Source organism: Pyrus communis, chromosome 6 (genome assembly GCF_963583255.1).
Source record: "Pyrus communis chromosome 6, drPyrComm1.1, whole genome shotgun sequence".
Taxonomy (NCBI): Eukaryota; Viridiplantae; Streptophyta; class Magnoliopsida; order Rosales; family Rosaceae; genus Pyrus; species Pyrus communis.
Window position 1 is genome coordinate 18,422,288 of NC_084808.1, and position 230,068 is coordinate 18,652,355.

A 230,068-nucleotide genomic window follows, 5' to 3' on the forward strand; every position below is an offset into this window, starting at 1 on the left:
TTTCTGTAAGTACATGTTTTAATGATTCTTTAAATTGCATATTTTTTAAAACTCCAATGTACCATACACGTAAGTACATACTTTTCACGTTTAATACATGTTATTTTCACACATTGTTTCAATAAGGCATATATAACATATTTTCTATACGTATTTTTAACATATTATTGAAGAAATAGAAATAATTAAATATTAAAATTTTAAAAAGGAGAAATTTTCCAAAATATTCTTTTATCAAAGTTGTCGAATATATAATACACGTACATATTTTTTTACGTACTATATTGGTTTCGTGTTTTACTAACTACGGTTCCTTTTTAAAAGCTCATGTTTCATATTAATGTTTAATGATTCAAATTTTTCTTCAAAACTATTTTAAAATCTTAAATATTTGAAAACTGTTGTAAATGAGGCAAAACATGAAATTTCAAAATTGTTCCAAAACCTTTTCGATATCTATACTAAGATTTGGGAGGAGGATATAACAACGAATGCCATGGAGTTCAAATCCTTGTTACTATTTCAACCACAATATATTAACTATTCTTATTGTTAGATGGCATCCATTACTTTAGTTGAATTCTAGATATTTTTTAATTATTTTTATTAAGATTTACAAACATACAAAATTAAATTATAAATATACTATTTTAATATCCATGTGCTAACATTGTACATATATTATTGGGATAGTACTATTCACATACCCGTTTTTACACCCATATACCTTGTTAATAGTTGGTCATTAATATTCTTCAATTTATTCGATTCGATTGCCGAAAATTGAGAGGGCATGTGAGAAGTAAAAATTGGTGTGTGGATAGCACTACCCTATTATTAATTCAATTAAACTTCTAAAAAGAAATATGTTGGTGCTACCCTACACTTTCTTTCAATTTTCGACTATCAGATCAAATGAATTAAAGAAAATCAATAAACACAAATTAATAAGAATGTATGAAAAGTAAAAAAGAGATGTGTGAATAACACTACCCAAGAAATAAACTTTAAGCCTAATGGTTATGAACATAGTCAAAGCTACATTGCTCCAACTATATATGTGATTTCTAAAATCACTTACTTCATTTAGCATTGCCACTCGCATGGATATCATCATGTTGCTTACATTAATTTATCTCTCATTAATTATGCAATGTTCACTATATTCACCAGTAACTATTCGTATTTTGAATCTCCTATGCTGTTTATATTGACATTTACCTGCTTATTCTTTACTTGGTGGTGTTGAGAGTTGTCTTACATCGGTAAGAGACAATGTTTGCTATGTACTTATATAATGTTGGGCTACTCTCCATATTGCCAATTGGTTTTATGGTAAAACCTCAATTTCATCAGGTGGATCATAGTTAGTAGCTAAATAAAGCCTAGGCATAGGTTAATTAGACCTAACCCTTTGAAAAACACTCATGGAGAGGACTTGCACGACGAGGCCTCCAGTAGATATGAACATTCAGTCACACGCCAAAGCAATAACCCACAATGTTGGTGGGTTTTGACAACTCTACAAAGTTTTCGTACTAATTTGGCAAACGTAATTATGGAATTCTGAAAATAACCGTGGCCATAATTTGTAAGATTTGCTGCCGAATGATGTGGACAACTTTGGTTTCAGAGATAGGCTTCAAACTTCAAAGATTGCCCTTGAAATCCAACCCACCAACTTGTGGATGGAAATCACTTGAAGGTTTATTCAGCATATGCCCATCTTCCAATTTGGTTTAAATTAATGAGCATGGTTTTGGAGCTCAATCCAAGTTGGGACCATGTCCCACTCAACTGCTTTCTAATTATTACTCCCTTAACTATGATGCTTTCTAATTATTACTCCCTTAACATATGGATTTATTTCTCAAATTCAAACTATGTACTCATATCTGTCAATGATTGGTAAAAAATAAAAAAAGTGACACGGACATATATGTCAAACGTGGTCCTCAAAACAAACCAAGAAGTTACAAATGTCAAAGAAAACACACAACTCCACAATTATGAACTGGTCAAAAGAATAATGTTAACCACATTAAATTTGAATACCAAATAATGTGATAGCAATTAAATTTATACTGATTAATAATTATAATCAAATTTATATGATGTAATTATTACTATCAAATAATTTGTAATTATTACTATCAAATGACCATGGAATTGACGAGCAATGGACTTAGGTTGAAGATTATTCAAAGGACCGCTTAAATGTTATTTTAAGCAGTTGACAAAATTATTTGCGGCAATCAACCACATCAATATTGCAAATTTAAGTAAAAATTAAGCCGCCAACTTGCCTAGAGACTCCAGGATTATGCATGTCTTTACATATAAAATCAACAATCTTTTTTGGGGTAACAAGTTTTACTAAATTTTTTTAGACAAAGTGCCTCCAAAACAAAAAATTTCAAAAGCAATCCAAAATAATCCACCAAATAATGCAGGCGTATTTTTGTCATTTTAATAATTAATTCTTTTTGTACAGTTTTTTTAAGGAAAAATTAGTATCCGGTCCCAAATTACTAATGTTCATTGGTTAAAACCTTATTAGTTTTCAGATTTTGATCCAAGTCTTTAGCATTAAAGTAAAAATGAATTTACATGTCAGTTACATAATTTTTTATAATAAGAATTAATAATTCATTTAGAATTTTAGTACGTATACATTTATTAAACGTCTAACTAATTTGCAATTCAAAACAATTCCAAAATAAATAAAAAAATTAGAATAAGTTTGTACCCATTTGCTTTTTTAAAAAAACGTTTTCAATTTTTTAATCTTATATGTACCCATTCATGTAATTTTTTTTTTCAAATTTTTAATCTTAAAATGTACTCATTTGTAAATATACCAATTTGTTATATTTTTATATAAAATCTATTCAATTTTTTTCTAATCCATTTTTAAACTTATATGGTTACATTCTTTTTTCTTTGATTTGAGAATGTATCCATATCAAGTTTAATCGAAGAAATTTACTGATGTTATTAAGCCTAATATCCCTTTTTTTTGTGTGATTTTGAAGAATGTACTCATGTTTTGGTATAATATTTTTTTGGTTAATTTTGATGAATGTACGCATGTTTACGCGCACACACACAATAGTATATTTATATTTTAATACTTTTAATCCCACAAATTATGATTTTTTATTTAAAATCTCACTAATATAAACAATTATAAATTTCATTTTTCAATTTAAAAAATATAGTAACATACATAGAAATAAATTATCACCTTAATTTCAGGGACTTCGATCAAAAATTGAAAACCAACAAGATTTCAGTAAAAGAATATTCATAGTTAGGGACCGCATTCAAGGTTGCCATTTTTTTAATTAGTACCTCACAATAGGCTAGCAATAATGTGATTCAATCACTTGTTCATTAAATATTATTTTTTCTATTTTAAAACACGTTCAAAACATCTTAAGAGGCGTGTAACGCCGGTTATAAAAAGGGTCTTTCGCATGTGCATAATAATGTGATTAAATTAGTTGTTAAATGATTGTTTTTTTTTTGTTGAACAAATGATATTATCTACACTAAGGGGGAGAGGGGGTGGGCTTAGCCTCACAATGGGTTAACAATAATTTGATTTAATCATTTGTTTATTAAATATTATTGTCTCTATTGTTAATGTAAATTCAATAGAATGTAGATGGAAATTGAAAGACCGATTTTATTATGTGAATTCAGTTGCTTTAATTGGTTTGTGAGATGTTTTTTCTAGCATGATCTAAGATTATTCATTTACTTCAAATATTTGAATTTCCTTTAGTCAATTCATGCATATAAACACATTTAAAACGTGTAAGTAGCGTGTAGTATGTTGTGATTAAAAAAAATACCTTCTATACATGTGCACTAGCGTGTACATGAAGGCTAGTATGTCTAATATGACGAGTGCATATGGTCACTGTTTTTAAGTTTGGAAAATTAGATGTTCTTGTATATCTCTATATTATATATTATTTAATCTAGGAGCACTAAAAGTATTATGCTAATGCAACCTCAATGTTTACAAACTCACTTTCTATCTTCCATTACCTACTTTTCCTTAATTTTCTTCTGCAAGCACATACATAGCATGCAAGGAGTAGAGACTATTTTTATTGGGGGTGGATCATATAGCGAAGTAAATCGAATATCAAAATGAATGACACAAATTCGGCAACAAAATCTAAACTTTACATAGTTGGAATTCGGTGTTCGATTTGGACCCTTGACCTGCCATTTTAAAGAAAACGACATCACAGGTCCAACTCACTAGTAAGATGCACTATATAAGCATTCTTTAGGGTGTTAGGTTTTGCTATGTTATACACTATTCAATGAACAAATTTTGAGGCTTTCTTATATTCTTTGATGTATTCCAATTTCTTTTTACTTTAAAATTATCGTTGAGTAGCAAATACCTTCTCTTTATCACCCTACGTAAAGTATAAATAGTGGTAGCACCATTAAAATTTAGTATCACAAGTGCATTGCATAGGGGGCCATTGGAATCAAAAGATGGTGGGCTTAAAGGAAGAAATGACCCTTGATTAATAAATTGGTAACTTGACATGGAAATGAATGCATATGCCCCCTTAAAGTCTTTGATTAGATGAGGAATCATATTATGGGTGTCTGCGCACGGGGTGGTCCTTCCTTAAGGATATTATATATTTATGTGGATTCTATTATATAAAGCCTATTTGTGTAAAGCCATTATATTGACTTGCTTATGATTGCTCCCGAGTCTCATCATCGCTCCTGTGCAAGAGCAACCAAGCGTGATTCCTCAAAAGATAACCATACTCCAAATCAGAAGTTAAATCAACGTGAAAAAATGTCTCTTGATGGATGTGGAAGGAAGGATATACTTATTTGTAGTGCTCTCTCTCACTCTCTCATGATGATTTATAAGAGAATTACAAGCAAATTACCTTTTAGTTAAAATTAGACTTTGTGTTTGTGTGTGTGCGTCATATTTACGGCCAGATCTTCGTTACTAAAAAATATTTAGGTTATGACTAAGTAGGTTTCAGTGTTATATATACTAACCAAAGTACAATATATAACAATATCAACACAAAATATATAAGCATATGATCCAAAGTTGAAAAAAGACGGCAATGCGGCAACTATTAGTCGCGCTAGATGATGATGAAAAGCAAAAAGAAAACTATTAGTCACGCTTGATTAAAGATTAGGAATCAATGATTAGCTTTGTATGTTGATTAGTTTCAATATTCGAAGAAATGGAAGACCATCACACCATTTTCCTTTTTATCTCGTCCTCATCATATATATAAGTAATTTAGTGGCACCACCATTTGAATTTGTTATTTAAAGCGGCTTTGCATCCCACGAACACTAAAACCCCATCATGGTGAATCAGTGATCAACCGATCATGAGAAAACAAAAGCTATATTTTTGTACACTCTCTCATGCTGGCTCTCGATCGACTCCAACTCTCATCGAGATTGAAGCTTAATTAATTGTTTGACAATATGTTTTACAACCTTCAATTGGAATATTTAACAAGTTGGTACTTCAGATAATGTTGATTATTCTCTTGATAATGATTATTAATGTTATATTATGCCCTATTGGTTTGAGTGCTAGCATTTTTGTTACATATATAACAGAGATTGTTCGTTTTACTACGGGACGTAGATTAAGTGGAAGCACGTGTAAAGTCGATTTTCTTTTTTGATAAGACAATGGTAATATTTTACATATATAAGTCGCAATTTTAAGTAAAAATCTACATACATATGCCAAGTTGATTAAGCTAATATATTCTATCATTATGTACTCAATTTCAAATTCTCGTTGTACTCCATGTTAGACTAAAATATCGCTTTATTAAGAAAAAAGCAAAAAATTCACACAATATCATTAGTCCGAACGATTAGTGTGAGAAGATAATCTAACATACACTATATCATGAAATGTAGAGAATCAAACATGATCTTTATATTACATGCGAGGATAAATAATCTTAATCACTTAAAACATCAAACAACCTTGCAAAAGGACATATTTTGGCATTATATGAACTCCACAGGAGGAGGAAAACCTATAGTGCTCCACTAAAAAAGAAAGGGCCCAAAACTAAGTTCTAAATGAGGAATTATACTATATCTATATATGCATAGTACAGTTGTTTAACAAATGAGTTGCATGAGTTGAAGTAAAGTGCATATAGCAAATATCGAGCTCGGTTTGTATAATATTGCCAACAGTTAATAATCAAAGTGCATTTCAACCAGTAACTACCAGATGATACCAACTGATATTTGTAAACCAATGTATATCAGAAGTTAGAGAGAGAGAGAGAGGAAGAAGAAGAGAGAGAGAAAGAAGATTTAGCTAAGAAGGTTGTATTTTCATTGATTGATATCTCAGTACATCTCAGTACATACACTATCATTTATATAGTTTCTATTCATTTGTGACTTACACAAGAAGATACAGCAATAACTAACTATAACAACATTCCCTAACTAACTCAACCGATCTTTGACAAGTGGCACATTCTATAACCTTTGGATTACTATCCTCAACATCCCCCCTCAAGCTTAGTGGAGGGAGTACCAAGACTGAGATTGTGACAATGAGTCTGAAAGAGTGGTGCAAACAAGCCTTTTGTCATTATATCTGCATATTGTTCAGCAAAGCGAACAAAATGAACTTGCAGCAACTTTTTGGCAACTCTTTCTCTAATAAAATGAATGTTTACTTCGATGTGCTTTGTTCTTTGGTGTAGAACAAGATTACAAGTCAGTGCAATAGCTGACATATTATCACAGTAGAGAACAGGTTGATAAGGAATTGAAACTTGCAGAAATGATAACAACTACTTTATCTAATCCAATTCTACAGTGGTTGATGACAAGGCTCGATATTCAGCCTTTGTTGAAGATCTTAAGACTGTTTGCTGCTTTTTAAAGGACCATAAGATTGGATTAGAGCCTAAAAACACAACAAATCCTGTTGTTGATCTCTTGTCATTGGGGTCTCTAACCTCATCTACATCAGAGAAAGCTCTCACATCTAAGTCACTTTTGATATACTTAATTCCCAAATTGATTGTGCCTTTCAAATATTGAAGGATCCTTTTTACTGCAATAAAGTGTGATTCCATTGGATTTTGCATAAATTGGCATACTTGATGTACTGCAAATACTATATTAGGCCTAGTAAAGGTTAAGTATTGTAAAGCCCCAATTATGTTGTATAGGCCTGGATTATTATAAGGTTTCCCATCATTAAGAACCAATCTATTATAAGGGAGACATGGTATGGCATAGAACTTTGAATCTTCCATTTTCTATTTATGTGAGAAGATTTCTCACATACTTCACTTGAGACAGAAACAACTCATCAAGCTATGTTATAACATGTATTCCCAGAAAATAATGGAGTTGTCCCAAGTCTTTAAGTTCAAACTCCTTGGTCAAAGCACAAATCACTTCATGAATCACAGAAGATGCATTACTAGTGATAATAATATCATCTACATGGAGGAGCAAGATGACTATAAAATTACCATTTTGTTTAACAAACAATGAAGAATCTGCATTAGTTGTGGTGAAGCTAAGAGAAGGAAGAAAACTTGTAAATTTCTCATTTTAAGCCCTTTGGGCTTGCTTTAAGCCATATAAGAATTTGTGTAACTTAAACACATAATCTGAGTGATGAGAATCAACAAAGCCAGGTGGCTATGACAAGTATACTTCTTCTTATAGAATGCCATGTAAAAATGCATTCTTTACATCTAGCTGTCTCAATGCTAACACAAGTCAAACATTTGTTGGTTTAACAACTGGACTAAAGGTTTCCCCATAATCAATCCCTACCTCATGACTAAACCCTTTTGTAACAAGCCTTGCCTTGTATCTCCCAACTGAACCATTTGCATTCTTTTTTATTTTAAACACCCATTTGCATCCTACAAGATTTTTCTGGTGTGGTAGAGGTACCAAACTCCATGTACCCTGAGAGTGTAAGGCAAAAAGCTTTTCTTTCATTGCTTCAACCCAAACTGACCTCTTTAAAGTAGATTTGTAAGTTGCAGGTTCCATAGAAGTAAGATGAACACCTCCATTCTCATGCACATTAGATAACAATGCCATCATTTTTAATATGCCACTTTTTGATCTAGTTTGCATTGGATGCAATTTTAGTAGAGGAATGGGTAAGATGACTTGAAGACTTTCAAGTTGGAATTCAAGAACCACAGGATTTGGTGCTGAGATGTTTTGTTCAGTTGCAATAATGGATTGAACATGATTTGATATATGTGATGACATTGGGATGGATGACACAGAAACAGATGAAGTAGGTGATGAACCCTTAGTGTTTGATGGACTAGATTCACTAGGTGTTGAAGTAATGGAGACACTAGATTGAGGTGTAACCAAAACATTTTCCAAATTTGGTATTATAGCTGATGTATTAGACATTGTGAGTAATGGTGAATTACTAGGTTTTTGAGTTGTAGATATGTGGAAACTCACTTTCATCAAATAAGACATGCCTAGATATATTAACCCTATTTTTAGCAACCTCATAGCATATGTACCCTTTATATTTTGATGCATATCCCAAAAAGATGCATTTGGCGGTTTTAGGTTACAACTTGGATGTATTGAAGAGTCTTAACAGAGGGTAAGAGGAGCATCCAAAAACCTTTAAATGTCTCACATCAGGTGCAGATCCATATAAAACTTCAAATGGTGATTTCTGATTCAAAGTTTGAGAAGGCATCATATTTATGAGGTATACTGAAGTTTGAGATGCAAAGGACCAGAAATTCACAGGTAAATGTGATGTATGAATGAGAGTAATAGTTGTTTTAATAATATGGCGATGTTTCCTTTCTGCCAAGCCATTTTGTTCTGGTGTTTAGGGACATTACAATTGGTGCTTAATACCCTTTTTCTACAAGAAGTGCTTGAAACTGTTTTCCTATATATTCACCATCACCATCACTCTGTAATGTCTTAATTGGCATTGAAAATTAAGTTAACACAAATTGATAGAAGTTAATGAATGTGTAACAAACATCAGGTTTATTAACAATTGGAAAAATCCAACATAATCTGGTACATTCATATATGAAGGTTACATAGAATTTAAACCCTTCAATAGACAGACAAGGACTAGGGCCCCGTACATCACTATGTACTATCTCAAATGGTGTAATAGACCTATTTTCAACATTCTGAAATGGTAACTTGGTGAATTCCCATCCCCCCCCCTCCCCGGGGGCAAAAAAAAAAAAAAAAAAAACAATTAGAACAGATAATAGGTAGTGTATCAAAAACAAAAGGAACACTAGACTTTTTAAGCATCTGAGAAATAACAATATTGGAAGGGTGACATAATCTATGATGCCAAAGACTGGAATTTACTTGTTTTCCTATATATGCAGTAGGTTGTAAAGGTTTCTTTGAGTAACTGGAAGGAATTGGTATAGGGTACAATCCATTGTTGCAAAGACATTGAACAGAATTCTCTATGTGGCTTTGTCCTAAATCCCAAAACAAAATGCATAAAAAATTAGCCAACAATTGTTGTCAAGGCAAATTCTATGTATTGAGAGTATATTCTATGATATTTTGGGCACATATATGATAGAATTTAATTTCAGATTGTGAAATGGAGTTTGCAATATTGAAGAACCTTGTGAGACACACGCAAACCTTCTCCACTTGTTGTTTGAATCATTTCATTTGATGAAAAAGGTGATGAGAGTGACAAATTGTTCAAATCTGCAGTCATGTGACTTGTTGCTCCAAATTTTGTGAGCCAAACTTGTTGTTGTTAAGACTTTATAGGTGGTGCTGAAGCAGAAGCATGCATTGCATTCATTGGTGCAGTGTGGTTTTGTATATTTGCATATCTGAAGTGACATAATTGAGCACTATGGTTTTTCTCCCACAAATTTGACAACCTTCATTCACAAATGCATCATCATTCCTGAATCTACCAATATTTGCAAGATGACCATACTTACCACAAATCTGGCATGGTGATATTGATGAAATGTTATAAAGTTGGTGCCTTGGTGGTGATGTGCCAAGAATTTCAGAAGCTGCATTATTGTAAAATGGCCTATTTCCAAATCTTGATCCATATTGAAACTTGCCTATGCCTCTATCCTTGTTAAAGAAAGGCTTGTATGCAGAATTGTTCCCTTGATTATTGTAAAAGCTCCCACCCAAAATTAGAAGATCCTTTGGATTACCCCCACTTGCATCAGCAACCATTACAGTTTGGAAATTAGTAGGAGCATAAATATTGTCAATCATTGCTTCTTCAGCAAGTAATAGAGCCTTCATGTTCTTGATTGAAATCACATTATCCCTTCTTTAAATGATTGACCTGATGGTATTAAAGTCAGATGGAAGACCATGAAGAGTAAGTATGACAATGTCATCATCCTCAAATATCACACCAGCATCAACTAAGTAATCTCGAGCCTCTTTAATTCACTGCAAATATGTTGTAATAGAATCAGCCCCCTTCTTGATATTCTGCAAATCAGATTTGAGTTGAAAAATGCTTGTGCAAGTGACTGTAGAAAACTGCTCCTTCAATCTTGTCCACATATCACAAGCACTAATAATTCTAATTACACAAGAAACAGCCGGAGATGAAAGGGTAGCTGTGAGTAATTGCATTAATACACGATCGTGCATTTTCCAAACCTTGAATTCATCACTTTCTTCTAAAGAAGAAGAATTGCCGGAATGAACTTCTGAATTGCTAGATGTAGGAGTTGGCAATCGAGAAGGGCATAAAGATGACCCATCAACAAATTCCATGAGACCTTGCCCTTCAAGAAGAAGTTGCATCTGAAAATTCCAAGTCAAGTAGTTTGTATCATTGAGTTTCACTATCACCAATGTTGAAATCAGAGAGGTAATAGGCAATTAAAGAATTTGTAGCTATGCAACAGTCACGATTGTTGCAAGAAACCAAGAAATTTGTGCAGAAAATTGATTGAACCCTTCTATCAAACTCTTTTTGTGCTATCAAGAACTAGTCGAAGAAATGGAGAATCACAAAGCTCCAAGGGATCAAGAGAGAAAAAATTTACGCAGCAATTCTTTGCAGTGAGCGGAAGCAACCAAGATCGATATCTCGCGAGTAGCTTTGCATGCGACGATACCATGTAAACCAATGTATATCAGAAGCTAGAGAGAGAGGAAGAAGAAGAAAAAGAGAGAAAGAAGATTTAGCTAAGAAGATTGTATTTTCATTGATTGATATCGCAGTACATACACTATAATTTATATAGTTGCTTTTCATTTGTGACTTACACAAGAAGATACAACAGTAACTAACTATAACAACATTCCCTAACTAATTCAACCGATCTTTGACAAGTGGCACATTCTATAACCATTGGATTACTATCCTCAACAATATTGATATATATATATATATATATATATATATAACTGTATGTGAGTGTATATAATAAGTTAATAAATCTTCTTCTTTTTCTTTCAAGCTAGCTTAGCTAGGTTTTGTTTTTTTTTTGTTTTGTTTTGTTCCATAACTCTTCTTCTTTTTCCTTAAGCTTGCAGAATATAATGATTAGGCAATCAAATTCTGCAGCTTTTAGATTCATAATTTCACACACTATGATGAATGTATACTAATATCCTCTTGCTTTTCGATGGCCTTATTATGATTCCTAAAGATTCTGTTTGGCGTACCCACAAAGACATATGAACAAAATATATTATCACTAGGTTAAAAGAACAGAAAACGGACTTAAGTTAAAAGAACAGTTTTAAACATTTTCTTCGTTGCTTCCTTATTTAATTCTCTCTCTCTCTCTCTCTCTCTCTTCCCCCCCCCCCAAAAATGTTATCAAATTTACCGATCTCAATAGGTTAAGAGCATTTGAATAAGGTTCCAACTCCCTTCCTAGCTATAATATTGCTTGTATATGAAAAAAAAAATTCTAAACTTAAACTAAATATTGAAGCATTGAGAGATGTCAAATAAGCTTTTGACTTTATAATGTGATGAGGATCCATGCAACGAGCTATTGTTGGTAAGAGAAATGCTAAGGAGACTCTTTTAAAAATGAAATTCTCCAGGGACTCTTTTCCACCTCATGCTTTTGACACAATTCTCGTGCCAACTTTATAAAACATTGTGTCAAAAACATGAGGTGACATGAGATGGCCGGGGAGTTCATAGCGAGTCCCACTTTGAGAGAGTCTCATTTCCATTTCTCTCGTTGGTAATGACTAATCATAGTGTCATTAGGTTAAAACTCGTTTATTTAAAGAATATTTAATCCAATTGATGTGGTACAAATGGTGTGACTTAACAATTTAGCTCGGTTTATTTTTATATAAATAATACTACATTTGGTTTGAGAAGGCTCCGCATTTTATTTAAAAGGTTGTTTTGAATTTGGTATATCTCATTTTTAATTACCCTTCACATATCGTTATTTTCTTAAAAAGCAAAAGGATATTTAATCCATGACATCAAAGAGAAAAATAATATTAAATTCAGTCAAATTATATGTTACTTTGGTGGATTGAGTTTTGACTCTGAAACTATTGCATTCGGTATTTGAAACTCTCTCATTGCTTTATATTGTGAGGTACCAATATGTATCTTACTGATGTTGTGGATGCAAATTTTCGTCTCCTTCTTCTTGGACAAAATTGTACCCACAAAACAAATAACACCTTAGGTCAAGGCCAAGAGCCTCACGCGCCCACGATGAGTTTGGGGGGGGGGGCTTTGGCCGGAAAAATGTTTGGAGAATTTAGAGAATTTTGCAAGAGAGTTGGAATTGAGTTTTGGAGAAAATGATATGGTATTTATAAGGGTGTGGCCAACCCTTTTGGGAGGATGGGGAAAGGCCACTTGTATGGTTTTTTGGGTGAGATTCATGATTTGTTAGCTAATTAATTGGGTAAGAAATCAATTAATTAGCTAATTAATATAATTAGAAAGGAATGATTTGGGGGTTACCTTGTGGAGAAGATTTGATGAGGATTGATGAAATAGTTTTGAATAAATACTTATTTTGGGCACTTTTGACTTGATTAAGGGATGATTGCCCACTACTTGCGTGTAGAAATCCCGGTATGCCTTGAGGGTAATCTTGTATTTTTCACCCAAAAATCCATGTGTCGCCTCCATATTCTTCTTGATTATTTTTGGCTCCACAAATGCCCCTACACTTGTTGGGCTGCTCGTAGGAAGGACATCAAGTGTAGAGATCTTCTTGCTTTAGGAAACATATGATTGTTTCCTATTTTGATGTAGATTCCCTCTTTAATAGGAAATTAGATCATTCTAGGAAAGGGAAATAAATTTCTCTTAAATCCTATTTAAGTCCACCTTAAGTGGATTATTAAGTCAATTTTAGAGAGCAATTTATTCTACCCTACAAGAGAGAGAAAGCTAGAGGATATTTGTTCTCCCTCCCCTAGCAATCTTCTACATTTGCCCTTGCAAAGGGCCGTCTTTCGTTGATTTCTTCGTATTCTCCGCGCTGCACTGAGGTAAGAAAAATTTAATTTTCCTTGTCTTCTTCTTGGATAGTTCTGTCGCTGGGTAGTCGTCGGGGTGGTGCGGCATATTGACTGGCATGGGCCAGGAGTTGGCTCGACATGGGCTGAGGAGGTGTTGTGGTATAGACCACTGCTTGGGCTGGTCAGGTTGGCTAAAGCCAAGGGCAACTTGTGTAGTTGAGGCTGTGGATTGAGGCGCTGGGGCACAATGCTAGGCGAGCTGCATGGCGCATGTCCTTTAGGCTCTTGGACCTGAAACGAGCCAAGCCGGCGATTGAGAGAAATGAGGAAGTCGCGGGCCTTATGGGCTAGAATGCTGGGTCTACAGGCTTTCTGCCTGTTAGTCTGAGAGAAAAAAAGAGGGAAAAACCAATATGGGTTGAGCTCCCCTGCTGAGTACCGTGAATGATGTTGGCAGCTTAGTTATTTTCATTGGGAGAAAGGTGGGCTGCTTCCGAGAGATGAGGTAAAGAGGATCAAGGCGGATGCATTGGCTTGTCTGATCGTTGTCGTGGAGTTTACGATGAATGAAGGTGGAAAAAGAGATCTTCCCCACTTGCTTAAGAGATGTCGGCTGAGAAAAAACTGAAGACTTTCTCCGCTGCTAGTGAGGGTTCGCCTGCTGTCGAGAGGCAAGTGATTGACATAACTTTTTCCAATGAGAAGAAAAATAAGGCTGTTAGATCTGAACCTGTGGCGCTGCCATGTTGATAATGGCTAGTACTATTGTTAATAGGATTGCTCAACATAGAGGTCCTGTCATGCCCCCAGTGCTGAAGTCTGTACCTAGACGTCCATTGAGAGCTAAGTCTAGTTCACCTTTGGAGAGGCTTGCTATTATGAAAAGCCATAAGGTGGACACTATTGCTAAAGTAGTGTCAAGGCCCACTCTCTCTACTGCTGAGATTGATTCGCCTGTTGGGAATGAGGAGACTGCTCGCGTGGGCAGCTGTGAGAAATCCATTAAGCTTGCTTCTGGGAGGTTGCTTACAACTGTACGTTTTTGAAACCAGATCTGTTTGAAGACATGGACGCCTATGCCAAGCTTTTCGATGGCGTTAGAGGGGTTTTTTGCCCAAGTTCATTTGCGAAGTATATGACCAAGTATAAGAAGACTGCCCTACTTGCCATGATGCAGAAGACGGCTATTCTGGCAACCGAGTATATGCTCCATGACCAAAAACATACCAAGGCTGCCAAGGAGGTGGCAAAGGCTGAGGTAGCCGAAACTTATTCTTCTGCTGAGAAGGTCAAGATGTTGGAATCTGAGCTCATAACTTTGAAGGGGGTCTAATATCTCTGCCTCTACTTTTCTGCAGCTTGAGACTGCTCGCCAAGAGATCATTGACTTGAAGACTAGGCTTCATGCGATCTAAGTTAAGTATGAAAGTGCAGAGAAGAAGATTAGATGTTACATACCTCAGATTCAAGATCTTGAGCGTGCTGTTTCTAAGCTTTGTTCTGCTACTTATGCAAAAGATGAAGAGTTGATTACTGCTTATAACCAAGTGAACCACTTCAAGAAGGTTGTTGATAGGCTTGAACCCCAAGTGTTGGAACTCCAAGGTGCACTGAAGATCAACGAAAGTTTGAAGAAATAAGTGGATAAGCTGTAGTGTGTTCGTGTTTGTCTGCTCGAGGAGAACGAGTAGCTGAAAGGTGAGAAGGCTGGGCTCGAGGCTTCGCTTATTCAGAGTCAGGCCGATTTCTATGAGCTGGGTTATGTAAATCATCTCTTTAGTAAGCCCTCTAACTTCGAGTTTGCTGGGAAGACCTCGAAACCTTATATATTTTTCCATAATGTTTGCTTGCCTTTACTTTTGAGGCCTCCATCGGTGAAGTAGTTGGAGAGGTTGATGCCTAAGCTGAAGTAGCCGGGGGTGAAGCGCCGGATGATGCCGCTGCTGGAAGTGTCGCGGCTGCTGAAGGTATGACGACCGAGTAGTCGTGGGATGTCCAAGCTGCTGAAGGGTAGTCTTCTAGATAGCCTTTAGGATTTTCTTTGTTTTCCTTGTTGCTTTTGTTTTGCTTGAACTCCTTTGGCCTATGCTAGTCGTTGATCAATTTTGCTAGAAAATTTAATAAACATGCTTCCTTCGTTTTTCTCCATCTTCGCTTTTTTAGTACATGCCTTAACCTTAAACTTTATAGACTAGTGGCAGTCGTGCTTCTTTTCTATAAGCAGACAAGCTTGCGTAGCCGATACAGCCATATGTGTTGGTGTAGAACTTTGCAAAGTTGTTAGCCATAGGGTCAGCAGTTGGACGCTTTACTTACAGAAGCAAACAAATCTGCATGACCACTAGGCTGCTAACCTTGGCTTTCTCCAACTCCGTAGGTTATGTAGCAAGTATCACAACACTTTAGGAGTTAGTGTAGGTTGTTCCACGGTTTGGCATAAATAAAGCCCATCATTTGCATAGCATGTTGGCAGTAGATAAAGCTTCATATATGCGCACCAACTTGTTTAACATTTCACAAAAACGTGCAGTTGTATGAGTTTAACACGGCTTACTGCTCGAAGGGCAAGCTGTATGTAGTCTTCTGGAAATCGTAGGCAACCTTACTGCACTTGGTAACAGCTTTAATATGCCTCATCCGTATCTGAGGCTCGGTTCCTCGCGGATTAGGCCAAAAGACCCAAAATTCTTCAATTAAGCCTTGAAAATGACCATTGTGGCTACTTCTAGGAATCCCGATGCAAGCCATCGTGAACCTAGTTATACCAAGTCAGCTCGACTCATCTATGTCTGGATATTCGGAGTGTAAGTTTATCCTCCCGCCTTAAAGAGTAGAACCATGTGGGTGTTGGGGAATTGATTTACCTTCTCGCACCGAAGAGTAATTAGTTTATCCTCTTGCACTGGAGAGCAGACCTAGATGGGTGTTGGGGAATTGGTTTACCCTTTCACACTAGATAGCATGGCTGGTCTCTCAAGGGTCGCAATTCTTGCGATGAGTCCTAAGAAGGGCACAGTCTTTTTTTGAAGTGCATGAGTGATCAGTTGTTGTAAGCATGCAGCCGATCCAAGTTGTAGATTATTTCTGAATTCCTCATTGAAAAACGAGTGAAACGAACGAGAACTTTGTTGTAAGGTAGAAACTGCATAACAACTAGATAGTCATCGACTTGCGAGGTGGTGCTCATCGAGCTACTTGAGTCTTGGGGCTTTGATGTGGCGGGAGGTCACATATGGTACTTTTTCAGGTTGTAAGTGTTTCACTGTTTTTCGATCCATTTGTCGTTCATGGTGGCGAGGGTGTCATTACCCTTACTGCCTACTCTGCTGATTTTGTACGGACTTTCCCAGATGGGATCCATCTTTTTAGAGCCTTCTATACGGGCAGCGATGAAGGCTTTTCTTATGACTAGATCTCCGAGATAGAATTGTCGGATCTTGCCCCTTTTGTTGTAGTTGGAAAGAAGCTACTGTTAGTAGATGGCGATGCTGATGATGGTCTGCTCGCGCTTCTCCTTTGCCAGATCTATGCTTGTGCCATCTCCTTACTGTTTTACTTAATGCTTAGCAGTAAAGTGCTAATACTTGGCCTGAAGACATCGGGATGAATGATTGCTTTTGAACTAAATGCCAAAGAAAAATGAGTCTCACCGGTGGCTTATCGTTTGGTCGTGCGATATGCCCATAGACATCCGGGGAGTTTATCTGGCCACTTTCCTTTCTTGTCATAAAGTTATTTCTTGAGGCAGTTGAGAATCGTTTTGTTGGATGCTTCAGTTTGCCCATTGCCTTGAGGATATCTCGGTGTAGACATGTGTTGCTTGATGCCATACTTTTGGAAGAACTTTGCCAAATCTTTTCCCACAAATTACGGGCCATTGTCGGTGATGATGGATTGGGGATGCCAAATTGGAAAATAATCCTCCATATAAAGCACTCTATGTCAGCCTAAGTCATGGTTGTCATGGGCTTTGCTTCTACTTTATGGGTGTAGTTTGCTAGCAGGTAGTGCTTGTATCGGCTTGTAGCGTTGGTAGCGGTCGTATTTTTGTACTAACTCCTTAGCGTCCTGGTGCATGGTAGGCCAGTAGTAGCCTGCGTTGATAGCCTTCTGTGCTAAGCATCGGCCTTCGGAATGATTTCCACAAACGCCTTCATGGATTAAGCTTACAACCTTTAGGTCGTTGGGAAGCGCTAGGTAGCGGAGATGTGGTCCAGCATATGATCTTCGGACAAGAATGTTGTTCTACATGTAGTAGCGTGCTGCCTTTATTTGAAGCTCTCTAGACTCCAATTTTTCGATAGGGAGTGTGCCATTGACCAGGTAGTTTATAATGGAATATGGCTAGTTTAGAGTTGTACTAACCTGTGACACCTCAGCTACTAGCTCTGTGTCTATGCTTGACTTGTCTAGATACTTCATCGGAATAGAGCATTTGAGTTAGTGGTTGAGGGCAGAGCCTAAGCCGGCTTGTCCGTCCGCGTGAGCGTTGTTTGCTAGCGAAACGGGTGTAAGTTTGAAACACCTCAAGTAGTCTAGCTAATGATTAGCTGGGAATCAGAATGAATTGCGAGCTTTTTCACTGCCAAATCTTTTGCCATTCGGAGGCCTGCTAGTAAGGCCTCATACTCTGCTTCATTGTTGGATGTTTTGAAGCCTAACGTGATCGCATGCTCGGGCATCAAACCATCTGGGGTGACAAGGACCTCGTATACTCTTGAACCTTTGTAGTTGGATTCGTCGTCAACATGCAAATGCCAAAAGTCTTCATCGGGTGAAGTAGGCATGGCTAAGGCATGCTCGGCTGCCTCCGAAACGTCGTTAGGTTACTCTATACCTAGGCTAAACGTGAAGGCGCAGTAGGGAGTCGTAGAGTTGGGGCTATGTTACATGTAGCAGGAGATGCTCAACTACTGGTATCGGGTCATTCTAAAGATGAATTATGGAGTAAGGGTCGGTTGAGGTCGTGTGACATGCAGCAGAAGATGGTGCTCAACTTGCCGGTACATGTTGCTCCTATGTAGAATCTTCTAGGGCGATGAGGACAAAACTTACTTTTTAGTGTCTTTCTAATGTTCGTCTGCCCTTGTCATGCCTTTTGAGCTGAGTTGTTACGGTTTTCAAAAAACTTTGCACCGTTAGTGTCTGCGCATTTATCGTTGCGCGTCTGGATTGGGCAGAATAATGTGTCATAAAGATGACTGCGTGCGTCTGAAGATATAACTTGAGTTTTCGGGTTGCAACAACTGTCGCCAAAGTTAGCTTTTGAATTTCTAGTAGCTGGTTTCCGCATTGAGGAAAAATTTTGAACTGTGGAATACAGGTAGTTGGGCCCCCAGCTCTTGTCGTATTAGGGTAAAGCTTATTGTTGCTTCAGATGCGGCTACTTGTCTAGTCAGACCTTGAATCTCATTCAGAGTAGTGCGGGGCTTCATATTCAAGATCGTCCTAAAGTGCATCGACGAACTTTGTCCTAAAGTGCATGCTTCTCTGCCAGAGTTAGATCTTCTTTCATGATCAATTCTCCGAACAACGGGTGGTCTGTTGAGAGTCCTTTTTGGAAGGCTACTTTAGCTATCGAGTCGTTGCATCTGACTATCTTTGCCTTCTTTGCTTTGAACCTCTTCACAAAGTCGCGAATCGACTCCTTTGGGTTCTTCTTGAAATTGAACAAGTGGTAAGACTTTTTCTTGACTGAGCAATAAGATGAATATTCTTTAGTGAAAACCAAAGAAAATTCGTCGAAACTCCGGATGGATTGTGGTGGCAGGGTGTAGAACTAATCTTATGCCTCGCTTTGTAGAGTGGTGGCAAATATCTTGCACATGAGATCGTTGTTGTTTCGATAGAGGATCATTGTGCTTCGGTAGTGCTTTAGGTGTCTCTCCGAGTCTCCATCCCTTTGAAGGATGTGAAATGTGGCATGCTGAACTTGGATGGAGACTCTGCCTGCTCGATCTCGTCTGTGAAGGGTGGCCTGCTTATGTTGGACATGTCCCATCGTAGTGCCTCGTTAGTGACCTTGTTGCATTGAAAATCGTGCAATCGCTCGGCCATGAGCTTTTCTACTTCTTCTTGAATTTGCCTTTGTTAAGGGTAACAGAGCTCTTAGTTGCCCCTGGTTTAGGCTGCTGTTCTATGTGCTCGGCTCGTCTATGCCGTGGCTGCGTTCCATGTGGTTTGTTCCTAGCAGGCAAGAGAATTCTTCGAAAATTGCTGGTTGAGCTTGAGCCAGACTGAGTGACTGCTTTTCTTCGTCCTTCATGTTGCCTACTCCGATGTAAGGTGGAGGATACTCCTTGCTGGCCTAGCCACGAATGAACATTTCGCCTAGAAGGTTGCTCATGTTGACTATCAGAGTGTGGCCTTAACCATGAATGTATGCTCGTCTGTGGGCCTAGTTGAGAGTGCACACTCCTCCACACGCTAAGACGGGAGTATACTCTATATCGGGGGCTCAATCAAGAGTGTACACAGCCTAAACCGTCTGTTCGTGGCTGCTTGTTGGGACTTTGCTGGAGAGGTTCTTCATCTGCCCTTATCCTACTTCGGAACACCTTGTCTGAGGCACGTTGCATCTCGGTGCTCTACAAAAGTGAATTCACCAAGGTTGTCTGTTGTGCGAGGGCGTTCGTCAATTTTATCAAAACAAGTGTTGTTCTCCATTTGGGTTGGAAGAGCTTGGAAAAAATGTGTCTCCTTGAGCAATGGAAGTGTGGTAGATTCCTGGCGCGAGATTTAAGTTAGGAAATGTCAAATTCACTAAGAAATGTGGTGAAAATACCCCTGGTTCTGTAGCCCCAGAAATTTGAAGTAGGGATGGTTGAACTAATCTTGGACCGATTTGGGCTGCTTGGAAGGCCACGAGAGCAGGCTGGGCCCCTAGAGCAGACTGGGTCACAAGAGTAGGTTGGGCCGTTGGCGCAGATAGGGTCGCGGGAGCAGATTGGGCCGCGGGAGCAGGTTAGACCACGGGAGTAGGCTACTTGGCGTGTGGCGCATGTAGGTGTGAGGCTAGGGCTCTGCTTGGCAACGCGTTGGGTTCGCGTTGGGCTTGAGTGGCTCGGGTCGTCATTCCTTAGGCTTGGGCTCATGTGGGCTTGAATGGCACGGCTTGGGCCGTGGTTGTGGCGTCGTGGTGGCCATCGTGGTAGTTGCCATGGTGGTGCCCCGTAGGGGTGGTGCCGCTCTACTCATCATTGTGTTGAGCCTCGTAGATCACCGCGTTCCTAATCCTTGAACGTTGGAATTTCTGTTCGTCGAGGTTTTCGAATCTCTTGCCATTGTACTTTTCTTTTACGTTTTATCAAAAAAAATTTAAAAATAAAAAATTCCAAGAATAAGAGCGTACAAAAAATCTACAAGAAAACAAAAAACCTTGAATGTGAGAGTCTTCTACGAGTGTTTGATCGAGACTCTTAATGAAAGCACCAATTTGTGGATGCAAATTTCCGTCTTCTTCTTCTTATACAAAATTGCACCTACAAAACAAATAACACATTAGGTCAAGGCCAAGAGCCTCACGCGCCCACGATGATTTTTTTTTTGGGGGGGGGGAGGGCTTTGGCCGAAGAACCTCCTCCGATGCCAAAGTTAGAATTTTGAGGGAAAATGTTTGGAGAATTTAGAGAATTTTGCAAGAGAGTTGGAATTAAGTTTTGGAGAAAATGATATGATATTTATAGGGTGTGGCCAGCCCCTTTAGGAGGATGGGGACCGGCCACTTGGATGGTTTTTTGGGTGAGATTCATGATTTGTTAGCTAATTAATAAATTAATTGGGTAATAAATCAATTGATTAGTTAATTAATATAATTAGAAAGGAATGATTTGGGGGTTACCTTGTGGAGAAGATTTGATGAGGACTGATGAAATAGGTTTTGAATAAATACCTATTTTGGGCACTTTTGACTTGATTGAGGGATGATTGCTTACTGCTTGCGTGTAGAAATCCCGGTGTGCCTCGAGGGTAATCTTGTATTTTTCATCCAAAAATTCACGTGTCGCCTTCATATTCTTTTTAATTATTTTTGGCTCTACATACGCAACGAGATATATCAAGAAAAATTGAACGATTTCACAACGCTAGAATCCACTAGCAAATCCTATAATCCACTAGGAATAATAGAGAGAAAAACTCACATTTTATTGATAACAGTCGAAATATAACAATTCTGACACCAAATAGGTGTATTTATACGTCCAAAACATAAAACCCCAAACCTTAATAGGACTTTACATTCAAGCAAGAAATAAAATAACCGGTTAACAAAGTTTCAAAAATATCCGTAACTTCAAATTTGTTTTGGGATAGTAAACGTGGGAATTTGGCCAATTTTGCCTTATTTCATCACGAGCAAAGTTATCTAGTGCGTATTGTTCCTCGCGTCATTCTCTTCGAAAATATATGTATTATACAACGTCTGATTGTGACATTAACAACAAAACCTGCATCCCATGAGCCTTACTGCCAATTTTGCATCTTCCATTCTACATCACTTGTTTTCAGAAAAATCATAGTCGAATTACATCAGTTTTTATGTTTCACAGCCCAATATAAACTAATTCAAATTGACAAAGATTTTATTGGATCGACCTTTGTATTTTTATTTTTGGTTATGTAGTTCAACCTCACTCTAACTCTCCTCAGTGTCATGTCATTCACTTACATAAAAAATTAGAAGGACAAAAAAAAAAAAAAAGACAATTGTAATCAACATCCGAGCAACACCTCATGCAAACCCTAAACTGTGAGGTAACATTTTATCAACTTAAAAAATTGTAATATTTTTGGTCGGTTTTAACAACCAATCGAATTAAATTGGTTCTTCAACTTTCTCGTATTCCAATTGAACCTAACTTAAAAGTTGCAACCAGCATTCCAGCTAGGGGTAATGCTAAGGAGATTAAATTTATAGATAAAGTTTTGAAAATTAAAAGGCATAGAAGTTGATGATTGGTTTATTACTTAAACGTTGATAAACGTGCTTATTTATATTGATGACACATAATTTAATTTGGAAATTTAATCTCTCTATCATTATCCTTCGAGCTAACATTTCTTTATTGAGCTTCCTCCCCTCAAATTGAAAGATTTGATATAAAGTTTAATTCACATATTATCTTTTGTTAAAATATATATATGACAATTAAGCGCATGCACATTTTCTATGTAATGCCCACGTACATTTTCTTGCCTTCTTCTCAACTTCTTTACAAAAATTAATTAATTATTTTTGCAAATTTTCTTCCTTCTTTTATTTTAACACTTGCTTTTAATTAGTTTGTAATAACTAATAATTTTGTACAATAAATGGCGCATCATGACGAAGAGAAAATAATTAATAAGAACAAGAACACTCGAATTCATCATAAAGTATGAGAAAATCTCAATTTTAATATTGAATAGTTGATAAACTTTAATTTATGATTATGTTGGTGCAAGACGCTTTTTTTTCTCTCTTAGATTGGATTAAAATTCCCAGCAATATTTTTATTGAAGCCCATGTTATGCACCCTTCTTTCAGCTTTGTACGTTTTCAATTGCTATTAATGAATATTGTACTTCAATTTCAAAAGATTGTTTTTTTCTTTGCCAAAAAAGAAAAAAAATATTGAATAGTAACAACTGTAATGCCAAAACGGTATATTTATAATGTAACTTAACGCTAAAAGCCATAAGAGTTCAAATATAAATGGAATTAGATAAATAATAAAATACCAAAAACGTCCTTAAATCTTAAAACCTTAACTAAACATTGTAAACGATAGAATCTAGTTGAAAACCCCCATACATCATGACAAAGCGCTGAGTTTAATGTGTGTCCCTCTTTGAAATGATGGGTAGGGGCCAAGTCGGACACCAAAACCTAAATATGCAAAACTCTATTATTTGATCTAATTTACGCCTTTCGACTTGATCTTCAATCCACTACACCATCTAATCTTCATCAAATAATGTAATGGTGTTTCTAACACTTCGAGGACATCCGACAAAGGAGTAATGAATTTATAATAATGTAACAATGTTTCCTTTTTCTTTTATCAATGGAAACAAGAAGAGAGACTTGAATTTAAAATATCTTCTAAGAGGTATCAACAGATTATACATGTTTACTTACTATCATTTTGATTCTTGAGTTTCATTCATTTACTAAAATATGGATAATGAAATTATTTCATTTATTAACTTTTTCATGTGTTTACTTACACGTAAGAAATAAAAAAAAATACAACTTTTTCCTTAAAAATCTGTAATAAAATATCTAAAAATAAAAGAGAATTAGATCAATTATTAGAAATTAGTTGATCTGATTTTTTTTTCTTACTTCTCCTACTAGTGTTGTGTAGCGTTGTTTCTCGAAGGAATAATAATTTTACTGGGAATCAAAGGACCCTGATTAAAGAGTGAATTATCAGAATAGCACTTCACCTAGCTTGTCCCTTCAACATATAAAAAAATCTATATTGGTATCAAAACCATGAAGAAAATTCTTTTTGCCCACGGCTTTCCTGAAACAACTAATTCCATTCCCACCCAATTTACATCGATGGTGATGCATACGTGTTCTTAATTTTATTTTATGGAGAAATTATAGAACCTAAAACCAAATTAAGAAAAGTTAGTCACTAAACAAATGGTTCATCCATTAGGGAATCATACCCCGAACCACATCACTTCCTCCTACTGAGTTGACTAACATTATTTATACTTTTAATAATTTTATTATTATACAGGTAACACCTCTTTAACACATTAAAAAGACGATTAATTTGTAGCTTAGCTAGCTACCTACTTACACTTTTTATGTAATTAACAGATCATGCCACTCTTATTTAGCAGCCACCTACATACACTTTCCATGAAATTAACAGATCATGCCCTTCCTAATTAGCACAAGAGGCCCATTTAATTGTTGGTATAGAGTAATGTTTCATACCATGTTTTTCTACCACATTTTTATACCACCTTAGGTGGCATTTAATGTGGACAACCATATTATTTGAATTAATTAGATTTTTTAATTTAGTTCATTATTTAATAAAATAATAATTAAGAAAAATTAGTTAATTAAATGATGATTGTGATATACGAGGAGTCTTTCTCCTTTCTTTCCTTGGGTTTTGAAAAATTTTCAAATGATATGGTTGTCCACATCAGATATCAACTAAGGTGGTATAGAAATGTGATATAAAAATATGGTATGAATAGTATTACTCATACATGGTGTCGATAAATACTTTCTATATGGTCCCTCCTAACCCTAAGGCACTTTTTCTTATTTTCAAGAAAAGAATATTCAAACACACTAGCCAATTCAGTCCTTGACCTAACCTTCGAGCTCCACACTATAAAACATTGATTCTGCCCAGAACAATTCACCAAAAATCTACATGTGTTTTTCATTCCATTGAAGTCACAAGAAAACCCTATACAACCTTGGTTGCTTTAGTTTTTTCCCACCACTATAAATCCCCGACCTCTAATCTCTTCTGCTTAGGCAGTGATCATTCAGCTTCAAAAACTTCGTTTTCTCACAAACCCGCAGTTTTTTTTCCCCAACTTTAATTTTTCTTTTTGAAAAAATAGGAAGCTAATACAAGATACCTAGCTCTGCATATCAGGAGAGTTTGAATCCTGATCCTAGCTTACTCGGACCGATCGATCACCTTTCCTACCTACCACCGGGCTAACCCCAGTGGCTTGCATCTCTCTCTGGTTCTCTCATCTCTCTTTAAAACTCCACATCAAGAAGTTTGTGCAGGCTATTTTTTTATCCAACAATTCGTCGCGTTTATTGTAATTTAAAGGTAAGTGTTCCCGAAAACTATGTGGGGTATTTTGTCGATTTGTAGTGAGGACTTCGTTACATGTGTAACTTTGGATATAAAGTTTCTATGAAGTGAAATCTCACCAGTGTTTTTGGGTCAACCTTGCAGGTTTCAATAATTATAAAATGAGAATTCTCATGTCTGCCTGCAAACAAGTAGTACAGCCGATGGTGAGCTTCCAAGGCCCCGGGCTCACCAACATAAACATGGATCCGTTTTTACGGCGAAAAGATAAGGTTGTGATCGTAATGGGAGCCACCGGGACTGGGAAGTCCCGGCTTGCCATAGACCTCGCAAGACATAATCCGCCGGCGGAGATTATTAACTCGGACAAAATGCAAGTCTACAAAGGCTTGGACATCGTCACCAACAAAGTCACTGAGGACGAGTGTAAAGGCATACCTCACCATTTGATAGGCAAAGTCGATCCCGACTCAGATTTTACTGCCAATGATTTCAAGCACCATGCGTCGTTGGCCATCGAATCGATCTTGGAGCGTGACAGATTGCCAATCATTGCCGGGGGTTCAAATTCGTATATTGAAGCCTTGGTGGATGAACACTCGGAGTTTCGAATGAAGTACGAGTGTTGCTTTCTTTGGGTTGATGTGGCCATCCCCGTTCTCCACTCTTTCGTGTCAGAGAGAGTGGACCGGATGGTGAAGATGGGTTTGGTGGAAGAGGTGAGAAGAATGTTTGACTCTACAACTGAGAAAGAATATACGCGCGGAATCAGGCGAGCCATAGGCGTGCCTGAAATGGATGAGTATTTACAAGGCGAAGCAAGTGGTAATAACGATGATGAAACTCAAGAGAGGCTTCTTCAAGCAGCAATTTCTAAAATCAAAGAAAATACTTGCATTTTGGCGTATCGCCAATTGCAAAAGATTCGCCGGCTGCAAGCTCGGCGGGGTTGGAACATGCACCGCCTTGATGCCACGGAGGCATTCTTAAAGCACCACGCGGAAACGAATCAAGCGTGGGAAAAACTCGTGGCAAGACCTGCCACGCGGATAGTGCGTCAGTTCCTTTTGGATCCAATTCCCTCCCTTCTTCCGACAGAGAACATCACCGCCACTACCACGGCTGCGGTTCTTTCCACGTCTATGCCGACAGTGGCCACTGCAACACGATAGCTAGAGGAAGTAGGTCTGGCCGTCTCTGCGGTTAAATCAAAAATAAAAATTTAAGAAGAAAAACATAGTTACTGTGGGAATGTAAACGCTGCTGTCACTGTCAGGTGGTTAAGTTAAAAGTACATCTACATCTTGGGTGGCCGTACAGTTGGAAGCATTTTAGAAATCCGTGCTGGCTGCTTTGAAGGGATGATGATTCTTTCACTTCCTAATCTTTCTTCCATTTTCTCTTTTCTACTTAAACTGTTATAATTAAACTATATCAATATCTTATATTGTATTTTTATAAGAACATAAAAAAAAAAAATACGGGGAAAAGGAAAGAAAGAGAACAGAAATAGGATGAAAGAAAATCTTGCTCAGCTTTAAAGTGCTTTCTTTTACATTTCGTGTGTCCGTACGTACCACGCTGTGCGATGCGCCTGCGTCAAATCATCATCAATTATGAGTTGATAATTAGGCTGTGGGGTCCATATATATTGAGAGCTCTCCAATAAACCCTAGCTAGGCGTGTGCCGTTTTTACACCCTGAGTGATGATGAACTCTTTGTTCTTTTTATTTTACATGTATATTGCTAAATTGCTATGGTTTATTTGTGATTTGGGAATTGGGAATTTCCAACAAAATAAGAAGGTGTGTGTGCATTTGGTTCTTCCATCCATATCCTAATTTCTAAAGTTGAGTACGTACGTACATCTTCATCATGATTCCACATCTAAATGCAAACAAATTCACGATAGAGTTGGTCTTGAAATATAAGCAAGTTAAATCTAGCTAATTACAAAGTTCAAAGGAATTCACTAGGTTTGGCATGAAAATTAAGATATTGATTAAAATGTGTATTGATCGTGGAATTAATGTGCAATTTCCGTACGTGAAGATGTTCAAGTGCGCACAAAAAAAAAAAAACGTTAAAGCCACTGAAAACAATAATGTTTGATTAAATGAGAAAAATTGTTAAACAATTCTATAAAAAGTAATTCTAGATAGACCAACTTTTTAAATTACATTATTTACAAATCATGTGATGACATGATTTGTCACTAATAAGAAATATACACGTTAATCAACATTTAAAAAATAATTTAATTATCAACAACTACGTCATATAATTTATAAAATATGGTTTAAATAAATGGTCTCCCTAGCATTACCCTTCTATAAAAGTGTAAGTCTAGAATCTAGAGATTCAAATTAATATGTTACAATCTTGAAAGTAAATAACCAAGTGCGATCATCAATTAGATTGATAAGTCTGAATATATGAGCTATATGTTGAACACTCCAAGTACTATATGTGTTTTGTTGTTATATATTTGTGAGAAATTCAACGCAATACTCAACATATCAGTAATTAATCACTCACATGAGCAAAATCAACCTGTTATATATGCATGGGTAATTCACCGTAGGATATATATCGATCGACTCATAGTGATCTAAGAAGGTGAACAACTATTTATGTATGTGGAATCTATTGTAAGATGCACACATCATTAATACGGTTGAGTAATGTTCTTTAGATTAGCCCTTCTACCTTACCAAGTATACAATCATGATCAATCACCTTCTTGGACAACAGAGCCAAAGGTGAAAGAACCTGCAACGTGCTGGAAGGGACACAGAAGCCTCTCTATTTGCTGGAAGTGAATATGCTGTAATTGAAAATTTTTAACATCTAGCTTTGAGAACATATTGCTAATTGCTATATTACAATTGGGAATCTTTGAAATTAAGAGGGACCAAAAGGAAAACTGCTGTAACTGGTTGGGTCGTCTATGCAAGATCCCTTGTCGTTTTCATGCAAAAATGATTCCAAGTTCCAACTATGCAGATTATCTATAATATGGATTGGCCTTTATACCCACTCAGCACAGGCACTCACTCACCACCTCTTATGTTAAGAGAGGTGCGCGCGGGCCAACAGTGGGAAAAAAACATCTTTTGTTCTTAAGCTTCATGGCTTTTCTAGATAGGAAATGTCACATTAATGGTCAAAATCAACTTTATTAAAGGGGGTTAGAGAGAGTTAGGGCTTAATTTTTCTTATATGGGAATGGGATGGTGCCCAAACATACGGAAAATGTATTTCGCTTAGTGGATGAAAAGCCTAGAGAGGCCAATTGGTCATACCTTTTGATACTTTTGGAGAATGAATAATCGAATCTAAATATTGGAAGAGTAAAATACATGGGATTACTCTTTTCAAAAAAAATATGTTGGGTTTACTAATAGTTAATTAATTTAATTGGTGTTACTTAAAAATTCTGATTGTGTAGTTACTAAATGTTTTTATAAAGTTAAGATTGACTGAATAGGTATGTTTATTAAAATATAGTGATATTCTTTTTCACCTGAATGTAGGAGGTTTTATATTGAATCTCGTGAATGACAATTTCAATACAATTTTATTATGATTGACTTCCAAATTCTTCACTCCTTAATATAAATATATTGTTATATCATAAAACTTGCGAGATAGTATTTTTTTTAAAAAAACTTTTCTTTATAGTGTCAATTGATGGTGTCTATCCTCTATGTACAAACCTATGCCTTACTTGACATGACATCATTAAAACTCTACCCTTTTGATCAGACTTTTAAGCAACTGAATGTTTGAACTTTGAAGACCTAGCTACAACAAGGAGAAAAAAGTGTTACGTACACCAGAAAATAATATTTTTGCCAAACATAATTAAATTGGATGAACGTACGGTAAAAAAACGAAGTTAATTAAGATCGTCAAAGAGTCAAAGTAGCGCTACTATTCCTTGTCATTTCTCTGTCCTGTTATCCTTTGGTCGGTTTCTAATGGAAGAAAAAGTTAAGTTTGATTGGAATGGTAAACAAATTCCTGTTGTCTTCAACGATGCGTAACACCATCCATTCAACTCATCTGTTAATTTGTACTAAACAATATCAATAAAAAGAACAAACATCGCACTATCATATATAATACTATCGTTGATCAATGCATAATCTACATGCGTGATATGCTAGAACAGGCATAGGTTGCAGCTATATATTTGACTGGACTCTTAAGTTGTCATCTAGTCGGGTATGTGAGGGTTGTGATGATTTCTATCAACATGCTATTGCTATCACAAATAAATGACGCTCCAAGGGTTTTTCTTTTTCTGATCATGGTTTTAGGGCTTCATTCCATTTTTTTCTGGCATCGTCCCTCCACTTTTGATCAACAAGTTTGTTTGAACTTGCCGTGACATGAACCACAATATACACGTTTGACATATCACTGTACTTGAGCTAGAGCTAGCTAGGGTTTTACTTTTACAATATGATCTACCAAAATGATGTGTTTAGTTTTGTCAAGAGTCGGGTTGGAAATACTACTAAACTAATTGCTAGATGACCGAACGTGGGTCGAATATCTTTTATTGTTTTTCCTTTTTATGATTTCTTGATTGAAGTGGTAGGCCTTAAAACAAGTATCATCCATGGTCCTTAAAGTACTAGACAATTATTGAGGGAACCATGCATGCACACTCCTATAATTTTCGAAGCATAGGACATGCAATGAAATTGACTGGCTAGTATATATAAGGGAACTTTTAGATTGAAAATGTAATGCCAACCACAAGTTCCTATGGACACCTGCGAAGTCAATTGAAGATAAAGCCTCACATGAAAACAAAAAACAATTGCAAGTATCCGAAAAGAAAAGAAAACCTGCCAGAACACTGTCATAGTCAGCTTGAATTAATTAAACCCTACATTTCCAACCCTATTCCAAAAGAAGAAGAAAAATCGATAATGTCCTCTTGTACTCTTTTAATAATTGGCAACTTGTTTCTACTTATTTTAGATCCATTGTTTCTTGGAAATTTAGGTCAATTTTTTGGTTTTCTTGTCGATGTTTGCTGGCGGTGGCATTTGTTTTAATGGCTTGAGCACCAAGTTTTTGTAGTCTTGTATATGTATTTGGGTATTAGGGTTGGTCTCGTTTGCTGTCGTTAATTGTGATATAAAAGCTTTTGTGTACAACTCAGAAACGCGTATTAGCCACGATCGGATGAAAGAGAGAGAGCAATAAAACACGGTTTTTGGCTAGGGTTGTCGGGCTTTCATAAGTTATAACCACTTATAATTATTTATTAATACCATCTTAATCTTTTGCATAGCTCATTCATTTGGTCATGCCTCCATCTCAAATTTGTAGTCTAAAACAAAATGAAGGTGATTAAAAAAAATGAAATTCTTTGTTATATATGTGTATATACACGTTGGAAGATGTTCACTCACTAAAGTAAAGAAATGATTCTCGCACACCATTTTCACTTTTTGCAGATGTATATTGATTTATGATCTTTGAGTCTCCTTTTTATTTGTTCAATCTAAAGGCCAAAAGTGCAAAAGGGTTGCGTATACAAAAAAATAGTGTAACATCCCACATCACCCAGAGGAGTAGATCATGTAAGCCTTATATGTATATTCTCATCCCTACCTAGCACGAGGCATTTTGGGAGCTCACTGGCTTTGGGTTCCATGGGAACTCCGAAGTTACCCACTGGGAAGTTCTCGTGTGAGTTCCTAGAAACAAAACCGTGAGGGTGTGGTCGGGCCCCAAAGCGGACAATATCGTGCTACGATGGTGGAGCGGGCCCGGGATGTGAGAAATAGTATGTGAAAATCATTTCTCAATAAATTTGAAAATTTGTATGGATCGTTAATCAAAACTGATTCTTACTTGAATATGCCATTGAAATTTACAAGATCTCAATTTGAGCAGATATTCTTTGTTAATAATATGTTTAACACAAAAATATTATTCTGGATTCATAAATGATTTTCTTTATGTGCCATTCCTCGATATAGAGAGGTTACACTTGCTATAATATACAATGGAGCTCAACTACATTTTCAACTCGATCTCACATATATAGGAGGTCTCATAGGGATCTCAATATATAGTTAGACTCCAAAGCTTTTTCTTAATATTCATACTTAATCACAATTAAGAAATAATAGCGTGGACGGTGATGCCAAATGAAGGTTAATCACTCAGAGGTTATTATTATAGCTCTCGAAGCACGAATATACGAGTGAAAGTCAACTAGTTTCTGAATGTATATTTGTCTGATCCCTTACATGGGGGTGGGAGGTTGAGATTCTTGTAGTGGGTCTGCCCTATCTGGAAGCTTAATTAACTCAGAGGATATATATATATATATATATATATATATATATATATATATAGGAAGTACAATAATAGAATACAATGTAAGCACGCACCAATCTGGCAATCTGGTTAATTCAAATCCAATATTTGATGATGAAAGAAATACTATCTAACACAATGAAATCTTTTACTTGTGCACTAGAGAGATTTTGGTTTTGATTCAAGTGTGGACTAGATTTCATATGAAAGATATCCTCAAAGACTATGAGAGGTAGTACTCATTTCAAATCTCAAATAGATTTTTTCCAAATATTTATGGGGTTTGAGTTCCTCACAGATCATCATATCATGTAAGTTAAGACTAAGATTACATATAAAGTTATATGAAATATAATTTTCAAGGACTATGAGTTCGTCATATAAAATCTCAATTAGATTTTGCCTCCACTATTTGTGGGGAGGTCTTAGTTGAGTTTCTTACCTGGAATATCAGTGCATATCCTTAATACATTACAAAAATGATGATGCTGTTTTTATTAATCAAACGATCAGATTTTTTGTGTGGTTACAATCGCTACACCAATTTTTTAATCCTAAACGCGATGCACATGTTGTTTATACACTCATAAGATACCTCTTTTTTATTAGTTAGTGTTTCAACTTATTTTATCCGGCAAAATAAGGTTTTCGTTGCCTAAATTTTTGCCTGACAAAAATTCGTCGGCAATTTTAGTCGGCCAAAGGTCGTCACAAATATTTGTCCGATGACGACTATTAAAATTTTGTCGGGCAAATAATGCTTGCCGGACGAAAAATTTCACCAGACAAAATGCGCTGACCAACTTGGCTAGATGAATCAAACTTACCTGATGACAATATTTCCGGAAATAAAAAAAAATTATAAAAAGTTTGCCCAAGAAACTGTAGTCGGGCAAAGGAATTTAAAGAAAAGAGGGACAAATGTTTTAATTTTTTTTTTTAATTCGTGATCTATATTATATTTAATTTAAAAAAATTAATAAGTTTTAATTATTTTAATCTCAAAAGAAATCACCGTATTAAAAAAAATTATTTACTTATATTAAAAACTAAAATATTGTACAAATGTATGTATGTAAAATATCCTAAACTAACTACTCCTGGTGTGGTGTCACTTAGTACTATGGTCTAGTGGTATTCTTCTTCACTTGGAAGTGAGAGGTCCTAGGTTTGATTCTTGCTAAAGGCGAATTTGAACCACTTATTGCTCACCCATTGTGAGGCTAAAACCACCCTTCCCTTTTAGTATAGATGGTATCGATTGTTTAGGAAAAAAAAAAAACTACTCATATGGAGTGGTGGCTGAAGATCGCTCGAATGACCAGGGAAGTGAATGTCCAAATTTGTCATTACCTTCACCATCCCAACCGCCAAAACTCCTCCTCTCGCTAGCACGCAATTGCTTCCCAAGCTTCTTCTCGCTGGCGCATGGCCTTTAACTCCATTTCTAACTGTTGCAGTCTGGAAAACTTCCTGCTTTAAGGCTAAGAGCTAGATAAAGAAGATTCTCCAAGGTCCTGAACTCGACCCGCTCCTTGGCTGCAGAGCTCTGTCTTTTTCGTCGCTCAACCCCGTCTATCAGCAACTAAAGAGACATATATATGGATGAGGTGTCAGTTGCTCTAGTGGCCTGTTTGGTTGCTGTCAGGAGAGGTTGGTGAGATACTCATCATTCTTCTACGACATAGAAGCTTACAATAAAAAAGAGAAACCAATTAAAATTATTGATCATAATTTTAAAAATTTTAAATAGGGAAATTTGAAATTAAAATTTTGAATGGAATTTTATATAAATGTTGTTAGCCACCTGGTTGTCATAATTGGCATGCGTATCCCTCTAGATGTCGACTTCCGGAAAAAGTGAACTTTTCTCACGCTATTCCTCGACTCGAAAAGTAAGGGGCTGAGAACTAGAGTGATAGAGGTATTGCTTCGCTTCTAGTTACTCGTATTTGCCTCTTTTTTTCTGCTATGAATAAAAAATTAAATTAAATTAAAAAATGAACACAAAATTGAATTGAAATTTCAAAAAATTTACCATAAGAATAAAAATTACTGTAGAGTCAGTGCCAATTGTCCATCGTTTCTATAAAATCCAGGGGTGGATCGGTTATAGCTTCAACATGAGATGCACAAGTCTAGTAATACATGTACAACTTGTACTTCCACTCTTTGTACTAATCCGTCCACACTCGGTTTATGTACTCAAACATACCCAAATTTTCCGTGTCGATCTTGAAGTTGACCTGAAATAGACAAAAAAAAAAAATTGTATTAGTTTAAAAATACCCTAAATAAGTAAAAGTAATAAAAATAATAAATTAAAAAATTACACTTACCAATATCTCTTTCAGCATCGCCTCATGCATCTAGTGTTTAAAATATTAGTATTGGTGAAAATATCGATGCAAATTTGTGAAAATATTGATAGATATATAGATATCAATATCAATATCGGTTACCTTCGATGGAAACGATGAAAATTGGCTCAAAAACATGGAAATTTAAAATGAAACTTAAGGGAATGTCAAACACTGGTTTAGATAAAATACTAGAGTTTCACTGATAGTTAACCAATATTTGGGAAATATCGACGCATTCCGTCGATTTTTTAGCCGAAATTTAAATATTTCTCCGATTTGAGGTGAAGTTTAGTCTTCATCCTTTTTTCCATATCTTTGATTTTTTTCGATTTTTCCACAGCAATATCAATCGTAATGAAGAAATTCCAAACAATGTCTGTAACTTGGGGGTGAGCTTCTTCCATGTAAGGGTGAGCATGGGGTACTTAGAGCACTTCTAGTGTAGTAAGGGTAATGGGAAACTCAATCCCCTTATATGAACAATAATTGCCTACAATGAACAGTAACTACCCAAGTGCATCTCCACCCCTAAACTGAATAGCCTAGGCAATTCGTATTAAAATATTAGTATTTTTTATTTTATAAAATAACAAAAGATAGCTTATTTTCAATTTCGGATAATAATAAAATATTTATTGAAAGTATCTGAAAATATTGAAATGTAGGGTAAAGTGGAAGAACATGGTTAGGTATTTAAAAAAATATATAACTTTTTATGTTTTTAATTAGCTTTTTTATAATTCCTAATAATTTCTATAATTTTTCAATTTTTTTTAATAATTTATATTGTGGTTGACGTCGTGGTAATGTCAGCTTTATGTCACATAGGCAGGGCATTGGCTAGAAGATTATTGCCCGACTTCTCTGTCAGACTCACCTTGGGTCCAATTGCTTGAGTGGGCTAGAGTGCCTTGGGGAAGAGGATAATGGATTGGATTGTCTACCCCAAGGCAATAAGCAACCATGGAGTTGCTGTTAGTGCAGATGATGGCTCTTATGTCGTGAGTCAACAGATTGTTGACTTTAACGTCCGCTCGCCGATGTCGTAGGTCGAAAATGACCACGATCTTGGCTTGTGTTATCCGGTAATCTGGTTCAAGGATAAGCCTTTATAGATCGTTTGCACTTTCACTTTCTACATACCCTGGTTAAGAGTTCTCCTTTCCCGTTAGGCGCATGGCCGCCAAATTGACATCGGCCTCCGTGGCGTAACTAGCGGGGGCTAGCACATCTCCATTATATTCCTAGATGTGAATATGTAGGGCAGATCTAGGCACCCAGACTGATGAAGCTGATGAATTGGGCCCTACTGCCATAGGCCGTGACCACTTGGGTATTCGTGGTCCTCGCCAGTGGAATATCTACCATCTCTACCGTTGAGTCATTCTAACCCAAAGCGGAGGTAAAGCGGCGACCACTAATGATCAACCGCGATGACAATTCATTGGAAAAAAAAATCACAATAAAGAAACACTTATTTACAAAAACTGACATTATTTCTAATAAATCACTGTAATTTCTAAATTTTTTATTAATTAACATTATTTAATAAAACTCATACAAAACTCCAAAAAACAATTCTAATATTAATTACAAAGAAATTTAATGTTTCCTATTCTATTACTTCAAGGAATTAAATTTTTTTTAATATAACATTATTTCATAAAATTCATAAAAAAATAATTAAAAAACTTACTCTAAACCCAACCACCCCCAACCCCCCAAATTAGACCCAAACTCCCCCACGCCGTCCCCCTAATTAGACCCATATCATACAAACAATGAAGCTCAAATTTTTATTTCTAGGAATTAAAAATTTCTAATATAACAGACCTTTCTTCGAGCTCGAGAGTGAGAGAAAAGGAGACAGAGAGATGACAGAGAGAAAACTGAGAAACAGCACGAGGAAGAAGAACGCTCTCGGCATGTATATGAAATATTAGACCTTTGCCCTACAAACTTATTCCTGATCCAAACATTTAAAATGTAACACGTGTATTATGACCTGCTAAATTTGTCGGGCAAACCCTAACTCCATTCATCGGACAAACGTTTAAAATGTGACCTACTTTATTCATCAAGCCAAATGACCTATTCGTCGGGCAAAGGTTGCATAGAAATGTCCACCCAATTTAATTCTTTAGCGAAAAAATTGGTGAGAAAGTATCATTGCCGACAAATTTTAGGGTATTTCATTGGGCAAACCTTTTAATATGGGGAAAACATTGATTTTTTGGGAAAAAAATGGAGGGAATTTGAATGTTTGCCCAAAGAATTTAGTATTGTTTCACGACGAAATATGTTAGTTGGCCCAACGAAATTTAACCATTTCGTTGAGTAAACACCAAAACATCAAATTTTCCCTATTTTTCTATTTTATTTTCAAACGGTTCAAAGATCATCAAATTTGATGATTTGGACAACTCAACGTGTGATTTTACCGTCAATTAGCATCCTTAAAAAAAATCATCAAAATCAAAGGTGATATAGCCATTAAATAATGATTATACGTTTATAACCGTGGAACCTTTTATCCCGTTACCTAATCCCTGAAATTTTGTTTTTGGTAATTTTTGTCGTAGGTGATCTCGTACTACATTCAAACAAGTTTGACAGCTAGATCACGAAAATTAGTTTCGCAGACTATGTATCCCATCAAAATAATAGATTCAACAAACACTTAAAGTTTATTCTATACTTTTATTAAGTAAAGTGTAAGATTTTGGTGTAACCACTAGTGTAAATACTTTAAGTTGATGATCGGGTCCGTTTATTGTATTCTTCTCAGGCCAAGGAGTGTAGTTGTCAAAAATCATCAAATCGAAGCTAAAATAATTGTTAGATCATGTTACATTTCTAACCGTTGAAAGATTTCGTTCCGTTACCTAATTATGGAAAGTTATTTTCAGTGATTTTTTGCATATGCGATCTTGTACTATATTCAAACAAGTTTGAAGGTTAGATCATGAAAATTAGTTTCGCATACTACGTATCCCGTCAAAACAATAGATTCAACAAACACTTAAAGTTTATTCTATACTTCTATTAAGTAGAACATAAAGTTTTGTGAGAACCACTAGTGTGAATATTTTAAATTGATGATTGAGTCCCTTTATTGTATTCTTCTAGGGTCGATGAGTGTAGTTTTTAAAAAATCATCAAAATCGGAGCTAAAAAAACCATTAAGTCATGATGATACGTTTCTAACCGTCGAAGGATTTCGTCTGATTACTTAATCCTTGAAACTTTCATTTGGGTATTTGTGGCATATGACATCTTGGAGTATATATCAATTACATTAATGGTTGGAATGTTGAATTAACTTCGTAGATGGCGTAACTCATTGAAGGAATTAAATATGCGAAAAATGTCCCTAACTTTTGCCCGATGAAGTGTAAATCTAAACCCTAAAATATACCTTCTTTTGCTGAAATTTAGAAGGTTCATCATGCAATTAATTTTTTTTTTAGTTTTTAAATTTAGTTTAATTGTATTAATTTAATTTGATTTTTTAATTAATTTAATTTGACACATCTCTTTAAATTAATTTAATTTACATGACGATTATATTCAATGAAATGGCTCATCGGGCATAGTTACCCATGCTGACGAGCCAAATTTTTGTCGAGCACAATGTCGCATAATACAGGCCAATTTTTTCCTTGGGGCGAAAATTGTGCAGTACGAAGGTTACTTTGCCCGTCGAATGTTTTTGGTCGCCTAAAATCTCTGAAAAAATCAAAACGTTGCCCGTTGAATGTTTTATTATTACTTCAATAACTAAACAAATAAATCAACGAATCCTCTCTCTACCACAACCTATTGGAAACCACAAACCCAACCTCTGCAAAACTCAGCCGCCGGTCCCTTGCTTTGGCTTAGGGTTGGCGGCAACCTCTTACGTTTCCCTCTAGCATCCCCTCATCCTAGCCTCTCCTTGCTCCTTAACCCTTTAACCTTCTCCCCGTCCACTTCTCTCTCGACCTTTATTTTTCCTCACTATTCCTCCGCAACCCTTCCCCCCTTATCACTTTCTCTTTGGTATTTGGTGCTACCTAGCCCCTTTTTCCCCCAATCTTTTATGGGTAACCAAATTTTCCCAACTTTGTTGAAGTCCTCCGACCAATTCTTGAGATTTATTGTTGTACAAGGATTCATCCCGTGTCTAGGGATAGATCTGTGGGCTTGGGTTAGTGTTTGTTTGGTTGATTGATGGGTCAGACCCTTACTCTATGGTGCACTCTTTCGATTTTGTGGCTCTCTTCGTCTGTGTTGTGGTGGCGCCGCCTTACGGTTAAGTTACCAATGGTGAGGGGTTATGCGATGGAGTCATGCCCTTTGGAGGTTTTTTCATTTTTTCGGATTTGTGATGTTTCTATATCTTGGGTGAAGTTGGATGTGGGGTGTTCCTGGCGGCGACTTCCTAGGTGCTCGCATTTGGCATGCAGATTTACTGTTGGAATTTCTCTCGATGATTTGGGTGCAACATCGTCGGTGGTTTTGGCCTAGCAACCCCTCTATCATCCATGCTATTTATCACTAATCTTACTACAATTGCAACCCACAACGGTTGGCAGAAATTCTAGTGGGTTTTGGTGCTAATATGTCTTATGTACGTTTATGGGCTGTGGTGGCATTTCAACAACGATGGCGGTTTTGATTGGGTGGCGTTAAAACACCACCACAACCCATAAACCTACATAAAACATATTATCAGATACTTACGTTGAGAAACTTACTTACTCCGAAGTGTGTATTATTTTCCCTTTACCTATGACTCTCGTCACATATGACTCAGTTTACGCTAGAAAAAATATACATTTATAAAAATATAAAATAACTTTTTATTAAAGTGACAACATCTTTTCCTCTGTTTATACAAGTTATAATCTCTTTTTGGTAGTAACTTATGGTGCAAGTCATCATTGTCAATTTATACATTGTAAGTTTTAACATTACTCGCATGGAAAATCAAAAGCGCAAGCCATATTCCAGACTTGGTTTTCCTGGTGCAAAAACACATGTAACAAAGCCAGGCCGCCCCGACAACCATAATGCAATCCACAATTTATTTTTAACTTTACTAACATGGCAATTAGGCCCAAATAATCTGGACTTTGAGCCTTCATCGGCAGTCCGAGTTAATATATTTGTACAATCCGGTCCACCTAAAGGCACACGTGTGCTAAAATATCTCTCACTTTGTCTAGCTACGTTCACATATTTATGGTTACCGAAAACCCTAACATGCATCACGTATGTGTCTACATGAATTAAATTACATGTACGTGTCTATATGTGCTAAAATATCTCTCACTTTATCATCCTCTAAAATACAATCTAATTTGTTAAGCGCATGACGTTCTTTCTCCATTCGTCTGAATTTGAAATTTTCGATAAGGGTTTTTTTTTATATTTTTTTAATTTTTTTTATTTTTATCAAGGCTCATAATTAGCACACTATTCTCATTATTTGTACATATTCCCTTTTCTTTAATAAATATCATATTTGACCTCAAAAAATTCACTCAAAGAATATGATAATCCTCTCTGTGATATCACTCAACAATTAATAAACTTCAATTCCTGCAGTTTTGCTGCCATAAATTGTTAGGTCAATAACAAATAATGCAAGTCACCCATTTTCACTTATATATATATATATATATATATATATATATATATATATATATATATATAAAACATGTATCACGTACGTGTCCACATGAATTAAATTACATGTACGTGTCTATATGTGCTAAAATATCTCTCACTTTATCATCCTCTAAAATACAATCTAATTTATTAGGTGCATGACGCTCTTTCTCTCTTCGTCCAAATTGAAATTTCTGATAAGATTTTTTTTTAGGGGTTTTTGAACATTAGTCCTTGCAAAAGATTAAAATTAAAAAAACAACCTTGTGCTAGATTACATATTCAATTTAATCCCTTGAATGTACTTTTATCAAAATTTACATTCAATTTTTGTTATTTAATATGTATTTTTATTTAATCTCTCCACATTAAATTTTAATTTTATTAATATGCACATATTTAGCTTTTTTAATTCTAAATGAACGTAAATGAGAAAATATTAAAAGAAATTTGTGATACAAAAAATATATAAATATAAGTGTACAGAAATGACTGTGCTGAAATATATAAAATTGACTTTTTGTACCGAAAAAAAAGGCCTCCGAGTTTCGATAGAACCCGAAGCCAGTGAGCTCCCAAAAGGCCTCATGCTAGGTAGATATGAGAATATACATATAAGGATCACTCCCCTGGGCGATGTGGGATGTCACAATCCACCCCCCATAGGTGTCCAACGTCCTCGTCGGCACACCACGGTCAAGGTTAGGCTCTGATACCAAATTGTCACATCCTGACCCAGGCGGGACCACTTCCCGGGCCCGACTCCATCGTAGCACGATATTATCCGCTTTGGGCCCCCAACACACCCTCACGGTTTTGTTTCTAGGAACTCACACGAAAACTTCCCAGTGGGTCACCCAACATGGGATTGCTCTCGCGCGCTACTCGCTTAACTTCGGAGTTCCGATAGAACCCGAAGCCAGTGAACTCCCAAAAGGCCTCGTGCTAAGTAGAGATGGGAATATACATATAAGGATCACTCCCCTGGGCGATGTGGGGTGTCACAATCCACCCACCTTAGGTGCTCGACGTCCTCGTCGGCACACCACGACCAGGGTTAGGCTCTGATACCAAATTGTCACATCCCGACCCGGGCAGGACCACTTCCCTGGCCCGGCTCTACCGTAGCACGATATTGTCCACTTTGGGCCCTCAGCACACCCTCACGGTTTTGTTTCTAGGAACTCACACAAGAACTTCCCAGTGGGTCACCCAACATGGGATTGCTTTTGCACGCTACACGTTTAACTTTGGAGTTCCGATAGAACCCGAAGCCAGTGAGCTCCCAAAGCGAACACTATCGTGCTACGGTGGAGTCGGGCGTGGGAAGTGGTCCTGCCCGGACCCAGATGTGACAAAAATGCATGTACCAAAATATACGTACCTAAATGTGTGGACCGAAATATAATATATTGAATTAATGTACCTAAAAGTCAATACTCAAATGTGTGTACCTAAATGTACATAACGAAATGCATTATATTGAATCAATGTACCTATATGTTTGTACCGATGATATACCGAAATATTCAAATGTATTAATGTACCTAAATGAAGAACATACAATGTGACATCCCACATCGCCCAGGGGAGTGATCCTTAAATGTATATTCACATCCCTACCTAGCACGAGGCCTTTTGGGAGCTCACTGGCTTCGGGTTCCGTAGGAACTCCGAAGTTAAGCGAGAAGGGGGCTAGAGCAATCCCATGATGGGTGACCCACTGGGAAGTTGCTCGTGAGTTCCCAAAAAACAAAATCGTGAGGGAATGGTAAGCCCAAAGCGGACAATATCGTGCTGTGGTAGAGTCGGTCACGGAAAGTGATCCGCCCCGGGCCGGGATGTGACATACAAAATTGTTATCGGAATATATATTATAAAAAAAATTAGTTGCCTAGACATTAAAATATATTATGATGAATGAAATAAAAATTAAATTTAAATACATTAAAATAAAAATAAAATTAAAGATAAATAAAACATCAAAATATAACTAATAAATGATATGACTAAATGTAAATGTATGTACCGAAATATAATATATTAAATTAATGTACCTAAAAGTCAATACTCAAATGTGTGTACCTAAATATACGTAACAAAATGCATTATATTGAATCAATGTATCTATATGTTTGTACCGATGATATACCGAAATATTCAAAAGTATTAATGTACCTAAATGAAGAACATACAAAATTGTTATCGGAATATATATTATAAAAAATTTAGTTGCCTAATTGTAGACATTAAAATATATTATGATGAATGAAATAAAAATTAAATTTAAATACACTAAAATAAAAATAAAAAGATAAATAAAACATCAAAATATAACTAATAAATGATATGATTAAATGTACTAGGGACTAAAATTGGATTTTAATCTTACATAAGGTTATAGTCTAAAACTCATCTTTTTTAAGGATTAAAATGAAGATTTTTTTCTTATTTTTTTATTTTTTTTATTTTTATTTTTTTATCAAGACTCATTATTAACACCCTATTCTCATTATTTGTATGTATTTCCTTTTCTTTAATAAATATCGTATTTGACCTCAAAAAATCCACTCAAAGAATATGATAATCCTCTCTGTGATATCACTCAACAATTAATAAACATCAAGTCCTGCAGTTTTGCTACCATAAATTGTTAGGTCAATAACAAATAGTGCAAGTCACTCATTTTCACTTATATATATATATAATATTTTTTTTAAATACAAGTGATTTATTATTTTACTTTACATTACGAGTGAAGAAAGTTAATGTTCTATTATAAAATTAATTAGCAATATGAGGAGTAGTTCAACAACTTATAAGCCATTGCAAGATTTCTCTTTTCACTGATGTGAGAATCTTTTATCTTCACATCCTCTTACACCCCCTCATGTGTGGCGAATTTTAAGCCAAACGCGTAAACAACACGAATTGGTGATATGCAGTATATGTAGCCATTGAGCTTCACGCACAGACCAATCTGCTGTTGTGTACCATGAAGAAAGAAATCAAAGAAAGATCTCTAGAAACGAAGAAGTTGAAATGCAGAAATGAAAGAAACAAAGCTTTGTATTTCTTAATAGAGAAGAAATAGCAACTTCTATTATTTCGTTAGTTACAAAATGAATCGTGAGAAGAGTATTTACTGTTTATACTCTCGTACAAGGATTAGGAATTATACTCTCCTTACAAATATTAGGATTTAAGCTATCTTAACAGCATATGAACTGACTAATGGCTAGACAAGGTATTTGGTGTTGATTTTACTCTTCTTTAGTTGACCTTGTTTATCGATAGTCTAGATGTTATGCAAATTTATAAGATGATGTTATGCGAATATATGAACAGTAAAGTAAACACGCCATAAACAAACACAAAGAATTTGGTGAGGTTCGGCAAAATTTGCCTACTCCTCAGGCGATCTCTCTTGAGAAATCACCAGCAATATGGAGAATAACAACTCAGTTAAACAAGACCTTATTAAACCCTTATGCTAAACCACAAAACCTTGCTTTAGATCTCTCTTTCACTCTTGGCTCTTTATCCTTGTATTCTCTCTAATGTTCGTGAGAATAAATCAGCCCCCAACAAGCTTATTTAAAGTGCATAAACCAGTGGTTACATACCTTACAAATATAGAATTCCTAAATTCTTTTAGAATAGGGAAAACTAACTTATTTTCTAATCCTAAACTGATTGGAATTATAAAGAAAAACATATTTTCCAATTCTTATGGGAGATTACATGTGCACGTTTCTTTTCTCCTTTCCCTACACCAATTGGAAACCTAAACCTATTTAACCTTAGTATTTTAACAAGCCAAATCACAACAATCTCCACCATGCTGAGTCAAAACCAAGAAATGACCGATGCACCTAGAATATCTTTGAACCTTTTGAAGCAACTCTGGAAAACTTCAAGAACTTTCACATTGGCAAAATTCTTCTTGCCTCAACGCACCTTAATTAAGTGAGAAGGTGTTCTCCCCAATTCTTAGCTTACATGATGTAAGATTGAGTGAGTTCAAGCAGTACTTGAACTTCTCTGCTAACCAGTTTAGTAAAGTAATGTGAAATGTTCTCAGCTATATCAACCTTCTCAATTGTAACTTTTTTTCGAATCTACTATGTCTCTAATCCGGTGATAATGAGCTTTAATATGCTTCGATTTCCCATGAAACACTTAATTCTTTACTAAGTAAATAGCACTCCGATTGCTGCATCTAATCACCATGGAAATTTGAGCAATTTCAAACTCTCTTGTTAAACCATTAGTGTTGAATTATAAGTCTATAGCTGATTAGTATTAGTGAAAATAAGATGAGTTTAATGTGTGTATTCACTTGAGCATATCTGCCAAGTGTAAAGTCAAAAGATGTAAGGCCATGAGTGCCATGTGGTGTTTGATCAATGTAATTAGGTAGATGAGTGACTAAGATGAAATGTAGTGTTTTGTGTGGTCCTAAAGCTAAGGCCATCAGTTAATGTAAAGCAGAGTTAGTGCTCATTTTTCATATAGAAGAAATATTCCTCTGCAAAACTTTTGCATGAGAGAACAAGAAAGAAAACTTTCGTTTCAGCTTCTTCCATCTCTGTTTTGTTTTCTGTTCAGTTTTCTCTGTGGATAAAACCCATCAAATCAAGTAACACTTACATGGCCTCAGAGCCTAGTTCGATCATTTGAGATCTGGGCGTAAACTGTGAAGCATTTGAGCTACACTTGAGCTCGTTCTGGTTCAAGCGAAGTTGCCGAAACTCCATAGATTCTGATTTCGATTTGTGTTCGTTTTGTCTAAGCTAAGAGATGGCTGGATCTGGAAGTTCTGAGGTGAGAACTCCGATCTTCTCCGGTGAGAACTACGAGTTCTGGAGGATTAAGATGATGATGATTTTCAAATCTCATGGGTTATGGAGATTGGTTGAAAAAGGGGTTACGATCTCAGAGTCAAAGAAGAAGAAGGTTGAAGGAAGCTCAGAGGAAGAAGAAGACGATGAGAAAATGGTCGCAGCATATATGCAAGATGCAAAGGCTCTAGGTATTATACAAAATGCGGTTTCTGATCAGATTTTTCCTAGGATTGCCAATGCCGACTCAGCTAAGGTGGCATGGGATCTAGTGTATGGAGAATATCATGGTGGTGATCAGGTTAGATCCGTAAAACTTCATAATCTTAGAAGAGAATTTGAGTATGCTAGAATGCAAGATGATGAATCCCTATCTAGTTATCTTACAAGATTGAATGATTTAATTAATCAGATGAGAACATTTGGTGAATCCCTTTCTAATGAGAGACTTGTGCAGAAGGTTCTGATTAGTCTAAGTAAACCTTATGATTCCATCTGTTTAGTTATAGAAAACACAAAGTGTCTAGAGTCTGTTGAGTTGCAAGAAGTTGTTGCAATTTTGAAGAGTCAAGAACAACGATTTGACTTGCATAATGTTGATACCATTGAGAAGGCTTTTGCATCATTCTCAGTAAGTCCAAAGGGGCAAAATAGAAGTGGAGTTCAATCTGGCTCATCAAAATTCCAGAATAATTGGAATGCTAAGGGAAAGAAATGGGATTCGAAACCTCGATTCCAACAGAAACCTTTCACTAGTCCTGCACCAAATCCATATCAGTCACAGTTAATGAGTCAAGAGACTGTCAAACCACAGTGTAGAGTGTGTTCTAAGTATCATTTTGGTGAATGTCGATATAAGGGGAAGCCTAAGTGTTAAAATTGTGATAAGTTTGGTCATTGGGCTAGAGAATGCACTGTAGGGAAGATTGTGCAAAAGGCAAACTCTGCAAATCAGGTAGAAGTGTCAGGAAATTTGTTTTATGCTAATAATGCAATCTCAGAAACAAATATCAATGGAAATTGGTATGTTGACAGTGATTGTAGTAACCACATGACAGGGAATGCTGATCTCCTTGTTGACATAAAAACAAATGTTGCTGGAAAGGTGCAAATGCCTACTGGTATGTTAGTGAATGTTGCTGGAATGGGTTCATTGCAGATTGACACTAATAGAGGTAAAAGGTATATCAAGGAAGTCATGCATCTGCGAGGGTTAAAAGAGAACTTATTGAGTGTTGGACAAATGGATGAGCATGGATATTATCTAGTGTTTGGAGGAGGCTTGTGTAGTATATATGATGGACCTTCACTTGAAAACCTTATCATCAAGGTTAAGAAGAAGGAAAATCGATGCTACCCTCTTTCTCTGGTGAAAAATAATCAGTTGGTTTTGAAGGCTAGCTTGGAGCATTCTACTCAGTTTTGGCACAGAAGACTAGGCCACTTGAATTTCAGAGGGCTTCAGCAACTCAGTGAGAAGAATATGGTGCATGGTCTTCCATACCTAGAAGCAATCAAAGATGTATGCCAAAGATGTCAATTTGGAAAACAACATAGAGAATGGTTTCCAAAAGATCAAGCCTGGAGAGCAAGCTGTCCTTTGGAACTTATACATGTTGATATCTGTGGTCCTATGCAGAATGCCTCATTGGCTGGAAACAAATACTTCATGTTATTCATCGATGACTGTACAAGGATGATTTGGGTGTATTTTTTCAGATACAAATCTGATGCATTCAATTATTTCAAAAAGTTTAAGTCAATGGTGGAGCTGCAGAGTGGTTTCAAACTTAAATGTCTAAGGAGTGACAGAGGTGGAGAATTCTTATCATCTGAGTTCTCTAAGTTCTGTGATACTGAAGGCATTCAAAGATAGCTTACAATGGCTTATACTCCTCAACAGAATGGAGTAGTGGAAAGGAAAAACCAAACTGTGATTGAAATGGCAAAAACTATGATTCATGATAGAGATATGCCATATTTTCTTTGGGCTGAAGCTGTGCATACAGCTGTATATATTCTAAATAGGTGTCCTAACAAAGGCACTTGGAAATACAACTCCTTTTGAGGCTTATAATGGCAGAAAACCAGGCATAGCACATCTCAAGATTTTTGGTTCCCTGTGCTATGTACATGTACCTACTGAGACAAGACAGAAGCTAGATGCTAAGAGTGTTAAAGGTGTATTTGTGGGTTATGCTACATGTGAGAAGGGATACAGAATATTTGATCCATGTACTAACAAGTTAATCTTGTCAAGAGATGTAGTCTTTGATGAATCTATGACCTGGAATTGGAAAGAAAATTCACAAAGTTCAGCTGCTGCAACCTACATTCAGGATCAACCTGAAAATGTAGTTGGTGTGAATTCATATGAGATGAGTGTGATTGAAGGAAGTTCTCTCAGTCCTAGTTCTCCTTCTCATACACAAGAACAAGAAAGTTGCACTCCTGAGTCTGCACAGATTCCAAAGACTTATGATCACTCACCTCTAAAATGGAGGAATTTGAATGATGTTCTTGCTCAATGCAACTCATGCATTCTGGAACCAGAAAGATATGCAGATGCAGCTCAAGATAAATCATGGTTAAAGGCAATGGAAGATGAATTAGCTATGATTGAGAAGAATGGCACCTGGAAGCTTGTGGATAGACCAACTGAAAAGCCTGTTATTGGAGTTAAATGGGTCTATAAAACCAAGTTGAATCTTGATGGGTCAGTTTTAAAAAACAAAGCTAGACTAGTTGCAAAGGGTTATGCTCAAAAGCCAGGTCTAGACTACAATGAAACATATGCTCCGGTGGCAAGATTGGATACTATCAGGACTCTTGTAGCTTTGGCAGCACATAAGAGCTGGAAATTATATCAACTTGATGTAAAATCAGCTTTTTTGAATGGTGTATTGGAAGAAGAGGTTTATGTAGATCAGCCTGAAGGATATGTAGTCAAGGGAAATGAAGATAAAGTCTATCGACTGCATAAAGCCTTGTACGGATTAAAGCAGGCTCCAAGGGCTTGGTATGGAGAAATCGATACATACTTCTCACAGTGTGGTTTTGAGAAAAGTTTGAGTGAACCAACACTGTACACCAAAGCCAGGTGGCAAGACATTCTGATTGTTTCTATTTACGTGGATGACATAGTTTATACTGGAAGTGATAGACTGATGCTTGATGAATTCAAAGAAGACATGAAAAGAAAATATGAAATGACAGATTTGGGTCTTTTCCATCATTTTCTTGGAATGGGTATAATTCAGACCAATTCTAGCATTTTCATTCATCAGAAAAAATATGCAAGTTCTTTACTAAGCAAGTTTGGTCTGAATGAGTGCAAATCTGTGATCACACCACTTGTGGCAACTAAGAAATTAACTAAAGATGATGGAAGTGGAGCAGTAAGTGAAGAGCTATACAGAAGCATTGTGGGGAGTCTTCTATATCTCACAGCTACTAGGCCGGACATCATGTATGCATCTAGTTTGCTTGCCAGATTTATGCATTGTCCCACTAGCAAGCATTTTGGAACTGCCAAACGTGTGCTCAGATACATCAAAGGGACTCTAGACTACGGTTTGGAGTATACAAAAGGCAAGGAAGCAATGTTGATTGGCTATTGCGACAGTGACTGGGGTGGATCACCAGATGATACCAAAAGTACATCTGGATATGCATTTTCGTTTGGAAGTGGAGTCTTTTCTTGGGTTTCAGTTAAGCAAAGTTGCGTGGCATTATCCACTGCAAAAGCAGAGTACATAAGTGCATCAAATGTCACTGCACAAGCAATCTGGCTTAGATTTGTCTTAGAAGATTTTGGGGAACTTCAAACTGAAGCAACTCCATTGCAGTGTGATAACACTTCTGCAATAGCAATCACCAAGAATTCTGTCTTTCATCAAAAGACCAAACATATAGATAGAAGGTATCACTTCATTAAAGATGCACTGCAAGAAGGAATCATTGATTTGATCTATTGTCCCACTGAAGAACAGATGGCAGATATTTTTCACAAAACCTTTGGCTAAGGATCGATTCAACTATCTCAGGAATATGCTTGGAGTAAAATCAGCTCAAGACTTAAAGGGGAGTGTTGAATTATAAGTCTATAGCTGATTAGTATTAGTGAAAATAAGATGAGTTTAATGTGTGTATTCACTTGAGCATATCTGCCAAGTGTGAAGTCAAAAGATGCAAGGCCATAAGTGCCATGTGGTGTTTGATCCATGTAATTAGGTAGATGAGTGACTAAGATGAAATATAGTGTTTTGTGTGGTCCTAAAGCTAAGGCCATCAGTTAATGTAAAGCAGAGTTAGTGCTCATTTTTCATATAGAAGAAATATTCCTCTGCAAAACTTTTGCATGAGAGAACAAGAAAGAAAACTTTCGTTTCAGCTTCTTCCATCTCTGTTTTGTTTTCTGTTCAGTTTTCTCTGTGGATAAAACCCATCAAATCAAGTAACACTTACAATTAGGCCAAACTGCTTACTTTCCAGCTTTTGCTAGTGCAGTATACTCTACTTCAGTAGTAGGCAAGCTGTAATTGACTATAAAGTAGCTCTCCAGCTGATCGGTCATCCACCATAAACGTAAAGGTAACCTGTAGAGAATCTTCTTTTGGCTGTCTTCTGCATAGTTAGCATCTACATAACCCAGCACACATGCTTCCTCTTCTTGTTTTTCAAACAAGATTCCTGGACTCTTTGTACCTTTCAAGTAACAAACCATTTAACCGCAGATCAATGCTTGTTTTCTGGATTCGCTATATACTTTAAAACAACACTTAATGCTTGAGCTAGGTCAGGTCCTGTGCAAACTATTGCATTCATGAGACATCCTACTGCGCTTACATAAGGAATTTTTCTCATCTCTTCTAATTGTTTTTCTGTAGTTGGACATTGCTGCACTCAACTGATAGTGAACTGGTAATCGAATAGGCGGGCTTCACTCTATCCATATTGAAACGCTCTATATATTATGTACATTTTTTTTCCTGTGAAAGCCATATCTTGCCAGATCCTCTTATTGGATGTTAGACTCTAATCCAAGGGCTAATAGGTCAATACAGTTAATAAGGATTGATGTGGAATGTAAGTACGATTAGGGTTTAGTTATAAGCTATAACTTGGAATCCAAGTAAAGTATATATTCCGGTTATAATTCGAGAATAAGGGTTCTTGATACTATCCTATTAGGACTGAGATTTGGTATATTGTATCCTTGTACAGTAAGGAATTCTAGTGGCATGATTATGGGAATGTGCACGAGGGTTGCAGTAGTATAATTACCAAAGGAAGGTCCTTGCATGCACCACCGAAACATATACTCAGAGAACTCCCTATAGGTTTGAGTAATACAGTTGTGGTGAGTGTGCTGAAGACCTACCTCGAGTTCCAAGGTGTTCTTGGCATGCTTGTTGCAGTTCGTGTTCTTGTTGTGCTCTCAATGATGTCTTCTCAAGGTTAGTTATATGGTGTTTTAATATTGCATGAACATATTAAATCTAACAGTTGGTATCAGAACCAATGTTTATGTGATTAAAATCCATAGGGAATTAACATACATGAAATCATGCATGCAAGTCCAAAAGCACATGGATGAACTGATATTTCTTCAATTTGATCCTGATTTTTCCGCTGCTATATTTAATCATGACTGCATGCATATGTATGTTTTAGAGATGCTATTTCTGCATATTTACGTAAACCTCGACTGTTATAAGAACTAAGTTATACATCAACTCAAAATTTAAACCAACTACTTCTTGTGTTATGCATATCTTCTCAAGGAAACCCTAGAACCGTATGAAGATGGAAAACCCTACTATGCATAACTGGTATAAGAATTAATTCTGGGCTAAATAAAACTAAAAATTGATTCCTTAAAAATCTTATTTGTCAAGCATGTCAATGACCGAAAGTTTTAGAGGTTAATAGCATGCTGAAAGTTACAACAAGATCAATGTTTTTTGAGATGTAATTGGATGAATAGAACATAATAAATTCGTTTCAGTCATTTAAGAAATGCTAAAAAATCAAGGACTAATTTATAACCTTGTATCAATAGCCATAACAATAAGGTTATATCCCCAAATAAAGGTGTGACTAATTGATATTGGTTAGGTTACTGATAACTCAGTGGAAGAACATAAGACGGATGAGCTGGGAAAGTTAATTGCCAAACAAAGGTGGATGGCTTTCATGTTATTCTATTACTTATGCAACTAATGTACTTTGCACCGATACTGATTAAACTTGAATGCCAAACAAAGGTTGAGTTGTTTCAGTTATTAAAAATATAGAGTCTTGAATGTTTATCTTGTTTTTGAAAAAATTTCAGTAATTAGCTCCCTAAATTCAATTCAAACACTCAATGGAACCAACTAAAAAAAGTGGGGGCAAGATATTGAAATAGCTCTAGGACTCATGGATTTTGATTTAGCTCTAAGAGAGAAAGAACCAACTAAGTATGCAGATGATGCACATGCAGATAAGAAGAATGAATATGAGAGATGGGTAAAGGCTAACATAATGGTGTTGTTGGTGATCAAAAGGTTGATGTTTGACCTAGTTCAAAGAGCCATCATTGAGTTAGATAATGCTAAGACATACCTTGACTCCATTAAAGTCAAGTTCAAGGAACCCGAGAAAGCTGAATCTAGTACCCTTATGAACACCGTGATAACCATTAAGTATGTTGGTGGTGATGTGAGAGAGCACATTCTCTCAATGGTTGATACATCTGCTAAACTTAATTCACTCAACATTAAGATAGATGATCTTTTCTTAGTTCATCTTGCCCTTAACTCCCTACCTCCTAAGTACTCTCAGTTGAAGAGAACATACATAACTCTGCAAGAAAAATGGGACTTAAATGAGCTAATTGCCATCTATGTGCATGAAGAGCAAAATATAAGACAAGATAAGAACAAGAAGCTAGTCAATGTAGTGCAAAGAGTTAATCCTGCAAGTTCTCTAAATGATAGAGATAATCCTCCACAGAGAAATAACAATAGGGGTGCTAGAAGGGTTAATAGGGCTATTGGAAAAAAGTGTTTCATTTGCAAGAAGGTCGGACATCAGAAGACGGAATGCACCAGGTATAAACGTTGGAAGGAAAACAAGGAGTGCAAGAAAAACAAAGGTACATTACATAGAATTTCAGTTTGTTTTCAATCAAATTTAGTTAAGATATCTTATGACACCTGGTGGCTTGAAACTGGTGCTACAATTCATGTGACAAATTCATTGCAGGTACATTAGTAAGAGGGTGCCAAACAAGGGTTAGGTGTCAGTGTTCGTGGGCAATGAAGCTAGAGTTACAGTAGAGTTCATTGGAGTAGTTAGGCTTGAATTATTTTCTGGTTTTTTTGCTAGATTTTGTAATACCCCGTATTTTAAAAAAATGGTTATATATATATATATGTGTGTGTGTGTGTGTGTGTGTGTGTGTATAATATTATTTTGTTAGGCCTTAAACTTATTCTTTTTACTTGTTGATGGAAAATCACCATTTGCTGGCTTCATTGATCTTTAATTTGAAGCACAACCAGGAACAAAGAGCTGAGAGTTTGAAGTAGGGATTATCTAACTAGAATTGGTGTGATATTTTTTAACAAATGGTGAGGTGGCAAGTTGAGTTAATGTAGCGTGATTATTCACCCTTAAACATTGGAGAGGTGTGAGTCTATATAGGGCCATAGACTAGGTACGTGTATCCATTGGCATGCAGGTGGCAATATGTTGTTGTTTTAGAGTGCTTACTCACTAGCCTAGGGGAATTTCAATTATTTGTTTATATTCTCTCTTCAATGCTTCAATCTATCATTCTAGATGCTCCAATGAGATAACCACAGATGGATTTGAAATGCAAGAATAGACGTAAATGAAGATCTTTAACATCCAGTAGCATAGCTTTTTCTATCATATTTACTTTCTATAAATGAAGGCAAAGAACGAATGGAAGGGGGAAACATCAAGACCACCACACGAGCAAGAATGATGTCTTCTTTCTCAGACCACTCCCTCCTTCACTATCCATTTCTTTCATATTATGTCAGGATTGAAGCCATTTCCATTGTATTTTGCAAATCTTTCATACATAGTGAAACACAAATATATACACACCTCTAGTGGACATAGCCGAATTGGCGAAATACTTAAATCCGATGCGTGACTCTATTATTACAAGATCTTACTCTCTTCTTCTTTACTCTCCTAGTAAAAGCTATGAAAACACATCACCAATCAATAAAAATAGTTAGTTGTGCAAGTCGAATTAACGTGACTACAAATGAATGGAAGAAAACAGCATTACAAAGCCAAGGAACCAAAAATGGATTCTTTTGGTCATCATCACGTCAAGCAAGCCATTGCTAACCCAAGTCCTCATATCTTTATCATCAACTCAACCTCACCTCTCACGCAACAACTGCCACGTTTGGCCAGTCACACTCATCAATGGCAACCATGACAAACGAGACGATGGATGACGTTGTGGCTATGCTCTCATGAGAATCACTCCATGTGCCTTATCCATTCTCGCCAACTATCACCACCCTTGGTTATGATTATTTGACAGACTGAGATGATGAAAAAGAGATGAGGTGTTTTGGGATGAGTGAAAAGGGAGAGCTGTGAGAGGAAATGAAAGAAAGGAAAAGAGTGGGAATCACCAGGTGAGTGAAGAGAGAGAGATAGAGAGAGAGAGAGTGAGTGAGTGAGGAAGAAAGGTTGGGTTGTAGCAAGTGGGAGTACCAATTCAAAAGAAAGATGGCAACGATAGTTCCTTGGGAGAAATTCTGGGAAAAATTGTATGAGAAGATTAGTGGTGGGTTGAAATAAAAATAAAAGATGAGTGGGATAGAAGAATAGAGTGGTTGGATCAACATAAAGAAAACATAAAAGGAGTCTGATGGTGTACGTACTAAAATTAGAGAAAAATGAGTGAATTTGGAAATATGAGGTTGGAGGGGGAAAATTGAGTCATGGTCTCATGCCTTGTTTCTTTTGAGACATGTATACATTTTACTCTTATGATTTTGTTCATGTTTACAGAGGCAAATTAACAACAGGTACTGGCAAGGCGAAAGTGAAAAAGACGATGGTAATTCTATAGAGTGGTAAATGATAAATATTTTAAATGATGGCATCAAATATTATTACATAGGCTACTAGTTAGTTTAATCTATGTTCATATTTATATATGGTGAGTACGTAATTATTACTCTTTTATGTGCAATACATATACATATGCATTGCAATGAAAGAAAAAGAGTTGTGTTGTGTCAAGTGCTCACTTGTGTAAAATGTTTGAGTTATGAGATTATTCAAGGGCTGAAGTTTGTCTTGAATATAAAATAATGAACCTTGTATATGTCAGGCGTCGGGGGAAGGGCTTGAGTATACAACCGGTTGGTTATAAAATAATTAAATCTTGTATATGTCAGGCGTCGTGGGAAGGGCTTGAATATACAATTGGGTGTCGGGGGAAGTGCCTGTATAATAAAGTGGAAACTAAGAATTTAATTACAAAAATTGGGTTTAAGGGATGAATGGGAGTTAACTCATATTCTAAGGTATTCGGAGCCAAGTGGTATAAGCATGGTATGGGACGTGCAGGCTTGGATGCCTTAGGTATGTGTTAGTGGGATTAGAAGGGAATGAGTACATTCATGCATCTCATTGCATACATTTTATGTATTGACAAGAGCTACTCATTTCAATTATTATTTTAGTTGGTACTTTTGTTATGAATTAATTGTGTATACTAATATTTTATTTCTGTTGCGTATTCAATAAATTATATGTGGTAAACTCAAGCTTTTATTATGTAAGATTTGTTATATGATGTATTGTGTAATTGTGCCAAATTATTTTAATTTTTCCACCATATCTTGGTTGTAGAATTTATTTCTATAGCTAAGATATGACTCATACCCTAGCTCGTGAATAATCTTTATTCGCAGGTCGGGCGTGACAGATTTAGTTGATGTTGCTTATATACCTTCTATGGGAAGGAATTTAGTTTCAGTTAGTAGGCTTGTTAAATCAAAATTCAAGTTTGGTACTAATGAAATTGGTTTTTCAATATTTCGGAGTTCTGAATTGATCGGAGACAGAAGGTTAAATGGTGACAAGTTTGAACTTAACTGCAAAATTCCAATGAATGTGGTTAACACAGTAAGGCACAAACGAACACTGACAAACGACACCTCATCCAAGTTATGGCACAAAAGATTAGGGCATATTTCTAGGGAAAGAATGCAAAAATTAACTCGAGAACAAATCCTGCCATCACCGAATTATGGTGATTTTGATATTTGTACCAAGTACCAACTGCATTAAGGGAAAAATGATAAACAAGAAAAAGAAAGGTTCAACTAGAAGTACAAGGCTGCTAGAACTAATCCACACAGGCATTTGTGGTCATTTTCCAACACAAACACACGACGATTACAAGTATTTCATCACTTTCACTGATGACTTTTCTAGGTTTGGGTATGTATACTTGTTGGGAGAGAAATCTAGTGCATTTGCTGCTTTCAAAATTTATAAATCAGAAGTAGAAAATCAATTAAACTACAAGATCAAGATAGTAAGGTCTGATAGAGGTAGAGAGTGCTATGGAAAGTTTAGTACGTCTGGCAGACAGCCTGGTCCTTTCGCATTGTTTGTGTAAGAGCATGGAATCGTTGCTCAATACATTAATCATGGGACCACTGAGCAAAATGGAATCAATGAAAGAATAAACAGGACATTAGTTGAAATGGTAAGAAGCATGATGAGTAAATCGAAGTAACCTACTTTTCTTTAGGAAAAAGCAATCAAAACTGCAAACTGCTCGATATATAGGGTCCTTAGTAAGTCTGTTCCTAATACACCTTTCGAATTGTGGACCAATAGAAAACTAGTGCTCAATCACTTGAGAATTTAGGGTTGCAAAGCAGAAGCAAGAGCATACAATCCAATAGAGAAGAAGCTAGGCCCTAGAATAATCACATGCTTCTTTGTAAGGTATGCAGAAAAAACTAAGGGTTACATGTTTTATTGTCCTAACCACACCTCAAGATTCAGTGAAACTAGGAGAGCCAAGTTCATTGAAGAAGTTAAGATGATTAATGGGAAGAAAATCTTGACTGGAATAAAAAAACCAAAGTACTGCAAGATGAAAACCTAGGTGATGTTGTTATAGATGAAGTTGTTGTGCCAATTCCAGTGCAAAATACAAATGAACAAATTAAAGAACCAATATAGACTACTAAAGAAGAATAAATGGTTGTAGAAGAACCTGTGCAGTTGAACAACACTCTAGTTATTCAAGAGGAGCACATTAAACCTATGCAAATGGAAACCAAAAGATCCACTCTTGCAAGAAAGCCTACAATTTCATATGACTTCCTTGTGTATTTGCAAGAAGCTGAGTTTAATTGCCAAGAAGAAGATCCATTAAACTTCAAGAAAGCAATTGAGATTTCAAATAATGAACACTGGCAAAAAGCTATGCAATCAAAATTGGATTTCATGGATAAAAACAAAGTGTGGGATAGTTGAGCTTCCACAAGGGTGTAAACCAATAAGATGTAAGTGGCTTTCCAAGACAAAGAGAGACTCGAAGGGTGAAATTGAAATATGCAAAGCTGGACTTGTAGCAAAATTTTATACTCAACAAAAAGGAATTAATTACAATGAAACATTTTCTCCAATCTCTACAAAAGACTTTTTAGAGTGATCATGGCACTAGTGGCTCACTTCGATTTATTTTTACATCAAATGGACGTTAAGACTGCATTCTTGAATGGAAATCTTGAAGAAGTGACCTATATGAAGCAACCAAAGGGTTTCATTCAAGAAGGGACACTACTACAAAAGTGCCTTATTATGTCGGTGACTGGTTTCAGTTTTATATAATATAATGGCGGATAAGATATTTCCGACACCCTCTTTTCAAGATGTCGAAATTACTGTCGCATATAACCGACATAAACTATTAATGTCACTTATAACCGACATGAATTTTAATCTTTTTAAATGGTGGTGTCGTTTAAAAAGAAAATCGCGTCGCATTAAGAATAGTGTCTTTTCTACGCGACACTAATAATAGTTTTTAAATATTGTAAAACCCGATGTCAGTTGTAGCCGACACTACCAATTATCTTTTAATAGTTTAAAACCCAATGTTGGCTAGTTCCCATTACTTTACGTGACTCTCTCTCTCTCTCTCTCTCTTACACACACATCAGTGCATCACATCATTTTTTTAACTTCCTTCTCTTTGGCCGGTTCCCTCACATGGATTCTTTATCTCTCTTTGACACACATGCCTCATTTCTCTCACTTTTCTTTCCTTCTTTTTATTTATTTATTTTTTTTTTAATTTTTTTAACTGGTTCTCTTTCACCCCTCTCTTTTCCATCTCCATAATGTCTCTTTTTGTACCCATCCACTCAACCTTCTTTCATCTCCCTCTCTCATTCCTATTCTCTCTCTTTTTCCTCGACTTCTCCATTTCCCATCCCTTCATCTTTTTCTCTTTTGGGCAGGATATTTCCCGCCATTTTTTAAACGAAAAAGAGGATATCAGTCTCCCTATTTCAAGAAGCTCACCTCCCTTATTCATCTCTCCCTTCTTCTAAGCACACCCTAAAACCGTAGCTCATCTCTGCACTTTTTCTCAAACCCTAACCTCCGTTTCTGCAAACCAAACCTTAATCTTCCATCATCAACCCATAAGACCTTGCAACCATGGATTTGCTGCATCACCCGAAGGGTAGTAGCACTGATCTTCATGCCGACGCACTCAGAGGTAAACTTCTCACCCTCCCTTGCCGATTCATGCACTCAAGTTCACGGATTGAAATATACCATACAAGAAAAAAAATCTTCAACTCATCATTCACTCAGGTTCGCAAATCCATAATTTTATAAAGGTATAAAACCTGAGTTTAATCTATAGAGATTAGAGCCCTAATGTTGAAGTATTAAAGTATTGGAGCATTGATCTGATGGCAAGCATGGCAGCATGGAGCTACAGAATTTGTGGTCTTTGACAAAGGCAAGCACGAGAAAGCATCATGGCAGCTGCTAGTATTATATGCAAGCATGGAGCTCTGATTAGTATTATATGTAATTGTTAGTTTTTTTATCTTCATCTTGTAGCCGGTTCTCTAATAGCTCCTATATATGTGTTATTTGTACTTCCTTATTTATATGAAATAGAATACATTTAACAAGAAATTCTACATCCAAAGACCCCACTTGAATTCTTGAATAAATTGAATCTGTGAAGTTTGCATCCCATGTACCATCTGTGTAGGAATGCATGATAATTATTTTATTTATCAAGATGTTGGGTAATGTCGGTTAGGACTGACAATAGATTGAATATTTTATTTGTTGGCTGCTAGTTGATGTCGGTACTTAATGTCGCTTGTATCCGACACAAGATTCGATGCCACTTTTAAGCGACGTTGTTGTTCTTTTTTATTTTATATTACTTTGCTTCTTGGTGGTGGATTAAGGGGGCCAAGCAACGTCAATACCCTTTTTGTGACGCTAGCATTGGTGTCGGTTCCTTTATCCGACATTGCACAATTTAATGTCGGATTTTTACTAAAAATCCGACAGTAATTGGGGTTTCTTGTCGGTTTTGCCACCACTAGCCCTTTTGTAGTAGTGGGAGAAAGAGTTCGGTCTGTAAACTTGACAAGTTCATTTATGGATCAAAGCAGGCCTCGAGATAGTGGTATTTGAAGTTTGATAAAGTTGCTTCATCACATGGTTTCAAAGAGAGCCCTAGTGATGAATGTGTTTATATCAAGAGGAATGGAAACTGCTTTATTTTTCTCATTCTTTACGTAGATGACGTATTACTAACATGCAATAATGCATCATTACTGAGTGACACCAAGAGGTTTATGTTAAAACACTTTGAGATGAAAGATATGGGAGAGGCAATTTTGTTCTTGGAATTTAGATCACAAGACTTCGAAGTAAAGGGCTACTTGGTTTATCACAGAAAGTATATATTGAAAAAGTACTTAAAAGGTTCAATATGAAAGACTCAAATGGTTGTGATGTTTCAATGACAAAGGGAGAAAAGCTTAGTAAGGATCAGTGTCCCAAGATTGAGTTTGAGAGAAAAGAAATGGCTAGCAAGCCTCATGCTTCACTAGTTGGGAGTCTTATGTATACACAAGTATGTACCAAGCCTGATATTGCATATACCATTAGCATGCTGGGAAGGTTTCAGTTTAATCATGGCAATGCGCATTGGATAGCTGCTAAGAAAGTTTTAAGATACCAACAAAAGACTAAAGAGTATTTCAAGACTCTAGCTAATAGGTTATAGTGACTCAGATTTTGCAAGCTGCCAAATTTGGCGTGACAATAAAGATGTTGTCTTTTATTCCAAGAATAATAAGAAGTCTCCTAGAACTAAGCATTTGAACACCAAGTATACTTTGCCCAAAAAGAAAGTGAAGGCTGGAGAAATCAACACTCATGCAATGCTTGCTGATCCACTCACTAAGGTATTGCCTAATGCAGTTTTTCATAAGCATGCAGTCAATATAGGAGTGATTGCAACCCTACATTTGTTGAAATAGTGGGAGTAATAATAATATGTAGTTTAATTATCCATGGTAGTTAGTATCAAGATAGTTAGTATTGAGGATTGATTTTATATTCATTAGTTACTGCACTTGGGCTGAATTGAAGGTTTAATAAAGGGATGTTATTTCAGTAATTCATTACATTGTTCTAATATAGTTTTAATTCATATTTTCTGTTGGAAATAAAGGTTGCTGAAAGGTTATAAGCAACTGATGTGTTTTTCGATGGAATTATGCAGCAACAAAAGGTTATTAGTTGCAATTGGCTATGTCATAAGGTTGCTTGACATATGAACTGAGTTTTCACATAAGGATATTTGAGCTATTCTCATAGCTTAAAAGCTTCATAGGAAGCATTAGGCAGTCAGGTTTAAGACTGATTAAGTGGACCTAAAAGTGATGGAGTCAATGCGTTTGGCTTGTGGTTTGTTATGGACTTCTGTACCAAGTCTGTGATTAATTGCTCCGTGTAAGTGAGGAGCTTATTCAGTGATTATAAGAGATCATGGACACTTTTCTTGTTCATAGTCTCCGATGGATCTGAGCAAGTAACCTTTGCTTGACAGAAGCATGCAAGAAGCTTAATAGCTTAACTGAATCCATTGGCCAATAAAGAATCATGCTTACAGATTCATTAAAATTCTATCTTGAATTAACTATTTGACCTAGTGGGAGAATGTTGGATGTTAGACTCTAATCCAATGGTTAATAGGTCAATATAGTTAATAAGGATTAATGTGAAATGTAAGTACGATTAGAGTTTAGTTATAAGCTATAATTTGGACTCCAAGTAAGGTATATATTCCAGTTATAATTGGAGAATAAGGGCTCTTGATACTATCATATTAGGACTGAGATTTGGTAGATTGTATCCTTGTACAATAAGGGATTCTAGTGGCATGATTATGGGAATGTGCACTAAGGTTGTAGTAGTATGAATACCAAGGGAAGGTCCCTACATGCACCATCAAAATACAGTCATGGTGAGTGTGCAGAAGACCTACCTCGAGTTCCAAGGTGGTTTTTGCATGAATGTATTAAGTCTAACATCTCTATCCTTTTTAATTTGCATTCCGAGGATCTTTTAAGCAGCTTCTAGATCCTTCACGTAAAATTTCTTACTCAGTTGCATCTTTAACTCTTAATTCTAGACATATCCTCGTATGCAATCAACATGTCATTTACATAAAGTAGCACTAGTATAAGTATACAATCCTCGAACACATGATAATAAACACCGTAATCATATAATCATCTTCTAAAATTAATCTTCATGTATGAGTCAAAAAATCTGTACCACTGCCTTGGAGAATGCTTTAGCCTATGAAGACTTCTTTAATCTATAAACCAGATTTTCTTTTCCTGCTTTGACAATACCTTCTGGTTGAGTCATATATTGTCTAGACAAAAACCCACCTCATATTAAACATCCAAATAAAACCCAAAATTCAAATAGTTTGCCATGTTGGCAAATACATGACCTATCCTTATAAAATATTTACAACTTATGCCACAATGACCTAAATATGTCATAAATATTATTATTACTCAACTTCAATTATGCTAGCAATGAGCAAGGGAGCTCCTGTTTTAAAACCACATATTACAAACTATTTACCTATATTTTAAAAATTCACTAATTGACCCATATTCTTTTGATACAAACTATTTACCTATATTTTAAAATTTCATTAATTTACCTACATTCTTTTGTTACAAGCTAATTTATCTGTATTTTTGTAGTACATACTAATTCACCAATCTACTTATTAATTTACCTATACAAATAACACTGTCATATAATTACTTATACTATCCAAAGTAATCATATACATTTTTTCTTTACAATATCACGCCTATGGGGTAGCTAAATTAGTTGTACAGTATTTATATTCCAAGTGGGTACTAACATATAAATAGGTAAATTATTTTCCATAAAAAAAATATATATAACAATTATTTTGTATAATTTTTTTTACACAAATTATTTGTCCACATTTCAACGTAAAACACCATAATATAATTTTTTTTTTTTTTTAATTTTTTTTTTGAAGAAAAACGATAGCATTTATTGAATAATCATGAGTCAATCAACATCAACGAGAGCCTCCAGAATCTAGAGGCTCCTCAAACCAAAAAAACTTAATTTGACCATACCATGTGCTGCAACATTAGCAATTCGGGGCACATAACAAACCTGCGAATCCACAAAGGCTCGCAAACTAGCATGGATATCATCCACCAGAAGATCCATGGAAGAAGACCCCTGGAATCGGCTCCCAACATCTTAAACCACTTGCAATTAATCACACTCCATGATAACTAGATCCAAGTTGATTTCCACAGCCCAACGAATCCCCTCGCAAACTGCCAGAAACTCCACCATGGTAGGACTCGATGCAGAGGGAATTTGGCGAACGAAATCTCTAGCATAGCTACTAGGCTTCGTCACGAAATACCCCTCCAACACCTCCCACATTAGACCCAAGAAGAAAAGAGCCATCAACGTTGATCTTCACCTACCCAGCCGGAGAGGGATTCCAATTCGACAGCACCTGAGGTGGACGGGAAGCTGGACCAAGTTTGGCTTTAAGAAACTCCGTCAGCTGCAGCTTCGAGAGGTGAAAAACTAAGTCTGGGTTCACCATTTTGCTCTCCTAAAGCAGAGTGTTCCTAGCACACTAGATACCATGCATAACCATGAACAACAAAGCTGGTTGACTAGAGGATAACTGATCCACACATAATGACAGCCAATCACACATAGAAGCATTCACCGAAAGCCTTACCCCCAGATTTAATTGAGAGGCAACATACACCGCACGAGCAAATGGATAATCATTGAAAACATGTAGCGCCGACTCCGAAGAGGAACTACAAAAAAGACATATATTGTCCACTACAACTCCCTTGATAATAAGATTTTATTTATATTATATATTGCATGCTAATAAGGTGAGTTAGTTTCATGATAAAACAATTGTTGGTAAAAAAAATTTGAGAAAAGAAAGCCTAATCAGATAATAGGTTAATTGACATTTAATTGCATTGAAAACAATAAAATGCAAAATTTAGGGAATTGTTATTGGCACTTCAAAAATCTCATTCTACACTCCAAACTTTCTATATTTGGAAAGAAAAATACACTTGTGAGGGGTGTATAATAAGATTTTTGGAGTGCTAATAACACTTCCCAAAATTTATTATTAATCCTAAGTTAAACCTAACTCACGTTACACTCTATGAGGGTATTTTAGGAACACGAGAATTATAAAAACTGACATACCAAGCTTGTTAAGGAAATTTGCTTAATTGGACTCTAGTAAATGGGGTTTTAAGTCTAAAAAAAACTAAAGAAGATGGGTTTTATGTGAGAGAAAATAAGTTTTGAGGGGAAAACTCTCATTTTCAGTATATATAACTTCATCCAAATCACTTGCTGAGCTGCTAACATAATAATAATTATAATAGAAAGAGCACATTGAGCTGCCAAATCACCAAGATTTATATATCCATGTGTAATTTGTCCGTTGGACTAGTCGTTGAAAGTCCATCAAACGATTGTGGCAGACCCCCTAAAAAATCTGTCATGCCATTCTCCCTTACAAACGCACGCAACCTGATGCAAAAAAAAAAAAAAAAAAAAAAAAAAAAAAACTGATTAACGTAAGCGTTAAGGATTAATTTGAGCTTGGGGCTAGAATTAACGTGACTCCTGCCCAGGCAAAGAAATAGGTGGAGGTAAAACCTAATTACTTTAGTCTAAAGAAGGGTTTTCAATTGCACTGGACAAATGAATAGTTTTTGGATCCCAATTTCACACTATTTACGGACATGCCATTGCTCTCAGGATTTTGCCTGGGTTGTTTTTTTTTTTTTTTTTTTTTCTCAGGTTTAGTTGTATGGGCTTTTGCGTCTTTGGGCTGTCACTGGGTTGGTGGGTTTTGTTTGTGGTTGGGTTTTTCGGATGGATGGCCGACACGGGCAGGCCTAGCCTGCAACGATGCCAGGGAGAAGAGAGGGGGGTGTCGTGTGATGCGAGAGAGAAGAGAGAGAGGAGGAGTCGTTCGATGGCAGAAAGAAGAGAGAGGGGTCGTGCGATGCCAGAGAGAAGAGAGAGGAGGACTCCTGGAAGGAAAAATTTGAGGAGAGAGGAAGGGGTAGGATGAGCAAAGCAAATAGGTAGGCCTGCCCGGAATTTGGGTTTTGTTTTTTCTTGGTGAGATCTGCTTAGAGAAGCGGTGAGGCATAAAGGGATGCCTAAACCGAGGGTTGGTTTCAGAGATCTAGTTCCAGCTGGAAGCTATCTCTGCAAGCATTGATGAGGATTTCTCCCAGTTGGCAGCTTCAATTCCTTTCAAAGCTAAGTGTCCATTTTGAACTAAATTTTCCCTTATTTCACTGTTTCTGGTTTGAACCTGCTTAGAAACCTGTTTTTTTTTCCTGCTTTGTTTTCTGTTTGGTTCTGGTTCGGTTATTCAACTTTTAGTTGGAAGTGCAAGATTTGTTTTTAAATTATTAAATTGGGACAGAAAAATAGATATTTTGTGCTGCTTTCTTCACTGTCTGATAATACCACTTCCTCTTCATTTCTCTTTTTCTTCCTGTTGCATTGGTCTTTCAGTGTTATAGTTTCTCTACAGAAATCAAACTGTATGCAATTTGCTCCTTTTTGTTCATTACCCTAATATTTGTTGTTGTGCTGACCCTATGAATTAAATAGTCAGTTTTTTTATCCCTCTAAAATACATTATGCATCTGGTTTTTGTTCATTCACATATGATGCACTGTGAATCATTTCCTGACAAATATGTTGAGATATGTTATTTTTTGTAGCAAATTATGGTTGCTGTTGTTAGAAATAGATTTAATTTTTCTGTTTGGTTTGATTATAGCTTATGTCTTTTAACAAGCACGCTTTTAAAATTGTTGTCAAGTGTTTCTCATCGTAAACATGATCAACAACTTTGGCTTTCTTTGCGTTTTGCGTGATAAAAACAACAAATATATTGATCTTCAAAACCAGGGTTTAGGGTTGACTGTCATTCGATGTATAGAATTTCACCCCTTTTATTTGTTTTTTTAATATTTCAATCCTCTTTCAGAATACTAATCCAAATTTATTAACCAGGTGATTTTTCACTCAATCCCGAAGTTCGTATTTCTCAGATTGGTGTTGTGTGCAGATTACTGATGGTCAGCTTGCTAAAGCATTGTATTTAGGTGAAGGTATTTGACCTCCTAATCAGTATTCAAACTTAACTTTTTGTCATATGTTTTCAGCAGATATTGTAGTTAATCAATTCATCCCTGACGTGTTGAACTTAAGTGAAAATTTTAAATTCAAGTTTGAAAATCTTCTTTTTGGTGAAGCTATTTGTACAAGTAAAGAGACTAGGAATGGCAACAGACAAGGTAGGTTGGGTATTCGCATCCGGCCTCAGCCTCTAAACAGGGCACTGACAACTTTTAATTGTTTAAGTTTTCCCTCTTAGATAGTTGCATATGTTTGTTAATCTGTTAATCTGCTTCTTACACATGTTGTTTCCTAATGGTGTAGGTGGGTTGCCAGATGCATGTGCATATTACTCGAATAGACGAAGCTAAGAATGACTTCGTATTGAGTGAGAAGGAAGCTTGGGTCAGTTGGATTTCGACATTTAATTTATTCATGTTTTTTGTTGCTTGCTATGTTCTCTCATTGTTTGTTCTGAGATTCTGTGATCTTAATTTTCATAAGAACTGACATTGGTTTGCCATATAATGTTTCAGGAATTGTTATACCTTTAAGGAGGGAACACTTTAAGAAGGAACTGTCAAGAAAATCTTTCCATATGGAGCCCAAGTGAGGATATGAGAAACTAACAGGAGGTATACTGACTTTCAAACTTACGTGTGTAATTACCTTCATAATTGTGGTTACAAGTTGAGCCTTTTCTTTGTTTTGTTTTTTGGTTGAAGCTTTCCACGCCTTTTTTGTATTCTTTTTCCTGTTTGTTGACAAATAAGATCATGTTTATTTTTCTTCTAATTTTTGAGTGTGTATATATACATATATATATATATATACATATATATATATATATATTTCTCTCCACCTGCCAGTATCATTCTGGCAGTTTCCTCCTGTCTGATAACTCTGTTTTTATTTTTTTCCTGTTTGTGGTTTTTAGTCTTTGTCATTTAATTGGTGTAGCTTTGCTAGCATCTCTGTTCCGGTAGTGTGTGATTAGTGCTAATGGAATTTCAGCATTGTTTCTGAGCTATTATTTTCGTCATTGTTTTGTGAGTTAGTGCTAATGGATTTGTTGTGTTTGCGGTTTTCAGAAACTTGGATCGTTGGATGGAGCACTTGGCCCTTTGGCTTTTGAGGTATATTTGTTTACGGTGGTTTCATGACTGTTGTTACATTTTTTTTTTGCTCACGTCGGGACTGGATTTGGCTATGTAATTGTGGCATCCTTTGACTATGTATGACCACGATAACAGTGAAATGTATAATTGCTATGTCTTAAGTTGGTGTAATGTTAATGGTTTGCAGATGCTTAGGAGACCATCTATTGCCAACAATAAAATTGCCATCGATGAAATTGGGGAAGAAATTTCGAGAAATAATGTTAATGGTTTGTAGAATTATTATTAACAAGCTTTTGCTGCTCCCATTGTTTGTTAATTTTTATTAACAAGTTTTAAGGCATAGACCCATTGGTTATTGATGGTTATTGGCGCAAGGCCATTATTGTTTCACCGTTGGTGAGATTGTGTTGTTTCTTGAGATTTTTTAGGTAAGGTTCATGCTGTGTGCATTTTTTTTTTTTTTTTAATTTTTTGTGTTTCTTGCAATCATAAAGTGGGTTGAGCTTGGTTCATCAAAAAATAAAAAACAACAAATTTATTGACTTTTGGACATGTTTCGCTTAAAAACAGCAAGTTGTGATGTGTTTGTCGTTGTAAACATGATCGGGAACTTTGGCTTTCGATGTGTTTCGCATGATAAAAACGGAAAATATCTTGAGCTTGAAAATAAGGGTTTAGGTTTCACTGTCTTTCCATGTATAGAATTTTACCCCTATTTTTGGTTTCTTTATGATTTCAATTATCTTTCAATAACCTAATCCCTAAACTTATTAAATTCATTGACCAGGTGATTTTGGATTCAATCCCGAAGTTCCTATTTCTCGGATTGGTGTTGTGTGCTCCTTTCTGGTGGTCAGATTGGTAAATCATTGCATTTTACTAAAAGTATTTGACCTGCCTATGCGCCTTTCGTCTCTAAAATGTTTGAATATAGTCGTCTTGGGAGTCTTAGGGGAGTCTTAGTGTGATCGTTCTTCTATTTCTTAGATTCAAACTGTTTTTAATTTCTCATTTAATTGGTGTAGCTTTGCTCATTTAATTAGAATTTAATCAGATTTGGTCCTCAAATTTCTCTGAATTGCTAAAGGATTTATTTTCTTTGGAATTTTCAAAAACTCGGGTCGTGGGAGGAAGAAGCTGGTTCATAACTATTTGGTGTTTGGAGTCCAGTGGATTGGTATCCATATCTTATAAATATGTTGGCCAAGACATATGTTAGCTTTCATTTTGCTTTTGCTTTCATTTTGTTTTTTCATTTTCGTTTCTTATATCTTGCTTTTGCTTTTGATGCATAGTTTGAAAGCTTCTGGATCATAATATGAATTCCGGTGTGTGTGCAGTGTGTGCAGTGTTTGTGCATTTCAAATTCTCAAGCGTGATGATATTGACTAAACATGTAGATTTTACACTGCTTTTGTGCCATGCAGTACCGACATTCTATGTGGCCTCTTAGCTAATGATACAATCACATTATATGAACTTTAATTAGTTTTCATGCCACAGTTTCAATTTCTTTGCTTTGTTTGGAAATTTGTGCGTTTATCTTCGGAGCACTTAGTCGATTTAGCTTGCAGTTTAACTATTGAGGATTCTTAATGTATTTTGGTTTTACCTGGATTCCATTTCTGTGATTGCCACCCTTAGTCGATGGTATTATCTTTACAATGGATTTAAATTGGGGATTTGGAGAATCTAATAACAAAACTGAATTATATGTTCCATGCTTTTCATTTTCATTTTGGGTTAAAAAGTTGGAGTTGTGGATCAGGATTTTTCTTTATTGAACTATAAGTTTGTGCTTAGGAGACTATCTGAAACTGCATAAATTTGTTTGCATAGGAACTTTGTTTTTTCTTTTCGTTGTAATCTGTTTTGTTAAAGGTGATGATAAAGATTTATCAATATTGTTTGTTTAGAGTTAGGTGGAAATTGGAAGGGAGTAAATTGTGATCGTTTATCCAGCATTTGATAAAATTGGGGAAATAATGTTAATGGTTTGCAGATGCTTAGGAGATTGTATGGGGCTGCTTAAATTTTATATATTCAATTGCATAGAGGCGACCTGACATACACAACCATGGTCAGATTGCCACCCTTAGTTTGTGGTATTATCTTTACAACACGTTCAAATTGAGGATTTAGAAAATCTAATAATAAAACAGAAATACATGTTCCATGCTTTTTGTTTTCATTTTGGGTTAAAAGGTTGGAGCTTTGGATGGGATTTACTTTATTACCCTATAATTTTGTGCTCTGGACACCATCTTGGGAGTCTTAACATGATTGTTCTTCTATTTCATAGATTCAAAATGTGTATAGTATCTCATTTAATTGGTGTACCTTTACTCATTTAACTCAAATTTAATAAGATTTGGTCCTCCAATTTAATAATGCATTCATTCTTCAATGTGTGAGTGTATGTGTATGCAGTGTATGTGAGTGCATGCAGTGTGTGCAGTGTGTCACTTGGGCCATTGGCTTTTTGAGGTATGTTCATTTATAGAGATTTTGTAACTATATTGTTGAATTTTTAATGTATGCTTGGATTTTAAAGGAGCACCGTATTTATGGGTTGTTGTACGATTCTAGGGAGATAAGGAGAGGGGATTGAGAGGTCATGCTAAGGAGAGTATATTACTTGCCACTGAGGAATATACTTCATATAATAGCAATGTGATGATGTGTGGCATGCTTTAACTAAGGGATATTTTTGTGTAGTAAGAAAGCCATATAGAGTCACATTTTTGTTTTTGTTTGTTTTTGTTTTTTTTTTTTTTTTTTTTTTTGGATTTGGTAACTGAAATTTTATGTGTGAACTACATGTTTCTTCAGGAAACATAACTTTTTTGGAAACCATCTATTTCTAATCAAAGACATTCAGTTTCTTCCTGCTCATTGTACAATGTGTTTATATGCCAGCTCACTTGAATGTATATAAAAAAAAATTGCTTATCTTATCAATCTCATTCACTCATGTATCCCTCTGTTTGTTCATAATTGTGTTGAATTTATTCAACTTAAATGTGTTTCATTCATCCGATTACACCTGAACAACAGGTTCCCGCAGCAACTCGCGAGCATATTTTCTCGTTGGATCTAGACTAACTATGGCAAAAAATCATGGGTGAAGCTTACTATTACACAAAGTTCTAAAAGGTGTTAGGCGCTAATCAGGAGATGAGTAAGGGCTTAGTGACTAGTTGTCTAACCAGGGTCTAGGAGGGAGTTTAGGAGGATTTTAGGTTTTAAATTTATTATAGAACATTAAATAAATGTCTACTTATAAATAATTGTATTCAAATACATAAATTGCAAAATCAAATGATATATAATTAAAAAGTACTAGAACGTATTGAAAGTGTTAAAAATAAGTATATAATTAGTGTTCATCTAGGTATCCATCTAGTCTCTCATAATTTATTGAAAAAATAAAATACAAAATGGAAGTTATTTATTTTCTGCCCAAATGAAAGTCGCGACATAGGCGAGCGCCTAGGTGGGCGCCTAGACAAGTCTAGACATCATTTCTTTTTCTTTTCTTTTTTTTTAACGCATAGGGATTAATCGTAGTGCTGACAAGTCCCATCTCTCTCTTTCCTTCATTCCAAATTTCCAACAAAAATAAAAATGATAAATAAAATGGGAGGTGGTATTGGAGAAATGTTTTTAGGGTTATCGAAGATACAAGTTATGTGTTTTATTATTTTACGTTAATGTACAATAAGAGTGGACTACAAGGTCGATATGCACAATTTTTAGGATATATTAAGTAAAATATAAATTCACGTGTCACAGTTGGAGTGAAATTGTGTTAAGTACACCAAAAACTTGCTACTTTTATTCATGATGTAAAATGGTTATTTTCCACTTTTTCCTTATATTCGAAATATTAATTTCCACACGTCCTACTTTATTTTCAGACACTTTTTTAATTTTCTAATACCTGCTTGCTTTTCTTCAAATCAAAACTCACCTAATAAAATAAAGATATGTTAAGACGACCAAATTTTTGAACAAAATTTATAAATTAAATGATGTGTCACCAATAAGAACAAAAGACGTTAAGCGATACTTAGTTAATAATCTAATTATCTATAACCACATTATTTGATTTACAATTTTAATTTTCTTACCATTATCCATAAAATAAAGATGAGAGCTGACATAAAAAATAATAAATAAAAATGAACTCAAAAAGCCAAAAAGGGTAAGAAGGTGATAAATTATCTAACATAATTCTCTCCGGATCTTTTTGGTGAGGATCGTGAGAATTCGTGAATCGTATACATTCATCGTACATCGTACGATCAGTTTTTTTCAAGTATTGTTTATGTTTAATTTTAAATAAAATTATTTAAAATTATTTTTTACCGTACAATATACGATGAACAAATGTTATTTACATATCTTTAGAATCCTTATCAAGAGGATCAGATGAAGATCCGGATTTGTAAATTAAAAAGAAGCACAAAAAACCCTTTTACCAATAAAAGTACAGAAAATCTGTTCCCGGACTCGGATTCTAGCAAAATCTTCATATGATTCTGCCACGTGTTCACTCCAATAAAGTATGACACACCGCGGCTCCTCCGACAACCTCTCAGACTCAGCTTCTGTCGTTCTGGAAGACGCTGACTTGATTTCCGCGATCACGAAGAAGAAGAAGCATAAGCAGCAGCAGCAGCAGCAGCAGCAGCGATGCATCCGATAAATGCGATCATGATGACTCGGATGCTGACTCGCAACTCGGGCCTCGAATCGGGGATGGGCGCCATCCCATTCGGATCCGCCTGGTGGTTCATTTACGCCGGCCTCTCCTGTTTCTTCGTCATCTTCGCCGGTATAATGTCCGGCCTAACCCTAGGCCTCATGTCCCTCGGCCTCGTCGAGCTCGAGATTCTGCAGCGCAGCGGCTCCCCCACCGAGAAGAAACAAGCAGGTTCGTTCGCCTCCATGTCGGTTCTCGCCGATTCCTGAATTTCTGTTTCGTCTCGCTCGTAGTTGGCCGAATTTTTCTGAAATTTTTGTGTTTTTTGCTTTCAGCTGTTATATTGCCGGTGGTTCAGAAGCAGCATCAGCTGCTCGTCACTTTGCTACTGTGTAATGCGGCTGCTATGGAGGTGAGTGGCACTCCAATTTTAAGAATTGCAGCGGTTTTCGTTGTCAATGCGTTTTCTTTCAGATCGGATTGGTTTTGCGAAAATTAAATTGAATCTGGTATAAGAATATCGATGTTATTCAATGCCGAATGTGTATCCAATTGAAAGTTCTCATTTAGCATTTAAAGTTTGAACATTCAATGTCAGCTATTAACTTTCATGTTTACAATCTGCAGGCCCTTCCGATATATTTGGATAAACTTTTCAATCAGTATGTTGCTATAATTCTCTCTGTGACTTTTGTCCTGTTTTTCGGAGAGGTTTGTTGTATCCTAATTTTCCACTGATTTAGCTCCTTGGTTTTGACATTTACACTGGGCATGATTAGCTTGAATTCGAATTGATTTGCTTGTTTATTATGATCTTACAGGTTATTCCACAAGCAATATGTACTAGATACGGACTCGCTGTAGGTTCAAACTTTGTGTGGCTTGTGAGGATTTTAATGGTGGTTTGCTATCCAATTGCTTATCCAATTGGCAAGGTAAAGTCTGTGGCTAGAAATTGAAAGTTCTTTTTAATATCATTTCTGCACCTTGTCATGTACTAGCAAATTATCGGTGATGCGCTTTGATTTGGCATCTACTTGTTGACACTAAGAAACTTACGTATTCCAGATCTTGGACTGTGTTCTTGGGCATAATGAAGCATTATTTAGGCGAGCTCAGTTAAAAGCCCTTGTCAACATCCACAGCCAGGAGGTAAAGTGAATAATTCAGAATCAATATGTAACTTGGGTAAAACTATTTGATTGTGCAAGGAAACTAAAACAGTAATATATGGTAATATTATTCTTGATTTGCTCTTTTAAAAAGTTGCCTTCTGTTAATCCCACGTATAGGAGGGCAAGGGAGGTGAGCTTACACACGATGAGACAACGATAATTAGTGGAGCACTTGATTTAACTGAAAAGGTACACTTCGTAGTGAAACTGCCTTTCTTTTGGATGCTCAACTGTTGTGGTTTCCTTGTTATTGTGATTTCTAGAATATTACCCCTTCAATGTATACAAAATGAATAGGATTTGCCACTGAGATGTTTATTATTATCTGTACTTGCTTATTTATTTTCTAATTTAAGCTGACAATGTTAAGTTTACCCTTAATTTGAGTAGAACAATTAGCAACTAGTAGAATCTTAATCATGTAGATAAAACTCATGATATTGGACTGTGAATGGTCTTCAGCAGAAAATTTTTAGGAGCTTGCTTTGTATGTTGTTTTTCTATTTCATTCTTGCTCTTAATTGATACAAATCTTGAAAGATATCATGCAATGAGAAATCAAATTCAACCTTTTTATTTTTATTTTGTTCTCATTTATCAACAGACGGCTGAGGAGGCTATGACTCCTATTGAATCAACGTTTTCCTTAGATGTCAATTCAAAATTGGACTGGTAAGCTTCGGTCCTTAAAAATTCATGTTTCGCCTTCTCAATTAACTGTCCCTTTGGTGCTTGTAAGAATCACATGTATGTTATGCTGCCAACATCCTTTGTCAGGAACAATTAAAATCATCATAACGAAGGAGTGTGCTAAATGAATAGAATTAGAAGCCAACCTTCCAACTAAGAACTTTTCATGATGTTCTATTAACTTTCAGAAAGATAACCGGTCATTGTTCTCTTTCTACTATCTTGTTATTTTGTAAATTTATTTGCTGCAAAAATTGTAGATTGTAAGTGTCTAGTGTATCTAATTATATTTTCATTCTTCCCGCTCAGGGAAGCAATGGGGAAAGTTCTTGCTCGGGGACATAGTCGAGTTCCTGTCTATTCTGGGAACCCAAAGAATATTATTGGACTTCTGCTGGTGGGTTTTAGAACTTAAATCTTTGGAGTTTCATATTATGCATCCGTTCTGGCTTTCAGACTCACCACATCTGTAATTGGTAGTTCTCATGTTTTTATTTTAACCACCTCCCCCCCCATCTTGACGTTCATTTGGGGATTAGGTGAAAAGTCTTCTCACTGTACGACCTGAAACAGAGACCCCAGTTAGTGCTGTTTCCATCCGTAGAATTCCACGGTGTGCTTCAACTTCCTTAAATATGCTATTATTTATTCTTCAATTCCAGTACTGAGTATGGTATATTCGGTTTTCATGTGTGGGTCATATTCCCAGAGTTCCTGCAGATATGCCACTGTATGATATTCTGAATGAGTTTCAAAAGGGCAGCAGTCATATGGCTGCTGTGGTGAAGCCTAAAACGAAAAGTAAGGCTCCTCTACCAACCATTGACGGCAAGAAAGATGAAGGGAACGGAGACACTGGCACAGACTTCCAACTGACTACTCCTTTGCTATCCAAGCAGGATGGAAAGCCAGACAGTGTTGTTGTTGATATACCCAGGCTACCAAGGCCCCATAGTCATAGACACAAGGAAACTTTTTCATCCCATAGTGATGGAGCAACAAATGGATTGCCCCAGGTATCAGAGGATATTGAGGAGGGTGAAGTCATTGGGATTATCACTCTGGAAGATGTATTTGAAGAACTCCTGCAGGTAATGTACACGCAATTGATATTCTTGTGCTTTCAGTTAATGAAAATTGTTCATTTGGCAGCAGACTTGATACTGTAGTGATAATTTTCTTGAAAAATGCAGGAGGAGATTGTGGATGAAACAGATGAATATGTTGATGTACATAAAAGGTATCATAGAGTAACAAAAGCAAATAGATGGTTGACATTATTTACAAAAGTGATTATTTGAAAGTGGATTGATCTTCTTGTTTGCAGAATACGTGTCGCTGCAGCTGTGGCTGCTTCATCAGTGGCACGGGCTCCATCACTTCGGAGGTTAAATGTGAACAAGGGACCTGCCACTGGACAAAATGTATTTCCCCTTTTCAATCTGTTATTTTCAAAGGGTTCTGGGAAGAGGGGGGGGAGGTGGGGGGGCGGGAATTGTGCAAACAAATTGCTAGAACTTTAGAATTCTTTCTTTGATAACATGATAGTAGTGCTGCAATTAATTCCACAAGGAAGTATTGGGAGCAAAAAACTTACGTATATGATATATTAGTAGCCGCCTCATTTATGTCTGGGGATATAACACTAAAAAGCTTCCTGTTTTTAATTTCACTTGGTGGCTGGCTTGTATCCTCGTTGGAATGTTTGCTTGTTATGGATTGCTAACTTTGGTGATTGTTTCAAACAACAGGGCTTGGGAGGTTGATTTACCTCTTAACATTCAGTCTTTTTTTAATGTTCAATTTATGTCTAGTGGTCGAAGCTGACTAATGTATTCTCGTTCTTATTGTGATGATGCCCTAGGTAGGCCAAAAAGTAAGCAAGGACTAACCCTGAAGAAGTCTGCCGATGGTCGGTCCTCGGCAACGTTGCAAGGGACTTCTGGTAAACCACTTGTTGAAAATAAGAGATGATTCATCTAGTTCATTTGTCATTTCCTGATCCGGTTGCTCCTCAGGGAAGTGGCTTTGACTTGCATCTACAAAAGTTATCTATTTGTTTTTCATTTTGTTCTCCATTAGATTGGATAGGAGGATATGATTATAAGTTTAGTACCATGTTAATTATTTAAACTCGTTTTTCAGTTCATGTTATATCGATAGGTTCGAGCTGTCTCTTTGGCTGGCGCTACCTTTTGTTTCGTAAACGACGGTATATGGAAAATAGTCAATAACAAGTGATGTTTTCCGAGTGTTAATTATACAAGGTTTTGTACGCACGATTCTTTCTACTTTGCTAGTTTACAGAAATATTCAAATCTGTACAATAAGAAGTGAATGAGTGAAAGACAGTTTGTTCGATTCTCGACTTTCAGTTTCTATTGTGTTCTAGTTTGAGTTTAAACGAAGAGATTATTTGAAAACCAAGAGCGAACATGCATGCTAGCCGAGGATTCATTCAATATTTTATCACACAAGCGATATTGATGGAAAGCGGAATCGAACAAGAGACTTCAAGCGTAGTAATAAATTCTCGTTGCCCTCGTGAATTTACATTGTTATAATGTTACAACTTGCATGGTCCGCAGTCAATGGCCATGATCCTAAACAAGCTCTTTCGGTATCAAATTTGTAGTGGAGTTTTTCTGGCACAACAATTAACATTTGACTCTCAAGTCAAACGATAAGTCGAAGCAGAGTCAGTGATCTTAAAGAATGCATAAGTGGAGTTACGTTCACAATAATTAAGCTATTCTTGACATGATATTTTAGGAATATTTGCAGATAAAGGAAATGTCACCTCTATTAAATATGTATAGTCTAGAAGCGTTTGGTAAACATAGTACATGTAGCATTATCATTTAATTTTGCAAGTGGCATTATCGTTTAATTACTGGGTACAGGTATCTAAACTCATCCCAGCCACAAGTAACTATACATTTTCTTGTTAACTATTTGGATCGAATTTCAATAGAAAATTCAACAGATCACAAGAACACAACTTCATTAACTTCCCTCAACTATCTACACCTTAACACCTTCATATTAAAAACGGTCTCTTCTCCATCACTCGTCCCAGCAGAGAAGTATGACAGTGCACCTCCACATGATATAAAACCGCGTCCGCTGCTCCCTCATCAACCTTGAGCATTTCTCCCACGGCCGGTGCTTCGGCATTCGAGCGGAGCCGGCCAACTCTCCTTTCATGTTAGACGACAACTGTAGAGACTATTTCAGGCGAAGAGAGCGAGAGAAAGAGAGGAATGCTTGTGTTTTGGCTGATATGAATATTTCAAGGTTGTAGCATGGACTAAGTTGAGCGAGCAATAGCTTTGCATTTTATAGAGAGGCACACAGAAAAGATCTGGTGAAGCAGTACATGGTAGGGTGCCAAGTGTCGGCTGTTAAATGGGTTTACATGGAGTGGGGTCCCAGTGAATACAAAGTTGACAAGGCAGACACATCAGCTTTGTCTCTCTGTTCAATCACCTGAAAAAACTTGACAAGGATTGGAGCTTTTTTATCCTAATCTCAAGGCCACCTCTGTCGCCATTATTATAGAGCTGTAATCAATTTGTCCCGCTGTATGAAGGATATAGATGGCTTGACAAATTAATCTAATTTCTCTTCCAGAATTTCAGGGAGCTTTTGGATGATTCCTTAAAATTTATTTACAAGATTTATACATGTATATAAATAAGAATATATAAGACAGCATGCTTGAGTAGGTACCTATATAAATACTTCACGGATGGATTTCTAATGATTTGTAATTTTATATAGTTGCTCAACACCACAAAATTCATCTTGTTAGATCATGTTCCCATCTTGTATTGTTATAGGAAACACAAAACTTAATTACAGCGTACTCAAAACAATTACAATTTAAAATTTGCACTTACACGAAAATATTATTCTTGATAGATTGAGTCCACTATAAACATTGCATAGAGTATATTAGTGACATAGTAAAATCTCTTATTAATTAAGAAATTTTACCATGCAAACAAAGATATATCCCTCACTTTTCTCTTTCTATACTCTCATTGAAAAATCATATCACGTGATGAGAGATATAACAATACTGAAATATATCCTTGATTACACATGAGAATCTCTCACAACCTAACATGCATGCTGCTTCACATCAAAACCTAACGATATAGAACGTAATTACTAATTCTACGCATACATTATGGGACTGCATGCAATGCATGGTTTGAACGATTAAGCGTACTTGTGCCAACCAAGAAGCATAGAAATGCAAACCCTAGTAATATAGAGCTTCCCTCTTTGCTGCCTCACCATTCTCTTCCACTTGGCAAGTCTCCTGCCCATGCTCCCCATGACCATTCTCTACAGCTTTGCTATTTTCAAGAACAAACAATGACCTTTCCTTCAATTCTAAACCCTAGTTTATTGGCATAAGATCTCAAGTACTTGTCTTGTAATAAATTCTAGTATCTACTTCTTATACGCTAGCTATCAAACCCTTCCAAAATGCTTAGTCACAGGGTCCACCTGTACCTTCAAAACACCTCCATGCCATGTGCACTAGCAGTGTATCTCTTTCTCCATGTACCTTAAAAGTCCTCATCGGATAAATTTTGCCTGCCATTAATAGTTGTCCATCTTGTTCAAACTAGTCTAATTAAGCACAACAGTTGGAATTCGTGTTGCAATTAGAGACCCCATATGTTATCAGTTTGCTTTAGAAGTTTGCGTGAAAGTCACGACATCACGATGTTTTCAATCTACCGTGATTAATTAGTGTTGTTATTAATACTACTCTTAAGTCTATGAAATATCAATTATGCCATCCACTCATACTAATTATAACATGTACGTTAATTATCATATCACGCGAAGCAAATGATGTGATTGTCACACTCAAGATTTTTTCGGAGACAGTTAGAACTAATCCATTGAGATTTATGAAAATTTGGTGACTTCACCTCACAAAGTTGGCTCCTCCAAAAGGAGAGATACTTTCCTACAAAACTTGGGATGCTATCATAATATTTTGAGCCAATGATAGTATACGAAAATCATAAAAACTTCAGAGGAGGGCCAGACATGGTCAACAGGAAAAAAAAAACGAGATCAGCTCTGCTTCAATGGCCTATACCGCTGGAGGGCAGGGCAGCCCGTCTCTCTCTTCACTAAAAGTCCTCATCGGATAATTTTTTTTCCTGCCATTAATAACTGACCCTCTTGTTTAAACTAGTTCTAGGTAAAACACTTGAGATTCATATTGCAATCAAGTACCCCATTATTACTTTGCTTTTAGAAAGTTCTTGTGTGAACCTCACAATATCGTGATGTTTTCAATCCACTCATGTTATTAGCGTTTTTATTAATACTATGTTTAAGTCTATGAAATATCAACTATGTCATTTACTCACATTTATATATATATAATACCACATGCAACGCGTACGGTATGATCATCACACTCAAAAAATTTCCATCTCACCAAGTTTTGGTTTCTCCAAAAGAAGAGACTTTCCTACGAAACTTGGGATGCCATATATATCATAGTGTTTTGAGTTAATGATACACTATTGTTGTGAAAGTGAAAATACATATTGCATTGAATTATTGACATGAAACCGCGCGGTGGCTTCAAAGAGTGTAGCATATAGTGCTCTCTCTTCCAAGGCCCCCAAGAACATCACAATCGCATTTCCCACTTCACGAGTCTAATCATGTCTTATTGACATGAAAAAGATTAGCAATGAAAACGTTGACAAACCTTATCTTATGAAGGAAGCATCAAACGATAAGATCTTATATCAAACACTTAAATCCGTGTGGACCTATGAGAAAATGATGTACTGTTATCCAGCTAACATAGATACAAATCAGAATGGCCCTATAAACTTAGCTCAATGAGAGTCATGCATGCTTAGAGATGAGGCACGAGTGCGTGTTAGCAACTTTGGGACACTATCCAAATGTCATTGAACTACTTTAGTTAGGAGATAATTAGAAAGATTGGAAAATTCCAAGTTGGTGGGGACTGGGGAGTGCTTTCTTTTGTTGCATTAATTTGTTGGGATGTTTGGGAAGTGAAGTGAAGTGGGTTGTTCTTTTGAGTTGAGACTGTGACTAACTGAGACACCACAATCACAACATTCCCTTTCAGCAAACATTACGAGCAAAGAGCTGCATGCGTTGGACTGTCAGAGAGAAAATGGTTTCTATTTCTGCACCAAAAGCTGGTGACAACCTGCAGGTAGGGTTTAGCTCATATTTGGGTGACTTTTCAATTAGAGTTGAGAGATGTCGTGCCGTCGTGGAGCATATGTAGCCAGCAGCTTCTATTTTGGCAAAGGTAACCATCAACGGTTTCAAATCATAAACAGATTTGGGGGGTGTGTGCTTGTGTGTGCGTTTAATGGTTTAATCATAAGATTGGTCGTGTAATCATAAGAGTGACTATAATAGGGCTACATGGTGTTATCAATTTACTAATCTCATAACGTGATAAGGAGTTTGTGGCTCAAATGAAGTATTGTTCTAACCTCGAAGCGCATTTGGTCTGCGAAATTATTAACCAAGATGTGGATTCGAACCTTGTATATCCCAACTGAAGTGTTTTTATTCAGAATCAAGCTGCTATACTAGTCGGAGAAGCTCATTTGCTAGTCCGAAGTGCTTTTCCAAGTGATTCAGGCTGCTTAACAGTATAAGTTTGTTCATAGTACAGATTCGTACTAGTTTTTGGACGTAATTATTAAGCTTTTAGATTTTACTTGAGTTATTCACAAAAATCATCTTACTTAGTCGTATTTGGCATTCACTAAATAGATTATAAATATTTTTACATCTGTGAGGTATAGGGTCTTGAGTACCATCTTAATCAACCATCATCTATACCACCTATCTAATGGACTGATAGAGCCATAAAGTGGGAGATTGGTTCACCAGTGGTCGACCATGCCAGAGTCCACGTTACACAAAAGGAGGGATGGAAAAGGAAGAGAAGTTTTTTTTTAGCGCAATAGACATATCGACATGGAATGCTATTAATTTATGTATTATAATTTAATTTTTTTTTTAATTTTTTATATCAGAGACTACAAATATAGTATAAATGAATAAACATACATGTTATAACACAAATGAATGATATAGTTATATTGCACACTCCCGTTTAATTTTGTTTATTGATTTTGATTGATTCATCTAAAATAAACAAGAAATGTGTGAGAATCTAAATATGGTGTGTGAAAATCACATTCTTTTGCAAGTGGTGGATTGCACTAGTGGTTAGGGCCTTTCTCTTTAGGTCACTCTATCTTGGCTACAAACCATTCTCTATCCAATTAAAATAAAAGGAACACTAATGAAAAGGGTTTGAAAACTTTGAGTTTTAACGATAAAGACAAAATAAAGGATAAAGTGAATAGCACCAAGATTGACTTTTAGTGTAAAAATGTGATTTTTCATTAAAGTAAACAGTACCGAAAGCTTAACATTAAGGTTCTCTAAAAGAAATTGGTACACAATATCATTTGTACTAACAAAAATAATAAATAAAAAAAAACCACCTACCTTTCTTTGGGCCTGGACTAAACCAAGTTTGGGCAAACAAAAGCAGAATCAGGCTTGTCAGCCCAAATGAAACGAGGAAAACAGAAGGGTTCATTAATCTACGTAAATTATAATCAACTCCACTAATTCACCTTTCTTCCACCGTGGTAAGTGGTAAATGGTAAATGGTAAATGGTAAATTCACCTTTCAAATTACGTGCGCAAGTACGAGATTCAACGTCGACGCAAAAATACAAAACACCCGAGCTCTCAGCTACCGGTCACTCCTCCCACACCAACATTTCAACGCCTTCCTTCCTTCCCTGTGATTGCCAATTTCCCGGAATAATCAACAACGCCGGTACAGAGAGATGTCGTGCTGCTTGTCTTGCTGCGCCGCTTCCACCTGCGGCCTGTGCGGCTCTGTGGCCTCTGGGATCTCCAGCAAATCGGCTAGGCTTGCTTACTGCGGCCTCTTCGGGCTCTCCCTGATCGTGTCTTGGATTCTCAGAGAAGTTGGAGCTCCTCTCTTAGAGAAAATCCCATGTGAGTTTTCCGTTTTTCCAACAACCCTTTTCGTTCTTGGAGCGGAATTTAATTGGGTATGTGAGAAATCGTCAGATTTTGCAGTTTTGTGTTGGAGTGTTGGAATTGAATTCGACTCTGAATTTATGAACTGGGTTTTTTTTTTTTTTTTTTTTTTTTTTAGATTAGTAATGGGATGCATAATTGCATGTTGTAGTTACTGTCAAGTTCTTGGATTTTGCAGTTGATTGCCCCAAATGTAAAGAAATGATGGGTTATTATCACCTTCTACGATGATGAATTAATACGAAATATGTGAATTATGTAATTGTCTTGACGTTTTGGGTTGAATTAGATTAAGAATTGTAAATTCGGTTGCGTAATTGCATTTTTAATACTTCTATCATGAGCATACAAAATTGGAATTGCTATAATAGGAATTCAGCCTAATTTTGTTTATGGATGGTTTTATTGACTAGTGAGTGTATAACTGAGATTCTGCAGGAAGCTTGTTTAACTTCTCAAAGTTTTGTTTTGGACGGTTGTGGATTTGATTTTTTGATATCCTTTTGTTTTCGTCTTTACAGGGATAAGCTCTTCTGAGACTCACACCAAGGAGTGGTATCAAACAGAAGCGGTTCTTCGTGTGAGCATGGGGAATTTCTTGTTTTTCGCAGCATTTGCGCTTGTAATGATTGGAGTAAAGGACCAAAATGACAGACGAGATTCCTGGCATCATGGTGGATGGATTGCCAAGATGGTGGTATGGCTTTTGCTTGTCGTTCTCATGTTTTTCATGCCAGACATTGTCATTACAATCTATGGTTAGTTTTTTCTTGAAAGAATTCAGTTTGAGCTGTTAGCATTTTCTGCTTCATTTCATTAACCTGGTGCAATAAAGAATGTTTCAAGCCCGTCCTAGTTTGTTCGTGGGCCAGTCATGAATCTGATTCTCAAGAATGATTGTCTTCCCACCATTTCTCTGCTTTAGTCGTAAAACTTTATTCTTTTTGCTGGCCTTGCAGGTGTTGTATCAAAATTTGGGGCAGGCTTATTTTTACTGGTTCAAGTCATTATATTATTAGACTGTACTCACTCATGGAATGATGCATGGGTGGAAAAAGATGAGCAAAAGTGGTTGGTTTAAGTAGAAATACATTAATTTCCCCTTCACTTGTTTAATTTGAGTTCTCTCATTCTATGGATGTGTATGTTTCAGGTATATTGCATTGCTTGTCGTATCAATTGTATGCTACCTTGCAGCATTTGCGTTCTCAGGCGTTCTGTTCATTTGGTTCAACCCTTCTGGTGAAGATTGTGGCCTCAATATCTTCTTCATTGTCATGACAATGATTCTCGCATTTGGATTTGCAGTTATTGCGTTACACCCGAAGGTAAGTATAAAAGGGTAAACTTCATCCGTTTGTCAATCAGGTTTTTATTGAAAATTACCTACATGATGATTTTGCCTGGAAATCTCAAACAGGTGAATGGCAGCCTCCTCCCTGCTTCAGTGATATCTGTTTATAGTGCTTATGTGTGCTACACAGCTCTTTCCAGTGAACCTCGTGGCTATGCTTGCAATGGTCTTCACCATTCCAAAGCAGTCTCCCTGAGTACCCTCCTTCTTGGGATGGCAACGACTGTTCTTTCAGTTTTGTACTCTGCCCTTCGTGCTGGATCATCAACAAATTTTCTATCACCACCATCTTCACCCAGGGGAGGTACTCAATCGATCTTTGCAATCCTTTATATTCAGTCAAAAGTAATAAAAGATGAATTTACAATTCATGAAAGCTACTGTCATGCTTCTTGTTCATAACGTATTTAAGTTCTTCCAAACTTGTTGAATGTTGTGGCACAGGTGCAGCTGAAAGGACACCTCTTCTTGACGGCAAAGAGTTGGAGGAAGCGAAAGAGAAAAATGACAAAGAAGCGAAACCTGTTAGTTATTCCTATACGTTTTTCCACCTGATATTTGCCTTGGCTAGCATGTATTCAGCCATGCTGCTTTCGGGTTGGACCAGCTCATTGGAGAGCTCAGATCTCATTGACGTTGGCTGGACATCAGTTTGGGTCAGAATCTGCACAGAATGGGTTACTGCTGCACTATATGTTTGGTCCCTCATTGCTCCTATACTTTTCCCTGATCGTGAGTTCTAGGTACCTCCTTCACTTTGTTTCTGAGGTTTCAAAAACTGTCAATATTTTTGTTGTTTGCCTGTGGAGTATAAATTTAATCATGTAATTACCTTATTATCTTTTAGAAATACTCATGGTTGGGAGTCTGCAGTAAACTTGAGCTCGGCTCAATATCGATCGATGTGTGATAGAAATTTCAGGATTTAAGGCATGTCTTTTGCACATTTGAACAAAAATTGCAATAAATTTAAAACTTGTTTAGGTAAATAAGTATATATTTAAGATGATTACATCATTTCATGTGGAGTTATGTGTTGACGATCAAGTGAAAAAGAAAAGAAGTTGGATTATTTAGATACGACCCATATGGAGCCGAGGAAGCACCAACTGCTGCTGCTGTTGTTTTTACTGGATCAAAAGGTCTCCAGGTGGCTGTCCCCATCCCCAAGCCCATGAGTGACTGCCAAGCAAAGCCCAATAGATTTATCGTGACTGCCAAGCAAAGCTCAAGCCGAAACTAGGCTCTGATACTACTTGTTGTACTTTTATGCGCAAACGAAAGCGAATTTTAATAAGGTACCAATATCAACGTCGTAGGTGAAAACTAAAACAAACAATCTCAAACTAACACAAGAGATTTACGTGGTTCGGCGTAAAGCTTACATCCACGAGAGAAGCACGACAAGGAATTTCACTAAACAAACACATTACAAAAGAGTGTTTAAACTCTTACAATCCAAATGCCACAAATTACAAACCCTAAACCAAACGAGTAGAGAACTCAAACAAATGGAGAAGATTCTCCCAAATTGCTCTCTAACTCACAAACTCACAAATTGACTCTCACCAAATTGCCACACGAATGAGCCACGTGTTTGCCACGCACTAATGATTCCAAACGATGACCTCCACCCCAAAACCCAATTAGAGAAAACTCTCTAAGGCATAGTGAGGCACACAAAATACACTAACCCTAAGGTCCTATTTATAGTGCATAGGACTTAGGTTACAATAAGAACCCTAATAGGAAGTAAATACAAATCCTAATCAAATAGGTAATTAACAAAATCTCTCCACCAAGGAAACCAACTAAGAAGTCAAAATCCAAACCCAAATAGGACACCAAAACCAAATAGGTAACACAAACCTAATTCTTTGCATCATCCTAATTTTGAACCATAAAACCCAACAACCACCACTCCCAAACATCATCTAGCCCGTTCCTCTACCTTTTCCACCCTTGATTTAAAAGAAAAATTGTTGTAAACGGGTGGAGAACCGTTGGTGGGTGCGACGGGTTGTGCGAAAAATCCTAAAATCCTGAAGCTATTTCCACCAATTACCATGACCATTAGACTCCCCATGAGGCCTAGAACAAAGCCCAATTAGTTGTAGGGGTAGCAGAGCACCGGAGGTGGCGAATTCACAAACACCTATGCTAGGGTTTTCCGACGAGTGTAAGCGGAATCGGAGCTTTTCCCAGCCAAATTGGACTTGGCCGCAAGTATAAAGTTTGTTCTACTCTTTGAGATTTTCATTTCTGTAATTTTTGAAAATTTTTAGAAATAGTTGAAATTTTCCAATGAGTCGGGACGGCCAACTGTCAATCACGGTGGCGCGTGCAACAACGCGTGGCCAGTGAGCTGATGTTGTCTTTTAAAGCAAATTTTGAAATTCTGAAACCATTTTTTATATGCATTTGGTGTGATTCACTTGTTGAACCTAGTTAGTGATTGTTAGTCACTTAAATGATTTTCGAAAATGAGTTAGAAATTGAATTTGTGAACTACAAATGGCTTGATCCCTTCATAGGGTACGTAGGCAGTCTAACGAGAAGGTTAGATGCAGTCATAATAAAATACCTGAGATTAATCTTTTAGTGAAATTTGCTAAGAAAATGAATTTAGGGCCTAAGTAATTTGCTTCCAAATTAGAAATTTCGGGTCGTTACACTTGAAGACAAGGTTGCTAGTTCTGCAAAGTTCAATATCAAATTTGGCTTTCAATGTGACAAATGTCGTAACTTGGTAACACCTCACTTTGTCGAGAAGGCTAATGAGATGTCGTAACCTTGTAACACCTTACTTTGTTGAGAAAGCTAATGAGATGACCTTTTCCAACAAGGACTCAAGGAATCCTCGCTGACTGAGACTTAGATAGATAACTAGTTAGTCGCGAAGCAGTGCTGTTTATCCAAATTGAAGATATGTTGGCGTAAAAAAAATAAAATAAAAATCTCAAGATGTTTAAAACGTTTCACGTAGAGCGAGAGTTTACGCATGACAATTTTGTGTATTGATTTGCAGGGTGTTTCACATTGTTTGCAGCTTTGTATTTATAGCTGAGTCTCCTTGATCACCAATCCAATAGAGACCTTTTCCGAATATACTCCAAAAGACAATATCAAAGTAACTAATATTATCTTTTGACATATTTCGGCAAAAATCTCCCTAGTCTCCTTATGCCCATAGACTTTTACAAGAGGACCTTGAAATCTCAAATATCCTTTCACATGGCATGCATTGTGATCCCATCATCAATTCTTATCATGAATAAGGATCCTCTTCCGATCCTTTTTGTGAGGATTTTGAGAATTTTCTAATCATTTCAGTTTATCGCATATCGTGTGGTTAGAAATTATTGTAATTTTTTTTTATTTAAAATTACTAATGCACGATGTATGATGAATGGATGTGATTGAAGGATTTCCTAAATTCTCACAAAGAGAATTCAGAGAATATCCTCATTTTCTTGTCACTTCAAACTCATCTAACAGCATCCATCACCATGCAAAAATGCCTAGCCTACCTAGGTTTCTTATCTCATCATTATCCAAGAACATTATTTTCCTTCAAGTGATCATCAAATCCCACCGAAAGGGATCCTCTCCGGATCCCTTCCACCAAATTCACTAAATCCACCATTTCGGGCCCCTGAAATTTGATTCAACGGCTAAAAACAAGGGCCCTCTTTGAAAGTTATAATAACTTGTCGTTGGATCAAATTTTAAGGGCCCAGATTGATGGATTTTATGGATTTGGTGGAAGGGATCCTAAAAAGGATCCCTTTCCAAATCCCACGTGCTCATCTCCTACTCCAAGTTGTTTCAATCTACACGTCCACTGCCAGTAAACCTAAGTTAATTTGAACTCTGTTGTTATTGCTTCCCATTGGAGATAACTTGAATCTCATTTATCCTGTATAAAGAAAATGTGAAGATAAATTATATTAAAAGATCATTATTATGATAAAAACCATAATAATATCTTCACTTGTCCATCCAACAGTGTAGAGCTATGCTCACTCTACGGCCTTGATTGCATGGGCCGATATTGTAATTTTGGGTACAAACAGGATGCCAAAATTAACAAGCGCTCGAGCGTGGCCAAGACAGCTTAAGGCATAGGCTATGATACCGCATACGTACATTCCGACCTTGTCGGGTTCTTTAGGTCTTAAGATTTCCTTCTGTTGAGTCATGAAATTGTAAACCATAACAACTCGTCATTATTTCCACCATTGTACTCCATCTCACCGACTGATCAAAACTCACTATCTTCTTCCATTAATATGTACTGAGGAAATGGCATGATACACAGGGTCACTGGCGGATCCTGCTGATAGGAGTATAGTGGATCGAACTAGAACCTTTTCTTTATAGAGTTATCCCTTAATAAGTAAGTCACAATCTTTCTTGTTCTTGTACTTTGTGGCAAAAAGAGTGGAAGGCAATAGACACTTATACAACATTTTCAGCTCCTTTTCTTTTTCTCTTTTTTTTTTTTTTGTGTAAAAGTAGCTCAGAAGAAGAATCATGCCTCCAGTTGATTCTGCTTCATGTCTGACAGATAAGCCACAATGCCTTCCCTTCTTTAGGCCCAAGTCAACTATTTGGGGTCCACCGCATTGACATAGTCCTTGTTTTACCGAGATGAAAATGAGGAAGATTGGATTACTTATTATTAACCGTAAAGCTTTTCATGTGTAGCTTTAAAAAGTCACAAAATTTTCAGAATTAATAGTATACGAAACCTTGTTTTACACGGTTGAATGGAGGGTAACTCTGTTGACGAAAGCTGGCATAAGTACTTCCAAAGAGGGAATTGAACCGCTCACATCTCTTTCGGAACGTGCCTTGTGTGTGTAGTGTGCGTTCAGAGTCCTAAACCCTAATGAAGTAGGCTAGAGGAGGAAAGTCAATCAACTTTTGTTTCCTTTCCTTGGACGACAAGGGAAAGTGTACAATTAAATATTCTGATTCGACCAAATAAAGAAACTGAATATTTTGATTCAGACCAAATAAATTCAATAAATTTCTATCTTTCGATGTAAAATAAAAAAATTGAAACATTTGGACTCGACCAAATATGAACAACTAAATATTCTGATTGAATGGATCAAATCTTTTTTGTATGTTAATTTTTTTGGTGCAAAATCTGTAGGCTGTTTTGATTCGACATGAATTTGTTTCATCTAAATCCAATTTTAATTTTCTTTAGGTTTTTTTAAGTAACCTCGAAGGTACGAGGGCGGCTTTATTGTTTAATATTTTTTATATATCAAGATATGATGTATTTGAAATTTGAAGTGGCTATGAGAATGAAATTATACTAACTACATACAACAAACTAATGCATGTCAGTCAACTAAAATTCTAATACTATATAATACATATGACTAATTTTTTTTCGTTATTTTTGTGGTACCAAATCACTTTTTATGTGACTTTTGTAATGAAAAATTTGTTAATTAAACTCTCGTGATAAGCTCCGTTAACAATTGAAGTTCAAATCACTTTCATTTTTTCTTTTTTTTTGTTAGATAAACACATGTGAGTCTCACGTGAAAATAAAGCTATAGTTTCAAATCAAATTAGGCAGGTAACGGCATCTGTTTGTTTGATTCGGGGGATGGTGTGCCGTGGAAATATGAAGGACCTCTTTTCTTCTCCTCCATTAGCTGCGATGGATCCGCGAGAAGAAAATCAAGACTTTCGTGGCTGCATCATTGACGAGCACGAGGTGAGACTGATGAATTTCGTGTTTGTTTACTCTAAAAATTACTAAGTTTATGCAGTGAGTAGATCAAGTAACTAAGAGTTAACTACGTCTTTTTAGTGAATGTAGGTGTGCCAACTCACCATCAATGAAGTTCAGTTTTTAATGTATCGCACACTCAAGCAACCTAGTAATATCTCACTTCGTCAGGAAGGTTGATGAGATGACCTCTTTCAATAAGAAGACTAATGACTCCTCACTGACCAGCCAAATTTGAAGTAGTGCTACTACCCCAAACTAAAGATGCTCATCGGTCGCCTAAGTGATTTCTCAGAATATCAGAATTTCACGAGATTTGCACAGGATATTTGTGTGTTGAGTTAAAAAAAATTTTAACCTTGCGGACTCATTTTTGATAACGAAGTCAAAGTTTGATTCTTGAAGTCTTATCCCATGTCTGCAAATTTCTGCATGCTAATCCAACTCTCACCAGTACGTGCTAATCCCATGTAATTCGCACAGAACGCTCTCTCCGGACCAGTCATTTCGAGTCTTATCCCACATGCAGTGTACTTACAACCTTTAACCCTTTATTCAAACTATCCTTATCGAATCACCAACTTTTGCATAAAATCCAACATGTGCCTTAGAGTTCAAGAGGAAAAAACCAAAGGGTAGTATTCAAGGCACTGCAACCTTATCAAACATGAAAACTACTTCGATTAGAATCAATAGTAATGTCCAGAAAAATCTCTTGAATTCTAGAACCATTCAACGATTTAAAATTCTGTCTATTTAACGATATTGATTATACGGATGGATGACGTAATATAGGTCAAACACTATCACAACCTACTCCCGCTTTTTTTGTTATGGTTTTGGTTTTTACTAGAGTTGAGCTTCTCTTGCTTAAACTAGAGAGAATCATTGGATTTGATTATTTTTTCTTACTTCTCGTAAATTCTTTGATTTCTTTTTTCTTTTCATTTCAGTTAAGCAAACATGTTAGAAAGATTTGTCAATCATTTAACATCCATGATTCGTAACTTGTCTTGTTTTAATTAGGTAAGCATTCCATAAACTCTTGCTTTAAACAAAAAATTTAAACCAATTACCCCGGATTGATACTTAGGAAATTAATTATAAAAAAGTAGGAATCATTTCACGCGATACTCGCTCCAGGAGGCGCGTGGGCGGACTGATCTCTCCTTCACCATCAAGCCTTCTTCTCCCCCATCACCTCCATTAATGCTTCCAAAATAAATAAATATTATTTATAAAATTAAATAAATATTAAATAAATAAATTTGGAAAATTACGGAAACCCCGGTCCTCCGTGTTTCTCAAACATGCGCCATTTTCTGTTCGCCACCACCACCATCATGCCCTCCTCATCCTCCTCCTTCTCAGCCGCCGCCACGTCATCCTCCTCCTTCTCCCCAGCCCCCAAACCCAAATCCTCAAAACCTAACTCTAACTCAAACCCTAATTGCACCCTCCTCTGCAAGCACTCGCCCTCGGCGACCCTCGACCTCCTTATCCTCATCCTCGTCCTCTTCTCCGGGACCTTCCTCATCACCTCCTACTTCTCCTACATCTTCAACTCCCTCTCGCTTCTCGTCTCTCACTCCAACCTCCACCTCCTCCTCCACCACATTCCCGTCCCCTACGTCGTCGGCTTCGTCGCCTTCTTCGCCGCCGCGCTGTTCGTAGTCGAGTTCTGCTGCGGCATTAGATCGAAGAAGTGCGATAGGCCTGGGTGCAAGGGCTTGAAGAAGGCTATGGAATTCGATTTGCAATTGCAATCGGAGGAGTGTGTCAAGTCCGGGTCTAAAGATATCGATAGGCTGCCGTGGAAGGGCGGCAGCGAGGGCAATCCCGATTACGAGTGTCTCAGGACTGAGCTGAGGCGGATGGCGCCGACCAATGGCCGTGCCGTTCTGCTGTTTCGGGCTCGATGCGGATGCCCGGTGGCCAAGCTCGAAGGCTGGGGTCCCAAGAGAAAGCGTCGGCATAAGAAGTGAGTTTCTTTCTCCTTTCTTGCCTGCATTTTCTTGATTACTTGATTAGATGGAAGTTAATTGCATTGACTAAATGTTGTTTGTATGGATCTGGGTAAGTTTCAATTTTATGAGCAACTTATTGGATGCTATGAATTGAACAATTGGACTTCAATGGGGTTGCTTAATTTTACGAAAATTTTCGAGTAATTGTTGCTGGGTACTGGAAGGTTTATTGAATAATTTGAATTGCTAAAGGCTGAAGAGGTAGAGCTTAGATCACATGAACTTCCATTAGACTTGGATTTGAGTCCGAGATTGAGATCTCGTACATAAACTCTTTAAGCAATCAGATGATCCGTCTGGAAGAGTAGAAGTATAGGTGATGGCATATTGTAGAAGGTAGGCACCTAGGCTTTTGGTAAGGGAGACCCCTTTGTGTTGAAAATTAAAAATTTTCTTTTGGTTTGACCTTTCTTCGTTTGCCCACCCACCTAAAAAATTATGTCCGCGTAATGTGTCCTTTCATTTTGTATCCGTGGTTAGATCTGTTAGGTAGCTGTGCCGTATTGCATCTGGCATTTTTGAACAATGTAGGCTAGAATAATGTTTTGTTTGCTCAGTGGAGCCTGAGTAATATGGAATTTAATGGTAATACCTGTGTATATGTTGTCAGTTGGACAACATTCTTAGATAGTGTTCCAAGAGACTTATGATTGGGTTCAGATTGATCTGTGTAAATAGCATGTACATTTGTTAATCATATGGGAGAGTACTCCTTAATAGAGATAAGCAGGCTGGGCTAGTACGAGTATGGTATGGACACGGCCTGTTTCAAAAAAATTGACACGATAAAGCCCTAACAAAGTAAAGAACAAGAACTATAATAAATAACTGAAACAATCCAGCTGATGAGGCCCTGGACAAGTGTAGAAAAATATGGCACGATTAAGGCACCACACTAATATGATGCATGAGTACGGCACAATTATGTTGTTCCCAAGTACCAAAGGAAGCATAGATGGCCGGATTTTAATGATGGCCCATTTTACACATCTACTCCAGAAGTATTAGGGAGAGAATTTGTTTGGGTCCATAGTTTTTGAGGTAAAAAAGTTAAGGGTCTCTAAGTTTCATAACCTAGACATCAACCTCAATGGTATACATGATAGATTACTATAGGATTTCTGTGGAAATCTTTTAATCAGAATATGAAAAGCGGCTGGATGAACATCAATACAATGGTAGCAGTGAGTATAATCTGAAGTACTAAACGCATGAATGCTACGGTATAATTTGTGGTGTAGGTCATGAATGATTATTTCACGAGTAACTGAGAATGGTTACTGAAAAGTGTAACCATGGTTGACAATGTGGAATAGATCATGATTTGATATGACTTTTCTTCTTCACAAAGTAAGTATACGCACAAACTTGAGTCCTCGACATAAACTGATAGGATACTATAATGATGCTGGGGTGGGGCATATACCCAGTAATTTTAGCACCGTACCTAGGGTTTCACTCTGTCCTCATTCAGGATTGGTCCGGTTTAACATCATCCCTTTTGGGCTGCATTTCTGGTTCAGATAGATCTGGCAGTTACATATTCCTCTGCTGATTTGGTTTTAAGTTTTGCTATGGAACGTATTTCTTATAAATAGAAAAAGAAAAGAAAATGTGTATCTTGATATGGCTTTAGTTATTTGCAGCTTGTCTTACCTTGTTAGAAGACAATGCCCTCGGTAGGTTTCAAATGTACATTATTGGGTGAACTATTATGTACTTTGCAGCTTAACTTATTGTTTTGTAGGCTGGCAAGTTTTGTGTCGTAACGATTGTATGACTCTGTTAAACCCTGAAAGTGGCATTGAGCAATTACTTGCAACTATGCAAGCTATCTAGTATCTACTGCTGCATCTGCATTGTATACGGTTGAGGACGATTATTTATCTAAGTCTCTTTGGTCTTGCAGGGCTCTGGCCGGTATGGCTTTTAATGGAGGAGATCATCGCTGATTGTTCAGGATGCTTTTGGCCACCGGAGTTCCCCTTACATGTTCGATTACCTGTTAAATTATAGATGTTCGTTTTTTATTCCTTGTATTCTGGACTTCACTCTCAATCAAAACAATTCTTTTACATTAGTCATATACTCCGGCGGTGCACTTTTATTTCTGAAACCACCTTTTCTCGAGCGGTTGCCCCTCGGAAGGGCATAACGAATTGAATGAGAATAAATATAGCAATTGTCGATTGGATATTTTGTTTGCAAAGCTATATTACCTCTACCAAATGGGGGAATTAATGGACCGCTATGGATATATGGATGAAGGCCTTTGTTCTCAAAATTGATGAATTGTCCAATTTGACTGCAACATGACGACATGTTGTATCAATTCACCCGTGTTGTAAGACATGTATGGTAAAACAAAATATCACTTAGTTGTTTATAAATCACGAGATTAATATCAAATTATTGCTGACTCAGTATGTGTATGGTTGTTCCGCAGTATGTGTATGGTTGTTCCGCTTTATGGGTGAACTATTTAAAGTTAGCTTGGGTCTAAAGTCACTACCTTTTTCGATTGTTTTTGCTTTCATTTTATATTTACCCTCTCAAGTCTCAACACGTCTCATGCTCTCGTCAGATGCTCCAATCTCAGAGACCGAAATCGTTCCCTGGACTTCCAGTCCTTCGCGTTTCATGTCTCAAATGGCTCTCTACCGCCGCCGCCGCCACCCAAAACCCAGAGGACAATCTCCGTACCTTCTTCACCGGCAGAATCAACCAAACCCAAACCGACTACGAGCTCGCATTGGTTTCAGCTTTAAAGTCCTGCTCTTCCCTCGCGGCCTCCTTCCAAGGCCAGCAAATCCACTCCCTTGTTCTGAAGTCAGGACTGGACTCCAACAATTTTATCAAGAACAGCTTGATTAACACGTACGCCAAATGCGGCTTCGTTGCCGACGCCGAGTCGCTGTTCGATTCTTGCTCTAAGTTGGACCCGGTGTCTTGTAATATTATGGTTGCCGGCTATGTGAAATCTGGTCGTTTGGAGAGTGCACGCCAGGTGTTTGAGAAAATGCCTGAGAAGGGATGTGTCTCATATACTACTATGATAATGGGTCTTGCCCAGAATCAGTGTTGGACCGAAGCCGCTGAGGTTTTCAGGGATATGAGGTCAGCGGGGGTGATCGCGAATGAGGTGACAATGGCGACTGTGATCTCAACTTACTCGCATTTGGGCGGTATTTGGAATAGTCGAATGCTTCATGCTCTGGTGATTAAGTTGCAGCTTGAGGGGTTTGTTCTCGTCTCTACGAATTTGCTGCACATGTATTGGGGTTGTTCGAGTGTATGCGATGCGAGAAGTTTGTTTAGTGAAATGCCTGAGAGGAATATAGTTTCGTGGAATGTCATGTTGAATGGGTATGCAAAAGCTGGGCTTATCGATTTGGCTAGAGAGTTGTTTGACAATATTCATGCAAAGGATGTGGTCTCATGGGGTACAATGATTGACGGGTATGTGCAAGTGGAGTGGTTGAGTGAAGCTTTGATGATGTATCGGGCCATGCTGCGTACTGGGCTAGGGCCGAATGATGTTATGCTTGTAGATTTGATTTCAGCTTGTGGGCGCTCTGAGGTGGTACATGAAGGTCAGCAACTTCATGGGACAATTGTAAAGGAAGGTTTTGACTGCTATGATTTTATACAGGCAACAATCATCAATTTTTATGCAGGCTGTGGCGACATGAACCTTGCTCGTCGTCAGTTTCGAAGGGGCATCAAGGAGCATGTTGCATCTTGGAATGCCCTGATTGCAGGATACATAAGAAATGGAATGATCAACCAGGCAATTTCCTTGTTTAATGAGATGCCTGAAAAAGATGTTTTTTCATGGAGTTCCATGATTTCTGGTTATGCACAGAGTGATCAACCTGAATTAGCTCTAGAACTCCTTCAAAGAATGGTAGCTACTGGGATCCAACCGAATGAAATTACGATGGTGAGTGTGTTATCTGGAATTGCTACATTAGGCACATTGGAAGAGGCAAGATGGGCACATGAATACATAATTGAAAACTCCATTCATCTCAATGACAATCTAAGTGCAGCACTCATTGATATGTATGCCAAGTGTGGGAGTATCAATACCGCCTTAGAGGTGTTCTATCAAATCCGAGATAAAACCTCAACAATCTCACCATGGAATGCCATCGTATGTGGGTTGGCCATGCACGGACATGCAAAGTTATCCCTTGAAATATTTTCAGACTTGCAAAAGCGTAATATCAAACTCAATTCAATCACATTCATCGGCGTCCTAAGTGCATGTTGCCATGCTGGCTTCGTGGAGGCTGGGGAGAGGTACTTTAAGAGCATGAAAAATGTTTACAACGTAGAACCAAATATCAAGCATTATGGTTGTATGGTGGATCTCCTTGGAAGAGCTGGCCGAGTAGGAGATGCTGAGAAAATGATAAGGAGCATGCCCATGAAGGCTGATGTAGTCATATGGGGCACGCTATTGGCGGCATGTAGAACACATGGGAATCTGGAAATAGGAGAAATGGCTGCAGAGAGTTTGACAAGGTTGCAACCATGTCATGGCCCAGTTAGAGTTCTCCTATCCAATTTATATGCAGATGCAGGGAAGTGGGAAAAAGCCTTTTCAGAGCGGCGAGCAATGCAGAGCCTAAAACTGGAGAGATCACCGGGGCACAGTGATGTTGTATGATAAGGGTGCTGGGGTTTTAAAATATTCAAAGTTTCCGTCAATTTGAAGATGTGGGCTGCTATACAATCATTCTGGAGAGAAAGCTTTCAACTTGTACCATAAAGAATTGGAATAATTTGACATTCAAATGTAACTACAATTTTCAAGCTGAATTTCAGAAGGGAAGAATAAAGGTAAACGGAAAACAATAAATTACGGCTCGCTTTCAATTATCATTTCTGCAGCTGCACCCATGAAATCAACACCACCAATCCCCAGCAAATCTAGAGCAAGCTCCTCCTCATTCCACTGTCTCAGCCGCTTACTGATTCTCTTCAAGGCATCTACATCAACGTCCAGCATCCAAGTCGGCATGCAAACCACCATGAGGCTAATGAATCCCAAGACATACGCGCGCCAGGTGATCTGGTCACAGCCAAGAGATATCTGACCATCTAGTGCACTTGCAAGAAATTCCATGTGGGTTCCAAGAATCTTTGGACGCCGCTTGGATCCCCAGGATGATGAGTCAATACCCCATACAAAGCCTCCACACAGTGATGCAAAGTAAGCAAGCACATAACCCCTTAACCATGCATCTCCGTTTGATTCTCCATCTTGTCTGAAACTGTGGATAGATACAAACCATGAAGGCAGAAATTCTTTAAACAATGACTGAACCAGATCTAAGCCTCCAGATAACCATACTAAAGAAGCCGCAAGTGAAGCCATAAGTTTACCCCGAGTGAGGTTTGAAGCCATGTGATATTGTCCTTTTATCATTGCATTCTTTGCTGCCTTCAGTCTCTTGCATCTCTCGGTAGGAACCTGTCTTCCTGTTATCTCTCTCACAGAATACATCATGAGGGAAACAATCTCTTTATTCAAGAAGACAATGTCCGATAAATATGGATAAACATGTAGATAGAGGATCCCAGGGGCAACAGGAGAAACCCTTCCATGGATTTGAGATCCAATTCCATGGGCAAGAAGAGCTCCAATACCTCCGTTGTATGAGAGAGGAGAGGAATCCAAGCCAAGTGTTGCAGTGAAGCAGCTCTTAAGAACCTGGATCAGAGCATTGGGGTGTTGGAGGAAGACAGCACGAGATGCAGAGAAGACAAAGTGGTTGCCCCAACGCTTTGCTTTCTGGGTCCAGAGTGAAAAAACAATTGGCATGCAGGGCCAGGGGCAACCAGCTGCAATGGAGGCCATGGCCACGGTGCATAAATCGAGGTATCTTTTTGAATCTCTGTCAGTTTTATACGTTATAGTAAGGCTTACTAAGGCAGCCAGTGGCAACGGTAATGTAGCTTGACAGTTTCCTTCTGTGACAACAAACCGGTATCTATGTTAGAAATATGTACGGTGTCTGCATGTTACATATCTTAACCATATATATCCAACAATTGAGAAAAATGTCTCTAGTTTATGCCCCTATTAGAGAATTTTGTTCATGAATCACAATATTCATCACATACATTTACGTAATGTTGAAAAATAAGAAACCTGAAGGAGCAGTGCTTGGGACGTCAACAGAAGTGGCAGCTACAATTATTTTAATCTTCTCCACAATATTTGGCAGATTTGCATCAGGACAGGGCCAATCTGTTCCGTTCATATAAGCTGGTTTCCAAACACCCCTTCGTATTTCAGCTGATAAGTAGCTCACAATGGTTCCCAAAGATGCAGGAAGAAAGTCAACCAAGACTTTAAGCCCTAAGACAACAGAGCATCTAGGATTTTAGTAGTACACATATGTAAGGCCAAGTAATTGCAGTGACTTCAAAAACACGTCAGATCGGTTCTGAAGTACAGTTTGCCTCTTAGGTTTCCTAGACAGCAGATAATGCTAGCGCGCGCACACACACACAAAAAGAGATACTTAAGACTACTTTTGAGTAGGTTCCTTTCATTGAAGATGAATCCAATTATAGGTAATTATAAACGGGTACTTTACTCACCTGTAGCCAGTTTTCGGGGAGTGAGTCTCCCATGGTTACAAGCTGTTAAAGCAGCATCGGCTACAAACGGAACAGCTGCCAGAATATCCCAAGCTGCAGAGTTTCTTAAATAAGTATGTTCATCTGCTTCTTTAGACGGACTACCACTAACAGAAGCATTAGAATCTCTTCCTTGTTCTTTGTCTTTGAACATCATGTTTAAAAGCTCATCAACATGGCGATGAACGGGGTTTCCATGGGCGAGTCCAGGGAGGGTGGAAGCTATGCAAGCATTATGCTGCATGTACCAGGCTTTTAATTTCGGGAATGAATCAATGAAGATGGGGTGTGCAGATGATGAGCTTGAAACTGCTGCAAGTCTCCTTTTCTCAGGATCCTGGCGGACCTTTTCAGAGGATACTAGGTGGGAGTTTCGTACTAACAGAAAGTATTCGGGAGTAAGGTTGGGTTGAACAGTTGGAACGTATCCTAGTTGGTCTGAAAAGCAATGATTAAACCTCCACAGTTTCAAAATAAGAGTGAATCCATTAGAAAACACAGCATGAGCAGAGGTTTCTGTCCCTGCTGTGCTACTCCAAGTTTCATTAGGTACACATGACCCAAAAATCTCACAGATCGCCATCACTGAGCATGCTAGTTGTGGAACCTGGCAACAGCATTACCAAAACCGAACGACATCAATTTTCGCCTAAATAACATCATTTAGGTTAATGAAAGTAAAAGTACCATCCCAAGTAGTGAGAAAATCTTGATGCAGTCGATGGACGATATCCCGACAACAAGGGCATTCAGAAACGGAGCATAACCGATCAGATGGCTGCCGCTGCCGGAATAATTTGCAGGACATGGAGGAGACAACAACCTAATAATAAAATGGGCAGTGTGTTCCTGCATGAAATGCGGACCTTAATGCATGATGATGGAGAAGATCTGAAGATTGAAAGAGAGAAGGTAAAGGACGAGAATGTAATTTACTTGTATATTCCAACCCTGATTCAGGGAGGCCCCACAAAGAATGGTAACTGCTGATATTTTCTCAGAATCTGATCCGTTGATGGCTATCTCATGTATTTTCTCCAGTTCTGTTAAACTTCCACCAAAACCATGATCTTACATTCAATTGCTTACCAAAGGCGTAGGGGTTTGCACAAAAAGGAGCACATCATGTGGGATAACATATATTGTTTTTATTAACTGTTTTACACGAGATTTGAACTTATAATGTGAAGATTGGTGCCGTTGAACCAACATTAACATGAGTGATCATATTGAAATTGATGGTGTGACTAAGACAGAAATACAAATGTTTTTAAATAAACTCCCGCAAAAGAAAAGACAATTTGGGGATGGTTTGATAATCATTTCGTTTTCAATTTTTACTTTTTTTCTTTTAACTGAAATCTTGTTTGCCAACTACTTTTAGTTTTTAGTTATCAAAAGTATAAAAACTGAAAACCAAAAAGTAAAAACTCTAGAAAGTAATTTTCAGTTTCATTTTTCTGAAAACTAAAAATAGTTACTAAACAAGATTTCAATTTTCAAAAAGTGAAAAGTGAAAACGAAATGATTATCAAATGGTTAGTTAGTTTTGGGCTTGTTTGGAAGTGTTTTGAGAGGAAATGATTCTCGCACAACCGTTTTCTTTCCCTACACACACATCACACCCATGTTTATTTACAGTCTTTGAATTGAATAAATCAAAGAGAATCAAGAGACAAAAATAAATAGAGGTGTGCAGAACGAAAAAATGAGAGTGCAGAAATCATCTCAATTTTTAGAATGGCTTAGAGTGGTTTTAGATGACCAAAAACACTTTGACTACAATTGGCTGAAAAAGTGGTGTCATGTGAAAAAGCTTCATAGAGAAGCACATTCTTTCAAGTGTTTTTTCAAGAAGCCCTTGGATTTTTATTAACTTTCAATGTCCTAATAAAAGCACTTTTTCAATGAATGCACTTATGAGTAGAAGTGTTTCTTATAAAGCATTGCCAAAAGATAAATGCTTGTATATACCTTGGTGCAGGAATTGAAACCAATTCCTTTGTCAACAATGGAGTAAGTTCTGCCCCCTGCATCAGTGAGGACCACCCAGGAACTTTATCAGTTGGTATATTAGAAGGCATTTCATTGATGCCTCCTTTCACATAGCCCGGCCAGAAATATGCCGACGTGTCTATTAGATTTCTTGCTATGCAAGCCTCAACTATCAGATGTCGCATGTTTCCTGCTGAAACAAGAACATGGATTTAGAGAGAATTGCATTTATAATCTGAATCTGTAACTCCGGTTTTTCTTACAGCAATCTGTCGAGCTGTCGTTCGTGCTGATGAAATCCAATGGTGCACTTTCAACCCTCGTCCCTGAGATGAAGATCATTGCTTTCGCAGCAGCCCGGTTTGCTGCAGAAACAACAGAACGAGGGGGAGCCAGCAGTCCTATGAAATTTCCCAGCATTTGTAAGCTGGAAACTAAATCATCGCGCGACTTCCCTGTCACCTTTTGTTTTCTCGAGTGATTGGCGAAGCTGTATTCTGTCGTGTCCACCTTCGCGCTTTCATCTTCTTCGATAAGGCCAGCAACCACAAGAGTGGTGATAGAGAGCAACATGCATAAGCGGGACTCTAAGTGAGGAAAAGGGGACTCAAGAGGCTCCCTTTCCTGAAAAAAGGAGAAGCAATTAACGCGATTGCCCAAACTGATAAGGTATGATTAACTTGTGTTCCAAGGAAACAACAGAAGTTTAACAATATCGAACCCTTTGGACTAGACGAAGTGCTGCAATCCATAGGCCTAAGAAGGTGTCATGCCAAGTTGCACAGTTTACGGCTTGAAGGACCTTCATCAAACCTGAGCAAGAAAGAAAATATTATAGCCTCCGACATTGCTAACGGTCGATATAAGAAGTGATCTGCTTACCGGTGATAACCTCAATGGAACTTGTGGCATTGATCTGTGTAGCATTTAGGGCATCTTCTAGCACCAGATCAAGGGGAAGCCATATGGTTGAGCGACCGGTTCCATGGCATATTCCATCCGAAGAATCCATAATCGAATGGCACTTATGCACCGAGCGCAATTTGGATTTTTGCGAGCTCATGCAAATGTTTGAAGCCAACTTCAGAAGTTCCTCAGGACTAGTAAGTTTGGTATTTTTCAACGCCAATGATTTTTCGGCAAGCAGTTTCATCCGCTTAACAAAAGCTTCCCAGTGTTGAAGCCTGAGAATGTGGCAGAAAATTATCAAGCATTAATCTCCCATACTAAAAACCTTGCCTGGGGGTAAAACGATTACTTCCATTGTTAGGAAACATACATGTTTCGTTTCGCCAAGTTAAGAACCTTGGAAGTCAATACATTTTGCAGAAACTCAGCGATTAACTCAATGGCCATCACAGTGTTACGACTCTGCAATCTCTCATATTGTTCATTCCGCTCCTCATGATGATTTTCGAGACCGTCTATGTCCATGTCTTGGGGTTTAGTTGGCCATATGGACTTCTTTCCCGGAGCAAGTTCCAGTAACCCCTCATCGTCTAACGATGAATCCAGCAACTGCCACACGGTTGAGAAGATGAACGCAACCACAGTAGTCCCAGCTTCGGTTGTTTGCAACCCAAATGTCTGGGACAAATTAAGAATAGTATCTATTGATATCATAACCCTGTATGGAGAAGATAAGTTATATATTGCAATGCCCAAAAAAAAATAGGGTACAACAAAATTGCATAAAAAACATTTACATTATACACTAAGTGCCCGTTTGGAACTGATTTTGGGAGGGCTAGAATCATTTATGATAGTAGCACATGAGAAGTGCTTTTGTCACTTCCAGAATCACTCCCAAACAGGCTTTCAGTCAGTTTTTTTTTAAGACAATGTAAACGGCTTTTTTTTTCATCAATACAAGTGATGAAATTAGAAACTCACTGTTGATAACTAGGCCCTTTAATTTGAGATCTGAGGGAAAAGGCATGTCTCTTGAGGAGCTCCATGTAAAGCCTATATGCTATTGGCTGGACACGTCGATTCGGAATAACCCTATGGAAATCAAAGAAGCAACTATAGAGTTTATTTACGTTACTGGAATTCTCTATGCAGAATGTCAATCCTTTATAAATAACGAATTTGTATCGATATTGTTGATAATTTATCAACATCATATCAATACGTTTTATTGCTGACATGCTATCACAATGATATCAAATAGGGTGGAACATGGGTTTTATTTGTACATGAAAGTACAACACATGAACAGTTTTCATTCAACAAAGTACAACTACAAAGTCTAATCTTACGAGAATTCTTTGTGCATAATGTATATTGTTTAAGGATGGATTTGTATTGATATTGTCGATAATGTGCCAATATCATGTCATTATGTTTTGATATATTGACCATTCAATCCTTAAATCAAAACAGAAACAGGGACCTGGAAGAAAGCAAAGCAAGAACAAGCATGGAGGGCACCATGTTGAAAACCAAGGCCTTCTCGAGAAACTTCCACATAATCGGCACGTTGTTTTCCCAACAAATATGCGAAACCAAAACGTCGGCGAGCTCTATAGATGGCAGGGACACCCCGGCAGAGGCCAAATTCGACGAGACTTCAATCGACCAAAGAAGAGGATCACTACCCTTTTCTTGAGCCTCCTTGGTCTGCATTATCACAACATCCCAGAGGCTGCTCGGTTCGGGATCCGCCATTTCTCGATCACAATGGCCAGTGTTTCGGGTTGTTTCCGGCGACACAGAGATATTTCGGGTGGTGGAGAATCAGAAGAATGTTGAGGGATTGTCTTTTGGATTTGCTCCACATTCTGTGACTCTGCATGATGTGCATGTGTGTTTTTTTGGTCTTGAAACTGAAGCGGTCAAACATGGAGAAAGTCAAACTGGCCGTAAAATTGCCACTTGGATTCTATATCGTTGAGGGAAAAAGTCGGGAATTTAGAACAATTTTGTAGAGATCATTAAACTGAGTTATGCTGATTCATTTTTCTTCTCTCTAGGGATAACTAAAATGTTATGCGCATCATTTAACATGTCGGTATATTTTATTGATTACAAATTTAGAACGTTATCAACACATTGTCAATGATGTATTAAGAATAGACATATGTACTTTAATCGGATTATACGACTCGTATTGGGTTTAAAAGGTTAGGTATTCATAATTTATTGCACAAAAGAATATGAAATATATTATAAAAAAAATAAAAAAATTTGAAAGAATAACTCTAATTAGGTGCACAAAACCTACAAATTTGCTACAAACTTTCTAATACAGTTAGATCCTACGTACTATGAACGGATCCGATGGACTGTTTGAGAAAAGAAAGAAATTAGAATTTGCACGAAGATGGACGGTGTAAACAAGCACTTCGCTCTCTAATTTTTCAGGGAACAAAACTACGTAACTTTTTGCTACAAAATGCTGCAGATGTTTCCGACGATAAATCTAATCTACAACCATTTTGTACATTTACATCTGACCTCCTAAAACCTTAAACCTGCATTGAGGGAATGTACTTTACATCTCATTTTCGACTATGAGTTCAGCGGCCGCTCCCATTGTGCCAACACCTCCGATCCCCAGCAAGGCCAGAGCAAGCTCTTCCTCGTTCCACTGCCTCAGACCATTACTGAGTCTCTTTAACACGTCTACATCCACCTCGAGCACCCAATTTGGTGTGCAACCGATCATGAGGGTTACGAAACCAGACACATAGGCACGCCATGTTGCTGAATCACAACCAAGTGATATATTCCCATCAAGTGCACTTGCAAGAAACTCCATGTGGATATGTAGGATTTTAGGACGTCGTTTTGATGCTGATGATGAGGAGTCAATGCCCCAAGCAAAAGCTCCACAGAGCACCACGAAGTATGCAAGCGCATAGCCACAAAGCATGGGAACCATTCCTTCTGACCCTTGTTCCTGCTCGGAGCCATGCATAGATATAAACCAAGAAGGCAAGGTTTCTGTGATCAATGACTGAACCAGACACAAGCCTCCTGTTAACCATACTAAAGATGCCCCGAGTGAAGCTGCTTGTTTCACCCGAGACATTGCTCCATCAAGTGAAACCTGTTGATATCTCATTGGGTTTCTTGTTGTCTTCGACTTCTCTAATCTCTCTTTAGGACGAGCACTGCATGCTATCTCTCTTACAGAATGCATCAAGATAGTAACAATCTCTTCTGTCATGAAGACTATATCTGTAATTGATCGGTACACACGTAGGTAAAGAATCCCTGGTGCAACGGGGGAAATCCCACCACAGAAATGGGAACCAAATCCATGACCAAGAAGTGCTCCAACACCACCATTACTCGAGATAGGAGTGGCATTCAGGCCAAGTGTGGCAGTAAAGCAGCTTTTAAGAAGCTGAACCATTGAATCACTGTTCTGGAGGAAAACAGTCCGAGATGCAGAAAAGACAAGGAAGTCACTCCATCGCTTGGCCTTTTGAGTCCAAAGAGACGCGACAATTGGCATACAAGGCCATGGGCAACCAGCTGCAAGGCACTCCAAGGTGGGGCCAGCCAAACTGAGGAAGCGTTCTGATGCTCGGTCAATCTTGTAAGTAATAGTAAGACTCACGAAGGCAGCTAGGGGCAGTGGAAGTATAGCTGGAGAGCTTCCACCTGTAATAGTTAAGTGTCAGTCAAAATACTAGAGGTGACGAAACAATATGGGGAAAATGGAAAGAAAAGAAAATCTGTCCCAAAACATGTAATAGCTTTATATTCCTTCTCGTTACAAGTTCGTGATAGGGGAAAACCTGCAGCAAGGCTAGGGACATGAACACCAGTAGCAGCTAGGATTTTCTTAATCTGTTCCTCAACATAGGATAGATTCACAGCCGGACTGGGCCAATCTGTTCCATTCATAAAAACTGGTTTCCAAATACCCCGAGTTACTTCAGCGGAAAAGTAGCTCACAATGGTTGCCAAAGATGCAGGAAGAAAATCTGCTAAATCCTTAAGCCCTGAAATAGAGAAAATTTCAGTTATTTTATTTATTTCGCCAGGGTATAATGACTTTTCTCTTTAAACTTGACGGCCACATGTAGTAATTCATAAAAATAAAATATAAATTTGGTTCAATTACATCTACAAGTCAAATGTATAGGACCTCAAGAAAATCTAAAATACCCAGTTGGATGAAATTCAATGATACAGTTAGTATTAACTCATTCAAACATTCAGGATTTAGTTTTAAGAAAAATTAAATTCAAATACTATTTCATACATTTTCCTTGGTATCGCTGTATTTAAGTAACAAACCATTAACAGAAAATGAGATGAGAACACAAGGCTAACCTGTAGCAAGTTCACGAGGAGAAAGTTTTCCATGAGCACAGGCCGTTAGAGCAGCGTCAACCACAAAGGGAATAGCTTCCAGGATATCCCAGGCAGGTAATTTAGGTCTCAGAGAGTTGTCTTCATTTCCAGGTCCCGAAGAACTACTACTTGGAGAATTAACAGAAGTTAAAGACTGGCTTCCTCTGTTAATCTTTGTGAACATCATGTTAAGAAGCCCATCAACAATCTGATGGACAGGGGTTCCGTGAACAAGACCAGAGAGGGTTGAGGCTATACAAGCTTGATGCTGTCTATACCAAACTTTTAATTTTGGAAATGAGTCCACAAATACAGGTTCTGGAGATGACGAACTTGCAACAGCAGAGAGTCTCCTCTTATTTCGATCCTGGTGAGCACTTCCGGAAGATACTAGGTAAGAGTTTCTTACAGATAGGAGGTACTCAGGTGTAAGTCGGGATGCAACCGTGGGTACATCTCCCACCCCATGCTCAAGAGGAGGATGATTAAACCTCCACAGCTTCAAAAGGAGAGTAAATGCATTTGAAAACACAGCATGAGCAGAGATTTCTTCCCCTGTTGATAGAGTCCAGGAGACATTGGGAACACATGAACCAAACACCTCACAAATCGGCATCAATGAACATGCAAGTTGTGGGACCTGGTAAGAAAATTAAACGACAGTAGTTTATGAGGCTCTTGTAAGTAATTAGCTGTAAGTCAAGGGTGTGCTCAATCCCTGAATCTAAGATGTGACAAACCCTAACAAGATTATACTGTATCCGTCACATTTAGTTAAGTAAAACATATACATACCAAGCCATGTAAAGAGAAAATCTGAACGCAGTCTACAGATGCTATTCCAACAATGAGGACATTCAGCATCGGTGCATAACCTATTAAATGGCTGTCATCCCCAGAATAATCAGCCGGAACCGGAGGGGACAGTAATCTAATGATAAAATGAGCAGTATGTTCCTGCATAACAGGTGAACCATAAGTTAATTAGAGAGCTGAGTGATTGGTAGAAAATGGCAAGAACTTTTAGTATTCAAACAGGCAAGTGCGAAAAAGTAACTGCATTGTGCTATTGGGGGCAAAGAAATCAGAATATGTATCAAGTCTTAACAAAATTGTTTTCTTCACCTGTATATTCCATCCTCTAATTAGTGAGGCGCCGCACAAAACGGTAGCAGCAGAAATCTTCTCACCGTTGGATCCATTGACTGCAACCTCAAATACTTTCTCGAGTTCTGCTAAACTTCCATCAAATCCATGAGCTTAATTCAGTAGCTTTACCTTTGGGTAAATTTACAAAAAAGAGCATCTGATATACCTGACTTCAGGAAAGAAAAAGGAGTGACTGAAGACCAGGCCATCATCAAAGAAGCTTAAAAAGGCAATCTAAGGGGTCATCTATCTATACAGAGTTCCCCTTTAATAATTTGCACACTACCCCGCCACTTAAACATAACGCTAGTGGCCAAAGGTATCCATGTACGACATCAATTAGATTATTAGATTCTTAAACTCCTGTGAACCAAATGTAAACCCGTGTAAAACCTCCATCCTAAGTAGTGCATTTATGTATGAACTCAAAAACCGAGAACTTAGAAATCACCTATTGATGGGCCTTCACAAGTGGTAATCCAATTTAAGGAATCAACAGTTACCAGAGAGAAAAAAACTGCCTATCCACTTATATTTGACACATGTAGTATAGGAACAGCGGTTTCAAGCCAGAAAAGCAGCAAGGAACTAATTTAATTACAACATGAATTACTAAATGTAACGTAATTAAAAGGTTAAAAGCTAGTATACCTTGAAGCAGGACTGGAAACCAAAGAATTAGCCATTGCTGGAGTAAGCATAGCCCCCAACATAAATGACGACCAATCAAGCCCTTGAGTTGGCATGCCATGAGGTAACTGGTTGATGCGTCCATTAACATAACCTGGCCAGGAATATGCAGAAGTGTCCAGTAGACTTCTAGCAATACAGGCCTCAACTATCAAATGACGCATGTTTCCAGCTGTAAACAAATACATAAACCTAAGATTAGAATGCCTAACAGTAACCGGTATACATTGACTCCAGAAAACAATATACGGTATCAAACTTGAAGTTGCTTATGGCACTGACCATTATAGACAAACCAAAAAGAACTATACTAAAACCTCAAAACAGGAAGAACATAGGAGAATAAAATAAGGCTGAAAGAAAAAAAGAAAACTCAATAAGGAAAAGAATACAAGACCACAATAACCATGCACAGCAATGCACGACACAGCTCTAAGGGTTTTTATGTTGAGCAGTAGACATTTGAAAAATGAAAAAGAAGATTATTTTAGTGAACTGCATCACCATGCTCCAAACATCCATTTATTTCAAATTTGTGCCACTTCTAACTCTTCTTTCATGTTGAAGCAACTCATTGACATTGAATTAGAGCTAGATCATATTACTCACAGAAGTTGACAGGCATGTCCATATTACTCACAGAAGTTGATAGGCATGTTCATATTACTCACAGAAGTTGGTAGGCACGTCTTTCATACTGATGCACTCAAAGTATCTGCTCCCAGCACTGACACCTGAAAGGATCAGTATTGCTTTTGCAGCAGCCTGATTGGCAGCTGAAACAACAGACTGCGGTGGAGTCAGCAAACCCTGATAATCACCCAGTGTCTGTAGGCTGGAGACTAAATCATTGCGGCACAGTCCTAGAACCTCCTTTTCTTTCCAGTGATTGATTGAGCCACATTCATTTTTGTTGGTTGGTGCAATTTCCTCCTCCTCAATCAGATCAGCAACCACAAGTGTTGTGATACTCAATAGCATGCATAAGCGGGTGTCGAGGCGAGGCACAGGCCCTTCTATGGGATACCTTTCCTACACGGAATAAAAGAAATATAAAAAAGAAGGCATAACTAATATATTTAAACAGTAAGTAAATCTGGTGCCAACTCGTATACCAAAAAAATAATTGATGGCATGCATCCTAACAGTAAGAGCTTAAGTTTTTCAAGACATGGGAAACCAACGCATTTCTAATGGTGTTATAGCAGAGCTGCAGAAGATTCTGTGTTAAAATCCCTACAACTGGAACCCCCCAATTTATGTTAAATTTCATAGGTTGGACTTTTTAGCGATGAAATGAGATCCGCATGTGAGAGAAGTTTTTAATAAAAAAATAGTTGTGACTCACTTATTAAGAGAGTAAACAACTTAAGCTTTTAGGACCAGAGATAAAATACAACAAATTCTTCCTTTCATTTACAATAAATCAACAAATTATATCATTGAGCAACAACTTTGAAGCACTACGGTTACCAAATAGACAATCAACCGGCACGATTGTCTAACTCATAAGGTTTTAGAACTTTGTAAGAAATTGTGCCAGTCCCCAATCAAAGTTGACAGAAGTACCCAAATCAAGTTGCTTAAACTTCTAGGACATAGGACATATGGGTCCAGTCGTGTTAAATTTCTATGACATATGGCTAGTAGGATGTTTATAGGGAGTATTACGATTCTGTTCAGGAAATATGCTAACCATTCAGACAGAAGAGGACAAATTTTAAAGTTATTCAAAACAGAAACGAACCCTCTGTACAAGACGAAGAGCTGCTATCCAAAGGCCTAAAAAGGTATCATGCCAGCTTGTGCTATTTATTGCTCGGAGGGTTTTAACCAAACCTACAAAACAAAACCTTGCTTTTTCATTCTCACAGAACTGGTTTCATAAGAACAAATATTAATTTAATACTACTTTAAGAACAAGGGATAAAATTTGTGTTTACCAGTAATTACTTCAACAGCACTTGTTGCGTCAACCTGATATCCATCCATGGCATCTTCTAATACAAGATCAAGAGGAAGCCACAAAGCAGAACGACTAGCCCCGTGGCACAGACCAGCAGAAGTGAGAGATCTATAAGCCATCACTGCATGATACTTTAGCAAAGAAGTTGTTTTACATTCTCGAGGCAAGACCATGCGACCATCTGAAGTCAAGTTTATAAGAGCCTCTGCAGTAAGAGTTTTCGAATTTCTCAATGTTAATGAGTTTGATGCAAGCATCTGTAATCGTTGAGTAAAACTTGTCCAATGTACCGGCCTGAAAAAGTGGGTCAGCATGTTAAGCAATCTCTTGCAGTGAAGGCAAAGATCAAGAAGGAAATGATCAAGGTACTGGTGAAGGGAAAAGTTAGTCTTTAATTTTCGGACTTGCTGACAAATGAAATGAAAAAAAAAACAAAGCCACAATGCATACAATGAATTTCCAACGTAAATAGAAGGAAATCTGTTGAAAGAACATTCAAAAATTTTCATATGGATATAACTTGAGTACTAAGACCATCCAATGCTTGAGAAAATTAAATATTAAAGTCGTACAAATTAAAGGGAACTAGGACGAAATATAGATGCAATTGCTAAAGGGACAAGAACTTACAAGTTTCGGCGAGCCAAGTCAAGAATTCTTGATGTTGCATTATTTTGAAGAAATTGCCCAATTATCTCAATGGCCATGACAGTATTTGCTTCCAGCAGTATCTCATTGTGTTCACTCCTCTTCACATAATAACTACCCTCACAATCTATCTCCATTTCTTGAGGTTCAATTGCCCATTTGGACTTCTTTTCGCGGGTACAGTTCAGAAATCCTTCATCATCTAATGATGCATCAACCAATTGCCATACAATTGAAAATAAAAACTCAACCACAAGAATCCCAGGGTCACTTGCTGGAAAACCAAAATTCCAGGAAAGATGAAGAACAGATTCTATCGATTTCATGATTCTGTACGAAGAATATAGGTACAAATTCCAGATACAAGGTAAGCACCATTGTCAGTACAATGTAAGCAAACAATATTCTGTACTAAAGATAGCTTACATTTGATAATTTGGCCCATTTATCTGAGATTTAAGGGTAAAAATGTGTCTCTTAAGGAGTTCCATGTAGAGTCTATATGCCACCGGCTGGGAACGTCTACTTGGAATGACCCTGTAGAAAGAATGATAGACAACAGTAAGACCGTTAAGAGAGTTTCCACTTTCCTACAACGCAAGGGAGCAAGCAGTTTCTCACAAGTGAAACCATACAACGCTAAGTTAAGAAAAAGTGAACATAACTAGATCTGGAGAAAGAAACAAACAGAACCCAACCATCCAAATCCTGTACCAGCACATCAGTGGTAAGCAATGCAGCCTAAGATCAGTAATCTACATGCCACTTGATACTTCAAAATAAATATTTAATACGTAATTATCAATGCCACAATCACTCATCAATGTAACACATTGTTGATCCATGAATTTAATTGAGTTCGCAAGCAAATGAAGATTAAATTAGGATGATCACATGTCTAGCCGCTCTTTGCTCGGTTGAAAGAAATATAGGAATAAAGACGCCAAAAGTATATTTAACGCATCTAAGGAATGAAAACTCCACCCTACTAATGTCATTACAAAAACTTGGCTCACTCATTATCCTTTTTTTCTTTGGCTTCAAGGAAACATTAGAAAGAATGCTTAACAACATTGATCGTACTGATAACTGAGACAGGGAAAACCGAGATGGAAATTATAGAAGAATCAACTTTTATAAGAAAAACATAAAGTACAAGGACAAACATGTGAACCCATTTCACGATTTGAAAATGCGGGGGAATGGTAAAGAAAAGTCTGAAATTTAAAAAATGTTAAGCGAATAAAAAGGAGTATTTGTGCAACACAATAGTTTCTCCTCCTAGTCAACTGAAACTCAAGAATATGCTACGATTCACCAAACAACACCAATGTATTTAAGATTCTGGTATTACTTTCATTTCCTCCTTTTTCTAAGCACCAAACAAAACAGTACAGAAAACAAAGCATTAAACACAGAAAACCCATTAAAACACAGATAGCAATGAATCAAACAGCAGGAGGGCTAAACAAAAGATGAAACCTTTAAACCATTTCACACCCTTTATCTGATCCCAACTGAAAAATGTCTCAAAAAGAACCTCATTTAAAATCCAAAAAACCGCAGACCTCGAATTCTCAAGTTGGCTAGGGCAGAGCGCTTCCCACCGTGAATCCAAAGTTCGAATTCTCCTTCCGTAAAGATGAACTTAGTGTAGATTATCTTTCAAAAAATAATTACAAAAATCTAACCCACCCAAAAAAGCTAAAACCGAGAAACCAAAAATCTTCAAACAGTCTGAGAGCGAAAGCACAAACCTTTGTGAAAGCAGAGCAAGAACAAGCATGGGGGGCACAATCTTCAACATCAGAGCCTTCTCCAGAAACTTCCACGCAATGGGCACGTTGTTTTCCCAGCAAATGTGAGAAACCAACACGTTGGCGAGCTCCACCGAGGGCAAAGAAACTCCCATGGAGTTCAAGTTGGAGGACAACTGTATGACCCAGAGCAGAGGATCACTACCCTTTTGCTGTGCCCCTTTGGTCAGCTCCACCACACTGCCCCAGAGACTGCCTCGGAAAGCACCCTCCATTTCTGAGTCAGATTTTGGTTATGGTTTTGGAATTTGGAGTAGGTTGGTGAGAATGTATAGAAAGAGAGAGGAGAGCGAGAGAGAGAGCAGATCAACAAATGCAGAGAGGTGACTGTGATGAGTGAGACAGGAAGGGAGAGAATTGTTTCATTGTTTTATGCTCTGTTTTTGTTTTTTATTTTTGAAGTTGTGAAATTTTGTGTATAAATTGCCTAAAATTGGCGTTAGAAATGGAAATGTTTAATTGTGTGAATTGTGGTTTCGTTAGATTCTCTTTAACATCTCTATTATGTTGTATCCTTTTTGTATTCTACGGTGGTAATGCTCACCGCTTAAATTTGTATATATGCACATCACAGATTTTGAAATTTAAACTCATCTAACGATAATAACTAGAATGATGAGTATTGTGAGGTCATCTCCAACCGAAGGGTCCAGAGGGCCAGAGGGTCGAAAATAGCCCGAAAACCGTCTCCAACCGAGGGCTAGGCCAGAGGGCTCGTGAGTCCCACGGAATCTGAAGGGGCCAAAGGGCTAGCCGCATGCAGACAACTAGCTAGCCTGGGGTTGGCCAGAAATTCAAAAAATCCTATCAAATATAACCGACAGGAATGCATATACAAAATTTTGAATCCAACAGCTAGCTGACTAGTCGTTGTATTCAAATTTTTTTTTTTTTGGGCCTTTTTTTTTTAATTCTTAAAAAATCTATTTTTTTTCCCTATAAATAACTAAACCATTGATTAAATTTAAGTTCTAACTTTTTTGGTTCTTAGAGGGTCAGAAGGCTAAAACGAGCCATCTGGTCAGCTCTTAATTGGAGATGACCTGCCTATTGTCATTAATTGTATTGTCATTAATTGAAGATGGTAAACAAAAATGCATTCTTTTGCGTTCACTTTTCTATCTAGTTGACCATTCGGCAAGAAAAACTAAACTTGTGTCATTTGGACATTCAGTAGAAGTCACAATTTAACATAAAAATCACTATCAATATATTATTATTTTAACATTCGCGTAAATCGAATTTGAGACTTTCTTCACGAACTAAAAACTGAATGTCGTTAGACCAAAGACGGGTCATGTGCAGACACTCTCTCTAAGATTATCAAGTACCTACAAATGTTAGAACCAAAATCGTGTCCCCACCGATTTACCAGGTACAAGTAATCGGATCCAACTCCACAATCACCAGAACCGCTCAACTTTAGCTGCAGACATTTCTCATGCGTGAGCCCAACCCTGGCCCACAAATGATAACCAATGCATGAGGTGAAAAACCAGAGTGGTTTGTGGTAGGTGGTTGATAAGGCCACTAGAGAGAGAGAGTAGGGTTGGTCCAGCTCCAAGCAAATTAGTTACGACTTATGAGGCTTAGGCATGGGAAGGGAGAAGCTGGTCCTCCTTTTTCCCCACTTTTTCCACTGATGTTGTCACAATCCTTCCTACTCACGTTGATGTTATGTCTTGGTAGGTAAGCAATAGTGTTATTGCATGCCTTCCTTTGGGCATCGTATATATCAACTACTTTAAGCTTTAGATGTTTAGGGCATTAATCTTGAAAAGTCTCAACTAATGTGGTTCAACCTCCCACAACAATCTTAGCAAAAATAATTCTTCATGAGAGATATGGGATTGTGTGTGGAAAACACGGTGTACTTGTTTGTGACATTGACGTTGATTTTACTCGTTGCAACTGATTTAGCTGAAAGAGTTTTTTCGGTTATGAATATTATGAAGAATTCACATCGTATAGAATGAGAGATCAATGATTGGATAATAGCTTCGTTGTGTGCATTAAGAAATATATTTGCATTTGCTTATAGAAATATTACAAACTTTGTTATATATATATATATATATATATATGGAAATTAATATTAGAAATTTTGTGTTTGTTCTAATAAGAAGTTTACAGATTTGAATCTGTGCTTATAGAATTTTGACACACAACGACCCAGAAAGTCCACTTGGATCCTGAATCGAGCTGTGTTGGCTTCGTCACCTGGACCCATCGGGAAGTTCTCGTGTGAGTCCCCAGAAACAAAACTGTGAGGGTGTGGTCGGGGCCCAAAGCGGACAATATCGTGCTACGGTGGTGGAGCGGGCCCGGGAAGTGGTCCGCCCCGGGCGGGGATGTGACAATTTTGTTAACCACACAAGTTACAGTTGCCTCTGCAAAAAGAAGTTTTTCAAAATTAAAATTGATCAAATCTTATCTTGCATCAACTTTGTCACAAGAAAGATTATGTAAACTTAATTAGTACATTTGCATCCAAAAACACGATACGTGTAATATTTAAGTAATGTTTGTTATATTTTTCTTCTTTTGATATTAATTGTTAATAACATTTGATGTCAAAATAGACTTTTTCATGTATTTAGCGAACTCTTTTTTATACATATCAATATATAAAGAGTCGAAAATCAAAGAATTCTAGAACCCCACTTTAAAAGCTTGCTTTCAAATTCTCAGGGCGGGGCATGAATCAATGCATAATATGTTATTCATTTTTTTATATAGATAAGCTCACATGAATCCGATTCTTATGTCTTAATTAACTTTAATTAGGAAGCATTGTTGTAATCTTTTTGAAAGACCATACACAGTTATACACTTGTGCTCCTCTCTCTCTCTCTCTCTCTCTCTCTCTCCCCCTCTCTCCCACCCTCTCTCAAAAGATGGTCGCCAGTTACCACCAAAAAGAATGCGGAGAAGGCCAGCAAAAGAATAAAACCTTAAAATTAAAAAAACCATCACTTTCACCTTTTCACTAAATTCATGGGGTACCAAATAATTCCAGGAAATTTGGGTAATAGTATAAAATAATATGAAAGGGAGGAAAAGGTTGTGGAGCTTTGGTGGTTGGTACCCACTCTTGGTGCCCGTGGTCACGTCAAGCTGACGCCAAATTCACACACACAAATATAGACACTTTACCTGCTTTCTATTGATTGAATTACTTGCGTGAAATGAATTCATTGTTATTGTATTTTTTTATTAATTAATATAATATTATGTGTAGATTTTTTTATATGATATTATATTATTAAATTGAAACGTCATATGATGATAAATATAAGAAGACTGCATGGTAATGATGGTTTTCAAATCAAATGACAACATTTGAGGGGATTTACGATTTAGGACTAAAGTATTGAGTATCTTATAATTTTGTGCAAGTTGTTCTACGAATCACGTTATCAACATTTTTATTCAAGTTTTTCTCTCGTCGTGTGAAGAGTTTTTGGTGTACATTCAATCATATATCTCATTATCTCAATTTGTTTACTTTCTGTGACAATTGACTTGGCCAAGCAATGTGAGAAATAGAAAAAAATCTCCCGTGATATGGAAGACAAAGAGAAAAGAACACATGAACAACCAAAATCATCCGATGGGATAGAGAGAAGGAACGCTACCCTCTCAAGTAGATACATATTTTTACCTTTTCTATCTCATACATCCCGCGACGAGTGAGACAATATAGGCAGGTATTCTCCATGAAGGGCAAGTTGTGACACGGAGATGGCTCCAAAAGGACTAATTGGGAGCACTATTATCTTTGTTGTTAGGTAGCTGATCATCAACATCCCTAGAAAAAGCCCCTAATGAGGAAATATGCTTTTGGATATTAGTTGATTGCTTGCTTTTAAATTAAAGGGGGCGTGACTTCATCAGTCAATATCACAAAAGCTTAAAAAAAGATACAAACTGTATCAACAACTGAAAATCACTCACGTGCACGTCTGTTACTATCTCGTACAAAATCTTAAACCAAATTGGCGAAATGGTTGGTATATGCAGAGACTGAGAGACATGTAGAGGCATGATTCATGAAAAATTGGCAAAAAGGTGCACGGAAAGCTAATAATCACAGCACCAATGAAAGCACAAACACAACGATGATATATTGATATAATGCACATTCCACATTATGATAACAAAAATAAAATAAAATAAAAAATATATTTATAGATACAAAATTCTTCATTGATAAGGACAACCACCAAGGTTAACATAGAATGAGTAACAGCAGACTTGAAACTATATGGGAAATACTAGGATCAGTTGCACGTCAGCTTGTGACTGGTTTCTGGCCGTTGATGTATGCAATCCCACCTTGGAAAGTGTATGCGTCAATGGTCAGAAATCACTTACCCATGCATGGGCGACTGAAGATAGCATTTAGTGCATAGAGATATTCATCAATTTTCCCCCTGAACTTGTGATCATTGGCCAATTTCCCCCCTCAACTCTCATAATTAGTCAATTTCCCCCCTCAACTTTAATTTGGCCAATTTCCCCCTCAACTCTCAAAATTAGTCAATTTGCACCCTACTGTTAATTTTTTTTTTTTTTAAATTTTCCATCTATTCTTTTCTTAATTTTCAATCTTTCTATTAACTTCCAACAAAGTACTAAAATTAACATAAACTCACCTGCATAATATAGGCTAAAATGTACAAAAACATAATACAGTTAGTATGTGATATGGGTTGATTATAAGAAAAAGTTATGAATCGGGTTTAAATCATGTAGAAGAAGAAATAATAATCCTGAACTCATGGATTAGACCTATTTCAATAAAATGGGTTATTTTTAATAAGGAGTCGAAAATTATGAACAAACTAACCATTTTTTCACTAAAGCTCGATTCTCCGCAATTTACTTGAACTTAGCTTTCACTTTTATAAAGAAAATTGTATTCACATACAAAAATTTACACATCAATCCTTTTCATTATCAATTTTGTATGGTCAAAAATCAAATAAAATTACTCCATACCGATTTATTATGACTAATAATACTATCTATGATAAATTGTAAAATTTTAAATTTTAATCTACTTGTAATAGGATAAAGATATAGGAACACGATTAACATACATCTTATTTAGTTTCTTACACACACTTGTTTAATTATGATCAAATTAAAAAATTAACAGTAGGGTGCAAATTAACTAATTATGAGAGTTGAGGGGAGAAATTGGCTAAATTAAAGTTGAGGGGGGAAATTGACTAATTATGAGAGTTGAGAGGGGAAATTGGCCAAAATTAAAGTTGAGGGGGGAAATTGATGAATACCTCTGGTGCATATAATCACGCATGGCGTGGGTGACTATGACTACCTAGAAATACAATGTACAAATTGCTACCGCAAAGAATAGTAAAAAAAATTTAGTTCCAGTTCCAGGTACCCAGTTCAATGCTGGAGGAAGCTGCACGTTGCAACAAATTTGATGAACTAGAAGTCGGCGTCCAGCTTGAAGATGAAATTTCTACCACCATCTTGGAGGCCCGACATAACAGATGCTTTTTGATAGTCACCGACCCTTCTCTCGAAAAAGTTCGTCTTTCCTCTGCAGAATCAAGCAAATGAGGTTAAGATCATTATCCGTCAACCAGTTTCAAGAATCGAGTAAAGCAGGCAAAACCACATTCTCAGAAATACTCACTGCAAAGAAATAAACTCCATCCAGTCAAAAGGATTGTCCACATTGTACTTCCTCTGGCACCCTAATGCAATCTGGAACAAAGAAAACATTCTACATTTAATGTTGCTACTAATGCCGATAAGAGCTATAGATATTAAACACACATTCTACTTTTAATGTTGCTACTAATGCCGATAAGAGCTATAGATATTAAGCACAACTCCCCTATCCCCTGGGAATCAAAGAAAAAAACGAGAGGAGCAAATCATCAGAGAGATACCAAGAGTCGATCAGCAACAAATTTTATGTACTGGCTCATAAGATCTGAGTTCATGCCAATCAATGCGCATGGGAGGGCCTCGCAAACAAATTCAGTCTCAATCTCAACAGCTTCATGTATAATTCCATGAACTTTTTCCCAATTTAGTTGCTTCCGCAACAAACTACAAGAACAAAACAAATAAGTTTCCGTCATTCACACACTGAAGAAAAGAAAACAATTTTAAAATCTCTCTTTTTTACACAAGTTTCTCCAATTCCCGGATTCTGCGAGGACTAAAAATAATAAACCATTGAGTTCTAAGAAGGAGGAACCACACCGAATAACTATTATCATATGCCTAGCAGAGCATGAAGCTCAATATTGGGAACCAGAAAGATAATAGATATTACCTATACAAAAGGCAAGCAAAATCACAGTGAAGACCCTCATCTCTAGATATAAGCTCGTTTGAGAATGTCAACCCAGGCATTAGTCCCCTCTTTTTAAGCCAGAATATGGCACAGAAGCTGAGAATGAACAATAAAGTAAAAAACAAGAGAGAAAAGGGTGACAAAAACAAAAGAAAAAATCATACAAGCCTTGTAACGAAAAGTATTAAACATATAAACTCAAGCATATATAATGCAAGCCCAAATTACCTTCCCGAGAAGAAGATTCCTTCAACACATGCAAAAGCAACAAGTCTCTCCGCAAATGAATTGGAACTGCACATCATGCAGAACAAGCAATTGGTTTAAGGAACATCTGCCTTGCTTCTAATCAAACAAAGATCATGTACAAACTACACATGAAGCTTGATGATAACAAGCAGACAGGGTACAGAAGGACACTTCTAAATTTGCAGAGTGCAGCAGATGGTACTCAGTTTAAATCTTGTGATATCAACATATCATACAACAGAGAATACAGAGGAAGCTCTTCGTTTTGTTAGAAACTAAATAATACATGGTTAAATTATGTATATACCAACAGTAGCCACATACGATATCACACACAAGGAAGTTCAAATTGGTGCACATGTCATATTCCGGAGTTTTCTATAAATGGCCATCCTACACTTATCAGGACAAATACAATCCATTCTCTACTCAACAAAATCTTAACATTTGATTTTTGAAGGGACCTAGTAGGTAAACACGTCAAGTACCGCAGTTTTACTATGCATGATCACATACATCATTCACAAACAACTCCAACTATAAAAAAAATAATATCTCCAACACTGGAAATTATAAAGCACTTCAAACCCAAAGATGTGTCATCTCTGCTTATACCTGTGTATCCAATCCAAAGCCCACTTAGCCTTCCTAGACACACAAGGAATGCTTTCAATTGCATTGAACAATCTATGCTTCTCCGTGGAATCCTTGATGTATGTCTCCAAAAGCAAGCTGTACATCTCTGATGGGAGACAGTATTTAAAAAAGAAACAAAAAGAAATCTCCTTAGACAGGTGGCCACATACATTACAAATAGAGGAACCAAGGAAACTATGTTCAAAATTCTACCTGAATGAATATTCTCCATTGCAAGTTGAAATCCATAGAATGCCCGAGCCTGTGAAGGATGAGAAGCCTTGATGTTAGTAAGTCAACTAGGAGAAAACAAAATGGAATATTAGTCTAATTAATTGGAAAGCCATCAACAGTTCAAAAATTATGGATGAAATTGGCGGAGACGTGAAACACTCTTATCCATAAAGAACAGACCATAAAAAGAAATCACCTCAGGAATTTGAACATCAGTTAAGAATCTTGCAGCCAAATTCTCCAAAACGATCCCATCAGATGCAGCAAAAAATGCAAGGACATGGCTTATAAAGTGTCTTTCAGAGTCGGACAAAGCATCCCACTGTTGTACATCCTGGGAGAGGTCAACCTCCTCAGCTGTAAGCCAATTAACATGTCATTAGCACGTACTGTGTGGAAAAAACAAAACTACTCAACAGTGTAACATAAGGCATCAAATGACTGAAATGCAGACCTTATGCAGACATTCTAAGCAATAATTTAAACACAGCTGCCAAAGACTAGATCTGCCTAGCGCAAGGCGAAAAGATCATATGTTCGAGATTCTAAACTCAGGGTTCTTACATACCAGTGCTATTTACCACAAACACAACAAGCCAAGTAAATCACAGGCAATACTACCTACTTATACATTGCAGTTAAAATTCGCAGCCCCCAAAGAGTTAATGCTCAAACATGTTCCCATTTTGTTGGACTTCCATAAGTCTTTACAATCTTGTTTATGTATGACTCCATAAACAACCAATGTATAATGAACTAAGTGAAAGAGAGGAAGAAAATCCCAAATATGTTCCCCTTCAGAGAAACAAAACAGACCCCATAAGTACAATCTTAAACTAAAGCACGGACCCAGTAAAGTAAAAGGACACCCACAGTAACCATATCCAAGCGATAAGTTCAACAACTGAAAAAACGTTGCAACCAAAACAAAAGTACCAGAAAATCCCACCTCAAATTTCATTTAGAAATGCAAAGCCAAATTAAAACCACTAACGTCGTACAGATACAAATACATAAATGAATGAAATTTTGGAAAATAAATAGACACCCACTTCAAAACACATACAGATAAGCAATTTAAAAAAATAAAATAAAAAAACCAAAGTCACTTGAAACATGAGAATCCTTGTTGTTTGTTACAAAGAGGGAAATTTGAACAAGTTTTCAGTCCAACAACTGAATTTTGAAACCAAAACAAAAAGCATTAAACTCCCACTTCCCCACTTATCTCTTTAAATTCCAATACAAACAGAGTGAAAAACACTAATATTACACAGATAAAATAACAAATAAAAGCCCAAATTCTAAATCATAAATATGAAAGAACCAAGCCTTCAAAGTACAAATTCCACAAAATTAATGAAATTTAAGAAACTAACAGAAACCCACTTCAGAACACATTCACATAAGCAAGAAAAAGCACCAAAAATTCACAAGAAACACGAGAATCGAACAGGAAACATGAACAAGTTACCAGTCCAGAAACTGGCCTCGGCCTTCTTGTACATCTCCCACACCTGCTTGTAACGAACAGGAAACATACAAAACCTCTGCGTCTGCTCCATTAATATCGGCTCCTCCTCCTGCTCTGTTTCTTCTTCTTCTCCATTTCCCCTCTCCGTCCCATTTTCCAGAGAACCCATTTTTTTGCAGTTACTGGGTTTTGTTGGGGGTTGGAGAGAAACCCTACAAAAACCTCCGCGGAAGAAAAAATCAGTGACGTGGTTGGATTTTGATGGGACAGCGTATCAGAAAAGGCCGGTCGCAGATAGATTTTTATTTTTTTTATTTTAATTTCTTTTTGTTTGATTTCGTGCATGGTGCTTGATATTTGGATTCCAATTGTGAATGGCACGGAAATTGTGTAAAACGGCGACGTATTGGAACACGGGTTGGGCCACTGGCTTTTGCTTTATGAGAACTGGGCTCCCTAAAAAACGACCCAACTTTGCCCGGTTTTTTATTTTATTTATTTTGTCTGAAACCGCAAAAAATAAACCGTTGTCTCACTTCAAGATGTCTGGATATGGTTGATTTTCATATGAATTTTGGACACAAAATGGAGGTATTTCGAAAAAGTTCTAATTGTTACATTTGTGTAAGTTCAAAGTGACACTATTGAATTCTTTTTTTTATTTTTAATACATACAATAATATCTACATTACGGTGAGAAGTGAGTTGTTTATTTTTTTATTTTAAAAAAAGATTCAGTTTTCAATTTTTTTTTTGAGAAATTCAATATTTATTTATAATAAAGTAAATAAATTAAGAAATTATTTAGTAATTACATGTCTTTAGTTTACAGACAAAAAAAATAAATAAAAAAATACTAAGAGACAGTTTCGAATTTATGTGCTTTTAAAAAAACACCTTTTTGATAAAATGTTCTTAAAATTTTAGTGGAACTTTTTCTTTTGCAGCTTTTAGCGTTCAAAATATGCAGGTTAAAAAATCAAAGATTTAAGTAGTTCACCACTCAAGGTTACATTGCATCCATTGTGCTGCTCGGGTTATATTGATTTTAAAACTAAAAATTGCGCTCCGCTAATACATGAACTCTCCTTCCTTTTAGTCGTCCCACCCCAATACAGGAGGTTCCATCCTTTTATATAGGATCTCACCCTCAGTCTTGAGTTTTATCAAGTTGGCATTTAATGTGCCACCTACGTAAACTAGCATACTAACATATTTTTACCTATCAACTAGATATTCGGCAATGAAGTAACATGTGTCCAGTTGAGATGGCACGCCTTTTCAGAGTGATGCGGGCCAAGCAGGGCGCTCGGCCTTGGGTTATCCAACCCTGTCTCTCTGAGCGCCAACCCAAACACCTTTATGTTTCATCCTAGGTCTTTGACTATGGGCCGCCACATGCCCTGATTGACATTTGGGTAGACTTGTTCCTAGAAACTTGTGCTATAAAGCTGTCAGCCTGCCCACGTGCCCCTGACAGTCGAAAAACTCTTCATGTATCCTAGTCAGGATGAGCTCATAGACGGTTGACTTTAGTGCTCTGGAATATTCTCTTCTAAATCTCTTGGGCCCTGGGCTTCTCAATTCTCCCTTGATCTTTTTCATGACTTCCTTCCGACATATGCTGTTATACGAGCCTAAAAATGTCCAACATTAATAATAGCGTCACTGTGACATTTGACTCCAATGCATGGAAACTTCCACTCAAACTTTTTAGGATAGCGATTTTCATCAACTGCTTTTGTCTTCATGCACAAGCTTATTTCTTTTTTTAGCTACCCACTAGGATTGATAAATAAAAAAAGGGAATTAAATAGAGCGTGTTGAATAATTGAAGGAAAAAATAAAGTATGCTGGAATCATTTTTCGTCTTAAGCGTGAGAATATTATTTTTCTTTTCTGATTGATGGTGATACTATAAGTACACTGTCATATGAAAATATTTGATTCTCTTTCATAGGCCAAGCCGCCACTTTTTAATAATTTTAGAAAGTAGCAAAGGATCTTTCTGTGACACATAGGAACTGACGTTTGTCACCTCTCTCTCTCCCTCCCTCCCTCCCTCCCTCCCTCCCCCACCCAAAAAAATTTGATATATAGTCAACTTTTCTGCTGCGCGCTGTCTGGAAACACTCGTCCGAATAACATCCCAAACTCCAAAAATGGCAGCTAACAGTGAATGCTTCAACAACCCGCCGCCACTGAGCTCAACCTCCGGACCTGGGACTCTCCTACAACTTGGGGGCCTTATGACCTACGTCGCTGGCCCATCTGAATCCAAGCTTGCAATCCTTCTAATCTCCGATATTTGGGGTATCAACCTTTTTTCTTTAACTTGTTTTTAAGTTAAAATTTTGAAATTTATGGAAGTATATTGTTTTGTAACAATGTTGGTTCGTTCGTTTGTGTTATGATTTTGCAGGCTATGAAAACCTAAATCTGAGGTATGATTCTTTTCCCCAATTATTTCTTTTGCTTGATTAACCAATTATGTCTTGTACGTTTTGATAGGGTAAATCTCTATCGACACTCCGTCTTATGAAACGGTCGATCTTTCACATTTGCTTTATTACTTATATGTGAAAGACGCATTTCATGAAACGAATACATGCAAGTTTTTCTCAAGAAGTAGATTCTATTAACTAATTAATTACTTATTACATGAAATGAAAGTATTCACATGTGTGTGTGTGTGTATATATATATATTTTCCTGAGAAGAAAAATAGCGGATAAAGTTGCTGCAGCCGGATTTTTGGCGGTAGTTCCTGATTTCTTTTATGGCGACCCTGTTAATCCCGCTAACCCGCAGTTCGATGCTGAGATATGGTTCAAAATTCATAGCACGGTAAGTCTAAATTGTCACACCATTTTACAATTAGACATTTCCGGCTCTGAAAGTAAAGCAGAAATAGAACACTTGGATGGATTTTATGTACCACTTACATGTCTTTTGGAATGCTTTAGGAGAGAGGATGTGAAGATGCAAAACCGTTGATTGCTGCTCTGAAGAGTCAAGGCGTTTCCGCCATCGGAGCTGCAGGCTTTTGCTGGGGAGGTAGTTAAAATTTTCAACGTTCGGATGAACTACTTGTTGATAGAGAACATGAAGTGGTTAATCTGATAAAATGTGCGTTGCAACCATCTGATTCAGGGAATGTGGCGGTGAAACTAGGGAAAACCGACGAGATTCAGGCCGCTGTAATACTGCATCCTGGTCGATTAACAGATGAGGAAATCGATCGTAAGTTTTGTGACCCTGCTATTTAATCTGAACACAACTATTTGTAACCGATTGATTAAGGTTTAAGGACATGTTTATGCAGAGGTTAAGGTTCCTACTGCAATATTGGGAGCTGAGACTGACAAGCATTCACCCGCTGAACAAATGAAACACTTTGGGGATATTTTGTCAACTAAATCTGAGGTAGTGATCTCTCAGAGAAAAAAAAAACACCACATTAAATCTCAACTTATTTGTTTCAAAGATTTCATCTTTTTTCCATACGTATAAAGAAAATTTGTAGTATGGATCTCAAAATTATGATCGATTCGTAGCATTGTCTACTCTAAAGTCAATTAAAATTGGCATCTAAATTTGACAAAACATTGAGCATTGGTCTTTGATGCCAACTCCCCAATAATTTCCAAATCAATTAAAATTGGTATCTAAATTTGACAAAACTTTGAGCATTGGTCTTTGACGTCAACTCCCTAATCCTTTTAACGAGTAAATCGGGAACATCACAATTATCCATTAATAGCACGTCCTTGATTTTGATGAAAATTCTCACAGACTTTGGCATCAATAGCCAATGCTTCATTTTTTGTGAAATGCATCTACCAATTTCAATAGATTTTTTATTCAAGAACCAAAAGCTACATTTCGGTCATAGTTTAAGAACCAATGGTCCTATTCACTCTAAGTATAATCATAATCACACTACTTTGGTTTTTCAAATTGTGCTTTTTGTATTAAAATTCACTCCATGATATGCAATGTTTGCAGCTGTTTGATAGCTTTGTGAAAATATATCCTGGAGCGGCTCATGGATGGACAACAAAGTACAATTCTGAGGATGAAATGGCAGTCAAGAGAGCTGAGGAGGCTCATTTGGACATGTTAAATTGGCTTACCAAGTATGTGAAGTGAAAAGTTGGTTGGTTGTACCAAAACAAGAATAATTGACAGGCTTATTTTTTTGGTATACAACTTGGAACTCAAATTAGTTTCACTTTTTTGCTAGAACAAAATATCGTCATTTTACACCTTGAAACTCGATTTCTGCTCCACTTTTATGAGATTCTGTCAATTTTAACATAGCAAAAATTTTGATTATATGGGGTCCATCAAAGCAAAAGAGAGAAGGGTATTTTTGGTTGTCGAACATAAGATATTTGGATCCTCTCCTGAGCAGAGGATTCAAATCCTCCTGACCCTATAACACGGGCTGTTGGATTTCGATCCAACGGCTACAATTATTATAACTTTTAGAGGAACCCTCTGTTTGTAGCTGTTGGATCAAAATTCAACTGTCCGTGTTATTGGGTCAGGAGGATTCGGACCCCCTGCTCAGGAGAGGATCCAAATCCGAGCATAAGTGTCGCATTCCTCTTTCCTAACATTCCGCCTATTTTTTACGAAGTTGACATAATTTCAACAAAGTGAAGTAAAAATCAATTGTAACCGATTGATTAAGGTTTAAGGACATGTTTATGCAGAGGTTAAGGTTCCTACTGCAATATTGGGAGCTGAGACTGACAAGCATTCACCCGCTGAACAAATGAAACACTTTGGGGATATTTTGTCAACTAAATCTGAGGTAGTGATCTCTCAGAGAAAAAAAAACACCACATTAAATCTCAACTTATTTGTTTTAAAGATTTCATCTTTTTTCCATAGATATGAAGAAAATTTGTAGTATGGATCTCAAAATTATGATCGATTCGTAGCTTTGTCTACTCTAATGTCAATTAAAATTGGCATCTAAATTTGACAAAACATTGAGCATTGGTCTTTGATGCCAACTCCCCAATAATTTCCAAATCAATTAAAATTGGTATCTAAATTTGACAAAACTTTTAGCATTGGTCTTTGATGTCAACTCCCTAATAATTTCCATCGAATCACATGGGATCCTTTTAACGAGTAAATCGGGAACACCACAATTATCCATTAATAGCACGTCCTTGATTTTGATGAAAATTCTCAGACTTTGGCATCAATAACCAATGCTTCATTTTTTGTGAAATGCATAGACCAATTTCAATTGATTTTTTATTCAAGAAACAAAAGCTACATTTCGGTCATAGATTTTTTTATTATTTTTTTATGTTAGCTTTTCTTAAGTTAATTCAAATATCTTTAATCGTTGATTACAAGTGTTTAAATATGTACGATAATAGATTTTGCACTAAAAAATATATTTTGAAGAATATGAGTTTGATAGTTTGTTGTTATGGTAACAGAACTAAAATAAACATAAACCATAAAACAAAAAACTTGAAAATTTTGAAAAGAGGCGTTCGATATGAAGCTAGCGATTCGTAGTAGAAACTATTGCTAATGCGCTAGCGACAGTTATTCATAACAATCGGTATCTAAGTACTGATCGTATCCTTTTCTATTTCATTTATTTTGGGAGTGCTATCCACACACCCTATTTTATTTCTCTCACACCTCTTAGTAATTTATGTCCGTTGATCTTTTTTAATTCATCCGATCCAACGGCCGAAAATTAAAAACGTGTGTGAAAAGTAAAATGAGGTGTGTGAATATCACACCCCTTTATTTATTTGGAAGCAAGTTTACGATTTATTGAGCAACAAATATATATTTAGTAGACTATTTAAGTCGAAAACTAAAAAAATAAGTGAAAAATATAGTGGGGAGGTCCAAAACATTGTTAAAATGGCGTTCCACCCTCAAGAATATAACAAAAAGTATTACTATAATCTTCAAACTACATGGTGAGGTGAAGGTGAAAAATTAACAACGATTTATGTACGAAGTTGTAGAAACTGACTAAAAACTGTTTTAAATACGACGGGGCGAAGGTGAAAATATATAGATTGAAAGATGGTTTAAATACGACTGGGCGAGGATCGGTAGAGTGGTATCGATCTTTCCCAATTCCATTTTTATTTATTTATTTTTCTGTTTTTCGTTTATTCCTTTGAGTTTTTTCTTCGTACATTACTTTATCTAAGTAACAACTATTAAATTCAAATATCTTTAATCGTTGATTACAAGTGTTTGAATATGTACGATAATAGATTTTGCATTCAAAAATATATTTTGAAGAATATGAGTTTGATAGTTTGTTGTTATGGTAACAGAACTAAAATAAACATAAAGTATAAAACAAAAAACTTGAAAATTTTGAAAAGAGGAGTTCGGTATAAAGCTTGCGATTCATAGTCGAAACTATTGCTAACGCGATAGCGACAGTTCTTGCTGACAATCGGTATCAAGTAACTGATCGTATCCTTTTCTATTTCATTTATTTTGGGGTGTGCTATCCACACATCCTATTTTACTTCTCTCACACGTCTTGATAATTTCTGTCCGTTGATCTTTTTTAATTCATCCGATCCGACGGCCAAAAATTAAAAACATGTGTGAGAAGTAAAATTAAATGTGTGGATATCACACCCCTTTATTTATTTGGAAGCAAGTCTACGATTTATTAAGCAACAAATGTATATTTAGTAAACTATTTAAGTTGAAACTAAAAAAATAAGTGAAAAAAATATAGTAGGTAGGCCCAAAACATTGTTAAAATGGCGTTGCACCCTCAAGAATATAACAAAGAGTATTACTATAATCTTCAAATTACATGGTGAGGTGAAGGTAAAAAATTAACAATGATTTATGTACGAAGTTCTAGAAACTGATTTAAAACTGTTTTAAATACGACTGGGCGAAGGTGAAAATAAATAGATTTAACAATGATTTAAATACGACTGGGCGAGGATCGGTAGCGTGGTATCGATTTTTCCCAATCCCATTTTTTAAATTTATTTTCTGCTTTTTTGTTTATTCCTTTGAGTTTTTTCTTCGTGCATTACTTTATCTGAGTAACCACTATTAAATTCAAATATCTTTAATCGTTGATTACAAGTGTTTAAGTAGGTACGATAATAGATTTTGCATTCAAAAATATATTTTGAAGAATATGAGTTTGATAGTTTGTTGTTATGGTAACAGAACTAAAATAAACATAAAGCATAAAACAAAAAACTTGAAAATGTTGAAAAGAGGAGTTCGGTATAAAACTAGCGATTCATAGTCGAAACTATTGCTAACGCGCTAGCGACAGTTCTTGCTGACAATCGGTATCAAGTAACTGATCGTATCATTTTCTATTTCATTTATTTTGGGGTGTGCTATCCACACATCCTATTTTACTTCTCTCACATCTTTTGATAATGTCTGTCCGTTGATCTTTTTTAATTCATCCGATCCGACGCCCAAAAATTAAAAACATGTGTGAGAAGTAAAATGAAGTGTGTGGATATCACACCCCTTTATTTATTTGGAAGCAAGTTTACGATTTATTGAGCAACAAATGTATATTTAGTAAACTATTTAAGTTGAAACTAAAAAAATAAGTGAAAAAAATATAGTAGGTATGCCCAAAACATTGTTAAAATGGTGTTCCACCCTCAAGAATATAACAAAAAGTATTACTATAATCTTCAAATTACATGGTGAGGTGAATGTGAAAAATTAACAATGATTTATGTACGAAGTTCTAGAAACTGACTTAAAACTGTTTTAAATGCGACTGGGCGAAGGTGAAAATAAATAGATTGAACGATGATTTAAATACAAATAGGCGTGGATCGGTAGCGTGGTATCGATCTTTCCCAATTCCATTTTTTAAATTTATTTTCTGCTTTTTTGTTTATTCCTTTGAGTTTTTTCTTCGTACATTACTTTATTTGAGTAACAACTATTAAATTCAAATATCTTTAATCATTGATTACAAGTGTTTAAATATTTACGATAATAGATTTTGCACTAAAAAATATATTTTGAAGAATATGAGTTTGATAGTTTGTTGTTATGGTAACAGAACTAAAATAAACATAAACCATAAAACAAAAAACTTGAAAATTTTGAAAAGAGGCGTTCGGTATGAAGCTAGCGATTTTTTTTAAAAACTATTGCTAATACGCTAGCGACAGTTATTTACAACAATCGGTATCTAAGTACTGATCGTATCCTTTTCTATTTCATTTATTTTGGGGGTGCTATCCACACACCCTATTTTACTTCTCTCACACCTCTTAGTAATTTATGTCCGTTAACTTTTTTAATTCATCCGATCCAACGGCCGAAAATTAAAAACGTGTGTGAGAAGTAAAATGAGGTGTGTGGATATCACACCCCTTTATTTATTTTCACCTTCGCCCAGTCGTATTTAAAACAGTTTTTAGTCAATTTCTACAACTTCGTGCATAAATGGTTGTTAATTTTTCACCTTCACTTCACCATGTAATTTGAAGATGATAGTAATACTTTTTGTTATATTCTTGAGGGTGGAACACCATTTTAACAATGTTTTGGGCCTACCTACTATATTTTTCACTTATTTTTTTCGTTTTCAACTTAAATAGTTTACTAAATATACATTTGTTGATTAATAAATCGTAAACTTGCTTCCAAATAAATAAACAGGTGTGACATCCACATACCTCATTTTACTTCTCACACATGTTTTTAATTTTTGGCCGTCGAATAGGATGAATTAAAAAAGATCAACAAACAGAAATTATCAAGAGGTGTGAGAGAAGAAAAATAGGGTGTGTTGATAGCACACCCCAAAATAAATGAAATAGAAAAGGATACGATCATTAATTTACTACTGATTGTCCGCAAGAATTGTCGCTAGCGTTAGTAATAGTTCCCACAACGAATCGCTAGGTTCATACCAAACCCATCTTTTCAAAATTTTCAAGTTTTTTGTTTTATGCTTATGTTTATTTTAGTTCTGTTACCATAACAACAAACTATCAAACTCATATTCTTTAAAATATATTTTTTAATACAAAATCTATTATGGTACATATTTAAACACTTGTAACCAACGATTAAAGATATTTGAATTTAATACTTGTTACTCAGATAAAGTAATGTACGAAGAAAAAACTCAAAGGAATAAACAAAAAAACAGAAAATAAATTTCAAAAATGGAATTGGGAAAGATCGATACCACGCTACCGATCCTCGCCCAGTCGTATTTAAATCATCGTTCAATCTATTAATTTTCACCTTCGCCCAGTCGTATTTAAAACAGTTTTACGTCAGTTTCTAGAACTTCGTACATAAATCATTGTTAAATTTTCACCTTCACCTCACCATGTAATTTGAAGATTATAGTAATACTTTTTTTTATATTCTTGAGGGTGGAACACCATTTTAACAATGTTTTGGACCTACCTACTATATTTTTTTCACTTATTTTTTTAGTTTCAACTTAAATAGTTTACTAAATATATATTTGTTGCTCAATAAATCGTAAACTTACTTCCAAATAAATAAAGGGGTGTGATATCCACACACTTCATTTTACTTCTCACACATGTTTTTAATTTTTGACCGTCGGATCGAATGAATTAAAAAAGATCAACGGACATAAATTATCAAGACGTGTGAGAGAAGTAAAATAGGATGTGTGGATAGTACACCCCAAAATAAATGAAATAGAAAAGGATACGATCAGTTACTTGATACCGATTGTCAGCAAGAACTGTCGCTAGCGCGTTAGCAATAGTTTCGACTATGAATCGCTAGCTTTATACCGAACTCCTCTTTTCAAAATTTTCAAGTTTTTTGTTTTATGCTTTATGTTTATTTTAGTTCTGTTACCATAACAACAAACTATCAAACTCATATTCTTCAAAATATATTTTTTAATGCAAAATCTATTATCGTACATATTCAAACACTTGTAATCAACGATTAAAGATATTTGAATTTAATAGTTGTTACTTAGATAAAGTAATGTACGATGAAAAATCTCAAAGGAATAAACAAAAAACAGAAAAATAAATAAATAAAAATGGAATTGGGAAAGATCGATACCACGCTACCGATCCTCGCCCAGTCGTATTTAAATCATCTTTCAATCTATTTATTTTCACCTTCGCCCGGTCGTATTTAAAACAGTTTTTAGTCAGTTTCTACAACTTCGTACATAAATCGTTGTTAATTTTTCACCTTCACCTCACCATGTAGTTTGAAGATTATAGTAATACTTTTTGTTATATTCTTGAGGGTGGAACACCATTTTAACAATGTTTTGGGCCTCCCCACTATATTTTTCACTTATTTTTTTAGTTTTCGACTTAAATAGTCTACTAAATATACATTTGTTGTTCAATAAATCGGAAACTTGCTTCCAAATAAATAAAGGGGTGTGATATCCACACACCTCATTTTACTTCTCACACACGTTTTTAATTTTCGGCCGTTGGATCGGATGAATTAAAAAAGATCAACGGACATAAATTACTAAGAGGTGTGAGAGAAGTAAAATAGGGTGTGTGGATAACACCCCCAAAATAAATGAAATAGAAAAGGATACGATCAGTACTTAGATACCGATTGTTATGAATAACTGTCGCTAGCTTATTAGCAATAGTTTCTACTAAAAATCGCTAGCTCCATACCGAACGCCTCTTTTCAAAATTTTCAAGTTTTTTGTTTTATGGTTTATGTTTCTTTTAGTTCTGTTACCATAACAACAAACTATCAAACTCATATTCTTCAAAATATATTTTTTAGTGCAAAATCTATTATCGTACATATTTAAACACTTGTAATCAACTATTAAAGATATTTGAATTTAATAGTTGATACTCAGATAAAGTAATGTACGAAGAAAAAACTCAAAGGAATAAACAAAAAAGCAGAAAATAAATTTAAAAAATGGAATTGGGAAAGATCGATACCACGCTACCGATCCACGCCTATTCGTATTTAAATCATCATTCAATCTATTTATTGTTAATTTTTCACCTTCACCTCACCATGTAATTTGAAGATTATAGTAATACTTTTTGTTATATTCTTGAGGGTGGAACACCATTTTAACAATGTTTTGGGCCTACCTACTATATTTTTTTCACTTATTTTTTTAGTTTCAACTTAAATAGTTTACTAAATATACATTTGTTGCTCAATCAATCGTAAACTTGCTTCCAAATAAATAAAGGGGTGTGATATCCACACACTTCATTTTACTTCTCACACATGTTTTTAATTTTTGATCGTCGGATCGGATGAATTAAAAAAGATCAACGGACAGAAATTATCAAGACGTGTGAGAGAAGTAAAATAGGATGTGTGGATAGCACACCCCAAAATAAATGTAATAGAAAAGGATACGATCAGTTACTTGATACCGATTGTCAGCAAGAACTGTTGCTAGCGCGTTAGCAATAGTTTCGACTATGAATCGCTAGCTTTATACCGAACTCCTCTTTTCAAAATTTTCAAGTTTTTTGTTTTATGCTTTATGTTTATTTTAGTTCTGTTACCATAACAATAAACTATCAAACTCATATTCTTCAAAATATATTTTTTAATACAAAATCTATTATCGTACATATTCAAACACTTGTAATCAACGATTAAAGATATTTGAATTTAATAGTTGTTACTTAGATAAAGTAATGTATGAAGAAAAAACTCAAAGGAATAAACAAAAAACAGAAAAATAAATAAATAAAAATGAAATTGGGAAAGATCGATACCACGCTACCGATCCTCGCCCAGTCGTATTTAAATCATCTTTCAATCTATTTATTTTCATCTTCGCCCGGTCGTATTTAAAACAGTTTTTAGTCAGTTTCTACAACTTCGTACATAAATCGTTATTAATTTTTCACCTTAACCTCACCATGTAGTTTGAAGATTATAGTAATACTTTTTGTTATATTCTTGAGGGTGGAACGCCATTTTAACAATGTTTTGGGCCTCCCCACTATATTTTTCACTTATTTTTTTAGTTTTCGACTTAAATAGTCTACTAACTATACATTTGTTGCTCAATAAATCGTAAACTTGCTTCCAAATAAATAAAGGGGTGTGATATTCACACACCTCATTTTACTTTTCACACACGTTTTTAATTTTCGGCCGTTGGAACGGATGAATTAAAAAAGATCAACGGACATAAATTACTAAGAGGTGTGAGAGAAGTAAAATAGGGTGTGTGGATAGCACCCCCAAAATAAATGAAATAGAAAAGGATACGATCAGTACTTAGATACCGATTGTTATGAATAACTGTCGCTAGCGCATTAGCAATAGTTTCTGCTACTAATCGCTAGCTTCATATCGAACGCCTCTTTTCAAAATTTTCAAGTTTTTTGTTTTATGGTTTATGTTTTTTTTAGTTCTGTTACCATAACAACAAACTATCAAACTCATATTCTTCAAAATATATTTTTTTGTGCAAAATCTATTATCGTACATATTTAAACACTTGTAATCAACGATTAAAGATATTTGAATTAACTTAAGAAAAGCTAACATAAAAAAATAATAAAAAAATAATCATCGCTTAATCAAATTACAACATAAATAAATATATATAGTCTCATGTAGAACCCGAAAGATATAGTCCACTCATTGGGAGAAATTATTTTATAAAGTCCCAAAGATTTCTCGGAGCTCTAAAATAGACTATATCCACCACTTTCCCAGCCCCATATAGAACCCCTCACTAGGGATGCTATAACATAAATTAAAAAAAAAAGCTCAAATTTCTGCAAATTAACATGAATTAAAAAAAAAAAAAAAGATATTTTATCTGACGAAAGCTCAAATTTCCTTGTGAGCCTAGTCTATCCCAATGTTTTTTTGGCAGATCCAGCGTCATCTAATAGTGCTCTGGCTATGGAGAATTGGTGTTTTAGTAAGTCGTTGACTAAATTTATTCACAGCAACAACGATTATCGATAATCGCTTGGAAGTTTGAGAACTATTTAGCCCAAATGGAGAAAAGGAAAAAAAAAAAATCAATAAGATCAAAAAAGGAAAACAAAGCTCATCCAATCAAAATATAGTCTTCCAAAACAAATATTTTCAGTAGATTCTTTTTACTGCTCCTATCCTCTTTTTTTTTAAACAATTTTCAGAAGAAAAAAAAAACAGAAATTTCGACAAAAATTGCATAAATTACTAAACTTTGGGATTGAGGGCGAATTTGGAATAGTGTTCCCATTTCGCACCCAAAGCATATTCCTTTCTCTCTCCACTTTCTTCCAGAATTTATAAGTACACAAAAATCACGCAGAAAAACCTCAACTTTTTCAATGCAGAAGAAGCACCGAAGATCGAACGGAACCCAATCGATATTTCGCCATAGAAGCTCGATTGTTGCAGTCCCAGGTTCTTAATCTTGTGATTTTCCTTTTCTTTTTTCTAAGTGCTTTTTATTTTCTGTTTGGTTCCTGAGAAAAATGAGGACAAGCAAACGCAGAAAGAATGAAGGCCAAAAGCGAATGCCAAAGAAAAGTCCTTTTCCCAAACCCATTTGCACGCATTTCCTCTCTTTCCCATTTCCCTTGTCCAATTTTCTAGTTCTTTCCAAGAACAACTAATTCTTTCCAAATTCCAATCAAGAAAAATAAAAAATTGTATGTAAATTTAAGCTTTACCTGTAGATTAGCAATAGCAAAAGCAAACTGATTCCAACAGTCTGGAGAAATTTGGGTTAACTGAAATTGATTTGGATGAGTAGTTTTTTGTTTCGATTCATGGTGCAGCACGAATGAAGAGGTGGACAAGTACAGAACGAGATGGTGAGAAAATTTGGTTGAGCAGTATTCAGTATCAATTCGGAGTGGAAGAGGAAGGAAACAGCGCTGCAGAGAAATCTCCCTGACATGCCACGCGTGCAAAACCTTTATTCCATATACACGTATGCCTGTAGGGCAATTTGGGAATTTCACTGTAGAGGTATAAAAAGTAGGAACACGAAAACATTAAAAATGAGGGCAAAAGGGTCAGAACACTGTTTCTTACGAACAATGTTTTTCTCATTCGGCTTTAGTATATATAACTTTTCAGTTTTCAATTTTTGTGTGGAACTTGAAATTGCACACTTTGCTGGCAATTGGTTATCGAACCGGCAGTTTATTGGTGGCTTTCACCCTCTTGGGAGAACGTTGATCCGGTAGTATACTCACTCTCATGTTCATCCGTGCTTGATAAAAAAAACTGAGTATTCATTACTTGGGATTCAGCTGAGGGAGTTCGGGTAGTTGGAGCCTCAGCATATGCTACGCCACGATCAAAATCATCCATGTCTTCCATTGAGGAGTTTCTAGGCACACCTCCTTGGCTTGAATGACAGTTCTGTTTGTTTGCATTCGCCAGAACGAGGATCTTTGCGCTCTGCCTTCACACCTTCCCCAAGCGTCATGGTTTGCTTGCCTTTTGATTCAACAATCTTAGGAACTTTAACAATGTTTTCATGCGCCCCAAGAGTGACACCGGCGGCTTCATGTTTCTTCCAAACATCTTCAAGCCTCGCACTAAGTTGCTCTCACTCACTTCTTAATTATAAGCTCTGGTATCTACTTCACATCCTTGTCTTTCATAACACAACATATGAGAACATGGGAGGCCTTCAGATTCAAACATTTTGCATGTGCAATTGAGCCGAATACCGTCTTCTGTGTGCAAAAGAACTGTCCACTCACCTCCAACTTGGCCTTATTTTGATAGTGAGAAAATGCTACATTCGCTAAAAACTACAGGAGGTTTAGATATCAGTCCACCAACTAATTTAATATGTATCAGAACCCTTTCAAATCACTCCCTCTGTGTATATGGTGGCAGTGTGTTCCTCCAAATCATAAAGTTGGGTAATTGGGTCCCGAGTGGAGGTCTTCACCTTAAAATCACTCATTGCACATTTGTGTTTGTTGTATGACGACTTTATCAAGTTGGGGAATACATTTAAATAGCTTCAATTCGTTGCGTCCAAAGAAATCCTTCATGCATTGGTTAATGCTTTCAACGCGTTAAATACTTTGGAGTCCACCAAAAATGCAATTGCCCATCTTTCCTCCTTCAAATGCATTGTCTCCATCCAATCATCATTTTGGAAACCAAATGTTTCAAGCATGTGTTGCCAACGAAGATCGAATTCTTCTGGACGCATTAGCTCATACATACAGCTCTTGAATAGAGTTACTCGTTCCAGTATTTGCAAGTTGTCCTTAGCAGTCTTTTTGACATTTGAAGCACAGAGTCGGTGATGACAATCAGGTAGGATTTTATAAATATGGCAACTTATGCCTTCATCGCCATCAGTCAACACAGAGATGGGCTTCTGCCCTTTCATAGCAGACAGAAATGTCCTCAACAACCATTCATAAGACTCACTAGTCTCATTAGCAAGGAACGCAGATGCAAATAGTATGTTATCTCTATGGTTATTTACCCGAACAAAAAACACCAATGGATTTCCATATCAGTTAGTCTTGTACCTGCTATCAAATATTCAAATGTCACAAAAATAAATAAATAAATAAATAAACAAATAAATCAGCTAGCAAAAGCCGAAGTGAGCCTTTCCAAAAAGATTGGCCAGCCTATTTTCAGCGTCCATACTGGACTTGCAATATTGTCAACCTAATACTATCTACAATAATCAAGTGAGTCATCCTTAATTAGCCGAAGCAGATGTTAGCAAATGTGAATTTCATTGAATGACTAATAATGTTATAATATTGTTGTATATATACAACCTTTCACACTTATCAAATGACTATTGCATTCCAACTAATTAGCCACCTGTTACAACTATCCCAACAAACAAACAACTCTAAGTTTTATATCAACCGAGTCGTTTACAAAACTATCCTTAACATCCCCCTCAAATTGAACTGAGGACTTTGAAGAGACATTTTGGATCTCAGAAACTGGAATATGTGCTTTGAAAGAGTTTTGGTGCAAATATCTATAATATGGTCTTGTGTGCAAATAAAATGAACTGAGATAGCCTTGGCTAGCACTTTTTCTCGAATGTAATGGTTGTAAGAATATCAAAGCTAGTCAAGCTAGTGATCCAAGTGAAGAGGAAACAATGGTTAAGATCATGTCACATGTCAATGGATACGAAGGGTTGTTATACAAAAGTTGTTAGAGTTGCAGTTTGTTAAAAGTGTGGTTTGTTGAAATAAGGAGGTTTTACACATTGCATTAGCTTAATAAGCAAGCTTTGTAATAGTATAGTATAAAAGACCCTTTGTAACAGCTACTTGGCAATCAAGAAAGATCAATTCTCAAAAGCCCACAAGCTCTCTTTTTCTCAAACTTCCTCTGCATTTCTATTACATTTCTTTTGCATTTTCTGCAGTTCTCACATGGTAGCATCGCCAAGACACGATTTAGCGCTTCCGCATTCTTCTTGAAATCTCCATTCTCTTCTCTTCTAAATCCTCTAGTTTGTACAACTTCTGAGATACAATTGGGCAAAACTCATCATCAAATTCACAAGAAAATTGGAGTTCTTGTTCACGAAGATCAACTGTTTGATTAAAAGCATCAATGAAGAAATTTCTTGCTTTTTGCAGAGTTGGTTACAGCAGCACATCTAGAGAATTGTTCAATCACCAATCACCAACCTCATTCCAACAGTGCCAACATCTATTACAGTGAAATTGGATGACACCAATTACTTAACATGGAGTTTTCAAATCAAATTGCTTCATGAAGCACATGGAATTGTGGAATTCGTCCACCAAGATTTGTCAATGATTCAACTGTTGAAGGGGTAAAGACAGATGTTTATCAACTTTGGAAAATGCACTATCATGCAATCATGCAACTTATTACTGCAACTCTGTCATCTACAACATTTTCTTGCATTATTGGTAGCACTAGTCCTAATGAAATGTGGGTGAATCTAAAAGAAAGGTTATATTCTGTAACAAAAGCAAGCATCTTTCAATTAAAGACTGAGCTACAAAACATCAAGAAAGGTTCTGATTCAGTTTCCGAGTATCTGCAAAAGATCAAAGATGCAAGAGATCATCTTGCAATAGCTGGAGTTGCTTTTGAAGATGATGATATCATCATTCTTGCTCTCAAGGGACTCACTGCAGAATACAACACATTTCGACGTGTTATTAGAGGAATGGAAAATGGTATCTTTATCAAAGAATTTCGATCTCAGTTGCTTGCTGAAGAAGAAACTATCAATTAGTTTTTGGAATTAAATATGTCTTTTGGATTAGCAATGATGGCAAGTACTCAAACTCAAAAAGGAAAAACATTGGTTATTGATTCTAACTCTATAGATTTAAGTAACTGTGGTTCATCTTCTGGGGGTGGATCAAATCAATCTAATAGTTCCAACAGTCAAAGTTATTTCTCTGGAAATCAAAATAGCTATAATAATGAAAATTATAATGGTGGTTACAATGGAGGATACAGAGGCAACAACTATAGGGGCAAAGGCAGAGGCAAATTCAATTACAACTCAGTGTCAAGGTTTAACACACCAACCAATAATTCTGGCATTCTTGGGGCTCCAAAACTATATCAATCCAATTGTCCTGATCATCCCTCAGAAATTCTAACATGTCAAATTTGCAGTAAAAATGACATGTTACAGTTGACTGTTTCAAAGGCATACAGGTTATTCAATTGGTTCATCATCACCTGTTCAGTGCCAAATTTGCTGGAAGTTTGGGTATACTGCTATTCAATGCTATCATAAAGGGAATTTTGCATATCAAGAGAGGGCTCATGCATCTTCTCTTAGTGCAATGCATGTTAATCATCACCCTTTAGCTCCACCAAATCAATTTGGATTGTTGATACTAGAGCAACCTCTCATATGACATCTGAGCTTGCCAATCTTGAGTTACCTACTCAGCATCAAGGCACAGATACCATAACTACTACTAGTGGTGCATGTTTGGCTATTACCATTATTGGTTCTTCTAAGTTGCATGTTCAAATCATACTCTTTGAGTTCAAAAATGTTCTTCATGTACCAAAGCTATCACAACATTTACTCTCTATTTATTAACTCTACAAAGAAAATAGATACAGGTTTATATGTGATGAATTTTCATTTTGGGTTCAGGACAAGATCATAGAGACAATGCTACCCAAGGGACTGTGTGGGGATGGTTATTACCCTATTCCATTTTACATACCATAGAAGCTATTATTTGCATCACCTCACAAACATGCATGCTATCTTGCAAAACTAGTACATACAACCTTATGGCATAAGAGGCTAGGACTCAAATGCAATTATTTTTGTTATATTGCACAATAATCAAGTACTTGAATCATAAGATACTACTGCAAACATTTGTACACCTTGTTTAGAAGGAAAATTTACAAAACTTCCATTCTTGTATTCTTCAAATAAGTTTGTACAACCTCTAGAAGACATTCACAGTGATGTGTGGGGACCTTATCCCTTGTTATATGTTGAAGGTTTTAGGTACTATGTAAGTTTCATACATGAATGTACTTGATTTACATGGATATTTCCATTACATAATAAAGCAGAAATATTTTCAGTAATTGTTCAGTTCAATGCATATCTATGTACTCAATTCTCTGCACAAATGAAAGTTTTTCAAAGTGATGGTGGTGGTGAATATTTGAGCACCAAGTTTAAGAACTATCTCTTGAATCATAGCATTATACATCAAATTTCTTGCCCATATACACCAGAACAAAATGGTCTTGCAAAAAGGAAACACTTGCACATTATTGAAACTGTATTCACTCTATTACAAACTACACATCTTCCTTCCAAATTTTGGTTTTATGCTTGTGCCATTGCAACCTACTTGATAAATAGAATGTCTTGTGCTACTCTAAAAATAAAATCTCCATATTTTCTATTATATGGTCAAATGCTTGGTATAAATCATCTAAAAGTGTTTGGATGTGCCTATTTCCATTACTTTAACCATATAACACAGATAAGTTTCAACCAAAAACCAAAATTTGTATTTTTCTAGGGTATGCAGGTCACTACAAGAGTTTTATTTGTTTTAATCTTGAGACAAATAAAACATATGTATCTAGGCATGTTCATTTTGGTGAAACAAAATTTTCATATCACACTATCCCTTCAAAAGCACAAAGCTCAAATTCTCTGCATACACCAGTATAAATATAGATCACTGCATTACCAAGCATCTTATTACAAACTCAAACATTGTCACCCTCATATCATGAGTATTCATCATTGTCATTATCTTCACACTCTGAGGATAACAATTCATTTAGTGTCTCAGAATCTTTATTTGCATCATCATCTAGTGCCACAGATTCCTAACAAATAGATGCATCCGGAGCCCTAGATTCAATTCAAAACCCTATCAATGACATTGTTATTTCTCACTTTCCAAGTCTCACCACAACAATTGACTCATTTGCACAGTCACCTGTTTTTGTGGATCCTGATTTTCAACATGAACAACTCACTGTTGTTTTCCCCACATCAATGAATTTGCATCTAATGCAAACAAGATCAAAAGGTGGCATTATCAATAGAAAAGTTTTGTCTGCAATTGTTGATTCACCATCAACAGTTTTGGAACCAAAAATATTTAAGGCAGCTACCAAGATCCCATAGTGGAAATCTGCAATGCAAGAATAAATAGATGCTTTGCACTCTCAACAGACTTGGTCTCTTGTTCCTTTGCCACTAACAAAAAATCTAGCGGGTTGTAAATGGGTTTACAAAATAAAAAAGAATGCAAATGGTTCCATAGCAAGATATAAAGCCAAGTTAGTAGCAAAAGGTTATAGCCAAGAGGAAGGAATTGACTATGGGGAAACCTTCAGTCCAGTAGTCAAACTAACGACCATTAGGCTAGTTCTTGCATTGGCAGCTCATTACAAATTGTCTCTTAGACAATTAGATGTCAAAAATGCTTTTCTGCATGGTGTTCTTCAAGAGGAAGTCTATATGAAGTAACCTTTAGGCTTTGTAAGTGATAAACATCCATCTAACTTTGTATGCAAGTTACAAAAATTACTTTATGGGCTCAAGCAGGCCCCTAGAGCATGGAATGACATATTTACAAGCTTTTTACCTGGATTGGGATTTCAGAGTTCACAGGCTGATCCATCTTTATTTGTCAAGCACTCATCACTTGGTATTATGGTGTTATTGTTATATGTAGATGATGTGATTTTAACAAGCTGTAGTCTACAACTCATATCAACAGTTATTAAACATCTCACTGTAGAGTTTGATATGGAAGACTTGGGTCAATTGAATTATTTTTTGGGATTACAAATCAGCTATAGACAAGAAGGGATTTTTATGTCTCAAGCCAAGTACATCTCAGAGTTAATCGATAAAGTTGATTTGTAGGAAGGAGCAAACCTTGTCCTACACCATGCTTGTGATATCACAGGCTATTGAAAGATGATTGAAAACCCTATCATAGCCTTGAGCAATATAAAATCATTGTGGATGCACCATAATATCTTACCTTCACAAGATCTGACATAGCTTTTGTTGTCAATCAAGCATGTCAATTCATGCATAATCCAATGGAATCTCATGGTGTAGTTGTTAAAAGGATTCTCAGGTACCTCAAAGGCACTTCAGATTATGGTATACACTTTAAACCAAGACCAATTCATCTTTAGGCTTATAGTAATGCTGATTGGGCAGGTGATCCTAATAATAGAATGTCTATTTTTGGTTTTGTTGTGTTTTTAGGTTCCAATCATATATCTTGGGCTTCAAAGAAGCAACATACAGTATCATGTTCATCAACTGAAGCTGAATATCGTGCATTAGCAATTACAACAGCTGAACTTGCCAAAATAAGGTAGCCTTTTTATGATCCCTTTTTGTGATCTACACCTTCCACTTCTCATGTCTCCAATGCTTTATTGTGATAACATCTTAGCTATAGCTTTGTCTACAAATCCAATGTTTCATTCTAAGTCAAAAGATATCGAAATTGACTATCATTTTGTTCGAGAAAGGGTAACAAGAGGTGACCTTCATGTCCAATATGTGTCTTCTGCTGAACAATTTGTAGATATTCTAACTAAAGGCTTGTCTTCATCATTGTTTTATCAACACTGCAACAATATCATGCTTAGTTCCATGAAGAATGAACTTGAGGGGGGGGGGGAAGTAAGAATATCAAAGCTAGTGATCCAAGTGAAAAGGAAACAATGGTTAAGATCATGCCACATGTCAATGGATAAGAAGGGTTGTTATACAAAAGTTGTTAGAGTTGGCGATTGTTAGAAGTGTGGTTTGTTGAAATAAGGAGGTTACACATTGTATTAGCTTAATAAGTAAGCTTTGTGATAGTGTAGTAGAAAAGACCCTTTGTAAAAGTTACTTGGTAATCAAGAAAGATCAATTCACAAAAGCTCTCAAGCTCTCTCTTGCTAAAACTTCTTCTGCATTTTTGTTACATTTCTTCTGCATTTTCTGCAATTCTTACAATGTTAATCGATCACATCGTGATTTGTCCTGGCATGACATAGAGGATTTTTAGTTAGGGAAATGGCTGATATATTATCAAACCAAAGTTGAGGAGTGTAGGGAAGTTAGAAGCCAATATCCACAAGTAGTTGACATATCCATTTGATTTCTGCAACAGTATTAGCAGGAGATCAATATTCTGACTCTGTTGAAGAACAAGCAACAATCGGTTGTTTCTTAGCACTCCAGCTAATGATAGAAGAACCCAGAAAAATGCAATAACCTCCAATGGATTTTAAGTCAAGAGTACATCATGCCCAATCATCATCTGAGAAGACTTTGATATATGGAGTTGATGAGGATTTTGATATATGGAGTTGATGAGGATTTGATATATGGTGTTGATGAGGATAGTTGTATATGTACAACCTTTCATACTCACTAAATAACTATTACATGGATTGTTGTATACAACCTTTCACACTCACTAAATAACTATTACATTCCAACTAATTAACCACCTATTACAACTATCTCAACAAACTGACAACTCTAAGTTTTATCATCAACTGAGTCATTTACAAAAGTATCCTTAATAGTAGATGTACAAACCATGCACAACTGACTGTCTTGCTGCACTAACAGGACTCGATCAGTTGTTAGCCTGTTGATGCACAATATCGTTCAATCTCTCTATTAGTCGCCATTGGTTACGAAAGTTATAGGGGATGAGGAGGTTTTGATTCTAGAAAACTCCTTCCCTAGCTACCAATTTTATTCCTTCCATGAGAATCAAAAGACGAGAAAGATCGGGATGGGGGAAATATCAGTTTATTAATTTATTATTTAGTTCTAAATAAATAAAAATAACATATGTCATTATGATGACTTGTGATTGGATGAGATGACTAATGGGGTGAAGGACATTTTTACCCCCTATATCTTAACGAAGATTGAAAATTACTAATTGAATTGATATTGCTAACGGACTTGACCACAGAGTTATGATTAACAACTTTTTCATCACATGGGTCACTTAAAATAACGGTCTCACCACCCGGATCATGAAAAGCATATGGCTTAATTTTTATATTCTAATGAGTAAATTATTAGAATGTACATTGTTACATCAGCACGTTAACAATTTATGTGACAGACAAAATTAAAATATTATTGACAAAAAAACGTGTCATGACACTGTGTCTGTTAAATACAACTAGTCAAAATGTACTTCTAAACTATCTAGTGTAACAGTAATACAACACATGTACATCTAATGCTGTTTTGAGATGATGCAAATATACTTCAAAATGTTCAAAATACTTCCAATATTGTGGTGACGTTTGAGGTTACGCAACACACGTATACTTCCAAAATAGGTGACGTTTGAGATGATGCAAATAAAAGAATGAAAAGTGGCACGTCTCAGACCTTTTCAATCAATAAGTTCTTCTAAACTCTTCTATGTATGGCGTGTAAAGCAAGCTACGTAACGCAACGCATAGATGATTTCAGAATTGTGGTCACACCTTTTTAGCTTCCCGAACCATCCTATAGCTACTTTAAGTAGTTGCAAACGGTTTCTGTGACTCACAGGAGAAGAAAGAATGTCAGGCCCTCAGTGCTGCTCAAACCATCCGACCCTCAACCCTTCCAGCGGCACCGGCCATGTCGAAAAGCTCGGCGGTCTCGACTCCTATGTCACTGGCTCCCCTGACTCCAAGCTCGCCGTCCTTCTCGTCTCTGACATTTTTGGTAACTTCCCCACCACTTCAAAAACCTCTCTTTTTCTTCATATGATAATCTAGCTTATGTGATGTTCAGTTTTAGGTGAAAGTGTGCATTTTGTAACTGCTTTGTAACGGTACATGTTTGATTTGTCATGCAGGATTTGAAGCTCCAAACTTGAGGTATGATGACTACTCTCTTATCGGTTTTTCGACAGCTAATTTTATTTTCAGTCGTTAATGTGCTAGATTAGTTCTAAGAATCGCTTTTTCTTGAATCTGAGCTTTTTATGCTGTCCTTTTTTCGATTTCGGATACTGACTCGGGGCCTTCAGTTACCCTTGCTGGTTAAGTTTGATGAATAATTTACTTTAAAAGTACAATCGTTAAGGAAGAAGAATAAAAGTTACAGTAGGTCTGTAATCTATGTCTAACTTATTTTTCAAAGGTTTTTACAACCAATAGTTTCGGATTGTAGGATACCCTGCCTTTTTAATGACCCTTTCTGATGGTTTGAAGATCCAGACCTATATTTTTAGATTGTTCACTCTAAAATCTATGGAAGGCTTAAATTTCACATGCCAATTACTGACATCAGAGATTTTCATCGAAGAACAACTGTGTGTTGAATCACTGTATAGTTACCGTGTTCCCATAATATCCTTTACTTAATGCCACCTGCCTTCCATTGTAAAGGAAGCTTGCTGACAAAGTTGCAGCTGCTGGGTTCTTCGTTGTGGTCCCCGACTTCTTGAACAAAGACCCTTATGTGCCTGAAGATGCCAATAGACCTCTTCCTGTTTGGATAAAAGATCACGGACCGGTTGGTTCTTTTGTCATTGTCTACTTATGCATATCCGTTATCCATTTTGTTTCGTTAATGATTGATCGAAGTACTTCTACAAGAAATCTCAGATGTTTATATGTGTGGGTTCAGCTTGGCAGTCCCATGACTGTTGTTATGTTAAAAACTTTATGGTTGTTCACTGCTACGCTGATTCCACCTTCTGTGGCAATGAAAAAATACGAGCCCTAGCATTGGGGTGTTATAAAAGTTACTTTGCAATTTGGATATGTTCAAGTATTGTTAGCTTCTGAATCGTATTTTTGGATTGATAGGACAAGGCATTTGAAGATGCAAAGCCAGTTCTTGAAGCTCTAAAAAGCAAAGGTGTTTCTGCAATCGGGGCTGCTGGCTTCTGTTGGGGAGGTGACTTCATTTTCCTTTCTCGTTAACATCTTTGTTGCTCTATTTCATTTTTCCTTGCATCTATTTACTTTTATTTGTTGCTTTGTCGGTTGACGTTGAATTATTTGCGCTGTTTTCAGCCAAGGTTGTGGTTGAACTTGCAAAGCACGCCTTAATCCAAGCTGCTGTTCTGTGTCATCCTTCATTTGTCACTGCGGATGATATCAAAAGTAAGATATCTGTATTAATATTCAGAAAATATCTGCTTAGACACCATTATTGGAACGGAAAAAATAAATAATTAGCCTCACACTCATTCTGTGATCTATTCCTGGAACTACTTTCAGAGGTTAAGGTTCCGATTTCTATACTTGGAGCTGAGATTGATCAGATGTCCCCGCCTCAACTCGTGAAACAGTTTGAAGAGGTTTTAACTGCAAATGAGGTAGGAACATCCTTCATCTTCAATACTTTGTGCCTTTGTTTGTTTATTCTAATCATCGACATTTCCAAGTTGAGATGCCTTGCGAACTTTGTATTTCTTATTATCATATTATGACATGTAATTGTGCATGGCATGGCATGGCTTAATACTTATAGGTAACTTGCCCTTGCAAAAACAACTTATAAGGGAAGGGTGCCCGAGAACTCATATACCAATGCTGAGATATGATTTTCGAAAACGTTTTAATTTTGTTCTTTTCGAAGAAATGATAGAACAACACCAAAAACAGTCCCTTTCACGTTTGCGTTCACTACTGTGGTATCTTGTAGTGGTAAACTTTCGAAATTGTTGAAACGATTGTTGGTTTTGTGGAATCACAGGTTAAGAGCCATGTGAAGATATTCCCGAAAGTGTCACACGGGTGGACGGTGAGGTACAACGTCGAAGACAAAGCAGCTTGTAAATCTGCCGAGGAGGCTCATCAAGATTTGTTGGAGTGGTTCTTAAAGCATGTCAAGGGAGTGACGTTGTCAGCGTAGTGGTTTTCCTTATCTTATCAGCTGCTCTCTATTAGTAGTGATTAAATAATGCCTCTGGGAGTTTTATGTACCAGTATTTCTTTGTAAAGTTTTGTAGTTTGAACTGGACTGGACCGGCGTCCTCCATATAACCCGGAAGAACCTCGGACACCATTTTGTTGTCATATAAGTATACTAGTTGGGGACGCCATATGGTTATGCCTCCCACCAAAAATGAGAATTTTGTAAGCGTCGTAAATTTGTTTCCGATACATAACCATTTCGGTTTTAGTTGTAGTTTTCACTTTTTTGTTAGGAAGAAAGGAGAAAAAGAGGGATGAGTAAAAGGTAGACGCATGTTGATGGAACAATAAATTTAGTTGGTTTTACTTTCCTAGTTTTTGTTTCAAACATTCTTCGTCATCTCCCCTTCCATACTCTTTCTCCACCCTCGTCCATTGTACTTCTCAATTTCTTTATAAATTCTCTCTATCGAGAAAAAATTAAAATAAAAACTAAAATGAATAGTTATCAACCAATTCAATATGAATTTGAATTCGAAAACCTTAGGTCCGCGACGATGTATTTATTCATTTATACAACAATATTTTAAAAAATAATGGTGAAGTCATGAATTGTAAAGAAGAGGGCAAAATTTAGAAGGATAAAATGTCCCAAAAAAGAAGACAACTATTCAAAGTCTAAGTCCATGGTTTGCAGAAAGATTAATCACTATTTCATTTAGCTAAGTGACCTCATTTGATGAGAACCATCCAGAATATTCAAACGAGGATTGGTAGGAACCAAAATATTCGAAGGAAGATAATGGACTCTCAAGCACTGTTTTTTATAGTATATTACCATTACGTAATTAAAAGTTAAGGAGGTCACGTGAGTGGGAATGGTAGAGAGAGAGAAACCCTCTTATTCTTCCTGATATCTTCTTCGTTGGAATCAAAGCTGCAAAAAATGCAGATTTTGTATTCTCTGATTTAAAAAAAAAAAGAAAAAAAAGAAAAAAAAAAGCAGAAATAAAACTTTGATTCCGAATTATAAAATAACTGGATGAAAAAAAAAAATGGCGCACGCAGCGCAGCAACATCGTTAGCATCCTTCATTCAAGCATTTCATTTAACACTTTCCAGGGAGGTTTTGAAGGGCGGATTCCTCGCTCTTCATGAGGATTTTCGATGGGCACCCCTCTTTGCTCTGCTCTCTGCTGTAGCTTCGCCCTTGCTAAAAAGAGGAGAAGTTAGGTCTCACAATGGGACATACACTAAGTAGGTGTTGAACTCAAATAAATATGGCTTAAATGCCAAAATAGTCCTTGTGTTTACCTTATCAGTGCCATGTTTTCAATTTAACCAAATTGATCCTTGTGTTTATCTTTGTCAGCTAATTTTAGACAATTTTTAAAGCACCGTTAAGATCGACTTGTACCTTGTACATGAGAAGACAAAAATATAATTTCACTATAACCTATTAAACCCATGCGAAATCAAATGATCGATGATGACGCCTCATAAATGTTTTCTTGGTGATCTCCAAGGTTCAATTTCAAATTGGTTTTTTGGTGACCTTGATGTAGTTATATATCACGTCTTTGATTTCTTTGTGCAGACAGGATGTACATGAGATCAAATTTATGCGAATGAGAACAAATATAGTTCCACTACTACAGAAAGTGAACAAGGTGTCAACAAACTGTTAGCAAAAAATTCTCAAAAGCCTTTCAAACTCAAAGACTCGACCTCGGCACAATTACCCTTGCGATGGAGAGTGGCAGAACGCAACGCAAGAGGACTGTGATCTTTCAAATCCTTGGTTTATTTTCCAAGATAATTGTCCTAAATATTATTAGGCAAACTAAAATTTTAAACTAAATGATGTGTCACTAATAAAAAATAAGCATGTTAATATCTAATCATCAACAATCCAATCATTTAATTTACAAAATTTAGTTTAAAATTTTGATCTCCCTAACATTATCCGATTTGCAATTCAACAATAAGATGTCCTCAAGACTATCTAGCGTGAAATATTTTTGAAGTGTCGTTGTCGATCATCTGATCTCATGCGCATTAATGGGTTTACCGTTGAATTATATTTTTATCTCAATTTAACAGTCTTTTAATGGAAAATTAGCTAATGGAGGGGACCAATTTGGTCAAATTGAAAGAACGGGGACCAGATTGACCGTTAGGTTAAAACACATGAACCATTTTGATATTAAAGCCTATAAATACAATACTTTCTCATCATTTATATGAGCTAAATTTAAGATCTTCGATTAAGAATATAAAAAATATTGTCATTCTATAGTACTAATTGGTAAATCTACAACAAATTGATGTTTAAAGTTTAATTTGATACTAACAGATGTTTGTGTTACAATGAAATTGTAAATCTTATTCAGTGGCGTTGGTTTGGGAGTTCATTTGTCAAAGTCATGGTGTTGGTAGTCCATTTGTCAGAGTCATCAAAAGCTGTCAAGTTTGGATGCGATTCCATAGTTGTGGTTGTGGGAATAAGGTGAATGTAATATTATAGCCACTCTCTAAATTTGAGTAAAATCGGATCGTAATTATTGAAAAGAAGGAGGGTCAATGTTTAATGCATGTTAACTAGAGTTCCTCTCCCTCTCCCAATCCTAACCTTTCCTTCTAATCAATTAGTTAACGAGTCAACTCAACTCAACTAAACTCTCAATTATTTGATTACATAAGCAGACTGTGTGCTTGTTTCAGAGAAGCAAAAACAAAAATGTCAGGCCCTCAGTGCTGCTCCCACCCACCAACCCTGAACCCATCGAGTGGCTCCGGCCACGTCGAGAAGTTCGGCGGTCTCGACACCTATCTTGTCGGCTCCCCTGACTCCAAGCTCGCCGTTCTTCTCCTCTCTGATATTTTTGGTTCTTTCTCAACTCCCACAACTTCAAAAATCTCTGCTTTTTAATTTGGTTCAGTAATTTCTGCAATTTTTTTTTTCATTTTCTGACATGGGTTATGTTTATTTATTGCGTTTTGATTGGCCTGTGTATGGTTTTTATTTATAGGGTATAGATTTTTGGAGTGTATAATTGGTGTTATGTCACCGATACTACAGTATATTTACTAGACAAGTTTGATACTTAACTATTATGTTAATAGGTGCTATAAATATGTTTTGGTTGACTGATGATAATCTAGCCTCAGCTGTGTTCACTTAGGTCATATCAGAGCATAGTTTGTTTTGGTTGACTGAGGATATTTGTAACTGTATGTCATATGAGAGCATAGTTTGTTTGCCTTTTTGTGTGTTTCTTTCGTCTGTTTCTGTTCCTTCCCCGATCGCGGGAAATAACTGATTTTCGATCAGTTGTATAAAATTGCTTCCTGAGTCTATGACGTTGTATCAGCAAACCACTTGTTATTTTAACATGTTTATTGTTTGTGCAGGATATGATGCTCCAAAATTGAGGTATGACTTGTTGCATATCCGTTTTTCTACAGCTACTTTGTCTGTGTTGCAACGGTGTGATGGATTAGTTCTCTGAATTGCATTTCAGAGAACTGAAGAAAAAAAAAAAAACCTTCATAATTTGCCTTCTGTTTACCATATTAAAACCAAACCCACTTATTTTTTTTTGTAATAATTAGCCTTATGTTTTACCATATAAAAACCATATCCACTGTTTTGGACAGTTAATATAAAACAAGGGGTAAAACAAGACTAAGACGGTCTAGAACAAGATCGGGTTTTAAGTCTTGACTAAAAATTTTTGTTCGAATCTAACGTGTTAATCTTTTATTTATCAAAGCTCATAAACAAGTTTTGTTCTTATGATATATTAATCATTTCAATACTAAAAATTTAAGCTCTACTACTCTTATTTGATTAAAATTTTTCATTCCAATACAAAAAACAAAACCTTTAATTTTTCTCCCATTCAATAAATTGCAATTACTTTGTTTAATTATTTTTGTATGGCTTAAAGGCCCCTTCTAGTCTAGAAAGATAGATTATCCTTCTAGTTCTCAACATCATAAAAAAAAATAAAAAAAATAAAAAAATTTCGAAGCACAGTTGTGTTAGTCACTTGATCAATCACAATATCATTTGCGTGTTTTCATAATCTCATGTACCCTTCAACTAACACCACCTGCCTTCTGTTTTGAAGGAAGCTGGCAGACAAATTTGCAGATGCTGGCTTTTTTGTTGTGGTCCCTGACTTCTTTTACGGAGACCCTTTTGAACTCGGAGAGGAGGGATTTGACGCTCTCCCTGGCTGGCTAAAACATCATGAACCGGTTGGTTCTCTTATCATGTAGAGATCAAGAAATTGTTCCTTTAATTATAATTGAATTCTTTTACAAGTATCCCTTCGTGATTCTTGAATTCGCATAAAATGTTTAAGATAATGTGAAATTCTTGTTTTGAGGCTGTTTTAAGTTGAAGATGCGTGTGGCTTCAGCTTGGAAGTCGAATTACTGTTGATGTTTTCAAAGTTTATATGATTTTTTTCCACCTCAACTGTTGATTGTGGAAGTATTGTTAAATGTTTCGCTCTTCTAAACAGGACAAAGCATTCGAAGATACAAAACCATTACTTGAAGCTTTAAAAAGTAAAGGTATTTCTGCAGTTGGTGCTGTAGGACTCTGTTTCGGGGGTGAGCTCATTTTCCCCTCCTGATGGATTCTTCTCTTGATAGTTTTTTAGTTCCTTTTTCAGTTTAATAGAATGTCTCGTATTTCTAAATTTTGGTTTCGTTTCGGATTTCTTCTCAGCCGTAATTTAGTAGTTCAACCTATGGGAAAATGTTTCGGTTGACGTTGAATCATTTGTGCTGTTTTCAGCCAAGGTTGTGGTTGAACTTTCAAAGCATGACTTAATCCAAGCTGCTTCTATGTGTCATCCTGCATTTGTCACTGTGGATGATTTCAAGGGTACGATTTCCCTATTTAATTTTCAAGAAATATTTAGCTAATTAGTGTAGGTGTCAATTTAAACGAACACATACCTACGTTTTCTAATATTTACCCTAAGAAAGTGTAGATTGAAAAAATAAAAAACGGTTCGGTCTGTGTTTATTGATAAATTCCTGGGGCTAAATTGCAGCGGTTAAGGTTCCCACTCAAATACTTGGCGCTGAGATTGATCATTTGTCTCCACCTGAAGTCGTGAAACAATTTGAGGAGGCTTTAGCTGCAAAACCTGAGGTAGGAAATATCTTGATCCAAACACTTTTCAATGATTTCAATGTAGTTGTTGATTTTAATCATGGACATCCTTATAGCCCTTGAGATGACCTCGGGTTTAGTCGTTCTCATTCTGTCATGGGTTATTGGTAGAAATATGTCACGGATTATAGGTCGAACTTGCCCTTACAAAACCAAAGGTGTTCAAGGGCTTATATATTATGCTTAGATATTCTACCTTCTTAATGTGGCTCTATTTCTTCAACGTCTCGCGTTTATGTATTTGCAATGACAGTTTGGTTTATGGAATCACAGATCAAAAGCCATGTGAAGATATTTCCAAAAGTGGAACACGGGTGGACCACTAGGTACAACGATGAAGATGAAGCAGCTTGTAAGGCTGCTGAGGAGGCTCATCAAGACTTGTTGGAGTGGCTCCAAAACTATGTCAAGTGAATGGTACCGTCATTACTGTGAAACGTTCTATTGTAATAACAAGAATAATTTGAACCCTATCGTACCAACCGCATTCTATTTATTATGAATAAGAACAATGCCTGCACTTTTAAGTGCCAATATTTGTATGTAAAATTTATCGCTTGGAAGAGTACATGTTTGAGAATAATGTGATGCTTTAAGGTTTGGAATTTGCTGAGCGGTATAATTCATATTCAAACGTTTGATGATATTGATTAATGTATCATAAATAAATAAATTTTATTATTTTAAACCAATTATCAAAATAAAACCCCACGTTACGTGATTTTCCGTAATACAAAATTCTTTTCTAAATAATTGCGAAATACGAGTAATTAATTAGCACGCAACAATACAAGTTAGTCGACTGTCTCAGTGTACTGGGTTTGGTGTGCCATGGCCCTGGACTCTTGGACTAGTGCAGCTATTAGTTGTTCTCCTGAACTTTTAGCATTAAGCTTAGGTCATTCCTCCCGTCATCTCACAAATAAAGAATTGAATAAAAAAAAACTAATAAAAAAAATTAGGTCATTCCTCCCATCATCTCACAAATAAAGAATTGAATAAAAAAAAACTAATGAAAAAATTAGGTCATTACTCCCATCATCTCACAAATAAAGAATTGAATAAAAAAAAACTAATGAAAAAAATTTAAAAATTTTAAATTAAAAAAAAAAAGAATTTAATAATTTTATTTAATAATAAAGATAAGAAAAATTAAAAAAAAAAAACAAAAACAAACTTCCCATACGCGCGTGAGTGGACCGACCAGTGCACTGTGCCCAATGTTTTCTTTGGTGGAAACCACGTCGGGGGATTTGACAAAACAACCCATTGCAACTTCTTGCTTTTTTAATCATCACTCGCATTTCTCTTGTATTTTTTAAATCATTAGAACCATTTCTTTTGTTTTTTTTTAATCACTACATCTATTTCTTTTGTTTTTTTAACTCTTCACTCACTCTATTTCCTATGTTCATTTGTCTGCCTTGCACATCACTTGCCATTTTCTCCTCCCAGTTTTATTTTTATAGTGTTGTTTTCTAATAGTAATCAAGATAACGAGAGATTTTTTTTAATATATTTAAAATACTATATTAAATATATCTTTATATAAGTGGTAAGATTTTTGTGCTAATAACATAAAAAATAAAATTTCTCACTAACTACATAATAACACGTGATGTACCACTTATGTTACGCGCACAAGGAAAAATTTCTTCAAGATGACACCCAAGCTCAAGAAATTGGATGGAGAGCTACGTTTAATTATTGTAGGTATGTAAAAAATGTGAGGGAATTTTAATATGGTAATTAAAAAAAAATTTTAAATATAATTACTGAGAACATAATCTTCTCAAGGTTTTGATTTAAATGATCACTTCTAGGCTCATTGTTTTCGGCGCAATTGATGCTTTTACAGGACCAAACAGGTTCTAAGTTTCAAACCTTAAGAATCTGAACCAAGAATGAGACATTATTTATAAAACTTGACTAATAAGTAGACACTATTTATGAAACTGGGCCAATAAACATACACTATTTATGAAATTGGATCAAGAATTAGACACTATTTATGAAACATGATCAAGAACTAGGCACTATATATGAAGGTGAACTAATAACTAGGCAATATTTATGAAACAAGACCACTATTTATGAAATTGTACCAATTATTATACACTATTTATGAAACTAGACCAAGTAACTAAGCACTATTTATGAAACATGACCAAGTACTAGGCATTATATATGAAAGTGGACCAAGAACTAGACACTATTTATGAAAGTAGATCAATAAATAATGTAATATCTTTCAGTTTCATAAATAATGTTTGTTATAGAAGCGCGAGTCTGGCGCGTCAAGTATTCTTTTTCTTTTTATTTATTACAATTGTGTCTTTTTCATTAAAATTTAAAGATTTTTTTATTAAATAAAATTATAATCTGATTTTTGGTTAAAATAAACTTAACCTAAGTCCTTTTCATGAAACTCCCTTGAATAAATAACAAATATCAAATTCCGAAATTTCCTTATTTTTTATTTACCAAAGAATTATTTTCCCTCTTTAAATATAGCCTTAACTGTCCTAGCTCAATCAAACACTGACAGAGTGTGTTGGAAATTCATCAATAATAGTAAAAAATTCACTCTTAATTTCAAAAATGTCATTTTTTATAAAAGCTTTTAATTGTTTCTAAAATCTCATTTAAATAGACACAAATACTCTCAATATATCTGAATAGTTGTTGATTAAAAACTTTCTTGTACTGTAATAAAATGTTGTCACATCCCGGCCCGGGGCGGATCACTTCCTGGGCCTGCTCCACCACCGTAGCACGATATTGTTCGCTTTGGGGTTACCATTCCCTCACGGTTTTGTTTTTAGGAACTCACGAGCAACTTCCCAGTGGGTCACCCATCATGGGATTGCTCTAACCCCCTTCTCGCTTAACTTCGGAGTTTCTACGGAACCCGAAGCCAGTAAGCTCCCAAAAGGCCTCGTGCTAGGTAGGGATGAGAATATACATATAAGGATCGCTCCCCTGGGCGATGTGGGATGTCACAATCCACCCCCCTTAGGGGCCCGACGTCCTCGTCGGCACACACGCGGCCAGAGTTAGGCTCTGATACCAAATTGTCACATCCCCGCCCGGGACGGATCACTTACCGGGCCCGCTCCACCACTGTAGCACGATATTATCCGCTTTGAACTTACCTTTCCCTCACAGTTTTGTTTTTAGGAACTCAGATTGCTCTAGCCCCCTTCTCGCTTAACTTCGGAGTTCCTACGGAACCCGAAACCAGTAAGCTCCCAAAAGTCCTCGTGCTAGGTAGGGATAAGAATATACATATAAGGATCGCTCCCCTGGGCGATGTGGGATGTCACAAATGTTGCTCCCACCAATATTTTTCTCATTTTTTTATTTTCCTGGTCAAACAAAGACCAAAGGGGTACCAACATCTTACTTGGCCAGATTTCTTGTTCTTATCCAGCTAGCTAGGAATTAACATAAAACATATATATATATATATATATATATATATAATGGTCATTTGAACACTTTCGAGTCAATTTTTCTTCTTCACGTGATGGGATTTTTTTTTTTTTTTTTCCCTCCTATCATGTGTCATTTGCATAATTGGTGGTAGGATAATTCTTTACACACAAAAGCAATTTGCAGACAAATGATTTGTAAGAGAAGTGGATACTGGTATGCTGCATAACTACAAAGGCAATTTGCATAAAAACTACGGAAGCAATTATGTTCAAATACAGAAGCAATTTGGATAAAAACTACATAAGCAATGATGTTAAAGTTACACACTGGCATATGGGCACACACAAAGTGTGTGAGAAAATTTTTTATTTTTGTTTTTGAAATAGAAGGAGAGAGGAAGAGAGTGATAGAGAATGTGGGAGTGTGAATTTTTTTTTTTTTTTTTAATTAGAGATATGTTAGGATTACATGTAAGGGAGGCTTTGAAAAAAGAAAAATAGCAAAATTTGGTTGCATAAAATTATATTTCTGCCTCACATTTCTTATTCATGTTCTGTTTTAATTAAAGGGTTAAACTGGTAATTTCATAGGATGTTGGTTGATAATGGGTGTTTTATTAATTAGTAGAGATTAGACAATTTACATAAAAACTACATTGCATAAACACTTGAGAACAAATAAAAATGTACCCAAACACATACAAACCGATAGCAAAGAACCACGAAAACACATTTAAGTATTTTCTATTTCTCCCAAAATCAGCGAAACTAAAGAACCAAAAAAAGATACCGATTGAAACATGGAATGCATTAAAAAAATAAAAAGAAATCATAGATGAGGAAAAATGAAAAAAATTAACCATCTATACCATCGTTTAGGGCTACACAACCAACAACGATGCCTTCAGTATGTCTCCACTATTTCTTAGGTTTTGACGTCACAAATGTATCATATAGGGTTTTGATTTTTTTAGTTTATTTGATTTAAAAATTTTAGAGTATTTGTGTCTATTTAAGTAAAATTTTGGATATATTTGAAAAATTTTATAAGAAATTGACATTTTTAAAATTAAAGACTAATATTTGGCTATATTTGATAAATACTAGAGTGTGTTTGCGTTTGTGAATTAATAAGAGAAAAAAAGAAAGAAGTCATGGCAAGCTCTGAGTGTTGCTCAAATCCACCAGCCCTGAACCCGTCCAGCGGCTCCGGCCCGTCGAAAAGCTCGGTGGTTTCGATACCTATGTCACTGGCTCCCCTGGCTCCAAGCTTTCCGTTCTTCTCGTCCATGATGCTTTTGGTACTTTACCCACCACTGGCACTCCAAAAGTCTTTCTTTTTTTACTTGTATCCAAAGTTTCCGCTTTTTGTTCAGCTTATGATTTGAGTTTGTGAGTTTCAGTTGTCTGTGTGTGTTTTTAGCTTAATGGGTACTGGTTTTTAGCTTGTGTGAATTAATGGGTGCAAGATCTCACATCGGATAACTGATATATGTTGACTGGTTCTACTTTTAATTATATTGAGGTCGTATGTATCTTACTATCTGTGTTATGGTGTGTTAGTAATGGGCTACTGGCTCGTCTATCTAAAATCTTTGTCACTTGTATATGTTTGATTAATTGATGGAGGAATCAGTTTTGACATTTTCCTTTTCCTTTTGGCTTTGTGCATATGTTTGATTAATTGATCAACTATTTACTTGTTCCCCAATTTCTTTTCTTTCTTTCTTCTGTTTTTGCATGATTGTTGTTCTTTCTTTCCCAGTTTTCTTCCAATTGGGAATTCGAATTGCGTAATCGATATTCGATCCTTCAAACCATGTCTCTGCTATACAGTTGATAGCATTGCTGTTCTATCAGAAAACCACCTGTTAATGTTACATTTTGTTTGGCCATGCAGGGTATGAAGCTCCAATGGCAAGGTATGACTCATTCCCACATCTGTTTTCTACAGCTAATTCATTTGTTTTGAATAGATTGGCAGATAAGTTCTTCGAGTCGCTTTTTCTTGGATGACTTGGAGAACACTATTGAAATTAAATACACAAAGTTACATTAATCCTCAAGGGGAAAAAAAAGGCTATAATAGGTCTAATGTAACTGCATTTTGTATCAGATTTTACATCAAATACCTGTTCTGATGCCCTTTTCGTGACGCTTTCAAAATCCCCACCTGTATTTTTAGTATCAACTCCGTACAATTATAAATGATAGTTGGTCCTTCTAGTTTCCAACACCATAAGTTCTTGTTTTGAAGAACGGTTGTGGTTTTCACTTGTATAACTATTAATTTCGTAAGATTGTCATATATGTTTAACTACTCTTCTCTTCTCATTTCCATTTTTTAGCGTCAGCTCTGTACAATTGTAAATGATAGTTGGTCGGCCCTTCTAGTTTCCAACACCAGAAGTTGTTGTTTTGAAGAACGGTTGTGGTTTTCACCTATATCACTATTAATTTTGCAAGATTGTCACATTGTCATATACGTTTAACTAATACGACATGCCCTTCTCTTCAAAAGGAAGTTTGTAGACAAAATTGCAGCTGCTGGGTTCATTGTGTTAAACATGTGGCCGACTTTCAGCGGGCCTTTATGTTTCCCAGCAGCCCAATTGAATGGGCCCTTATTTAGCCCATGTGAGAGCCACGTGAGGTGGCCTTGGGTTTTAATTGGCAGCATCTGCTACCTTTTGTTTGAGCAGAATTGCAGCAGCAGAGCAGCAGAAAAAGAACGAAAAAAGAGTGTCGCAGCCCCCTTTTTGGAGAGAAGAAGAAAGTGTGCTCATCTCATTTGGTTAGCACTCACTCAATTAAAGTTATATTTGTTGTAATAGTTTTGAGCTTTGTATAAAGAATAAATTATTCACTATATTTTTTTTCTCTATTTGTTTCTTTTGTGAGTAAGAGTTTTTGGGTGTATTGGGGTTTGGGTTGTGAGATTGCCAACATTTTGTAAACTCCCATTTGGTTGATAGTGGAGTATTGGATGAGGTCCTACTGCTTCGATGATGTACTTTAGTTACACTGACTGTTAAGAAACCTCATTAAAATCTTAGTGTCTTTTTTATTTTGTTCTTACATTTCATTTGATATATTATCTGTGGGTTAGCTTGAGTTGGTTCTAATTGGTTTGGTGCTATCCTAGCACAACACATTGTTGTGCTCCCAGACTTCTTCAACGGAGACCCTTTTAATGGGGACCATGCCTCTATTCTCGTTTGGAGGAAAGCTCATGCACCGGTTGGTTATTTTGTTTTGATGCATATCTCTAAATATTTTGGTTGTTTGTAATATAAGTCCTTTCACAAGTATATGTATGTATGTGATTTGTGAATTTACTTAGAACTTGGGAAACATTTTCACTTCAGCTTGGCATGTAGGAAGTGTAGAGGGATGGAAATACTTAACAAGTTTATGGGAAATCTGAGTTGCTACAGCAGAGCTCTTGTATTACTTCTTATTGTAACTCTCTTGATACAAAATGATATGCCAAAGGCTATATAAAGAGAATACAAAGTACTAGAGAGTTCTTCCTAGATAACTTAACAGACATAGGCTAGGAACTCTAATACAATCACTCTAGAATAATTGTTCTTGGGAATGTCTAGAGTCTTAGCATTTAGGATAGTGCATTAATTCCAACACTCCCCCTTAATGCACTTTCTTCACAACTCCAATGAGCTCTCTGAGGTAGCAAAACTTTTCTTTCGGAAGTGCCTTGGTGAGTAAGTCCGCTAGCTGCTCATCCGTTCGGCAATATTTAAACTGAATTTCTTTCTTCTCAACAGCTTTTCTGACAAAATGATATTTGACTGCCATGTGCTTGTACGATCATGATTGACTGGATTTTTTCCAATTGCAATGGCTGATTTGTTGTCATAGTACAATACAGTGCCTCCTTCTCGCTTTTCTTTGATATCTTCAAGAATTCTTTGAAGCCATACGGCTTAAGATGCTGCTTTTGCTGCTGCCACATACTCTGCTTCGGCAGATGATTGTGCCACCACACTTTGTTTCTTCGTACGCCAAGAACATATCCTTGAGCCAAGATAGAAAACGTAGGCCGATGTACTTTTCATATCATCAAGACATCCAACCCAATCACTATCGGTGTACCCGATGAGCCTTGAACTTCGTGCTTCATCCTTGTATATAATTGCATAGTCAACCGTGCCCTGCACATACCTTAACACTCTTTTTCCGGCACCAAAGTGAAGTTGACTTGGTTCCTCCATGTATCTTGAAAACATACTTGAAGCAAACATGATATCCGGCCTAGTGGCAGTGAGATATAAAAGACTACCGATCAAACTTTGATACTTTGTGGCATCAGCATTCTTTGCACCATTACATTTCTTCATCTTTTCATTCGACATCAAAGGAGTAGCTACTGTTTTGCAATTAGACAAATTGAACTTCTTGAGCAGATTTTCTGCATATTTCTTTTGAGAAATAAATATCCCATTTTTGGTTTGAGAAACTTCAATTCCCAAGAAATAATGAAGCAAACCCAGATCACTCATCTCATAGGTGCTCATCATATCTTTCTTGAACTGCTGTAACAAACTTGGATCATTTCCAGTGAAGACTAAGTCATCCATATATAAGGAAACAATGAGAATGGAAGCTCCTCTCTTCAAAACATAGTGTAGGCTCACTTTGGCTATTTTCAAAACCACGCTTGGTAAAATACTTATCAATTTCAGCATACCACGTTTGAGGTGCTTGCTATAACCCGTAAAGGGCCTTTTTTAGCTTGTAAACTTTGTCTTCTCCCCCTTCAATTCCCAAGAAATAATGAAGCAAACCCAGATCACTCATCTCATAGGTGCTCATCGTATCTTTCTTGAACTGCTGTAATAAACTTTGACTATTTCCAGTGAAGACTAAGTCATCCATATATAAGGAAACAATGAGAATGGAAGCTCCTCTCTTCAAAACATAGAGTGTAGGCTCACTTTGGCTCTTTTCGGCTTGGCAAAATACTTATCAATTTCAGCATACCATGTTCGAGGTGCTTGCTTTAACCCGTAAAGGACATTTTTTAGCTTGTAAACTTTGTCTTCTCCCCCTTCAAGCACGAAACCTAGGGGTTGTTTAACGTAAACTTCTTTTTTCAACACTCCATTAAAAAATGCAGAATTCACATTAAGTTGATAAATCAACCAATTATTTTGAGCAGCAAGAGCAATCAAAGTTCTAATAGTTTCCAACCGTGCAACTGGAGCAAAGGTTTCAGAAAAATCAATACCTGGCTTTTAAGTAAAGCCTCTTGCCACGATCCTAGCTTTGTGCTTTTGAATGCTCCCATCTTGATTGAATTTCTTCTTGAAAATCCACTTCACGTCTATGACATCTCCATCTTGTGGATAATCAACCAGCTCCCATGTTTGATTTTTCACGATCATTCTCATCTCCTCCTTCATGGCTTTCACCCATATTTCATGGTTTTGTGCGTCTTCAAAGCTTTCCGGCTCTACACCAACGAAATTGCAAATCTCGTACACTTCTTGCAAACTCCGAGTTCTTAATGGAGGACTTTCTGATGAACAGTAGTTTGGAGAAACAGGTTCTGCATTCGAACTGCTTCTAGCATCATTTGAACTTCTTCTAGCATCATTTGAACTTCTTTTTTCATCAAGCTTAGTTCTCTTTTCAGCAGGAATATGAGCATAACAAATGCAGCCAAAAATTTTGAAATGACTCACTGAAGGTTTGAATCCGCTCCAAGCTTCAAATGGAGTTTTGTTCTTTACGACTTTGGTTAGACATCTATTAAGAATGTATACTGCGGTATACACAGCTTCTGCCCAAAAACTTTTTGGTAGCCCTTTCTCATTCATCCTGGATCTAGCCATCTCCACGATTGTTTGGTTCTTTCTTTTGGCAATCCCATTTTGCTGGGGACTATACCATGCTGTCAATTGCTTCCAAATGGCTTCATCTTTGCAGTAGTCTTCAAATTCATGAGAGGTATATTCGCATCCTCTGTCACGTCGAACGATTTTGATGCTGCAACAACTTAGCTTTTCTACTAAAGCTTTGAATTGTTTGAAGATAGTGAAAGTTTCTGATCTCTCCTTCAAAAAGTAAACCCATGTCATCCTCAAAAAATCATCAATGAACATAAGAAAGTACCTGTGCTGGCTTAAGGAAGAAGTTGGCATTTTGCCACAAATATCGGTATGCACAAGTTCCAGCGGTGCCTTTGTTCTCCACGTGTTGTGACTTGGGAGTGAATTACGGTGCTGCTTGCACAACATCAACCTTCAAAAAAACTTCATTTCCACAACGCATTGAAAGGGGACAAGTTTGATTTGTCTCCATCAGAACTGATGCAATGAGCTGCTCATTATCCTTCTTGTCATAAATAGTGCAATCCACATCTTTGAAAACAGCTTTGTAGCCATTTCGCATAAGTTGCCCAACACTTAATAAATTTTGAGCTATATTTGGAACAAGCAAAACATCACGGATATATTTGACTCCCCTTTTTGTTTGGACAGGAACAATGCCTTTCCCCAATGCTTGGTGATAATAATCATCAAAACGCCCATTTTCTGATATATTAGAATAATTTGAACCTTATTGTATCGTATCAACTGCAACCTATTTACTATGGACCAGAATAATGCCTATATTTTTATGTGCAAATATTTGTATGTAAAATTTGTCGCTTGGAAGACTAGAGGTTTGAGAATAATATGGTGCTTTAAAGTTTGGAATTTGGTGAGTGGTATAATTCATGCTCATACCTTTAATTATGTTGATTAGGGCATCATAAAATAAATAAATTTTGCTATTTTAAGCTAATTATCAGAACAAAACCACACATTAAGCGATTTTCTGTAATACGACAGATTTTCTGAATAGTTGAGAAATGTAACTGCTCAATATGCACAAGTCAGTCAACTGTCCTGTTGTACTGCTTTGAATAAATTAACAAATATTAAATTCCGATGAATCTGTTGACCATGTCCAAATTCCCAAATTTTTTACTTACCAGAGAATTATTTCCCCTCTGTAAAGCTGTGCTAGCTCAATCAAACACTGACAAAGCGTGTTTGTGTTTGTGAATTCAGAGAAGAAAAAAGAAGAAGAGAGAAATCATGGCAAGCTCTGAGTGCTGCTCAAACCCACCAGCCGTGAACCCGTCCAGCGGTTCCGGCCATGTCATAAAGCTGGGCGGGTTCGATTCCTAGGTCACTGGCTCCCTGACTCCAAGCTTTCAGTTCTTATCGTCCATGACGCTTTTGGTACTCTACCCACCACTCCAAGTCTTTCTTTTTTACTTGTTTCAAAAGTTTGCGTTTTTTGTTCTGTTTATGATTTGAGTTTGTGAGTTTGAGTTGTCTGTGTGTGTTTTTAGCTTAATGGGTACTGGTTTTTAGCTTGTGTGAATTAATGGGTGCAAGAATCGCATGTCGGATAATTGATAAAATTAATCTAACCTACATATGTTGAGGGGTTTTACTTCTAATTATATCGAGGTTGTATGTATCTTACTATCGGTTTTACGGTGTGTCAGCAACGGGCTGCTGACTCCTCTTTCTAAAATCTTTAACACTTTGGGGGTGTATTCAATTGGGAATTGGAGAGATTTCAATGGATTTATAAATCCATAGATTTTTATAGGTTGATTTGTAGAGATTCCATGTCAAATTTTGATTCAATTCCCTCGAAATCTTATGGAAAGAGATGAGATTTGTGGATGCTTAAAATACATTACAAAATCTCTCTAATTCCTCAACTTTTTGAAATTCTTTAAAATCAAATTATAATTGAATATACCTAGAATGTTATAAATTTCTTTAAAATCGTAATTGAATACATTCAGATTTATAAGGATTTTAATAAACTATCTCAAGAAAGATTTTTAGCCCCAACTTTAACGAGCATTTTCGGGGACTAGCCTGCTTCCAGAGGGAAATTCCTCGCACATAATTAAGGGATGCAGTTCTTACTAATATATAAATTTGGTTAATTTAGAGTTCTAAACTGAGTACACTAGGAGAACAGTAGTTTCCTCTTTTCTCCTTTTTATGAACACGGAATGATCAGCATTGCTTCTCTTGAAACCCATCGATCTTCGTCATAACCAAACTTCATATCTCGAACCAAGCCCGAGGAGACTACTTGAGACCATATATCGCCTTTTTTCACCTGAAAACTTTCCCTTCCTCCCCTTGAGCTCGAAAACCTGGTGGAGGTCTCCATGATTCGGGTCGAAAACGCGGGCTTCTGCTGGGGCTGTGCCCATTCTCCCTCCTCTTCCGCTTTACAACCGGAATAAGGAACCTTGGAATTCACCCTACATGTCGATGAAAAAATGGGATTTGAGAGGCAAAATCATGATTGAATACACATTGAATTTCAGATAATCACTTAAAATTTTGATTGAATACCCCTAGACCCCATTACATATGTTTGATTAATTGATGGAGGAATCAGTTTTGACATTTTAATTTTCCTTTTGGCTTTGTGGGTGCTGTGCATAAGTTTGATTAATTGATCAACTATTTACTTGTTCCCCAATTTCGGTTCTTTCTTTCTTCTGTTTTTGCATGATTGTTGTTCTTTCTTTCCTAGTTTGCTTCCAATTGGAATTCGAATAGGCGTAATTGATATTCAATCCTTCAAACCATGTCTCTACTACACAGTTGCTTGCTGGTTTTCTATCAGCAAACTACTTGTTCATGTTACATTTTGTCACGCCCTGATCCCAACGTATGTTCAGGATCGACACGTGACGTCACCAAGTACTTGTATATCTAACATACTCAGTCTCCGAGATATGGACAAAGTACAACTCATGATTCGGATTAGCTGCATCTAACCTTCTCGTTAGACTACTTATGTACCCTAAATAGGGATCAAGCCATTCGGAATTCATCATTTGTTAAACTCTAAACTTTTCATAAAATACTTCCTAGTGAAAAATATAGGGTACCACACTACACATCAACCATAATCCAAACAAGAGTTGTCATCATACCATTCACACACACATGTGCTTTCCAACACCGTTCTACAATCACATCAATCAATAACATATGCAATACACCAAAATGTAGGGCTAGAGCGACACAGTTCGCTCAAAGCCTACATCTCTGAAGAATGTGACCACTCAACGAAATCCAACAATATTGGGTTCCGGACCACTTAACGGAACCAAAATACCAAACGAGATTCTGGACCACTCAACAGAATCCAAACCAAGATACGATTTTGGACCACTCAACGGAATCGCAAAGTAGAAGGGATTCCAAACCTCTCAACGAAATCCGAGTGGATATGATTCCAGACCACTCAACAGAATCGCAGAGTACAATGGATATCAGACCACTCAACGAAATCCAAGGCATGATACATTTCCGAACCAGTCTACAGAATCGCAGAGCTCGAGGGATTCCGGACCACTCAAAGGAATTTAGACAGAGCAAGGAACCGGACCACTCAACGGAATTTAGACAGAGCAAGGAACTGGACCACTCAACGGAACCTAATTTCAGACCACTCAACGAAACCGAGCAGAAGTCCAAGAACTTAACAACGACTCGAAGAAACAAAACATGAATCAAGTGCTCAATTTACAAAGGCTGAATGAAATGAAACAAAGCACAAGTACTAAATTTAGAACGGGTCAACAAAGCGAGAAATGAAACAATATCGAAACAAACAAATCCCCATGACAATGGGTTAACAGTCCACTACTAGCCCTCGCATTTCATAAACAATCCAACATGTATTTTAAATCACATGTTAAACCCCACCCCCAAATAATTGTACTTTCATAATTTTTCCCCTAGAGTTTTATGAAATTTGCATTTTGGTCCCCTATCCACCCAATTAGAATCCCCTTTTCAGATTTTCTAAACTTCTCCTCCTCTCACTACCTGCCACGTGGCAGACCCTCAACTCTCTACTCGGACTGGTCATCCACAGTACCCACCATGTTTGAGTTTTAGTATATAAGAAATAATCTTACAAAAGGATAAAAATTAGTATTAAAATATGGGTGATGTTGCAGTGATATTTAGAATAGTAATGTGATTGTGTAAATCCTAGTAAATTTAGGAATATCTTTTATATTCTTATTAGGAGTTGATTACTCATTAAGAGTTGTAATCCTAAAATGATAAGGTTTTTTCATATCCTACTACTATAAATAAAAACACAATGATTTGATACAAACACCTCACAATTAAATCACGCTCTCTTCTCTCTAGCTACCGCCGGCCCCTCTCTCTCTAATCCCTTAGATTAGTTCAATCAAATATGCCTACAACAGGTGAGAATATAAGATTAGGGTTCCTTTCCCTCCCTAAATCCTAACCTTTCTTTGTAATCAACTAGTCAACGAGTCAACTCAACTCTTTGTCTCAGAGGCAGATTGTGTGCCCTCATGTTTGGGTGCCCTTCCCATCCCTTCACGGTTAAGCCACGAAGGGATAAGAAGGAGACCCAAATAGAGGGCAGACAATCTGCCTCCCGTTGTCTCACACCATCTGTTCCTAACCACCTTATGAACCATTTGGCCGGATTAGATTAGCAGACTCTGTGTTTGTTTCAGAGAAAAACAAAAAAAAAAACAAAAATGTCAGGCCCTCAGTGCTGCTCCCACCCACCAACCCTGAACCCATCGAGTGGCTCCGGTCACGTTGAGAAGTTAAGCGGTCTCGACACCTATCTGGTCGGCTCCCCTGACTCCAAGGTCGCCGTTCTTCTCGTCTCTGATATTTTTGGTACTTTCCCAACTCCCACCACTTCAAAAATCTCTGCTTTTTAATTTGGTTCAGTATTTTCTGCAATTTTTTTTTCTTTCCATTTTATGGCATGGGTTTAGTTTCTTTATTGTGTTTTGATTGGTCTGTATGTGATTCTTGTTTAAAGGGTATAGATTTTTAGGGTGTTTATGTTAATTCGTGCTATGTCACTAATACTACAGTCTAGCAATATTAGAGTTTGATACTTAATTATTATGGCAGGCCTATTGTATAGTTTAGCCGAAATACCCCGCTCAGTGGAAAATATCATAGTTTGGAAGAAAATGTTAATAGGTGCTATAAATATGTTTTGGTTGACTGATGATAATCTAGCCTCAGTCATAATAAGGAGGATCTTTGTAACCGTATGTCATATCATAGCATAGTTTGTTTGCCCTTTATTGTGTTTCTTTCTCCTGTTTCTGTTCCTTCCCCGTTCGGGTGAAATAACTGATTTTCGATCAGTACTGTAAAATTGCTTCGTATGAGTCTATGACGTTGTATCAGCACATCACTGTTAATTTAACATGTTTATTGTTCTGTGCAGGATATGATGCTCCAAACTTGAGGTATGACTGTTGCATATCTGTTTTGCTACAGCTCCTTTATTTATGTTGCACGGTGTGATGGATTAGTTCTCTGAATTGCAATTTTCGTGAATTTGAACCTGCTTGATGTCTTGGTGGACACTTTGAAATAATTACTTGTCGTTAAGGGAAAGAATCAGAAAGATTGTAATAGGTTACCTGCAACTAAATTTTCAAGTAGTTACAACCATTAGTTTAAGATCATATATATCGGACGTAGCAACTGTCGAGCTCCCTACTTTTGAAAATGGTATTTCCTTATGCTTAGAAGATCACCTCCTGTATTTTGATCCGAGTCTATGCGATCTAGAAAGATAGACTGGGATAGTTTATCCTTCTAGTTTCCAACATCATTAAAAAAAAAATCGAAGCACAGTTGTGTTATTCACTTGATCAATCACTATATCATTTGCGTGTTCTCATAATCTTATGTACCCTTCAACTAATGCCACCTACTGTTTTGAAGGAAGCTGGCAGACAAACTTGCAGCTGGTGGCTTTTTTGTTGTGGTCCCTGACTTCTTTTACGGAGACCCTTTTGTACTCGGAGAGGAGGGATTTGCCGCTTTCCCTGGCTGGATAAAACATCATGGAACGGTTGGTTCTCTTATCATGCAGAGATCAAGAAATTGTTTACTGATTTATAATTGAAATACTTTTACAAGTATCCCTTTTTGATTCTTAAATTCACATAAAATGTTATGAGGCTTTTGTGTAATTCTCGTTTTGGGGCAGTTTTAAGTTGAAGATGCGTGTAGCTTCAGCTTGGAGGTCCAATTATTGATGTTGTTCTTAAAGTTTATACGATCGTTTCCACCTCTGACACGAAAAAATACCTGATTTTGTGGTGTTTTATATCCGAACTGTTGATTGTGCAAGTATTGTTAAAATGTTTCGCTTCTAAACAGGACAAAGCATTAGAAGATGCAAAACAAGTACTTGAAGCTGTAAAAAGTAAAGGTATTTCTGCAGTCGGTGCTGTAGGATTCTGTTATGGGGGTGAGCTCATTTTCCCCTTCTGGTGGATTCTTCTCTTTATTCTATAATTTATTAGTTGCTTTTTCAGTTTAATCGAATGTCTTGTATTTCCACAATTTTTGTTTCTTTTCGTATTGCTTGTCATCCTTAATTTATTAGTTCAACCGATGGGATGCTTCCGTTGACATTAAATCATTTGTGCTGTTTTCAGCCAAGGTTGTCGTTGAACTTTCAAAGCATGACTTTATCCAAGCTGCTGCTATGTGTCATCCTTCATTTGTCACTCTGGATGATATCAAGGGTACGATTTCACTGTTTAATTTCAAGAAATATTTAAACGAACACATACCTAAGTTTTCTATCATTTACGCTAAGAAAGTGTAAATAGAAAAATAAAATCCGTTCGGCCTGAGTTTATTGATTTATTCCCGGAACTAAATTGCAGCGGTTAAGGTTCCCACTCAAATACTTGGTGCTGAGATTGATAATATGTCTCCACCTGAAGTCGTGAAACAATTTGAGGAGGCTTTAGCTGCAAAACCTGAGGTAGGAAATATCTTGATCCAAACACTTTTCAATGATTTCAATGTAGTTGTTGATTTTAATCATGGACATCCTTATAGCCCTTGAGATGACTTCGGGTTTAGTCGTTCTCATTCTGTCATGGGTTATTGGTAGAAATATGTCACGGATTATAGGTCGAACTTGCCCTTACAAAACCAAAGGTGTTCAAGGGCTCATATATTATGCGTAGATATTCTACCTTCTTAATGTGGCTCTATTTCTTCAACGTTTCGCGTTTATGTATTTGGAATGACAGTTTGGTTTATGGAATCACAGATCAAAAGCCGTGTGAAGATATTTCCAAAAGTGGAACACGGGTGGACCACTAGGTACAACGATGAAGATGAAGCAGCTTGTAAGGCTGCCGAGGAGGCTCATCAAGACTTATTGGAGTGGTTCTTGAACCATGTCAAGTGAATGGTATCGTCATTACTGTGAAGCGTTCTATTTTCTGTGAATGACAAGAATAATTTGAACCTTATCGTACCAACTGCATTCTATTTACTATGAATCAGAACAATGTCTGCAATTTTATATGCCAATATTTGTGTGTAAATTTGTCGCTTGGAAGAGTAGAGGTTTGAGAACAATGTGGTTCTTTAAAGGTTTGGAATTTGCTGAGTGGTATAATTCATGTTCACACGTTTGATGATGTTGATTAGTGCATCATAAAGTAATTTTTTTTTGTTATTTTAAACTAATTATCGGAACAAAACCACACGTTAAACGGTTTTCTATAATACGAGAGATATTTTCTAGATAGTTGCGAAATGCGAGTAACTCTCAAGATGAACAATACTCAGTCTGTCTTGGAGTGCCACGGCCTTGGAGTCTTGGACCGCGGCTATTACGTATTCGCCCGAACTTTTGGCGTTAGGCTTTAGGTCATTCCTTCCGTCATCAAAAAAATAAAGACAATAGTCAGTCGAGTGTCTTGGTGGAGTGCCACGGCCTTGGAGTCTTGGACTGCGGCTATTACGTATTCGCCCGAACTTTTGGCGTTAGGCTTTAGGTCATTCCTTCCGTCATCTAAAAAATAAAGACAATAGTCAGTCGAGTGTCTTGGTGGAGAGCCATGGCCTTGGAATCTAAAAAAATAAAGAATTGAATAAATGATTAAGTACCTAATGTCAAATTCCGATAAATCTACTCACCATGTCCAAATTTCCAAACTTTTTATTTACCAGTAAATAATTCCCCCCCTATAAATATAGCATCAGCTGTGCTAGCTCAATCAAAGAGTGACAGAGTGTGTTTGTGTTTGTGAATTCAGAGAAGAAAAAAAAGCAAAGAAATAATGGCAAGCTCTGAGTGCTGCTCAAACCCACCAGCCCTGAACCCGTCCAGCGGCTCCGGCCACGTCGAAAAGCTAGGCGGTTTCGATTCCTATGTCACCGGCTCCCCTGACTCCAGGCTTTCAGTTCTTCTCGTCCATGACGCTTTTGGTATTTTACCCACCACTCCAAAAGTCTTTTTTTTTTACTTGTTTCTAAAGTTTGCGTTTTTTGTTCAGGTTATGATTTGAGTTTGTGAGCTTGAGTTGTCTGTGTGTGTTTTTAGCTTGTGTAAATTAATGGGTGCAAGAATCTCAAGTCGGAAAATTGACAAAATTAATGTAACCTATATATATTGGTGGTTGTATATCTAACTACATCGAGGTCTTGTCTATCTTACTATCTGTGTTACGGTGTGTTAGTAATAGGCTCTCTAAAATCTTTGACACTCTTGCATATGTTTGATTAATTGATGGAGGAATCAGTTTTTACATTTTCCTTTTCCTTTTGGCTTTGTGCATATGTTTGATTAATTGATCAACTATTTACTTGTTCCCCAGTTTCTGTTATTTCTTTCTTCTGTTTTTGCATGATTGTTGTTCTTTCTTTCCCAGTTTGCTTCCAATTGGGAATTCGAATAGCGTAATTGATATTCGATCCTTCAAACCATGTCTCTGCTATACAGTTGATTGCATTGCTGTTCTATCAGAAAACCACCTGTTAATGTTACATTTTGTTTGGCCATGCAGGATATGAAGCTCCAAAGGCTAGGTATGACTCATTCCCACATCTGTTTTCTACTGTTAATTCATTTGTTTTGAATAGCTTGGCAGATAAGTTCTTTCGAGTCGCTTTTTCTTGGATGACTTGGAGAACACTTTTGAAATTAAATACTCAAAGTTACATTAATCCTCAAGGGAAAAAAAATAAATAAAAAAATAAGGCTATAATAGGTCTAATGTAACTAGATTTTGAATCGGATTTTATATCAAATACCTGTTCTGATGCCCTTTTCGTGACGCTGTCGAGATATGATAGTTGGTCCTTCTAGTTTCCAACACCAGAAGTTCTTGTTTTGAAGAACAGTTGTGGATTTCACCTGTATCACTATTAATTTCGTAAGATTGTCATATACGTTTAACTAATGCCACCTGCCCTTCTCTTCTCGTTTCCATTTTTTAGTGTCAGCTCTGTACAATTGTAAATGACAGTTGGTCGGGCCCTTCTAGTTTCCAACACCAGAAGTTGTTGTTTAGAAGAACGGTTGTGGTTTTCACCTGTATCACTATTAATTTTGCGAGATTGTCACATTGTCATATACGTTTAACTAATGCGACCTGCCCTTCTCTTCAAAAGGAAGCTTGCAGACAAAATTGCAGCTGCTGGGTTCATTGTTGTGCTCCCAGACTTCTTGAACGGAGACCCTTTTAATTGGGACCGTACTATTAGTGTATAAGCTGTGAGCTAAGTAAAGTTAAAGTAAATAAGCCTTGTTTCTAATTGTGTATTCACTTAGTCTTAGATTATGACAAGTGTAAGGCTGAGATTGTATTGTTGGTGTGTGTATCCAGCTAAGCCTTGTTAACAGAGTTATTCCCTTTTGCACGATTGTGTGTGCAGTGTGGAAAATATACTTTACAAAAGAAAGAAAAGGTTCCTCTGTAACTTGCAGAGAGAATAGCAGCATTTCTTCATTCTCAGTGCATTTTTTCCTTCTTCCATTTTCAAAACGCTAACATGGCCTCAGAGCCAGGATCGATTGTTTGAGATCTGGGCGTAAAACCAATCGAGCTACACTCGAACTCGTTCCGGGTTGGGTGACGTTGCTGGAAATTTACAAAACTCGATTTCGATTTGTATTCGCATCATCAAAGCTCGAAGATGGCTGGACCTGGAAGTTCTGAGGTTAGAACTCCGATCTTCTCCGGTGAGAACTACGAGTTCTGGAGAATCAAGATGGTGACGATCTTCAAATCTCATGGGTTATGGAAATTAGTTGAAAAAGGGATTACGATCTCAGAAACAAAGAAGAAGAAGAAGGCTGAAGGAAGCTCAGAGGAAGAAGAAGACGATGAGAAAATGGTTGCAGCATATATGCAAGATGCAAAAGCTCTGGGTATTATTCAGAACGCAGTCTCAGATCAGATATTCCCTAGAATAGCCAATGCAGACTCTGCGAAGATGGCATGGGATCTGTTATATGGTGAGTACCATGGTGGTGATCAGGTAAGATCTGTGAAACTACAAAATCTGAGACGTGAATTTGAGTATGCTAGGATGCATGATGATGAAACTCTGTCTGGGTATCTTACTAGGCTAAATGAATTGATCAATTAGATGAAAACGTTTGGTGAGAATCTGTCTAATGAAAGGCTTGTACAGAAAGTGCTCATTAGTCTCAGTAAACCATATGATCCCATATGTCTAGTTATTGAAAATACCAAGTGCTTAGAAACTGTAGAACAACGATTTGATTTGCATAATGTTGATGTCACTGAAAAGGCTTTTGCCTCATTCTCTGTGAGTTCAAAAGGACAAACCAGTGGAAATGCTCAATCTGGTACATTCAAATCCTATAAGCACTTGAATTCGAAGGGAAAGAAATGGGAATCTAAGCCTAAGTTTCAACAGAGGTCATTCACTAATCCTACACAGAACTCAAACTCTTCTGGGTATGTGAAGCAAGATATAGTTAAACCACAGTGTAAAGTGTGCTCTAAGTTTCACTTTGGAGAATGTCGATACAAGGGGCAATCCAAATGTCACAACTGTGATAGGTTTGGACATTGGGCTAGAGAATGCACAGCAGGCAAGGTTGTTCAGAAGGCAAACTGTGCTAATCAGGCAGAAGTGACAGGTAATCTGTTTTATGCTAACAGTGCAATTACTGAGGTCAAGGTGAATGAAAACTGGTACATTGACAGTGGTTGTAGTAACCACATGACTGGAAATGCTGAGCTACTTAGGGATGTAAGGACAAATGTCACTGGAAAGGTACAAATGCCTACTGGAAATCTGGTAGATGTTGCTGGAATAGGTTCACTTATGATTGATACAAATTCTGGTAGTAAATGCATCAAGGAAGTCATGTTTCTACCTGGTTTGAAGGAAAATCTGTTGAGTGTGGGACAGATGGACGAACATGGATATTATTTGCTATTTGGTGGAGGAGAGTGTTGTATCTTTGATGGTCCTTCACTTGATTGTCTGGTTATCAAGGTTAAGATGAAAAGTAATAGGTGCTACCCTTTGTTTTTAATGCAAACTGATCAAGTTGCATTGAAAACTAGTGTAGCTGAATGTACCTGGACTTGGCACAAGAGACTAGGACACCTAAATCTTAGAAGTCTCAAGCAGCTTAGAGAAAAAGAAATGGTGCATGGTCTTCCGCACCTTGAAAATGTTGATGGTGTGTGTGCAGGATGTCAAATGGGAAAACAACACAGAGATTGGTTTCCAAAAGGACAAGCTTGGAGAGCCAAGAATCCTCTAGAATTGATACACACAGATTTGTGTGGTCCCATGAATAATGAATCAATTGCAGGGAATAAATATTTCATGTTGTTTATTGATGATCACACAAGAATGTCATGGGTTTATTTCCTACGACATAAGTCTGAGGCACTAATCTGTTTTAGAAAGTTCAAAACAATGGTGGAGTTACAATGTGGATTTAAAGTGAAATGTCTAAGAAGTGACAGAGGGGGAGAATTTCTCTCAACTGAATTCAGCAAGTTGTTGGAATTTGAAGGCATACAAAGACAGTTATCCATTGCTTATACTCCACAGCAAAATGGAGTAGTGGAGAGAAAGAATAGAACAGTTGTAGAGATGGCTAAGGCAATGCTTCATGATAAGAGCATGCCATACTTTCTGTGGGCAGAAGCTGTACATACAGCTGTTTATATTCTGAACAGATCGCCTACAAAAGCTCTTGAGAACATGACTCCTTTTGAAGCCTATAGTGGGAGAAAACCAGGAATTGGTCACTTAAAGGTGTTTGGATCACTCTGTTATGTTCATGTACCAGCTGAAAGAAGACAAAAGCTTGATGCAAAGTCTGTCAAAGGTGTGTTTGTGGGTTATGCAACTTGTGAGAAAGGGTACAAAGTATTTGATCCATGTTCAAGGAAGCTAATTCTATCAAGGGATGTGGTCTTCGATGAAACTATGTCTTGGAATTGGAAGGAGAATTCAGAGAAGTCTATTGTAATAACTAACATTCAAGATCAGTATAGGACTATGAATGATTTCAGTCTACAAGAAGTGACAGAAATAGTAGACAGTAATCAAATGGAAGAACAAGATAGAGATGTCTCTGAAACTGTTGAGATCACTAGTCCATATGACCATACACCAGTTAAATGGAGAAATATCAGTGATATTCTAGCACAATGCAATCTTTGTATTGTGGAGCCATAGAAGTATGAGGAAGCTGCACAAGATAAAGCTTGGATAAAAGCTATGAAAGAAGAATTGTCCATGATTGAGAAAAATGAGACTTGGAAGCTTGTAGACAGACCAAGTGATAAGCAGGTTATTGGTGTGAAATGGGTGTTCAAAACCAAACTAAATTTGGATGGCTCAGTACAAAAGAACAAGGCAAGGCTGGTTGCTAAAGGATATGTGCAGAAACCAGGACTTGATTACAATGAGACGTTTGCTCCAGTTGCCCGATTGGACACCATCAGAACACTAATTGCACTTGCTGCACACAGAAGCTGGAAGCTATTTCAATTAGACGTTAAGTCTGCTTTCTTAAATGGAATATTGCAGGAAGAAGTATATGTTGATCAACCTGAAGGGTTTGTGATTAGTGGCAAGGAAGATAAGGTTTACAAGCTGCACAAGGCTCTTTATGGCTTGAAACAGGCACCTAGGGCCTGGTATGGAGAGATTGACAGCTATTTTGCTAAGTGTGGGTTTGAGAAAAGCTTAAGTGAAGCAACTCTCTACACTAAGACAAGGGGAGAAAAGGATATACTAATAGTTTCCATATATGTGGATGATATTGTGTATACTGGAAACAATCAAGATATGCTGGATGAGTTCAAAGATGATATGAAGGAGAAGTATGAGATGTCAGACTTGGGTCTTCTTCACCATTTTCTGGGGATGGGGGTGATTCAAACAGAATCTAGCATCTTCATTCATCAAAAGAAGTATGCCTCTTCTCTGTTGGATAAATTCGGATTGAAAGAATGTAAATCTGTCTCTATTCCTCTTGTGGCTACTGAAAAGTTAAGTAAAGAAGATGGAAGTGGTGCAGCAGATGAAGAGAAATACAGAAAACTTGTAGGCAGTTTATTGTATCTTACTGCTACAAGACCAGATGTGATGTATGCAGCTAGTTTGTTAGCTAGATATATGCATGGCCCTTCTAACAAGCACTATGGGATAGCTAAGAGAGTGCTCAGATATATCAAGGGAACACTGGACTATGGTTTGCATTATATGAAAGGCAAGAAGGCAGTTTTGGTTGGTTTCTGTGATAGTGATTGGGGAGGATCAATAGATGACAGCAAGAGTACCTCAGGCTATGCGTTTTCTTTTGGCAGTGGAGTGTTCTCATGGGCTTCTGTGAAACAAAATTGTGTTGCACTATCCACAGCAGAGGCTGAATATATAAGTGCTGCCGAAGCAACATCTCAAGCTATATGGATCAGGTTTGTTCTTGAAGATTTTGGAGAATTACAAGCTGAGGCAACTCCTCTGCAGTGTGATAACACATCTGCAATCTCAATATCCAAGAACCCTGTGTTTCACCAGAAGACAAAACACATTGACAGGAGATATCACTTCATCAAGGATGCCTTGCAGCAAGGGATAATTGACTTGGTTTACTGTCCTACCAAAGAACAAGTGGCAGACATTTTCACCAAGGCATTACCAAAGGACAGATTCAACTATCTCAGGGACAAACTTGGAGTTATATCTGCTCAAAGCTTAAAGGGGAGTATTAGTGTATAAGCTGTGAGCTAAGTAAAGTTAAAGTAAATAAGCCTTGTTTCTAATTGTGTATTCACTTAGTCTTAGATTATGACAAGTGTAAGGCTGAGATTGTATTGTTGGTGTGTGTATCCAGCTAAGCCTTGTTAACAGAGTTATTCCCTTTTGCACGATTGTGTGTGCAGTGTGGAAAATATACTTTACAAAAGAAAGAAAAGGTTCCTCTGTAACTTGCAGAGAGAATAGCAGCATTTCTTCATTCTCAGTGCATTTTTTCCTTCTTCCATTTTCAAAACGCTCATGCGCCGGTTGGTTCTTTTGTTTTGATGCAGATCTCTAAATATTTTGGTTGTTTGTAATATAAGTCCTTTCACAAGTATCTGTATGTATGTGATTCGTGAATTTATTTAGACCTTGGGAGACATTTTCATTTCAGCTTGGCAGTCCCAGTGTTGTTGTTTTGGGCTTCATATGGTCTTGAACTATAGGATGTTTCCGCCTCTCGACTATTGTGGCAAAAAGTCCAAGGACCTTATATATTGGTGTTTTAAAATTTGATATGGAATTGTCTAGTGCACGAATGCTGCTGAAACTTAGCTTATGAGCTCTTGTTTTCATGTCGATAGGAAAAAACAATCGAAGATGCAAAACTGGTCATTGAAGCTTTAAGAAGTAAAGGTGTTTCTGCAATTGGTGCTGCAGGCTTCTGTTGGGGCGGTGAGTTCATTTTCCTGCTCTCCGTTATGTATATCTGTTTACTGGTTCATTAGTACTCTTCCAGTTTAACAATGTCTCATACCAGTAAGTGCTCATTTTCCTGCTCAATTCGTTACGGCATAGGTTGTTTCATATGACATTTGAATTATTTGTGCTGTTCTTAGCCAAGGGTGTCGTTGATCTTGCGAAGCATGACTTTATCCAAGCTGCTGTTCTGTGTCATCCTTCATCTGTCACTCTGGATGATATCAAGGGTACGTTTTCTGTATTTACAGCCAAAATGTTTCTCCACACCCACTTCTCTCTGTTCCCACAGCAAAATTTAAAAACGACAACAAACCTGTGTTGCGCGACGCCTGCGCAGCCCTGGCCGCCACATCTCATGGCTGCACGGTATGAAAAAATGGTTGTGGGGGATTTTGGCAGTGAAAATTTTCTACACATTTAAATGGTCTAAATATAGCACTCTAATTATTGTTTCGAGTATGGAGATTTTAGAGGAAGAGAAACAAAATGTGGCATTACAATTCTTTCAAGAAATAACGATAGTATTGTGTGTCGGATTATTGATCTGTTCCCGGTACTACTTTCAGCGGTTAAGGTTCCGATTTCTGTACTCGGAGCTGAGATTGATGAGATGTATCCACCCGAAGTCATCAAACAATTTGAAGAGGTTTTAACTGCAAAACCTGAGGTAGGAATACTCCTTCATTGATATTGATTTTGATCAATGCAGACTCCTTATAAGTGACTGTCTGTGTAATGGAATCACAGATTAAAAGCCATGTGAAGATATTCCCGAAGGTGGCACACGGGTGGACATTGAGGTATGACGATGAAGACGAGGCGGCTGTCAAGGCGGCTGAGGAGGCTCATCAAGATTTGTTGGGGTGGTTCTTGGAGCATGTCAAGTGACTGGAACCATCAATGCTGAAGTGTTTTATCGTTACTTGGGAAGACGCAGGTAGTTTGGAGTACCTTAAATCCTCTTATCAATTGCTTTTTTATCTGTAAGCTGTGGATTGTCTGGTGACTAGAACTTCTTTTTTTTTTTTTTTTTAACCCACAACTTCGCGTGTTCAAACACTCATCTCAACCCATATACTTAAGTCAATAATTCAGCTTTAGCGAGTGATGGATTGCAATCTTTATTTATGTTCAACCCACCGTATCGCGGTTTAAAATTCTCTTATTTCTTCTTTAGTATATTTTAGAGAAGTAATATTATTTATAAGGCTTACTTGTAGTAATGATCTCTGAACTTTACCTCTAGTTAAATTTTAATCCTTGAACTCTGATATTAGTTTCTTTACTCCTCGAACTTAACAATGTGTTGCACCAGTGGTCCTTATCATTAATGCCGTCTATTTTTCCATAAATTGGGAGTATGTTTGAAACTTCATCGCATACCCACATCACTGAAAATGAATTCAAAAATGAGAAATGAGAAAGGAAAAAAAAAAAGCCTAAGAAAATCAGATTTTTTGATTGTACAAGAAAATTAAATGCATTGAAATTATTTTTGTAGTTTAATATGTGATTTGTTAGTTGTTTAAGTCCAGCCAGAGTTCGATCGGTTACCAATTATGAAACAAAACCAAAGTGTTAATTTCTGATTTAATTTTATATGGCCGGGCTGTCCAATGATGAAAAAGAAAAGCATAATACAGAACTGAAGATAAAGTAGTTTGGAGATCCAAATTCATGATTATAAAAGATTATGCTTTGGAGATCCCATGTGATGCGCACATGCACCTGGCCCGCCTACCTGGTTAATGCAAATTAATGTTATATTACTATTAGTACGGTAATTACCTCTTAATTTCTTTTACCAAAATAAGAGGTCTACTTATCAAAAGATCAATAATTTTTTTTACCAAAAAACCAAAAAGATCAATCATTTTTTAAGGAATTGTTACTGGCATTCTAAAATTATTATTATGCACTTCAAAATTTATATATATAAAACGAAAAATAAAATTATGAAGAATAATACACAATAAGATTTTTCAAATGCCAATAATAATTTTTTTTATTGATTTATAATCCAAAACGTCCAAAATCTTGTCGATTTGTAAATGAAACCTTAATGACGGTTAGGCTAAGCCTAAGTAACGAGCGTTAATTTTGTGGAACCAGGATCTTCGCCAGATCCATTCTCTAGGGATCACGCAATCGTGTCCGTTTATCGTATATCGTGTGGTCAATTTTCGTTAGGTACTATTTATATTTAAATTTTAAATTTTAAATAATTTATGATCGCATGATATACGATGAACAGACACGATTGCGTGATCCCTAGGGAATGGATCCGGCAAGGATCCTGGTTTAATTTTGTGCACACTTTTTCTTTATCTATTGGTTTGTTACAAAGTTTGAAAGGAGAACCCTCCTGATATCATTGTGAACGTTCTCCTTCAAAGTACTGATTATAATCCGGTTAATACCTTTTAAGATGAAAGCCATGAAAAATAGACTTGTAAGATCGAGGGGAGATTTTTGTGTATCTTCAATTGTAAGTATTCACTGAGAAAGTTCATCAAACATTTTGTGGGTTTGTTATTGTTAGTCAAATTTTGTTGCGTACATCAAATATCGGTATATATCTAAGCAATCTGAATAGTGATATCGAAATCTGTCCAGTGCTATTGACGCAATTTGTCAAATTATGCTTAGTAGACATTATATCAAATATTTGATAGACACAAAAAAGACGCATACCGAATATTCAAAGAGTCTTGAAAAACCTTTACATGTATATTTTTCAGACTTTTGATGATTTTAGGATCACCTTCATCCCAGTATACATCTGTCACTAAATAGACATAATATACAATTAATTACATGACAAGTTTTGTTGCATAAATGAACCTCTGAAACACGTCCTTCATGTCCCTTTTCTAAAATAAAAATTGGTAATGTATTAAAATAAAATATAAAACGGTGGCATTATCTTAATTTTTCTGTGCATGAAAAAACAAGAAATGAGAAGTGAATTTTGAATAAATTGTTATGTAATTTATATTTTTATCCTAAAATTTGTTACATCCGGATTAATTTGTGAGGATCTTAGAAATCCTCACATCTTAATCGTTTATCGTACATCGTGCAATCATAAATTATTTTAAATTTTACTATTTAAAATTAAACACAAATAATATCTAACGAAAATTGACCATACAAGGTACGATGAACGACTATGATGTGAGGATCCTCATCCGCCCTCTTCAAAATTTGTTTCTTTAATGAAGTTAGGTATCAGCTACCTCCTGAATTAAGTAGTGTAGAAACATATCTATTTCATTTTGAGTTTTCAGTTTAATTGCTTAATTTAATCATTTAAGGACTCAAACGTTCAAAAGAAAGTATTATTTGACAATATTTTTATAAAATAATCAAATTTATACATGAATTACGAAATATATGATGGATTTGGATCCTGAGTTAATGGAGAGGATCCTCCTCATTAATCATCGTGGACCGTTGAATTTTTATCCAATGGCTACAAACAGGGGAATCCCTTTTAAATTATAATGATTGTAGTCGTTGGATAAACGATGATTGATGAGGAGGATCCTCTCCATTAGCTCAGGAGAGGATCCAAGTCCTTATATGATAACAACTATCTCATTTCAAGTTTTATATTTGTTATCACGAATTATATAATCAAATTCAATATGTTTGCTAGAAATGAATATTTTCATGTTTACTAGAAATGGTTACTGAAATGATTTCAATTTAAACTATAAATCTTCAATCGATACTTAAAAAGGCAGAATTCATATAGGTTGATTGATCCCCGTAACATATCTTATTTTCTTTCTCAACATGATTCCCTCATTCCAAGCAATTAAACATATCATCAATTTATGGGGGCTCCCTAAAAGTGCGACTCTCCATAAATTTTCTATCACTTCACAGTCAACGTTAGTTCTCATGTTAACGTCATAAAATATTCCTCCTCCTTATGTTTGAGAGGCAAATGCTATAATTATCTTGGTAAACCAAAAAATAAAAAAGAAAGCCCAAACTGAATGGCAAAGAGGTCATTTTACCACAAATACAGTTTAATTGCCATCTTTAAACATTAGCTGTTTCCGCAGTTTAGTAATATTTTACTGTTCTTCTCTGTCCCTTTATCTCTTCGCTCCAAAGGCTCCGACTTGGAGTACGCTGTTCTGCGGTTCTCTCTCCCCTTTCTCTTCGAGATCCAGAAGCACTTCCACTCAGAAATTTCCAGTCCAATCTGCACATATTTGCCACTTCTTCAACTCCCAATTCTGCTTAATCCAAAAGCACTTCTCCTCTGCTCTGGAAGAACCCATTACCTTTTTCTCCAAAATAATCCTTTTTTTTTTTTAATATATATATTATCTGGAAAACGTTAGAGATTACCGCCTTCTTAAGATCCTCCAAAGTTAGTTATTTCCGCTGGATTGCTTAGCAGAAGTCACACTTAATCTGTAAAATATTTGTTTCCAACTAAATTGGATACTTCCGCTAAACCATTTTAGCTGTCTCTTTTTGGACCAAAGCTCTTTGCTTTGTTCTCACAACATCCGAATTGGAATTGGATTTTTTCAGTATTGTATTGGGTTTCAGATTTTGATCATTAGTTTGGTGATATTTTGGAGATTTGGTCATTTGGGTGTTTCGATTTAAGTGGGATTTTGGTTATCTTTTTGCTGCTTTTTTTGATCCGGGTCTGGTTTTTTTTTTAAACTCAAGTGTTAGATGCACCTGTTGGATTGCTGCTTAGAAACCCTTTGGATGCTTTGTTGCTAAGATGCAGTCTGATCAAAGGAAAAAGGTAAATTCAATTACTTCTGATGTATTCCTGCAAAAATGCAAAACGTTTCTGATGTCCTTTTGATGTTTGCAATCGTATGTTCATGTTGGTAGTTATTGACGATTTTATTGGAAGATTTGCTATTGCATTTGTTAATTTATTCATGATAATTGTTAATTACTTTGTGGTCCATGTTTAGTATATTTTTCTGCTGTATTATGTTATTATTTTTATATATGGACTGAACAGTGTGCCATGTTTGATGTCTCAGTTCTATGCCATTTTCTTCTGTGCATTTTTCTGTCCGGGAAAAGGCCGACTTTAATGTATTTGTCATATGAAGCTGTTGTTGCTCAGTCTTCATTTTGTATTGTAAAACATTTTATGGGTAATTCATGGACTAAAGGTTAATCAAACTGAAATACAAGACATTGCATAAATTGCTTTTATGCTTAACATGTGCATCTCTGTTTTACTCAACTAATTAATACTCAGTATCATTTACAAATCTTCTGTTTACATTTGTTGCTGTTTACCTCCTGTATAATGATAAACACTAGTAGTCTTCAGTCAAAATATACAGGGAAATATTTCAAGAATATAACTAGTGGGTGTTCATACTTGGCTCCATGATGCTCTTACTGTGACATATACTAGGGTGGATTGGCATGATTTTCTTTGCATTTCAGTTATGCTTGATGAGGGAAATAATTCCAAACATTCTTTCATCATCTTCTACTTAGATTTGCAAATGCGAATTATTCGGTGTTTTTGGTCTCGTTTAACATTGTAGTGTTGTCGAGGGTACAGACCAACTGTTTCCATTTGTGCATCATTTCAGTTGCATACTGACCTATCTTATGGTTTTGGGTTGATGAAATGGTATGTTTATGATCATACAGTCATCTGCAGATGTGGACTTCTTCACAGAATATGGTGAGGGTAGTAGGTATAAAATAGAGGAAGTCATTGGTAAAGGAAGCTATGGTGTTGTTTGCTCCGCATATGATACACATACTGGAGAAAAGGTTGCGATAAAGAAAATAAATGATATCTTTGAACACGTATCGGATGCCACCCGCATTCTTCGCGAGATTAAACTTCTTAGGCTCCTACGTCATCCTGACATTGTGGAGATCAAGCACATCTTGTTACCACCATCCAGAAGGGAATTCAAAGACATATATGTTGTCTTTGAACTTATGGAATCTGATTTACACCAGGTTATTAAAGCAAATGACGATTTAACACCAGAACATTATCAGTTCTTTCTTTATCAGCTTCTTCGAGGCATGAAGTACATACACACAGGTAGTTTCATACTTTGTAATGACCTTGTTCGCAGTTTCTTACAAGATTTAGCATTACTGCAGATTCTTTTTACCTCAAACTCAATTGGATCCTGACAATACTAGTTCTGATTTTCTTTATATATTGGTTTTTGTAGCAAATGTCTTTCACCGGGATCTAAAACCCAAAAATATCTTAGCAAATGCTGACTGCAAGCTCAAGATCTGTGACTTTGGTCTTGCAAGAGTAGCTTTCAGTGATACTCCTACCGCTATATTTTGGACAGTAAGTACTCCTACCACTATATTTTGGACAGTAAGTTTCTCATTTAATAACTTGTGAGTTTCAATTTCCACTTGGCATCAGATTTCAATGTTTTCTGCAAATGTAAGTTGTTCAGGTTTTATCTATAACTTTCTCTTATCTATGCAGGACTATGTTGCCACAAGATGGTACAGGGCCCCTGAATTGTGTGGATCATTTTTCTCAAAGGTGCAAGAGTGATTATCCCTTTCATTATTTTGGATGCAGTTTGATCTTTTTATCTGGTATTGTAGTTGTAGCTCCGTGTGCTATAATGATTCTTTAAAAAGTTTCCAACTGATTCTTTTTGTGTGTGTGTTATTGCCCCATTGCATGTAATGCTTCTTCATCTCTTATTTTCTCCGATTCACTTCTAATTTTGCGGTGAACAGTGATCCCACCATCTGCCCTTTTCTCCTTAACTTACTTTCAGTAGATTTAGGACATTTTATTTAATCTATTGTCATGGTTTGTAGCCTACAAGGAACTCAGCTCCGACCTAATATGCATTAGCAATCCTATATTGGTATTTTTTCTTCTGTTGGAAGAGAAATTAATTAATTAATTTTGGCATGCACTGGCAATCCTATATTGTTAACCCTTTTGCTAACAAAGGCTTTGCCTGGAAAACAATACTGCATCTGTAACCCTTCCTATAATGGGTGCCGTTTGACAGATTGTTAATAATTTTATACAATATAATATTAGAATGAGCCATACCTTCACTATCTTCTATGAAAATCTTTCTTTGGTTGGCCTTCCATTGTTTGTGAGGTTAATATTGCCAACTATTAGATATTGGGAGTACGTATACTTCTTATATGGCATTGAACAGTAACCGTTTTAAGTTAGTCATGCAGTCACCAATCATAGCCATCTCAGTCTACTGCAATGAATGTGTTCGTTTTACTGCTTCCTTTTCCAGGTGTGACTTTCAGTCTATTGACACTCTGTTTTTTATTTTCAGTATACACCTGCAATAGATATATGGAGCATAGGATGCATTTTTGCGGAGCTCTTAACTGGAAAGCCTCTATTTCCTGGCAAAAACGTTGTCCATCAATTGGATCTGATGACTGAACTATTGGGAACACCATCTGCCGATGCAATTGCCAGGGTCAGTTTCCTGTAATAAATTTATTTACAGTATTAACAAATCCTGGCTATATGTTATTTTGTGTACATTTCATTGTCTGAGTTACTGTTTTCTGAGTCTAACTCTAAATTTTATCAAACAGGTACGCAATGAGAAGGCGCGCAGATACTTGAGCAGTATGCGAAAGAAGAAGCAAATTCCTTTCTCCCAGAAGTTCCCTAATGCAGACCCACTTGCTCTTCGTTTATTAGAAAGAATGTTGGCATTTGAACCAAAGGATAGACCGACTGCTGAAGAGGTAAATGTTAAATGCAAATTTTTCATTACATTTTACTATGTATAAAATTCTGCTAATGGAGATATTCTTCTGCTTCGTTTAGGCTCTTGCTGATCCCTATTTTAAGGGTTTGGCAAAGGTGGAGAGAGAACCTTCTGCTCAGCCTGTTACCAAGATGGAATTTGAATTTGAGAGGCGAAGGATAACCAAGGAAGATGTAAGGGAGCTCATTTACCGTGAGACTCTTGAATACCATCCAAAGATGTTGAAGGAGTACTTAGAAGGATCTGAGCCAACTGGCTTCATGTATCCAAGGTATTCTCATCCTAAATTTTATCTTATCAACCTAGTTTAAAATAGCCTACTCATACATTTCTCTTACAAGAGTCTTTTGTAGTTATAATCATGTAGATGTTCATTGTCTGGTCAACTTTCTGCATCTCATAACATAAAAATGTCTGGTCAACATTGTCGGTGTTTTAATGGAACTGTTACTCTGAGTTGTGAAAAGTTGAAGCACCTCGAAATAAAACCCTGACTGCTCTTCCCAGTGAAGCAGATGATTTCTCATGCTAACGTCATGATGATCTGATCAAACTTTAGCACTGTGCCAGGCTTCCATAAGAATGATTCTGTGATATTGCATCTGAAGCGTATAAACAAAGAAAACTCAAATGCACTACTTTAAGCCTCTTAGGGTTTCCTAGTGTAGTGAGGTGAACTGTCACTCTCAGGAGCCTTCACAGTTTGCTATCGAGGTGGGAGGTATATAAGGTACAGGAATCGGTATACAAGTAAGATAGATATGCACGTCTTACAATCTTGAAAAGGCAAGAACTATGGCTTTATAATGTTAGTAGACAGAGTGTTAACAGATATTAGGTCTATTTCATGTAATCAAGTATTTGATTTGGAATCTAAACCTTGAATGTCAAATTTGGTGGATGAATAACATGCAAACCCCCAGGAGAGCATGCAAACCAAGTTTCCTCCGATTTGCGAGCCTTATTGCTCTTCAAAGGAGAAAGGTTTATCTTAATTTTTAATATACTTGCTTTCTCAATACAGTGCTGTTGACCATTTCAAGAAGCAATTCACTTATCTTGAGGAGCACTACGGAAATGGCACAACAGCTGTTGCACCTGAAAGAACACATGCATCGCTACCCAGGTATCCCTTGTAGCTCCTGTTTTCTAAGCATCACCTGTGAATTCTATTAGTATTCTTATCGAATTGCTCGCAATCTGATTCGAAATCTGGTGATTGACTAAATTTTGTGCTTGTAGGGCATGTGTTTCATATTCAGATAACCAGGTACAGCATTCAACTGATGTCACAGATGACCTCTCAAGATGCTGCATCAAAGAAGCTGAGAAACCACAGACGGACAGGAGCAGTGGGGTCCCTACGACAAGGCTCCCAATTCAAGTTCCTCATACCATCCAAGGTGCAGACATGATTACAAATAAATGTTGTTAACAGGGTGTCTGGTTTTTCGCCCTCTAGATGCACTTGCAATATTTATTTTGTTCCCATTAGTCACTTTACTTTTTTTTTTTAAACTTGTAATGCTGCTTTTTGATGCAGGAGCTGCAAGGCCTGGGAAAGTTGTGGGGTCGGTATTACGCTTTAATAATTGCGGCACAGCAGCTACAGCAGAGGCTCTTGAGCAGAGAAGGGTGGTGAGGAATCCAGGTTCTCCGGCTCAATACCCTGCTGCAAGTGCAGCTTCATATCCGAGAAGAAATCTGCCCTGTAAAAATGAGAGGGGAGAATGTGAAGGTGTTGAAGGTTCCAACGGGCTGCAGCCAAAGCCTCCTCAATACATACCAAGGAAAGTTGCTGCTGCTCAGGGTGGAACTGGTAGCCAATGGTACTGACTCTTTGGCGGGTTTATATGGTGGAATCCAATATAGCCATGACAAATGTTAGATGGAGCTGTTATCCACCGCATGCTAACCAGGATTGATCCATCACTAATTGAAACTTCATCAATTTAAGTGATTCGAATACCAGTTCCGGAGAATGCCACATCTGCGTGAAAAAGATTGAGCCCTTTCAATCTCCACCAGAGGAAGTTTAGCGAACAATTGTACTTTTATCACCAATTGAAAGTGAAGGGGTTGTATGATCTGTCTTCATGATTCCGCTACTCTCTGATTCGAATCAGAACAAAGACGTGAAGGGGCACGTGACAACTTGGAACGAAGAAATGCCAAGCTATGCATCGACTTACCTGGTTCTTTTCATCTGTCCTTTTTTTACCATAGTAACTGTTGTAATTTTTCGTTTCATACCTTCTGGCGTAACGTCAATGTTTGTAGATTCACCTTGTATTGTTTTCTACTTGAAATAATGATCTCTCTCACCCTCCTTTTATTGAACATGTTTGGAAATCTGTGGGGGTTAACTGGTTTGATTTTGTGGTACTTTTACTGGCAAATTTAAACTTGTTTTGCTTTGTTAATTGGGTTGGGTGCTTCGTGCATGAATGGTACAGTGAAATACAACCGCTTTCAATTTTATGTTCTGATCCAGTCTGATCCAGACTTCATTTATCTACCTTCATGCATGCACCTATGCATCTAAGTCCGTCATAATGGTGTGTGAAAATCATTTTCCTTTCGTTATCAGTGAAAATCATTTTGATTCAGTTTATGCTAAGGGCTTGTTTGGTGTCGAGGACTCGATAATCATCAAATTGTTGGATAACTTTCAATGCTCATGGCATGGTGAAGGAAAAAATGAAAAAAATCTGTCACCAAACGAGCCATAAATCGATTCTTAATTTTCAGCAGTCTGAAATTCTGGGAGTCGGGACGCGCTAAGAAAACCTCACTTGTATCTAAATTTATTAAACTTTGATCTCCTCAAGCAAAACATGCGCGATGAATCCTCATAAAACAATCAACATGTCAATATATATAGTATCAAAGCTGACGAAATCGAATGACATAACTTCGTAAATTCTACATATTCAATCACACGAGAGGGATGACAGAGCACAAAAAGTGATAATAGTAAAGATGCTGCCATTTTTCATCATCTATAAAAACGACAACTCCAATCTGGACCAAGAAAAAATGCACACATACTACAGCCAGCCATCATCCGAGGTTTACAAACTACATCACCAACAGATCCTCGACAACACAAGATATTACAAACAAACAAAAAACCAACTAACCACTAATCCTTCTTTTCGAAGAATTAGCCAGTGCAGTACAAAATATGCATCGTAGAAAGCTCTTGTTTTTATTTTATTCTTCTAATTGCTTATTTTCCAAATCAATACAACCTTGCCTTAACTCGCCTTCCATTCCCATCAGTGCCGTCTAATAAGTTCCCTTTCCCATACCCAGAAGTAACAAAAGAATGATCACCACTACTTGCAACGTAACGCAGTAGCTCGGTGATGACTGAAGGGCAGCTTTCCCTCAAGTAGTTAAATCCTTCAGTTTCAATCACAGCTGAAAACAATTTACCAGCCTTCTTGTCAATATAAAGTTATTCAACAGACAGCAACACAGACATTCAATCTGCATTATTAGAGTAAATGAAAAGAAAAATATATGCCTGAGAGTTCTCATTTTCCAACCAACAAGTGAAGCCTCTTTAATTCAAAACCAAACCCAAACCACCACAAAATGGAAGTCCCCTCCCCAATATGCATGAGAAGTTCACTCATATTTGAACGAAAAAAGAAGATATTGAAGAATCGAGGAACACTGGGTGACCAACAATGGACAATTTTTCTATTTTAAAAAATAGCTGTCTAGAAATATTAACAGTCAGAACAAATCGGTTAAAGAAAAAAGTTTACCTCTTAAATTTTCGGGCACTGCAATAAACTTGAGGCATACAGCTCTAAGTTGTTCACATTGGTGTTGCTCAGCCAAGGCTAACGTTGTTGCAACATTATTTATGGCAACATTTTCGCAAAGTTTAGCCTCACACATCAGTTTGAGCCTCTCAAGGGCATAGCGATCAGCCGCTGCCAGAAGGTGTTGGGCCATTACTGTAGACGCCCAGCTTGAATTTAGCAGCCCCACAAGCTCTTGCAAGTCTGGTAGAGAATCCCAGTAGATGAAGTGAAGTAATACCTGCAGAAATCCAAAACAAGAAATCAATCAAACTCATATGTTCCCTTTACTAGAATAGCGGAAATCAATCAAACTGTTAGCAACCGTCTTCTGTGCATAAAAGATGTATTGAAGAGGGAACAGGGCATTGTCAATGCTAATGCTAAATATGCAGTAAAATAACAAAGACAGAAGTAACACAATGAAATACTTGGTAGATACGTTTCCATTAAATATTTGAATTAAGTTAATACATGTGTTTCATAGTTGAACAATGCCATAATGCAAAAACAAAACACCAAGCTGCATCAGATACACACTTGAAGGTTGCATTACTATGAACTTCTTATCCTTCAGCAAATAAAAACTCACATTTTAGAACAAAAAAGAGCTGCAATATAGGTACCATGTATAATCAGCGACAATGAAACTAATTCTCTTGTACACATTGAAGTCTGCAGTCAAAATATAAAGCTAATAAACAAAAATGACATCTCCCTTATCATCTGTTACTATATGATTTAAGATTGTAATTTGAATTGAAGAAGAGAGTATTTATCCCTAAGCACACCCACCAATCCATATAAACAACAAAATAAAGTCATAAAAAAGCATGAACAGCTTTACTAAATTGGTGATAAAGGCAGAAAAAAATTCATGTATATGATCTCCTAGTTTGTGCTTCCTATAGAAATGTCCTGCTTCATACCATAACATGAACACTTTCTTTGGGACAATCAAACTTCTGCTAAAGTTTGAAACTGATTTCTCAGCCATATGCGTCAAAAACGAAAATCAAAGCATATTCCCCATTCATTTTAACAGTTATACACCTATTAACGCTTTTGCTGGGGGGAACAAAACGTGCAGCGGAAGAGAAGCCTTCATACAGAGAGAGCAAGAGTACCTTAAATGCGGGAGCTTCAATGTCTTCAACTATTATGAAATCAGTGTTTTTATCTTTTAATGGACCAAAAAGTTGTGCCTTGAACACAGGCGAGCGTGCTGCGAGCACCACTTTGTGGGCAGCAAATACTTCTTCGTCAACTTTGAAACTTACATCAGTCAACTTCCCACTTTCTAAAAGCTTACCAAAATGCTGGCCGATATTGGAAGGTGGTTCTGCTATATTGTATGTTTTAGGTCCTTCTGTATTCGTCTTAACAACACCAACACGACATTTTATTATAAGGCAATCATCTTTAAGGTAGTCCGATCCCTCTAAAAGACTTCTTTTGTAGAAGCGTTTATAACCCCTGCAACATCCAAAAGTTGAACCCAGTTATGTTTTTCACCCACAGCATTACAGGCAACAATTTATGTCGTATACGCTATATTTATTTGCGGAAATCCAGGCCCAAACAATTACGGTGTTTTGCAATGCTCACTAGCAATGCTAATGACAGCTTTGCCAAAACATGAAGTACATAATACACTCTGCAAACAATGGCCAAAACTTTTAAGTGGTTATCCAGTTGTCAGACGAGACCATATAAGAGAAGATAATACTGTTTGGTCTTTTACTTTCTTTACATTTAAACAAAATTTATGAGGTATTTTATCTCCGAATTGCATTCAAGGAGCTTTAAGTTTGTGGCGGAAGTCGAACTAAAATGGTTAAACTTCAAACCTACAACATCATTCGTTTAACCAATTCAAGGAAAATTTTCGCACTTTTAAACACACAATATGCAATCAGAATCCAATACAGACATATATACATACAACTTAAACAAAATTATACATCGAAAGAGTAATTCACAATGCATACCACATGCTTCCACGGTATTTAAGCGTATAAGGACCGCCATCGAGCATCCTCAGAAAATGGCTATGCACCTTGTGCCGTTGCCTCTCGCTCTGATCCAAAAGCGTCAATTCGAACAACGCCCTGACGTCGGTGCCCTCGCTGGCCAGAGCTATGAACACCGACACATACCCGGCGTGGTCCTCAACGCTCTTGCCATCCGGGTAGAAATATATAGCCCACGTGTACCCACCCACCACAAACGAATCGGAGGCGACGTACTTACCGATTCCCATACCCTTGGCAAGGGAGTACCCACTGATCTTAAACTCGTGGCACCCATTTACGGTCTCCGTGCACGACGTCGAGCACGTAACCGGCGGAGCCAGCGGCGGTGGGGACGAGCTGTGTTTTAAAGCTTCATTGCGGACCCCGATTCTGTCCATTAACAATTACTGGCCGGTGGCGCGAAAAGGATCGATTTTGATGTTCTGGGGTTTCTCAGGGAGGGAAATTGTTAAAGGGGTTGGATTGTATTTGGAATTAGGGTTTTGATTGAACAGTGTTGGAATGTAAAATTGGGGGGTTTTGGGGTTGGAGTTGGTGGTCCAAACTTGAGGATCGGAAGGGTTGGAGCTCGAGAACAGAATTGGCGGGCGGCGGCGATGTGGGTTCGTGGTGGGTTGGCGGTGGATGGGGTGACCGTGGTGAGATTAATATTTTGATTCTGATTGAGTGGGGGTAATGGTTTTTATAAGGTTGGAATGAGCTTCGAGTTCTTACTTTTAAGGAAACAAGACGACAACATATAACAATCAGAATAACATTGATTAAGCAATTAAATATGTCAATAAAATAAGCAATTAAAAGATATAACAATCAGAATAACATTAACACTCATTTTCTCATGTGGGAAATACTTTTTAATTTGAGAAATCCTAATGAGACTCTATGAGAGCGGGACTCTCTATAAACTATATATTACTTCACAATTTAATTTTAATTTTTGTGCCCACATTATAAAATATTGCGTTAAAATGCAGAGTTTTACTTTTGAAAAAGTCTCTTTAGCATTTTTATTTTAATTTTTGAAAGAAGAATGTGGATATGCTTTTAAAATGACTGAAAGCCTTTTTGATGAAAATATTTTTGGAAACAATTCTTAGTAAATATGTTAGTAAATCTATGAATAGCACTTAAAGTGTTTCCCGGAAGAAACACAAAATTGGTGCTTCTTTTAGAAAAACACTTAAATATTTCTGGAATTCAAAAACATTTTCTCTAAAAACACTTTCAATCATTTTAAAAGCACATCCAAACAAATCAGTAATTTGTTTCTGATGTAGAAATAAATTTGGAAAGTAATTTTAAGGTCAAATCTCAAGTTTGGTCCTGTAATGGTTTAGTTGAAGTTCATTTTGGGTCACTGGTTTCAATGTCTCTAAGTCCTTGTAATTTAGTAAATGATGCAACTCAAGGACATTTAACATTTTCCGTCCATTTGTAAATTTGTAGACAAAATTTACAAATAAAATGATTTGTCACCAATAGGAATGATCACGTTTATCAATGATTAAGTAATAATTCAATCAGTAATTTTCATATCATTTAGTTTACAAAATTTTATCTATAAGTTTAATCTCTCTAACATATCCTATGCAATTGCACAACATCCACATCAACCCAGCAAAAACTCTAAACAAAGCCACAATTCTTTTCTGGTTATCTTGCTAGTAGCTAAACAAAGCTATATATATTGAGAACACAAAGTAGGCAAGGGAAACATGGAAATACTACTTGTATGGTCTGATATAAAGCATCCATGGGAGCAAATTCTTCCTTGAACAAATACCAATAATTAGAAAACAAATTAAGTCACAAATGGGAGCAAATTTTCCCCCAGGATTGAATTTTCGAAAACATACACACACAAAGAAAAGAGACAAACAGAGTTGGACCAACACCGGGGTGGTATTATCCAAAGGGTTTTCGATGCTTAAGTCAGAGAAATTGTAGGAAGCAATAAGGGCGTGGTGAGAGTTCTTAATTACCAAAATAAAGTGGCTGCCTTGGCTATTTAAAGAGAATTGAGGAGTTAACCTTAGTGTCTAGATTCTTTGAACCTGTTGACAGAGTGTTATCTAGTATGCAAACCGATGGAGGAATATTCTTGAGATTTCGAGAATATGCTTCAGATAGTCTTGCTCTGCTAAGATAAGGATAGGCAAACCTATTGCATATGAGGGTAATCTGTGTATGTCGCATGGCGATCGAGTTGGACCGTTGACGATGAATTGGGCATGGGGGCCTTGATTGTGGACTTTTAAGGCCTTCGTAGAGAATGTGGCCTATTAGAGTTTGACTAAGTATGTTGTTAAGGATAGAATAATTATATTTGATAAGTTGTACACATGACGTATTCCTGTTAGTCCGAATATTTTATGTCCCTACAATAGCCTTATAGCCTTATAGAATAAAGCATTCTGATCTCACATGGGTGGTTTGCGCGTCTAATACCTTCAATTCTCCTCCTAGCCACATGGCCACCTGTTAGTTTGTTCAACTCTTCCTTATTGTTCTCCAATTTATTAAACATGCCAAAAGGAGATGAAGGCGTTCTAAATTTTCTTGAAATGACTAGAATGCCCATGCCTGTAGTGGCACATTTCATTAAAATATCTTTGAATTGCATCGTTTGCTAAACTATAAGGACTTACATTGAGACAATTAACGACACCGGAGCCAAAACTGAACAACAGCTTCTACAGGAACCAGAAATGAGACTTGGTGTTCAAAAAAAGAAATGAGACTTAGCCAATTTTTAATTTCAAACAACAAATTTCTCATCTAATGCTTGTTTACTTGAATTAATTTGATATTGGCCTCTCTCTTACATGGAGCAGTTTGTAGTCTTGTCAGCATCCCAATATGTTCCATTGGAACTCAAAGGAAGCCTCAGATTGTAGATGACCTCACCCCGCTGAACGGTATACATGTCCTGGAAAGCAATGACCACGTCGATACTATAAAGCTCAGCTGCTGCAGGGCGGGTCACAGATTGATATTGCTCGAACAACATATCGTGCCCTTGAACGATTACATTCTGAAAAACGGTTGTGTTCTTGGGTGTCAACGACATCGACCGATCCATCAAAGTCACCTGCCCAATTCTCTTGTCTTGATAGTATGCACTGACTTTGACGTCAATCAACCCGAGGAAGAGTTTCTTCTTAGAGTTTGTGAGGGTGATGTTGAGGGCGAGGTTGTAGGAGAGAGTACGGTTGCTCTCGGTGTAATCGAACTGGGTGAGATGAGCGCCGTTGACGGTGAAGTCGGGGCATTTGTACCCCGAACTACTTATTTCGGACGACACCCTGAGCCCAATGAGAAGAGCAAAAGCTATGAGAAAAAGAGCAAGCATCAAGACCCAAAATATTTTATCGCACGCTGATAACAGAGTGCTTTTAGTTGCAGAAATGGGTACGGAATCGGGATTCTCGCAGTCGTCTGAGCTTTTAGCTGTAGATATGGGAGTATAAGTTGCAGACATGGCTACTCCCATGGCTAAGATATATGATAGAGAGAATAAAGAGGGCACTGTTGCGAAAACTGGACTGAATCATGAGAAACGAGGCTGGGCGTTAATATATACACACACACACAGACGACTTACAGAGACATTTCTAATACGCGTGGTAGGACTAGGTATTACAAAGACAATTCTAATACGCGTAGTGGGTGGTTTACGTGTGGCTTCATTTCCTTTTTTGAGCAATTCTTTAACAAGAAAATATAAATCAGTTTTTTATATTAAAAACCGAAAAAACATGATTTTAACATAAAAAAACTAATTTCTTACACGCGTAAGCATATGGGAGAGACTGTCAAATTATCAAAGAGACGAGTCAAGGGCCCACTTTCAACAATACTGATATTGTCACCAACTTATTAATTACCACCTGCACAATTGGTGATGGAGTCAGAATTTTATAACAATGGGGTCATAGTAAATAAGCGGGAAAATTTTATAGGATGACAATAAGGTCAGCAATGCTTTATGGCACGGAATGTTGGGCAGTGAAGCATCAAGATGTACATAAAATTGGTGTAGTGAAGATGAGAATGCTTCATTGAATGTGTGGGCGCATGAGAAATGATAAGATTATGAATGAAGATATCCGAGGTAAAGTAGGAGTAGCCAAAATTGAAGGAAGGATGAGAGAAAATCGGTTATGGTGGTTTGGACATGTGAAACGAAGGCCTACTAATGCTCCGGTTAGAAGATGCGATTAAGGAACAGAGGTTCATGGCCAAAGGGGTAGAGGAAGACCTAGGAAGACTTTAGAAGAGACTCTAAAAAAGGACTTAGAATACTTGGATCTAACGAAAGACATTTCACAGAACCGAGTGGAATGGCTTTTTAGGATTCATATAGCCGACCCCACTTAATAGAAAAATGCTTTGTTATTGTTAGGGTCATAGTAAATAAGCGTCTAGAAGTTAATCATACTTTCATTTTATATTGTGCATGATTTGTTATCATACTTCTGAAAGGTCGTATTATACACCAAGATTATGAGTTAAACACACGGCAAACAAGAATAGAGGAGATCTTTTGTCAAAAGTGGAAAATGAATTTGACAATCCTTAATGAAAGCATAGCAAGTTGTACACTCTTACTTAGTATATTCAAAATGAGATTAACACTAGGCTCAATAAATCATAAAAGATTAACTTAGGTATTGTGTTTAATCGAGATTTTCTTTTGAGCTCGAGAAGAAAAAAGATAAGAGGAATCAAGGAAAAAATAGTTGTTCCTATAAAGGGGAGATTGGCATGAGATGAGCTAGTTGGGGGTGGAGGCCGATAGAAAAAAAGAAAAAAAAAAAAAAGGGAGGAAAAACTAAAACTCCTTGCATCCAATGCACTCATTGTAGTTTTGCTACTTCTTTCAGGTGTAAGATTTTATCATAAAAAGTCTATGTATTAGTTGGAGTGGGGTTAGGATATTTAGTTTCTTCTTTTTCTCTGTCTCTACCCAATGTGGGATATTTCAACAAAGACTAGTTATTATCGTTATTATTTTAGTAGAGCTATAGCATTAGTAGGTTAAATAGTTATTTATGTCATGCCCAGATCTCGACATACGTCAAGAATCGACATGTGACAAGAGGAAGTAACGTTCATTGAATATGTCATAAGTTACAAAATGAAATACTTTAACAAATAACCCAAAATAATTATGAGGGTGGCTATGTACACTCCAACAAGAAACACAACCCTCCCTAGACTAGGATCAAGTCCGAGGTGCTCAAAAGAAAGTCCCAAAAAATAAAGTACAAGAGAGGATAAAGGGTAACCCTAACGCTCTAAGTCTCCGATAACTGCACCGCTACCCCCACCTACGGACCTCTCGGAATCTACTCAGACTTGTCACCTGTATGATCAGTGCCTACACCATCGGAATGGTGCATTAGGCAAACAACAACCCGGATAAGCTGCGAAGCTCGTGTGAGTGACAATAATGCAAAGTATGTGATAATAATAATAAAACCAGCCATAAATCACAGTTTATAAACCTCGAATATAATTCATTTGTAAGAAATCAATATCAAGTCTTTGAAATCTCCAAATGAGGCACCCAAACATCCAACGGTGTTTCTAAATCAAAACACAAGGTTCTCAAAACTATAGTTCACGGAAACGCTAAAAACTAGGGCTAGAGTGACGCAGTTCGTCCGAAGCCTACATAAGTAACCAAACAGGAAGTGGCCCCTATTGCAGATTAACCAAGCAGAGCCATTCCTTGCAGTAACCAAGTAGGCAGTGTGACACGCCCCGACCCCGAGGTCCTAGGGACATCGAGATGGTCACGTGCTGGCCGTCACCCGAAGGGTGATGAAAGCCATTTAATTTAAACAAAAACTAAGAAATAAACTAAAGTACGCAATAAAGACTAAAAACACGAATAAAAGTTCAACTTCTAAATATTGAAATTAGGTAAACACACAGCACGTCCAGAGCATAAGTCTAATACAGAGTACCAGCAGAACTAAAATCAAGAAGTGCTATTACAAAATATGGTGAAGCGGAGCGAATACGACACAAATCACTGGTAGGGGAACGCCTCGTAGCTCAAGTCGTAATCCTCGTTCCTAGGTCCTGAAGGGGGCGCAAAACAAAGGTGAGTGGACCAAGTTTATATGTACAATAATAGTAAAACAGTTATCAACGTACTAACCCCCAGGTTTTATGAAAACACATATATAATAAGAAACATAGGTTTTCCGAAATCTAGCATGTCGTGCAATGTCTCAAATCATAAATCGCATAAAATAGTAATCACTAGTGAATGTCCGATATAACACTTCAGGCCCCATGCCGGCTCCCCGTCTCTGAGCAGACAGTCAGAGGAAAATGCACTTCAGGCCCCTTGCCGGCTCCCCGTCTCTGAGCAGACAGTTAAAGGAAAACACACTCCAGGCCTTATGCCAACACCAAATCGTCGCCCGGGAAGGACCGGACATATCCCTACGTCCCGTAGCGGAAAGGACCACTAGGTAAGTACAAAACCAGTGAACATACATATATTGAAAATCAACTTCATAGTATAAAGTCATCCATCATCTATACTATAAAGAAGTGTTCTAAATATCAGATCGTCATCCATCAGATATTCTATAAGAACATGGGTTATAGGAAAAATAGTAATAATTCAAACTAGCCTTAGTAAACATGTTATCTCAAAACGTTTCATAAAACATAATCGTAAAGTCATGCTTTTCTGTGTATGCAATTCTACCATTAAAACATGCATTTTTAGAAGGGGTCCACTCACCGTACACCGATGGTGCAAGCCGTACCAAACAGGAATAACAGAATCACCGCTAAGAATCGCACCTAAACACATAATTGAGTACTTTCAGTCAAACTCTACTCAAACGATTGAATTTGAGAAAACGGACATCGGAAACGGGTTCAGAACGTCAAAATTAGCCTAGGAGGGTCCCCGCACGAAAACTCAAAAAGTCAACGTTGACAGTTGAATAGTCAAAGTCAAAAGGCAACGTTGACCCAGTCAACGGTCAACGGGTCAAAGGTCAATGGGTCACGGGTCACTGGGTTTTGGGTTAGGGTTTTGGGCTAGGGTTTTAAGTGGGTTGGGTTTGGGTTTTTGAACCTCACGGCCCAAGGCCTAATTAAAAAGGGGAATGGGTTTGGGCTGCAACCAAGGCCCTAAGGCCTTTGAGTTTTTAAATGAAATAAACTAAAAATAAAAAAAAGGAAAGGGTGAGGGTATTGGGCCAAAGACCCAAATCAGGCCTAAGGCCCGTGGGTGTGGGAGATGGCCCGAAGGCCTGGGTGCCCGGAGAAGAACACCGGAGCTTCCATAGCTCCGGCCAACTTCAAACACGTGAACTAGACCCCACTCTAGGTACCAAAATGAAGCACTAGACGAGAGGAGTAATTTTATACCTTGGGTTCGCCGTGAAACGGCCTGTGATGGCCGGAAATTCCCTAGGAAAACACACACTCGCCAGAAAATCTGGGTGAGCCTTCACCCGTGCCAAAAACTCTCCAAAACCTTGAAAATTCATGAACCCATCTCAGTAACCACATTTAACCAACATCTAACTTGACTAAAAAGGAAGAAACCATGCTTACCCAACCGGAAAAACAACTAAATTCGCCGGAGTTGCTGGGATTCCTACCTCCTCACGATGGTGCGGGCAAGGGAGAGAGAAAGAGATGAGGTTTGGTGATGATGATGATGGTTGTGTCCTCAAGCAGGTGCGACTATGGGTGTATGTGTGTGTGCTCTGTCACGGGTAGAAGGGGGAGAGAAATGGGGGAGTTTTCGAAGGAGAGGAAAAAGGTGCAGACAAACAAAAGAAAAGAAGGAAAAGAAGAAAAAAGAAAAAAGAAGAAAGAAGAAAGGAGGGACATGGCAGGGAGGGGGACAAAAGAGAAAAAGAGAAGTGGGTTAAGGTGCTGCCACGTGGCAGTCTAGGGTAGAGTAGTAGACTAAATTTTCAGATCTTGATTGTGTGACAAAAATGAGGACTAAAGTGATAATTCTATAAATTTTTAGGGAGAATTACAGAATTATCCTTATAAGCAGGGGCGGGTGTAACATAGTGACCCCTTATCGGGGATTAACCAAGCAGAGTCACTCCTACGCATCTGTTAGGCTGTGATTCCCTATCGCAGATTACCAAGCATGATCACCCCTAAGTTTGTGTATGACCATACCAAAGATATAAAGATCGCCTATTGCGGATTAACCAAGCACAATCCATAAATAGTATGGTCCTTTATCGCGAATTAACCAAGCAGGACCATCCATGTACCATTGCATGGTGCAGACTCGACGTCAACTAACCCCGTGACATAAGGGTAACAGTCCTCTACTAGCCCTCACGTTTATCAAACAATCAAATACATATTTTAAAACACAATTCATAAACAGCTCAAATATCCAAGTCACATAACATTTCATAAAGTAGATCGATGGCACATTTTATAAAAACAATTATTTATCATAAAACATATTTTAGAAATCTATGCTATATCCACAAAGTATACTAGCATGGGAGTTTTCAGGGTAATAACTATATCACATATATTAAAGTCACTCACCTGGGATCCGCGCTAACGCACCCAAGCACGAGAATCAAGGTGTCACGCTCTATCGCCGCCTTAAACACAGTATAAGCCCACATTTAGAATTCCTTCAATAATTCATATAACCATAGCTTCAATAGGTTCCTCTTAATAATATTTTAAGAGAAGTTGAACTGTCGCTCAAAGGTAGGGTCTACGATCGTACGTCACTTGCTCCATAAGATTCAACCACTAGATTTTCGATTTGTAAGTTCCTAAGGTCATTAAATATTACGTACAATAATAGCTCAAAGTTTGATGGCGATCCAACGGTTGGATCGTCATTTGTTAGAATATTCAAGTGGTGGACCTTAACGAAAATATATTCAAACGATAGAATTCCATTAATCGGATGTCAAATATGGAATCGGGGAATCAAATGTACCTTAGGGTGGTCAAGGGGTGCCTCGGCCCACGCGTCGCCTGACTTGCTAGAAATTCAACTTTTTCCAAAAATTCTCAAATTTTACAGGAATGAAGATTTCAATGAGTAGAGTAAGTTTTATACATGTGACCAAGTCCGATTGGACCGGGAAAAGCTCCAATTTCACTTAAATCCGCCAGAAACCCTAGAATGGGTGAGCTTCGATTCTCCTTCCTCAGTGCTCCGACGCCCCTAAAACTGGTTGAGTCTTGTTCCTGGGTCCAAGGGGAGTTGATTAAGGGTGGTAGTGGGTGGTTAGACTCACCGGAATGGCTGAATCGCCGTTAAAACTCCACGGTTCACCACATTGTTTTACACGGCTTTGGACTTAAAAATCCTCAAATCTGGGTGAATAAGGTAAATGGGGGATTGTGGAAGGGCTTGCAGGTGTTGGATGGGTGAAGATCGTTTGAAAAAATAGTGGAAGTGGCCGGAAATCGCTCGGTCAAAAACGGGTTGCTGCGCGGGGATGGTAGACGGGAAAAGTGGGGTCTCTCTCTCCTCTCCTAATTGGCTGCTGCCTTTCTTTCTAATTTTTAATTGGTCCCTTCTCCTTCTAGCTGATTGGTCCACTTAACCCATTAACTGATTGAGTCGAAACCAAGCCCTTGATTAGTTCTCATTCCCACCTAGTGGGAGTTTACTTAATTTATAAACTAAAATTTAAATAACAATTCAAATGTCTATAACTATACCATTAGAATCCGGACTCGCAAACGACTTTCGTCTATGAGCTCATGGTTTCGAGATCTGTTTAAAAACACTAATTGTGACTTCAAAAGGTTGACGAATTTTAAAGATTAATTACAAAAATTCAAACCGAATAACTAATCGATTTAATTCCTAAAACTAACAGAGTTAAAATTAACTAATGTAAATAACGTAAACATGAAATACGAATTTAAATTACAAGATACGTAATGAATAGTAAAATTCCAAGGACAGGATTTCACGATTTGACAAGGAAAAGAAAATCGATGGGAATCAAACTCGGTCTATATATATAAAAAAAAAAAGTATAGTTTGATTTATATGAGTACTTTTGGCTTAAAATTCTTTTGGGAGTTTTGCACGTCGCCCATCCGTAGGAAAATTCTTGGCTCACCGGCATTATTTGGTAGCTCTTCCAAACACCTTCAAGCAATTATTGGTTTTTGACATTTTGTTGAGCAGGTTTACAAGCTACAACGGACCTTTCTTTTTAGGGAGGTTCATGGAGGCATTGCATAACAACCAGGGCCGTCTTTAAGATTTTAGGAGTCATGTGCGAAATTTATAAAATGACTTCTTCTTAAGATAGGTATTTTAGAAAAAGTACCCATGCATCAAAATTTCCTTGCCAAGCTACATGAAACAGATTTTCGGAAGTCCACAAACAAATTATTGCTAATTGCCTGAAATGAAAGGTAAAACTATTTTGATAAAAACGTTCCTCAGTAATATCATCATGACTCTTGAAGTCTTGTGCGGTAGCAATACCAAATCAAATACGATGAGTAGTAGGGTCCTGAGCTAAGCCTTGGCTAAACCTTGGAAATATTAATGTCATAATGCCCTTCAAATCCTCCTAGTCATTATCCTACTGCAATAATTATTGCTAAGAAGAACGCAAGACAATGTACTGATGCTAGAAAGTAATAACTTAAATAAAAACAAACTTAAGACTCACTGATTGTAAATTTATAAATGTCATTAAATAATAAGTAAAAGAACTACAAATATAACCTTCAAAAACTCTAACTTGAAAGTTTCACTTGAATATATAACATTATTATATAATAGAATTGAAAAAAAATCGTTTTTAGGGTGTTGTTATTAGCATTTTAAATATCTCATTGTACACTCCAAATTTTATATTTAGAAAGAAAAAAAAAATTACACTTACAAGGAAATGCACAATGAGATTTTAAATGCTAATAAAAGCAATTATTTTTTTTAATATATAGCATTATTACATATAAATTTTAGATGGAAATTTTTTTGGGGATTTGGGACCTTGTGCGATCGCACATTTCGCTTTCCCTCAACACCACCTCTGATAACTACTCTGCCATTAATGGATAATGACACGTGACGTGATGAGAGTGGTTGAAAATATATTTGTACTAGTAATTGTTTTTACTCTTCCAAAAATGAGTGGACTTGCACAAAGGCAATTATTGTTCATAGTGAATAGTAAGGACAATTTCAATGCCTTGCCCTTGCCCTTGCCTTCCTAAAATGAGTGGACTTGCTCTTACGAGAAGGAAGATTCAAAAACGAGATTTCAGATGCATGAGCGAATGTTCTTAATTAACTTTAGCTACAAGCACTTGCAATTATAAAAATCTATCAAACTTCGTATAACGAGGTAACTTGTGTAGATGAATTTACACTATCGTAGCATATCGTTTCAATGCATTTCATATTTTACTAAATTGAAACACCAGGTGATAGTGGACATCTTCCATATATTTCTTTTTCTCTACACAAACATAATACACCCCCTGAAATTGCACGGTGCCGCCGCCTGCCATCCTTTCCAAGGCCCCAAGCCTTGTTGGTGTTGGTTAGGCTCAGCCCAAAAAAGGACCATATCTACTTTAACCGATAACCGCAGAGCTTCGATTCCATGCTCTGCTTCCCCAACCTCATATAGTGCACCCCCAGCTACCTTCCTCCCTTCTCTCTCTCCCTTTCGATGTTTCGCAGATTCCTCACCTCCTCTCTCTCTCGCTTTTCCCCTCCTCCCCCCCTCCTCCTCCGCCCCAAAATCCTCCCAACCCCCAATTCCCTCCACCGCCCCTACCCAAAACCTACCCCCTCACTTCCCTCCAACACCCGACCCTTATCCTCCCAAATGGGCGACGCCCGTCGACCCGGTTCGGTTCCCATTCCCCACATCGAAAAAGCCGACCGCTCCGAGCTCCTCCGCGCTCTGGAGTCCTCTCTGGGATCGGCCTTCAGCTCCGAGCCGCTCTGGCCCAGCCCCAGCCCCCTAATTATCGTCATCAGCGGCCCCAGCGGCGTCGGGAAGGACGCCGTCATAAAAAAGCTCAAGGATTCCAACGAGAACTTGCATTTCGTGGTAACGGCGACGACCCGCGCAATGCGTCCCGGCGAAGTTCACGGCAAAGATTATTACTTTGTGAGCAAAGACGAGTTTTTGACAATGGTGGAGAGGAACGAGCTTCTGGAGTACGCGCTGGTGTATGGAGACTACAAGGGGATTCCCAAACAGCAGATTAGGGATGAATTGGGGAAAGGGTACGACATCGTTTTGAGAGTCGACATCCAGGGTGCTCAGACTCTGAGGAAGATTCTTGGGAACTCGGGTGTTTTCATATTTTTGATGGCGGAGAGTGAGGCCAAGCTTGTGGAGAGGCTGATTGACCGGAAAACCGAGACGAAGGAGTCGCTTCTTGTGAGGGTTGCGACGGCTAGGGAGGAGGTGAAGCATGTTAAGAATTTCGATTATGTGGTGGTGAATGCGGAGGGGAGGTTGGACAGTGCTGTTAAGTTGGTAGAGTCCATTATCGACGCGGAGAAAGCTAAGGTGCAGCAGAAGAGTTCTGTGATATAGCTGTGGAGGTAACTGTGGTAGCGGGTCGAATTTGTGTTTTTCGATTTTAATTTTAGTTATAAACTGTTGAATTTGAATGGATTAGTTTCGCGTGTGGAAGAATGCACGCTATGATCCGAGTTCTAATGGTTTTATAGGAAGTTGTTTATTTTGTAACAATTTGAATGTGAATTTTAGAACCTAGGAAAATCAACTGCTTTAAGTAGTTGCAGTTCACAGAATCACAATGTGTTGTTCAAGAAATTGGAAGCAAGCTATTATCTTTATCGCAGTTATCTTTATTAAGCATGCATCCACACTAGTGATCCTTAAGCATACGGTGTTAGATATGGTCGAATTTGATGCACTAATTAGTGGAAGGTATGTTGATTACGAAATATTCAGGTTCATTGGAGATGTTTATGGCACAAACTTTTAGTAAAATGAGTTCGTTACGAGATAAGCAACAAGAAGTGACATATTTTTATTGCTATACAACCCTTTGATAACCATCGTGCTCCATACTGAACCAAAATGCTTCACTTCACGCTGGCTTTGCTCAACGTTTACAGAAGTCCTGTCTTTGTATATTAGCGGGACATTTAAACAGGTGAATTAGAGAAATCAATCTATGTTAGCTTCATGTTTAGAGTGAAATCTGGTTTCGATCTCCTTGCTATCAGATATCATCTATGGCCGTCTAAATGCCGAACCTGTCTGCTCAACCTGCCTATTCCGGTATTCCCCATCTTATGCTCAACTGGTTCAAAGAATTATGTGGTTTTGTTTGTCACTTGAAGGATGCAAATATTTACTGCGCCATTGTGCAAAGTCTGTTAACTAATCTAGCAGCCATTGACATGGATCTGTTGTGTTGTAGCTAGGCCTGTTAAACATGCATAAAGTTCCTATTGTTTAAATAATTTCTGCTCATGGGCTACATAGTTTTCCCAATTCATAACCCAAGCTGCTCACCGGTTGGATTTTCTTGGTCAGGTATCGATAGTCCAGAATTAGATCTTGCATCATACATTTAATTTTATATTCTCCAATGTATAGACTGCTATGTTTCATGATGATGTTTAAGTGGTTAAGTTCATAATTCAATCCTACCCCGTTGTCATCTCTTTGTTTGTCTTGAATTCGTATAGATTAAACGCTGATGTGTGTTGACGTTGACTTCCTCTAGCCATCATATAGCTTAATAAGCTTAGAGGCACACTTTAGTTTTTGTTTTCTACTTTGAGCTGGAATTTAGCTAAGAGAGGGACCTTAAGTGCTTAGTGTTGCTTGTTTTTGCTGTATTCTGTTTGTTCTGAAAAGGCCTGAGAACGTTGGTATATGCCGCTACCTGTTTTTTTCCGTATGTTAGCGACTGTTGCTGCTATTCTATATAAGTCTGAATTGAAGATTCAATTTTATGTGTTGAGCTGATTTGGTTGATAGTTTCGAAATTTCGATGCTGCCCCACGGGAAGATTGGACCGATTGGTCATGACCTGGCTTAGGTAGAAGAATTTGATCAAGTTGTCTAAAATATGTCTTCTCCCTAGCACAGCCAAATTATCTTACTCTAGCATCTAACCTAATCCATAGGACTCATTCAACACCCATGACTTCAAACTTGAAATCCACCCAAAACAGCAGACTCATTCAATACCCAATTCTAAAATGTTGCTTCCACTACTCATTCCACTATTATGGACAGATTACCTAAAACTTAGATACAGCTGTGGCGGCATCTCAAAACAATCAAGTACTGTAACTATTTGATTGGCTAGGAATACAACTACAGACTACAGTGGTGTAGTATCATTACGTAGAGGTGTTCCAAATAAGCTGAAAATCATGCAACATGATTTAGTGGATTAATAGAAAATAAATTATAGGTAACATGATTTAGTGAATTAGTAACATCACGTAGCCGTGTTCCAAATAAACCGAAAATCACTCGGCCTTGAGACTTTCTATGTACGTGGAATTAACTAGAAGGAACCAAGTTTAGAGCCAATAAAGATCAAATGCAACCTTAATTAACTAAAACTAAAAGCCACGGCCTTCCAGGCTTAGCTGTTGCCCAAAACACTCTTTGACAGAAATTGGATCCGTGCACTCAAACTCAGAAGGGATTGTAGGAGAGCGGAGAGCGGAGAGCGGGGAGCGGGACCCATCCGAGCCTTCAACTTGACACAAATGAACTCATAACGCTTTTATGCAAGATTTGATCCAAAAAGAAGCGCTATACTTCTTGAATTTGTTCGATTTGATGATCGGATTTGACGGTTGAAAATTAAGAGGAATGTATCAAAAATAAAAATGAATGTGTAGATAGAACTAATAAAAACCTTTTTCTGCAAACCATGACCAACAAATTTGCGAATCCTACACATAAGACGAATATTCTTTTTGATAAATCCACGATCTTTTTAATAAATTGATCTTAGAGGAACAAGTATGCTGGCTTATGCATGTATATGATTAGATGGAGTTTTAAATAATTATTATTTTTTTTTATTTTTTTATTTTTTATAAACGATACGATAATCTATATTAAATTATAGGAAGGAAGATTTGAACACGAAGTATCGGATGCAAGAGCAAATGCTCTGGAGTTTTAAATTAATTAATAGGACTCAAACTTTGGCTAGTTTAAAAACATTATGTCCTCATATCCTAACGATTATCAGATGCTTAGTTGGCATAATATATTAATATAGCATTTCATTGGAAAGTTTATCTAATAAGAGGAAGACTGGGAGGAAATTATTGATTAGGGGCTACTATTACATAAAAAAAGATAGATGCGGATATCTCTAAGAATCGTTAAAACAAAAGGTAAATGTTTACGTCTTTCTTTTTTACAGATGTTTGACGTGCATAAAATTTCTTTTATGTTTACTAAATTGTTTTTATACATGAATCAAACTGTGATTTACATAAATGACTTTTTGGGAACATAATGTCTTTAGAAAGAAAAAAAAGTAGAAGTCAATGTCTCCAAGCTAAAGTGGAAAATTCAAAATTGAGAGAAAAACACCAAGCAATTTCTTTAGCAGGCACCACCCTTTCCTTCTTATTGGTTTTCTTTCAGATAAAGTGAAAAGTTATACATAAAAGGCACTTTTTGCTTATTGAAAGTAGGTAGGCTTCTGTGTCCATTAGTTGCTCTTATTAACTTTATTCTAATATCATACCAACGGTATCATCATGGTATGAAAGTTATTCTCTAACTTAGGAGATTCAAATTTATCTCTCATGGTTCATATTTTCTTCTTCGTTTTCTTTTTAATTCTCAAATATTTCAATGTAGTTAGTATGGTATCAAATCCGGATTGTCATGTGTGTGAAGTACAATGATCACATGTGTTTCACGACACCCAATTTGTGTTGTCCATGTACTAGACTTGAAAATTCACAATATATTAAGAGAATTGTTAAAATGGATTCCGGATTAAAAAAAAAAAAAAATACTACTCTAACCAATTTGATTGCGACGCTAATCAATAAACTAATTAGTGGAAGCAAGAAAGAGACGTTGAATCTAAGGGAAGAAGAGCAAAAACTAAATTTCCAACAAAACATAACAAACTTAGGAGTTAAATAAGGAGGAAAATTACAAAAGCAAAATATGACGTTCACTCTTTCCTCTCCATTTCCACAGATTAAACGTGCTCCCCAAGCTCATTTTCCTCCCTCCTTGTTTATAAATCCATCCCCTCATCCTTTTCTACAGCTTCAATTCTATCATCTACTTCTGCAATACAATCATATTTGATCCAAAATCGAGACCGGGAGAGGAGGAGAATCGGAATTGAGGTTCACGAGTGTTTCCGCCATCCAGAGCAGCTAATCTCGCCTAATCCCCTACGTTTGAAAAACCAAAGAGAGAGAGAGAGAGAGAGAGCAACATGGTTGAGCACAATAACTCAGGAGAAGGTGAAGGAAGCATTCATTTGCAGATTGACGAGCTTCTTCATCCCCACCTCAACGAAACAAGCAGCGCCACGATCAACACAGTGTTCGAGCCTCAGAACAGCATTGGGAAGACAGACAGCAGCGCTACAGCTTCCGTTGGTCCTCCAACTGCACAGCCAGTCCCAGCACCAGAGAAAAAGCTGACCCTTTTCGCGCTCCGTCTAGCAGTGCTCGAAAAGACAGCAACCGGCCTAGGAACCCTCGGTTTCATCTGGGCAACTGTGGTTCTGCTAGGCGGTTTCGCCATTGTATTAGACCAGACTGACTTCTGGTTCATCACGATCATTTTGCTGATAGAAGGGACAAGAATTTTCAGCAGGAGCCATGAGCTGGAGTGGCAGCACCAGGCCACATGGTCCATAACCGATGCTGGTATCAACAGCTTTCGTGAGCTGCGAATCAGCTCTAGTGCCGTGATCCGCAGCATCAGAGCATTTTTCAGGCCTGTGCAGAAACTTGCGGTCAGGAAACAAAGTCAACGCAGCAGAGACATTACGAGGACTAGTGGAAATTCAGAGTCGTCGCGAAACTCTGATCTTCAGAGGAAGATAGTCCGGACTTGGACAAGCTCGGAAGTCCCTCTCCTGCCTTACGCGAAATGGATTTTTCGCGCGAAGCATGTAAGTAAGCTGCTCTACTGGCTCCAGCTCCTGTCCGCCTCATCATGCGTGGCTCTTTCGCTTGTGAAGCTCGTGAAGCACAACTATGGAGAGGTCGCAAAGGGGGACACTGACAAGAGGAACAGGCAGTCTGCTCTTATTATTTTTTATTCGTTAGCATTGGCAGAAGCTCTGTTGTTTCTTATGGAGAAAGCTTACGGTGAGATTATGATAAGCTATTTTAAATTGTTGGAGGAGGTGAACAAGGAGTGTGATTTGGGGCCTTCGGGGTTGGTTTCGGTTAGGAGGTTTTTTTATGATGCGTATTCGAGGTGTATTGATGGAAGCATTTTTGATGGCTTGAAGATGGATATGGTCACTTTTGGAATAGACTTGTTGGGTTCGAATTCCCCCGATGAGAAGCTCATTGGAGCGAGAATTCTTCGACAGTTTTCAATGAACCAGCTGTATTCACATGATACATTGCAGAAGATTGGTCTAAATATTGCAGTGATTGAAAGATTGGTTGAGATTTTGAATTGGACAGATCAAGAGGAGGAGGAGATCAGAAGGTCAGCAGCACAGATTTTGTCAAAACTCGCTGGCAAAAATCAGAACTCCATTCGGGTAGCTGGAGTTCCCGGCGCAATGGAATCAATCTCATCTCTGCTCCAAACCTGCAGGAGCTCAAGTGGTGCAGCTGACGAGATCAGTGAAAAAAGGATCATTTCTGACCACCCAAACTACGGATTCTTGACATTCAACCATTTGGGATTACTTATTTTGAAGAAACTTGCGCGTGTTCACGACAACTGTGGGAAGATTGGAAACACAAGAGGCCTCCTGCCCAAGATCATAGACTTTACTCATGCTGATGAGAGGCTTCTAAATGAAGTGACTGATATGCCTAATGCTCAGATACTGACGCTGAAACGATCACTCCAGTTGGTGAAGAGGCTTGCAAGCACAACCGGAAACACAGGAAAGAACCTAAGGAGAAATCTTTCGGAGATAGTTTTCACAATCAGCAATATCAGAGATATTTTGAGATGTGGAGAGAAACATCCAATGCTGCAAGAATTGGGAATTGAAATCTTAACGAGTCTGGCACTGGAAGCAGATGCAACTGAGAGAGTAGGTGGAACAGGTGGAGTTCTTAAGGAGTTGTTCAACATTTTCTTCAACAAGGGAATGCTGGAGAATAATAAACAGGTGAGGACCAAAGCTGGAGAAGCGCTGGCTATGCTGGTGTTAGAGAGCAAGAATAATTGTCTGCGGATATTAAAATTGGGAGTACTTGAGAACCTCGTTGAAGCTCTTGAGGATCAATTGCTTTGCGTGAACGCTGCTAGGATTCTTAGGAATCTGTGCACCTACAACGGCTCAAACTGTTTCCACCAGCTGAAGGGAGTTACAAATGCAGCACCTACAGTAAGTTCTTCCTTGCTACATTGCCTACCTCTACTTTTATTCAGCACTAACATATGTTAAGTACGAGTAATGTTTTCTTGCCGAAGAATCTGATACATTTAAGTTTGACAAATCGAATATAACATGTGACTAGAGTTGCTGTAGGTTTGTTTTTTCTGCTCCAGAGACTCATTTCTTACTCATTTGTCTTTGATTGCAGGTGCTTCGAGCAATCACTTCAGAAGAACACAAACTGCAGGAAGCAATGGTAGGACTAGCAGCACCGGTTCTTACATTCTTGTCTCCCGAAGAATCAAACCTCATGTTTAAGAAAGCCAGAATCACTGAGGGAGAAGTGGCAAATGAACTAGTCCAGATTCTGAAGAAGTACAGGCATCCACCGATCAAAGTTCCAAGAATAAGGAGGTTTTCCATAGAGTTGGCAATCTGTATGATGAGAGACAAACCGGAAAACGTACGAGTTTTCAGGGATTTGGGGATGGAAAAGGAGCTGGATTTTGTGCTAGAGACAACCGCAGAACTCGAAAGCTTCAACATTTTCTCTGGTACCGTAGGAATGAGCCGGCACAGCACCATGATCCATTCACTGGTAGAGACTGCTTTGGGGTTGCTAGCTGAAGGGTCAAATGATGCAGCATAATGCGGTACACTTAAAACACATATTTAAACTCCGTTAATATTTTGGAGAAAGTTCTTGTACTGTAAATTAAACTGTAATTGCAATACACGAATTATCAACATTCAAATTTCTACTTAACCCGAGGAAGTTGTTGCCTTCTGTCACGACATAATCAAGAGCATTTACCCTTACACCTGAAGTCCCGATTCTGCTCACCAGCCCTAACTTGTTAAAAATTATACGTGGCACATGTGAAAGGAAGATATTGACAGATAATTTGCACATCAGAACTCCGAGAAAAACAAAATAATATATTCATTTGTGTTGCGGACACAATATAAGAATCTGGAACCAGAAGAAACCTTTTTTTTTTTTATGTTACAACTAAAATCAATACAACTTTTCACAGCAATCTTTCTATTCTTTTCCGTTTTCCGGTTCGGGTTTTCCTTTTCCAGACGAGCATTTTACAAATCATGAACCCTGACACTTTAGTTACAAACAAATACAATCATATTGTCTACGGAGAAAACGAAAAAAATACGGAAACGAGTCATCTATCGACTGTGGTTGTTTCTAAAGAAGTTAAAATCCCAACGCCGTATCAAACCATCCATGACATTGCTTGCAGGATTTTTTACCACCGTTACTGTGGCTGTCGTCTTGGCTGACAAGTCACTATCTGATGTTCTTTGGATGCTTGCTGATGTATCGCTTTGGCTAGATGGCCCCGCGCTCCCATCCATTATGGATAGAGGCGTTTGCGATGCAGGTTCTGCTGTTGGAACCCTTGTTGGAGTTTGATCTTCAGGTCTCGAATCGTGGGATTTACTTACTGAAGTAGAAATAGATTCTGTTTTCGAGGATCCTAAGTGCCTAACTGAAGTGGAAGTAGATTCTGTCTCCAACAGCTCTTGCTTCTCTGCAGTAGATGCATCATCCGGCTGGTCATCTTTTTGCAACAAATTTAGAGAATCAGGTGTATCCAAGGGCGATTGTTCCTCTGCCTGAGAGTCTCTCATTTCTAAGTCTTTTAGTGATAACATCACTGCTTCCATGAACATCTGGTAATTTATGAGTTAAAACGTTAATTCAAATTCAGCAGTCATTCAAAAAGGTCCTGAATCCAGAACTCATCTAGGTCAACTATTTAACTCACCCTTTCTTCCTCATCGACATCACTTGGAAAACCTTCCAGGTCATCAAGCTGGTATTCTACATACTGATCATCGTCCATCGTGGTTGGAACATGGGGCCCACAAGGACTGCCATTTGCGAATTCAAAGCTAATCATATCAGAAGATGATGGGCCATTATCAGTTTGTCCATCCTGCACCACCATATATAATCAAGACATTTAACTTAGTTATGTTTATAGTTAACAGATAGAACCAGACATGATGACTTCAAACTACTCTTGCACCAATGTACCATAAAATTTGTGAGCCACATCATGTACCAATCTGTCACAAGTATCAGCTACATCGGCACAAAGGTTTCTTTTTTTATTAATTTGAGCAAATATTTCAGAATACTGATCAAGTGATCAGGCATATGTCACGCTACTGCATCATGTTAATTACAAGGAAGGAAATTTGGGATTTGGAAGCAGTTTCATCATAAGAGAAAATGCAAAATACCTTGGATTCGGATTGCCCATCGGTAGATGAAATACCAGAAGGAACCTGAGGAAAAATCATAGAAGATAAAAAGAAAAAAAATATAGTTAATCCACCTGCAGAACAGTAAACATCATTCAAAATGCTTTATTCTGTATTTCCCCACTCTAACAGTTGTAAATATCTACGTACTCCCTTTTTAAAATATTCTTTTAATGCAGCGTTTTTCATTTGTGCAAACAAAATAAGAATGAACACTAACCTCCATCCGACTCATGGGTCTTCTTGAACGGAGTTGTCTAATGGCATCCTGTTGGCCGCTGCCAGGTGGTGCTTCTGCAGGTAAAAGTAATCGATAGGAGATTAGCCAAATAAAGAGCCGGTGCACTTGAGAAGTTAAAGAGAAAATAAGCAACTTTAATCACCTGCAGCAGCAGTTGAACATCCGTGATCATAATCAGCTGTGAGCACACTTCTCCAACTACCCTGCAGGTACAGCAGTCAACATTTGAGAAGGGCTGTGAACGCTAAATCTAGCAATTCTTATACAATAGAAACTCACAGCCAAATGAATTGCAGCTTTTTTTACCTTACCAAAGGTCTCGTGTAAAGTGTCAAAAAATGTTTCCACAACCTCATCCTCCGGGGGTTGCAAAACATTGTGGAAAAAGATGTTTATAGAATCAAAGTAGAATTGAGGTCGTGGAGAATTGTGATCTCCCTCAAATTTGATGATGTTTTTGTCTCCCTGCAAAGTTCTCATTTACATAAGGATATTTGGAAGACAGAATGATGAAAACCAAGGGAGAGTAGAAGCAGGAGGCATCTCCTTTTATAATCGGGGAGGAGAATCTAACTTGGGAGCTCTTCTACAATTGGACAAGAAATACCACTAGACTAAGTGCTAGCTGGTTTGTGTAATGATACCAAACTCATTAGACGTCACAGAAAATTGAGAGTTCTAATTTGTTTCAACTCCATGTAAACACCGTACGAGACACTACACGCACCCAAACATTGTATAAGACACAGATTCACCCATAAGATGCAAGCCAGAATGTATGTCATGCCAAAATTATAGTAATCACATTATGGATATTTACCATATAAGCCTCAAATATACGATCTGAATGATGGGGTTGTATGAAATCATCATCAATGCCATGCCCAAACAAAGCTGGAACAAAGCAAGAGCTTGCTACCTAATAAAAAAAAAATAGTCAACCAGAAATTAAGAGAACTTTAAGTGTATGAAATATCGTGACAAAGAACATAAATTTGGGTTTTCTATTCCAATGTGTTTTGTCTTATATTCAAAAACATTCATAGATAAGGTACCTTAATGGTGTTCAGGTTCATTATGTCAAATTTTGCCTTTTTCTGGATAGCTCTCCGCATGTATTGGATTGCAAACTTCACCTAAGTAAGCGAAAAAAAAGGTCAAGGTCAGAGGTTATAACAGTCATGACTCAGTATGCAGCTACAACTGATAAACAACAAAACTTCATTGCCCAATATAGGCAAGAACTGATAGCGACCATCAGAAGGGCTTTAATTAAGAGCAATCTATTCCCACAATATGCACCAAAATTCAGTTGCAACACCCAGACAATCAGACATAGGATCTACTTACAGTGAACTTAGGCAAACGAATTTTGTAAGTGTCCACCAATTCCATCATCAAATCAACCAAATCAGAGAATGGACTGTCAAGAACCATTCCTGCTATTGAAGGATCCTCAGCTCCATACAAAAGACTGCCAAATATGTATATGGTTAATAGCAGATACGCTAACCCTCAAGTAATAACAAAGATCCAAGTATTGATGCAGAGCGTACATCTGGTTTCATATACTAATATATCTTATCACCACCTTGCACACCATAATCTCTTCACTTGTTGTTCAACCTAATGGACTCTTCAATTGTTGTTATTATGGTCGTCATAGCCTTTAAATGTTATCCGTATTTTATTATACAATCAGTTAAGGAGGACAATGGCCACATGCAAACACTTAGGGGAATATTACACATAATACAAGCAAAAGTACAGATTGATTAGATAGTTTCAAAACCACAGGTGCCATGTGAGGCTTTGCAGCCATCAAGTTACGAGCTCATGAAATGGTCATAACTCTAGCCACCATACCAAGAACCAGAAGAAATGATGAACTAATTACTGGCCATAAAAATCTTCCAGAAACATTGATACGCCTTTTTTGTGTTTCAAAATTTATTCAACCTTTAATACAATTAACTGAAAGATCTCCTAAATCTACATTCATATATGCACGTTTACAATTAAGCAATAAGTGAATGAGCAAAACCTAGTAACAGCACCCATTGAACGGCCCCACAAACCAATCAAAGATACATTTCCATCTGCTCGCAAATAATCAACCACAGTCTTCAGGTCGTCCTTCTGAAAAATAGTTAGAAAGTCAGGTGCCAATTCCCAAGATTCAGAATGGTAACTACATGCATAAATAAGGAGAAACACAGAAAATTTCATAAAGAAGTTAGCATTCATCTTCACAAAGACAGTTTTGACAAACCAAGAAAACGTATGGAGCACCCTCAAAGATATATAATTAACTACAATTTTGGATACTCAATGGACCAATTCTTAGATATATTAACTACAATTTTGGATACTCAATGGACCAATTCTTAATTAATCTCTCTTCTATGTGGGCTCATTATTACACCTTCCATTTCAACTTACAAATTCTTTAAGTCAACAGTAGTCGTCATACAACATAGAAATAATGTGGAACAAACCCATTCCACGTTGTTGTGCTCTGGTCGTTATGATAAATCTGTTATAAATAGTTATGAGTACTTACTTCATTCCACCCTAAAGTCACGTGATCTCCTCCGGAGATTCCGGATCCTGAGAAATCAAGAGTGAAAACTGTAATATTTGATGGAAGCAAAATAATGGCTGCTTCACTGGCATCAGCCCTGCACCCACTGTCAACAAAATATGCTGCTGTCAGTCATGTTATATTCTATGGAGGAAAAATAAAAAGGCATAAAATATCATTTAGATCAGAGGGACACAACAAGCATATACATGAGTGATGACATAGCTATGAAGTATGAAATATGCTTCACACGTGTAATATGTGCAAATAATATCAGTAGGGTTGTTGAGGACCTTTGAATCCCAGAGCCCATGTAAAGACAACTAGGTTTTCTCATTTGTAAGTAAACCTCAAGAGAATAATATAATTTTGTATTATATTCTTCTATAGTAAATCATTACTGATATAAGATTGTGACTGGATGTACTCTTCCAGGCTATATTAATATGACTGAATCAAAGTGACCATTAAGGATAATCATCGCTTGCATATCCTAGGGTTAAAAAGAATGTGAAACCAGAGGTAACTATGACCTTCAGTATTTGTCGAGCAACCTCATTTTCTTGGTGAAGATTAAGGGCATTTAGAATTGTTTCATTACTAGTTACTACATGAAATCCATATTTTAGCAGTAAAATTGCATTCTTCCAAGTTCTGAAATGTCAGAAAGGCTGTAAACACTGGATGAAACGCCCATGAAATAAACATGGAAACTCAAACTAAGCATAAATTTTCAGACCTGTTTCCATGACAGTATATCACACAAGGCAAAGGCTTTTCTTCTGGACTAACAATGGGCGTGTAATGGCTACACTTCAGGACATCTCCCCGACTATTTTTCACCTGCAGGATTTTCAAGCACCGTTATATTGAAAGGTGACAAGTGACAACCACAGGAATTCTCAAGTCATAAGCAGGCAGAAAGTGAACATCATTCAGAAAATAATGTGCAAGATAAAAAAACTTCTGAGACAAACAATCACAAGGGTTGCATATCCAAAAGGTTTTTACGCCCTCCAACAGGACGAACACTTGTAAGTTCAGAAACTGAAATAAAATACTTAATCTACCTTCTGCGGACATACAGAATATGGAAAGCTTACCTCCACATCTTTTCTTTGGTACCATTTCCCTTTCAGTATGAACTCTTGATCCAACAAATCATTTTTTGGGTCGTACTCAGCCCTGAAACCAAACACCCGTAAACTCATATACTCTTCAAACAGTTACAAATCATTCCGGTTTCTAATTCTGAAAGGCAAAGAAATCGCTCAAAGTATCATGTTCAACAAATAAACTTCACAAAATCTTAAATTAACACCAGAACAAATACGGGACAGAGAAATTCCGAAATTACACAAAATGATCTTGCTTTCCAACATACGAGGAAGGAGAAGAAAAACAGAAACAAGGTTCAACGCCACCTCTACCATAAAAAAATACGCTAATCAAATTAAATTTCAAATCATATGCTTTCATACTCTATTTCTTTCTACTAAAAAAGAGGAAATAGTAGAAAATTATGAATTCTAAATAAACAAATAGTTGAATTGGGCTACTTCAGCAAAAGGGTTTCTTTTTCCTTGAGAACCCAAACAGGAAAGCAACTAAAGATTCGAACTTTCAGCTCCAAATCCATCTTTCTCAGCAACCAAACACAGCAAAAACAAAAACCCATCACAAAATCTAATCCCAAAATCCAAAAAATACGAAATCTAAGAGCTACAGAGTAAACTGAGGGCTAAAGGGTGATTGTTCACCTGGGAGGCCGAATAATAAAGTTTACAAGCTGTTCCATAGATTCAAAAAAACGATCTCCCTCTCCGAGCTGTTAGCTGGTCTTCCACAAATTTAACTTCTTTCAGCAAAAAATACAATAAATATTACAAAAAACAAATAAAATTACAAAAAATAATACCTGAAGAAACAAAAATTGAACTTGATGGGTGATCAGGAGTTGCAGAGACCAATAAGAAAACAAGAAGAAGAAAGGACCTGCCCAGTGCTGTTGGGGTGGAAATATGAGAAGAATTTTTGTGTTTGCTTCCTTGCAAACAAGAAGAACAAAAAATATGTATTTATTTAAGTATTAATTATTATTATTTAATTAATTTGATTGCTGTTGCTCTTTCCTTCCGAGTCCCGACGCATGTCTCTCTCTTTGCCTCTCTGGCCCTCCTTCTTTTCTTTTTCTTTCTCCCAACCTCCCTCGCTCCTCGCACTTACGCATACGTCTCCATTCCAGAGCTGGAACCGGGTAAAAGGGTCGGGTTTTCGGTGCAGAATGTATTTTATATTCATAAAAATGTATTAAAATATATGCGATTAATTATTAATAGAAACTAATTAACTGTATTTATTTTAATACAAATGAGAGATATTGGTTTCCTACTTATAATTTTATTTTGGGTTTTTTTATTAATACCTCACTTATTGTTGAATACACTCCACATAAAATTTTATTGTTTAGTGACATATATATCTAATATAAAATGACTATTTAGGCCTAAAAAAATTATAAATAAATAAATAATTTTCTAAATACACCCCAAGTTAATTTAGACTTGTATTCTAAGATTGCTTTTCTTCAAGCTCTCAAAGTCACTCACGTCCTTCATTGTAGAACAAGACTCTAACTACTAAAAGCACAAAATGTGGAAAAAGATTATTTTCATCCTCGTTCTGCAGATCTTTAATTTGCTTGATTCTATGATGAGAGAAATTTTGGAATTGGAGAAAGGAAAAGGAATTGGTTAGTTTAAAACCAACAATACATTTTATTTTTTTTACTTTGCAGGTGCAACCTAGAAGAACAAACTGATATAATAAAATGCAATGTGTTCACAAATTTGGCTTTGACCATGATAGAATGCCAAATAGATGTGCATGTGAATTCATATATATTCGGACAGAGAAGGAACAATACAATCTTATACGCAATCCAATTATCAAATAATAGATCGGCAGAAGGTATGGGTTATTTAACCCCACCGGATGACAATGTTATAAATTGAATAGAGAATAGGGAAATAATTTTGTTTCATACTTGACTCCAATTCATTTGCTTGTTCATCGCCTTCTTCGTTCTTCGTATTGATGTGGGGTCTAAGTAGAGCATGTGGGGTGTACATATAGCATATGGGGTGTGAGGGTTGTATTGGAAAACATGTGAAGTATTAAGATAAATTTTGATTTAAAAAGTATATATAGGTGTAGTCAACAAAACGTAGGGTGTGAATAAAACAACCCTTTATTTTTATTTTTAATCTGATTTTGTTGATATAAATTCCAATACTATTTCCCTTTTGAAAATAAATTTTTAGACGATAGTTAATTGTTCAGTTGTTTGTGCGGAACACTTTTTTTTTTCCTTCGACCATACTAAAATTCCCGGTAAAATTTTTATTGAAAACAATTATGCACCATTTCCTCATCATTTACACGGTATCTCTCTATTCAAAGAATATCGTATCATTTCTTAAAAAAAAAAGCCAGAGAGTAAAGTAAACAAATGCAAATGGATTATAGATCATGTAGGGTATTAAATTAGGACAGCTTCTGACTTCTGCAATCAAAATTTGCGTAGATAAAGTAAAATAGGTAATGATAATGACCAATTACCAATGTTGGTAATTCATGATGTGAAGTAGCACTCACCTTACCAAATGGTCTCCCACTTTGTGTCACGGGATCATCCATTTGCCTTCAAGCAATAAGCAAATCAATCATTCTGGTCCCAATTCCTTGCTAACCACCTTGATCACTTCGAGAAATGATAAGACCAGTCATCCAAAAACTATATAAAAAAAAATGTTAAGAGTAGCTAGCCATTTAAAGGGCCGAATAAAAAATGTTAAGAATAGTCGTTTCCTCGTACATAAAAGACTAACTAGAGCATAACGATTATTCTCATGTCCAACTCCGACAACAACAAAAATTTGTCACACAAAAAATTAGGACTCGTTTAGAATTACTTCTAGAATAACTGGAACCGTTTTTTGTGAAAATATTTTTTAAACCAATCCTTAGTAAAATTCAAGTGTATTACAAAAAATTACTTTAAATATCTGATACTTCTTCCAAAAAGCACTTAAAGTGTTTTTGAAACCCAAAATCAATTTCACTAAAAATGTTTTCAGCTATTTTAAAAACACATTCAAACAAGCCCTTAGTCTGTAGAAGATAAAAATAGAAAGAAAAAAATTAATTGTTATAAAGGAATAATTAACAATTGGAGATTTTGTTTAATCATGTTTAAGGGAAGTGATGTCATGCACATAAACACAAGTATTGTTATTTTCTAGCCCATCATCTGACCTAGTTTGTTGGATTCGTAACCGGATTCCTCGTGGAGTTCTCTTTGTGAAGATCTCAGAGATCCGTGAATTATATCTGTTTATCATACATTGTGTAATTAGAAATTATTTTACATATTTTTATTTAAAATTAAATACAAATAATACCTAATAAAAATACGATGTACAATGAACAGATACAATTTACAGATTCTTAGAATCCTCATCAAAAAAATCCGGAAAGAATAATGTTGGATTCTACAACTTTAGTTTAGATTTTGCAGATGAATAATTTGGATACAAAATATATAATCTAGAGGTAAAGTCACTTGCCAAATAATGTATTGGCCACCAAAAATAGGATACAATTTAAGGCCAAAACCAACAAAGGTAACGGTCCAATTTGCATCCTCTAATTTTAGCTTTAACAAATTATACAAGGGTGGAGTACTTGACTCCATATTGTTTTGTTTCTTCTTCTTAAATAATAGTAATAATGATGTCATCCCACTTCATTGTGGCCCATTGGAAACTAGACCCTACAAGAAAAAAGAAGAAAATCCAATTTCAAAATATTCACTAGGTTTTCTTCGTTGCAAGACATGATAGTCACGGAATATGAGTAACAGTCAACTAATCATTCACATTGTGCAACCATCCTGTGTTGAAAAATTACTTCTCATCGCCGAAAAGATATTGCATGAACACATTTAATGAGTTATGTAGAACATAGAAGAATGAAGTACATAGAAAAAAAATGAAGTTAAGATAGGTGAAAAATGAGAGAGAAGTTCATTTAATTAGAAGCAAAGGTTACATTGATCCTCACATTGGATCCGACTAGTAAGTCACTTTGGACTTGTTTTGAGAATAATTTATCTATGTTCAAAATATCACTGTGACGATATCTCAAATTAGTAACAAACTATCATGTGACAAAATTAAACACATTAAAACACTATCATAGTAACGTCTCAGATATAAGTCTCTTTCTATTCAACCAAGAGATTAAAGTAACCTATTTCCTAAACCAAAATCGGCGCGCGCGCACATGTACTACATTATTATCACATTGGCGTCCAAATTTTATAAACTGTTTTGTACCTTAAAAAGCTGAGTGCTTTGTTGGAGATTCAGAATTGCAGATGCTAGCAAGACTAGTAATAGACTCTCCCACACTACCACACAAAGCTTTAGCTGGAAAGCAGGTGAAAAACTCAGCCACAGATAGCAGCAGATATGATCTCATTGCTAAAGCAATATTAGAAAATATGAAATTAACAATATAATTCCAATGATAATAATTATAAAGAATTTCACAACATCAATTATATATGAGATTAATATAAACAACTAGAGAAAAAGTTAGAAAAACTGACAAATTTGGAGATTCAGACTTGCATAAATGCGATGTCTTAAAGACAGAATTTCGCCCTTACTCTTGTACTTATAATTCGGTAGGCGTCCATCTCCCAGGATTCAACAATCTATAATCCGAAGTTAAAGCACTTCAATCTTCAGACTCTGACGAACTTCATATATTTCGTACTCTCAAGACACGACTCAGATTTTTACTCAAACATTGGCGAAAACTCTTCTCTTAAAAAATTTCTTAAAAGACAATTGTTTTTGAGTTTTTATAGAACTCAAATATACTCTTTGCCAAAGAGATGTATCATTTAGGGTTTTGGTAGTTAAGTAATACCCTTTAACAAACATATCACTAAAGGGGATGGCACCCCTTGCGGCACCCTTTGATACAAAACCTTTAACACTTGACTGACTCTTATTTTTTCATTCATATTTTATAATTGAAATATTATAATATAATAATTATAATATTTAATTTCCAACAATCCCCCACATGAATGAAAACCTAGAAGAATTTGAGAGTACAGGGGGACAAGAGATGCATCGGGAGAGGTGTCTTTTTGGACTTAAACTGTTCACCGCAGCAGTAAACCGAGACAATAAGCAACACATATCACTAATCCTAATATATTCCGGTTCATACGATTGTGTTCATTTTGGTTTTGAACAAATCCCGAATTCATGAAAGCTTTAAAGAATTTAGCCATCTCAGACTTATAGAAGCGACCCATTTCTACTCTTACATAGGTGATCACTGTTTAAGAATACTCTGCAATATTCCTCTTATTTATAAGATATCATTGTCATTAAGTATAAATATACATCCTAAACTTCTGCAGACAACACACTTCTTCCATCATAGGAATGAGATATACAGTGTGTTAATTTCTTTGAATCGTACCGAACCAGTTTGCCTATTGAATTTAGACCATGAGATCTCCAATAAATTAAGTTAGATTTCCGCTCGGCTAATTCATTAGTTATGTTGGCTTTAGCCTCATTCCCCTCGATGATCAACTTACTCTCTAGTTAAACCTTTAATAATTGGTGCCACTAAGGTTGACTATCTTTAATGGTGTGCACAATCCATCTTATGAAATTATATTTAATGAGAGTAGTTGTTTCTCAATTTTAAGTCCTCAAAGGTGTATGTATGTGTTGGGACTTTTGTAAGTAATTTGCTAACACTAGGAAGTAGACTTCCCCCACATTTAAGGTATTTGAAAGTTGTCTCTAACCTTGCCATACCTTAAACAATCACTGGTTAGAAAATATGGTATCTGGATTGTCTTGTTCAATTAGCAAATTACTTTTAACCTACCTTCACAATTGTTTCAAAATTGTTGTTGCTTTTAATGCTATTGCTCAATCAATCATTTTTCTGTACTCTAAGTAGGAAACAATAAAGATAGACTTTATCTATCTTCTTAGGCCTTCATGCCTAATTAGAAATTATAAGAAAATCACTTCTTGACTATTTTTCTTTCCTTACTATGACAAACATGCATGACCCAATGGCCATGTCCATTTATATACTTACTTAATAAGCATCATTATGTCGAATTCAAATATGCGAAATGTCTTTCACAATTCCAATATGGTCTTGTCCTTTCTGAATGACCCCCTCACTTTCAGCACTTTAAATGACACTCAATATCATTCTGAGCCTCTTGAAATTTATAAATATATCACTTCGAAGAAAGCATATAAATGATTTTGCAACATTAATATCACTATATGATAATACATCCAGTCGGTGATAGAGAAAATACTTTAAATACCTCTTCGCCCTCATGCCCATTCGTTATACTACCTTTGTCATGATCATCGACCTTGACAAATGCAAGCACTATGTACTTCTCAAATACTCTTGCACAAACTCAATTATTTATGCGAATGCAATGCTCATGCTTATCGGAAACATGTTGCATATGAAGATCAATCATCAATCCATTTGATTGATACAAAAATTTGTGTTCTAATTTTGTCAGTGAAAGCAGAATACTGCTTCGCAACAAATACATCCATTCAAATGGAGAGCCATGTATGTTTTTTGGTTCACTACAAAACCTCACCAATCATAACTGGTTGCGTTGGTTAAAAGCACCGAATGTCTTTTCATGAAATTGTTCCATAAAAATTAAACACCAAACTTGCATCCGTTGGCAAATCCTATCAAACTAGCGCCTTTAAGGCAAACCCAGAAAAGGAACATGTATACTTATATATGCAGTGCCCACAAGCATACTTATCCTTTCCTTTCTGTAATTTCTTCGCATATCGAAGACCAAAAACTTGCCTTATCCTTTTTTGTATATTTATAATTCAAGTAAACATGAAGATGGAAACAACCATGTATTTCAAAGAAATACATATATCTCAAAATCACACTTCAATAGTCTAGATTCATGCAAGATATAATCCAAGTGCATAATCAGATCAGTAAAAAAAGATTTGGATTTGCCACCACAAATGGAGAAATCCATTTAGTGATACTCACGCACTACTAGAATTATGCTTATAGGACACCATTTTTTGCACACCATTTGTAATTGGTGGCCATAGATATAAAGAACTCACTCTTACTATTTTTTGGTGTCTTTACAGTGGGATGTCGTTGATATCGGTGGCCTTCAACATTGAGACACCAATGATTGGTGTCTGTTAAATAGCTTTATTTCTTAAACTAACTTTTCTTCTACTTTTTTATTTTATTATTTATTTTGTAGGCACTGAAGTGGTGTTGGTTAATTTTTTTTGTTTTGAAAGCTGGGATATATATTGTAATTTTTTTGTTTTGAACGGTGCGATATATATTGCAACGGGAGAAGACTAGTCTCGAGAAGAGAATCTACGGATGCAAGTGAAATACAAAGGGAGACAGAGGTCAAAACCCATAGAAGGACAGAGCCTTGGACCCTAATCGCATCTCTTGGTCATTATTGCATCAATGATGAAGTTGGGCAGTTCCGCGAACCAGTCGCACTCGCAGGATGCGGACAGGGAGTAGTGGCCAAGACGGTGAGCGACCTCATTTAGTTGGCGACGAGCATGGGCAGTGGAAGCTCCACTCCCAGGATGCTGGTTATCTGCTTCTCAAACCTTGCCCTTTCAATTTCTCAATGGATTAAGCTCCTCGGTTCATTATTTATTTTCAGTTGGGTTTCATACAATCAATTTAGGGCTGCAAGACATTGAATTGATTTTGGGGAGTAAAAATAGGTAATTTTGTGTTTCTTATATTTAATATTCAAAATTTTTTAGATCAAACTTTTCAATTTGTTTATCATGCTTATTAATCGTTCGCTTCTCCAATTACTCACATTTTAGAGTTCAACTAAAGAATTTCTTTATCGGCCTCCTAGTTTCTTGCCCTTTCTATTTCCCCAGTTTTTAAGCTTCGTTATATTAATGACTGCTCGACCGAGAGTATTGAGTATATGAACTTTTTTTCTTCCTTGTTCTGGTGAATTATATGAACTTGTTATGATCCCCTACACCTTGTGTTCTATGTACAAGTCCTCATACATACAATGTCACTCATAAAATCGATTGAATTTTTGTTTTCCTATTACAAATGATTCGTTCGTACAATATATACTCTTCCTTGCGGTTGCGTTTGTAAAAATTTTCCTCTTTATTTGCATACTATATTTACTTAATTTGTTTCAGTTACATATTTTACTTGACTTCTTAATCATTAGGCACTTTATTGTTCCAATTCAGGAAACTATTGATTATATTCAATCACGATGGACAAAAGTTGGGCCACTTTGAATCTATTTACAGAGGATTACATAATAGGGCTAGCAAAATTTATCTCAAACTCATTGCAAGTTTCTTCTCATGATGGCAACATCAAATGTCCATGTGCTAAATGCTTGAATAGGTTCTAGTTGAGTAACAATGAAGTCGAAGCGCATTTAATTGTCGAAGGTATGGACCATTCATACTTGGAAGGCTCATGGCTACGGCATAGAGAGACATTTGGTGACCCTTTTCCAAGTAGCCAAGCTGCACAACAAATTGCTGTTGTTAATACTCCTCATTGTCAACTAGGCCCCTTGCTTGAAGGTATTTTCTTAGGTCCCAGTGTAATGGGTGGCATGCCTATTAATAATCACAATGGTCAAGAAGCTCCAATACCTGTATATGCATGTAAGTTTGAAGCCATGGTGCAAGACGCCAACATGGAATTATATCTGGGTTGTTGTATGAAGAAAATGGATTTCCTAATGCGAGCATTTCAAAACAAGTGCTTATATGGGCGCAGTGCAAGCTAATCTTCAGCTTTTCAAACATATACTCCCAAATGGTCATTCTTTATCGAAGAAGGTGATGAGTACAAAAGGATTGCTGAAAATTTTCATGTTGCCTTACCAAAAGATCCATGCATGTGAAAATGACTGCATGCTATATTGGAAACATAACAGTGGTTTGGATGTTTGTCATACATGTGGTGTGTTCGGAAGGTGCTAACATATTTTCCTATTACACCTTGCTTGCAAAGAACATGTGTTGGCATGGTTTTTCTCGCCTCGAGGATGGCTTCTTAAGACATCTAGCTCATTCATTTGCATGGAAGCAATTAGATATGAAATTTCCAACATTTGGTGGCGAAATGCGTAATGTATGTCTTGGGTTGGCAAGTGATGAATTCAACCCCTTCAGAAAATGCAGCATCAACTATAACACCTGGCCAGTATTTTTGACCATATACAATTTACCACCTTGGTTGTGTATGAAATCACCGTTCATATTGATGGCTTTGTTAATACTGAGAAAATAATCTCTGGGAAATGATATTGATGTATACCTTGAACCATTAATAGACGAGTTGAAGGTATTGTGGACCTCAGGGGTTCCTACATATAATACATTTAGGCAAGAGACCTTCACCTTACGAGCAGCTATTTTGTGGATTATTAGCGACTTCCCCGCTTATGGGAACTTGTCCAGTTGGAGCGCACATGGGAAATTTGCATATTCACATTGCAACTACAAGACTGAGTCAACATATCTACAAAATGGTAGGAAATATTGTTATATGGGTCATGGTCGTTTCTTGCCCATGTCACATGTTTTTCGTCGACAGAGGAAAACCTTTAATCTTTCTGACGAAAGAGAGCAAGCACCTTCCCCCATGAATGGATGGGAATGCCCTCGGCGGTTGTCCATTTTACGGTTCAAATATGGTAAAACCTCACAGAAAGAGGTTGGAGAAAAAAACCACCACCTAGACCAATAGTTGGGCCATTGAAGAAACATAGTATTTTCTTCAAATTGTCGTATTAGGAACATCTTGTCCTTCGACACTGCCTTTGATGTTATGCACATTGAAAAAAATGTCACTGAAAGTTGGTTGCAACTCTACTGGGTATCGTTGGGAAAAGCAAGGATAACTTGAATGCAAGGTTGGACCTAGAATTGATGGGCATGAAACCAGAGTTGCAGAGAAAATTTATCAATGGAAAGCCAAATATGCCTCCTGGTGCACATACTATGAAACCATTAGAGAATGAATTGTTTTGCAAGGTTTTAGCCTCAATAAAAGTGCCTGACAATTACTCGTCAAATATCTCACGGCTTGTGCATGTAAAGGAAAAGATTGCAAGGGGACTTAAAAGTCATGATTGGCATGTTTTAATGCAGCAGTTCCTTTCAATTGCCATACGCAAAAGCCTCCCAAATGGTACTGCACATAAATTATTGGAACTAAGTGCATTCTTTAGACATTTGTGTACTAAAAAAGGGTCAATGGAAGGCTTTCGCAAACTTACACCCAAAATAGTTATGATCCTATGCCAATTGGAAAGGATATTACCCCATGCATTCTTTGTCGTCAGTCTTCACCTCACAATACATCTTGCCAAAGAAGCTGCACTTGCAGGTCCAATACACTATAGATGGATGTACTCAATTGAGATGTGTTCCTTAACTTTTAATATGTTTCCATGGGTATTACATTTTTGCATCATATAATTTATTACAGCAAAATTGATTGTGTACTATTTAAATTAGGTACCAGCTGACCTTGAAGAAGTATGTTCGAAGTAAAAATCGACCTGAGGGAAGCATGACCCAAGGATATCTGGCTAAGAAGTGCTTGTCTTTTTGTGCGATGTACTTGGAAGGCATAGAGACATGTTTGAACCGTCCAAGCGGAAATGTAGATAGAATACGTCCTGACCATGAGGGTGACATTGACATATTTTGTGCCACCAGGCATTCACTTGGTATGCAGGAAGATTATCATCTTGACAACCACAATTGGGAGATTGCACGATCGTATGTTTTAGCCAATTATGATAAGTCAATGGCATATAGGAGGTGATTAAACTTAAATGTTATATACTGTAATTGAATGGCACCAAATTCTGAAACTCAACTTGTGGTTATATAAAGTGACATTGACATTATTTTCACATACAAAAGTTACATGGAGAATGCTCAAAGAACTCAAGGGAGGCGTGTAACCATGCTATAAGCAGAAAAATAAGCTACTAGATCATTCCCAGATTGGTTTAAAAAACATGTTAGTATGGAATAAGTTGATTCTGTGTATAATGGTTTCCTATTTATCTTCCTATTCTTAACTATGCATATGAACCTGTGTGTAAATTGTGTAGGTTAATCAATTGCAACAATCAGGTGATCCAAGGGCAACTGACAACTTGGTGGCGCTTGCTAATAGACCTAGTAAGTGGTGTCAGAGATGTAAGATTTTTGTATGTAATGGATTCAGGTTCAGAGTAAGAGGCACATAATCTAATGGAAAATACCAAAACTATGGTGTTTTCCTACAGTCTGATGTTCCAAGTTATGCTAGCCCATATGATTGGAATCCTGTTATTGGTTTGGTAGACTACTATGGAGTTCTGATTGATGTATTTGAAATCAAGTACCATATGGAACACACATTGGTATTATTCAAGTGCAACTGGTTTGATGGCACTTCCAGAAATACTAGTCAGGGAGTAAAAACAGACATATATGGGTTTAGATTGGTTAACTTCAACAAGATTTCGTCTGCGAATGACCTTTTCATTCTCGCATCATAAGCACTACAAGTGTTCTATGTACAAGTCCCAACAAATATTGAATAGCACGTTGCAATCAAAACAAGACCACGTGATTTCTTTGATATGCCCTCAACACATGATCATGATCCGTGCGATAGACAGGATGTGGAACATGCAACTGGTGATAATGATGAGGTTCGAGTTAGAAGCAATGTAGACGCCCATGACTTCGAAGAATGCTTATAAAAGCATCTCGCTTTTGATTAAGGTAATCGTTATAGGAAGTATTGATTCGATGGAAGTGTTGTATGATATGGAAATATTTGTACATTTTGACATTCAATCCTGAACCAAGCATTGCCTTGACTAATAGTCTTTTGATTTGGTATTATATGCAATATATTAAACTGGTGTCTTTATGTGGCAGCTTCAGGTAGGAAGGATGATTGGAGGTGCACTGGAGCATGGGTTTGTTCTAATTCAGATCACTACAGTATGTTGAAGTCTTCTGGATATAGCATTGCTGCTTGTTCTTTTTTATCTCGCACTCGATCATTGAGCAGTAAGAATATAATCGAGGTATGAAATGAATTATGAATTGACCAGTTATATTGTTATGATATTTAATTAGTGCAACTGTAGTTGAATACATATAAGTTAAAATGGTACACATTTTTATAATTACAAAATACACAGAGTAGTCTTACATGATTTTGATTCCATAAACCATCCATACAGAAACAAAAATAACAGAGCAGTCTATATAGTTACCAACTGCCTAGGTTCAAAATATAAACATCCATATCTTCTACAGTGGTACAAATTGAGAAGGAATGTTTACATAGAGCAAAAGACTAGAGATTTTTTTTTTTAAAGGTTGATATCTTGCCTACACTGGACATACGTGAATACTAATACCATAATATAACATCCATTCCTAGCTAGGTTCAACTATTCTTACCATAAGCATCATCGGATGGTGATTTTGCACTCCGAATTTGAATAGGGATGGCTTCCTGTTTTGCTTTATCTGTAGCACGATTCATCCAATCATTGTGTTCTTGACCACCCACATATTTGCACGCAACACACTCCTTAACAGCCTTGTAACTTTTTTGAGGATGACGAGTCCTCACAGTATTGGTACAATCAGAATCAGAATTAAAGTGTACAACATTGCAAATCTCAATAGGATCAAAGTGGTATGAATCACCCAAGAAAAAAATGATATTATTTTCACTGTGTCACCACTGATGGAAGGTTGCTTTCCACTGGTCATTAATTTCTCAGTATCACCACTGATGCAAGGTTGCTTTGCACTGCTACCATGATTCACGTAGCCAATTTTGTTGGACCAGGGCGGAAACACGTTCACATCGAAACTTGGAAGATCAGATGGAAAGTGCTCATCTTTCATGATCACATTTTTCGTTGCCTCATCATAACGAGGACAGTAAATATTGATTAAGGGATTGGGAGATTAAGGAGGGTAAACGGGCATGTTAGAGCCATATGAAAAGTCATTCCATTCAACCCAAGCATCATTTGTCTTTGTAGGGGGATTCGAACTGCTAATTGGCACCTAATTGCAATGTAGGGTTTTGCTCGTACTCGACTTCGACGTGAAAGTTAGCCTCTAGGTAACACCAAAAATTAGGATCTTCATGGTTGGCAGTAAGTACAGGGACAAGGTTTTCTTGGGTGGGAATTGGGGTTGCAATGTTATTGGTTGGGGCAGGCATCATGGGACCAATTACTTCATGATCAATCGTAAGAACAAGGGGTTCACTTGTGTTACAAAATAACTGCCTACGAGCTTTTTGGAATAAAGGGGCCATTGGTGATTAGGTGTGATTTTGAGAGTTTTTGAAACTGTTGTAAGTCCAAAAAACTCTTCGTGGTTGATATTCATAATTGACATTAGAATGGAGGGCAGGGCACTTGTAAGTTCACACCCACTTATTGTAAAAAAATTTAATTAGGGTGTCAACAATCAATAGTCCCGGGATTCTCCTTACAAAAGCACTGAACTTTGACCACACAATGCATATGCCAATCTCATCAATCATGAATTCCAAATCTGCCACCTCACCAACTGTCAAATTATTTAATGGGTTGCTAATTTTTTTTTATTTGGTAATAGCAACACCTGGCCATTTAGTGTGGCTAGGGGCTTACCCCTATAAGGGTATATCAATTAATTAATGGTTTTACTAGGGATTACTAGGCAGAAGGACTTCCCACTCGCCTTAACTATATGCAAAAATTTGAAGATTGGATTTCAAAAAGGAAACGTGTATGGCTTCAAAGATTTCACTTTACTCACTTTACTTGTTTAATTGCATCAAGCTATAAACTCAAACAAGAAAATATCTTGAGGGCACAGACGTTTCATTGAAGCCATTTCATGAGGTATCTGCTACTTTTCTCTTTTTACCAGAAAATTAATTGAGGTATTAAATAGAAATGCTTTTGTTTACAAATGTTAATTTAACACACTTGTCTTGTGTTTACATGAAAGGTAATTACAAAGGTATTGTGGGTCAGCAACAATAACTCACTTGCATCAATGTCGATTGACGAAGGCATCGAAACTCAACCATCGGCATTCAACCTGATGGAACATGACCACATAGATCATTTCACAGTTCCAAATAATGTCGAAGGTGTCGTGGATGAACGTCAACGTATAACCCGTAGAGCACAGGCTTTTAGGGGAATAAATAGGCCACGATAGGCACCCAATGGTACAAAGGAGCTGATGAAATTTAATGAGAAAGGGTAGCCGGTAGAGCCTCCTCATATTGTTGCTAGATTGTCTAGGTTCTTAGGAATGCTATCTCAAGAAGCATCATCTTTTCCAATTAACATAGTTGATTGGAGGAATTTCTACAGGGCTTCAAACATGGATCGTGCTTGGCAGAGGATTAAGGTAAATCAACAGAAGATGCATTAATGGTTGGTTGGTTTTCCCATATATATAGCTAGTTATTTCATTGTCTTTTAGTTTTAACCCTCGAATAAAAAAAACCCACAAAATGCCATCACATGGGCTTTTATTTACTTTGTCAACAAGCAAATTGAAACCATAAGTTTTTAATTATGATTAATTCATTCGAAACCTACTTTGACCTCAACTACTGTTATCCATACACAAGTTTAAGTTTTCATTGGTTATGTCATTTATTTTGCAGTTGGTCACTCAGAAATGAGCACTAGAATAAATTACGGTTCATTGTGATATATTTGAAATAAGACACACCAATTATTTAGTAAGAGGCTCCATAGACAATTAGAATAGGGTCCACATCACATTATGCACCACTAAAAAGCAACATCCATGCAGATTGGTGATGTGCAAGATGGCTTTTTTTAACTTTGTTTCCTTTAATTTTAATTTGTTTTACTAGAAAAATATTTGAAACCTATTGGAGGGGTAATACAAAGTAACTGTACAGATTCATATTTCATATATTAAATGATGGTGCATAATTAACATCATATATATCTACATGGGTAGGGGACTCTTGATTGGACAAATGCTATAACACTAGAATTAGAGCCAAAAATTCGACAGGTTTGTAAGATGAAGTTGAATGATAGATGGAAGAATTACACGGCAAACCTCAAGAAGGCATACTATACTCCATGCTTGCACTCACCATTAGCGGAGAAATTCCATTGTCATCATGGTCGTGTCAACCAAGACCAATGGAAACTGTTAGTGCAGCTATGGGAACACACAATCAACAAATGTTCTTCCTTTTTTATACACCATATATGCTTGATTTAGTTATGACATAATATGGATGGTAAATGTATGGATTGTATGTATTGGAAATTAAGATGAATTTCCTTTCACATAACCTTACTAATGCATGATAAACTTGACATATGTAGAAGCGTGCTACATCATCTAGAAAGAACAGGAAGGCACTACAAATAAATCACACAACTAGAACCAAGACTTTTGTGCAAATCAAACACGAACATGTAAGGCTCTTCTAGGTGTTTCGTGTTATGGTAACTTAAGTACATGTTAGTGCAAATGGAACGAAGGTTAATGTGGAAATTAGTTGTTTGACATTTTATGTTAACAGGAACAAGTAAATGGAAGCAAACCGGACTGCATTACATTCTTTATGTTGACACATACTCAAAAGAATGGGGAACCAGTGGATGCTCGGTCAGCTGCAATAATTGTAAGTATGCCATCAATTACCAACTGCTACTATATATATGTAGGTGAGATATATAAAAGGTTTGTGGATTCTAAACAATCAGGTGTTTTAGATTAATTGCCATTTAATGTCAGTGAAACAAAGAGCATAAGCCAACGACAGCTTGCATTAGTGAATACAGTGAAGTAATGAAAGAGATTCCTATGCATATGAGTTTATTGGTATGCACTATAGCCTGAAGAACAGAACAATCACTCATACTACTAGTATTATTGAGAAACATGGTTGGAATATCTTTGATTTAGAAGGCTTTTAAATGTATATAGAGTGCGAGTGCATATACATTAGTAATTAATCTTGGCAACTACTTGTAGGATGATTTCAATACAAAGCTGAAATTGTACGAGGATAGGAAATAGATAATAATTGATGAGGTTCACCATATTGTGTACGCTAATTTATTGGGGCTTGAGAGAAACAACAGTGTAAGAGGGTTTGGGACGGGGTTGTGTGGTCTGACGTGCCAGGTATTATAACTGAGAAAAGGGGAATTTGTAGAGAGGTTGAAGCAATTAGAGCATCATATGAAGAGCAAAGAAAAGTTCCTAATATTGAAATTGAGAGACTTAGGATGAAGGCATGTGAGAGAGAGGAAAAACAAAGGATTGAGTCAGCAAATGTGCTTACACAATTGACGAAAAAACATATCGATTCAACGGTGGCACACAACAGATGGGTGGACTTGGAAGTAGAGAACATGAAGCGTGAAGTCAGGGCTGAAATTATGTCCACGCTGAAAATGACTGTTGATGGAGGCATGGTGGAACCAAATGGAGTTGATGTAACTCAAGTTTGTGTCAATAGAATTGAACAAAGGAATGGTTTGTAGATCCAAGCAAGTGGAGAAGTTAAAGATGAAGGTTTTGTTGTGCTACAGAATATTGGCACATATGATGAGATTAGGTATCGTCCATGCATGGTGAATGTCACTAGCATCATTAAGTAAAAAGTTAACTATGATCCTTTTTGTGAATTTTACTTGATGTATATAGTACAAATGCCATAGGGAAGGCATAGAACCAATTGGGTGAATTTTGTTAGTTATCAGTTTGTTGTTGGTGGATGTGCTTAGGTACATTTGTGTTATATAATGCAACGTCATCACCCTTGGGTACTTGGTTGTGTTGGACAACATCGTTGAATGTAATATGCTTTCTTATGTAGCACAAACCTTGTTATTGATAAATCTATTGGATATAAAGTGTGGTTGGTTGGAAATGTGAATCCTTTTGCAAATTTAAATTTCATGTGAATTTTATATTAAGAAGCTGAGTTTTAATATAGTACAGAGCTATTACTAAAATGCATGTAATATAATTTGAACCTACTGGCCATTTGGAATGCTGTAGATTCACACCAACTTTGGTCCCTATATCTTAAAAGCCACTGATCCTAATATAGACACATATGATTGGTGTGTGTGTGTATGAGTATGAAAGACACCAATGTTAGTCTCAAATCTAGCCACTAATAAGAAGGACAATGAGATATTTTGAATTTTAGAAATAATTATAAAATATAAAAATGTTGTACTATTCCCATACACACCAATGCAATATTGGTAGCCATTGTTACAATAGAGTCATCTACATAGGACATGTTCTCTAGTTTAGTGGCTGCTTGGTGGCCATTAAGGTTTGCCACCAATGTGAGTGTCCACACTTGACAATAGACACCAATGAAAAGGGTGGCTTTTAGCCAAATTTCTAGTACTACGTTTGGTTTTAGCCACATATATACATATGATATATCTGCTTCTAATTACATACTCAAATTTAAAATGGTGGTGGTGTTGGATCGAAACGGTAATACCATTTCATTGTCAAACGCAGACATCAACAAGGTTAACAAGTCAGCCAAAGTAAAGTCAAGAACCGCTCAACGGTTTCCATGGACATTCTCCTCATGCATTATATATCACCACTTCCATCAAAACATATAAGTATTTCCGTCCACAAGTATGTATCTCGTTATAAGGCAGAGTAAAATCAGAGAACTCACAGAGATGCAAACAGGATTGTGTGTATGAAACACAAGTATTAACCAGACACGCCATTCATTTGTGTCTCTCGATCTGTCTCTACCAGAAGGCACTGACTTATTGTCTTAATAACTTTCATTTTGCTTTTCGCGTAAACTGCATATACATCTTACAACACTTCATCATATTTTCTCATTATTGCATAGAGATTTATTCTGTCTTTAGATTGTTGGAGTAATATTAGAAAATACGAAATTAACAATATAATTCCAATGATAATAATCATAAAGAAATTCACAACATCAATTATATATGAGATTAATATAAACAACTAGAGAAAAAGTTAGAAAATTTGACAAACTTGGAGATTGAGGCTTGCATAAATGCAATGTCTTAAAGACAGAATTTCGCTCATACTCTTGTGCTTGTAGTTCTATAGGCGTCCGTCTCCCAAGATTAAACAATCTATAATCCGATGT

At 36.8% G+C, this 230,068-nt stretch overlaps 19 protein-coding genes across 21 annotated transcripts; 12 read left to right on the forward strand and 7 right to left on the reverse strand.

Moving 5' to 3' along the window:
* Positions 1-24,928: 24,928 nt before the first annotated feature.
* LOC137738353 (adenylate isopentenyltransferase 5, chloroplastic-like) lies at positions 24,929-27,051 on the forward strand. The gene is made up of 2 exons (XM_068477991.1): positions 24,929-25,337; positions 25,467-27,051. Exon 2 carries the CDS (start codon positions 25,484-25,486, stop codon positions 26,492-26,494), a length of 1,011 nt encoding a protein of 336 aa, XP_068334092.1. The 5' UTR covers positions 24,929-25,337; positions 25,467-25,483; the 3' UTR covers positions 26,495-27,051.
* A 23,908-nt stretch (positions 27,052-50,959) lies between these two features.
* On the forward strand, positions 50,960-55,214 carry LOC137736157 (uncharacterized). Its single transcript, XM_068475482.1, has 4 exons — positions 50,960-51,787; positions 53,591-53,655; positions 54,634-54,756; positions 55,028-55,214. Exons 1-4 carry the CDS (start codon positions 50,960-50,962, stop codon positions 55,212-55,214), a joined length of 1,203 nt encoding a protein of 400 aa, XP_068331583.1.
* A 14,774-nt stretch (positions 55,215-69,988) lies between these two features.
* LOC137736822 (DUF21 domain-containing protein At4g14240-like) lies at positions 69,989-74,440 on the forward strand. Of its 2 annotated transcripts, none has more exons than XM_068476099.1 (13): positions 69,989-70,441; positions 70,546-70,622; positions 70,838-70,921; positions 71,032-71,145; positions 71,279-71,362; positions 71,503-71,574; positions 71,990-72,057; positions 72,385-72,472; positions 72,615-72,688; positions 72,785-73,166; positions 73,269-73,315; positions 73,403-73,499; positions 73,944-74,440. In XM_068476099.1, the coding sequence occupies exons 1-13, from the start codon at positions 70,201-70,203 to the stop codon at positions 73,953-73,955; spliced, it is 1,440 nt and encodes a 479-aa protein (XP_068332200.1). In that variant the 5' UTR covers positions 69,989-70,200; the 3' UTR covers positions 73,956-74,440. The 2 variants fall into 2 exon arrangements, with proteins under 2 accessions (XP_068332200.1, XP_068332199.1); XM_068476098.1 differs by having other exon boundaries at positions 69,990-70,441; positions 73,940-74,440.
* Positions 74,441-79,866: 5,426 nt separating this feature from the next.
* Positions 79,867-82,542, forward strand: LOC137737613 (uncharacterized). The gene is made up of 6 exons (XM_068477149.1): positions 79,867-80,160; positions 80,727-80,963; positions 81,165-81,276; positions 81,359-81,533; positions 81,626-81,863; positions 82,004-82,542. The coding sequence occupies exons 1-6, from the start codon at positions 79,986-79,988 to the stop codon at positions 82,300-82,302; spliced, it is 1,236 nt and encodes a 411-aa protein (XP_068333250.1). The 5' UTR covers positions 79,867-79,985; the 3' UTR covers positions 82,303-82,542.
* A 6,036-nt stretch (positions 82,543-88,578) lies between these two features.
* On the forward strand, positions 88,579-94,209 carry LOC137736158 (pentatricopeptide repeat-containing protein At5g19020, mitochondrial-like). Its single transcript, XM_068475483.1, has 2 exons — positions 88,579-89,298; positions 91,850-94,209. Exons 1-2 carry the CDS (start codon positions 88,628-88,630, stop codon positions 94,017-94,019), a joined length of 2,841 nt encoding a protein of 946 aa, XP_068331584.1. The 5' UTR covers positions 88,579-88,627; the 3' UTR covers positions 94,020-94,209.
* Positions 94,210-94,211: 2 nt separating this feature from the next.
* LOC137736160 (mediator of RNA polymerase II transcription subunit 33A-like) lies at positions 94,212-100,666 on the reverse strand. Its single transcript, XM_068475484.1, has 12 exons — positions 100,392-100,666; positions 99,890-100,000; positions 99,276-99,623; positions 98,879-99,180; positions 98,718-98,809; positions 98,260-98,620; positions 97,976-98,189; positions 96,938-97,052; positions 96,689-96,850; positions 95,963-96,608; positions 95,508-95,717; positions 94,212-95,323 (listed from the first exon to the last, which is right to left on the reverse strand). Exons 1-12 carry the CDS (start codon positions 100,664-100,666, stop codon positions 94,212-94,214), a joined length of 3,948 nt encoding a protein of 1,315 aa, XP_068331585.1.
* Positions 100,667-101,302: 636 nt separating this feature from the next.
* Positions 101,303-109,856, reverse strand: LOC137737848 (mediator of RNA polymerase II transcription subunit 33A-like). The gene is made up of 12 exons (XM_068477417.1): positions 109,520-109,856; positions 108,189-108,299; positions 107,745-108,092; positions 107,092-107,408; positions 106,896-106,987; positions 105,820-106,180; positions 105,110-105,320; positions 104,435-104,549; positions 104,105-104,266; positions 103,289-103,949; positions 102,748-102,954; positions 101,303-102,610 (listed from the first exon to the last, which is right to left on the reverse strand). Exons 1-12 carry the CDS (start codon positions 109,792-109,794, stop codon positions 101,493-101,495), a joined length of 3,978 nt encoding a protein of 1,325 aa, XP_068333518.1. The 5' UTR covers positions 109,795-109,856; the 3' UTR covers positions 101,303-101,492.
* Positions 109,857-114,629: 4,773 nt separating this feature from the next.
* On the reverse strand, positions 114,630-118,810 carry LOC137737879 (ribonucleoside-diphosphate reductase small chain A-like). Its single transcript, XM_068477454.1, has 9 exons — positions 118,519-118,810; positions 117,241-117,401; positions 117,024-117,072; positions 116,790-116,916; positions 116,154-116,219; positions 115,905-116,021; positions 115,513-115,675; positions 115,254-115,324; positions 114,630-115,157 (listed from the first exon to the last, which is right to left on the reverse strand). Exons 1-9 carry the CDS (start codon positions 118,685-118,687, stop codon positions 115,043-115,045), a joined length of 1,038 nt encoding a protein of 345 aa, XP_068333555.1. The 5' UTR covers positions 118,688-118,810; the 3' UTR covers positions 114,630-115,042.
* A 1,870-nt stretch (positions 118,811-120,680) lies between these two features.
* On the forward strand, positions 120,681-122,670 carry LOC137736161 (endo-1,3;1,4-beta-D-glucanase-like). The gene is made up of 7 exons (XM_068475485.1): positions 120,681-120,831; positions 120,941-120,962; positions 121,239-121,365; positions 121,485-121,575; positions 121,672-121,761; positions 121,844-121,944; positions 122,527-122,670. Exons 1-7 carry the CDS (start codon positions 120,681-120,683, stop codon positions 122,668-122,670), a joined length of 726 nt encoding a protein of 241 aa, XP_068331586.1.
* Positions 122,671-141,512: 18,842 nt separating this feature from the next.
* Positions 141,513-144,230, forward strand: LOC137737975 (endo-1,3;1,4-beta-D-glucanase-like). The gene is made up of 7 exons (XM_068477569.1): positions 141,513-141,742; positions 141,876-141,897; positions 142,411-142,537; positions 142,834-142,924; positions 143,044-143,133; positions 143,251-143,348; positions 143,729-144,230. The coding sequence occupies exons 1-7, from the start codon at positions 141,595-141,597 to the stop codon at positions 143,885-143,887; spliced, it is 735 nt and encodes a 244-aa protein (XP_068333670.1). The 5' UTR covers positions 141,513-141,594; the 3' UTR covers positions 143,888-144,230.
* A 2,327-nt stretch (positions 144,231-146,557) lies between these two features.
* On the forward strand, positions 146,558-149,708 carry LOC137737011 (endo-1,3;1,4-beta-D-glucanase-like). Its single transcript, XM_068476353.1, has 7 exons — positions 146,558-146,777; positions 147,304-147,325; positions 148,026-148,155; positions 148,425-148,515; positions 148,703-148,792; positions 148,965-149,065; positions 149,360-149,708. Exons 1-7 carry the CDS (start codon positions 146,630-146,632, stop codon positions 149,498-149,500), a joined length of 723 nt encoding a protein of 240 aa, XP_068332454.1. The 5' UTR covers positions 146,558-146,629; the 3' UTR covers positions 149,501-149,708.
* A 6,762-nt stretch (positions 149,709-156,470) lies between these two features.
* On the reverse strand, positions 156,471-157,124 carry LOC137736162 (uncharacterized mitochondrial protein AtMg00810-like). The gene has a single exon (XM_068475486.1). The coding sequence runs from the start codon at positions 157,122-157,124 to the stop codon at positions 156,471-156,473; it is 654 nt and encodes a 217-aa protein (XP_068331587.1).
* A 5,866-nt stretch (positions 157,125-162,990) lies between these two features.
* On the forward strand, positions 162,991-166,069 carry LOC137736708 (endo-1,3;1,4-beta-D-glucanase-like). The gene is made up of 7 exons (XM_068475945.1): positions 162,991-163,268; positions 163,837-163,858; positions 164,343-164,472; positions 164,784-164,874; positions 165,065-165,154; positions 165,299-165,399; positions 165,694-166,069. The coding sequence occupies exons 1-7, from the start codon at positions 163,121-163,123 to the stop codon at positions 165,832-165,834; spliced, it is 723 nt and encodes a 240-aa protein (XP_068332046.1). The 5' UTR covers positions 162,991-163,120; the 3' UTR covers positions 165,835-166,069.
* An 11,394-nt stretch (positions 166,070-177,463) lies between these two features.
* LOC137736504 (mitogen-activated protein kinase 15-like) lies at positions 177,464-183,490 on the forward strand. 2 transcript variants are annotated; one of them, XM_068475766.1, is made up of 10 exons: positions 177,464-178,167; positions 179,049-179,457; positions 179,594-179,751; positions 179,869-179,928; positions 180,707-180,856; positions 180,978-181,133; positions 181,216-181,427; positions 182,181-182,282; positions 182,399-182,559; positions 182,700-183,490. In XM_068475766.1, the coding sequence occupies exons 1-10, from the start codon at positions 178,144-178,146 to the stop codon at positions 182,990-182,992; spliced, it is 1,725 nt and encodes a 574-aa protein (XP_068331867.1). In that variant the 5' UTR covers positions 177,464-178,143; the 3' UTR covers positions 182,993-183,490. The 2 variants fall into 2 exon arrangements, with proteins under 2 accessions (XP_068331867.1, XP_068331868.1); XM_068475767.1 differs by having other exon boundaries at positions 179,594-179,721.
* Positions 183,491-184,049: 559 nt separating this feature from the next.
* LOC137736505 (BTB/POZ and MATH domain-containing protein 2-like) lies at positions 184,050-187,708 on the reverse strand. The gene is made up of 4 exons (XM_068475768.1): positions 186,966-187,708; positions 186,102-186,450; positions 184,936-185,215; positions 184,050-184,582 (listed from the first exon to the last, which is right to left on the reverse strand). Exons 1-4 carry the CDS (start codon positions 187,385-187,387, stop codon positions 184,401-184,403), a joined length of 1,233 nt encoding a protein of 410 aa, XP_068331869.1. The 5' UTR covers positions 187,388-187,708; the 3' UTR covers positions 184,050-184,400.
* A 2,123-nt stretch (positions 187,709-189,831) lies between these two features.
* On the reverse strand, positions 189,832-190,503 carry LOC137736163 (NDR1/HIN1-like protein 10). The gene has a single exon (XM_068475488.1). The coding sequence runs from the start codon at positions 190,501-190,503 to the stop codon at positions 189,832-189,834; it is 672 nt and encodes a 223-aa protein (XP_068331589.1).
* Positions 190,504-198,537: 8,034 nt separating this feature from the next.
* LOC137737861 (guanylate kinase 2, chloroplastic/mitochondrial-like) lies at positions 198,538-199,862 on the forward strand. Its single transcript, XM_068477429.1, has one exon. The coding sequence runs from the start codon at positions 198,710-198,712 to the stop codon at positions 199,589-199,591; it is 882 nt and encodes a 293-aa protein (XP_068333530.1). The 5' UTR covers positions 198,538-198,709; the 3' UTR covers positions 199,592-199,862.
* Positions 199,863-203,191: 3,329 nt separating this feature from the next.
* On the forward strand, positions 203,192-206,331 carry LOC137737343 (uncharacterized). The gene is made up of 2 exons (XM_068476792.1): positions 203,192-205,574; positions 205,774-206,331. The coding sequence occupies exons 1-2, from the start codon at positions 203,478-203,480 to the stop codon at positions 206,212-206,214; spliced, it is 2,538 nt and encodes an 845-aa protein (XP_068332893.1). The 5' UTR covers positions 203,192-203,477; the 3' UTR covers positions 206,215-206,331.
* A 153-nt stretch (positions 206,332-206,484) lies between these two features.
* LOC137737344 (uncharacterized) lies at positions 206,485-212,878 on the reverse strand. Its single transcript, XM_068476793.1, has 15 exons — positions 212,598-212,878; positions 212,440-212,514; positions 211,783-211,864; positions 211,419-211,522; positions 210,659-210,785; positions 210,140-210,234; positions 209,446-209,569; positions 209,151-209,231; positions 208,916-209,014; positions 208,402-208,560; positions 208,238-208,298; positions 208,075-208,148; positions 207,834-207,878; positions 207,353-207,523; positions 206,485-207,257 (listed from the first exon to the last, which is right to left on the reverse strand). The coding sequence occupies exons 2-15, from the start codon at positions 212,475-212,477 to the stop codon at positions 206,751-206,753; spliced, it is 1,767 nt and encodes a 588-aa protein (XP_068332894.1). The 5' UTR covers positions 212,478-212,514; positions 212,598-212,878; the 3' UTR covers positions 206,485-206,750.
* Positions 212,879-230,068: the final 17,190 nt, after the last annotated feature.

What these genes read in the sequence shown, in the direction of transcription:
- LOC137738353 (XM_068477991.1), top strand. Translation starts at nt 25,484, where the DNA reads ATGAGAATTCTCATGTCTGCCTGCAAACAAGTAGTACAGCCGATGGTG.
- LOC137736157 (XM_068475482.1), top strand. Translation starts at nt 50,960, where the DNA reads ATGGATTTTGATTTAGCTCTAAGAGAGAAAGAACCAACTAAGTATGCA. An exon ending in GATGGTAATTCTATAGAGTG is followed by an intron (nt 53,656 to 54,633) that starts GTAAATGATAAA and finishes AATATTTCGGAG; the next exon opens with TTCTGAATTGATCGGAGACA. An exon ending in ACAAACGACACCTCATCCAA is followed by an intron (nt 54,757 to 55,027) that starts GTTATGGCACAA and finishes TGACTTTTCTAG; the next exon opens with GTTTGGGTATGTATACTTGT.
- LOC137736822 (XM_068476098.1), top strand. Translation starts at nt 70,201, where the DNA reads ATGCATCCGATAAATGCGATCATGATGACTCGGATGCTGACTCGCAAC. An exon ending in TTGTCCTGTTTTTCGGAGAG is followed by an intron (nt 70,922 to 71,031) that starts GTTTGTTGTATC and finishes ATGATCTTACAG; the next exon opens with GTTATTCCACAAGCAATATG. An exon ending in GTCAATTCAAAATTGGACTG is followed by an intron (nt 72,058 to 72,384) that starts GTAAGCTTCGGT and finishes CTTCCCGCTCAG; the next exon opens with GGAAGCAATGGGGAAAGTTC.
- LOC137737613 (XM_068477149.1), top strand. Translation starts at nt 79,986, where the DNA reads ATGTCGTGCTGCTTGTCTTGCTGCGCCGCTTCCACCTGCGGCCTGTGC. An exon ending in GAAAAAGATGAGCAAAAGTG is followed by an intron (nt 81,277 to 81,358) that starts GTTGGTTTAAGT and finishes TGTATGTTTCAG; the next exon opens with GTATATTGCATTGCTTGTCG. An exon ending in TTATTGCGTTACACCCGAAG is followed by an intron (nt 81,534 to 81,625) that starts GTAAGTATAAAA and finishes AATCTCAAACAG; the next exon opens with GTGAATGGCAGCCTCCTCCC.
- LOC137736158 (XM_068475483.1), top strand. Translation starts at nt 88,628, where the DNA reads ATGCGCCATTTTCTGTTCGCCACCACCACCATCATGCCCTCCTCATCC. An exon ending in AGAAAGCGTCGGCATAAGAA is followed by an intron (nt 89,299 to 91,849) that starts GTGAGTTTCTTT and finishes TTGGGTCTAAAG; the next exon opens with TCACTACCTTTTTCGATTGT.
- LOC137736160 (XM_068475484.1), bottom strand. Translation starts at nt 100,666, where the DNA reads ATGGCGGATCCCGAACCGAGCAGCCTCTGGGATGTTGTGATAATGCAG. An exon ending in AACTTGGCGAAACGAAACAT is followed by an intron (nt 99,181 to 99,275) that starts GTATGTTTCCTA and finishes CCACATTCTCAG; the next exon opens with GCTTCAACACTGGGAAGCTT. An exon ending in CCCAAGCACTGCTCCTTCAG is followed by an intron (nt 95,324 to 95,507) that starts GTTTCTTATTTT and finishes TTGTCACAGAAG; the next exon opens with GAAACTGTCAAGCTACATTA.
- LOC137737848 (XM_068477417.1), bottom strand. Translation starts at nt 109,794, where the DNA reads ATGGAGGGTGCTTTCCGAGGCAGTCTCTGGGGCAGTGTGGTGGAGCTG. An exon ending in TTAGAGGATGGAATATACAG is followed by an intron (nt 104,267 to 104,434) that starts GTGAAGAAAACA and finishes CCTGTTATGCAG; the next exon opens with GAACATACTGCTCATTTTAT. An exon ending in TCCTCGTGAACTTGCTACAG is followed by an intron (nt 102,955 to 103,288) that starts GTTAGCCTTGTG and finishes TCTCTATTTCAG; the next exon opens with GGCTTAAGGATTTAGCAGAT.
- LOC137737879 (XM_068477454.1), bottom strand. Translation starts at nt 118,687, where the DNA reads ATGGGTTCTCTGGAAAATGGGACGGAGAGGGGAAATGGAGAAGAAGAA. An exon ending in CGAGGCCAGTTTCTGGACTG is followed by an intron (nt 117,402 to 118,518) that starts GTAACTTGTTCA and finishes ATTGGCTTACAG; the next exon opens with CTGAGGAGGTTGACCTCTCC. An exon ending in GCTTTGGATTGGATACACAG is followed by an intron (nt 116,220 to 116,789) that starts GTATAAGCAGAG and finishes CATGATGTGCAG; the next exon opens with TTCCAATTCATTTGCGGAGA.
- LOC137736161 (XM_068475485.1), top strand. Translation starts at nt 120,681, where the DNA reads ATGGCAGCTAACAGTGAATGCTTCAACAACCCGCCGCCACTGAGCTCA. An exon ending in TATGAAAACCTAAATCTGAG is followed by an intron (nt 120,963 to 121,238) that starts GTATGATTCTTT and finishes TTTCCTGAGAAG; the next exon opens with AAAAATAGCGGATAAAGTTG. An exon ending in TTTTGTCAACTAAATCTGAG is followed by an intron (nt 121,945 to 122,526) that starts GTAGTGATCTCT and finishes CAATGTTTGCAG; the next exon opens with CTGTTTGATAGCTTTGTGAA.
- LOC137737975 (XM_068477569.1), top strand. Translation starts at nt 141,595, where the DNA reads ATGTCAGGCCCTCAGTGCTGCTCAAACCATCCGACCCTCAACCCTTCC. An exon ending in TCTCGTCTCTGACATTTTTG is followed by an intron (nt 141,743 to 141,875) that starts GTAACTTCCCCA and finishes TTTGTCATGCAG; the next exon opens with GATTTGAAGCTCCAAACTTG. An exon ending in TGCTGGCTTCTGTTGGGGAG is followed by an intron (nt 142,925 to 143,043) that starts GTGACTTCATTT and finishes CGCTGTTTTCAG; the next exon opens with CCAAGGTTGTGGTTGAACTT.
- LOC137737011 (XM_068476353.1), top strand. Translation starts at nt 146,630, where the DNA reads ATGTCAGGCCCTCAGTGCTGCTCCCACCCACCAACCCTGAACCCATCG. An exon ending in TCTCCTCTCTGATATTTTTG is followed by an intron (nt 146,778 to 147,303) that starts GTTCTTTCTCAA and finishes TTGTTTGTGCAG; the next exon opens with GATATGATGCTCCAAAATTG. An exon ending in GGCTAAAACATCATGAACCG is followed by an intron (nt 148,156 to 148,424) that starts GTTGGTTCTCTT and finishes TCTTCTAAACAG; the next exon opens with GACAAAGCATTCGAAGATAC.
- LOC137736162 (XM_068475486.1), bottom strand. Translation starts at nt 157,124, where the DNA reads ATGGATGACTTAGTCTTCACTGGAAATGATCCAAGTTTGTTACAGCAG.
- LOC137736708 (XM_068475945.1), top strand. Translation starts at nt 163,121, where the DNA reads ATGTCAGGCCCTCAGTGCTGCTCCCACCCACCAACCCTGAACCCATCG. An exon ending in TCTCGTCTCTGATATTTTTG is followed by an intron (nt 163,269 to 163,836) that starts GTACTTTCCCAA and finishes TGTTCTGTGCAG; the next exon opens with GATATGATGCTCCAAACTTG. An exon ending in TATGATGCTCCAAACTTGAG is followed by an intron (nt 163,859 to 164,342) that starts GTATGACTGTTG and finishes ACTGTTTTGAAG; the next exon opens with GAAGCTGGCAGACAAACTTG.
- LOC137736504 (XM_068475766.1), top strand. Translation starts at nt 178,144, where the DNA reads ATGCAGTCTGATCAAAGGAAAAAG. An exon ending in AGTCTGATCAAAGGAAAAAG is followed by an intron (nt 178,168 to 179,048) that starts GTAAATTCAATT and finishes ATGATCATACAG; the next exon opens with TCATCTGCAGATGTGGACTT. An exon ending in ACTGGCTTCATGTATCCAAG is followed by an intron (nt 181,428 to 182,180) that starts GTATTCTCATCC and finishes TTCTCAATACAG; the next exon opens with TGCTGTTGACCATTTCAAGA.
- LOC137736505 (XM_068475768.1), bottom strand. Translation starts at nt 187,387, where the DNA reads ATGGACAGAATCGGGGTCCGCAATGAAGCTTTAAAACACAGCTCGTCC. An exon ending in AAATACCGTGGAAGCATGTG is followed by an intron (nt 186,451 to 186,965) that starts GTATGCATTGTG and finishes TGGATGTTGCAG; the next exon opens with GGGTTATAAACGCTTCTACA. An exon ending in TTGAAGCTCCCGCATTTAAG is followed by an intron (nt 185,216 to 186,101) that starts GTACTCTTGCTC and finishes GGATTTCTGCAG; the next exon opens with GTATTACTTCACTTCATCTA.
- LOC137736163 (XM_068475488.1), bottom strand. Translation starts at nt 190,503, where the DNA reads ATGGGAGTAGCCATGTCTGCAACTTATACTCCCATATCTACAGCTAAA.
- LOC137737861 (XM_068477429.1), top strand. Translation starts at nt 198,710, where the DNA reads ATGTTTCGCAGATTCCTCACCTCCTCTCTCTCTCGCTTTTCCCCTCCT.
- LOC137737343 (XM_068476792.1), top strand. Translation starts at nt 203,478, where the DNA reads ATGGTTGAGCACAATAACTCAGGAGAAGGTGAAGGAAGCATTCATTTG. An exon ending in TTACAAATGCAGCACCTACA is followed by an intron (nt 205,575 to 205,773) that starts GTAAGTTCTTCC and finishes CTTTGATTGCAG; the next exon opens with GTGCTTCGAGCAATCACTTC.
- LOC137737344 (XM_068476793.1), bottom strand. Translation starts at nt 212,477, where the DNA reads ATGGAACAGCTTGTAAACTTTATTATTCGGCCTCCCAG. An exon ending in ACCAAAGAAAAGATGTGGAG is followed by an intron (nt 211,523 to 211,782) that starts GTAAGCTTTCCA and finishes AAAATCCTGCAG; the next exon opens with GTGAAAAATAGTCGGGGAGA. An exon ending in TGACTTTAGGGTGGAATGAA is followed by an intron (nt 210,235 to 210,658) that starts GTAAGTACTCAT and finishes ACTATTTTTCAG; the next exon opens with AAGGACGACCTGAAGACTGT.